At 32.4% G+C, this 288,358-nt stretch overlaps 1 protein-coding gene and 5 long non-coding RNA genes across 7 annotated transcripts; 2 read left to right on the forward strand and 4 right to left on the reverse strand.

Annotated features, from left to right (window-relative positions):
• Positions 1-1,926: 1,926 nt before the first annotated feature.
• Positions 1,927-113,040, reverse strand: LOC143083981 (uncharacterized). The gene is made up of 4 exons (XR_012980963.1): positions 112,930-113,040; positions 4,237-4,385; positions 2,632-2,655; positions 1,927-2,021 (listed from the first exon to the last, which is right to left on the reverse strand). It is a non-coding gene; the product is annotated as an uncharacterized LOC143083981 (long non-coding RNA).
• Positions 113,041-130,131: 17,091 nt separating this feature from the next.
• LOC143082053 (uncharacterized) lies at positions 130,132-140,889 on the reverse strand. The gene is made up of 3 exons (XR_012980242.1): positions 140,802-140,889; positions 132,690-132,813; positions 130,132-131,050 (listed from the first exon to the last, which is right to left on the reverse strand). It is a non-coding gene; the product is annotated as an uncharacterized LOC143082053 (long non-coding RNA).
• A 46-nt stretch (positions 140,890-140,935) lies between these two features.
• Positions 140,936-156,930, forward strand: LOC143083982 (uncharacterized). Of its 2 annotated transcripts, XR_012980965.1 has the most exons (5): positions 140,936-140,987; positions 151,510-151,585; positions 152,522-152,584; positions 153,488-153,898; positions 155,150-156,930. It is a non-coding gene; the product is annotated as an uncharacterized LOC143083982 (long non-coding RNA). The 2 variants fall into 2 exon arrangements; XR_012980964.1 differs by lacking the exon at positions 140,936-140,987 and having other exon boundaries at positions 151,168-151,585.
• A 23,150-nt stretch (positions 156,931-180,080) lies between these two features.
• On the reverse strand, positions 180,081-239,730 carry LOC143084314 (uncharacterized). Its single transcript, XM_076260726.1, has 16 exons — positions 239,713-239,730; positions 237,416-237,508; positions 229,872-229,973; positions 219,573-219,662; positions 217,716-217,791; positions 213,288-213,530; positions 212,418-212,897; positions 201,279-201,385; positions 199,670-200,123; positions 197,009-197,781; positions 196,324-196,354; positions 195,075-195,346; positions 188,513-188,540; positions 187,059-187,385; positions 182,336-182,635; positions 180,081-181,226 (listed from the first exon to the last, which is right to left on the reverse strand). The coding sequence occupies exons 1-16, from the start codon at positions 239,728-239,730 to the stop codon at positions 180,892-180,894; spliced, it is 3,729 nt and encodes a 1,242-aa protein (XP_076116841.1). The 3' UTR covers positions 180,081-180,891.
• A 33,970-nt stretch (positions 239,731-273,700) lies between these two features.
• LOC143083983 (uncharacterized) lies at positions 273,701-277,106 on the reverse strand. Its single transcript, XR_012980966.1, has 3 exons — positions 276,969-277,106; positions 274,612-274,700; positions 273,701-274,169 (listed from the first exon to the last, which is right to left on the reverse strand). It is a non-coding gene; the product is annotated as an uncharacterized LOC143083983 (long non-coding RNA).
• A 4,726-nt stretch (positions 277,107-281,832) lies between these two features.
• On the forward strand, positions 281,833-285,651 carry LOC143082055 (uncharacterized). The gene is made up of 3 exons (XR_012980243.1): positions 281,833-281,989; positions 284,030-284,160; positions 284,999-285,651. It is a non-coding gene; the product is annotated as an uncharacterized LOC143082055 (long non-coding RNA).
• Positions 285,652-288,358: the final 2,707 nt, after the last annotated feature.

The raw sequence follows: 288,358 nt of genomic DNA on the forward strand, positions 1-288,358 counted from the left end.
TTTATTGATTTTGTTTGTGAATGTTTTGTATCTGTACTTGTGTGTTCAATTATCACGAAGGATAAAAAAAAGAAGATGGAGCTTCAACACATAATAACAAATTGTCATGTAAAAAAAAGGCACACTATTCAAAATATTTAGTTTGTTTACACAAATCTCATACTGTATTTCATGCATTCTAAATTGATGACGACACATTAGAATTTCAGATAAGTCAAATACTTTTGTCCAGTCCGTCCCTTCAACTTCAACTTAATCATGTTAATGAGATTTAAATGTATCTTATTTTAAAGCTTTGAGACAGTAACCCAATAACATAAAAGTGTAATGACATAGTTCATGTCTGTTCTTGGTGCCCTGTGAAGTGTTTTAGGAACTGTTGTTTTGTCTTTTTAATAAAATTTTTCTGCTATGCTATTTTACTTCTACTTATGTAATTTGATTGCCTCCCTGGTATTTTATCCAATATTTTCTCTGGTTGAGAGGTGTGGTATACATCCATGTTTTGTTAATAAATTTCTTATAGTTTGTGTAAAAAAAGGAGTTAAGTGTATTGTTGTTGTGTAACTATGTTTCTTACTTCTAATGTAAAATACAGAAATACATGTAATAACCAATATTCATTGTGTTTAACAACTAATCACTCAGAAAAAAAAGGGTGATTTATATATGTTTAACAACAAATCATTCAGAAAAAAACAAGGGTGATTTATATATGATTGACAACGAATCACTCACAACAAACAAGGGTGATTTATATATTATTGACAATAAATCACTCAGAACAAACAAGGGGGATTTATATATGATTGACAACAAATCACTCAGAACAAACAAGGGGGATTTATGTATGATTGACAACGAATCACTCAGAACAAACAAGGGTGATTTATATATGATTGACAACGAATCACTCAGAACAAACAAGGGTGATTTATATATGATTGACAAGGAATCACTCAGAACAAACAAGGGTGATTTATATATTATTGACAATGAATCACTCAGAACAAACAAGGGTGATTTATCTATGATTGACAACGAATCACTCAGAACAAACAAGGGTGATTTATATATTATTGACAACGAATCACTCAGAACAAACAAGGGTGATTTATATATGATTGACAATGAATCACTCAGAACAAACAAGGGTGATTTATATATGATTGACAACGAATCACTCAGAACAAACAAGGGTGATTTATATATGATTGACAACGAATCACTCAGAACAAACAAGGGGGATTTATATATTATTAAGAACAAATCACTCAGAACAAACAAGGGTGATTTATATATGATTGACAACAAATCACTCAGAACAAACAAGGGTGATTTATATGTGAATGACAATGAATAACTCAGAACAAACAAAGGTGATTTATATGATTGACATTGAATCACTCAGAACAAACAAGGGTGATTTATATATGATTGACAATGAATCACTCAGAACAAATCACTCAGAACAAACAAGGGTGATTTATATATGATTGACAACGAATCACTCAGAACAAACAAGGGTGATTTATATATGATTGACAATGAATCACTCAGAACAAATCACTCAGAACAAACAAGGGTGATTTATATATGATTGACAACGAATCACTCAGAACAACAAGGGGGATTTATATATGATTGACAACGAATCAATCAGAACAAACAAGGGTGATTTATATATGATTGACAATGAATCATTCAGAACAAACAAGGGTGATTGATATATGATTGACAACGAATCACTCAGAACAAACAAGGGTGATTTACATATGATCGACAATGAATCACTCAGAACAAACAAGGGTGATTTATATGATTGACAACGAATCACTCAGAACAAACAAGGGTGATTTATATATGATTGACCTTGTGTGTACTGTTATAAGTTAATACCTTTATGTTTCAAATATTTTAACTTCACTTACAAAAGGACTTGTATTTTCCAAATTAGCTCCATTCTGTAAAGATAATTCCACATCTTTAAGATTTCCCTTCTGAGCAGCTCCACAAAGTTTCTGTAAGTGAAACAAAGCTTAAGCATTTCTCTCCTGCACATAATAATGTATTACAAATGTAATAATTCAAATTAAGTAAGTAAGTATATTGGTAATTATAGTGACATGTGTTATACAATGAACATATTTTAATTAACAAATTAACAAACTACTTTTTATAGTTTGATTTATTCTACTTATGATGTCCACTTTTACAGTTTACTTCTCAAATGCAGTGACAACAACTGATCAAGACAGTGAAATTGCTGTTTGAAATTTCAGAGTTTTTGGAGAAAACACAAACACTTTTGACGCTGTATAATGTATCAGGTTTTTTATCCATTACAATTCTTATAACTCTTGTCATTTTGATTTTCTTTTATTTTCCCTCTATGAATCTCCCTGACCATCATCCCTTACGGCCTCTATTATGACAAGACCTACCTATTGTATTTATTGTGAACTTGTTCTCGTCCTGAATATGCATGAAATATTTGCCACTGGACGTTAAGCAACCAACAATCAAGCAATCCCTCTATGAATACAATGAACTACACACATGTAGCTTTCTGTACAGTTTAAAGACAAAAATAGGTCACATGACTATCGAAATTTAGGAAGAAAATCTTACCTTATCCCAATCTTCCATTATATCCTGCAAAAAAAGAAAAAAAACACATTTTTAAATATATATATTAGTTTATAATTCTAATATTTTAACCATTGATCATTTAGGTCATAATTTTTCTCCACTGTGTAAAGGTTAATGTATCCATCATCTGCAAAGAAGTAAAGGGTTAACAAGGCATACCAACAAAAGTTTACTAAAGACAGTTGATTTTATTATCTCCCCTTTAACATGTAAACTTTAGTTTACCATAAACAATATCTGTCCAGTTGTTACAACAACAAGGTACAATTACCGGACATATAGACAGTATATTGAAGTAAGTTGATTTGATTATCTCCCCTTTAACATGTTAGACTACCAGAAATAATATCTGTCCAGCTGTTTCACTGACAATGTCCTACATGGACATATAGACAGTATATTGAAGCAAGTTGATTTGATTATCTCCCGTTTAACATGTTAGACCACCAGATACAATATCTGTCCAGCTGTTTCACTGACAAAGTACATGGACATATAGACAGTATATTGAAGTAAGTTAATTTGATTATCTCCCCTTTAACATGTTTAGACCACCGGACACAATATCTGTCCAGCTGTTACACTGACAAGGTACATGGTCAAAAGGACAGAACCGGTATATAGAAGTAAATTGATTTGATTATCTCCCCTTTAACATGTTAGACCACCAGAAATAATATCTGTCCAGCTGTTACACTGACAAGGTACATAGTCAAACGGACAGTATATAGAAGTAAATTAATTTGATTATCTCCCCTTTAACATGTTAGACCATCACAAACATATCTGTCCAGCTGTTGCACTGACAAGGCACATGGACATACAGACAGTATATTGAAGTAAGTTGATTTGATTATCTCCCCTTGAACATGTTAGACCACCAGAAACAATATCTGTCCAACTGTTACACAGACAAGGCACATGGTCAAATGGACAGTATATAGAAATGATTTAATTTTGGATGTAACGCGTCTTCTGATTGGCTGTTGTTATTTTGTTATGAGCCCATATACATAATTTAGTCGTGTGACCGTGACGTCATCAACGTTTTTTCATGGTTTTCTACCGTTTAAAATGGAATTTAGAATTAAATTATAAGAAATGACTGTGATATTTTTTCTGTCTATTTGAAATAACATAAAAAAATGTGGTGTACACTGTTAAATAACCCGCTACGCACGTTAATATTCAGTGTGCACCAAATTTTTAATGTTATTTCTTCATGGACAGAAAAAATATTACAGTTTTTCCTTAATAAAATTAATTTGATTATCTCCCCTCTAACATGTTAGACCAGAAACAATATCTGTCTAGCTGTTAGTCACTGACAAGGCACACAGACAGTAAATGGACAGTATATTGATGAAAGTTAATTTGATTATCTCCCCTTTAGCAAGTTTGATCACCGGAAATAATGTCTGTTTAGCTGTTGCAATGACAATGTTTTTATTCTTTGGCTCATGCCATCAAAGCTAATAAGATTTTATATATTACTTATAAAAAGACTTGATGTAGTGAATGTTCAAAAAGAGACACTTACACCCATACATCAGAAATATATATATACCGAGTATGAATAAATACCCAAAGTCCCAAACAGAAGTCTGTTGGTTCTAGTCCTGAAACTGTTAACAACTACAAATTATCCTTCATAAAACTCCATTTCTAACTTCAGCTTATTTCAAAGGGTGTCATCATGGCGTTAATACCAGCTGCCACAGGTCAATAACAATCTGCAAATAAACGTTAACATCAAATTTAAATCATGTAAAAATAATAGATATCGTCATATGATGCTGGATAAGCCAATCAAATTAAATCAGTTTTTGTATTCTTACTCCTTGCAGTGTGATATGATATATCTCTTAAATAGATAACAGGTCACAACTATAAGAAAATCATTTTTATTTGATATTTCTTCCATTCCTATGTTGAGCGATTGGTTGAAAAAATGATAATGCTACGGATTGCACATATTATTCAGCAAATTAAATTCTTATAAATGATAATCAGCACTGTTGTTGTATGCCCTCATGAAAAAGAATGTCTGAATTTTTGCTGAGTTTTGCTGAATAGGTTCTGGACCCTAGCTGAATGCATGCTGAACCAAATTTTGGGATCTGAAAACGTGCTGAAGCACTTTTTCCAAATTCTGAACAAATACTGAAAACTTACTGGAATGTTCAGATTTGCTGAAAAAGTGATGTAACATTTTCTGAAAAGTTCAGACTGTGCTGAAAAATTCAGACATCGCTGAACTGAAGCTGAAAATAATCTGAACTGTTCAGTTATTGCTGAACTCCTCAGACAAACATCTGAAACTATGCTGAAATTTTTTTGATATCTTTGAACAGTGCTGAATTTTTCAGAACAGCCCTGAAAACTTTCTGAACAGATTTTCAAGATCCTGAAATGTTCAGAAACAATACTGAAATCATTCTGAACAGAATAAATACTTGCTTAATTTTTCAGAGAGACATCTGAAAATGTGTTGAACTATTCAGACAGTGTTGAATTGTTCAAAACAGCTAAAAAAAAACTTTCTGAAATGATAGAAAGCTGAACTGTTCAGAACAGCTCTAAGAGCTTATATGAACAGATTTGCCAGATGCTGAACTTTTCAGACAGAATACTGAAATCTTCTGAAAATAATACAAACAAGAATGTGTCCACAGTACACAGATGCCCCACTCACACTATCATATTCTATATTTAGTGGACCTTGAAATTGAGGTAAAACTCTAATTTGGCATTATAATTAGATAGATCAGATCATTAGAAACATGTATACAAAGTTTCAAGTTGCTTGGACTTCAAGTCTTCATAAAAAACTTCCTTGAACAAAAACTTTAACCTGAAGCGTGACAGACAGACAGACAGATGAATGGACGGACAAACAGACAGACGAACAGACCCACAGACCAGAAAACATAATGCCACCGGCCTCTACTATCGTACATGTAGGTGGGGCATAAAAAATATTTTTCAAACTTTTATATCAGACCAGAGCAGAATACATGTACACCAAAGACCACCAAACTAAAGTTGTTTTTTTATTTACATGAGTTGACCTGAAGTCAATTGGCATTAACAACGTAAACAATTAATTTTTAGAGCAGAGTAATTGATATAACATAAGCATTGTGACATATGATTTTTAAGGGAAAGTTTCAGAATTTGGGTCGTATCTTTTTGAGATATTAGCCAATCAGTAAAATCAAAATATATTCGAAGTGAAAATAGTTTATATAAACAAATTAAAAAATCTCAAAATCATTAACTACATGTACCAAAAAAAGGGGGGGTGGCATTTAAGATTCTCCCACTAAGGGGCACCCAAATGCAATCATGTCCACAGGTACCTTTGAAATCTACAATAAACAATAATAAGCTGGCTTTCTGTTTAAAGTCATGAGTACTCTATTAATAATGTTAAGATTCTCCCACTAAGGGGCACCCAAATGCAATCATGTCCACAGGTACCTGTGAAATCTACAATAAACAATAATAAGCTGGCTTTCTGTTTAAAGTCATGAGTACTCTATTAATAATGTTATGATTGGTAATAACATTAAAAACTGAAGATCTTATATCAATTACAATTTATAACAAGTTTGTTTTTTCTATAATAAATTTCCTTTCATTAAAAGTCATGATTCCCCAACTTGCAAAACATAATCTGTTAATTTTGGGGGCGAATTAACCAGGTCCGATTTGACTTTGTGCCGAACTGTCTATAACGGTGCCGATTTGACAAGGTGCCGGAATGTCTAGAATTCATTTATATGAAGACTTGAGAGGCATACTAAAATTATACCAGCAAGGACCTATGTTATATTAAAATATTGACACCGGAGGTCTTGCCAGGTGTCAATGTGTCTTGGTGTCGAAGTATTTATAAAAATTCTAAATTTGAAAAGGGAACTTGCGTTGAAATTATTTGCGATTTGTTCGATAGCCTATCCGTTTTTGCTGGTGCACTGCCAGTGTTAATTTTATCTGTAGAAGAAGTTTTCTGAATCTCTCTCCAAGTTCTTAAATATGCCTTACTTAATTATATTTCGGCATAAAAAAGAACTAAGAAAAATATCAGATTAGTCAATCGTTGTAATTGTAAACAAATATAGTGTTATTTACAAGCACTGATAGTACAGTCAGTTATATAGGGAGTTAAAACGTTTTCTTGATCTAAGCTGGTCCCCTGCTGGCTACTACACTATGTTCGTAGAAAGTAGATACCAGTTTAATAAGTGAAACCTTTCTGAACCGGAAATGCATAATAAATTACGTCAACAAAAAACTATTTAGGCGCCCTAAATACGATTTGTGAAATGATGGCTATATTTATCAGATAAGTATATTGCAGTTTGAACTGAAATGTTTATTGCTATTTTAAATCATATTTAAAGATAAAAGTTTATTGAGACAATCTATAAATACCATTTTTGAGAAAGTCAACACCAGAAAATAAATAACCAGATGCTCCGCAGGGCGTAGCTTTATACGACCGCAGAGGTTGAACCCTGAACGGTTGGGGCAAGTATGGTCACAACATTCAAGCTGGATTCAGCTCTAAATTTGGATTGTGATTAAATAGTTGACACAGCATAGGTTTCTGACACAGAATGAATGTGTTCTAATGAACTTAAAATTTTTGTTTTCTCTTAGAGCAATTCACTATGCTGTTGAATATTTATCCTCTCAAAAAAATGTTTGAAGAAATTTTCTTTTTTATTTATGAAATTTCAAATGAGAAAAATTGAACCCAATTTTTTTTATCACATCCCCCTTTCCCTTATTCCAAAACTAATCTCAATTAAAATTTCTAATGGAGTTTGCAACAATAACTACTCATTTAAATACATCATAAAATATTAAGATGTAAAAAAACTGCTTGTTATCACTGAATGGTAAAGATTATTTTAATTTATCAGTTGGTAGTAAAAAGTGAATATACATTGTATATTGTATATAACAAAGATTTAAGTTGATTCTGGACAAAGAAAGATAACTCCAATTAAAAAAAAAATCTTGCTATTGCACAATATTTTGCAATTAGATATTTCTTGCTTACTATTCTGGACAAAGAAAGATAACTCTAATTAAAAAAAAAATTGCTATTTCACAAAATTGTGCAATTAGATATTTCTTGCCATTGCGCAATACTGTGCAATTGAAAAGACTTGCTATTGCACAATACTTAATATAATAATTTTAGATCCTGATTTGGACCAACTTGAAAACTGGGCCCATAATAAAAAAATCTAAGTACATTTTTGGATTCAGCATATCAAAGAACCCCAAGATTTCAATTTTTGTTAAAATCAGACTAAGTTTAATTTTGGACCCTTTGGACCTTAATGTAGACCAATTTGAAAACGGGACCAAAAGTTAAGAATCTACATACACAGTCATGACAGTTAGATTCGGCATATCAAAGAACCCCAATTATTCAATTTTGATGAAATCAAACAAAGTTTAATTTTGGACCCTTTGGGCCCCTTATTCTGTTGGGACCAAAACTCCCAAAATCAATACCAACCTTCCTTTTATGGTCATAAACCTTGTGTTTAAATTTCATAGATTTCTATTTACTTATACTAACGTTATGGTGCGAAAACCAAGAAAAATGCTTATTTGGGTCCCTTTTTGGCCCCTAATTCCTAAACTGTTGGGACCTAAACTCCCAAAATCAATACCAACCTTCCTTTTGTAGTCATTAACATTGTATTTAAATTTCATTGATTTCTATTTACTTAAACTAAAGTTATTGTGCGAAAACCAAGAATAATGCTTATTTGGGCCCTTTTTTGGCCCCTAATTCCTAAACTGTTGAAACCAAAACTCCCAAAATCAATCCCAACTGTTCTTTTGTGGTTATAAACCTTGTGTCAAAATTTCATAGATTTCTATTAACTTAAACTAAAGTTATACTGCGAAAACCAAGAAAATGCTTATTTGGGCCCTTTTTGGCCCCTAATTCCTAAAATGTTGGGACCAAAACACCCAAAATCAATACCAACCTTCCTTTTATGGTCATAAACCTTGTGTTAAAATTTCATAGATTTCCATTCACTTTTACTAAAGTTAGAGTGCGAAAACTAAAAGTATTCGGACGACGACGACGACGACGACGACGCCAACGTGATAACAATATACGACGAAAAAATTTTCAAATTTTGCGGTCGTATAAAAATGAAGAAAATCCTTGAAATTTTGTATTGAACTTGTGCACATCATTATGCACTGACCATTCAACTTACATGTATTTAGAGAAAATCAGAGGAGGAAGGGGAATGTTCTTGGTTTTTTTTTAGGAACCAGCTGTTTTTTTACTTTAATGGGGAAAAAAGTAAAAGGGGGGACATGCTTTTGCAAGTTTTGGTATGTGAGATACATGGGTTGAATATGGAACAAAGGGAGGGGGAGAATGTGAGAGAATTCATGATTTTTTTTTTACAAAATAACCGGATTTGGTAAATGAACCATATTTTGGGAACCAGCAGTTTTTTTTAATTTCAGGGACAAAAAGGGGGCATGCTTTTGCAAATTTTGGGATGTGAATTATAGGTGATTGTGGGGATATGAAATTGAGTGAGGTGGAGGATGTCAGATGTGAGAGGAATAATGGGAAAAAAAATACAAAAAAGCAGGATTTCGGAAATGAACCATATTGTGCCCCTAACCTGAACTTAGATATGACACATTGCTTTTCTTTATGAAAGTATCATGGCAGATACAGGGTGCCAGGGTCCCACATATGGAGCTTCATATATATATGATAATTGCATAGACTTTTTACAAGTATTCACACCAACAGGAGCGGATACAGACATTTTAAAAAGTGGGGGTGCGGCAACTATATGTCCCAATTCAAATCGACAAATGCATTGATCATTAAAAAAAAGGGGCGCCCTTTCCTCTAACAAAATCATGGATCTGCACCTTTCAATACAGAAAACTCTAAGAAATGTTTATACTTTTTTTCGCTTCCCTTCTAAAATAAATTTTTTTCATGATATTAAATAAATCAATTAAAAAAATGGCATTATAAAAAAATCATAATTCATATTGAATTTAAAAATAAGTAAGACATTGGATTCTTTGTGGATTGTATTTTCTTGCAGGTGAAAGTCCTGCATCTTCCACAGAAACTTTTTGAAATTCAAGCAGAAATTGAACTGATCTAAGTTTGAAGCTCTGAAACTTCAATTTTAATTAATACAGAAAGAAAGAGAAGTTTACATATATTATAATCTGATTTTCATTTAATATACAAATGATTCTCAGTTTCTGAATTTATAGAATAAAAAGTTCATGAATAATTCATGATTCACATTATTTGAAATAATTATCAGGCCGTTGAAATTGGATTGATGATTTTCCCTATTAACACAAGAAAATTTCAAAGGGTTGAAGGACAGGAAAGAGTCCAAAAGACTTCTTTTTTTTTAGTTGGAAAAATAGAACAAGACGCATATTGTTAATGTTACTGTTATAGATACGAAATGTTTCAAGTGAAAGACGTGAGATTACATGTAGATTTACTGTAGTGCTCCTTTCGTGTGGTAACCTAACGGTGTACAATACTTGGCCCAAGTATCAACAGCAGCATGGAAGCTTTCACTTGGGACAATTATAAGTTTATTATACAAAATATAAAAATAATTAGATGTGGCATGATTGATGCTGAGCAAACAATTCATAGATAAAAAAAAAACAAATCAAAGTGATGGAATCACTCATGGAAAGATTAGAAGAGTAGTTTGAATTATTTCATATTAAGGTATTGTGGGGGAAAATGAACATGTATAAAGCACTATTGCTGAAAATTGCATTTACAGCAGGTCTTTAGAAGGAAACTTGCATTTCCAGTATGAGGATAAAATGAGCTCAAATTAAATAATATTGGTCTCTTAATTTGCACAATTTTATTTAAACTGCAGTTTATATCTTATCGAAATTATGTAGCCGGTTCTGAACATGTTTCAAAAACACAAAAAAATGCAAAAATTCTTCTAGTAAATGTTACCAACTATCCTTGTAAGACATAAATCTGGACCAACAGCTTAAAACTTTAAAGTGTCAACAAAAAAAATTGAAAAATGTTGTTATGGGGCATTTTGTAAGTTGAAACAGAAGTTATAGGGCATTGAAGATTAAAAGTTTTAGAGTGCCTTTTGATCAATTTTTAAAGTATTTTTTAACACAGGGCATTGAAAATGTACTTTTTCAACATAAACCAATTAAAAAACTTATCTTATTAAAATGTGGATTCTTTCTTGATCGCAAAAATATATATTTCTCTTCTAATAAAAATTCAAATGACAAAAATAGACATAATGATTGATGGGAAATAAACTAATAAACAATGGTTTGTTATAATTAAAAGTTTTAATTTTTTTAAACTGTTTCAAGCCAATTCCTAATAAAACAAAGTGTACTAATTTAATTGTTGATTAATTACAGATGATTATTGGAAATTTATCAAGTAAATTATAGGCCTTACTTGTATACCTTTTATTCATTCATATTTACATTCATATTTCATTTTTTTTAAGATCTTGTTAATCTATTAATCATTTATCTTTCAGATATAATTTACAGAATCACTTTATGTAATGTACATCAAAAGTAATTGGCAATAAAAAAATCTATCATCCTTGTAAATATCAAACATCTAATATACACATTTGTGTATTCAATTATGAGGTCAAATACTTGTGTATTAAGAATTATACTGAGTGGTCTGTATAATTATGTAAGACTGAGGTTGATAGGTAATGTGGTCAATTTGATTGGCAGTTTAGGAGGTGGGGCATTGTAATTAAAGGTTCACCTTGTCTCTGATTGTTTAGTGATAATGACAGTTGTCAATCATACTGGTTGAATCAATACCCAGTTACCTAATCAAAATGTTTTTAAAAGCCTGCACATCAACACACCTTAATGACATACATTCTTGAATGAACTGCTCCAATAATATACCCAGTTTTTTTCAGTTTATATGTGTATTATGTGCACATACATCAGAACCATAGGGAACTATATTTCAGTGTGAATACATTTAGTAACAGTAGCCAACCTGTCCTGTTGTTAGGGAGGCTGGTGCCTAAGTAAAGATTTAGAACAAGTTCTAATCTTTCCAAAAACCCAGATATAATAAACGGTCATTACTGGTCATGCAGTTAAAGATTAAAATGGGCAAAATCTATACTGTATTATGTATAACCGACTTCAAAATGTGTCCACCTTCTCATAAATTTCTTATGTCACAATGCTGGGTCATTGATGTCACAACATAACAAACTAATCATCAGTTGTAAAAGGCTTGACTGATCTGATTGCAACTATATCAGACACAAAATAAAAAGCAATAATAAAAAAGACAAAGACACAACTAATTATTCCACTTCACATATGACACCATTGTATTTCTTAAATAATGTTTATTTGTTTTGGATAAATAGTGTCTTTCAGACAGAATATTAAAAAGCTCATATTGTCTAAATACAAAAAATGTACCAATGGAAACTTTCCTGAATTATAACTGAAAATCATCTGAACCTTTCCTGAAAAATGTAAGCTAAAGCTGAAAATGGTCTGAACCCATCCTGAACAATAGCTGAAGACTGAATATTGGCTGAGTATAGATTAATTCAAATTTTTACTGAATATTTGCTTAAATATTGTTTTGTTTGTTGATAAAATGAAGATTTTAGAAAGAAATGCTAAAAAGTTTACCTTTAGAGTCTTAGATGAACTTTAACAGAAAATTTGCTGAAAACCCACTGGAACGGGTTAAATTATAGCTGGTTTTTTTTTTAGAAAATGGTGTTTAAGAGGTTCTGAATATTTCAGCAAGTTGTTCAGAAAGATTCAGAAGTAATACTAATTATTTCTGAATATTTACTGAAAATGTCTTGTTGAATTGTAACTGAAAGTTTGCTGAAAACTTGCTGGAATGTGCCAAATTCAGCCATCTTTAAGCAAAAGGTTTTTTATAGGTTCTGAATATTTCAGAAAGGTGTTCAGAAAAGTTCAGAATTAATGCTGAATTATTTCTGAATATTGAACAGATATATCATGTTAAGGAGGGGTATTTGCGAAAAATACCAGTCGAGAGAATGTTAAATTTCACGAGCCGTAAGGCGAGGGAAATTCATTCTCAAGACTGGTATTTTTCGCAAATACCCCTCAATAACATGATATATCTGTTTAATTACACCGAATGTTAATGTACTAAAACGCATTGATGATCGTGACGTTAGGCAGCAACCATTTGATTTTCTGGGGGGGGCTATGGTTTTTTTTGGAAAAAAAAGTTTGTTTCCAGTTTTTGGAGAAAAAAATAATTTGTTTTTGATTCTGAGAAAAAAAAATAGTTTGTTTCACCCTCAGCTGCCACTATATGTAATGCTAAAATTGAAAGAAAAAAATTGTTTTCGACTTGTCGCGAAAAAAATAGATTGTTTTTCACCGCTGGCGAAAAAAAAAATTTGTCCAGAAAAAAAAACCATAGCCCCCCCCAGAAAATCAAATGGTTGCTGCCTTACAAGCGTCCAGTCGGATAGAGTATTTTTTGGCAAATACCATGGCAGAGAGGGTAAAAAAGGCATATCCTTTTAGCAAATACCCCGGCGGCGTTAAAAATGAACGATATTCATTTGATAACAGTAAATTGGTGAAAAATACACTGGCTATTAACCAATCAAAACCCCGGATTCTTACATAAGGTGTAATTATGCTGAATATTTACTGAAAATGACTTGCTGAATTGTTACTGAAAATTTGCTGAAAATGTGCTGGAATGTGCCAAATTCAGACATTTTTAAGCAAAAGGTTTTTAATAGATTCTGTAAAATTCAGCAAGGTGTTCAGAAAAATTCAGAATTAATGCTGAATTATTTCTGAATATTGCTGAATATTTACTGAAAACGTACTGCTGAACTGTTACTGAAAATGTGCTGAAAACTTGCTGGAACGTGCCAAATTCAGGCATTTTTAAGAAAAGGATTTACTAAATGTGTTCAGTAAAATTTCAGCATCGAGTTCAGAAAAAATTCAGAAAAATATTTTCATGAGGGATGGGAATTGTAATCAGGTACTTAAGGAACAAATATTATTTCTAGTTAATCCTGCATAATGACGATTACAGATGCTTGATGAACTTTAATAGAACTAGAATACAGGCGATCCCCCTCTATCTGGTAAATGACATCACAAAGGCACAAAACGAACTTTAATAGAACTAGAATACAGGCGATCCCCTTTATCTGGTAAATGACATCACAAAGGCCGAAACGTTAATAGAACTAGAATATAGGTGATCCCCTTTAAATATCTGGTAAATGACATCACAAAAGCACAAAACGAACTTTAATAGAACTAGAAAATAGACGATCTCCTTTAAATATCTGGTAAATGACATCACAAAGGCACAAAACGAACTTTAATAGAACTAGAATACAGGCGATCCCCTTTAAATATCTGGTAAATGACTTCACAAAGGCACAAAACAAACTTTAATAGAACTAGAATACAGGCGATCCCCTTTAAATATCTGGTAAATGACATCACAAAGGCACAAAACGAACTTTAATAGAACAAGAATACAGGCGATCCCCCTCTAATTGGTAAATGACATCACAAAGGCACAAAACGAACTTTAATAGAACTAGAATACAGGCGATCCCCTTTATCTGGTAAATGACATCACAAAGGCACAAAACGGACTTTAATAGAACTAGAATACAGGCGATCCCCTTTATCTGGTAAATGACGTCACAAAGGCACAAAACGAACTTTATTAGAACTAGAATATAGGCGATCCCCTCGATCTGGTAAATAACATCACAAAGGCACAAAACGAACTTTAATAGAACTAGAATACAGGCGATCCCCCTCTATCTGGTAAATGACATCACAAAGGCACAAAACGAACTTTAATAGAACTAGAATACAGGCGATCCCCTTTATCTGGTAAATGACATCACAAAGGCACAAAACGGACTTTAATAGAACTAGAATACAGGCGATCCCCTTTATCTGGTAAATGACGTCACAAAGGCACAAAACGAACTTTAATAGAACTAGAATATAGGCGATCCCCTCTATCTGGTAAATGACATCACAAAGGCACAAAACGAACTTTAATAGAACTAGAATACAGGAGACCCCCCTCTATCTGGTAAATGACATCACAAAGGCACAAAACGGACTTTAATAGAACTAGAATACAGGCGATCCCCTTTATCTGGTAAATGACGTCACAAAGGCACAAAACGAACTTTAATAGAACTAGAATACAGGAGATCCCCTTTATCTGGTAAATGACATCACAAAGGCACAAAACAAACTTTAATAGAACTACAGTCCAACCTCGTTGTGTCGAAATCGAAGGGACCGGACCAAAGTATTCGACTCATCTGAGGTTCGACTCATCGAGGTTGAGTGTGTTGTCATAAATTTTGAATGCATGAAATACGGTATGAGATTTTAAACTAGATACAATGAACAGTGTGCCTTTTCCATTCAATCTCCGATTTTGATCCTTCGTAATAATTAAAAACACAAGTATAGATACAAATCATGCACAAATAAAATCAATAGTCTATACACAAATATTTCAAAGGTCAGTCAAAATGTTCTTGTCATTTTTTTTTCCAATTGAAATGTTTGATATTCAATAATTCTAAACATATTGTGTAGTCTTTGTCAATGACCAAAATATCTGAAACTGGTGACCACTAGTCTTAAAGGTAACCTTTAAAGACAAGAGTGCACACACTGAAATGTCTCGCCTTCTTTACTAATCATTGATATTATGTTGATACTCCTAAATATAAAGCTTTATTACGACTGTCACATAAACTTAACATGAACCATATGCCAGGCAGACATGTACAGCTAACAATGCTTCCATACAACAAATTTGGCTGACATATTGCTTATAGTTTATAGTTTAACACAAAAACTTAACACTGAGCAATGAACCGTGAAAACCAGGTCAAGGTCAAATAAAACCTGCACGACTGACATATAGATCATAAAATATTTCCATACACCAAATATAGTTGTCTTGACCTATGACATATAGTATCAGATAAAAAGACCAAAACTCAAAAACTTAACTTTGACCACTGAACCATAAAAATGAGGTCAAGGTCAGATGACATCTGCCCGCTAGACATGTACATCTTACAATCATTCCATACAACAAATATAGTAAACCTATTGCATAAAGTATGAGAAAAACAGACCAAAACACAAAAACTCAACTACATGTATAACCACCATGACCACTGAACCATGAAAATAACAAGAGTGCACACACTGAAATGTCTCGCCTTCTTTACTAATCATTGATATTATGTTGATACTCCTAAATATAAAGCTTTATTACGACTGTCACATAAACTTAACCTGAACCATGAAAATGAGGTCAAGGTCAGTTGAACCATATGCCAGGCAGACATGTACAGCTAACAATGCTTCCATTCAACAAATATAGTTGACCTATTGCTTATAGCATGTATAGTTTATATTAAGAAAAAAGACCAAAACACAAAAACTTAACACTGAGCATTGAACCGTGAAAACCAGGTCAAGGTCAAATAAAACCTGCACCACTGACATATAGATCATAAAATATTTCCATACACCAAATATAGTTGACCTATGACATATAGTATTAGATAAAAAGACCAAAACTCAAAAACTTAACTTTGACCACTGAACCATGAAAATGAGGTCAAGGTCAGATGACATCTATCCACTAGATATGTACACTTTACAGTCATTCCATACAACAACAATGAACAAAATATATAGTAAACCTATTGCATAAAGTATGAGAAAAACAGACCAAAACACAAAAACTTAACTATAACCACTGAACCATGAAAATGAGGTTAAGATCAGATGACATCTGCCCGCTAGACATGTACACCTTACAATCATTCCATACAACAAATATAGTAAACCTATTGCATTAAGTATGAGAAAAACAGACCAAAACACAAAAACTTAACTATAACCACTGAACCATGAAAATGAGGTCAAGGTCAGATGACACCTGCCAGTTGGACATGTACACTTTACAGTCCTTCCATACACCAAATATACTAGACCTATTGCTTATAGTATCTGAGATATGGACGACCACCAAAACTTAACCTTGTTCACTTATTCATGAAATGAGGTCGAGGTCAAGTGAAAACTGTCTGCCGGGCATGAGGACCTTGCAAGGTACGTACATACTACATTGTAAATATAGTTATCCTATTACTTACAGTAAGAGAGAATTTATCATTACAAAAAATCTGAACTTTTTTTTCAAGTAGTCACTGAACCATGAAAATGAGGTCAAGGACAATGGACATGTGACTGACGAAAACTTCGTAACATGAGGCATCTATATACAAAATATGAAGCATCCAGGTTTTCCACCTTCTAAAATATATAGCTTTTAAGAAGTGAGCTAACACCGCCGCCGCCGTAGCTACCACCGTCGCCGCCAGATCACTATCCCTATGTCGAGCTTAAATTAACTCTTTCTGCAACAAAAGTGAAATGAGGTCGAGATCAAGTGAAAACTGTCTGCGGGGCATGAGGACCTTGCAAGGTACGCACATACTAAATATAGTTATCCTATTACTTACAGTAAGAGAGAATTTAACATTACAAACCACATGCTCCGCAGGGCGCAGCTTTATACGACCGCAGAGGTTGAACCCTGTACGGTTGGGTCAAGTATGGACACAACATTCAAGCTGGATTCAGCTCTAAATTTGGATTGTGATTAAATAGTTGACACAGCATAGGTTTCTGACACAGAATGAATGTGGTCTAATGAACTTAAAATACTTTTTTTTCCTTTGAGCAATTCACTATGCTGTTGAATATTAATCCTCTCAAAAAAATATTTGAAGAAATTTTCTTTTTATTTATGAAATCTGAAATGAGAAAAATTTAACCCCCCCCCCCCAAATTTTTTTTCACATCCCCCTTTCCCTTTTTCCAAAACTGGTCTCAATTCAAATTTCTAATGGAGTTTGCAACAATAACTACTCATTTAAATACATCATAAAATATTAAAATGTAACAAAAGGTGCTTGTCATGCTTGTTATCACTGAATGGTAAAGATTAATTTATCAGTTGGTAGTAAAAGTGAATATACATTGTATATTGTATAAAACAATGATTTAAGTTGATTCAACTACTATTCTGGACAAAGAAAGATAACTCCAATCAATTGAAAATTTCTTGCTATTGCACAATATTGTGCAATTAGATATTTATTGCTATTGCGCAATACTGTGCAATTGAAAATATTTGCTATTGCACAATACTGTGCAATTGAAGATTTCTTGCTATTGCGCAATACTGTGCAATTGAAAATTTCTTACTATTGCACATGTTGCACAATACTGTGCAATTGAAGATTTCTTGCTATTGCTGAATACTGTGCAATTGAAAATTTCTTGCTATTGCACAATACTTAATATAATAATTTTGGATCCTGATTTGAACCAACTTGAAAACTGCGCCCATAATCAAAAATCTAAGTACATGTTTAGATTCAGCATATCAAAAAAGCTCAAGAATTCAATTTTTGTTAAAATCAAACTTAGTTTAATTTTGGACTCTTTGGACTTTAATGTAGACCAATTTGAAAACGGGACTAAAAATTAAGAATCTACATACACAGTAAGATTTGGCATATCAAAGAATCCCAATTATTCAATTTTTGATGAAATCAAACAAAGTTTAATTTGGACCCGATTTGGACCAACTTGAAAACTGGGCCAATAATCAAAAATCTAAGTACATTTTTAGATTCAGCATATCAAAAAAGCCCAAGGATTCAATTTTTGTCAAAATCAAACTAAGTTTAATTTTGGACCCTTTGGACCTTAATAGTAGACCAATTTGAAAACGGGACCAAAAATTAAGAATCTACATACACAGTTAGATTCGGCATATCAAAGAACCCCAATTATTCAGTTTTTGATGAAATCAAACTAAGTTCAATTTTGGACCCTTTGGGGCCCTTATTCCTAAATTAATGGGACCAAAACTCCCAAAATCAATCCCAACCTTCCTTTTGTGGTCATAAACCTTGTGTCAAAATTTCATAGATTTCTATCTACTTAAACTTAAGTTATTGTGCGAAAACCAAGAAAATGCTTATTTGGGCCCTTTTTGGCCCCTAATTCCTAAAATGTTGGGATCAAAACTCCCAAAATCAATCCCAACCTTTTGTGGTCATAAACCTAGTGTTAAAATTTCATAGATTTCTATTCACTTTTACTAAAGTTAGAGTGCGAAAACTAAAAGTATTCGGACGACGACGATGACGCAGACGACGACGCCAATGTGATAGCAATATAAGACGAAAAATTAAAATTTTTGTGGTCGTATAAAAATCTGAACTTTTTTTTCAAGTGGTAACTGAACCATGAAAATGAGGTCAAGGACAATGGACATGTGACTGACAGAAACTTCGTAACATGAGGCATCTACATGTATATACAAAATATGAAGCATCCAGGTCTTCCACCTTCTAATATCAGAGGACAACATCACAACAGGGGTCTTCTTGACATTAAAATAACTATAAAAAAGGTAAAAATAAATAAAAAAACTGAGTAAAATTTATTTTCTGAGCAAAAAATAGCATTAGCAGTAGTACATGAATTACATGTTTTTCATAAAGCAGAGGTTTCAAACCACCAAAACTTAAAATATAAAAAAACAATTATTGCTGAGTTTGGCGGTAATATAAGCATTGTCTATATGTTGATAACATTTGGTTGAGGCAAATTTAAGTCAGAGAACAGAAACCAATTTTTGGACGAACAGACAGCATGGACAAGGGTGAAATTTAATGGCCCTACACTACAAATGGGCATAAAAAGGAACAGTAAGAACAATAATTATTAATAAACTTCAAATGCTTTGACCAAAAACAAACACAAACATTTTAACATACATTTGTCATGTTTGTAGAAAACTAAAGACCTGAGCAGTGATAAATAAGATTTTGCAGGTCATAATTATAATTTCTAGTGAAGTAAATTTATCATATGGAATATAATCATTCATAGTATTTATCACTCTTATAAATGAAAATAAAACACTTCAAAGGGTGTCTTTCATCACATACATTTTGAAATAATGTATATCACTGGTACACATGATTTTAAATCGCAGCACAGAGTTTTTTCATTCAATTAGAACGTAAATCACTTGTGGAAATGATTTAAAATCACTTTTGCAAATGATTTAAAATCACTTGTGCAAATGATTTAAAATCACTTAAGCAAATGATTTAAAATCACTGCACAGAGTGAATTAAAATTGGTGTTCATTTCTGATACCAGCAGTATTTTCAATTACTTTCTAGATGGTGAAAAACAGATATAAATTTTTTTTAATTCAAATTTTAAAAAAATAACTTTAAATTTATCAATCATTTCAAATGTTTGTAAATCGTATAATTAAAGAGGGCTGAAACAAAATGTGTGGATTACAATAATTGAATCTTGGTAAAAAAGAGGTTCTTGACTGCTGAATCTTGCTATTTTTTGCTTAAATCTTTCTTCAATGATTATTTTTGCTTTTCTATATATATTTATAATGAGTGGCTTAAAAATACCATTTAAATGTTCTCTAATGAATTGGTAGCCATGTTTGTTGATGGATCAAAACTTCAGTCACCTAAAAAGGGGGGATGAATCGAGTGACTTTAATTTACTGTTCCTTCAGATTGATTTCAATAGAACACTGGTTAAGAAGTGATTTCTGATTGGAAACCCCTCCCTTGTTAGACATCCAATATCAGAATATTAATCTTTTTATTTAATGACCAGGACTAATCATTGATTCAACTCCATTGCAGGTTGTCAAATTTTGCAGATCTAGATCATTTCAATCTTTTTGTCAGAATATAACTATTTCAACAAATTCAAATTCAGATAACTTTTTTGTTGTAATCTGGTTCAGCAAGGGGTCCTGCTGTCCAGCACAAGATCATTTACGAAGGAACTCAGATCAAATCTATATTTTTTATGCCCCACTTACGATAGTAGAGGGCATTATGTTTTCTAGTCTGTGCATTAATCCGTCTGTCTGTACCATGAATAAATGCATTTTTGTCAGGAACTACTTGACAAGGATTTCAAAATTTGGTGTTAGGATTTATAGAAGTCAGCTACTTGTATACATTGTACCCAGTGATGTGTTTTCCAAATTCATCATTATGAATTCAGTGAAAGAAGAAGTCATTATCATCACTGTAAAAGTGTTTGGATTTGTTGGTATATATCACCATTATCACTGACAAGGTCAATTGGCTATAAATACCTTGTGTGCTATAAATGGTAAGGAACATGTGTACTAAGTTTTAAGTTGATTAGACTTCAGCTTCATCAAAAACTACCTTGACCAAAAACTTTAACCTGAAGTGGGATGAACGGATGCAAAGACGAATGGAGGAACAGACGGACTGACGGATGGACAGACAGAGGTAAAACAGTTTACCCCCCTCCAAGTTTTTAAAGCAAGATTCAACGCTATAGCTAGGGTTTAGAATAATAAAAATCACTTGTAATCATTGCACAGCATGAGACCTTCATTATGGTCAAATCCTATGTTTTTGTACTGCTATGCATGCTTTTTCAATTAAAGTTTGACATCACAATGCATTTTTTATAGTTAGGAAAACCCATGCATGAGACCAGTATAAATAATAATGAAAATCACTTGTATAAATTATTTCAAATCATTGCATAAAAAAAATATAAATCACTTGTACAAATGATTTTAAATCATTGCACTGAGTGATTTACATGAATTAATATAAATCACTTGTACAGCTGATTTCAAATCACTGCACAGTGATTTTCAGTAATAGTTATGGTCAGATCATTTATTAACAGTTTTCTTACTTATGAATTCGTACAATGCATGCTTTTGCTATGGAAATTGTGATGTCAAAATACATTCATTAAAAATAGTAAGAAAACCCATAAGACCAGGATAAATAATAGTGTTAATCACTTGTACAAATGATTTTAAATCACTGTACAGAGTGATTTCTGTGATGGTACAAATGATCTTGCTGCACAATGATTTTTAATAATTTGATATAACATGCATAAATCAGGATGTTAGATCAATTAAAACAAAAATGCAGACTCCCATTGATGTACAAGATCGTCAACAACAAAGAAGTGTACCTCCTATTAGACCAACTAGAGTATCTAGCAGGGGTGGATCTAGCCATTTTAAATTGGGGATCCAACTATGTCCCCATTCAAATGCATTGATTGGCCAAAAAGGGGGGGTCCCATCCCCAGAGGTTGCCACAGCACAGTCATCAGTGGAGGATCCAGAACTTTCATAAAGAGGGGGGGGGGGGGGCTCCAGTCATGCGTCAGTGATCCCCTATATAATCAACCAAATTTTTCCCACAAATCATTTGCAAATCAGGCCCTCCCCTGGATCCACCTATGGTCATTTGAGACATTCAAAACACAAATGACCAATCTCACAAAATATAAATGAACATTTGTTTTTATCCTGTATTAACCAAACAGAACCAAGTTGCCAGTATATATAGAAAGTTGAATGTGGACAGTATACACAGAAAAACATGTAAATTATTTGTTTACCATCTTTGATAAAAGAACATTATCTTGGCATGTAAGTTGTTATGGAGTTTGTTCATAAAGATCTGCTTTATTAAGTCTGAATTTATCAAATAAATATTTAATATTTTTGTTTACAGTGTGAAGAAATTATGAAATTATAATAAATCAAGAAGGCACACAATGATTTCATATTTTTATTATTGTGCCAAAAATTTCTGACATTCTGATTTACATGATTTTGTTTCAAACTTTTTAAGTCGTCCGGAGTTATTCCCCTTTAAGTTAATTTCATTCCCAAAAATCACTTGCTGAAATGATCTTTTGTATCTGAATAAAAATATCACTCATTGAACATGTTGAAGTGATTTAAAATCTTCAGAAGGTCCAATTTTCAAACCACGCAAGTACTTATATTTCTATCGAGAGTACATATTTTTTTCAACGTCAAAATGTAGTTTAAATGTTGAAGTTTATTGGAAAAATATTCACAGTACCAGCAAAAATCTTATAAACTCCCCAGACTATAAATATTTCAAGACTATTTTTAGTCATTTTCAAGTAATTTTTGCAAATTCCTTTATTTTGTCAATGTTTACAGTGTTTCCCACCATATCTTTGGAAAACCATGTAGTTTAGGAACAATCTCTCAAAATTACAACGAGCTACAAATTGGGGGAAGTTCAAATTTTCAAGTTTTTGTACCTATAGCTATGTTTCTAAGCAAAAATAAAAAATCACTCAAATAAGTGATTTTAAAAATCACTTGTACAAGTAACTCCCCTGACTGAATATATTTAGCTTTTAAGAAGTGAGCTAACACCGCCGCCTCCGCAGCCTCCGCCGCCTCCGGATCACTATCCCTATGTCGAGCTTTCTGCAACATGTGCAACAAAAGTTGCAGGCTCGAAAAAAAATAGACAGTTTTTAAACACAATTTATTTAACAAAAAATGTTTAAAAAAGATATTAAATATTTGTTCAAAAAGCTGCATGTACATTTGTAATTATATAAATGCTTCCAGTGTTAGTCTAATGATGGCTATTTTTCAAAATTTAAACCATTTTTGAACCAAAATATTAAAAGAGTTTTTTCCTGAGGTGTCCCGTGATACTCATGATACTCATTTTTGACTTCATGTGAAACACAAAATGCACATCTGATTATGGCTAGACCGTAAGGAACATTCAGTGAAAGTTAAGAAGTACGCCCAGTAGTTTCAGAGGAGAGGTTTTTTATTTGTTGGCAAACATTGGTGGCCTTTGGCTGTTATCTGCTCTTTGGTCCGGTTGTTGTCTCTTTGACATATTCCCCATTTCCATTCTCAATTTTCATGATTTTATGATGAACGAATAGTGTAAAATTGTCTATAAGAGGCATTAACTTCTTGAGGGGTCAATTGACAATTTTGGTCATATAACTTTTTTGTAGATCTTACATTGCTGAACATTTTTATATTTATCTTCAATAATATTCAAGATTAAAGATTATAGCCAAAAACTGCAAAATTTACTTAAAATTACAAATTTAGTGACAGCAACAGTGGCAGATGTGGGGGTGGGGGGATTGGATTTAATTTGAAAACGAGCGCATGGACTTCTATTTTTTAAAACGACATTTTGTTTCATTTTGCAGGGAGATTATAAGGACCAAATTTTATAAAACTGTAAATAGTGCAATTTTATTAATTTTGATAAATATACATTTGTACAGCAAAAATGACGTTTTTTTCTCAATTCATGACCATTTGATAAATATGAGTTATTTCTGAGAAAAAAAATCCATATATATTTTCTTAGGATGCTTATAAAATACAGAAATTACAAATTATTTAACAAAAAACAATTTGTGTTTATCTTTTAAAAAAAAAAAGTTATGACTTTATTTCGAAAGGAAAAATACCGCCACAAATCCGAATTTTAAGCAAATATACAAAATTTTTATCTCATTTTACTCAAAAAGTAGCACATGAAGGTATATTTTTTATTACATATTTGATTTAATCAGGCAGAAAATAGCCTATATGGAAATTTCATCGAACTGTAAATACGGGATCAAAACTATCGTATGCCCTTAATATGCATGATCGAACCCCTTGATGCAAAACTGTAATTGTACATACATGTACATTGTATATGAATATATGCAAACTTAAGCTTCATGTTTTTTGAACATATGAACTCAAAATAATATAAGAATACTACGTTTTTTTTAACCCCAATTCAATCATGTGATAACTTATAAGAATACTACTTTGCTTTATACTCCAATCATGTGATAAGAATACTACGTTGTTTTATACCCCAATCATGTGATAAGAATACTACGTTGTTTTATACCCCAATCATGTGATAAGAATACTACGTTGTTTTATACCCCAATCATGTGATAAGAATACTACGTTGTTTTATACCCCAATCATGTGATAAGAATACTACGTTGTTTTACACCTCAATCATGTGATAAGAATACTACGTTGTTTTATACCCCAATCATGTAATAAGAATACTACGTTGTTTTATACCCCAATCATGTGATAAGAATACTACGTTGTTTTATACCCCAATCATGTGATAAGAATACTAAGTTGTTTTATACCCCAATCATGTGATAAGAATACTACGTTGTTTTATACTCCAATCATGTGATAAGAATACTACGTTGTTTTATACCCAATCATGTGATAAGAATACTACGTTGTTTTATACCCCAATCATGTGATAAGAATACTACGTTGTTGTATACCCGAATCATGTGATATTGGTCAATGCGGACAAATAATTTTGTTGTACAAGTCAGCATGAGGTATCAAAACTACTGAAATCTTGTTATGTATCAATATTTTGAATAAACGGAGGGCATGATGGCACCTTAAATTTATGCGAACAAAAATTTGTTGTTATTGTATTGTACATTGAATCTAACACAAAAATATGGCTGATTTACTATGCATGTATACATGGTATATAGATTAACAAATTAAAGTGCACATATGGTCAGTTTTGGTCAATGCGGTCAAATCATTTTGTTGTTCAAGTCAACATGAGGTATCAAAACTACTGAAATTGGATAATGAAAAACATCCAGGGGATACACCAGAGAGTGAGGAGAACTTGCTTCTTGCAAGACACTTTCCGTGAAAACAATTAGATATATGAAAACAACATTTTGTTTCATTTTTTTTTTTTTTTTTTTTTTTTTTTTTACATGGGGCATTTGCCTCATTTGCCTCAATGTAGTACGGCCCTGCATACATTGATAGTGGTTCTTCCCATGGATAGAAACAAGTGTTCAGACAAGCTTTTTATAAAAAACCAGGTGCTCCGCAGGGCGCAGCTTTATACGACCGCAGAGGTCGAACCCTGAACAGTTGGGGCAAGTATGGACAAAACATTCAAGCATGATACAGCTCTGAATTTGGATTGTGATCAAATTTTTGACATTACATGGTTTTTTTTACACAAAACAAATGCCAAGATTTTACAAATCAATTAAAGATTTCTTCTTCAAACTTTTTAAATCTAAAATTAAATAGTTGACACAGCATAGGTTTCTGACACAGAATGAATGTGGTCTAATGAACTTAAAAGGGTTTTTTTGCCTTTGAGCAAATCACTATGCTGTTGAATATTAATCCTCTCAAAAAAATGTTTGAAGAAATTTTCTTTTTATTTATGAAATCTGAAATGAGAAAAATTTAACCCCCCCTTTTTTTTCACATCCCCGTTTCCCTTTTTCAAAACTGATATCAATTCAAATTTCTAATGGAGTTTGCAACAATAACTACTCATTTAAATACATCATAAAATATTAAGATGTAAAAAAACTGCTTGTTATCACTGAATGGTAAAGATTATTTAAATTTATCAGTTGGTAGTAAAAAGTGTATATACATTGTATATTGTATATAAGAAAGATTTAAGTTGATTCTGGACAAAGAAAGATAACTCCAATTAAAAAAAATTCTTGCTATTGCACAAATAGGATATTTCTTGCTTACTATTCTGGACAAAGAAAGATAACTCTAATTAAAAAAAAATTTGCTATTTCACAATATTGTGCAATTAGATATTTCTTGCCATTGCACAATACTGTGCAATTGAAAAGACTTGCTATTGCACAATACTTAATATAATAATTTTAGATCCTGATTTGGACCAACTTGAAAACTGGGCCCATAATCAAAAATCTAAGTACATGTTTAGATTCAGCATATCAAAGAGGCCCAAGAATTCAATTTTTGTTAAAATCAAACTTAGTTTAATTTTGGACCCTTTGGACTTTAATGTAGAATTTGAAATTTGAAAACAGGACCAAAAATGAAGAATCTACATACACAGTTAGATTTGGCATATCAAAGAACCCCAAGGATTCAATTTTTGATGAAATCAAACAAAGTTTAATTTTGGACCCTTTGGACCTTAATGTAGACCAATTTGAAAACTGGACCAAAAAAACTTCAATAATCAAGAATCTAAGTACATTTTTAGATTCAACATATCAAAGAACCCAACCGATTCATTTTTTGTCAAAATCAAACTAAGTTTAATTTTGGACCCTTTGGACCTTAATGTAGACCAATTTGAAAACGGGACCAAAAGTTGAGAATCTACATATACAGTTAGATTCGGCATATCAAAGAACCCCAATTATTCAATTTTGATGAAATCAAACAAAGTTTAATTTTGGACCCTTTGGGCCCCTTTTCCCTAAACTGTTGGGACCAAAACTCCCAAAATCAATACCAACCTTCCTTTTATGGTCATAAGCCTTGTGTTTAAATTTCATAGATTTGTATTTACTTATACTAACATTATAGTGCGAAAACCAAGAAAAATGCTTATTTGGGTCCCTTTTTGGCCCCTAATTCCTAATCTGTTGGGTCCTAAACTCCCAAAATAAATACCAACCTTCCTTTTGTGGTCATAAACATTGTGTTTAAATTTCATAGATTTCCATTTACTTAACCTAAGGTTATTGTGCAAAAACCAAGAAAAATGCTTATTTGGGCCCTTTATTGGCCCCTTATTCCTAAACTATTGAAACCAAAACTCCCAAAATCAATCCCAATCTTTCTTTTGTGGTCATAAACCTTGCGTCAAAATTTCATAGATTTCTATTAACTTAAACTAAAGTTATGGTGCGAAAACCAAGAAAATGCTTATTTGGGCCCTTTTTGGCCCCTTATTCCTAAAATGTTGGGACCAAAACTCCCAAAATCAATACCAACCTTCCTTTTATGGTCATAAACCTTCTGTTAAAATTTCATAGATTTCTATTCACTTTTACTAAAGTTAGAGTGCGAAAACTAAAAGTATTCGGACGCCGGACGACGACGACGACGCAGACGCCAACGTGATAGCAATATACGACGAAAATTTTTTCAAAATTTGCGGTCGTATAAAAATACTTGTTTACAAAAAAGTGGACAAACAGCAGCGCCGCCTAGTGTCTAAAAACTATTGAACAGTTCAATGTTTTACTGTCTTCTAACTTTCAAATTTGGTTTCACAAATATTTTTACCTTGAAGAAAATAAAATTACTCAGTTAAATGTTCAATTGAAAATATCTTCTCAGTCATTGTTCCGAACATTAATACAAAGAAGGAGAGATATGGAAACCCGGAAATATGTCAAACTGTAAAAAATATTTTTAAAATCACCTAAAATGAATGTGTCATTTCTTCACCCGAGTCAGATATAACAGAAATATTAAAAACTTACCCTTTACAGCCATTGAAATGACGTCTTCTTGGTGAAAAAAAATTGTTTGCAGTCTGTCGATAGCAGTTTAGATTCCGAGAAGAGCAGGAAGTTTTTGTCAAAACGAGACACTGAATAACGGTATAAGAACAAGTCGGACCAAGAAAACTCGGACCAGTTTTAAAGAAACTCGGATTCGGTTGACAGACAAATCGGACCCGTTTGAAACACTGATTTGACCGATTTAAAGGCAATTCTTTTCAAAAACAACTAGGAGCAATGGAAAACACTGATTGGGTCCATTTAAGAACGATTCTGAGTGGTTGATTCAGGCGGAGGGGGTACGCAGTGGCGTTCCAGCCATTTTAAAAAGGGGGAGGGTCCCAATCCAGAGTAAAGGGGGGTTCCAACTATATGCCCCCATTCAAATGCATTGATCGGCCAAAAAAAAGGGGACCCCCCTGGATCCGCCACTGGTACTTTACGGTAGTACGACCCGGTCCACCGTTTCATTGTTTCGATTCGTCTTTTAAACAAGTGTGGTTTGTCTTAAACCTAATCCGAGTTATTTTAAAATGATTTTGACAAACTGTCAATGCTTTATACATAAATGTCTATATATAAATTATTATTATTAATTATTATATTATTATGTATTAATCAGTATTATAAAAAGATAAGTCAAACGGAACCATTGATTCACATGCCAATGAATATTGACTGATTGCTGCAATTCATGAGGATCTTTTCCTTTGTCACCTCCGTGAGTGAGGGTCTGGAATGGGGGAGGGGTCATTCAGTAGAAACAGGCAAAGTACCATCTGACTGGAACCACGCAAACTGCGTCCCACCTGTATTAAAAAAAAGGGATAAGCTTAGCCCAGGTAACTACAGACCTATATCCTGAACATGCATAGCTTGTAAATTACTTGAACATATTCTTGCAAGCAGCATGATGCATCGTCTAGAAATCAATAACACACTTTATGAATTCAGTACAACATAGATTTAGGGCAAATCGATCATGTGAGTCCAAGTTATCTCTCTGATTCATGAACTATCACAAAACAATGACAAGAACATACAAACAAATCTCATAATCATGGATTTTACTAAAGCTTTTGACAACTGGGTACCACACAAAAGATTAATATACAAAATGAAATACTTTGGCATATCAGAACAAATGATAAACTGGATAGAATACTTTCTTTTAAACAGAGCTCGAACAGTACTTTTAGAAAACATGACTTTGTCATCTTCAAAAATACCAGTCATATCGGTTGTCCCACAGGGTACAGTGCTAGGACCTATACGTTTCCTTATTTACATAAATGACCTTCAAGAATACATCCAGCATAGCAACATCAGACTCTTCGCAGATGACAGCTATAATTTACAGACAAATTAAATCCCTAAACGACTGCCTCAAGCTTCAAACCATTAAAGACTGGAACATCCGACATAACTAAAACACCACTACAGAAACCTTCAAGGATTAACTCACTCACGATGTGCTCATTGATACCTATCTACACCTGAACATGCTGAAGTAAACAGGCAATCATGATTTAATCTTAAATTAAAAGTAAAATAAAAAAAATTATGTAACGTGTAACCAGGCGTTTATATCTTAAACGAACGTTCCAGTAAATACTTGGATCTAAGTTGTCCACAAACAATACGGCAATATTAAAAACTACAACCATCTACGTTATGCACAATGAACTAAAATATACACACCGACTCTTTGTCGATATAAAGTAACAACGGACAATTATATATATACAAATATAGAACAATAAAACAGCCTGTCCGGAAGATGGGACGGTATGTCACTATAAGACAATGTGGCTGGTACAGCTTGTCCTCCGAATGGGACAGTCTGTTACTACTAGAAAGTGCAGCCTGGTACAACTTGTCCTCCGAGTGGGACAGTCTGTCACTACCAGACAGTGCGGTCTGGTACAACTTGTCATCCGTCAATCCTGTAAACGTGTACGTCCACTTTGTACCCAGTACAAAGTGTCCTGTGAATATAAAGGCTCTTCTAGCACTTAATATATCCGACGTACGCTCGGTTGAAGGCTGACAGCTCATTGACAGCCAACCGACAGCCTCGAGTGCCGTTTCTCACTCTCTTATATACCCGTGGTCAATTTGATTATTTGCTGGATAGGGGTGTTCTCTATGTTACCCTAACGGAGCATAGAGAGTCCTTTACGATCACCCCATTAACTTTCGACCCGGCCACTTATTTTCCCGCCAAACGTCTAAATCTATGTAACTCTCTCTCTCAAGCGTAAACCATGTATTGCTACACTAAAATTCTAATTCTAATGCAACAACGTTTGTAACGTTCATTTTGATTGGATAACGTCACTTTCTTACATGGCATCAATTGACAATTGATGCTATGCGACGTAAGCGCAAGCGCAGACGGCATATGACAAATTTTAACGTTGTTTTCTGTCAGTTTCATTAGAATGGAGATAACAATATTGTATTTTAAGCTCCGACGGCATCAATTGGGGATTTGATGGTCGCAAATACCCGTTTACTGTCTCCGCTAACGCGTTGCCAGTAAACTTAATTTGCGACCATCAAATCCCCAATTGATGCCGTCGGAGCTTAAAATACAATACAGTTATCTCCTAACTGATTGTAACCTTAACTACCAATAAACATTACATAACCCACGCCTCAATCTACATGCGTCCCGCATGATACATTTAAAATTGCAAAATTTATTTCAACAACATTTATACACAATCTAAACTTTACTTATTTACATAATCAGCCAATCAGGCTGGTCTCTTACTCTCGTGAAGACCATTGCCCTTCTCCAATCTCGCTGAGGCACACTTCCTTTTCATTGGGCGTTTGTTCCGAGTGCACTTATTGCTACCAGCAACATATGTCCTAACCATGCTAACGTCGGATTCCAAACCAGACCAATAGAAAGACTGACGTATTTTCTCTATAGTTTTATGTATACCTAGGTGACCTGCACATTTTGTCTCATGACAGCATTGTAAAACTTGCTTACGCTCAGACATTGGAATTACCGCTTGTAATTTGACAACGTTCAGTTCACGGTCCATGTGGCGTCTAACTACTACATCACCATGAACTTCTAAACAACCAAACTGACTCCATAATGACCTTAGAGAATATCCTTTATTTGATACCTCATTGTAATGTGGCCTTTGACCCTCCGTCAGCCACCGCTCAACACGTTTAAGGTCCGAGTCATTCGATTGTAACTCATTTAAAGTCAAGTCTTTACCTATGTCTGACATCTTACTTGTAACTATATTCACCTGACTTTGTTCTCTCTTAGAACACTCACGGTCCGTCTTTGACCGTCTGTCTGATGTGAACCTACACAGTTTTCTGTTTCTAATTTGAATACCTTGAAAAAGTAAAGGGACCTTTAAGTTATCGATGTGTAATATGCTAGTTGACACGTCAATCAGGCACTTATTTTTCTTCAAAAAGTCTAAACCTAGAATACCATCGACTTGTAGGTCAGCTACAACGGCCTCTGAAGTAAGTTTCTTTTGACCAAAATCAAGTATAAAATTACCTTTCCCCCGAGGGTTTAAAGACTTGTCACTGACTGACTTAATCTCTGACCTAATTTCATTTAAATGGGGCCTACACAAGTGAGGAATTGAATCATACACTCTTGTAGAAACTAACGTTAGTGTAACTCCAGTATCCACCACAAACTTAGCTGGTACATCTTGAATGTTTAACTCGACAAACATTCCTGCGTCCGCTGATGCTGAAACAACAGCGCCTTTGTCATTATTTCAAGACTTAAGTTCAGACTTTAATGTTTTAACCGTACCGTCCGTATCAAAATCATTCTGATTTGTTTCCTCCGTACTTGGTATCTGAATATCATGGGACAATCTCTCGCAAAATGTCCTATTTCTCCACAATTAAAACAGGGACCACACCTTTTTACTTTACTTTGTGTGCTTTTTATCTTCCCCCGCGGTTGGAACTTTCTTTGGGACTTTAAATCTTTAATCTCTTTTGTTATGGCCAGTAAATCATTCTCAATCGTCTGCATCCATGTCGTCATTTGTCCCATAGAAACAGCCGTGTCAGGACCATCTGGTGTTTCTGTCCGTTCGTCACTAGAAGTCTGTCCTAAATGACCCATACTGTTCAGTGTTTTGCTCTCAGCCGTGTTATACGCTTCAAGCTCAACTGCCAACCGTATAGCATCGTGAAGACCTTTTGGACGAGACTGTTTAATTCTGAGTCTCATTTTGGAGTCTACTTACGCATCCATAAATTGTTCTTTGGCGAGCGTGTCCCTTAATTCTAACGGAGCAGTCGGGTAGGCCAGACTGTCACTACCAGACAGTGCGGTCTTGTACAACTTGTCCTCCGAGTGGGACAGTCTGCTATGTCAATCCTGTAAACGTGTACGTGTACTGGGTACAAAGTGTCCTGTGAATATAAAGGCTCTTCTAGCACTTAATATATCCGACGTACGCTCGGTTGAAGGCTGACAGCTCATCGACAGCCAACCGACAGCCTCGAGTGCCGTTTCTCACTTTCTTATATACCCGTGGTCGATTTGATTATTTGCTGGATAGGGGTGTTCTCTATATGTTACCCTTATGGAGCATAGAGAGTCCTTTACGATCACCCATTAACTTTCGACCCGGCCACTTATTTTCCCGCCAAACGTCTAAATCTATGTATCTCTTTCTCAAGCGTAAACCATGTATTGCTTCACTAAGATTCTAATTGATTGTAACTTTAACTACCAATAAACATTACAATTATATTAGGAAAATTAAATAAAAACGAAAAATCTGAAAACAAAGAAAAATTGTAAAAATTGATAATACATAATGTATATATAACAAAAAATATTTATTTAATATGGAAAAAAAATAAAAATTGTCAATCTACGTTTACTAATATACTTAATAAATTATAAATTTCTAAACATTTACCAGAAATGCGCCGGAAAGTACACATCAGTATTTTGAGGGTTTTCTGAAACTGAAGAAGAGAAAACTGAAGAAAAAGAAGAAGAAGAAGAAGAACAGGGGGTGTCGTGTAAAACAACTAATCACTCAGTGACATATGTAATTTCAGAAGACAATTGGCAATGTTTTTTTGTAGAATAGTATGTGCACTTTTCTTGTTGGCTTTATTTCAAGAAAAATATTATTGACCTGTTCCTTTGGTAAATACAGGATTTACACTTCCGAACACAAAAGTCTTAACACTTTCTGGTATGTCAAATCCTCTGTTTGCTAAGCAATTATCGCCTGGTAAAAGTTTCGTTAACAGTCGGTAATTTTCAGTGATTTTCTTGTTACTAGATCATCCACCCTCGTGTGCACCCAACCTTTAGACTGTATATAAGAGGGTGTATATGGGGTATACAGACAGAATAGAGAATAGTGGGGGAGGGGAGTAAAGAAAAGAGTAAAATGGGCAAAAAAGTAACAAAAAAATAGAGAATAATATATTAATGGGTGCTAAAATATAACGAATAACTGCAACATTTAAAGAATTGGGTAAAAATATACTGATTACAGAAAAGAAAAATGTCCAGAATCCAGAAGTAATTGCAGAATAGTCATTATTTTTAAAAGATAAAGAGTAACGAGCGAAAATATTAAAGAAAACAGAAATGAACCGGGATCCCAATCAACACCCTCATATATGTCATATAATGACACAGATAAACAAATCAAAAACTTCACAGCTACTTGACCAGGCTTCAGCACGGGTAAGTAAATTTTAAGGCGTCTAACACAGTTAAAAACAATGTTACAAAAAACTTACCCTGTCACAGAAATATATAACTTTACCCTGTCACAGAAATATGTAACTTTACGCTGTCACAGAAATATGTAACTTTACGCTGTCACAGAAATATGTAACTTTCCGCTATCACAGAAATATGTAACTTTAAGCTGTCACAGAACTCATCAACCCTATCACAGATCTACATATATAAATGCACCATGTCACAAACATATGTAACTACTCTGTAATAAAAATGTAAATTTACGCGGTCACAAAAATATGTAACTACATTTGTATACCATAACACAATGTTACAACAATAAGAAACTTGTTATGACTACCATGTAACAATAATATATAACTAACTTGATGACAACTGTCTGCACGTTAGCCACTAGTCCGATGCCCTAGACTAGTAAAATCTTATTCAGATAAGTAAGTATTTGCAAAAAAATTGTTTACACATAAGCAGAATGTCGGAATATTGGTCAGCGGACTAGTAGTTGGAAAATATTTAGTGGCAGATTGTGACCACATCTCAATTTCTTTCTCCTTTTTTTCTGGTAAAGACATTTGTCAGCCTCTAGATTCTAATGTCAAGCTATCCAGCAATTCTCATCCTGTAATTCTCTAAATATATAGACGTTACGCACGGTATTGGTGCCACTTAGTGTTACACGACGTTCCTAATAAAACGACGATTTTGACGTTGTTCCACGGAAAGTTTCAAACGTTGAACTTATATTCTACTCATGTGAAAAAGCCGCTTAAAGTAAAGAGATTTTCGAAGTTGCTTCTTTATATGGTTTTATTTTTTCAAGCCGGTGCAATTGCAAAATTCCATTGAATTAAAACAAAATTTTAAATAAATGCAACAATAACACAAAATAACAATTTGTTGTCTTGTAAAAAGGATTTAAATATATAAAAAGAAGATTGTGGTATGATTGCCAATGAGACAACTCTCCACAAGAGACCAAAATGACACAGAAATTAACAACTGTACGGCCTTCAACAATGAGCAAAGCCCATACCGCATAATCTGCTATAAAAGGCCCGAAATGACAACGTAAAAAAAAAATCAGCCGAAAAAACTAACTGCCTAATATATGTTAAAAGATGAACGTAAAAGTCTGTTTTGTATACTTTTTGGCTTTTTTTTTTTATCTTCAAAATGTTTTAAAACTTTAAAACTTAGTTTGATACTATGAGTGAAACAAATGCAGGACAAATCTGAGGCTAACCTCTTTACTCTTAGGACGAGCGTGCTTATATATATGTCTTATTTTCTTCTCTTCTTTTACTATTTGTGTATATTATCAGTTTCTTCTATTTCTTAAAATTAAGCAATGTTCTCTCTGCCAGAAGACGTCTCCTATCATTGCTAGTAAAATTGTAAATATTTCGTTTCTTGTTTCTGTCTCTTTTCCCCAAATACACGTTTATATATGTTTGTTGTAATTTGTAATTCGCTCCCTCAATTTACGTTAATGTTCAAATGCTTCTTGATTTGTCTTTGATTTTGTGAAAGATGTAGGTAGCATATCGCCAACTATTTTTCTTTTCATAATCTTATTTTATCAACACTTTATAAATCCTGTGACTATTCTACTAACGTTAATATAATAGTCCCAGAATTTGGTTTTATTTTTATTTTTCTTAAACAGTGACTTATACTTACATTATAATTTATATTATTTATTTTAATGTATAAGTAGGTCCACAATCTTAACATCAATCCCAATTTTATGGAAAATGTTATAAATAGCATATTTTCAAAAATCTCTCACAAAAAACTTTATAAAATGTGCATCAAGTTTGCAAAAGAAATACGTGCTCTTATGCTGCTGTTGCCAAATTTCAAGGCACAAAAAATAAGAAAATTCATGTTATTTAGGAATTTTCACATTTCGTTCATAAATCAGGCCGTTAGTTTTCTCGTTTGAATTGTTTTACATTTGTCATATCGGGGTCTTTTATAGCTGACTATAAGTTAATGGTTTTGCTCATTGTTGATTGCATATAGAAATTATTAATTGGTCTTATACGGCCGCATCTTCTACTTTATTATGAAAATGAGAACGGAGATTATGTATTATTGTTTTGTTTTTGCTTTCGGAAACATATTTTACGAGCTATTCTTTCATCTGATATTTTTTCACAAACTCAAGCAAAAAGGGTCGGTGATCAATACTTTTTAATAATCTTTGAAATTATAGAATTTTGCAAAGTATGGCAAACTCTTACACAGACCAATACCTACCTCACAGATTACCAGCAGGTCGAAATGCGATTTTGAATAATACAATTATTTTTATTTGACTAGATGTGATTTTTAAGTATCTGCTATCTGTGCATGTTCACATGGATCAGTGTTTTTTCATGCACTTCAACTTTACTATACATTATTTTTGGTTCAGCGCCTTCATTTTTAACATATAACTGAGTATCGGTTTACACTACATCTTCTTTGACAATTTTTTAAAAACCGTTTCCAAACTGATTATTTTTATGTTTTCGGTTTCAATCTTTTTGGTTTCGTTTTTAAAATTGTTTTAACAAGAATAATCAAAGTACTGAAGTTCTGAACATCGGATGACCGCAAGTTCTTGTGGATGGTCACAAGCACTTGTCTCAGAAAAAAAATCACATTTGTATACCTGAAACTGAGGTTTATGTACAGTGATATGTTTTTTTTCTGAGACAAGTGCGTGGATGATGAATAAATGACAGGGAATTCAACCTCACTGCTTTATTATCTATTATATTGATGTGATACAAATCAGTATACTCTGGTTTGTTGTTACATATTATATTAATATTTGTATTTAGCAGTTACATGTATGTATTATTTTCATCCATTGTATATCATTCTATTCTACGATTCTAATAAAAGTGTTGTACAAGTGCATGGTGGACACTCTTCTATAACAATTCGATTTTTCCAATAGATTGGATTTGAGTAGACATTCATATTTTCCCACAAAACTTTCTTGCGATATTCTTCCACATGCGTTAACACAATTTTTCTGTACGTGTGCATATATTCTAATGCATATAAATATTTCTAACGACAAAATATTTTCGTATTATTAATTTTTGTTCTTATGAGTATTCATTGAAGAAATGAATTTATAACAAGAAATATTTATTTTTATTTTGCACTCGATGATATCTGCGTATTTATGCGATCGGTTACCAGATAAAGACGAAAGTCAAATCTCTATGGCAACACTACATCGGAATGCCCTCACGGTCATCGCGATGTAAAAATCAATATTCAAGCTAGTAAGTTTTGTGGCGTTCTGCGAAGATAAAAAAGGTCTACTTTACACACACAAAAAAATAATCTGCACACAGCAGATTGATTGGTTGATTTTTTTTCCTCGAAAGAGTTGGGAGTGTCTGTAAATTAATACCTTAGATCTAGCTGCTACATGTTTGTGTGCCATCCATCATATATGTCGGACAACTACTCTCTCTCTCTCTCTCTCTCGTTCTTTGTAAAAGAAAAGTTTCAATTTCAAACTACTAGTTTCATCACATGCCTATGTACCAGGCAATTCTGTTGGAGATTCGAGAAAATAAACTTCATTCTGCCACACTACTTCTAAATGTAATAACCTTATTTTTCATACACATATTGCTAGGTAGATGACTAGGAATTGTTCTACTCACAGTAGATAAAAAAAAAATGATCGTTAACTATACTGAAATGTTTATGACATAAAAGTGTTTCTCTGATAAAACTTTTTGTTAGATGAGTTGATGCGACAAAAAAAAATTATTGCACGTTTTACTTAAATGTTCACGACTAAGGAGTACTTTTTCTCATAAGATTTTTGTGAGATTTTCATTCGTGTGTATAGCTTCGAATCTTTTAATAGCAACGCTAGGAATTACAGATACTATCTGTCTGGGGAGGATTATTAAATAGATCTCACTTTTGATCGTATTTTCTTTTTCAATGTATCTTGCTTTTATAAAGTGGGAGTGTGGTCATTTGTAAGTTTTCTCTTTGTTATAGCTCCGGGGCCTTGTCTTTATGAAGTTTCCGAGTTAAATATTTCGACATCTTATATCCTTGAAACAATGCAGATCTATATTTTAATGCATATAAACGGGAACTTTATTTTATATAGATCAGACCATTTCATGAAATTATGTTATGCCAAATATGCAAAAAAAGTCGTATACAGTTTAACGTTATTATAACGCGAACGTCAAATTACGGTTACGGGGACATGTCATTGCGTTTGGGATTTTCTACCAGCAACTCAAACAAATGTACATATATCATTTTAAAGTAAATTAAATGTATTTTCCATTCATATCAGTTAACAGATGTTAAAAATTTGAGATGTAGTAGAATTTCGTTTGATAAAAAGCCTCTCAATTATTCTTTGTGTTATTTTGTCCATCGGGACATTTTATTGGACACGGGAAAAATGACGATGTTTTTAAAATAAGACCGCAGTTACATAATGATGACTTCAGATAGCTTCTTCGGGACATGTATAATTTTTCTGATATTATTAAAAATCCATTTTCGTCCGTTATATCTTATGAAAGTGAAGACAGGAAGTTTTTTTACGGGTTGAGCAGCTAGTTGGGACATTTTTTTCTCTTTTTTATTTAAACTCTTCTGACGATCTTCCTTCTCTTACAGTTAAAAACGTCTATTACTTCATTTAACGTTAAATGTATACAAAACAGCTGTAAAACTTTAAACCATTCTACTTACTAATAAATCCGAACTGTGATTTCAAAGACGCACATACAACAAAATTGTAACAGCGGGACCAACTTGAAATGACGTTATAGGCATCGAAATGAGCAAAGTTTTTCATTGAAAAATAGACAAAGCATAAAATCATCTATGTTATTGTTTTCTATGGCTTATTTCCTTTCGAATGATATGCATAACATGGATATTTATTGTATAGGATAAGAGCTTGAATTTTAATAACCGCCATCTAACCCATATTTCCAAAGTGACACCAATATTGTCCTGCAATTCGTCATCCTGTAAATTGTATACAAATGAGTTATCGGTCGCTACCCCGTTATTTATAATGGTGGGTCGCAAGTCGAGAAGATAATATTGGTTATACATGTCTCCGAATTGACAAAGAACTACTTAGTCATGTTAGTACAATACATGCAGTGAGATAAGATTTAAATATTTGTGTGTATTAAACTATGCATGTGTAAGAAATCGCGAAAAACGTCCGTGGATTTACAAGAAGGAGTGAACATAGTGTGAAAATGAATCGTTAAATGATGCTTGATGAATGAATAAAATTGAGAATGGAAACGGGGAATGCGTCAAAGAGACAACAACCCAACCAAAGAGTAGAAAACACCGTTAGGCCACCAATGGGTCTTCAGGAGTATTAACGTTTAATATAATTGTTTTCCATTAGTTAATAATTCAATCTACAAGCTCTACCTTCAAGTTCTGTCGCTGATTTATTAAATTGTTGTAATAAGTTATAAGATCATTATGGAACGGGAAAACCACATTAGTAAACAATATCAGATTTACGAAGTCAACGATAGTATTTACGGAGTCAGGGGCGTAGCTATAGTATTTAGTCAACTGTAGGCACCAATCGGCAGGGGTTCTGGGGACCGGAAAACGGTTTTCAGCGTTTTAGCTGCAAATTTTTATGTACAAAAATATCAAATTTACTGGTTATTTAATCATGATAATTATAATATTCATTTTTATTACAACAATAAGGCCGTTAGTTTTCTCGTTTGAATTGTTTTACATTGTCTTATCGGGGCCTTTTATAACTGACTATGCGGTATGGGTTTTGCTCATTGTTGAAGGCCGTACGGTGAGCTATAATTGTTAATGTCTGTGTCATTTTAGTCTTTTGTGGATAGTTGTCTCATTGGCAATCATACCACATCTTCTTTTTTATATGATGAAAAGTTTGAAGAATTATGAATAATGTACCATAACATCTGACTAGTGAAAAATTTTAAATAACGCAGTACAATTCGTAATATATATAAAAAATTACAATATGCATTGCCCAGCGTAGATCAGCGTATCCCTTTAATTAAGCAGTACCCCTTCGGTATTATTATATATATCCCTAGCCACACAAACACATACAGACATAGTCGATGCCTAACAAAATTCAAGAAATTCGTATTTCTTTATATCCTCTACTGTTAAATCCATACCAGCTTAGGAATTTAATAGTTGTGGCCATTACACGCAGATTTGAGAGTTTTGAGATTGGTTGTATTTATTTACATCCAGTGTCAAATATTTATGCAAGTTAAAGACCGTTGAATTTTATTTTTTTTACAATAAATACAACTTGGAGCTAGGTCCTGTAATATTCACGGTGTCGTCAAGGACGAAGCCAGGTCTGGAAATTTAAAAATGCTATGCATTTGAAAATGAAGGATTATTTGATAGGAGCAGAAATTTTGCCTTTCAGTAGACCAACTACGAACTCCTCAAACAGTTGCATTCTCTCTACAACTAGGCATCAACTTTAATGTCCCCATTCTGACCAGACGTAACTGCATATTTATACGTCCTGCACAGCCAAACGGACGACCAAAATTGGCAAGTCGGATGAAGACAAAGTGGAAAGCTAGTTGAAAACTAACAACAACTAATTAAAAAACTCATGTAAAATTGAGAATGGAAATGGGGAATGTGTCAAAGAGACAACAACCCGACCAAAAAAAAAACAACAGCAGAGGGTCACCAACAGGTCTTCAATGTAACGAGAAACTCCCGCACCCGGAGGCGTCCTTCAGCTGGCCCCTAAACAAATATATACTAGTCCAGTGATAATGAACGCCATACTAATTTCCAAATTGTACACAAGAAACTAAAATTAAAATAATACAAGACTAACAAAGGCCAGAGGCTCCTGACTTGGGACAGGCGCAAAAATGCGGCGGGGTTAAACATGTTTGTGAGATCTCAACCCTCCCCCTATACCTCTAACCAATGTAGAAAAGTAAACGCATAACAATACGCACATTAAAATTCAGTTCAAGAGAAGTACGAGTCTGATGTCAGAAGATGTAACCAAAGAAAATAAACAAAATGACAATAATACATAAATAACAACAGACTACTAGCAGTTAACTGACATGCCAGCTCCAGACTTCAATTAAACTGACTGAAAGATTATGATTTCATCATATGAACATCAGGCACAATCCTTCCCGTTAGGGGTTTAGTATCATACCATCATAACATATATGAGAAGAACATAACCCGTGTCATGCCAACAACTGTTTTTAGAATAAATGTGTTTAGTTCCGATGCAAAGACCTTATCAGTGACTCAATATTAACGCCAAAATATGCAATCTTTAATGACTTGACAACAGTATCGTATCGTAATTATATCCCTTCTTAATAAGTCTATTCAAAGGTTTTGTAAGTTTCTGAGGTGAATACTGACACCTTTGTGCTTTATAAAGAATATTTCCATAAAAAATTGGATGTGAAATACCTGAACGTATTAGAAGTCTGCATGTTGAGCTATATGATGTCTTTATACCGATGATAAAATTTAGTAAATGTTTTGACTAGTTTGTGATATCGAAAACCCTGGTGTAATAATTTTTCAGTAATACATAAATTTCTCTCATTAAAATCTAAAACATTGTTACATACACGAGCGAATCGTACAAGTTGAGATATATAAACACCGTAAGATGGTGACAAGGGAACGTCACCATCTAAAAACGGATAATTAACGATAAGAAATGAAAAATCATCCCTTTTATCATAAATTTGAGTATTCAGCGTTCCATTAGTGATATAGATATCAAGATCGAGAAAAGGGCAGTGGTCATTGTTAGTATTAGCTTTATTTAAAGTAAGTTCAACAGGATAAATTTCATTAATATACATACTGAAGTCGTTATTATTGAGAGCCAAAATATCATCCAAATATCTAAAAGTATTATTAAATTTGTTTATCAGATGTTGTTTCGATGGGTCTTTGCTTATTTTTGTCATAAATTGTAACTCATAACAATACAAAAACAGGTCCGCAATAAGTGGTGCACAGTTAGTCCCCATTGGAATTCCGATAATCTGACGATATACGGAATCCCCAAAGCGAACAAAAATGTTATCTAGTAAAAATTCAAGGGCATATATAGTATCAAAGCATGTGCAATCAACATAGTTTTTTTGTTTATTGCTACTAAAAAATGACCTAAAAGAGTTTGAACATATATGTCTAAGTTGAGGTTCATTCAAGTATTTGTTGATAGAAGTGAAATGATCTGAACCAAAGTTCTAGTTTATAGTTTTCATATAAGGTAAAATCGTAAAAACATTCAATTCTATCCAATATTCCATTCACTGATGACGAGAGACTAGTGTACACATCACATTCGAAAATTAAAGAGTTTTGACAACTTCACCGGCTTTCATCTACAGATACACCCCATCCTATACCTTTTAGCTTATAACATAAGAAATATATTAGGTTTTTTAGCCTTCTTATATAACTAACAAATTAAGACCGTGGGACAATACGGTCTAACACATTTCTTATAGAAGCAATAATAAGTATCATAATCCGTACTTCCCCAGCATAACTGTAAGACGTTACCGCATCCGTTTTAACTTTTATATGGTTTTATATGAGCAAGCTGTCGCCATTATCACGCTTAAAATGTTGGCGGGAAAATATTCTCTCTTGACTTTTCAAAGCTCTATCATTGACAAGTTTAAGTTCTCAAAAACTATTGAAAAATAATTAAACTTTTATAAGATTTTTACAGATGGCTTTTAAAATCATGTTAAAGATTTATATAAAAAAGCTAAATGGGGGTCAATGGCAGTGGCGGATCCAGAAATTTTCAAAACTTGGGGGCCCACTGACTGACCTAAGAGGGGGCCCGCTCCAGTCACGCTTCAGTGATTCCCTATACAAGCAACCATTTTTTCCCAAAAAGGGGGGGCCCGGGTCCCCTGCCCCCCCCCTAAATCCGCCTCTGAATGGGCAATTTTTAAAAGGCATTTCAAATGGATAAGACCAGAGGATTCCGAAAATCTGACAAACATGACAAGCGAACTTCCACATGTATTCTTAATTCATCCCATCAGATAATGAAAACCATTAAACTCACGAAGTTATGACCAAATAAACAATAAAACTTCAGACATTTCTACTTCTTACGATACATATATCTATTTTTATAAAAATCGCTTATAAAGTTAGAAAATCAGGGGCGATAATCCGACTCTAGTGACGTAGTCGCCATGGTGATATCTAAATATTTCAAGATGGCAGCCAAGTGTAAATAAAGCCAAAACAATATCGTTTTATCTAGTTTTGTCCATCGAAGTGCGACGTATCTTTTAATTTAATTGTTGCATGGTACCATAAAATCTACAGTCCGAGTAAGTAAGATAAATGATCCAAAATTGAACAAGTTTACCGCTCTATAATTTTAAGCAGGTGCTCGTTCAGCTGATCAGCGCCATGTCGCGTTATACGAGGGGGGATAGGACCTTTATCGGGACTCCGGGATCGGGATTTCGGGATTTCGTTTTTTCAAGCCCGGGATTTCGGGATCAGGACCCCTCCTATCCCCCCTCTTATACTAATATTTCATAATCTTACAAGTTTATAGATACACTTTATTTAGACAATTGTTTGCTTAGATAGTTTTATTAAAAGCCAGGTTCACCCATTACAGGTTACTTTAATTGCACTTATATTATTGATGTAATTTTTGGTTCATCAAACATCACAACAAAAATGGACGTGTCTACAGCATGTCTTTTGATGAATTTCCTCTTCTGAGACAGAAAAACCTGTGCAGCTTTCTTCTCAATGTTTAGAAGTGATGACCATCTTATTGATTATTTTAGTTTGTTTTACGCAACATTCAGGCCATTTAAAAGATTATGTTTGTTTGCCCGAACACTACCAGTATCAGGACCGTTCGCGCCCAATACACTTTTGTACCCTACTCATTTCCACCTCACATGTTCGCTCCCAAAGATCGTTCTTGCCCAATTTTTATTCAAATTTCAGATGAATTAATAGATATTTGTATAGCAATACACCATTTTGTACACGCTAAATCCAAAACATGATAACGAATGTCGAATTATTCAACACAACAACAAAACATTGTCAGAATCCTTTTGAAACAATGAAAAAGGAATATTTATAGCAATACACTAACCAAAACATCATTAAGATTTTTCAACCCATTGAAAATCGTTGTCAGAATCTCACTATATTAAGAAACAATGAAAAAGAATAATTTACAGTATTATAAGTAATACACTTACCAAGCTGACCATTTTTTCGACACAAAACAAAAACATGGTAAAAATCTCATTTTATCTACTAAAAACAATGTAAACAAGAATGTGTCCAAAGTACACGGATGCCCCACTCGCATTATCATTTTCCATGTTTCATGGACTGTGAAATAGGGTAAAAATATAATTTGGCATTAAAATTAAAAAGATTATACTATAGGGAACATGTGAACTTAGTTGTAAATTGATTGGACTTCAATTTCTTGACCAAAAACTTTAACACGAAACTCCCACTTTCATTTTCTATGTTCAGTGGACCGTGAAATTGGGGTCAAAAGTCAAATTTGGTTTCAAAATTAAAAAAAGATCATATCATAAGTAACAAGTGAACTAAATTTCAAGTTGATTGGACTTCAGCTTCATTAAAAACTACCTTGACCAAAAACTTTAACCTGAAACTCCCACTTTCATTTTCTATGTTCAGTGGACCGTGAAATTGGGGTCAAAAGTCTAATTTGACTTTAAAATTAGAAAGATCATATCATAAGCAACAAGTGTACTAAGTTTCAAGTTGATTGGACTTCAGCTTCATCAAAAACTACCTTGACCAAAAACTTTAACCTGAAGTCGGAAGAACAAACGAACGAACGGACTGAGCCACAGACCAGAAAACATAATGCCCCTCTACTATCGTAGGTGGGGCATAAAAATATTTATAACAATACACTAACCAGCTCACCAAAAACATGATTAAGAATTATAAATACTGATTGTCAGAATCTCACTTTATTTAAAATCAATGACAAAAAAATGTGTATAGCAATACACTTACCATGAAAATTAAAAACTTGCCTGGATTTTGAAGCGTGTTTTTTTAAGTCTGCAGAAGATAACACAATAAAGAAAGACATGAGTTTCATTTGTTACAGTCAATTCAGTTACTCAGTACAAATATTACCTATTGGTTGTATATCCCAGTCTTAATTTATTGTCCGACTTTTGTCATTTTCAATCAATACTAAGTCAATTTACAACAATAATTTTATGAGCTTCTGAAACCTCTTTCCAAACTCTTTTTTGTTTCACCTTCTGCAGTGATGAAAGAAACAGAATAGCAAAATCCAGAAAAAAATTATAATTTTCTGAAACATAAAATTAAATGCCTTAAAACTGCTTCAGGTGCACAGAATGTAAATTTATACGACCATAATAGCCAAAAAGATTATGATGAACCATAACATCAGTATAAAATAAATACAAAATGTGCAAACTTGAACTGAATGGTAAATTGACAACAACTAATCAGTAAAAGTGAACTTCATGTAACAAAATGTCCCCTTTGCAATGATTTTTAAGGCTTTATCATGCTAAGAAATGAGTTAAATTTTTTTCTATAAGAATCTGTCCACTTCCCAACAGATTGTGTCCACTTTGAAACGAAATGTTGCATTAGTGGACATATGTACATGTTTGCAGTCATTGTTGATTTATGCCATTCAATGTTTTTGTGATTATTACTTTAGTCAGATAATACTTTTTATTTCATAAACCCAACTTTTTTATATAATTTCTCGGAGGTCAAAATTTCTTTTAAAAAAAGACGTTAGCATATATAAAGCCTATAGAAAATTTGTAATTTGTTGAACATTTGACTTTGTGGTTCATCTGTTCCTACGAAATCAATGAAAATAGGTTTCCAATAAATAATAATGTATTCAAAGTACAAATATATATATCCAGCAAATAAATTGACATTTTTAGCTCACCAGGCCTAAAAGGTCATGTGAGCTTTTCGCATCACTTGGCGTCCGTCGTCGTCGTCGACGTCGTCGTCGTCTGTCGTCGTTAACAATTTTTCAAACATCTTCTCCTCTGAAACTACTGAATGGATTTGAATGAAACTTAAAATGGTTGTTCCTTAGATTATCCTGCACAAAGTGTGTGCTTCGATTTTTGATCCGTCAAAAAACATGGCCGCCGTTACTTAAAATAGAACATAGGGGTCAAATGCAGTTTTTGGCTTATATCTCAAAAACGGAAAGATTTAGAGCAAATCTGACGTGGGGTAAAAATGTTCATTAGGTCAAGATATATCAGCCCAGAAATTTTCAGATGAATCAAACAAACCATTGTTGGGTTGCTGCCACTTTATTGGTAATTTTAAGGAAATTTTGCAGTTTTTGGTCATTATCTTGAATATTATTATAGATGAAGATAAACTGTAAACAGCAAAAATGATCAGCAAAGTAAGATCTACAAATAGGTTAATATGACCAAAATTGTCAATTGACCCCTTAAGGGGTGAATGTCCTTTAATGACAATTTTTTCACAATTTGTTCATCATATTTGCTAACTTTAAAAAATCGTCTCCTCTAAAACTACTCAACCAAATTCAACCAAACTTCAACTGAATGATCAGTAGGGTGTATAAAATAAAGTTTGTGTTTTATTTTCTATTTTGTCTAAAAACATGGCATTGTTTACCAGGTGAGCGATTCAGGCTCTTAAGAGCCTCTTGTTCTATTAAAAGGCCTGTTTTTTTCTGTAACAGAATGTCGAAGAAGAAAGACGACCCACCTAAGATCCAAAGGAACAATCAGTCCAGTTTAGTAGAACCAATACAGACATGGTCAGTTATGAAGATCTATTGATTGCTTAGTATCTTGAGGAACTGAGAAAAACGAAAGGAGAGATGAGGAAGAAGAAAGAGTAAGTCATGGGGGTTGTAAAAACAAAGAAAAATGAAAGGAGAAATGAGGAAGAAGAAAGAGTAATTCATTGGGGGGAGGGGTTGTAAACACAAAGAAAATCGAGAGGAGAATTGAGAAAGAAGAAAGAATAAGTCATGGGGGGTTGTAAAAACATAGAAAAAGAAATGAGAGATGAGAAAGAAGAAAGAGTAGTTATATTAAGTCATGGGGGTGTTAAAACAAAGAAAAACTAAAGGAGAAATGAGGAAGAAAAAGTAAGTCAAGGAGAGGGGGGTGTTAAAACAAAGAAAAACTAAAGAAAAAATGAGGAAGAAAAAGTAAGTCAAGGAAGCGGGGGGGGGGTTAAAACAAAGAAAAAGAAAGGAGAAATGAGGAAGAAGAAAGACAGTCATGGGGGGTTATTAAAACAAAGAAAACTAAAGGAGAAATGAGGAAGAAAAAGTAAGTCAAGGAGGGGGGATGTTAAAACAAAGAAAAACTGAAGGAGAAATGAGGAAGAAAAAGTAAGTCAAGGAGGGGGGATGTTAAAACAAAGAAAAACTAAAAGAGAAATGAGGAAGAAGAAAGAGTAAGTCATGGGGGGTTGTAAACACAAAGAAAAACTAAAGGAGAAATGAGGAAGAAAAAGTAAGTCAAGGATGGAGGGGTGTTATAACAAAGAAAAACTAAAGGAGACATGAGGAGGAAGAAAGAGTAAGTCAAGGAGGGGGGGTTGTAAAAACAAAGAAAAACTAAAGGAGAAATGAGGAAGAAAGAGTAAGTCAAGGAAGGGGGGGAGGGGGGGATTAAAACAAAGAAAGTGTTGTTAGCCTCTCAAGAAATGTATGCTCCACATTAGTAATATATAGTTATCTGCATTCCTACATCAAATTTTACTAACTTGATTAAAAATTTGGACCTTATAAGGATCTATGTTTTTTACAATCCAAGATGGCAAAAGACACCCATACCTTAAATTACAAAATACATCAAGTAATGAAATATAGTACAATGTATGATTGTTATGAGAAGACTTAAACCACAAAGGACAAAAGGACAGGTTAATAAAAGAGGGGCGAAAGAAAACTCATAGATAAAAAAATAAACTGACGTGTTAAAAAAGAAAGAGATAAACAGGCAAATAATAGTACACAAGACACAACATAGAAAATTAAAGACTAATAATCAACACGTACCCACCAAAAACTGGGAGTGATCTTATTTTATCAACAACTGACGATAGACTTCTGTCTTCTTTCAGTATACATGTAGATAAAAATAAGAAGATGTGGTATGAGTGCCAATGAGGCATTTTTCCGTCCAAGTCACCATTTATAAAAGTAAACCATTATAGGTCAAAGTATGACCTTCAATATGGATCCTTGGCTCACACCGATCAACAAGCTATAAAGGGCACCCAAAATGACTAGTTTTAAACCATTCAAACAGGAAAATCAAAGGTCTAATCTATTTAAAAAAGAGAAACACTTATATGTCAATGTTTGTCATGAATTTATTTAAAATTGATCTACATGTATTTAGGCTGCCGTATTTATAGAAATAAAAACACATGAAAGAATCGCGTGTATGTCTGGGAATAGAAAAACGTTATCAAGTACGTCAGAAAAATGGTGTTTTGACGCTTAAAATACAAATGAAGATGTTTGATGAGTAGTGAAGTAATCTAGCTGTCAAATAAGGCAGATTTTTTAATGGATGTGAAGTTAGCAGCCGAAGGGCACAGGGCACTGGTGAGAGCCCCTTGATCTCTCAATCTTTCTAATATTTTGCAGATATTTAGTTAATAAGTAGATATAAACGTGACTTAACGGAATGTTGGTACACTTCCTGTCTTCCAGGTTAACGGAGTGCCCAAAGTGTCAGTTGGATATTCAAATTATATAGTAAAATCCTACCCGAGACAGTTTAAATGAGGGTGAAACCCACCTGGTCTATAAAAGTCCCTAAAATTCAAGAAAATCATAAACTCTGTATATATAAAGGTTGTACCAAAAGGATTCCTAAAAAATAATGTCAACTTCGGTATCTACGGAGGGCTTTGATTGTGACTTTTCAGCTAAAAATTGTCAAAATATCAGGACAAAGGGCACAGGGCACTGGTGAGAGCCCCATGATTTTTCAATCTGTCTACTATTATGCGGACATTTAGATAATAGATAGATACAAACGTGAATGAAAGGAATTTGGGTACACTTCTTGTCTTCCATGTTAACGGAATGCCCAAAGTGCCAGTTGGATATTCAAATTATATAGTGAAAACCTACCCGAGACCGCTTAAACGAGGGTGAAACCCACCTTGAATTTCAAAGTCCATAGAATTCAAGTAAATCATAGACTGTGTTGTATCAAAAGGATTTCTGAAAATAATGTCAACTTTGACGCTACCCTATTTTGTATTTGATCTGTATGTTGTGGTAATAAGCATTGTGTATAAGTTTCGTAATATTTGGTTGAGGCTAACTTAAGTTAGAGAACGGAAACGAAAAATTCAGCAATTTCGCCATTTGTAAACTCTAGAACGGTTAAAGTGACACCAGCAAATTTCAAACTTGATCTGAATTTTGTGGAAATAAGCATTGTGTATAAGTTTCATAACATTTGGCGGAGGCAATTGCAAACTAAAGTTGGAGAACGGAAATTAAAAATTCAGCAATTCGTCCATTTGTAAAGGGACATAACTCTAGAACAGTTAAAGTGAAGCCACCAAAATTCAAACTTGATCTATGTTTTGTGGAAATAAGCATTGTGTAAAAGATTCATAGCATGTGTTTAAGGCAAATTAAAGTTAGAGAATGGACACCCACTTTGGGACGTATGGACGTATGGACGGACGGACGAACGCACACATGAACAAGGATAAAACTTAATGCCCTTCCACTACGGCAGGGGCATACATATAGTAGACCTATTGCTTACAGTATTTGAGATATGGACTTGACCACCAAAACTTAATCTTGTTCACTGATCACCGATGAAAAGAGGGGAGCTGAAGTGAAAAATGTCTGACGGGCACGAGGACCTTGCAAGGTACGCTCATGCAAAATATAGTTACCCAATTACTCATAATAAGAGAGAAATTAAACAAATTAAAAATCTTAACTTTTTATCAAGTAGTCCCTGAACCATAAAAATGAGGTAAAGAACAATGGACATTTGAAAGACAGAAACTTCATAATATAAGGCATCTATATACAAAGTATGAAGGATCCAGGTCTTCTACCTTCTGAAATATTAAGCTTTTAAGAAGTTTGTTTATGGGGCTGCCGCTGCCACCGCCGCCTAATTACTATCCCTATGTCGAGCTTTCAGCAACAAAAGTCGCAGGCTTGACAAAAACTGATTACATGCATGTATTTTTTTAAGTCCAAGGACCATAATTTAGCAAAAATATCATCTGAACGGAACAAAAATGATCTTGATCTATAACTTGTCACGGTTAAACAAGATGTCAAGGCAGGTAATTTGGCTTATATTTTTGTTAGTGTTACGAGTGAATTATGTAAAAAGTACATTTTATTTTAGAAAGTAAATTTTGTGTTTGTATTTTTTAAAATTTTTAATTAATTTTTGCTTATTTAATTTTACCTATGTTGTTTCAAGTACTCGACATGTCAAAGTTTGTTCAAAGTAATTAAGTATGTTACTAGGATATTTTAAGTTTTTATCAAAACATGAATGGATTATGCTTTGTTTATTTATATTCTATTTTGCTTCTGATAGTACTATTTACATATCTTGTCATGAAGATTAGTTTTTGGTTTTAGTATAAACATAAATAGCGTTGTAAAATTTAGTACATACGAGTTATAGCCCCTCCCCCCCTTTACCAAACAGTGCTCTGAAACTTGGTGACAGATACAACAAATATCAAATCAAAGGTATACAAAAAAAGTGTGAAAAACTGATTATTTGCATTAATTTTCAAAGTTCAAGGAACATAACTCTGCATAAAAAATCATCTGATTGGAACAAAATTCGTTCTTGATCTGTAACTTGATATGGTTAAACTATATATACCAAATAACAAATTAATATCTTATAGCATGACGAAAAAAAATGCGGAAAACTGATAACTTGCATGACTTTTTTAAAGTCTAAGGACCATTACTCTGCATACAATCATCAGATCGGAACAAAATTCAAAAACTGATCTGTAACTGGATATGACTTAAAACTTTAAACCACATATCAATTTCATGTTTTCAACCCCATGGAAAAAAAATGTGGATTATTTAAGCAATTCGTCTTTTCAATGATACAATACGATTTAATGGTTATTTATCCTTATATTAAATCAATTCCGCTAAAACTATTTTATTTATGATCACATAACCATAGAAATACAAAAAACAGGTTATCACTGTGCCCACATTGTTAAGGGGTTGTTTCGCCGAATATGGCGCGAATAATAACGTGAACATGTTGAAACCACCTGAGATCTTAACATGCTTACCAACAAAACAAACACATTCAAAAGTATCTATCTAACCCGATTTGCGCTTCACTCGACGAAAATGTCTGTGACTGTGATGACTGAAAGGCGTTATTACATACAGACATTGTTTCTTTGTAAAATAACAAGTTGTTTCAAAAACACAATTCATGACAGGAGGAGATAACTCTATAAGAATTCCCACAGTAACAGTATGCCTGTTATTTTCAGAAATAACTTCGTTTAGCAAGAACATTTATATTGACGGGACTTGACACTACCTAATTGTAGCTGATTTTATCGACGGGTCATAGGTAATAAGGATACGATACGGAAACAGACATGTGTTAAAAACGTACTCGCTATTATCCCAATAATTTCTGATAACATTAATAAAATGTCATTCAAACTAAATTTACAGTGATGTTAGTGTATCAAACTTCAAATTTGTTATAATCACATTAATTTTATCACAGAATGGTAGAAAATGCACACAGGGTAATACAAAGATGGCGGTGATTGCATTCCCAAATTCCAAAACATAATAAAACACTTCATATCAAATAAATCACACTTTTTTTGGTCATTTTGTATGGCAAAATATATCTTCTTTATGATAAAACGTGTATTTATTTACGATTAGAATTACGTAGTAAATTTATTGAGCAGTTCCGATAGTTTTTCAATCAGACGCCACCATAATAAATAAATTTGGGAAGTCTCGTGGAGTCAGAGATTTTATCAATGTTATACATAGACTGGCATCCCAAATCGATCTAGCTGCAGGTCGCAAGGGCCAGTTTACTCTGAATCTAAAGTTAGGCTGAATATATATATATATATATATATATACATGTATATGCATAAATTTTGATGTTTGATGTAAACCAGCGATGTCATACCAATGTTTAAGAATTATTGCTGCTGATTCAACAAATTTTGCTCTATGGTTGAATAGTCCCCATCGTCGGTAATTTAATAAATAAATATAAATTAAACAGTATAAATAACTATAAGTACGTGTAATCAAAAGCAAACTTTATATGCTTTAAAAAATGTTGTATATCATAAAATTGAGAAAGGAAATGGGTAATGTGTCAAAGCGACAACAACCCGACCATAGAGCAGTACATAGAGAAGTTCTCGTTCGGACATGTACATTTAATATATACTTTATCAGGAAGGATTATATGGGATAATAGTCAACGAAACAACTCTTTATAATTAAAAAAAAATCAAACTGAATAATTATTGTAATTGTCTAATGTAATAATAACATGTCTCTTTGCACCTACACACATTATTTAAAATGTTAAATGTATTAGCCCCCCTAAAAAAAAGATATATTAACTATTTTTTGTTCTCCTTTACTTTTTATAGTTTTTCTCATGTGTTACATCTTTTGCCCTTTTAGATACATGTGTACATGTAAATTAAGTCGTAAAATTGAATTATAATTTCCACCTTGGCCATATGAAATCTAGTAAAGTTTTAACCTTCTTACCGGGTGATTGCTGATAAGATTTAACCCTTTTCTGCTTATACTGATAATTAGTTATGGTACTGCTATACATCAATTTATAAACAAAAACAAGTACAGTCTAATTTTTACCTTTTGATGTTAAACAAAAATTTGATACAGATGTAAAACAAACTAAAAAGACTCATATTTTAAATAAAAATAATCATAATAACTTTAAAATTTATAACATATATGTTTGAAAAGTTTTGATGTACTGTTTCTCTTTGTATTTGAACATTGAATTGGGCCTGTATGGAAAATTGAGCCCTCTGTTTAAACACCACCTTATGTAATTTGAAAGCTTCTTTGGGCTGCCAATGTAACGGAGGAAATTGCACGAAATAGAAAGTCGTAAAAATCAGTGAAACTGATTTAATTAGGTAAACACGCTCACATACTCCTAGCAATTCATGGTCATAGTTCCATAACAATGGCTTCAAATCCCGAAAACCGGAAATATAAGATTCTTTAGTTAAAAAGTGTCAAATTTCTATGGTTATGATGATTGGGGTCAAAATACCGTGGTTCAGAAAAATGTTGAGATACACGCTTATTGGTGCATTTTAAAAAGGTCGAGTATTTAAATTACTATTTTAACCTGAAATTATGACATTAAGGGGCAAAGTTGGTTGGTTTAGTTTTCCATGAAAGGGGGTTCAATTTTCCATGGTACTTCCGTTGTAACTTTCTAGGATGTTCCATTATAGACTGTTCTAGAATCTTCCATGACAACTATATATATACAGACACTAAAGTTAAACTCTTACTCTTGAACTTGGACTTAGACATCGATAGACATTAATATTCATAGCATTTGGATTGACATTTTTATTCTACAAACAACATCATACTGGACTGTGACCGTAATATTCAGATTGGATTCCGAAAGATATCCGGATACAGATAAAGATGAAGATTGGACTCATATTTTAACAGTTAAGTTGACAGTAATATTTGTGTAATACTTCTTGTAAACATTTGTATAATAAATCTTGTTAAATTTTATTATTGATATGTGTCTTTTGTTGGCTACAATTTAAAGGCGATTTCTGGCCGTAACAATACAAAAATATTACCCAAATTAAAGCCACGAGTTTACGCTATTTACCGTTCTTAAAATCAACGATTCAAATCAAAATAACATTTTGGATATTGTGTCTAAAATTGTTCGAAAAAAACGTTCTCATGGTCGCAGAAAAAATCGCAATCAAAGAAAATTTCGGACCAATCATACCAATATTTCGAACCTAATTTCTATTTCAAAAAACATCGGCAGACATTATATGTTAACAAAGCTCTGTTCATTACCGATTAATAAGTTAAATAAAATTTTAGAGAATTGCAACACAATTTCATATAGCAGTCCTCAGTATGAAATCGTTCAAACTATAATGGCATATTGTTATTCTAAGTTGTTTCCTAAAATTGATTGTCCTGAAGATCATAACAAACATTTTATTAAAATAAAGTATGTTAATAAAGGTTTTGATTTTGTAAATATTGCTGGTATTTTTAACGAGCATTCTGTAAAAGAACAAATTCCTGGATATTTTGATAATACTGAGCTCCCTCTATTTGTTATATTTACAAGAAATCTAGCCGAAAATTTGTGTTTAATTATAGCCAATTGTGTTAAGATGTTAATATCAGTGAAAATACACCTACTTCGTGTAATTGCAGTTATTTCGAATACATTTATGGACCCATTTCCCATGTTATAACAGGAGATCTTAACATCGTTCAAGACCGAGAGTTAAAATCATTCCTCAGTAAAGGACCTAAATATCGTCCCCCGTCAATTATTAATTGGAATGAGTGTCGTAATATCATCCACGACTCACTCCATACCTACTGTTTGAAATGGGTAAAATGGGAAAAAGCTGACAAAAAAATCTTTTGACTCTTTTTAATTCAGTAATGAAGATAGTTGATATTCGAATACAACATTTTAAAAAACATTTTACTCTTAACAACAACCATAAAAACCCTATTTCGCGTATCAAACATAAACTAAATTTGTTTTTGTCCCGGCTGATAAAGCTGCTAATAATATCATTATTGTTTGACGTAAATTTTATATAGAGGTTCTGCAAAAGGAGATCACGAATTCACCAACATTCCAACTGACTTCATTTTCAGAATACGACATCTGTAACAAACACAAACTTTTAGCTACTTCTTTACAAGCAGAACCAAATACCCTGAAAGTCCCAACTATGTACTGGCTTCCGAAGCTACACAAAAAACCTTACAACTATAGATTTATTTCATCTTCAAGCCATTGTTCCACTACTAAATTGTTTGTTTTACTTACTAGTACACTTGGTACAATAAAAAAACCTGATAATAAATTGTTCAAATAAGGCCTTTGAAAATAGTGGAATTAATTACTTTCGGAGTGTCAAAAACTCGTTAGAAGTACTTGATAAACTGTATGCATATATTGTTGATTTTGAAAGTTTTGATTTTTCTACCCTTTATACCACTTTGCCTCATATTCTTATTAAGAATAAAATCACATCCCTTATTAACTGGGCATTTTAAAAATTCAGAATGCGAGTACATATGTTCAAACACCTTTAGGTCATTTTTTTAGTAGCAATAAACAAAAGAACCATGTAAATTGGACATGCTTTGATACTATATATGCGCTTGAATTTTTACTTGATGACATTTTTGTTCGCTTTGGAGATTCCGTATATCGTCAAGTTATTGGAATTCCAATAAGAGACTAAATGTGCATCACTAATTGCGGACCTGTTTTTGTATGATTATGAGTTACAATTTATGACTAAATTAGCAAAGACCCATCGAAACAACATTTGATACAAAAATTTAACAATACTTTTAGATATTTGGATGATATATTGTCTCTCAATAATGACGACTTCAGTTTGTATACTAAGGAAATTTATCCTGTTAAACTTACTTTAAATAAAGCTAATACTAACAATGACCACTGCCCTTCCCTCGATCTTGATATCTATATCATTAACGGGAAGCCTAATACAAAAATGTATGGTAAAAGATATGATTTTTCATTTCCTATCGTTAATTATCAATTTTTAGATGGTGACGTTCCCTTGTCACCATCTTATGGTGTTTATATATCTCAACTTGTACGATTCGCTCGTGTATGTAACAACGTATTAGATTTTAGCGAGAGAAATTTGTGTATTACTGAAAAATTATTACACCAGGGTTTTCGATATCACAAACTGGTCAAAACATTTACTAAATTTTATCACCGGTATACATGGTATAAAGAAATAATTCGTAAATATGACTCAACATGCAGACGTATTATACGTTCAGGTATTTCACATCTAATCTTTTATGGTAATATTCTTTACAAAGCACAAAAATATCATTATTCACCTCAAAAGCGTACGAAACCTTTAAACAGACTTATTTAGAAGGGATATAGTTACGATACTGTTGTCAAGTCATTAAAGATTGCATATTTTGGCTTTAATATTGATTCACTTATACGGTCTTTGCATCGGAACTAAACATATTTTTTTTTTAAACAGTTATTGGCATGGCACGGGTTATGTTCTTCTCATATATTTTATGATAGTATGATACTAAACCCCTAACGGGAGGGATTGTGCCTGATATTCATATGTTGAAGATATAATCTTTCAATCACTTTAATTGAGGTCTGGAGCTAGCATGTCAGTTAACTGCTAGTAGTTATTTATGTAGTATTGTCATTTTATTTATTTTCTTTTGTTACATCTTTTGACATCGGACTCGGACTTCTCTTGAACTGAATTTTAATATGCGTGTTGTTATGCGTTTACTTTTCTACATTGGCTAGAGGTATAGGAGGAGGGTTGAGATCTCATAAACATGTTTAACCCCGCCGCAATTTTGCGCCTGTCCCAAGTCAGGAGCCTCTGGCCTTTGTAAGTCTTGTATGATTTTTAATTTTAGTTTCTTGTATATAAATCGGAGTTTAGTATGACGTCCATTATCACTGTACTAGTATACATATTTTTAGGGGCCAGCTGAAGGACACCTACGGGTGCGGGAATTCTCGCTACATTGAAGACCCATTGGTGGCAATCGTCTGTTGTCTGCTCTATGGTCGGGTTGTTGTCGCCTTGACACATTCCCCATTTCCTTTCTCAATTTTATTTAATATGTAGTCTGCATCGATTGTATAGAATATGAAAAAGCTAAAAAAATATATGGAAAATTCAGCTGGCTAGCATACACATGTACATATATTATGTACTAAACGACTGGTTAAACAAATTTCATCATGAACATGGTCTAGAAATTAAAAAAAATAAACTGCTTCGCTGAGCGCAGCTTGATATGCCCGCAGAGGTCCAACCCTGAACAGTCGGAGCAAAAAAGGACACAATATTCATTCTTGATATAGGTTTGAATTTGGATTGTAATTAAATATTTGACATGTTATAGGTTTCTGAATAAATGTAGTCAAAGAACTGAAAATTGGTTATATGAATTGAATTGATATTCAATTAAAGATTTCTTCCTGTTGTGAAATACACTGTGCTGCTGCGCAATACTTAGTAAATCTGTTGTCAGACTAAAAACAAATCAAAAAAGTTCAATTAATTCTCAATGTCATATTAGAAATTTATAAAAAATCAAATGGGAACTTACATCAAAAGATATAAACATTCCCCAAAGTTTCATGAGAATTGCTAACAGCATTTGTGAGTTATTGTCTGAAAACTGGAAAATCCCCCCTTTTTAATGAATGAAACCCCATAATTCAGACATGTAAAATGTTAAATTTATAAAATTATAAAGGTAGCTTACATCAATAGATATTAACAATTCACCAAAGTTTCATAAGAACTGCTGAGAGCATTTTGATTTTTTTTCTCGAAAAACTGGAAAATCCCCTTTTTTTATGAATAATACCGTGTAACTCGGAATCGTAAAATCTAAAATTTATGAAAAACGAAAGGGAACTCACGTCAATAGATATAATCAATTCACCGAAGTGTTATGCAAATTGGTTAAAGGATTTTGGAGTTTATGTCCGACATGTTGACGACGGACTGCACGACGGACGGACAGACAGACGGACAGACGGACAACGGTTTACAATTCTACGTCCCGTAAACGGGCGTATACAAATTGAATGCAATGTTTAAAATCACATACCACTTGATTAATACATGTGATATATGTTCTGTATGTTGAATTTAATTATTTTTTTGAAATGTTTGAAATTTGAAGAAAAACCTGAGTGTATTTCTGATAAATATAGTTAACAAGGCCTCAAAATCAATTAAAATGTAAGTACAAGAAATACATGTACAGGTAATTCGCAACAAAAGATTTATATACAACAACGACAATCGGAGACATGAATAAAAACTAACTAAATTAAAATGGTAGACTTTTTTACTTTCACAGAAGACTTAATTTCATAGACCTGTTATTATAATATAATTGAAATGTGTTTAAGTTTTTGTTTAAACAGCCATGCAGTTTACATTAATATAATTTTTTGATGTCATAATTGGATATACATGTATGGTCACAACTATTTTACAACATCACATTTAATACTATTTGTGTCATTTAAACTTTCAAACTTTTAACAGTCTATTGTAAACCTGTCAGAGGATTCATTGACAAGAACTTCATTTTATATTTACAATATAATCTGTTGAAAAGGGAAACTTTTGTTGTTGTCATATTTAGCTTTCCCAGTATGCATTTCGCGACAATCATTGACAGAAGTATATTGATACACGCCTGGTTGTACTGACAAGATTAGCCATGACCCCATGCTATTTTATACTGAAAAAGCCTATCGGATTCATTTCCCGTTAGATATACTGTTCCCAGGTTAATTATTAAAGTTACATGTATACCTTTGGTCAGGTTGGGAACAAACCCTCTATATGGTGTTTATACCTGTAGAGACGGTGATCCGTATATCCATGTCGGCAAGGAATTGTTATATAAACGATTGAATTTAAACAACCCCTATGCGAGAATGTGATTTGTCATGTCAGAATTTCCTAATATAGAAATCAGTAATTTAGGTATACAGCTTATTCATATAGTCTTTATCCATTCTAAAAGATAACATTTAAAAATATGCTATCTTCAAGGTTTTTTAAAAACTCATATCAAAAGAGGGGCGACAGATAGCAATGACTTTAACTTCACCACTTGAACTATTGGTCAATAGATTCTTGAAGGACATATGTTGCCATATTTGTCCCTTTATGCGCAAAATTCAATATAAGTAAGTTACCTAATTAATGATTTTAAAAGTATATATCTAGAATGACCCTTTGTGACAATTATTTGCATATTTCACTCAGAGATAACGTCTGTATCCCCTGACCTGTTCATTTGACATTAACCTCCTTCTAATGTCAACATTTCATCTAATGGTAAAATTTAAAAAAAAACTAACTTCCGGCATATCCATTCAAATCAATAACATGTTACCAAGTCTGCAATATGACAATTGCTTTTCATTCGTTTGATGTGTTTGAGCCTTTGATTTTTTTCCATTTGAAATGGCACTTCCGATCTGAATTTTCCGTTAAATTCGGTATTTTTTTTTATTATTCTACTATTTTTTTACAATTGTTCATTTGTATGTCTCAATTGGTTATTGTTTTTAAAAAATCATTAAAAGTAACATGAGTAAGTTATTGCGGTAATGAAAAATATTTAAATCATACTCATAGGAACATAATTTTGTAATTGAAACGCATGTTATAAATTTCTTAGTCCATAACACGTTATCAGATATAGCAACTTGTCCTATTTTAGTATCATAAGTTGTGTATATAATAAAACTTCCAAGAAAAACACTTAACCTTATTTTCATTGGGGATGGATATAACAATTTGTGAGAATTCATAAATGACGAAAAAAACATCCTGTTAAGAAGGAAATATTTATTATTTCGTTTAAATTTAGACACATAGATTACAATTTGCTAATAAAAGTTCATAACGCTTATGTCAATCAAATATAACATGACGAAATCCCTGAAAGTTACGTTTGAAGCTTACTGTCATTTCAACCTACTTCTAAAATATTGTAGAATCTACAAATATTTATTTTTAAATATCAAATTGTTTATTGTTTCAAAATTTATAATTAAAATAAGTTGTAATGAAAATCATTTGAATCGTACTAGATTAAAATTATGTCACGCATTTTCAATTTTTTTTCAAAACATGATATATACAAAATTATGAATGTCTAGAGGTCGGTGCCACTGTTGTCTTAATTAAAGTTTCGGAGATAGCAGAAAGATGTTTTCATAAATTTGTTTAATCAGTCAATTGTGATAATCTATGTATCTGTCCGTGTCATATTATAACGTTTAAGTTCAGAAAATGAGGACATCAACCCCTTTGTAGTTTAACTGTAAACGCTTTCCCATGAATAGTCCAGTTTAAAAAAAAAGATAAATATAATACTTTATGTATAGTGAATCGGCTATTATGTGTCCAGTTCATCTGTGTAAATAGCCTTCATTATGACCTTTCTAATAAAAATGTAGATACAATTTCAATAGTAAACTATATTCCAATTTTAATCTATAAATATAAGTCAAGTGGTTTTTTTTTCACACACATTATTTCAGTGTTCACTTTCAAACAACTTTGTTTAGACCAGCTTATGAAATGGACATCATGTTACCCCTTTATGCGTCAACATATTCTCTTGACGATTCACCTCATAAAAAAAGTACAAAACGATATAAAATGCGCATTATCTGTAATCAGAAAATCTTTATATTCTAATAATTATAATTACACGCACAACTTTCACTGTTGATTGGCTACGTTATACATATCCAACAACATCGAATACAAATTTGGGTGCAGCAGTATAAGGAATATTTATAAACTAGAGTGGTTTTATCTTAGAAACATGAGTTCCCCCTTATTTCATTAATAATCATACTTCACCAGGAGCTACACTGATTTGGTTTGTATATCAAGGCAATGACTGTTTGTTATCCTGTAGGCTTTCCGTTAAGTTAATGATTCTGATCTCACTTTATAAAAACATGATTGATATCAAAGTAAGTGATGTGGTATGATTGTCAATCTCAAAACTATCTTTCAAATGTCGAATGAAATGGATGTAAGTAATTTTATATAAACGCATGGCTTTAACAATGAGTAAACCCTTTACTTTATAAATGGCTATATACGGCATTCACATGAAACATAAACAAAATGTTTTAATCTATAACAAAACATTCAAGACAATTTGTAACAGACATCAGTTGGTTACACCTACTGACCTACAGCATTCTTACATAGGACGGACGCATCAACAACATAGTGTGTGCTTTGAATTTTCATGATTTTGTAATAATAGCGACTTATTTTTCTAACTGAATTGAATATTAAAACGTCAAACAGAAAACATCAGCCAACAGCAATTCAAAATATCTTATCAGGAAAAAAACACTTTGACTTTGCATTATAAACGAATACAAGAAATTATTTACGAAATAAAAATGACCAATCTCATAATAAAGAGACTACACTCGCGAAATGTTTGTGATAAATCAGACTGCAACATTTTTTGTTATTGTTGTACATTTTTTTTATACCTTGAAAAATATGTATATACAATATCAGTACTACGTGACAAAATCATACGATAGATGAAACATCATCACAGGAAGATGAAGGGTGTAAATATTTACAATTAAAACTTGACATCTTCAGTAGGTTACAAGTGGATACATTAATACTGTCTTCATTAGATTGGTTTGACCTTATTTGTTGTTTTATTCAATGCTATCAATTTATTATTTACTATACATCTATTATATAACGGGTGGGAGAGTCTAATGATTTTTACATGTTTTTTATTCAAATCTAAATTGATAACAGTAATCACTCAATGCAATAAACCCAACACATTTCGAAAACAAGGATTGCATATAGTGTTCATTAGTAAACCAAGTTTTGGGAACTGTTAATCATGGTAATTACTTTTAACTATAGGGACGAGTTGTCAGGGATTCATATGTCCTGCGTGTTTTTTTGTCTTTACATATTGGTATCTAACAGTTTATTAGGGACAAGTTGTCAGGGATTCATATGTCCTGCGTGTTTTATGTCTTTACATATAGGTATCTAACAGTTTATTAGGGACGAGTTGTCAGGGATTCATATGTCCTGCGTGTTTTATGTCTTTACATATAGGTATCTAACTGTTTAGTAGGAACGAGTTGTCAGGGATTCATATGTCCTGCGTGTTTTATGTCTTTACATATATGTATTAAACTTTATTAGGGACGAGTTGTTAGGGATTCATATGTCCTGCGTGTTTTTTGTCTTTACATATAGGTATCTAACTGTTTATTAGGGACGAGTTGTAGGGATTCATATGTCCTGGGTGTTTTTTATGTCTTTACATATAGGTATCTAACAGTTTATTAGGGACGAGTTGTCAGGGATTCATATGTCCTGCGTGTTTTATGTCTTTACATATAGGTATCTAACTGTTTATTAGGGACGAGTTGTCAGGGATTCATATGTCCTGCGTGTTTTATGTCTTTACATATATGTATTACACTGTTTATTAGGGACGAGTTGTCAGGGATTCATATGTCCTGCGTGTTTTATGTCTTTACATATATGTATTAGACTGTTTATTAGGGACGAGTTGTCAGGGATTCATATGTCCTGCGTGTTTTATGTCTTTACATATATGTATTAAATTGTTTATTAGGGACGAGTTGTCAGGGATTCATATATCCTGCGTGTTTTATGTCTTTATATTAAACTATTTATTCTTCATTAGTTTGATTAGTGGGTCTTTTTCTTAACTAGATTACTCTCCTATGCATTTGAGCGACGAGTTTACATATCTTTATTTATCAGCATATAAACTATTCTCCATCAGTTTGGCGATTGTGCAATGCAGCGAAATGTCTTTAATTCCAGTGTATCATACAGACGAGTAAATTTATATTGTATGTGATGCAATATGATGCAGTTAGTATATTTAATTTTATCAAGTCATATTTGGTATTGATCAGCTATTTTTGTGAACAGTTAGATTGACTCCACATTTGGCTAAATATATGGATCATGACGGATAAACACTTTAAATTTACTGCGAGCAGTTTTCTAATATAAATATATACATAGCGCATGTTAGAAGTTTTTTGTAAACATTTTAACAACATTTTACAATTGTATGTATGCATCTTGAAAACGTTACGTATTTAAAATTTAGAAAACATAGTTAAATTTTTGTTCACATAATATCATAATATGTGAAAATGGTTCCTTGAATATCGGTATTAAAACATTTAGCATAAAGCAAAAGCATTAGTAAGAAATGATGAAACAATATATTCTAATAACGTGTTGCTGATATCCAGATTTACTACTCTAGTTCCGACAGCGATCGATACACATTTAAAAGAAGGCTATTTTCGACACTTTATAAACGGGATGCTAACCGATTTTAGAACAAGTAAAAAGAAAATTTATTAACTGTTAAGATTTGAAAAAAAACCAACATTATTACAACATATACATGCGTATAAAGATAACTAACACACGATCATGAAATGTTGTTGGATTGCAAAGGTCAAGCTGATTTATTTTTGTGTCGGCAAACACAAACCAAAAGGAGAAGGCAAGTAATGATTTGTTGTGAAATGCTTGTCCAATGAGTATTATAAGTTATATAAGAGAAATAGCAGGTATATTTAATGTCATTTATCAGATTTTGACTGCATTTTGATGGTCAATAATATTAGGTCCTGTTTAATCTTTCGTTATTTAAACTAGGGATACTTTTAATTTAGAAACTGTTGCGCGTTAAAAGGTTTAACGTTAAGCCGGTTTAAAGTTTTGCAATTGAAATCGTGTTGCATTGATCGCAATAATAAATCATTGGCATATTATCTGAAGTGACAGTAACAAAGTGAAACTAAATGAGTAGGATTCCATATTTCCCTTCATTTTGTCAAGTGAGCACCATCCCCAAACAGTAACAAAGTGAAACTAAATGAGTAGGATTCCATATTTCCCTTCATTTTGTCAAGTGAGCACCATCCCCAAACAGTAACAAAGTGAAACTAAATGAGTAGGATTCCATATTTCCCTTCATTTTGTCAAGTGAGCACCATCCCCAAACAGTAACAAAGTGAAACTAAATGAGTAGGATTCCATATTTCCCTTCATTTTGTCCAGTGAGCACCATCCCCAAACAGTAACAAAGTGAAACTAAATGATTAGGATTCCATATTTCCCTTCATTTTGTCAAGTGAGCACCATCCCCAAACAGTAACAAAGTGAAACTAAATGAGTAGGATTCCATATTTCCCTTCATTTTGTCAAGTGAGCACCATCCCCAAACAGTAACAAAGTGAAACTAAATGAGTAGGATTCCATATTTCCCTTCATTTTGTCAAGTGAGCACCATCCCCAAACAGTAACAAAGTGAAACTAAATGAGTAGGATTCCATATTTCCCTTCATTTTGTCAAGTGAGCACCATCCCCAAACAGTAACAAAGTGAAACTAAATGAGTAGGATTCCATATTTCCCTTAATTTTGTCAAGTGAGCACCATCCCCAAACAGTAACAAAGTGAAACTAAATGAGTAGGATTCCATATTTCTCTTCATTTTGTCAAGTGAGCACCATCCCCAAACAGTAACAAAGTGAAACTAAATGAGTAGGATTCCATATTTCCCTTCATTTTGTCAAGTGAGCACCATCCCCAAACAGTAACAAAGTGAAACTAAATGAGTAGGATTCCATATTTCCCTTCATTTTGTCAGGTGAGCACCATCCCCAAACAGTAACAAAGTGAAACTAAATGAGTAGGATTCCATATTTCCCTTCATTTTGTCAAGTGAGCACCATCCCCAAATATATCATAATCAATAAATGTAAAATACATACTCGACTTGATCGGCATAAAATATGAGTCAACACTGAGGCGTGTAGTTCATTCCTGTATTTTATCTGTTCATCTTTTTTTTTCAAATGCTTTTGTTAATACGTCACGGTTATTGAAAACATAGACCAATACAGTGTATGAAACGTATGCTTGTGGATATAAAAAGGCTGCTTTCAAACTGTAGCGGTTTATTCTTAGAAGGGCAATAAGCCCTCAATAACACTAAACAATTTCACTTTACTGCCTTTACACTAGTTCAAAGAAAAACAAAAGAAAAAACTCTACTTATCAACCAAATAACACTCGGTAATATGTAAGGAAACACTCGACCAATCTACATCAATGCTAATCTTGTAACAAATTATATAACGCACAATCATTCAACCTAAATTTCCACTCGGTTAATAGGAGATTTCTTTTGACTAATCAACAAATTGAGCAACCATGCTGTTTATATGCTCACAAATGGCTAATCGACAAGAAGACCACTGAGGTTATATTCTAGATAACTATCAGCCAATTACTAAAATGACCGCTTAATAATATGTACGGTAACATGTTGTCATCTGTAAAGCGACTACGTACTAAATAATGTGAGGCAGGCATTACCTGTGAATGGGGACGAAGTCTGTATAAATAATTTTTTTTGTAACTAAAATATTTGTTTAACAAAAGAAACGGAAATACCGTAACGTTTCCGCTTTTGGTGTTGTTGTTAGATTTTACTTGTGACGTTATTTAAGTTATGACGTCATGTTTAATGTAAACAAAGAAACGCAATGCATCAGGTAACGTCAATTCATATCAAAGACAAAGAATTATTAGAAATGAAATATTGGTATTGTGTTCCATGAGTTCCTATATTTTACTAGATAACTCAAAGTCTCACGACAACGAGACCGGAAGAAGGAAGTAGATTTTTGTGTTCTTCGCAAATGCGGGGATTCAAAACTCGACAAAAAAAGTTTGGACCTGATCTTTTTTTATTGATTTTTTACTGTTATAGGGGACTTCGTCCCCAAATTTGACAACTGCCAAAATACAAAAAAAAAAAAACAGCCGTACAATATGTAAGATACCATTATGCCGATCTTCAAGAATACCACTCGGTAAAAATATTAATTCAAAGTCGGCAAATCTACAAAAAAATGACAATCGTCCAATCTACAAAATGTCCACTTAGGTAATAAATTAGATAAGCAGTGGTCAATATTACAAAACGACTCGAGCAATATACAAAATAACCACTCTAGAAATAAATCAGATAACACTCGGCAAATATACAAGGAATACTGCTCTAGTAATATGAGAAAAAATTGAGAATGGAAATGGGGAATGTGCCAAAGAGACAACAACCCGACCATAGAGCAGACAATAGCAGACGATCACCAACAGGTCTTCAAACTATTTGTAAATCTACGGAATGACCAATCGTGTTGTATATATCTTTTTAAAACTCTGACAATAAACAACACGACCACAACTATAGAAAACGTAGATGTGGTATAATTGCCAATGAGACGACTCTCCTTCCACAAGTGACCAACATGAGACAGTAGGTAACAGATATAGGTCATCGTACTGCCTTCAACAATAAGCAAAGCCCATACCGCATTGTCAGCTATAAAAGGCCCCGAAATGACAATTTAAAACAATTCAAACGAGAAAACAAACAAAAAAATATGTAACACATACACAAACGACAACCACTGTATTGAAGGCTCCTGACAGGGGACAGGCACATGCCCTTTAGTACTCTAAATGTTACCCCATGTATATTAAATATTTACCATAACACACTGCATATGTACTACACTCATAATAACATGTATTGAAAAGTACACTATATCAGCTTAGGTATAGAATACAACAAACTACAAATGACTATTTGGGTAATCTATAAGTTATTTCTGACCACTATATATTCTGTCATATTAAATTAAGTTCGACCTTGAAACAAGGTTTTGAATATAAACATCATAAATACTACGTGCTAACATAATAAGTTGAATGTTGACTCATCATAACAGGAAGATATAGGTTGTAAATATAGAAATGTACATTTGATATCATCCGTAGGTTTAAGTGGACATGTTATATTCTCAACATAAACATATTTTAACCTTATATATATTGTACTTTTACGAATGTAGTAAATATTTAGTGTGATATGAGGTTATATTTAATACACTAGGGGTTATAGTTAGTATAGTGAGGAGTAATAGCTTTATATTAAATATAGAATAATACATGGCATAATCCATATCGCATGCTGTATCATCACGAAAAACCAATATAAGTCCCGAGGGCCAAAGGTCATATTGTTTCTTTGGCGATGATATTATTCATGATGATTTTAATTTTCTAACAAGGTGAACAGCAAGAAAAATATGCCTTGAAAAGTTTGCTATCTATTCTAACCAAATTAAAATCGTAAAAATTTGCATTTGCATTTGTGTTTAATCCATTAGGCAATGTTAGGTAATGAAAAAAAACTTCACGAAAAGTATGACCAAAGAAACAATACTACTTCAGATATTTCTACATCTTATTGTGTCTTTCTTTATATATAGCCTATATATCTATATATAAAAATCGCTCGTAAAGTAACTAGGTAATAATGTTTTTGAAAAATATCGAATTTAGTTGAAATGATAGGATATTTTTATAGTGGGAACTCATTTTTTCTTTTGCTAGAAAATTCAGCAACTGGACGTCAAAGATCAAACGTTTACGTCATTCAAATTATGACGTCACGCCAGGCATGCGATACGGGTTTTGCTATGCGATACGGGGTATGCGATACGGGTTTAGCTATGCGATTCGGGGTATGCGATACAGGGTTGGTGATACCGACTGGAAAAAAGAACCTTTATTAGATATACAAAATTGCTGTATTTAGTACTAAACATTTGATAAAGGGTAATATTTAGAATATTAAGGGTTTATATGAAAATAAAAAAAGCTATTGCCAGATATAACATGTATACATTCAACTTGTTTTGAGAGCTTATCAAACAAGGGTATCGAATACAGTTATTTCATGTGTTCAATGAACTTTAACGCCACTTGTTTCGATAGCTTATCAAACAAGGGTATCGAATGCAGTTATTTCATGTGTTCAATGAATTTTAACGCTACTTGTTTCGATAGCTTATCAAACAGGGGTATCGAATGCAGTTATTTCATGTGTTCAATGAATTTTAACGCCACTTGTTTCGATAGCTTATCAAACAAGAGTATCGAATGTAGTTATTTCATGCGTTCAATAAATTTTAACGCCACTTGTTTCGAGATCTTATCAAACAAGGGTATCGAATCCAGTTATTTCATGTGTTCAATAAATTTTAACGCCACTTGTTTCGAGATCTTATCTAACAAGGGTATCGAATTCAGTTATTTCATGTGTTCAATAAATCTTAACGCCACTTAATTGCATGCATGTCAATTCTGTACTTTGAATAGCATTATTTCAGTTCTGTTTTATCTTGGTTATATAAATGAGTTTCATTCGAATGTACGGCAATAGTGGTGCAATCTCTGTTGTTTTCAAAACTCATTGTTCTATTATATGTTGTCTGACGTCATGAAGACATACATAATAATCAATCGATGAAATGTATTAGACATTGTCTGGTGTGATTGAGACAGACATGTTGATCAGTCGAAGGATTATATTGTATTTTGTCTGGTGGCTGGTGTCATTGAGACAGAGAGCATACTCAAATGGTGAAATAAGCTGAGTGTTGCCTTGTGTCATTGACACAGACATCATAATCAAACGGTGACATATATTGTTTGTTGCATGGTGTCATTGAGACAGACAGCATAATGAAACTGGGAAATATCTTGTCTGGTACCGGGTGTCATTGAGAGAGACATCATACTAAATCGGGGGAATATATTATTTGATATTTGGTTTCATTGGGACAATAATGTTAATCCATGGGTGGAATTTTTTACATATTGTCTGGTGATATATAGACAGACATGATAATTAATCGGGGGTTTATATGTTCTGGTTCTTGGGACACACATCATAATAAATCGACGGCTTATAGTATATGATGTCTGGTGTCATTGAGGCAGAAAATATAATCAATTGGTGGGTTTTATTACATATTGTATGGTGTCATTGAGACAGACATGTTAACCAATCGTTGGATTTTATTACAATATGTCTGGTGTCATTGTGAAAGTCAATCGAAGTAATATATAACATATTTGCTTTTAGCATTGATGCAGACAGCATAATCAATCAGAGGATTATAGCATATGTTGCCTCGTGTCAAAAAGACATACAGCATACTAAATCGGAAGACTAGTTTATATGTTGTCTGATGTCACTGATAGTTATCAAAGGTACCAGGATTATAATTTAGTACGCCAGACGCGCGTTTCACTGAGACAGACTACTTAATCGATCACAGGATTTTTCATAGGTGGATTGTATTGCATAGTGTATGGTGTCATTGCAACAGACATGGTAAACAATCTATCGGTTGTATTACATTTTGTCTGGTGTGTTGAGACAGTCTTGATAATCAATCAGGGGATTATATAACATATTGTCTGATGTCTTTGAGACAGACAGCAAAATACATCGGAGGATTATAAAACATATTGGCTTGTATCTTTAAGGCAGACAGCATACTCAATCAGAGGATAATAGTATATGATGCCTCGTGTCATTAAGACATACAGCATAATAAAGCGGATGCTTAAAAACATAGTGGCTTGTGTCCTCTAGGCAGACAGCATAATCAATCATAGGATTATAGTATATGATGCTTCGTGTCTTACAGCAAAATAAATCTCATTTCGCTAAGTTGATACACAACCATCATGTCTTAATTTAAACATGTTACTTAACGAGCAAATTATAAGCCTCCTTTTCATTGATGAGTTAGTTGATAACCCGTTTAAACAAATATACGTAACTAACAGGTCAATTGTCAAAAGGGAAAGTCTGTGAACACTAACAAAACCAATTAAATCGAGTCATTCTACATGTAACAAGCCATGTGTACTGTTTATCACATATAACATATTTAGCAAACTAGTATTTCGACCCTACCTGCCAAAAGCTCTTGCAACGAAAAAAAATGTACATGATAAATTTATTCTGTTTACTTCGTAGTAACGTTAAAAGAATGAAAGAGCAAAATTACAATCCTGCATATAGATGTTTTTTTCAAAGTTTCAGACTAGGACTGATATTAGTCTCCACTCTTTTTTTCAGCCTTTGTATTCTCCTTTCCTATTCTATTTCAATGCCTCTTAAAGATATCGTTAATTTTTTTTAAAAGATAAGCCGAAGTGACGAGATGAAATAAAGATGAAGTTCGTCTAACAATCATCTGTGTCGTGAAATGAATGAGCTAAACTAAAAAAAAATGTAAATATAGAACAAAACAAGCTTACTGACCTTCTATTGGTATAACTTTTACATCTTGCTGGTTAAAGATAATTTCGTCGCCTTTTTAATGTATTTCCTCATAATGAATAGAAGAGCAGGAAGCAAACATTTATTCAGAACGAGGCAGTGATGAACTGCTCTTCTATTAATTGTACACACAGTTCATTAAGGTGTAATACAAAACTATCACCGGACGTATCATAATAAATAATGATGGTCTGTTCTGAATTAAATTTTATCACGAACTTTAAAATCTAAATATCAGTGATGCACGTAAACACGTAGACACGTTAGGAACAAAACTAACAAAATACTGAAATTCCCTAAAAACAACTTTGGCTTATGGAGATAAAGGCGTCAGTATTCTTAATTATTTATAAGCTATACATCGATGTGAAATTTTTAAAACGTATGTTATAAAAGGAGAATAGAATTGGGAATGTATCTACGAGACAACAACCCGACCATAGAACAGACAACAGCAGAAGGTTACCGATAGGTCTTCAATGCAGCGAGAAATTCCCTCACTCGGAGGCGTTCTTCAGCTGGCCCCTACATTTTTTATATATATCAGTTTAGTGATAATGAACACCATACTAAGCTCCAAAGTATTCACAAGAAACTGAAATTAAAAATAATACAAGACTAACAAAGGCCAGAGGATCCTGACTTGGGACAGGCTAAAAAATGCGGCAGGGTCAAACATAACCTGTATCAGTACCAAATCACATAACGACCTTATGTACTGACTCGTGGAAATTAAAAGTTTGAAAAAAATCAAGAATAGAGAGGATAAATATAGCGGTCAACATTGATACGTTAAACATTCTGTTTAATAATGCGAACGTAATTACACCTAACACAAGGTGCCCTATAACGACTTGACAAGTTCCAGCTTTGACCTCAACAAAGTATTTGAACCCATTGCATTCCACATAGTTAAGGAAAATGACGTCAAAAATTGATCTCGACGCAATCATCGAAAAAAAGTGCTAAATCTGTTTACAGTGTATTAACCTGTTTGCGCAACGACGGTTCATGGTTGTCATCACCATAAAAAAAATAATTGCACTTGTCTAAAAAATGAAACAAAAATAGATATCGTATTCTTAGACTATTCACATTTTATAAAACTATCTAATTATTTACTAAGCATTTTTTACAAATAACGATTTTTTACCTTAAGGCAATAGAAATCCATGAATTTTGAACAAGCCAACAAAAATATACTATGTTTTTACTTATGGTGAGATGGCAAACTTTGATTTTTTGTTATCAAAACATTTAACAAATTGGATGAACATTGTTCTCGAATTCTATGAAACTTAAACATAAGGTCTTTAGATAATATAGATTTTTTTTTACTTTCCAATATTTTACATGTACATGTTATACTGGAAAATAGGCCTATTTTTTGTATATGAAGAAAGAGATCAAGCAGTATATGTTAATTGTCTTAAGTATTGAAAAAAATAAAATTTAAAAGTTTGAAACTGTCATTAAGTGTGGTAAATATAACACATCTGCTTAATTTGATATATTCTTAGTTGTGTTTTGGAATTCAACATTCTTCTTTTAAACTGACAGCACCAGTCTCAGGTAAGACAAATGGTTGTCCTTGAAACTTAACCATTATTTGCAAATTTTCTAAGAAATATAATATCTAAAAAAAGGGGATGGAGGTTTATACTATTGCCTGCACCCTTTGAAGAAATGGCATGCTTAAAAGCTCAAAATACTCACAGTTAAACTTGGAAGATATATTTAATGAAAAGAAAAGAGGATGCACCATACCCAGAAAGAACAGTTTTTATTCTGCATCCCCATATCTCTATAATCATATATTCTCATTGATATTTAACAATATTTTTTTTAATTTTCGAATTTCAACACATTTTTCAATGGTTGCTGTGAAAACAAACTATTTAGTTAATTCACGTTTTAACATTTTTGAATACTTTGGGGTTTTGTTTGTTCACAATGTAGTAAACAACCTTATTCTTTTTTTTCGGTTAACTTAATTTCCATCCGACTTTTAATTCCCTTTTTTCAATTTTCAAAAGCGTCTTTTTCACCTATATACAGGCAAAATGTTTTTTGACGGTCACTATGGCAACGAGCATTATATAGGGAAAATAAAGACATAATTGTACGTATCTACCAAAGTTCTTATGATATTAAGCAAAACAAATACTTCTATGACATGTCATGAATCACCCTCTGCATGATTTTTACAAAGACAGGTAACACAAAAATGAATGTCGCACAATTTAAAATAATTTTTGAAAACATGATTTATACCAAAATTATGAATGCGAAAAGTCACTTTTGTCCTTATTTAAGTTTCGGAGATAGCACAAATATGTTTTCATAAATTTGTTTAAACGTTCAACTAAGTTTCAAATATCATTAGGCAATTGTTATTATAACATGTATAAAGAATGTAATGATAAAACATGATAGTCGGTATCAGTCAATTATGATAGTCTATGTATCTGTCCGTGTCATATAAACACTTTCAAAATTAGAAATTGAGGACATTTGTGGTCAAACAGTTAACGCTTTCCATGAATATCCCAGTTAGAAAAATGAGAAACATAAGTTTTTGTTAATAATACATCGGTTATTCTATTTCCCGTTCATCTGTGTAGATATCCATCATTATGACCTTTCTAATAAAGATGCAGAAACAATTTCAATAATAAACTGTATCACACTTTTAACCTCTAAATATAAGTCTAGTGGATTTTTTTTTCACAATCATTTCAATGTTTCACATTTTCAAACAACTTTGTTTTAACCAGATTGTGTAATGGACATGCTATATATACCCCGTTCATGTTTGTACATACTAGTATACTCTTTACAATTCACATAAAAAGAAGTACAAAAAGATATATAAAATGCATGTTATCCGTAAATCTCTATATTCTAATAAATATATTTGCACGCACAACTCTCAGTGTTGGTTGGGTGGGTAACACGTATTCAACAACATGGTAATACAAATGAGGGTGCAACAGTAAAAGGAACATTTCCCAACTAGAGTGTTAAAAAACATGATTGCCCCGTAAATTAACTTAATAATCAATGACTGCCGGTTATACTGTAGTTTTAACTTAAAAATAATGATTCTGATTTCGCTTTAGAAAACATAATTGATATCAAAGTAGGAGATGTTGTCTGATTGCCAGAAGAAAACTTTCCTTCAAATGTCAAATGTAATGGGTGTCACGAATTGTAGACACAAGCATGGCCTTCAACAATGAGAAAAACCCATACTATATAAAGGGCTATAAAAGGGCTATAAAAGGCATCCACATGAAACATCAACAAACTGTCTTAATATATAACAAAACAAATCAAAAAATTGTAACATACATCAATTGGCTACACCCACTGACCTACAGTCTTCTTAAATAGGACGGGAAAAAATAATTAGCAATAAATCTGACTAGTGAAAAAAACATTCGAGAATTTCAGAAATTATGAATAAAAAACAATCGGCTTACTCGAGTAATTATATTTTTGACGACATGTTTTAAACATATTTTAAAAGAGAGTATAAGTACTACATGTACTCCGTAATAACACTATGATACGAATGTTGACTCATCATAACAAGAAGATGTAGATTGTAGATTGAACTTGGCATTGAACTTCCGTAAGAAGTAGAAACGTGATATTTTAAAAAAATGCTGGGTTTGTGCTTGTTTTGTTTTCCCATATTAGTCTATCATGAGTTATTATGATTTGAATTTTAATTCAAGACAAAATATTTACAATTTAGACGGCATTTTGAAAGTGCGTATATGAAGATTACATGTAAGAATGCATTTTCAAATAAATGTATATCAAACATATGTCGTTCTTATGTTGTACTGTTATACCACTGTCCCAAGTAAGGGGAGGGTTAAGATCCCGCTAACATGTTTAACCCCGCCACATTATGTATGTATGTACCTGTCCCAAATCAGGAGCCTGTATTTCAGTGATTGTCGTTTGTTTATGTGTAACATATTTGTTTTTCGTTCATTTTTTTATATATAAATAAGGCCGTTAGTCTTCTCGTTTGAACTGTTTTACATTGTCTTATCGGGGCCTTTTATAGCTGACTATGCGGTATGGGCTTTGCTCATTGTTGAAGGCCGTACGATGACCTATAGTTGTTAATGTCTGTGTCATTTTGGTCTTTTGTGGACAGTTGTCTCATTGGCAATCAACTTACAATGTATGTTATGAAAACGAACGCCCAACCTCAGATAAAGTATGATAGATTTTAAATGCATCATTTGACGTATAGAGATAGTTGTGATGTATTTTAGGCACCAACGCCATCAATTAGCGACTTGGTGGGTGCAAATACCAGTTTCTGTCATCTCCAAATTATCAACACACAACGGGTACCAATTGTTCGTGGTGATTCAAGTTTGAACCAAAAAGACCAACAAGTCAGTACGTAATTATGTTTGCAGATTGATTTTGTACCGCCTAGTACAAATATAAATTCTATATAAATACAAACTTTTTTCTATCTTCTGTGATAATACATTTTGATCATATCAAAAGCTTATTTTTAAATTATGATTTAATTAAGTATGTGTCCTCCAGATTTTACTACAAACATAATTACGATGGGAAGGGTAAGCGTTCTCTTTATGTGAAGTGTTTGCTTTTAGTTATCATGCTTTTTTTTATTGGATTCGGGCGTCACTGATGAGTCTTTTGAAGACGAAACGCGCGTCTAGCGTATCTACAAAATTTAGTCTTGGTATCTATGATGAGTTTATTTGTATTAATAGCGATTTTTTTTCTGACTGAATTGAATATCAAAACGTTCAAAAGAAAACATAAGCCACCAGCTATCTGAAATATCTCATCGGGAAAAAAGCACTATGCTTTAGCATTATAAACGAATACAGGTAATTGTTTACGACATATAAATGGTCAATCTCATAATAAAGAGACAACACTTGGAAAATAGTTGTGATAAATCAGACTGCAACATGTTTTGTTATTGTTGTACATTTTTTTCGACCATGAAAACAAGTATAGTATAATAATATAAGTTCTACGTGACAAAATCATAAGTTAAATGATGACGCATCATCACAGGAAGATGAAGGGTGTAAATATTAACAATTTAAACTTGACATCTTCCGTAGGTTACAAATGGATACATTATACTATCTCCATTAGATTGGTTTGACCTTATTTGATGATTTATTCAATGCTTTCAATTCATTATTTACTATACATATAACGGGTGGAGGAGGCTGATAATTTTTACACGTTTTTATTCAAATCTATATATTGCAGTATTCACTCAATGCGATAAACCTAACATGTTTCGAAATCATGAAAAAAGCAAGGATTGCATATAGTTTTCATTAGTAAATCAAGTTTTGGATCTTGTTAATTATGGTTAATTTCTTTTTTACTACATTCCACTCCTATGAAGTTTAGGGTTGAGTTGACATATCTTTATTAAGCAACAGATAAACTGTTTTCCATCAGTTGGGCGAGTTAACAACGCAGCGAGTTGTCTTCAGTTCAATTCCATCGTACAGACAAGTACGTTATTTAATATGACACAATTTGATGCAGTAAGTAGATTTCATTTTAGCATGACATATTTGGTATTGAACAGTAATTTTAGTGAACAGTTAGGTTGACACAGCGTTAAGCTTGACATTTGGCTAAATAGGTTGAGTTTGGCCGATAATCACTTAAAATGTACTGCAAGCATTTTTTTTAAATATAATTATTCATAGCGGTTTTTTGAAACTGGCATGCAACACGTGTATACTCATATAAACCTAGGAATAATATAAAATTGTCTACAAATTCCAATAAGGCTATTTAAATGTCTTATTAAATCGATGTTGAAAAAAAATCCTAATGTTTTGTAGAAAGTAGAATAACCTAAATACCGAACTCCAATGCAAATTCAAATAAAGTGATTTATCAAAAAACAAAATCAAAAGCTCAATAGATATAGGAAGATGTTGTATGAGTGCCAAGGATATACTTTATAAAAGTAAACAGTTATAGGTCTAAGTATAGTCTTCCATACGGAGCCTTGGCCCAAACCGAACAGCAAGCTATAAAGGCCCCCCAAAAAAACTAAGTGTAAAACCATTCAAACAGTCATAACGGGCACAGGTAGTTTTCTTAAAATAAATTATGTAGATATACTCATCAAACATTTTTTAGTTATATTGTTTTCTTTAAAAGTTTGAAAAAAGTCAAAGTAACAAAAAAATCGAACTCCAAAACAAATCAAAACGAAAAGTACTTTATAAGTTGGCAGATTCAAAATCTCAAGCGCAACATACGAATTAACAACAACTATCATAATCCAGACTTTTTTACAGTAAATATCTACTGTAGAAAACGGTGTATTTGTAGCGTAATTTGTAGGACAATCGGTTTCAACTGGTAACAAAAGGAACATTGGCAAATCATATGAGTAATCTGTCTAAGGCAATGTTGTTTCTTTGTGTTATCAACATAATCTAAAAAATGTTCAAAGAAATATGTGACGGACATGCTTTTTAACGTTTAAGCAACATATCACAATTGTGTGCATGCATCTTGAAAATGTTACGTATTTGAAATTGAGAAAACATAAAAGAATACCGGTTTTGAAACCATTAATAGCCATTATGAAACAATATACTCAAATAACGCATTGCTGTTATCTGTTCTAGTGCCGACAACGAACATTACAAATTAAAAAAAAGGCTGTTCTCGACAATTAATAGACATGATGCTAACCAATATTGAAAACAGTAATTACAGTTAGATTAACTATCATGACTATTGAGAATTAACAAAAGCTCATATTTCTAAAACATAAACATGCGTCTGAAGATAACCAGTACAAACTAAATAAGATGATATAGGATTGCAAATGAAACAACTATCCACTTACCGTCAATCTGATTTTTTTTAGTTTAAGGAAAAACAAGTAAAAAGGGGGAGGGAAATAATGATTTATTCGATGACAGTATAATAATATGCATGTCCAGTGAGTAGTATTATGTATATAAGAGGAGTAACAGGTAATGAAAATGACCTCTATATTATTTCAAACTTCAATTTGATGGTCAATATTTATCAAAGGTATTAGGATTATATATTAGTACGCGCATGTCGCGTTCAGTGACGCTCATACCAAAATAATCATAAAGCCAAAAAAGTACAAAGTCTAGCATTTAGAATTCAAAATTCTAAAATGTTGTGCCAAATACGGCTAAGGTAATCTATGCATAGGATATGAAAATCCTTCTTTTTTCGAAAATTCAAAGTTTTGTAAACAAACAATTTACAAAAAATTACCACATTATTAATATTCATGTCAACACCTAAGTGCCGACTACTGGGCGGGTGAAACCCCCGAGGACAAAACGTCCACCAGCAGTGGCATCGAACCAGTGGTGTAACTAGTTATCATAGGTTCAAGGATAATAATTTAGTACGCCAGACTCGCGTTTCGTCTACATACGACTCATCGTATAATGCCCTGTAAATCATTTCCTTATTCTAGCTTGGAAATACTGTTACAGCCCTTGGATGGTGTAAACTTCTCAAAAAAACGTGTATGGTGTAATGGTGTAAGGTGTATGGTGCAATGGTGTAAGGTGTATGGTGCTATGGTGTATAATGTGAGGGGAATGGTTTAATGGTGTATGAGGAATGGTGTGATTGTGTAACGTGTGATCGGGAATGGTGTGAATGATGGTGTACGACATTTTATTAGTTGAAAACGAAGTTCTTTTTATTTTGTTTTTTTCAAATTGTAAACATAAACAATAATAATAATCTTAACATTGGAAATTTAATTACATTATGGGTTATGTCGGATCGTGTAGGTAATGGTGTATGGTGTAATGTGTAAGGTGTATGGTGCAAAAGTGTAAGGTGTATGGTGTAATGGTACAAAGTGTATGGTGTAATGGTGTATGGTGTATGGTGTTATGGTGTATGGTGTTAGTGGGAAGTTTACACTATTCAAGGACTGAAATTCAGAAATTAGAGCGTGCCTGTATTCATGTTATTATTGCTATTTTGTTCTATTCAAATACAATATTTTCTAATGCGAGTTGTCAAGGGAACATAAAATATCATTATCAATCAATGTCAAATACACATTCGACTTCATCGGCATAACATTTGAATTAACACTAAAGCGTGTAGTTCATTCCGAAACGTTGAAAAGGTCTCAATGTTTAATCCATATATGTGTTCTTTTATGATTCGTATGCAGTACTTTTCTTTAGTTCTACTACAGCTGAGTAAGGTCGGACTAGCCGCATGTATGTTTATCTTAAGACTTGCTTTAACGCATTAAATGGAAAACAAGTGAACATGCATGTTTACATGGTATTCTGTATGTGTAATGTTTTTTCTTTATAACGGAATTTAATATTGACATTTATTACATTGGTTGCAATGAATTACATTGATTTCCCAGTTAGATAAAAACCGATAATTTCACATGTGAAATAAACGTGGTTATTTCACTCTCTGACGTCATACAACAATAGGCGTTGTCAAGACGTCGATAACGTCGGATCAAAACAAATTGTCAATGCGTAGGAAAAAGATATAGTTCCTTACATTTTCTACATTAATTTCATAAAAAAAAAGCCATTTGCCAATGTAATAAAAAGAATAACTAATCGCCGTATTTGAATATCAAAAATAAGACAACTTGTGACCGAACGCCGCTATGGATTAAACTCGTGCTGCGCACTCGTTTAATCCATGCGTCGTTCGGTCACGCGTTGTCTTATTTTTGATATTCAAATACGGCGATTAGTTATACTATAAATATCTTTGAGCTCATTTGATAAATTTTAATTCATATATTGTATCTTATCTAGTCATAATCGTAAACATTTATGAACGTTAGATATCTTGTTTTTTACATATATTTATTAGTGAAATGTAACGGGAGTGGAAGTTTCCACTGGCTTCGTTTTCCCGTTGTCTACCCAAGTTCTGGGATATTGGACAAAGTACGTAAAACTACGTAAATATAAACAAGATGTTTATTTTAAAGACATATAAATGGTTGAACATAAGTTTACATAAGTAAATATACTAAAATACGGTGGTGGCTAGTCTACTTGTCCTTATAACGTTCCATATTTGAAAGTCAAACGGTATGAGCGTCTGCTCATTTCAAATCCTTAGTGTAGACTGCCCAGAACCCGGTGAGTGACGTCATACTTATAGTTCCTATGGACAACGAGCCCGGCCGGGCACGTGCCAGAACAGGAAGTCCCGACAAGGATAATTTCATGGCCGGTCTCGGAAGAAAGAGTTACGGAACTATAAGTAATTCTAAAGTTAACCAATATCCCCAAATAAATAGAATATAGACAAGTAAACAAAGTGACCACCATTACACTCCCCCTCTCTTAAGACATAATGTGCCCACACATTAGTCAAAAGATCGGTGAGGTATACTTACCAAAATTTAGAATACAGACACATATAATTATCAACAACAATTAATTTACTGTTAATGTCAATAAATAATTTGAAAAATAGTTCAAGGTATTCAATTGTCATTCACTAAATGTTCAAAAGTCACAAATACATCACGAGACATCATCACGGAGTAAGGAATCCAATTATAAAGTTCGAGCGGAACATCCAGGCACACATCTTGTCCAAGGTTCCAGGTAGGTAAATAAGGTAAAATTCGTCTAGTAGAGTTTCCAAATCTGTAAAGTAGTCCAAGTAAGTGTTCCCCAACATTTATAATTCCATGTGGTTTAGTTACGTTAAACTTATCGGCAAAAAGGCCAATATAAAATCCAATATGTTCCCTCATTGTGGCCAGCTATCCACGCACTGAAACAGTTTCAGTTTTACCACCTATATTCTGTCAGACACTGGAATAAATTAAGAAGCACATTCTTCTTATAAAATCCTGACTCACCAAGAGTCTATAAAAGTCTATATACACGAGCACTGCACCACTTGATCAGGTGCCCCAATATGTAATTTTACGGGTCACCGAAAGCATATAGCCCATGGTTTTACTATAACCATATAAAAACACATTACTATACTGGAATCCATACAAACTGATTGTTTGTTTATTAAGTATATTCAAAAATTAGAAAGTCATATAAAACAATTGGACTGTAATAATAAATCATTCCTTGTATTCCAGTAATCCCCAAACAATATCCTTAGCCATGTGGACAACATACCCATGGTGAACCAATCAAGGTTTACAATAAAAATGTATACGCAAAATATATTCCTATTCTCGTGCCATTCTAGCACCTAAGGTATTTCCAAAATTGCCTCTGTATACACCACCGAAAGCAGCTTCCAACAACAGCTAAGATAATGAGTGTACGTTCTTCTATTATCTTTATTCTAGTCACAACTCGTACAAGACAACCCTATTCCAGCTGTATGACAAAAATGTCATTTTAATCCAAATCCTCGCTATATCCACAATTTCTACATTTACCTAAGCCACATTGCTTAGCAACTGAAAACATTCAGTATTATTTTCCTCAACTGACGTAACAATCCCACCAAACTGAAATAATTCAGTTTATTTCCAAAGATCAACGTTAAAATAAATATCAAGATGATATTATATATATTATAAATATAACCGAGTACAAAAACTGTACTTTTAGTCCTTTTTACAATATCAAAATAAACCGGACAAATTTCCAGTATAATATCCATGATGGCACAATATAGCCTATGACTTACGGTACCACTTTTAAGTTTGAGTATTGTTAATTCCCTCCTTTCCATGCAAGAAAGGTAAATAATTGTTATTACATCCACACTGACAAGACATAGATATGCAGACAATACTGCATGACAGAAATGCAAGTACAAAATGTACTTTTTAATCAAAAACAATTTGAAGTATAATCAAAACAAATTATTTGATTTTCCAAATCCATTTATGACAATAAATATGAATACGAACCAATAAACAAAACTAACAAATTGAACAACTTTTTCATGGTTAGAACGACAATGAGTATTCCCCATTGGTACCTCCATACAAACATTCCTTAGATGGCAGGTGCTTTGACGTCGAAAATATGACGTCATATTGTAAACATGGCGTAAACAATCGCCGACTTCCTGGAAATTGAAAAGCCATAATAAGCTTTCTACCACGATAAAATGCAGCTAAATATTTTATTTTGATGTTGTGTACACAAAAATGTTGTGTTTGTTTTCCTCTTATGCAAGACCAGCATATTTCCTCTGGAACGTGAACAAAATGTTCACCTTGTGCTCCAATTTGGAATTTAAAATCTGGATTTCTAATTTCATTTTCTGAAGGTAAGTCACCTTTAATTGTATTGTTGTAAAAAACGATATTACATGCAGTACTGGTCATTGTCGGACCGGCACAAACAGCGGAAATGACAAGCAGACGACTAATAAACTGTTCGATTTTGACTCCTAGGGATACAAAAATCCCTTTTATTCCGACCATATCGCCGAAATAATGTACAAACACAATGTTTGTTTAAGTTATTGTCCTCAAATATCCCTCGGACGAGCCCCCAATGTAACGGGAGTGGAAGTTTCCACTGGCTTCGTTTTCCCGTTGTCTACCCAAGTTCTGGGATATTGGACAAAGTACGTAAAACTACGTAAATATAAACAAGATGTTTATTTTAAAGACATATAAATGGTTGAACATAAGTTTACATAAGTAAATATACTAAAATACGGTGGTGGCTAGTCTACTTGTCCTTATAACGTTCCATATTTGAAAGTCAAACGGTATGAGCGTCTGCTCATTTCAAATCCTTAGTGTAGACTGCCCAGAACCCGGTGAGTGACGTCATACTTATAGTTCCTATGGACAACGAGCCCGGCCGGGCACGTGCCAGAACAGGAAGTCCCGACAAGGATAATTTCATGGCCGGTCTCGGAAGAAAGAGTTACGGAACTATAAGTAATTCTAAAGTTAACCAATATCCCCAAATAAATAGAATATAGACAAGTAAACAAAGTGACCACCATTACAGAAATATTATGACATTACAAAAAAAACTCATAACAAATGGTACATTATGTTAGATGAAGGATATTTTTAAGAAGTAAATTATGAAGAACTTCTACTTATTTACTCATCATATATACAAGTGCTAAAATTTGGTGAAGCTTATGAGCTATCCTTCTACATAAGTATCATTAAAACATTCTCTAGAAAAGGTAAATATTATTGTGAATATACGATAAATATATAAATAAGGACACGAAGCTTTGGGACAGGTTTAAGATTTTAAAAGAAAGGAGACAAAAAACAACTGAAGGTCACCTGACGGCCTTAAACAATAAGAAATACTTATCCCGTATTGTTGAAAGTGTGATACAAGTCAGTTCACTTCTTGTGTCAAAATGATTTTGTGTTATTAAATACGTTACGGTTATTGAAATACATAGACCAATACAGTGTGTGAAACGTATGCTTATGGATATACAAAATCAGTTTTCAAACTTGATCGGTTCATTCTGATACGGGCAACAAGCCCTCAATAACAGTAAACATTATAAATGACTACGTTTACACTAGTTAAAAAAAAATGGTTTGTAAATAGGAAGAAAACTCTGCCAATCAACCAAATAACACTCGGTTATATATCAGGTAGCACTCAGCCAATCTGCAGCAATGCTTATCGGGTTTGACATATTTTATTTAAGAGACAGTTTTATTTATTTTTTCTCTGTGTTTTACTGGTTAAATGTCTACCATATATTTTCTCTAAGCTAAGTGAATAAATCCTTTAATGCAAAATTTTATACATTTTTCGTGTGTATATACCGCAGGGAATGTAAATACTTAATAATTAAAATATGTAAACAACATTCGCATTGTTTGTCCCCGGATAGCAAATGTCTTTACTCGCTAGACTCTACTAGATATTAAACATATCAACAAAATTCTATTTTTTATTTGATATATTCTTATATAAATAAAACAATTGTATACATGGTATACAATCACATAGAGCTATCATAAAGGAAAATTTTTATTAGACGGTGGATAGAAAGATTATCCAACGCATCGGAACAATATTCTTATATCGAGGGCTATCAGCATCATTGTCAACGTTGCTTCTTTCCCCGTTTTTTACCTGTCTCTTCCTTAATTTTATTTTATGCATTTATACATGCATGGATATTTCATTGTTATTCAACTTGTTTTCATTGGATGTACTATTCTATTTTCCGCATAATATTCTTAAGAAAATTGTACAGTGTCCGGATCCGTACAGTGTGGTAAAACTATCAATAATCTCGTCAAAATTCGGTAGATTTGTCTAGAGATGTGTGCACTTGAATGAAATAGTTGCCAGTTGACGTTTAACTACAATCAAAATCATTCAACCGACATAATAGATTAACAGTATACTATTCCCAGAAGAGAACCCCATATACTTTTTAATTATAAAGTACAAATGAATTCAGACATGTTGGTACTTGGATGATGCAGCCTAATAGTTTTGTTTTAGTAATTACATGCTGTACTACTATCTCTAGTTACTGTTCAATATTATGAATACAGAGATGAAATGCTGACACTCTCAATTTATGCGGACACAATTTTGCATTAATTGTTTTCCAATATTATTGCTTACATTTAAGATTCTACTAAAATGTGCACAGGAGCGCGAGGCATAGACATAAAGGCGCCAGGTTAAATCCATCGCTAAAGTCGTCATATTTGTCCAGAGATTTGTCTTTGCCGATTAATTGATATATGCCATTATGGTACGTCCTAAAATTATACTTAATGTGCACTTGAATGAAATAGTTGCCAGTTGACGTTTAACTACAAACAAAATCATTCAACCGACATTATAGATTAACAGTATACTATTCCAAGAAGAGAACCTCATATACTCTTTTTTATTATAAAGTACAAAGGAATTTAGACATGTCAGTGTTGATACATGTACTTGGATGATGTGGCATAATAGTTTTGTATTACACACCATCCTGAACTATTATATCTAATGACTGTTCAATATTATGAATACAGAGATGAAATATTGACACTCTCAATTTATGCGGAAACAATTTTGCATTATTTGATTGTTTTCCAATATTATTGCTTACATTTGCGGTCCTACTAAAATGTGCACAGGTGCGCCAGGAAAAGACATAAAGGCGCCAGATAGAATCCAATGCAACATTAAAAACAACTTCTGATTTATAATGCAGCCATATAGATTTACAAATTAAAGTGCACATCTGGTCAGTTTTGGTTGAAGCGGTCAAATAGTTTGTTGTAAAGTCTGCATGAGGTATCAAAACTGCTTACATTTGGTTACGCATCTATATTTTGAATAAAAGGAGAAATGCGGGCACCCTAGATTTATGCGAAAAAAAATTGTTGTTTTTGTATTGCAATATTGCTGTCCATTGTATTATACATTGAATATTTGCATAAAAAAATATGGCTGATTTACTAAATTGTACTATGCGGGTATATAGATCTACAAATTAAAGTTCACATATGATCAGTTTTGTCGATGCAATCAAAAATGTTGTTGTACAAGTCAGCCCAAGGTATTAAAACTACTGAAATTTTGTTACGTATCAATCATGTCAATATTTTTAATAAAAGTAGGACATTCTGGCATCCTAAATGTATGCGAACAAAAAATTTGTTGTTATTGTATTGCATTATTCCTGTCCATTGTATTATACATTTAATCCTGAGATAAAATATATGGCTGATTTACTATGCGGGTATATAGCTTTACAAATTAAAGTGCACATATAGTCAGTTTTGGTCGATGCGGTCAAATTATTTTGTTGTACAAGTCATCAATGGTCGTGCAAGTCAGCATGAGGTATCAAAACTACTGAAATTTTGTTACGAGTCCATATTTTGAATAAAAGAAGGACATGCGGGCACCCAAAATTTATGCGAACAAACATTTGCTGTTATTGTATAGCAATATTGCTGTCTGTTGTATTATACATTGAATCCTACATAAAAAAAAATGGCTGATTTACTATGCGGGTATATAGATTTACAAATTGAAGTTCACATATGGTCAGTTTTGGTCGATGCGGTCAAATAATTTTGTTGTACAAATCATGCAAGTCAGCATGAGGTATCAAAACTACTGAAATTTTGTAACGTATCAATATTTTGAATATAAGGAGGACGTAATGGCAACCTAAATTAACGCGATAAAAAATGTACACATATGGTCAGTTTTGGTCGATGCTGTCAAATAATTTTGTCTGCGTAAAGAATCAGAACTACTGAAATTTTGTTGCATATCAATGTATTGAACAAAAGGAAGACATGCTCTGACTCCTAATTTGTGCAGACACAATTTTGTATTCATGTGTTTTATTAAATGATGCTTTCATTTTGTATAACAAATTATATCCTGAAATTAGAATATTGCTGATGCATAGATCAAGGAGTATAACTAACAAGGACGTAAAACTAACATCTTATATACGTCTTTGCATAAATATACATAATAAAGTGCAAATATGGTTGAATATGATAGATATTAGAATATATATTCAGTGGCCGTTATCATTGTAACCAAGACAATTTTTAATTTATAAATTAGCAGATCACAGATAAATTTGTGTAACAATCAACGTTTTATTCGTACTTTTTTTTAATATTTGTATTTAATCCTGTTTGTATAACGGAAGAATTAATTTTACTTTATTTTCGATGTTTATACTACGAAACAAAGATATTAAAAAAAAAAATTTTCTAAATTGATGTAAAGCGGTCCTGGTTACAAGTTAACTTAGTGTTGAGCTGACCAGTCAAAAGTTAACTTTGGAACAGGTCTGGTTTCGATCGGATTTGTCAAAGCAAAAGTTTCATTATGTTAACTTTGAGGCAGGACTAGTTTCGAAGTAAACAATTACGACAGGATTGGTTTCGAAGTTAACTTCTGTTAACTTATGACGGGACTGGTTCGAAGTTACCTTATATCAATAGCGGACCTGTTTCCAAATTAACTTTTTAGCAGACATAAAAACAGTCCTAAGACCAAGTCCGCTTTTCAAGTTAACCTAGGACTGGTCAGAGCAGTCATAAATCCGGTCACAGGTTAACTTTGACCAGTTCAAATGACTGGTTATCAAGTTAACTTGCTGTACAGGTTAGGACTGCACCCATCTGTAGGGAAATATGAAGAATGACATTCGGCCAAACTACAAATGACCACTTTTAATTTATAGGTTATTTCTGACCATTATATATTTTGTCACAATAAATTAAGTTCGACCTTCAAACAAGGTTTTAAATAATTATAAACATCATAAGTACTACGTGATAACATTATATGGTGAATGTTGATTCATCATAACAGGAAGATATAGGTTGTAAATATAAAGATTTACACTTGACATCATCCGTAGGTTTAAAGTAGGCATGCTATATTCTCTACTTGAGCTTATTTTAACCTTATATATCGTACCTTTTAATACATGTTTTGATGAGTGTAGTAAATATGTAGTGTATTATGGGTTGATTTTTAATATATTAAGGGGGTAATATTCAGCATATTGAGGGGTAGTAATGTGTATATTAAGGGGTAATATTTAGAATATTAAAAGTTTATATGAAAATTTAAAAAAAGTTATTATCAGATGTTATATGTATACATACAATTTATTTTTGGAGTTTATCAAACAAGGGAGTTGAATACAGTAATTTCATGTGTTCAATGAATTTTAACGCTATTCGTTTGCATGAATTGTAATTCTTTACTTCAAACAGCATTATTTCAGTAATGTTTTTGTTTTTTCTTGGTTCTGTATAACGAAGTTTCATTAGAATGTACAACAGTAGTGAAGCCCTCTCTTTGTTGTTTTGCAAACTCATTTTTCTATTATATGTTGTCTGACGTCATTAGGGCAAACATGATAGCCAATCGATGTATTATATTACAAATTGTCTGGTGTCATTGAGACAGACATGTTGATCAGTCGGAGGATTATATTGTATGTTCCCTAACGTTATTGTCCGATAATTTTGCTTTTTGTCCGACACTTTTGCTTTTTTTCCGTTGATTTTTGTCCGTTTTGCTTTTTTTCCGATAATGTTGCTTTTTGTCCAACACTTTTGCTTTTAGTCCGTTGCTTTTAGTCCGTTTCGTTTTTTGTCCGTTGTTTTTTGTCCGTTTTGCTTTTTGTCCGCTGATTTTGCTTTATGTCTGATATAAAAATGTGTACATTTTTTGCAAGTTTCATATTATTGAACATCAAAACACCATGCCTTTTTTATGATTACAAGACTAAACATACAAAAGTGATTGCGCATATTGTCAATATAGGCAGAAATGTTAAGTGTTATCGTGCATATTTATAAATTTTGCGTTTTGTGTTTAATAGTTTGTAAGAAATATTTCAAAGCTCAAATTTCAAATCATGCACATGTACATTATTTATAACATATACGGAGTGCTACAAAAATGCAATGCTATTATTTGGCAAAGTCTTAACAAATTCTATCATTTTTAATCTATACTCCCAGACCACCTTAAAGACGATTTTCACTACATATGTTTCGTTTCGTCATATATTATAGAAAATCATAATAGATTAAGATACACTTTAAATCACAAAAATGATCAGCAAGTCAAGATCTACTAACAAGAGAAATTTTGCCGACATAATTTTTAAGGTAAACTGGTCTCTTCTGAATTTAATTTCATCACGACCTCTCAAATCTAAACATAATGCATGAATAAGTAAACATGTTTGGAACTATATAACAAAACGGTGCCTACCAATTATTCAAGTTTGTTTAAAAGCAATTTTAACTTAGAGAGTGAGAGTCTTAATTATGTTAAATAATTCATTAACAAAATTATCGACTCCAAATTTGTAAAAAAAATATTATTGGCGCCTTGCACTTATCATAAGAAGCCTTCTCAAAAGTTAAACGTAGAGATAAATTTGTGAAAGATAACATAAAAATTAATGCTTTCCTTTCTATTGTCTATCGTATCATCATTCATATACACGTGTGTTGCAAAATGCACCAAATGCAGATGTCGACGCAAATTTTAACTTAAAAATGTGAATATCAAACGCAATAATTGTTTAATATTTGTCTTCTTTACACGGTTAGAATCAAAGCGTAATCGGACTCGTATTCAACAAATTAAAATAATAGTAAATACGAAGATGTGGTATTATTGCCAATGAGAAAATCTCCACAAGAGACCAACTGACACAGGAATTTACAACTATAGGTCACCATATGGCGTTCAACAATGAGCAAATCACATAGCGCGCAAACAGCTATAAAAAGCCCCGAAATGATTCATTTAGAACATTTCAAACGAGGAAACTAAAGGCCTAATTTATTTTCAAACAATGAACGAATAACGAATATGTAACACATCGATAAACGACAACCACTGAATCAGAGGCTCATGACATTGGAAAGGATCATACATCCATATTGTTGCGGGGTAAAACATGTTAGCGGGATGGAACCCTGACCCTAACCTGGGACAGTGGAGTAGCATTACAACATAAGAACGAACCATCAAAATCTTTTGAAATTGACTTAACTCATAAATGGATACACATAGAAGTACTACACAGAGTGGACGGGCCGGGTACTTGTATATACCCACAACAAAAAGACACAAAGTAAAGATCTGATAGTACTCGCATTATGTTGTTGGTCTCTTATAATTTTGAAAATACTTTGAACGACAAAATTATGTTATATCTCGTCCACTGTGACGTTAACAATCTAACGGCAACCAAGCAATTCTACATTAGAGTTAATGTTAACTTTGCCATTCAGGCACGAAACTTATATTTCAATCCTTTATGGGTTGATTACAAATGTATATATCAGTACACAAGTGGTTGAATTTAAAAGTTGATTGTTTGCGCTTCTTTGTAAAATATGTGTTTGTTGTTGTTCTTAATAAGATTGTGACACGGTGATGACTTTTGTACCCTTGCCATTCAAGTTAGAGGTCAAGCTCTATAAACCAGCTCCAATCAATCATTTTCTACATTAGAAAATGCCTGTATGAAGCAAACAAGACATGATCAACAAATTAGGAAATAAGAAAGAAAAAAAGAGTACCAATGGTTGATGGACTCCTTATAAGCGTTAAATGATTTATTTTACAAATTTTAGTGTGTTTTTACCTTAAATCTTAAACTATTCTTCTAGATAGAGGGAAACTTTGAACAACGCAAAATGTCGATCTATTTATTATAGTTTCAAGACTTTTACCTTAAATCTTGAAACTATTATAGATAGATAGAAACTTTGAAAAACAAAAACGATCAGCAACGCAATGTTTGAAATTGTTGCTTTTTATCATGAAAACACTAAACGATAGATATAAATTCAGTCTAGAAAAAAATGATCAGCAAGAGAGGTTTTGGCCCACAGATATTCTTTTTATCATGAATATGTTTATTGCAATGTATTTATTTTATGCAAAAATATTAAGTGAACAATACAAGAAACAGCTATAGTTTCAATATTGGCTGCTTTGGCTTGTTAACCTGAAAAAAAATCAAAAAAGAGCTATATAACAATATGGGTTTATTATGACCTTTTTTTAAAGTTAACAGCGAAGAGTTGTGATAAAGGGGACAAAGTAATGTGCTAGACCTACGTTTGTGTTGAACACACTTACTTTTTACATTAAATGTTTATAAGCGCTTTAATTTAAAAGTTTCTAAACAAGTATAATGACATCGCAATTATATTTGTTTTACAACTACCCCTGTACACTGTGTTTATTTATGTCAATTATAACGAGCACGATAACATGTAAACTAATTATGTCTGAAGATTTAACCACGTGATATTGTGTATTTTTATCATAGACTTAGGAGAGAACATTCTGGTTTTAATATTTATATTAGATCGGAAAACAGAAAGAGGATATTATTATCAAAAGTATTTAATTTAATCAATTTAATAGAAATCAATGACATATATACAAAATATATACCGTATTTATATTTCGGTAGAAACTAACAATAATTGAAAGTCAGAATATTTTCAGAGTTGCAATTAAAAAATAATTAGGTATTTTATATGACAAGATACTCTGATTGGGTATTTTTAAATATTCATTTGTAAATGAAACATAATAATTAAATCTGAACATATCCTTGCATCATAATTATTTCATACCGTTTTAGTTAAGTTTTTAAATAATTGTTAATTATTTTCTTTGTATTGTAATATATCCATAAAACGGAAAGTAAAATACATTAATTAAATATTTAAATTTTATACGGTCATGAATAGAATAATTGTGTGTTTTCAATTCACAAAGATTTTAGATCCTTGCAGCTCACAAAAAAACCGAAGTAATACTTTACAAAAAGCATAACAAAATGTAATGACTATCATAACCTTAATTCATGATTGTATACTGTTTTAGTATGGATTTATAAGTCTTTGCTTATATTTTGTATAGTAATATAGTCATATAGTGGAATGTTAAAATTTGGAAAAAGATTCATTTCATGAATAAAATGTCCATCCGTAAACACTTGACGTTTGTGTTTATTGATATTAATATATTCAAAATTTTCGGAAAAAATTACTAAAAGGAACGTATTTTTATTATAAAATTTCAATTCTATTTGTGTTTGGTTTTTTTCAATAGTTTTACCTAATAGCATCTACATATTTGTACTATGGTACGGTTTTGAAAATTGTATTCACTGTGTTGACCAACTATACTACACATCTTTATTTATTCACATTATAGATTACATTTCAAACGCACACTATCGGTTTGCGTTCTCAGAAATTCCGGATATAATGTCAATGAATCCAGAGTCAAAACACTTGAAGTAGGTAGAATGACATTCGAATTCAACTATTTGAATAATATATGTGATGACGCAAATGCGTATTCTTTTCTTACGTATCAGTGCGTATGCTTTTATTTACTATTTCGTGCGCTAAAATACCGCGTGTATGCAATAATATTAATTTTACTCGTGAAAGCGGATTTTCGTTTTTCTTTTCTAAATTCAGGACACGGCATGTTACTTTCAAGCACGGTCATCGTTACTAACAGTATTCTGACCTCTAGCTGTTTCTCTTTTTTCTTTTTTGAGTGCTTGTCTTATTATAAACTTTTACCTTTTTCGAAAAGTTAATGATTGTCTACCCAAGGAATAGATTCCTTAACTTTGTTATTTATTTGGGGTTTTAATTTTTTTAGCTCACCTGGCCGGAAGGCCAAGTGAGCTTTTCTCATCACTTGGCGTCCGGCGTTCGTCGTCGTCCGTCGTCGTCCTGCGTTAACTTTTACAAAAATCTTCTCCTCTGAAACTACTAGGCCAAATTTAACCAAACTTGGCCACAATCATCATTGGGGTATCTAGTTTAAAAAATGTGTCCGGTGATCCGGCCAACCAACCAAGATGGCCGCCATGGCTAAAAATAGAACATGGGGGTAAAATGCAGTTTTTGGCTTATAAATCAAAAACCAAAGCATTTAGAGCAAATCTGACATGGGGGTAATATTGTTCATCAGGTCAAGATCTATCTGCCCTGAAATTTTAAGATGAATCGGACATTCCGTTGTTGGGTTGCTGCCCCTGAAATGGTAATTTAAAGGAAATTTTGCTGTTTTTGGTTATTATCTTGAATATTATTATAGATAGAGATAAACTGTAAACAGCAATAATGTTAGCGAAGTAAGATCTACAAATAAGTTAACATGACCAAAATGGTCAGTTGACCACTTATGGAGTTATTGCCCTTTATAGTCAATTTTTAACCATTTTTCGTAAATCTAAGTAATCTTTTAGAAAAATCTTCTCCTCTGAAAATACTGGGCCAAATTTAACCAAACTTAGCCATAATCATCATTGGGGTATCTAGTTTAAAAAATGTGTCCAATGACCCGCCCAACCAACCAAGATGGCCGCCATGGCTAGAAATAGAACATAGGGGTAAAATGCAGTTTTTGGCTTATAACTCAAAAACCAAAGCATTTAGAGCAAATCTGACATGGGTAAAATTGTTCATCAGGTCAAGATCTATCTGCCCTGAAATTTTCAGATGAATCGGACATTCCGTTGTTGGGTTGCTGCCCCTGAAATGGTAATTTTAAAGAAATTTTGCTGTTTTTGGTTATTATCTTGAATATTATTATAGATAGATATAAACTGCAATAATGTTCAGCAAAGTAAGATCTACAAATAAGTCAACATGACCAAAATGGTCAGTTGACCACTTTAGGAGTTATTGCCCTTTATAGTCAGTTTTTAACCATTTTTCGTAAATCATAGTAATCTTTTAGAAAATTTCTTCTCCTCTGAAACTACTGGGCCAAATTTAACCAAACTTAGCCATAATCACCATTGGGGTATCTAGTTAAAAAACTGTGTCCAGTAACTCGGCCAACAAACCAAGATGGCCGCCATGGCTAAAAATAGAACATGGGGTAAAATGCAGTTTTTGGCTTATAACTCAAAAACCAAAGCATTTAGAGCAAATCTGACATGGGGGTAATATTGTTCATCAGGTCAAGATCTATCTGCCCTGAAATTTTAAGATGAATCGGACATTCCGTTGTTGGGTTGCTGCCCCTGAAATGGTAATTTAAAGGAAATTTTGCTGTTTTTGGTTATTATCTTGAATATTATTATAGATAGAGATAAACTGTAAACAGCAATAATGTTAGCGAAGTAAGATCTACAAAGAAGTTAACATGACCAAAATGGTCAGTTGACCACTTATGGAGTTATTGCCCTTTATAGTCAATTTTTAACCATTTTTCGTAAATCTAAGTAATCTTTTAGAAAAATCTTCTCCTCTGAAAATACTGGGCCAAATTTAACCAAACTTAGCCATAATCATCATTGGGGTATCTAGTTTAAAAAATGTGTCCAATGACCCGCCCAACCAACCAAGATGGCCGCCATGGCTAGAAATAGAACATAGGGGTAAAATGCAGTTTTTGGCTTATAACTCAAAAACCAAAGCATTTAGAGCAAATCTGACATGGGTAAAATTGTTCATCAGGTCAAGATCTATCTGCCCTGAAATTTTCAGATGAATCGGACATTCCGTTGTTGGGTTGCTGCCCCTGAAATGGTAATTTTAAAGAAATTTTGCTGTTTTTGGTTATTATCTTGAATATTATTATAGATAGATATAAACTGCAATAATGTTCAGCAAAGTAAGATCTACAAATAAGTCAACATGACCAAAATGGTCAGTTGACCACTTTAGGAGTTATTGCCCTTTATAGTCAGTTTTTAACCATTTTTCGTAAATCATAGTAATCTTTTAGAAAATTTCTTCTCCTCTGAAACTACTGGGCCAAATTTAACCAAACTTAGCCATAATCACCATTGGGGTATCTAGTTAAAAAACTGTGTCCAGTAACTCGGCCAACAAACCAAGATGGCCGCCATGGCTAAAAATAGAACATGGGGTAAAATGCAGTTTTTGGCTTATAACTCAAAAACCAAAGCATTAAGAGCAAATCTGACAGGAAGTACAATTGTTGATCAGGTCATTTTCTTAAAATTCTTAACATTTTCCACAGAAAGTACTGTTATAGATAGAGATAATTGTAAGCAGCAAGAACGTTTAGTAAAGTAAGATCTACAAACACATCACCATCACCAAAACACAATTTTGTCATGAATCCATCTGTGTCCATTGTTTAATATTCACATAGACCAAGGTGAGCGACACAGGCTCTTAAGAGCCTCTAGTTTCTTTCGAGCGTCACTGATGCTTTTTTGTCGACTTAACTCGCGTCTGACGTTTATAATTTTAATTCCGGTATCTTTTTATATCTACATACCTTTTGATATAAATTGGTTATTTTGAAAGTATGTACTGGTATTTATAAAACTTTTGAATTAAGTTATTCTTCGGCAAAACAAAGTTTCCTGTAGAATATTTAAATTGATTTAAGTAAAATCAGAAAATCCTTAAGGTTTTAGATGTTTTATGAGATCAAAATAAGAAGTCACAATCAATTGCATGCCACAGGTTTCACCGCACATGGAAATTGGACTTTTAAATGTATCTATTATAGTTGGAGAGATGTCTCATTGACACTCATACCATATTTTCTTATATCTTTTTACAGTATTGTAATCCTGATTACTTTTTTTATTATATTCTGATTAAAATAGAAAAGAATATCTAAAATTGTGTTTATGGTCAATTGCAATATATCATGTATTAAATGAACCTTGTTCTTAATCATATTTAATAAATATCTAACTTGTTAAAATAGTGTTGTTTACTTTAAGCATGTTAATTGAGTTATTTAATTCAGTAAAAAATAAACTGTTGGAGAGTTGTCATCACTGGCATTCATACCATATCTTTTTTATATCTTGTTGCAGTATTGAAAGACATCATTAGTTTGAGTAAAAGGTATTGTACATATATATTTACAATTTAAAGGTGTATATGTACTAGTCAACAAAAGAAACGATACAAGGCAATGTATTTTCCATATATATAGTCTGTGTTATTTTCTCATCAAAACTTTTGATTAAAGGCAAATACGTTATTGTTTTTTCTCCTCCAGATTGCACTCCAAACACAATGATGATAGGGGATTGTCTTTATGAAATGTTTGTGCTTGTAATTATCATTATAATGTAATGATAGCGAATTATTTCATTCACCTGAATTGCATATTAAAGAGTCCAACTGATTGCATCAGGCACTAGCAATCTGAAATCAAATATCTCATCAGGAAAAATAAAAAGATTTGAATCAATGACCAATACAAGAAATCCCCAATCTACAAAAGAAGACCACAATCAGGACATATAAATGATAAATCGGAACGCAAAATTGCTGTTATTGTTGTAAATTGAGTTCGACCTTGTAAACATGTTTTATATACAATATAAGTACTACGTGACTTTATAAGTTGAATGTTGACTCATCATAACAGGAAGATGGAGGGTGTAAATATTAACGATTTGAACTTGACATCTTCCGTAGGTTATAAGTGGAAACATTATAATATCTACATTAGCTTGGTGATTCCTTATATACATGATATACCTTATTCATTGTATCATCCAATGCTTTGTATCTTGAATGTAGTAATCGGGAACTATGTTACGGGTGGAGGAGGCTAAAATATGTACACGTTTTTATTTTATACATTAAAAATTAACTGTACAGCCCATTCAATGCGATATCAAACCATGTTTCGAAATCTTAAAAAAAACAAGGGTTGCATATCATTTTCATTACTAAGTCGAGTTTGGACGTTTTTATTTAGGGGTATTAAATTACTACCAACTTTATCATATAGTTGGCAGTTCTTTTTTCAAAGGGATTTAATGTCTTTCATTGTTCAGCGTGTTTATGTCCTTACATAGCGGTATTAATTTTTTTTAACGCAATATGATGCAGTTAGTATATAAGCATATTTGACTTTGAACATTTACATTGGTAAACTATTAGGTTGACAGTGCTCTTTTTTACTTAAAGAAATAAGCTCTTCTAGTCTTTTAGACAACATTTTTAGCTAAATAGACGTTTCCCAGCACCTTACGAACGGATAAAACTCTACGAACGTATCGTCAAGGAACAGTTATTTTGTTATAATAAAATCCACTAATAAATGTCTACCGACATTGCAGTGTGTTCAACGACAACAGTTAACACTTGATATTCTTTTTGCAACCTTGCATTTTATTAGTGTGGTTAAACATCAGGCTAAAGAATTTCTGTTGTTGAATGTTCCGTATTCTTACGTTGAGTTCCGTTTGTTTGCTTGTCGTATATGCCTTCGATTTATCTGCCTTATCTATTTGAAAATAAAATTGAGAATGGAAATTGGGAATATGTCAAATAAACAACAACCCATCCAAAGAGCAGACAACAGCCAAAGACCACCAATGGGCTTTCAACGTAGCCAGAAAAACCCAAAGGTGGTCCTCAACTGGCCCCTAAATTAAATTTGTTACCAGTTCAGTGAAAATGGACGTCAGACTAAACTCGAAAACATATAAATGAACTAAACTTAAAAAACACACAAGAATAACTAAGGCCAGAGGCTCTTGACTTGGTACAGCCGCAAAAATGTAACGGGTTTAAACATGTTTTGTAGATTATCAACGCTCCCCTATACTTCTAGCCAATGTAGAATAAAGAAACACATAGCAATACGCACAGTAAAACTCAGTTTAAATGAAGTCCGAGTCCAATGTCAGAAAAGGTAACAAAAGAAACTAAGCAAACTGACAATGATACATAGATTAACAAAGAACTATTAGCAGTTACTGCCATGCCAGCTCCAGACCCCATTTAAACTGATTGAAAGATTATGTCTTCATCATATATGAAAAAAAAAATTGTTTTCTGAATGTCGTTGTTAAAATAAAATGGCGCATATGGTTTGCATTTGATTGATTGATTGTTGGATGTTTAACGTTCAGTGGCAAGTATTCCGTGCATTTCAGGACGAAATTAGCGTTAGATAAAGGATTGAAAAGTGATTGAGGTGATATAACCTAAATATGCTTCATTTATTATATCCACATGTCATTTATAGTGAACGACTAAAGAAAATGTTTTGGTAAATACTGACTCCTAAAATACAACACCCAACAGGAAAGTCTAAAGATACGCAAGGTCCAATTGGTCCGAGTTACTGATACGCGTGAGCGTCATTTTCGTGTAAGAGAGTATCTTGGATAATATCTCGTGAACACCGCTAAAATGCGGCGGGGTTTAACATGTTTTGTCAGATCTCAACCCTCCCCCTATACCTCTTGCCAATGTTATATGACACGAAAATTGCTGAACTAATAGATTGATATGTTTTCCGTCCTTTGTTTTGAAAAAAAATTCGAAGGTTATGCATTTTCTTCATCCAACTTGAAAGATACCCATGTCGTCAACTTGATATCTAATTGTTCTGCCTAACTATGTACTACATAAATTGAAAACGTCTGCAAATGGTGTTTTTAAAATAAAACACTTCGTAATTGAGAAGAAAATTGTAAGTTTGTTTGTTTCTATTAACTTTTAAAAATTTTGTCACTGTAGTAAACATTACGGTAAGCATTTATCGCCTTCTCTAACAAAGAGCTTCGATTCTTTTGTTCTATTTCAACCGGGGAAGACTGCTTTTATAACGTTAATTCACGATTTTATACTGTTTTAGTATGGATTTCTAAGTCTTTGCTTATATTTTGTATAGTAATCATGGTAATATAGTCATATAGTGGAATGGTAGAATTTAAAAATAGATTCATTTGATGAATAAAATGTCCATCCGTAACTGATTGTATCAGGCACTAGCAATCTGAAATCAAATATCTCATCAGGAAAACAAAAAGATATGATTCAATGAGGAATACAAGAAATCCCCAATCTACAAAATAAGACCACAATCAGGAAATTTTAATGATAAATCGGACCCAAAAGTTCTGTTGTTGTTGTTCATTGAGTTTGACCTTGTAAACATGTTTTATATACAATATAAGTACTACGTGACTTTATAAGTTGAATGTTGACTCATCACAACAGGAAGATGAAGGGTGTAAATATTAACGATTTGAACTTGACATCTTCCGTAGGTTATAAGTGGAAACATTATAATATCTACATTAGCTTGGTCATTACTCATATACCTTATTTATTGTATCATCCAAAGCTTTTTATCTTGATTGTAGTAATCGGGAACTATGTTACGGGTGGAGGAGGCTAAAAAACATGTACACGTTTTTATTTTAATAATTATAAAGTAACTTTACAACTCACTCAATGCGATATCAAACCATGTTTCGAAATCTTAAAAAAACAAAGGTTGCATATCATTTTCATTAGTAAGTCGAGTTTGGACATTTCTTTTTAGGGGTATTAAATTACTTTTAACTTTATCATCTAGCTAGCAGTTCTTTCTTCAAAGGGATTACACGTCATTCATTGTTGAGCGTGTTTATGTTCTTACATAGCGGTATTAATCTATCTTTTAACGCAATATATGGCAGTTAATATATTTCATTTCCTCATGACATATTTGGTTTTGAACATTTACATTGGTAAACAATTAGGTTGACAGTGCTCTTTTTTTCTTAAAGAAATAAGCTTTCCTAGTCTTTAAGGTTGACATAACTTTTAGCTAAATAGACGTTTCTCAGAATCTTACGAACAGATTAAACTCTACGAACGTATCGTTAAGGAGCAGTATTTTTGTTATAATAATTTTCTACCGACATTGCAGTGTGTTCAACGACATCAGTTAACAATTTGATATTATTTAAAGAATAAAGAAACACATAATAATACGCACAGTAAAACTCAGTTTAAAAGAAGTCCGAGTCCGATGTCAGAATAGGTAACAAAATAAACTAAGCAAAATGACAATGATACATAAATTAAAAAAGGACTACTGCAGTTACTGACATGCCAGCTCCACATCTCAATTAAACTCATTGAATAATTATGTCTTCATCATATGAAAAAGAACATTGTTTTCTGAATGTCGTTATTGAAAAAAAACGGCGCATATGGTTTGTATTTGATTGATTGATTGTTGGATGTTTAATGTTCAGTGGCAAGTATTTCATGCATTTCACGACGAGATTAACGTTAAATAAAGGATTGACAAGTTATAAGGTGACACAACTTTAATATGGTTCATTTAGTATATCCACATGTCCTTTATAGTGAACGACTAAAGAAAATGTTTTGGTAAATACCGTCTCCTAAAATACAGCACCCAACAGCAAAGTCTTAAGATACGCAAGGTCTAATTGGTCCGAGTTGCTGATACGAATGAGCGGTATTTTCGTGTTCAAGAGTATCTTGGATAAATATGTCGTGAACACCGCTATTGATTCATGTTTTAAGAATATTTATTAGGAATCAATTACAGAAATATAAAGGTGCAGCCGATCTATCGTAAATTGATAAAGTTTTGTGTATCCTTGTTGAAAGTATGAGTCAGAACCAACAAAACTGCATAGTTATTTTTTTTGTTTTAAATTGCATTGCCAAAGTAAAAAGAAAGAGATGATAAATATAAATAAACAGAAGAAAATATAAACAGCATGCCATGAAAGCTCCTCAACGAAAACAATAAACAAGAAAACAAAATAAATTATATATGTACTATATGCAATGTAATGTAAAATGATATAATATTTGGACGATAATAAAAACATACACAAAAAAGAATAAGAAAGGCCATAATTTTTTTTTAAAAACAAAAAATAAAACACAATACATGACAGAACATCTTTTTAAAATTTTAACTGGTTTTTTTTTCAAATATTTATTTCAATATTTCCTTTTATTTATCTGCTTCAGTATACTAGTTTAAGCTCAAATATAAATCAATAATAAGTAAGAAAGGTTAAGATGTGATCATTTGGATTTAGGGGTTAGGGCAACGAAGTTATCCCGGATCCGAGTAAGTTTTTTGTTTTTCAAATTAAACTAGTGGTGTTCGCTCATAGATTTATTTTACCTCATGTTTGGGGACAACTTTTCCGTTGATCTGATAAGATTCAAAATGAGTCCTATCCCCCTTCCATTCAAAAGTCTACATTTATCCCTTTTCACATATATATGTACTAAAAAATTCGAACTAATGTTGTAATGTTTATCAAAATCTCTTGTATGATTACTGTACTTGTTCTAAATATTTTATATTCTTTGCCAAAAGAATTGATCAATTAGATGTTCAACTGTGTTGATTGAACAGTACATTGTATATATATAAAGTAGGTCAAAAACATTTCAAACGGAAGAAAAGCACTGCCGATAGCCAAATAGTAATAAATAAATTAATGCTACCTCTTTTCTTGTAACGCCAAGTTACGCCAATTTAGGGGTGTTTTCGTTCGTTCGTTAGATTTTGAGAAACCTCAAATTGGTGAATTCTGACTGTTACACACCCAGAATATGCTGAATTCATTTTTTCTATACATATATATATATATATTCTAAATATTTATAGCGGGTGTTAAAAGGGTTATTTTTTTACTACAGACTGTGAAAGTGTTTGAAATTTGCATTTGACGCGTGTATACCAATCTAAAGCTAGGAATCGCATATCATTTTAAAAAAAATCCATCAAGGTCGTATAAATGTCGTATCAAAACGTTCTTACAAAAAAAATGTGCTTTTATGTAGAAAGAAAAATAACGAAAATACCGATCTTCGAGGATGGTCCTTTATCAAATGGCAAAATCAAGAGCTCAAACAAATCAAACAAATGGAAAAACAACAGTCATATTTCTGACACGGTACATGCATACCAGGTACAGGTAGTGTTTTTAAAATAAGATATTTTCTGAAAATGTTTTCAAAATAATTTAGAATTATTCATGGATCAGTTTTAAAATATACTTTTTTTTATCAAAGTTTAGAAAAATTCATTTAACAAAAACTCAACGGGAAATTCAAAACGAAAAGTATTTATAAAATGGCAAAATCAAAAGCTCAAACGCATCATCAAAATTGAAAACAACTGACATGTTCCTGACTTGGTATAGACATTTCCTAATGTAGAGAATTGTGAATTTAACGTAAAAGTATGGTAAGCTAAATCTGTCACAATCATGACATTAATATAATACCTTTGAAAAACATTATTAAATCATATAAAGGCATTGTGTTATAAACATTATTAAATCCTAAAAAGGCATTGTGTTATAAACATTATTAAATCATATAAAGGCATTGTGTTATAAACATTATTAAATCATATAAAGGCATTGTGCTATAAACATTATTAAATCCTATAAAGGCATTGTGTTATAAACATTATTAAATCATATAAAGGCATTGTGTTATAAACATTATTAAATCATATAAAGGCATTGTGTTATAAACATTATTAAATCCTATAAAGGCATTGTGTTATAAACATTATACAGAAAACGTTCAATGAAATGTTTTAGTGACATGTCTTTTAAATGTTTTAACAACATTTTAGAATTTGGTGTTAACCATGTTAACATCATAAAAACGTTACGTAATTAACATTGATGAAATATATTTAAACATATATTTTTTTTGTTAATGTGTTAACAACATGAACAATAATCTTTAAATATTGATATCAAAAGATTTGCGCAAAAGCATTTAATAGAAATAATGAAACAATTTACTCAAAATATATACATATTGGTGTTATCCAGATTTGTTGTTTTAGTGCCAACTGCGAACGTTTCAAATTCAAAATAATATCGTTCTCAACACTTCTAAAACATAATCCTAACCTATTTTGGAACCAGAAACCAAAGGTATAACTAACTCTTTAGATGTGAAAATAGCTCAAATTTTTAAACTTATAAATGCGTCTGAAGATACCCAACAACAAAATAAATGAGATGTGGTAGGTTTGCCAATGAGACAACTATCCACCAGATTTCTTGAGTGTCAGCAAACACAATTTAAAAATGAGGTAATTATTTATTCGGTGCCATTATTATGATATTGATCACAAATGCAGGATTGAGATATGTGATATCATATATGATCCTTGTTTTCTATATTGTAATAGTTGTAGTATGTCGCATAAGCGGACAAATTTCTGGACCTATTAAAGTAGTTGGTATGCGGTACCTTAGGTATTGTTGCCTTTTTGATATTTTGTTTATTTACATGAATCAAGTGAAATATTAAGAAAATTTCTACAGTCCAGGCCAATAAAATGTATATTGTCAAAGCTTGATTATTCCATTCTTCGTTTTAAATCTATTAAAAAATGTGTATTTTTCTAAGAAACAGTATACATGTGAGATGAACGATTATTTGAATGTAAATACTGAATGAAATAGGAATGAATGATATCAGAATTTTACTCTCATTTTAAACTAACCAAACTGTGATGTATGAATAATTTGCAGAGATTGATAATGTTCTTTAGAAAGAGAAGATATGATAATGATTTAACGATAAGTAAATGAAGACAAATGCAATTATAGGTCTCCATTTTGCCTTTAACAATGAGAAATTTTCATACAGTATGGTCAGCTATAACAGACTACCTCACATGAAAAATGTGAAACAATTTAAACGAGACAATAAACGTCCTAATTTATCAAGTACAATTAATGAAAAACAAATATGACAGACATGATCTATGGACAATCAACAATGTGTTACTGCACAACATGAGAACAATCTATAAAAACTAGCTGCAAATGGCTTGACTAAACAAAGGACAAGGTATGATAAGAGGCGTTTTTGGCCCCCTTCCCAAATAAGTTAATATATATATCATTGATAGCCTCAGTATAGAAACTATTCAAAACTATGATTTTTTTATGTTCCGGTAAAAGTAAGGTTGCCTAACAACGGTTTAATTAAATAGCCAAATTATCACTTATGCATTGCTTTCTCATTACACATTTGCATAATTCAAAATAGTATTATTTGTTTAACAATGACTTGAGGTTGCAAATGAAATATCATTTCAATTTCAGTCTAAAAAATGCTAAGCAACAACCTAGCAACAAAAATATTGCCTAGCAACGGTTCAAAAATTTGTAATTTCTGCCATATGAGCTATAAAAATAGCAATAATTAAAGATTTAGCTACCCTAAATGATTTTTCTTTCATATATGATGTCTGAGTCACTGTCATTATTATTTTTTCAGGAAAATCAAAATGACCATAGCAACCCAAAAGTTGCTTAGCAACAGCCGAAAAAGATCAAAATTAAATTGAACTACAAAAATAACTTTTTGATTTTTAGTTGTACAAATTAGAGTAAATTCAGGTCAGATTGGTTAATACATGCAAACATAACTAGCAGTAAGAAATGAAAGTTAGCCAATTGTATACCATGCTGATAAAAAGATTAGCAACCAAAATAGTGCCTAGCAACAGTTAAATTATTGTTTTATTGTATACCAAAGTAGGAATTTGCCTTCATTATTATATTTGGATGAAGTATTGAAGACACATTGGTGGCCTTCGGTTGTTGTCTGCTCTATGGTCGGGTTGTTGTCTCTTTGACACAGTCTCCATTTCCATTCTCAATTTTAGTATTAAATAAACGATAGCTACCAAGGAATTGGTCGGTTTATTCGACAAAAATGCATAAATACAAATCAGATTGTCACATAACAATTAGTAAGTATAAACATCCACAAGTTTATAGGTAAAATAAACAAGAATGTTTCCCAAGTACACCGATGCCCCATCCGCACTATCATTTTTTTTTATGTTCACTGGACCGTGAAAATGGGGTAAATCTCTAATTTGGCCATACAATTAGAAAGATAATATCATAGGGAACATGTGTACTAAGTTTCAAGTTGATTGGACTTCGACTTCATCAAAAACTACCTCGACCAAAAACTTTAACCTGAAGAGGGACAGACGGACGAACGGACGGATGAACGCACAGAACAGAAAAAAATGTCCATAAATGGGGCATAAAAAAGCTTTTAATTATATAATAAGTGGCACACTTATAATTCATAAATAATAGTGGAAGTTAAAAATATAGCATTTCACATTTACATGATGATTACCGGTACATTAAAAAACTATTGAAGATTCAGTATGAGATTTTTACAGTATGTATAGCAAATATACATATATATAGCTGTGCAATGCTCTTGTTTGTCACTTTCAGAATCGTACACTGTGAACTTTTTAACACTTAACATAATATTCTAATGAAAGTAATACTGAAAACAAAGTTCAAAGTTTTCGATTAGGTCAGGGGTTAAGACGTTAAAACACTCATGAAGATGTGTAGACGAAAGAGGCTTGAACATCTTGAAGTTTCTCTAACAATTCATTGTTTCTACGATTTATATACTGAGTTAACATACTGATCGCCGGTGTATAGTATCATGTGCAATCATACCACATCTCCTAATCTTATCCCAAAATGTTATGCTTTTTTTAATGAAACAGTTATTGGTAAGTAGTATTTTATGAAACCCCGAAACATTTGAATTTGATTAGAAACGTAGACATACTTCATTAGAGGGTCTCAGTGGCCGATTGGTCTAAGTAGTTACTTCTGTAATCACTAGCCAGTCAACACTGAGGTTGTGAGTTCGATCCCTACTCGTGCGGGTGCACTCGTTTTCAACCTTTATTTCTCCTTTCAATGTTGATCTATTTATTATTTTAATTCTGAATGCCTTCACTTGCAGGACTGAATGTTCAGCCAAAAGGTTTCAACTTTCACGATTTAGAGCCGATTTCATTGAGTGTGAAGCCAAAGGTAAAATCGTTGGTAAGCTTGCTTGTTAGCTGAACCATGAAGTCATCATTATGTCAGGTTTACTACCCTCCTTTCGAAGTAGCCTAGTCCATTAGACAGATAGATTGGTAATCTGCTGGATTAGTCATTTCTTAAAGGAGGGTAGTTCACCTGACCTAACAATGACTTCACGGTTCAGCTAACAAGCAAGCTAACTAAAGATGTTACCTTTGGCTTCACACTCAATAAAAACGGCTGTAGTAGTCACTAAGTTCAACCTTTCCGGTATTGAATAAATATTTGAAACTACTAAAAAAATCTTATTTATTGAATTAGGGACTAGGAACATTAAACTGTAGTACTAGTAGTGCAATTTATGCCTTCAATATAGCCGACCGTGCAAGGGCTGTATAGCCAGTCAAGGAAGTTAAAAACTTCCATCTGTTTTTGCTTTCAATTATATATATAGCAAGTGAGAGGGAAAACAAGTTCAATTGCCGTTTTAGGTGAATATTCAACAACTACCCTGATTGTTTTTTAGTAGCAAGAAATATTGATTTAGTCCAAAGACCTGACATTTTTAGAGTATTTGAAGAATAATAAAAATCCTGTGACAATGCATGCTTTCATAACGTGTACAATAAACCTATTAGGTATTAAAGATGCAGCTCAAAAAATGTAGGAGGATAACCGACTCTTTATATATCTTGTACCAAAACGTTAATGTGTCAAAATACCGGACATTTAAAAAAAAATTGATAAAAAAATCAAAACCCTGTAGACAAACACACCTCTATTATAAATAAAAAAAAACTTTTTAACTGAAGGAGATAGCTAGACGTATATATCCGGACAGAAACAGACAAACGGACGGATGGATGGACGGACGGACAGATCTAAATTAATGAACGTGCTTGACATTTTGTTACGTGGGGAGGGGAACAAATGTGAAATAGAATTAAGAGGGCATAGTTTACCTGTAAATTGAACAGGTCAAAATTATCAGTCCATTCCCGGATTCGGTAAAGGTTTGGCGTGAAATTTGTCACCTTCATAGAACTCCAGAGAAAACAAAATACATATTTGAATACAGTCACGTTTTATTTGAAAATTAAATAGGAACTGAGTCAATTCAATGCTACATTTGTACTTTTATTTTATGATTATTGCTTGTCAAAAGAGTGCTCTGACACATATATAAGAAAAATCATTAGTGTACTGATATATGAATAGGCTGGTAATACATACTTTACAGTATAACTTAATTGACGTGAACTTCATTTCAGTATCAACTGCTCTTAATTTACATGGAATTATGTTTATAATTATATATCATACTAGGATTTAATAACTGCACATGTATAGGGCATTAGTTTAGTACGGTAAACATAATTTTTGTCTATCAACAACATTTGGTATTATTAACTCTCAGTTCAATTTTCATACACGTTTAATGTTTTCCCAATTTGAGGTGCACTAAATAAATATGATATATCAATCTATTTTTCTGTAGATGGTTAAATAGAAAAATTCAAAGTGCAATTATTTAAGTTTTGAGAAAATGATTTTCTTCAGAACTGCAAAAAGCGTTTGAATGTATTGAGAACTTATTATAAAATTCATTTGTAAGATTTCGTTGAATATTTGAAAATAATAATGAATAAAAATTAATTCACCATATTTCAAGGGACACAACTCCGTATTTGTCTGTACAGTAGTATACTATTTTGATCATTGTGGGTCTAATTTCACGTACAATATATTTTTTAAAGAGAGTGACATATCTTGATGACTGGATACGGCGTAATACTATCCGTACGTGATATTCTGATCGATTATGTATCCCGGAATAATTTCTTACCCGTGCCGTTCCCTATGACGTATTACAATGACTTGCCAAAATAATGTAAACAATCGGATTATTTTCAAATTTTTAGACATGAGCGCCAACGTAGACCACCATGATATTTTATTATGTGAAAGATACAGAAGAGTACAGTTGATGGTTAAAAATTTCAAGATGGTCTACGTTGGCGCTGATGTCAAATTTCGTTTCCGAACATGACGAAATTGTAGATTTCTTACACTTTTCGTCGTTTAACCTCCTGATTGCACTTGTGCTAGTTCCAAATTCACATATAATCCTGCTGGCCACGTTATTACCGGTGACCTTAACATTGTTAATAACACTTCTCTACGAAATGTGTTATCGAAAGGTCCCAAATATCGTGAGCCTAAATCCATCAATTGGAAATACAACTTTAAAATTTTGATGGATTCAGTCGAGGATTATGCCAGGCAATGGGCTAAGCGCGAGAAGGAAGACGTAGACACTCTTTCCGAATGGATTAAGGCAGTGAGGTCGTTGATACAAATCAGAATTAAGAAACTGAATGGGTCCATCAATAACCATGCTACGTCAATCTTTAAAGACCCAAATGTTGCAAAACACCTATCCGACCTCCATGACAAATATGTTGTTGTCCCTACAGATAAAGCCCCAAATAACATCGTTTTTGTGTGTAAAAGTCACTACATCAACTGCTTGATAAACGAATTAGGTATTGACAATTCACTTGGTAACTCAACATATACCCTCACGACACTTACCAAAGAGGAAATCCTGGATAATCATAGGTCTGTTCTATGTTCCTTTGGAATTTCAACCAAAGATGAAGAACCGGATCTTCCATCACTGTATTGGATACCTAAACTACATAAGTGTCCTTACAAACAACGGTATATTGCTGGGTCTTCCAAGTGCTCCACGAAACCTCTTTCTAAATTATTAACATCTATTTTATCAGCAATCAAAGACGGGCTTCAAAGTTATTGTGAAACTGCCTATTCTAGAGGTGGCGTGAGTCAGATGTGGATACTTAAAAATTCAAAAGATCTTTTAGAGTACATACAATCTAACTCTCTTTCATCTTGTAACAGTATTAAAACATTTGACTTTTCTACCCTGTACACAAGTATTCCACATTCCAAACTAAAAGACAAATTGAAAGAGTTGATATTACTTTGCTTCATAAAAAAGAATGGCCAACGTAGATACAAGTATCTTGTCTTAGGGAGGGATAAATCCTACTTTGTAAAGAATCACTCTGATTCAAACAAAAAATTCTCTGAAACTGATATTATCAAGATGCTTGATTTCTTGATTGACAACATATTTGTAACGTTCGGAGGACGTGTTTTTCAACAGACTGTCGGCATTCCAATGGGAACAAACTGTGCCCCTCTACTCGCCGACTTGTTTCTTTATTATTATGAGGCTGACTTCATGCAGGAACTTCTTAGGAAGAAAGATAAGAAGTTAGCAATATCCTTTAACTCTACTTTCCGCTATATAGATGATGTTCTTTCACTAAACAATTCAAAATTTGGTGACTATGTGGAACGCATCTATCCAATCGAACTAGAGATAAAGGATACTACAGATACAGTTAAGTCGGCTTCATATCTTGACTTACATCTAGAAATTGACAATGAGGGTCGGTTGAAAACAAAACTTTACGACAAAAGAGATGATTTCAGCTTTCCAATTGTGAACTTTCCATTTCTAAGTAGCAACATTCCAGCAGCACCTGCATACGGGGTATATATCTCCCAATTGATACGATATTCCCGTGCTTGCATTTCCTATCATGATTTTCTTGATAGAGGTTTGCTGCTCACAAGGAATCTATTAAACCAAGAGTTCCAAATGGTGAAGTTGAAATCATCCCTTCGTAAATTTTACGGACGCCATCACGAGTTGGTTGACCGTTATGGAATAACCGTTTCACAAATGATATCGGATATGTTCCTTACGTCGTAACTACAATCCCCTTCCCTTTCATGAATATGACCTATCGAATTAGACTATTTACCGGATTTGTAATCACTTAAGCAACACGACGGGTGCCACATGTGGAGCAGGATCTGCTTACCCTTCCGGAGCACCTGAGATCACCCCTAGTTTTTGGTGGGGTTCGTGTTGTTTATTCTTTAGTTTTCTATGTTGTGTCGTGTGTACTATTGTTTTTCTGTTTGTCTTTTTTATTTTTAGCCATGGCGTTGTCAGTTTGTTTTAGATTTATGAGTTTGACTGTCCCTTTGGTATCTTTCGTCCCTCTTTTAAGCCTTTTCAAGGTCTAAGTTTGAACATATTTGAGTACATAACACCTAAAAATAAGGTTCTACAGGGACGAGCAGATAATGAAGTTCATTACACAAGCGTGATGGGTTTCAACTTCAAAGTTTAAAATATTCTGGAAAAAGGGGGGGGGGGCAGAAACGGCCCTTATCATACCTTGTCCTTTGCACGAAGCACAAATAAACCACCTTACATGAACACATAACCTTAAAGCTATTAAAGTACATAGACAAAGACGACTTTTATATTCCAGCATTTTTTTCGATACACTTTTGATGTCAAAATGATGTTGCTAATACTTAACGGTAAGCGTCAGCTATTCAAAGGAGCCTTTTACACAAATAAATCTTGTGTCAATAGGCATAGCCTATCTTGATTGAACCGCACAAGTTCATAAAGAAGGAAATCGATATGGGTATTGTATTCACCGTGCATATTGTTAAAACAAATCACCAGGAGCCTATTTTTCATCGTAAAAGGTTCATTTTATTTTCCGTTGAATCTTGATGCGTGCACATATACCTATTAAGATTAACTTTAGAACAAAGTTTAAAAAAAAAGAAGTAAAAAACAATATCCAGATTTCATCGTAAAAACATAGACAACCACAATGTTATTTGAGCATCTGTTTGTAAATATATATACAGACTGCTTTCAAACAGGAGCCATTCATTCTGAAAAGGGCAATATGTCCTCAATATTACTAAAAGTTATAACTTGACCAGGAACTACGGGATATTCAATTGTTAATAAAATATATATGTTAAAACTCGGCAAATTTACAAGAACAACAATCGGCCAATATACACAATGACCACTCGGATAAAAAGTCAAATCACAAAAATAGCGAACTCCGAAGAAAATTCAAAACGGAAAGTCTCTTATCAAATGGCAAAATCAAAATCTAAAAAACATCAAACGAATGGATAACAACTGTCATATTCCTGACTTATTAAACAGTGGCAAATCAAATTAAACGACCCTAGGATGATATTCATGTAATATGACACTCGGTCGATCTATAACATTACCAGGAAATATATTAAATAACACTAGGCCAATTTAGAAAAAAAAATCTACTTGGTTATTATATTTGATAGTACTCCGCTAATCTACAAAATTACTATTTTATAAAAATCAGCCAAAAAAGAGCACGACCGCTCGTATAATATATACGAGAACTATCGACAAAAACAAGTACGGAAATAAAGAGGATAACACTCGCCAATCTTCAAATGACTACTAGATAATTTATAAGATAACTCTGACCATATATATCATATATTCTGTCATTGTTCATTTAGCTTGACCTTGAACAACATTTTTTAAATATAAACAGGATAAGTACAACGTGATAACATTAATTGATTGTTGACTCATCATAACAGGAAGATATAGGTTGTTAATATTAACGATTTAAACTTGATATCATCCGAAAATTACAAGTACACACGTTATATTATGGTAATAAACTTGTTTTGACTTTAATTATTATACTTTCCAATGCATTTAATTATCAGTCTAATAATATTTATTATATTAAAGGTAATATGATAAAAAAAAAACACATTTCAGTCAATGTTATACTCGGGAGGGCCACTTGCTATATAATTAGTGGTAGGGATGAGCCGCTGGAATAGGTCACTTTTTCATGCTCTATGATATATAAAAAGGGTGAGAAATTCAGATTAAATATATCAATAGGTTGATATTATCACTTGCTTGATTATATCATAAGTATCTGAAACTAATCAGATGTCCGTATTTATTCTTGATGCGGTTAAACCACAGTCGTAAATGCATCAGTTATTTGTCAAACCAATTAAACTCTATTTATTCTGAAGTTGTATTTCCACTGATGCCAGTGATAGATGCAATAAATCCAACTATTTTGACATTTGCACCTAATTAACATTCAAGGGTTTGTATACATAAAACATGATAACAACTATTTAAAGAAATTCCATTGTGACAGCGTCCTTTAAGAGGGAACGGCAATGAAACTTTTAATTAATATTTAAACATGTTAAAATCAGTGAAGGTTTTACACTCTTGGGTGATATTACATTTATCTGACCACAGATGTAATACCATCTATGATCTGACCAAACGTCTTAAAATATATGTGTTGTATTTTGGAATTGAAATATCTTCATAATAAAAAATGTAAAATGGGCAATAAGAAAAAAGTGTTTAAGATGTGAAGAATTTATTGGAAAAGAAGGTGATATTATTGCGACTATTTTGCTTCTTAACAAGCTGATGAGCGGGGAAAATATTGAAATATATCTATAGGTCTGTTTTTTGTTAATTAATATATGACAAGGTATATATTTTTTGATAAACAAAATAAAGGGTGGGGTACTTCAGCTGCTCACCCCTACCAAAAAAAGTTTGAAGTGCCCCCCCCCCTTCCATGCTATAAATACAACTTGTTTCGAGAACTTATCAAACAAGGGTGTCCATTTCATTTCTTCAGTCAAGTTAAAAGCTTAATCGTGTGCCAATATCTTAATTCTTTACCTTAAACATGTGTTAAACAGTATTATTTAAGTGAATGTTGTTTTCGGTTACGTTTTACGGAGGTTTATTAGAGCATACAATAGTAGATATCATGTGTGTCCCTCTGTCTGTAGTTTCAAATATCAGTGCTCTATTATATGTTGTCTGACATCATTGAGGCAGACATCATAATCAATCGCTGAATTTTATTATATATTGCCTGGTGTCTTTGGGAGGAACAACATAATCAATAGGCGAATTCTATTATGTGTTCAATGGTGTTGTCTAATGTCGTTGAGACAAACTATTTAATCAATCGGCGGATTTTATTACATGTTGTCTGGTGTCATTGAGACATACATCAAAGTCAATCGGCAGATTTTATTACATGTTGTCTGATGTCATTGAGACAGACATCAAAATCAAGCGGCGGATTTTATTGCATGTTGTCTGGTGTCTGTGAGACAGACATCAAAATCAATCGGCGGATTTTATTACATGTTGTCTGGTGTCATTGAGGCAGACATCAAAATCATTCGGCGGATTCTATAGGTTGTCAAGTGATTCTATAGGTTGTCACGTGATTCTATAGGTTGTCAAGTGTCATTGAGACAAACATAGAAAATAAATCGGTGGATTATATTGTCTGTTGTCTGGTGTCATTGAGACTTACAATATAATCAATCTGTGGATTCTATTACATGCTGTCTGACGTCATTGAGACAAACAACATAATTAATCGGTGGTTTCTATTATATCATGTATATGTTGTCTGTTGTTATTTAGGAGAGACAACATAATCAAATGGTGGATTTTATTATATGTTGTCTGACGTCATATAGACAGACAACATAATAAATTGATGAATTTTATTATATGTTTCCTGGTGTCATTGGGAAAGACAACATAATCAAAAGGTTGATTCTATTATATGTTGCCTGGTTTCATTGAGACAGACATGATAATAAATCGTTGGATTATATTGTTTGTTGTCTGGTGTCTTTGAGACAGATATAATAATCAATCGTGAGATTATATTGTATGTTATCTTGTGTCTTTGAGACAGACATGATAATCAATCTTAAGATTATATTGTGTGTTGTCTGGTGTCTTTGATACATCTGTAATAACAAACGGTTGTTTCTGTCATATGGTACATGACGTTGAATTTAAAAATATGGGTTTTTTTTAACTTTGAAACCTTTACATCAATGTACGTTACTGCATTACACTCAGAACAACAACATATTAAAGACGTGTTTCCTTCATCAAAGAGCAAATCATTCTGGCTCTAGGCTAGCAATTTCTATGATAGGGTTAATGTCCTGGGTTTATAATTTCTGATCCCATTTCACAAAGTTGATACACAACTATCTTGTCTTGTTTTATTATAAAATGTTACTGAACAGGCATATTATTAGTCAGATAGTTGATAAAGATGTTAACAAATATACGGCACTACAGGATCAATTTTAAAAGGGAATGTCATTTAAAACTGACAACATCAATTAAATGGACTCATCTAATTTAATAAAATATGTTCACTGTTTATCAAATAGAACATCATTAGCAAACTAGTATGTCGACACTGTCTGCCAAGTGCTATCACGAAGTTACGTGTACAAGATGAATTTATTCTGGTTACTAATTATTAAAGTTATAAGAATGCAAGACCAATATTACCTAATTTTTTTTTTATCATAGTTTTATTTTCTTCAAAGGTACAGAATAGGACAAATATCATTCTACACTTGTTTTTATCAGCCTTGTTTTTTTTTCACCTTTCTTATTATACTGTTAGTTTTACCTTTTAATTCCTCTAGACAATATCTTCAAATGTATAAAAGTAAATCAAAGTGCCCAGATGCAATTAATATGCAATAATTCAACGACCGTCTATGTCGTTGAATAAGTTAAAGTGGGCTAAAATAGAACAAAACAATATATAGAACAAAACAAGCTTACTTACCTACTATAGCTATTACATCTACATTTTGCTGCTTTAAAATAACATCGTCGCCTATTAGAGTATTACCTCATATTGAATAGAAGAGCAGGAAGCAAACATTTATTCAGAACGAGGCAGTGATTAACTGCTCTTCTTTTAATTGTACATCCAAGTAATGTAAGTGTAATACAAAATCGTTACTGTACTTATCGTCTTGACTTAACATGATAAAATAAAGACAGGATAACAAAAAGGTTTTGCAATACAATGCCAGTACAACATAGGAGAATAAAGACTCTTTAAATGTCGTGCGTCCGATTGGATGTTCTGAATTTTATTTCATCAGGACCTCTCAAATCTATATATCATTGATGTATAGATACGTCAATACGTGTTGGGACTAGATTACAAAACGGTACCTACCAAATAATCAAATTCATCTAACATAGGAACTATATAACAAAACAGTACCTACAAAATAATCTAATTCATCTAACATAAGAACTATATAACAAAACGGTACCTGCAAAATAATCAAAAACATCCAACATAGGGAGTTAGAGGCTTCGCTATTGTTAATAATCTATAAAATATTCACCAACGCTATTTTTTTTAAATATATGTTATAAATTGTTTCAATACCAAATTACTTAATGACTTTATACACTGACTGGTAGAATAAAAAAAGTCAGTCAAAAAGCTAAAAATCAATAAGTGCTTTATATGTCTCATTAAAAGCCTTCTAACACGCAAAACAAAGTAGAGATACAATTTTGGATAGAAGATAATTAATTGATACATTTCTATCTACTTCTATATTACATCATCTGAAAATTTTTGCTTTAAATACATGTAGAACAAATGCAGATACGGTCGCTTTTTAAGATTAAATAGGGTAAGAAAACATTTGTTTAATGATATACGGCATTGCCCTTTTTAGATGGTTTTTGGGGAGGGGATCGTTCTTGGATTTTTATTAAGCTAAGACTGAAAAAATATAACGGTCCATTCATTAGAAGTCAGACATTATCGTTTAATATTGCTTTACTTAATTACCACCTTACACAATATGTCCGATTACCAATTGACAAGCTAAAAGTCTGACGTAAAGGAAGTACACCACTAATTCATGGCCCCATTGCTTTCTATGTTAAATTCCTCAATTTCAACAGACACAGCTCTTTTGTTTGAAGTTCAAATAAAGTGACAATCGGTCCATGCCAAAACAACACTTTACGGTGTCTTGTACTGGAAAAATCAACATATCTTTAATGGCATATAAGAAAGAACTGGTTCCCGGAACTTTGGATGTACCAAAAACAGGTACATCAGATCTGACAAACAGGAAAAATGTACCCTCTTTATAAAATGTATTAATATTCAAAACTATAAGTCAAAAAGTGTTCTACAATGATCATCAGTCATTCAGCTTTCATTTGATACCAACAATACCTAAATATTCTACATATTTTGAAAGTAACACTCATGCGTAGGAACTATTTTGTGTTAAATATGTACTACTTTCTGGTATGTGCTTTCTGTCCGGGACGAAATAGTGGTGCTACACCTAAACCCTGTATTAGAACCCATTACATTCCACAGAGTTTAGGAAAATGATGTGATATATTGAACTCGACGCAATCATCTAAAGTCAGTGTTAATTCATTTGAAAGAGCACTAACCTGTGTGCGCAATGGCGGTTCATGGTTTTATTATCATAAGTAATAAGTGCACTCTTTTTTTACATAAACAAAAGTTTAAATATCATTATACTTAGACTATTCACATTTTATAAAACTATCTAATCCATCGGCATGACTTCTTGGAAAAAGCGTTGCATTTGCGTAGATACATGTACAAATCAGAAATTAAACACAAACAAGAAATTTGTGCATTTTAAACAATGCGAACAAATATATACTATCTTTTCACTTCTGGCCAGATGGCAATATAATCGCCCTTTGATTGTTGTTGTCTTCACATATTACCCCTAGTATGGACATTGTTTTTCTTGCAAATATTTCTCATTAACCTTCCGAATTTATGTTTTCATATTCATTCCTCCAGTAGCAAGTTGGGGGTATTACAATTACAGTGTAAACACATTGGGTCATGCATTTTAACGATAAAGTATTTATATGATCCGGTTGAAAAAGGTCAAAAGTTAGAATATCTGAAGATGTAAAACTGAATGCAAGTCCTCCTCAACATAAAAATATCCATAGTTGGAGTTAGAACTGATCAGTTTATCAATTTGTCCCAAAGGTAATACATCATACTGTAAGAATAGTATTGAAAAAGCGTATGTTTTGTTAAAAAGAAATGCACTACATATCATGGGTGTCACGAGCCATTATATATTTGTCCTATTTAAGGCAAAACAACAAATTTTGATGTACAAAGAGAACTAATACCAAATGAAGGCTCATGATTTTCATGAACAAAGAACTAATTGAATTCTTATTGAACACAAACAAAAGTTTAAATATCATTACTTTTATATTAATCATATCAAGATAGATCGAAATGAATGATGTTAAAAGAGAATGCATATATTTGATAAAAACGAAAGAAAAAATGTCATTAGATTATTTAAAAAACAACTTACCCTGATGCTCACAAAGTCCTACCATCAAATGACAGTTAATGATTTCTAAAAGTTTCTGATTCTGTGTGGCGTAAATCTTTATTATTTAATTACAAGCAGACTGTTTTAGAATCCGGAAATACATAAGTTCTTAGGCAGCTTGCACTCACAGAAATACATAAGTTCTTAGACAGCTTGCTCTCACAGAAATACATAAGTTCTTAGGCAGCTTGCACTCACAAAAATACATAAGTTCTTAGGCAGCTTGCACTCACAAAAATACATAAGTTCTTAGGCAGCTTGCACTCACAAAAATACATAAGTTCTTAGGCAGCTTGCACTCACAGAAATACATAAGTTCTTAGGCAGCTTGCACTCACAAATATACATAAGTTCTTAGGCAGCTTGCACTCACAAAAATACATAAGTTCTTGGGCAGCTTGCACTCACAGAAATACATAAGTTCTTAGGCAGCTTGCACTCACAAATATACATAAGTTCTTAGGCAGCTTGCACTCACAAAAATACATAAGTTCTTAGGCAGCTTGCACTCACAGAAATACATAAGTTCTTAGGCAGCTTGCACTCACAAAAATACATAAGTTCTTAGGCAGCTTGCACTAACAGAAATACATAAGTTCTAAGGCAGCTTGCACTCACAGAAATACATAAGTTCTTAGGCAGCTTGCTCTCACAAAATGGAAACTTATTGTCATCTGTTGAATCAATTTCAAAAGAAAGATCTCAACGTTGTGAACCCTATCAAAAGCTATACAAATGGTGTGAACAAATTGCCAGCAAAGTTATCTGTTCATTTATTTGATTATTTGAGTCGTCCTATTCGTACATAAAAATGTGAAATTTGGTATATGGATGTGTACAGATCATGTAATTGCTAGAGCCATGAAAAGATAACTCTCCTTTGGTTAAACTCAATTTTAAAGATAAGAGTCCCCCTGAAACTCTTCTGGAAATTTACACATGGAATAAAGAAATGTGCCGGTAACATTGCCTCTAGATCTGAATATATAAAGATTTCCCATTTATTTTTCCATTGCCTCGCAATCAATTGTGTATGAGAACGACTTTTTGAGTGATTTACTTAAAGGGTGTTAACTCTCTCGAAGTCACTTCATGATCAAGGCAAATATTCATGGTACTCACATGTAAATCATATGAGGTCCGTCAATATTATTAGCAAACCCAAAGATGAAACTAAAAACAAATACATAGTATGTAAAAATCTTAGTAAAACATACTATTTTAATTAATTTCAGCAATGATATAAACAAAATATTTTGCTATTGAATCTGGAAGAGATTAAGAAAGTGATACAGCATCTGGAAAATTTGAGATAATAACACTTTTCTTGCTTTATCAAAACCAATTGATCTTTTCATACAAATAATCAATGGGAACTAACTGTGCACCACTTATTGCGGATCTGTTTTTGTATTACTATGAGTTACAATTTATGACAAAAATCAGCAAAAGGCCATCGAAACAACATCTGATTAACAAATTGATTAATTTTGGTAACATCTTCTGACATCAGACTCGGACTTCTCTTGAACTGAATTTTAATGTGCATATTTTTATGCGTTTACTTTTCTACATTGGCTAGAGGTATAGGGGGAGGGTTGAGATCTCATAAACATGTTTAACCCCGCCGCATTTTTGCGCCTGTCCCACGTCAGGAGCTTCTGGCCTTTGTTAGTCTCGTATTATTTTAATTTTAGTTTCTTGTGTACAATTTGGAAATTAGTATGACATTCTTTATCCCTGAACTAGTATAAATTTGTCTAGGGGTCAACTGAAGGACGCATCCGGTGCAGGAATTCTCGCTACATTAAAGACCTGTTGGTGACCTTCTGCTGTTATTTTTTCTATGGTCGGGTTGTTGTATCTTATAAGAAAACAATAAGATGTCGATTTCACGTATCTCTTAAATACAGTTTTTGGGGAACGACAAGATGAACACAATATAAAAGAATCGTCTTACAATCAAATCCATTCTACAACAATTCACAATTATATATATATATTTATCATTAAGAGAAAAGTCTTTGTATTTCTCCAAAATATCAATATTCTGTCACGAACAAGTTTTTTTTTATTTCTTAATTAGGAAAATAAAACGGTCCGTATTTCTTTGTCTTCATAGCACGGATAATTACTTTGTAATTGAAACGCATGTTCCAAATATCTTAGTCCATAACAGGTCTTTAGATATTCGCAAGTTGTCCTTATACTATTAGTTCATGAGTTTTCATAAGTTGTGTCTATATATATATACTTCCAAGAAATACACTTAACCTATTTTTCATCGTGAATGGATTTAACAATCTTTCAAAATTCCAAATTGACGAGAAAAACATCCTGTTAAAAGGAAGTTGAAACTTATGTACAGATGAAATTTCTGTCATTGTGTTTAACTTTAAACCGAGTGATTAACATATACTGATAACAAGTTCATGACGCGTATTTAATTCACATTCGGAAGAAAATAACATCATAACTTCCATGAAGGTTAATTCCGAATCTTACTTTCAGTTCAGCATATTTCTAAGAGGCGACAGAAAGTCACAGACCACAAAACATTTCCCTATCATTTCTTTATAACGTTTTTTTTTTGCATTATAACAAAAGGCACTGCGAATTTGCTAAATATTTGGTGTGTGTAATGTACAGTAAAAGTCTCACATTATATCCAACTTTAAGGAAAATCCCTTCTGTGCATTTCATAAAATGAGCCAAAACAAATCCCTACTGCTATGGACACGTCAAGAGATGTTTCGAAAACTATAAATTGTACCTTTTGCAACTGACCTAATCACTCATTCCCAAAACTGAATAATTAAACTAACGCATCTAAAAATGTATTTTAACTTACTTCTTTCATTTCCACCCCATAAAAACTACGAAATGAATCAGGAAAGCAAAGAACAAAAATAAAGAAGAAAGACACTATAATAACAAGGGACTATATTCGTGGACAAAGATAAGCGGGGTCATTAATTGTGGTCTTGGGCCAGAATTTGTAATTCTTCATTTCTATTTATCAAATTGTGTTTTCTTTTAAGAATTTTAATAAAAATTAGTTATTGCTGTAATGTAATCATTCGAGTCATACTAAAAACAATGAAGGTCAAACAATTTGATAATTTTTGAAAATATGAATTATACAAATTTATGAAATCCTAGATGACGATGTCATATTTGTCTTAATTAAAGATTCGGAGATAGCAAATAGAGTTTTTATTGATTATTATATTTTAAATATTCAATACAAATATCATATAGCAATTAGTGTTATGAAGACTATAATGGAAATACATTATAGGTCTTTATCAATCAATTCTGAAAGTCTATGTGTCTGTAAGCGTTAAATAATAACGGTTAAATTAAGGAAATGAGGGACACAAGTTAAACCGTTTAAATCATTCCCCTGAACATTCAAGTTTTAATAAACTGAGAAACATTGTTTTCTATTACTGTTCACCTTCTATTTCCCGTTTATCTGCAAATATCCGTCTTTGCGACCTTTCTAATACAAATGTAAAAAAGATTTAAATGATACATTATGTCCAAGTTTAATCACCGATGAATCTGATGTAGACGAAACGCGCGTATCAAATTATAAGCCTGGTACCTTTGATAACTATTTACACCACTGAATCGATGCCACTGCTGGTGGACGTTTCTTCCCCAAAAGTATCACCAGCCCAGTAGTCAGCACTATTATATGGTCATTTTTTTTTAAATTTACTGTTAGCAAAATTATGAATTATTCGAAATACTAAGGATTTTCTTATCCCAGGCATAGATTACCTTAGCCGTATTTGGTACAATTTTTTGGAATTTTAGTTCCTCAATGCTCTTCAACTTTATACTTGTTTGGCTTTCTATTTTTTTTTTATCTGATCGTCACTGATGAGTCTTATGCAGACAATACGCTCGTCTGGCTTATCAAATTTTAAGCCTGGTACCTTTAATAACTATTAATCCTGAAAACATAAGGTCTTTTTCACGTACACCTACTCAATGTTTTACGTGCTTCATATTTCCCCACAACATTGTATAAACCAGATTGCAAATTGTATATGTTTCGTTCATGCGTGCACATATCCTCATAACAATCTTACTCATATAAAAATGCAAAAAAAAAATAATACCGTACTAATTAATTCATCAAAAAGTCTAGTAATTTAATATTCACGTGCAAGTACTGAACGTTGTTGGAAATTTTTTGTCCACTATGCTCTTCAACTTTGTTTGGCCTTCTCTACCGTTTTTTTTTTTAATTCGAGCGTCATTAATGAGTCTTTTTAAGACGAAACGCGTGTCTGGCGAATACACTTTTAATCCCTGTATATCTGATGAGTTTACTTTTGTTAAGTTGCGTCTCATTATCCTGCAATATTTTATGCAAAAAAGGGTTTAACAGTATAAGGACTATTTCCAAACTATAGTGGTTTCATCTTAAAAACACGATCGGCCCGCTATTTCACTTAATAATCATACTTCACCAGGAGCTACAATGATTGGGATTGTAAATCACGACAATGTTTTCTTGGTTATACGATTATTTAATCGTTCCATTATGATTGATTTCAAAGTAAGCGATGTGATATGATTGACAATGAGAAAAGTATCCTCCAAATGTCGACAGAAATAGATGTAAGCAATTGTAGACAAGCATATGGCTCTGATTCCTTGCCCGGCTTTTGCTATACTTTTTGGTCCTTTTTTCTTTATAGCTTTTCATATTTTAACAAGCTTTGGATTTTCAAATATTTTGGCCTCGAGCATCACTTAAGAGACATTGATTAATGGAAATACGCATCTGGTGCAGAACAATTGGTACCATTTATGTTATTACTTCAACAATGAGAAAACTCCATACCATATAAACGGCTATAAAAGGCATCGACATGAAACATTAAAAAATAATTTTTCATTTGAGAAAACTAACGCCTCAATCTATATCAAAACAATTTCAGAAAAGCGATTGTATCTTGAACTGGCTACAACCACTGAACTAAAGGCCACTGACTTAGGACGGGCTCATCAACAATGTGGTGGGTTGAAACGTGCTAAAAGGCGTCAACAATCTTTCTTACCTTGGATAATGTTCAAACAGTAAAACATAAGAATAAATTATAGAATGTCCACAACTTTTAAAAAATGTCTGACATGTAATAGTTATAATATTTTGGACAATAATATCGAATGTATTCCTTTGATCGAGTTGCATATTAAACAGCTTAACAGGGCGCTTCAACAAACAGTATTTTGTAGCAACATATCTGACCAGATAAAAATTCTGATTAAAAACAATCGGCCAACTCAGTTATTATAATTTGAAAACATATTTTAAAACACAGTATAAGTACTACATGCACTCCGTGATCACATTATGACTCAATGTAACAGGAAGATATGGAACGCCACAGCTGCCTTATGATAAAAATAACCATGTCATTAAGGTTAGAGATCATGAAGCAAATGTTCTATACTATAAGGACATTTGACTATAATACTCTGTCAATTCGCTATATCACTAAGATGCATTTATATACTATAAAGACATTTGACTATGATACTCTGTCAACTCGCTATATCATTGAGATACATTTATAAACTATAAAGACATTTGACTACAATACTATGTCAATTCGCTATCTTATAAAGACATATTTCAATATCAAGCTAACACTTCTTATATCACGGGGTGTTATCTATATACCAGTAGACTATTTGATTACACTATAAGATCATTTCATCATACCATAAGACCATTTCATCGTACCATAAGACAAAGCTATAAATAGCGGCAAAAATTTCTGACGAAATTCAACAGCAATATCGATTGTTATAAAAAAAAAAAGGCCGTGCAGGAAATCTGTTTGCGGACCTCAGGGAATAGCTTTCAAGATGAATGAATTTATCGACTTTTATGTTGCATTTGCCCTCAGCAATGCGGAGTTGAAAAGACTCAGTTTCGACTAGATAGGCGACACATACAGATTGGTACCCCCAAAAATAAACAAGCACAAACTAAAAAACATAAAAGACGAAAACAAAAAGATGGCTTATATTCTTTTCGCCAAATTTTGATTATCATTAAAACAACTTGTTTTTAGATAGTTTACTTAAACCACGTGTTTGCAAATCATTCTGACAGGTACCGGTAAGATGCAAAATGTGTTACCCGTATCCCGTACCAACTATCCCCGTACCCATTATAATTTAGCCGTAATCTTGAATAGTATCATTAACTTAAAGCTGAAAGACAGTCCAGATCGGCAGATGTTTGATCATAATGATCTGTAAAATGAAGTTAACAAATCTATACTGAAAGTCGATAAATCTTTATATTTTCTACCTTCATTTTACGAACTTATCTATCGGTTTACATATACACATCTTTGGGTCTTGTACGCTAATCTTTTCGTATAAGAATGAATAAATATGTTAAAATTTAAGTGCAACCTGAATTATAACAAACAATTACATTCATATATATAAGTAATTTTCAGCCAGCAAAATAGGATTACGATCTTGTCTTAGATGCATGATTTTTTTATATTAGTTTTTAGTGGCTTTGATAGCACTAGCTGTCAGATAACTTCGAGTACTCTCAGATCTATTCCTAGTGTCTTTTTGTTGTTTGGATGTACAAGTACCCGGCCACGTCCACTTGTATTTTTGTGCATCTAATGAGTTAAGCCTTTTTTAACTGATTTGTATAGTTCGTTCTTATGTTGTACTGTTATACCACTATCCCATGTCAGTTGGAGGGTTGGGATCCCGCTAACATGATTAACCCCGCCACATTATGTATGTATGTGCCTATCCCATGTCAGGAGCCTGTAATTCAGTGGTTGTCGTTTGTTTATGTATTACATATTTGTTTTTCGTTCATTTTTTTTTATATATAAATAAGGCCATTAGTTTTCTCGTTTGAATTGTTTTACATATTCAGTTCGGGGCCTGTTATAGCTGACTATGTGGTATGGGCTTTGCTCATTGTTCAAGGCCGTACGGTGACCTATAGTTGTTAAGTTCTGTGTCATTTTGGTGTCTTATGGACAGTTGTTTCATTGGCAATCATACCACATCTTCTGTTTTGTATTATGATGCACTGTAAATTAAGTATCATTATTTATTGAAAATAAAATATATAAATAAATATAGTTCGTATAATTAAGATTTTACAAATGAATAACATTTAAAAAAAATGTGTTTGTGAACGTGTAACTTTTTTCCATTATGGTTTGGATTCATCTGGTGTGTTACGAAATTGACTACCAAAGTGTTGATTAGAGGAAAATTGTAGATAGAAACACAGCCATGAACACCCAGACTTTCGGCTGTGAAAAAATACCGGGCTTTTTATTTAACAAATAATGGGAACATTGTTGTATCATGTCATACATATTCAGCATGCATTTCTTGTTTCAAATATGCCGATATTCAAACCACCATAACTTTCCCCTGTCCCGATATGAATGTAACATTTGTTACTGGACGATAAACACTTGTTCATCACTTTCATCCATTTTTCTCCATTTAACAATCCAGCGTAAGACTTGAAATTCAACGGGATATAGTATATAACAGACTCTATTTTAAAAGAGTAAAATCCATTGTATTCCTTTTTATAATCTTTTTCAATGTTAATATAAATGAATGCAGATTTCATAAAGAAACACACATTTTTTACAACATTCCATGTTTTTATTCTTATAATTGATAAAACTTACATTAAATGTTGGGAAATTTCCCAAAATATATGAAAGTTTTAAAATATTTGTGGTAAAAATGTATATATGACAACTATTTATTCGGGAAATGTCCCGAAATCATTTTCAACATTAAATTTTATGACATATATATTGGCAAAGTGTTTGAACAAACCATGCAGCCAAACAGATCTGAAACACATTTCGGGAAATATCCTGACAAAAATAAACTAATTACAAAATGTATAACACAGATGTCTTTAAACATTTTCGGGATTTATCCCGAAAAATAAAATGTATATGCTAGGTCTCATGACTAATAATTTCTTTCAACATTTCGGGAAAAATCCCGAAATCATTTTCAACATTAAATTTTATGACATATATGTTGGCAAATTAAGTACCGGTCTTTGTAAGAATCATGCAGGTTCCTGTTGATGGGCGATTCATGACCCCTCTTCAAATGTCTTTATATTTTGTTTATGATGAAGGTATGGTATGAAAATAAGTTTTCTGTATTAATTTTTTCTTTTCAACTTTGGTTGCTATGGAAACCATCCTTACAAAATTTTGCCTAAATACGTCCATAAGTAGCCTTTGGAAATTGAAATATAATGGATTTTAAAGAACCATAGAAATAAAGTTAATCAATACAAACAATATGTATATTTACAGTATTGACAAACACAACCCCAAACTATACAAAAACGTTAAAATTTTGAATTTACTAAATGGTTTGTTTCCATAGCAACCATTTAAAAATGTGTTAAAATTCGAAAATGAAAAATTTCAAAAACTTTAAAATTTTAAATCTGTTTATCTCCCAAGACCAACAATACCATGACATGTCATTGACAAATTTTGAAAGACCACATTCTATATATTCAGAAAATAAAAAGAAAGTCGTGTGTTTTTTTTTTCTTTAAAAAAATAATTTTAGTCAAAAATTGTCAATTTTCACCAAAATTCAGATTACCAAACAGATGAATATTGAAACATTTTGAACTTAAAAAGCTAAAACATTCCATTTATGCGTGCATTCCTGACACAAATTTGGTAATTATAAATGAGAAAATATGATTGATAGAGATATTTTTGTAGAGAAGGACATTTTTTCTTTCTGGGCATGGTGCCCCCCCTTTTTTTCAAAATTCAAAAAATCACTAATAAATTTAAAAGATGGAATTCAATTGTGAACATTTTGAGCATTAAAACATGAAATTTCTTCAAAGGGTGAGGGCAATAATAGAACCCCCTACACCATTTTTATATATTAGATTTTTTTTTAGAAATGGGGAATGTGTCAAAGAGAGAACAACCCAAACAGAAATTTAAATCTTTAGATTCTATTTCATGGTCTTTAAAATTGACTCTAAAGAACCTGAATCGATCACCTGTAATTTTTGGTTAAATCTTGCATCAATGATTATTTGTCCCTTCAATATATATCAATGGTTGGCTTAACAATTCCATTTAAATGTTCTTTGTATCTGTCGTTTTTTCTTCAAAAGCAAAAAATGAATTTTACCCCTATCATGCCTATGTTCCATTTTAGCCATAGTGGCTAAGTTTCTTGAAGTACAAGGAAATAAAAAACTAAATTTATACAAGATTATAACTCCCAAGTTGAGCTGAAATTGATTAAGCATATTCAATATCAAAAGAAGATTTTTTTTAAAGGAAGCAAACTAGATGAACAAATTGTGAAAAATGTCTTTAAAGGGCTATAACTCCATTACGGATTCAATTGACAATTCTGGTCATATAAACTTATTTGTAGATCCTACTTTGCTGAAAGTTGTGCTGTTTACAGTTTTTCTTTGTCATTAATAATATTCAAGATAATAACCAAAACTGCAAAATTTCCGTACAATTAACAATTAAGTGGCAGCAACCCAACAATGGGTTGTTAGATTCATCTGAAAATTTGCTCTTAAAAGGCTTTAGTGTTTGAGATATGAGCTACACACTGCATTTTACCCCTATGTTCTTATTTTACCCATGGCGGCCATGTTTTTTTACAAAATAGAAAATAGAACACAAACTTAATTCTAGATATCCTAAGGATCATTCAGTTTATAAGTTTTACTGGAATTGGTTAAGTAGTTTCAGTGGAAATGTTTCAAATATTTTACACCGGACAGACGACAACGGAAGCAAAGTGATGGCAAAATTCACAGTTCCTTTGAAACGGTGACCTAAAAAAACTACGTCCGTTCTATCAGAAATAAACTGAAAATTAAAAATAAAAAATTTGTACCATCGAGAGCGCTAACAAGGCAACTTTCCATAAATTTTAATATTTTTAAGGGTCATAACTCTTTTAAAAAAGTCAATTGTCCATGATTATAGAACTCATCCGAGATATTGTTGATATTAATCTAGTGTATAAGTTTTATTAAAAATCTGGCAAGAATTGTACCTGTGGGAGCGTTAAAGGGGCTATTTTCCATAAATTTATTATTTTCAAGGGTTATAAATGTTTTTATTAAAGTCGATTGACCACCAATATCTAACTTGTTCGAGATATTGCTTATAATAACCTAAAATATTAGTTTCTTAAAAATCTGACATAATTTGCACATGTGCGAGCGCTGCAAGGACAGCCAGATGGACACAAGGACGGATGGCAATCAAAATTTTAAGCAGACCATGTTTAAACGAAAAAAATTAAGTTCTAATTTCGATTTTTATTAATTGAAATTTTTTTGGTCGCATATTGGTATCACGTTGGCGTCGTCGTCGTCCGAAGACATTTGGTTTTCGCACTCTAACTTTAGTAAAAGTAAATTGAAATCTATGAAATTTAAACACATGGTTTATGACCATAAAAGAAAGGTTGACATTGATTCTTGGTGTTTTGGTCCCAACAGTTTAGGAATTAGGGGCAAAAAAGGGCCCAAATAAGCATTTTTCTTGGTTTCGCACAATAACTTTAGTATAAGTAAAAAGAAATCTATAAAATTTTAACATAAGGTCTCTATGACCACAACAGGAAGGTTGGGATTGATTTTGGGAGTTTTAGTCCCAACAGTTTAGGAATTAGGGGCAAAAAACAGGTCCCAAATAAGCATTTTTCTTGGTTTTTGCATAATAACTTAAGCATAAGTTATTAGAAATCTATGAAATTTTAACACAAGGTTTATAACCACAAAAGAAAGGTTTGGATTGATTTCGGGAGTTTTGGTCCCAACGAATTAGGGGCCAAAAGGGTCCAAAATTAAACTTTGTTTGATTTCATCAAAAAATTAATTATTGGGGTTCTTTGATATGCCAAATCTAACCGTGTATTCAGATTCTTAATTTTTGGTCCTGTTTTCAAATTGGTCTACATTAAGATCAAAAGGGTCCAAAATTAAACTTAGCTTGATTTTAACAAAAAAAGAATTCTTGGGGTTCTTTGATATGTTGAATCTAAACATGGTCATAGATTTTTGATTATGGGCCCAGTTTTCAAGTTGGTCCAAATCGGGGTCCAAAATTATTATGTTAAGTATTGTGCAATACCTCTGCGGCCGTATAAAGCTGCGCCCTGCAGAGCATCTGGTTTATTTATAAAAATACTATTTTTGATATAACAAAAATAAAAAAATAAAATATTTTTTTTGTCTTAAATCAGTGGTTTTGATAAGATAATAACACTCTGTAAGGGACGACATCAAAAGATCGATGTAGGATAAAAAACTTAAATCAAATAGTTTGGGGGTGGGGGGGTTAAAATTCTGCAAGTTTTGTATATCTAAAATCGATTTTTACATATATTCCTATTGGTAAATCAATTTTTCCCAAATTAAGTTAAGAGGGGGGTTGTGGGGGTCAGTGAAAAAACTATGTGAATTAAGTTTTTTATCCTACATTGAACTTTTGATGTCGTCCCTAAAGATTAGACAAATGGGACAGTTTTAATCTTGGTACAGTGTTTCCAATTTCATTATCTATGGAAAATACATTGCCTTGCATCGTTTCTTTTGTGGACTAGTATACTATTGCACAGAGTCAGATTATGTACACATAATGGCTGTTACTATTTACCTCCCATGTAAATCGACATATATCGAAACCTTTATGCAAACACTTATTTGTCACTATGTCGATTTAACTGTGCTAAAATTGAAATTGAAGAAGAACTACAGAACCTTTCTTTTTATTCTAATATATAATAATCTAACTTATCTAAAAGATTTGAAATAAATGCAGAATGTGTCCATTGGACACAGATGATGCTCCCGCTTCCATATCATAAAAGTCATAAACGGACATGACTGAAGACACTTACCAATTGTGTACTAACTTTTATGGTGATAAGAATTGTGTAAAAGTTTCGTAACATTTGGTTGAGGCAAACTAAAGAAAGAAATACAAAACAAAAAATTCAGCAACTTTTTCCCTCTATAAAGAGGCATTGCATAGAACAGTGAAAGTTACACCACCAAAATTCAAAGTTGATCTGCATTTGGTGGTTTTAAGCATTGTGTATAATTTTAATAACATCTGGTAAAGACAAACTAAAGTTAGAGAACAGAAACGGAAATTCAGCAATATTTCTATTTGTAAAGGGGCATAACTCTTGGACGGTTTAAGTGACACCACCAAACTTAGTCTTGTTTTATGGTAATAAGCAATGTGATTAGGTTTCATAACATTTGGTTGAGGCAAACTAAAGATAGAGAACAGAAACCAACGTTGGGACATACTGACGGACGGACAAGGGTTAACCTTAATGCCCCCTCCGCCACTGCGGGGGCATAAAAATATGTAAATATAACAATTGATTAAATTAGGCAAAATTCAAGAATGGCCATTGCACATGGTTGTCATAAAGGTTTGAGAATCAAAACAGTATACAATAGTTCGGACCAGCAAATTTTCCTCAGGGCCACAAGGATAATATTTTTGAGAACCATAAAAAAACGCGATTATTCTGCGGTATACAAATAATAATTCAGTTAGGTTTTAAAAAAAATAATAGACAAGCTGTCCTTTTCCACCATATACAATAGAAACATTGACAAATTCTTGCACAATTAATGTAGATCGTTGGTATATATTTCCTCAGATAGAACATGTAGAATTTGTATGCCCCCACTGTAGCAAAGGGGGCATTAAGTTGTACCCTTGTCTGTAAGTACGTCCGTTTCAGAGTTATACCCTTATACAAATGGAAAAAAAAATGCTGACTTTTTTGTTTCCGTTCTCTAACTTAAGTTTGCCACAACCAAATGTTTTGAAACTTATACACAATGCTTATTTCCATAAAATTCAGAACAGTTAGAATGTTATTGGTGTAACAGGTACTGTCAATAAGTTATGCCCCTTTAAAAATGGAAAAAATGCTGAATTTTCCGTTTCCGTTCTCTTTTTTTCGTCTGTCTGACATAGTTCATCTTACCCTGACCTCATTTTCTTAGGACATTGATAATGTTAAGTTAATATGATACTTGTATTAAAATCTTTACATAACACTTACAGAGTTTCAAAAGTAATTATAAATAAAACCAACCAGACATTTCAGGGTGAGTCTTCTTGTTTAGCAGATCTTAGTCTAGGGTTAAAGTTTTTAAAGCATCAATCTGTTTCAAAAAACAACAATGAGTTGCATTAAATTGTTACTGTAACTTCTTTATAGCCATTTTGAAAGAGAAAGTATCCTGAGCTATTTTTTTTTAAATGTTCATTAAGATTTGTTTTATAGATAATCATGTTATGCTCATGGTTGAAGGATATACGGTGATCTGTGGTTGTTTATTTCTATGTCTTTGCTCTCTCTGGTTGAGAGTTAATTGTCTCATTGACAATTACAACACATCCTCTTATCTTTATACATAGACTTACTAGTGATTAAGTTTTGGATTCAACTTTATTCTTTTTCACTGACAGCATCAGTCTTAGACACGACAACGGGTTATGCGTATTACCATTTTTTTTTAAACTTCTGAGAAATCTTACATATAAGATTGAAGGGAGGGGGTACATATGCTGCCCTCAACTTTAGAAGTTGTGTTATGCTTAAATTCTTAAAATACTTAGTTCACAAGTAAACACAATGAGATACCACATTTCTTTCAACAAATTTTATAATTTTGAAAAAAAAAAAAAAATCGAAAAAAAGGGGGGTGCACCATACCCAGAGTGATGATTTTTCATTTTGTACAAGTATATCTTCATTTATCATATATTCTCCTTTAAAATTAACAAATGTGTGTCAGAATTGCACATATAAATGGAATGTTTTAGCTTTTTAAGTTCAAAATTTTTGATTATTCATCTGATTGTTAATCTGAATTTTGGTGAAAATTGACAATTTTTGACTAAATTTTTTTTTTTAAAGAAAAAAAAACACACGACTTTCTTTTTATTTTCTGAATATATAGAATGTGGTCTTTCAAAATTTGTCAATGACATGTCATGGTATTGTTGGTCTTGGGAGATAAACAGATTTAAAATTTTAAAGTTTTTGAAATTTTTCATTTTCGAATTTTAACACATTTTTAAATGGTTGCTGTGGAAACAAACTATTTAGTAAATTCACAATTTTAACGTTTTTATATAGTTTGGGGTTTTGTTTGTCAATACTGTAAATATACATATCCTTTGTATTGATTAACTTTATTTCTATGGGACTTTAAATTCCCTTATTTTATATTTTCAAAAAGGGTCTTTTTTCACATATTCAGGCAAAATGTTGATTTGATGGTTACCATGGCAACGGGCATAATACAGGGAAAATAAAGACAGAATTTTGACCATCTACCAAAGTTCTTATGATATAGGGCAAAAAAAATTACTTCTGTGACATGCCATGAATCACCTTCTGCATGATTTTTACAAAGACCGGTACTTAAGCGTTTGAACAAATAGATCTAAAACACATTTCGGGAAATATCCTGACAAAAATAAACTAATTACAAAATGCATAACATAGATGTTTTCAAATATTTTCGGGATTTATTCCGAAAAATCAAATGTATATGCTAGGTCTCATGACTAATAATTTCTTTTCACATTTCGGGAAAAATCCCGAAATATAAATCTAATGTCAGGCACACACTTGGTGCATAGATTTTTTTTACCCATTTCGGGAAAAATCCCGAAATAAAATCTACAAGCAAAAATTACGCATTTTGATTTATTAAACATATTGAGAAAAATCCCGAAAAAAAAATCTTTGAGATTTTACAACACAGAATTTTGATACATAAGAAATTTTTTATGTAAACTTGTTTCTAACATTTATTGAAATATTCATAAAACATATGTCTCACTTAAAAAAAAAAATTGGATATTATGTATAACCATACTTTTCATTACAGTTCAGAAAAAGCATTTTCTAAGAAATATGAAGGTTGCTCTATATTGCATCACATTTGCAACATGCTAAATTTGACAAAGTGCATATAACAGGTTAAACATGCATACAAAATAAAATTCCACTAGTCTGATTAGAATAACTTGTTTTAAAAATTATTTCTGAATTAAAAAGACTAAGATTGCATATATATGCAATTACTATGCTCTAGTTAACTAATAAGCTCACATATAGAACAACAATCATGACAATGTTTACTAAATAGTGGTTGCATTTAAGGAGCTAAAAGGCACCAACAAGATTTACAGGATGTATACCTATACAAATAAAATGATATTGCAATATTACATTAATACCATGTATACCAAAAGAACAGTTTGAAAGATATCAGGAAGTCTGCAGTCCTTTAAACTATGTTTGTCATTCTTTTTCTTTCATTTATTTTCAAATCTGTGTCTTTTAAGACTCGCACCAATTTGTCCTCCAAGATTTCTTTGTATCCTACAAAGAAAAGTTAATTCAAGTTCAATATTCTAAAGTCCTTCAGGCATATTAATATTCATGATTTTTTTTCCCCGACATATTTTGTTCTGTCTTATAATCATGATAATTGATGAATTTGTTATCACAGGTCCTTTCATAGCTTACTGTATGTCATTTGTTTTCTTCAATATTTGAAGCCTTAATACTCTGATGAAATTTAAATTTTGTTCTTATAATTATTATGGCAGTTGTTTCCTCAGCAATCATACTGCATCTTTTTTTTCTAATCTGGTGTTTTCATTTTTTGATATATATATATGTGTGTGTGTGTTACTTTACCAATTCTTACCTACAAACAAATGGGGCATGAATCGGCTCTGACAACCAAAAAATAAAAAAATTGATGTTTAACAAAAAATTAAATGGGGAATGTATCAATATATGGATCACAGATGATGCCCACGCTTGCATATGCATATCATATAAAGTTATAAAAGGACATACCGGTAACTGTAAAAGTGACTCTACCGAAAACACTTGATCTGATTTAGTGGTAATAGGTATTGTGTATAAGTTTCATAAAATTTAGTTTATGCAAACTTAATTTAGAGAAAGGAAACACAAATCCAGCAATTTTTCCATTTTCAAAGGGACATAACTCTTAAAAATTTAATGACAACCTCAAAAGTCAAACTTGATCTGTATTTTGTGGTAATAAATATTGTGTACAATTATTCATACATGTCATAGCATTTGGTTGAGGCAAGCTAATTAAAGTAAGTGAATGGAAATGAAAATTTCAGCAATCATTCAATTTGTGAAGGGGCATAATTCTAGAACGGTTAAAGTGACCCCCTTAAAATTCAAACTTGATCTGTATTTTGTGGTAACAAGCATTGTGTATAAGTTTAATTGCATTTAGTTGAGGCAAATCAAAGTTAGAGAACGGAAACTATAAATATAAGCATATTTTTCATTTGTAAAGGGGCATAACTACAGAACAGTTAAGTGACACCACCCCCTTAATACATACTTGATCTGTATTTTGTGGTAATAAGCATATCAGTAATACTGATTTCATAGCATCTGGTTCAGAGGCCAACTTATAAAAGTTAGAACATGGAAACAAAATTCAGCACTTTTGTTTGTTTGTAAAGGGGCATTACTCTAGAACAGTTAAAGTACATGGTGCCACAAAATCATCCCATTATTGCACAAATGTAGTTATTTGTAAACATGGATGCTAATAAACAATTGGCCAGCTAATGAGTGATTGCAATATGTATATAATATATATATATAAATGCAACATTCAAATGTCATATAAAAAAGATGTGGTATAATTCATTATTGCCAATGAGACATTTACTCTCCACAAGAGCCCAAATGACACATAAATTAACAACTAAGCCTGCTTTACTTATGATTGAAAATTTGTCGCCTTTTTTTTTAATAATATCACATAAACTTGATCCATGAAAATGAAGGCATGGTCAGTTTAACCAGTCAAGCAAATACAGCTTACAATCATTTCATATACCAATACAGTGGTCTTATTGCTACATAAGTGTTTAAGAGACAGAGGATTTTATTTGTGAAACAGCACATTTTGTTAAAAATAACATATTTTTGCACAATTACAAACTTTCAAACTTACCGTTCACATCTTCCCATTATAATTTAGACTAAAAAAGACCTTGAACTTCACAGAGAACTCAGAATCAAAGACCTTTCTCTTCCTATTTGTCTAGGCTAACTGCATGTCCTACAGATATGTCAATCTGAAATAAGAACAGAATGGCATAAACCTTCATGCTGAAAATTTTCAATGTGGATTCATTATTATTCATGGGATACCAATTTTCGTGGTTTTCATTGAAACAGCTGAGTCACGAATTTAAATGTTAAACGAATTATAAATTTGCCATCGGGTTGTACATGTATACAGACTATGAAAAAACCAAACTAAACAAATACAAAATTTCTTTAATCCACAAACATTGATACATGTGACCACAAAATTTAAATGAATCCACAGCATTATCCTTAGCATTTTTTTTTTACACATGAACTACTTGAAGGCACATTTATTTAATTTAAAATTGTGATATGCACTAATGGATAGATAGATATTAGATTAATTTCTATGAAATTCTGTCTATGAAATCAGGACAGAGTTAGGATTTCACCTAAATAGGTGGATATTGGATCAATTTCTATGAATTTATGTCTAGAAAAAGGACAAAGTTGAAAGTAGATAAAATATATCATTCATTACGAATAATCAATCGAATTCTTAAGCAGAAAACTTCAAACAATATTCAGGAAATACTGGAATCTTATCAAAATAGATTCTACAATAGGTGACAAATTCAATAAAAACCTATCAATAGGATTCAAAAGAAATAGAAACATTGTGAATTAGTTAAACAGCTATAAAAGAATTTATGTGAACTAAAGCTGTATAATGTTGAAAGAACTCTTAATTAACTGTGCAGAACTAATTAATGACATTAATGTAAACAACACATGCATGACATGTAAACTGTAATTCTGATGAAGACACTTCTTTACTATGAAAAACTTAAATTAGCAGGGACCCAATTGCCAATGGCCCCTATAATTGGTGTGGGCTACTTAAATTTCTGCTTTTCTATATTCGACCATTGGAAGAAAAATGAAATATAATACTTCCATAAAAAAAAAATCAAAAATCAAAAAACCGAAGAAAAAAATATTTGGTAATATATTCTTTCAAGGGCAATAACAGCTTTGAAGGATCAATTGGCAATTTAAATAATACAAGTCCTATTCCCAGATCTTACTTTGCTGAACATATTTATCACTTAAAAAAAAATTAAAATTCCTTCTTTCTATTATTATCTGCAAAAAAACATAACTTTTGGTAAAATAATTTCTTAAGGACAAAAAATCCTATAAAGGATCAATTAACTATTTTGGTCATGATGTAAGCTTATTCGCATATCTTTAACTTAGCCATGTTAGCTGAACATAAATAAAGGTCTCTACATCTATCATACTTCCTGCATGAAACTTGAAATTCTGCTAAAATTTTGTCTTTCAAGGGCAATAACTCATATAAGGATCCACACTACTATTTTGCTGTTTTAAATTTATCTTTATGATATCTATAATTGTTTTCAATATGACAATCATTGTTAACAAGAACATATAATATATATAACATGTATAAATTGTGGGAACTTGCTATTGCAGGAGCAATAACTTCAAATAGCCAAGTGTTTTCAAGATTGGTCTTAATTTTAAAAGCAGATTAATCTTGAAATGCTACGTTAAATATTAAAGTTATTTTTTTTACCAAACTATGCAGTGTTTCTTAATTAAAGGATAAGATAACAAGAGACTCTCAAGAGCCTGAATCGCTCATCTGTATTTCAGAGAAGATTTTTAAATGTTATATACAATTAGCAAACTTGATCAACAAATTGTGTAAAATTGACTTTAAAGGGCAATAACTCCTTAAGGGGCCAATCAACAAAACTGTATTTGACCAGTATGTTCTATTTTTAGCCATGGCGTCCATGTTTGTAAATGGATCAAAACTTCGGATACAATTTATAAACTAGATACCCTTAGGAACATTTAGTTAAAGTTTGAAGGTACATGTATTTGGCCCAGTAGTTTCAGAGGAGAATATTTTTTAAATAGTTTACGACGACAGACGACATAGGACGCCAAGTGATGGTGTAAGCTCACATACGGCCCTTCGGGCCTCACTGAGCTAAAAATTACAAAATATATACTAGATACCCTAAGGATCATTTAGCCAAAGTTTGGTTAAAATTAATTAATTACAGTAGTTTCAGAAGAGAAGATCTATGAAAAAGTGTACACCAGACATTAATGGATGATTCAACAATTAATGCCAAGGGATGGCAAAAGCTCACATGGCCTCTTAGGTCAGGTGAGCTAAATAGAAAATAAAACTTTTGACAAACAAACAAAAAATCATAAGTCAGGGGCATTATTTAAACAAGTAACATTTAAAACTGCCTATATAAGTTATGCTGAAAACCAGGCTATTTTCAATACTTGACTTATATATTAGGTAACTTTTCTAAATATTATTTTTATAGGTGTCCAAAAATGCAGATTTTACTAGCTTTAACAAATTTTCACAGTCATCTGGTTATTTTCCCCATGAAATATAAATTTCTTCTGAAACACTAATTAACTTGCTGATGCACTTAATTATCACTTATCTTTCATATGGATACTTCTGGGTAAATTTAGATTGGTCTCTTCAGGGACTATTAAATTATCATTTTCCTCCAAAATCTTGAAGGTAGACTGGTATAAATAATAAGTTAACATACTTGTGAATTAATTAAGATTTCAAGTTATTTATAACTGCTAACCCAAATCAACTACATGTGTTTCTTAAATAAGTGTTATTACTAAAAAAAAATGAAAATGTATAAAATAACTTATTCAAGTAATGTTTTTGTCATTATAAACCTTTATCTCCATACTCCTCTCCAATCTAAAAAAATCTTTATTTTATCATATAAAATTATATAAAAACTCATTCAAACTACATTTAATCTATGCTTCTATTCAAATTTAAAATAACTCTATTAACATGATTAAGTAATCTTATTATTTTCAAAAACAAAAATTACTTATATATATATATATATAAGTAACGTGAAAAAACTATTTGTTTAAGTAACGCCCCTGACTGTTTATAATTTTTAAATTTCAGGTTCTAAGTTTTGTATTTTATGTATGATTCATAGATATATGTCTTTATCAGTTTTTCTCTTGATTATCAAAGTTTTTAATTTTGTAAATTATTTGGCCTTTCATTTTTTTTTAATTGGAGATCGAGTTACTGTGAGTCTTTTGCAGACAAACTCCTGTCTGACCTAATCACAATTATCAGAGTATTTGTCATTTATGTGTTTATATGGCTTGATTTATTAAGGTCTAGATAGGGGTTCTGTATACATGTATCTTTATTCTTTAAGACATGTATATTAAATTGTCTTTGTTTAATCTCTATTTTTATATTTCATTTCAGCACCCTGTTAAATTTTCTAATATTTATTTAGTTTTTGTTTTCTTTCTTTTCCCTATTTTTTTTTTACCTTTATTCTGTACATTTTACCTGTTATTCTCTAATTTGTAAACCCCATCTAAAATCTCATCCATGTCAAATATACTTTCAAGTGGTATATACTTGTACAAAATTCTTGAATTTTAAATTGTAGGGAATTATCAACTGGTGAAATTCAGAAATTATTCTTAAATCAATAACAAAAATGTATCCATAGTGAACAGATGACCCACTAGCACTATCATTTTTATATGTTTAGAGGACCATGAAATTGGGGGCAAAAGTCTAATTGGATAATAAAATAAGAAAGATCATATCATAGGGAACATGTACTAAGTTTCATGTTGATTGGACTTCAACTTCATCAAAAACTTGAAGCCAGACAGACAGATGGAGGAACAGACTCATACTCATGACTCATTAGAAAGCATAATGCCCAAAGGTGGGACAAAAAACATCTACAGGCAAATATCCTTAGGTGACACGATTTTTAAATTTATCACTAATGCATATATATTTTTTTTAATTGATATATATTAGAATTTCTTAAAATTATAAAACATCCTTAATTTCTGTATGCCTGTGGCAAATCCAGAATTTTTTTTAAAGGGACCCGTACAAATCATGCTTCAGTGATTTGATCCCTAAATAGATTAATCAAACAAAATTTTATCAAAAAGGGAATGCCCGGGCCCATTTGCCCCATCCCCCTTAATCCTCCTCAAAATAAAACTTTTAAGGAGACCATACACAAAACAAAAAAATATACAATTATCATAATTATAATTCGCATTAAGTATGAAATTATTACTTACAATAAAATTTTCAAAATTCTATTCCTGTATTTCATCATGGTCATTGTGAAATACAATACTAACATCCTTCTAATTATTTCACTTTTATTTACACTAATTATAAGACCTATTCCCATTATACTTAATTAAGTCCATTGAATCAATGACATTGAATGCGGTGAGAGTATATACATGATATATATATATATATATGTATAACATTTACTGGTGTTTTTATATTTAAGTACAATACACACAACATGTACAAGTAAATGTGGCCTGTTTTTATCCAAAGATCTAGGAAGACATAAAATGAATTTCTCTTTTATTTCATTGGTTACTATATGGATTCATATTGATGTCATGACCTCATTACTTGGACATCATAAAATGTGTAGAGCAAAATAAAATGTAGTTTGAAATTCATCAAGAATACACATCTTATAACTATCTTCAATTTATTACAATATTGTTTTTGTGGTGATTTTGTGAAGAACCATGCAGTGAAAGAAAACAGTTCAAAGAAGAAAATGGCAAGTTATTTTAAAAATTACACTTTGAAGTTTAGATACAGTAATATAATATAAAAAGATAATGTCAACAATTCTCTATCAAATATTTCTTTAAAAGTTCAACAACAGTGGGTTTGAAGTTTAACAGTAACACATCATTCCCTAATTAATGCATATTATGACTATATACAAATGTATTTAATTTGTCTTGAAATAACTGGCTCAGGATAGTTTGAAGTGAATATTTTGACATATATATATATATATATATATATGTCAAAATATATAATGAATACTAAAATTTATGATAAAAGGGATGATTTTTCATTTCCTATCGTTAATTATCCGTTTTTAGATGGTGACGTTCCCTTGTCACCATCTTACGGTGTTTATATATCTCAACTTGTACGATTCGCTCGTGTATGTAACAATGTTTTCGATTTTAACGAGAGAAATTTATGTATTACTGAAAAATTATTACACCAGGGTTTTCGATATCACAAACTAGTCAAAACATTTACTAAATTTTATCATCGGTATAAAGACATCATTCGTAAATATAGCTCAACATGCAGACTTCTAATATGTTCAGGTATTTCACATCCAATTTTTTATGGTAATATTCTTTATAAAGCACAAAGGTGTCAGTATTCACCTCAGAAACTTACAAAACCTTTGAATAGACTTATTAAGAAGGGATATAATTACGATACTGTTGTCAAGTCATTAAAGATTGCATATTTTGGCGTTAATATTGATTCACTGATAAGGTCTTTGCATCGGAACTAAACACATTTATTCTAAAAACAGTTGTTGGCATGACACGGGTTATGTTCTTCTCATATATGTTATGATGGTATGATACTAAACCCCTAACGGGAAGGATTGTGCCTGATGTTCATATGATGAAATCATAATCTTTCAGTCAGTTTAATTGAAGTCTGGAGCTGGCATGTCAGTTAACTGCTAGTAGTCTGTTGTTATTTATGTATTATTGTCATTTTGTTTATTTTCTTTGGTTACATCTTCTGACATCAGACTCGGATTTCTCTTGAACTGAATTTTAATGTGCGTATTGTTATGCGTTTACTTTACTTCATTGGTTAGAGGTATAGGGGGAGGGTTGAGATCTCACAAACATGTTTAACCCCGCCGCATTTTTGCGCCTGTCCCAAGTCAGGAGCCTCTGGCCTTTGTTAGTCTTGTATTATTTTAATTTTAGTTTCTTGTGTACAATTTGGAAATTAGTATGGCGTTCATTATCACTGGACTAGTATATATTTGTTTAGGGGCCAGCTGAAGGACGCCTCCGGGTGCGGGAATTTCTCGCTACATTGAAGACCTGTTGGTGACCCTCTGCTGTTGTTTTTTATTTGGTCGGGTTGTTGTCTCTTTGACACATTCCCCATTTCCATTCTCAATTTTATATGTACATGTACAAATCTAAATTAAAAACTACTTTCAAACCTATGATTGCGTTGGATTAAAACAGCAATTTATACGTGTGCATGTAAAACAAATTTCGTTGAAGAAGGGTCTAAATACAGCACAAACAACGTTTTCCAAAAGACCAAAAAAGTGAAAAAGTATATTTTAACAAAACGCATTTGACTAATAGGTCGTATATATATATACATTCCATGTTCATGCCTTATATATCATGTACTGTATTACAACGTTAAATAATAACTCAGGAGGAAAGGTAACAGGGAGACCCGGCCACCGAAAGCTTTATTTTTGTGAAGCCCAGGTGGTCAAGTGATGTAGCCCGTCCGATAAAGTAAAGGCGATTTGGTGTTACAATATCTCAGTAGCATGAGTTTGAATTTCTCTGAGAGCTAAAAAAAAAAAACAATTTGCGAAAGCAAATTAACAGATCTAACATTGTTGGGTTGATGTTTAGAAAAGTTTATATATATATACATGTGCTTGATTTATATATATATATATATATATATATACATGTGCATGATTTAAATTATATTGTGTATGTTTTTTTAATACATCGTGTTCTTTACTAAAAGAAAAATTGTATCGAACGTAACTATATTGCTGATCAATGAAGTCTGTTTAGTTTCTCTCTATCTTTATGATCTTATTTAGCTCTTGCTTCAAGTTCACACACAAAAGAGTATTTTTCTGATCATTTTTGCATTTCAAAGTTTCTCTCTCATCTATTATTATAGTTTTCAAGATAATAAGCAAAATTGGACGAAAAAATATGACCTTTATTGCCCCTACTCCTTTGAATCTCTTTCATATATATTCCATGTACATGTATTTGGACCAGTAGTTTCAGATTACAAAAATTTACGAAAAATTCTTTAAATAAAATATAACTCCTTCAGGGGTCAATTGACCATTTTGGTCATGTTGCCCTACTTGTAGATCTTACTTTGCTGAACCTTATTGCTGTTTATAATTTATCTCTATCCATAATAATATTCAAGGTAATCAATGTTATTTTAGTAAATCAGCTGATTATGTGCTTACCAGCTGCACATGGTCAATCAATTAAAAGCAATAAATTTCTTCAGATTAAGTGACCACAAATAATTGCTCCCAATCAAGCATTAAATTTCTCTGACCCTAAAATGTTGTGGAACAGTATCATTATATTAATCACAGCTTTATTCTGTTAAGCTCCTGTACATTTAGCATGTCAGTTAATACATCAGATTGAATTATGCTGGCTGAAATTGAAGTTATCAGAGTATAAACATAATGTTGGAAGAAAATATTTTAGAATATTTAGGAACTTTTCTACAAAATCTCCACAGATCGATACATGACAAAAACTATAAAAGCAATCCCTTGAAAACACATAGAGAAAATATAATAAAAATGTGTCAAAAACTAATGCAAAGAATAAATAAGGTAGCTTTGTTACTGTAATAATAGTTGTTTCCAGATTATTAGGGTTGGTGATATGATGATATATTTCTGACACTCCATTCATCTAATTTTCATAATATCAATTTTTATGTTTGTATATTCAATAACAGATTTTGATACATGTTTGTCAAAAATTAACCCCTAGGGTCGAAATACATATAGGGGCCAGTTAGTCCTAACTAGACTGTATTAGTATACTCATATATATTGGTCTGACCGTACACATATGGTCCCACCACACGAATATAGGTGTACGGTTCAAATACTCATAGTACTTACTAAGTAAGGCGTCAAAGAAAAAAATTATAATAACCTTTCAAGACGTCATAATTATTTGGACTATCCTTATCTTATCCCATCCCATCCCATCACATCCCCCCCCCAAAAAAAAGAAGGACAAAACGAAATACCCAGTCCTTCTTTAAACGTAAATAATGCTCTCGCACTTGTTTTAACTAAATGTTTACCATATAGGACCATATATATTGAAATCACTTCAACAACAGGCTACTGTCGTACCGACAAGCAAAGCTCTGAATCTTCAAGTTCAAGGTCTTACCTGAACTGGTTCCCAGATTGCATAGCTACCTTGGATAACAGACGTTCTTCTGTCTGGACTGTTGTAGAAGTTGAACTTTATTACCAGTTTGAAGGTGAGGATGTTTGATCTATCCACAGACCTGTTACCCGTCACCTATTCTGTAAATTCCACCTTTTTCAGACGAACCACTTCGGTTTTAGGAATCCTCAGGTTACCTGACAGTGACAGGTATTGGGAAAATCTGGATTCATCATTCAGAATATTTTTTTGTCATTTGTTTGACCACAATAATGTCAACTGGTCAATGCTTATTAGATAGAGCAATTATTTATCTTACACAGTTAAAAAAAAACAATTTAAAATTCAGAAATAAAGTTATTCATTTATAAATCAATCTACCAAATACATGAAATATATAGACCCATTCAAGTGCACCTTTGGCTTTGGGTCCAGGGTGTTCTTGACTTTTGATTGTATTCAAATTAAAGTTGCGTAGGACTCTTTGTAAACAACAAATTATTATGCTGGCATGAACATATCATACTTGTATTAGTGACTTAATCACAATGAAAATCTGGAATAGATCAAACCAAGGACGTGATCAAACTAAGTAAAAGTCTCTATTTTTTTTTACATAAATCTAAGCTTTACTTGCATACAATCCCTATTTTCTATTCGTCCAGATCAGGCCATGCAAAAATGATTGTTGGTTTCCCCTATCCCTGCCTGGAATGAAGATGTAAAAAAAGGAAGAATTGTTATAGGACTAAATTTAAAGAAGACATTATCTGATTATTGTTTAATAAACTGAATGTGACTTTTTTCCTTTGTAATACTGGTTATTTCAAGCATTTCTGTTAAGTTTTGTCATAACCAGAGTTCAATAGTTTGAGAAAAATCTAGCATAATGAAAGACGACATCTACAGCGATTCAAGCAAAATTTCTTTGACAAATCCAAACCAAGCCGCATAAAGATAAAATATAGTGTGGACCAATAAATGATCAAATATTTATCTTATCTGCCTACAAACAGTTGAATATGATACTTAAGATGATTTTAGGAAGATAAATACCACTTATGGACCTCATTGTCTCCTTTATAAGGTCTCTTTTGGTCAATTTATACCTCTAATTTCCTTAAAATTTTAACTTTTCAGGTCAATAAGTAAAAATAATGGGGTAACTTTCACTCATTTATCATTATGATAGAAATGTTATCAGAAATGAGTAACTGAAGTATTTAAGCAGAATGAACAATCCATATATAAGTTAACTGTCTCCAAGGAGGTTTCAATAAGTCCTTACGTCAAAATTAAATTTACGCAGCATTCCAGAGAGGGACATAAAAGGCTTTTCTTTTAAAGAATAATTGGTCGTTACAGCATTAAAAATAATTTCATTAACTTATAAACATATATTTATTTAAGTATTTCCTAGGAAAATGTTCTATTATAGCAGAATATAAGAAATAAGGAGAAAAAGCACCCCCTCTAGCCCCCCCCCCCCCCCAAAAAAAAAACAAACAAAAAACAAAATCAATTTCAAGTAAAATAATTCTCTTAAAATGTGTTTTGGAGACTCAATCCACTCAGATGTTTCATTTTTTATTATGCTGATATCTATAATACTAAAATAATGAGGTCCAATTTGTCAGCCGTCATGGGATAAAAACGACAAATCAAAGAATTCAACTTTATATATAGCTAATATAGGACAATGGTGTTGATTAAAAGTTACACCACTCCAGACCCTTTTGTTTTCTACACAGGGATGATTCCACTATATAGTTTTGGGCCCCTCAACGGCCCTTAAATCGGCCAGCGGCCCCAAAAAATGTTTGTCAATATAAATTCCCAATTCAGGAAAATAAAACAAAAATCGGTGTTTCCGGAAAAGTTTCCGTCACCGATTACGGCAACTATAATTTTTCATAGTTTGTCGTCAAAACATAGTAAAATTCGGATAAAAATGCTGACTATGATCGCATTTTATTAACAACGATTTATTTATGTCAACATGAGGTAAATGAGCGGCCGGATTCAATTGAAGTTAAAATGTTATAAGAGTATGTGGTCTCGTAAAAGTAGATCACTCAGTAGATTCATCAAAAATATGCTTTTTGTCAAAATGGGTGTCAAAACAGACCTCAGCAAAGAGCAAATTTTATATAACATTGATGAGTGAATTTGAATGGTAAAAGCAGATCGCCCAGTAGAGCCGGTTATGTTGATTAAAACTTGTTTTGTAAAAGAAATTATTTCATATTTAGCTCTTTTTTCCGTAAAAGACAAAAGTTTGAGAGTTTTTGAAAATAATGTTGATGATAGACCCCCTATATATATACTTTTGTAATTGCTTTACTTAATTCAACAATTGGCCAGTTTTATTTGAAATACATTTAAAATAGCTAAACGGCCTGCCATAGGTTTATGTTAGCTGGTACTTGTGGTATATATGTTTTTTGTAATAGGCCTCGTTTACCAAAGTTAAGATGATAGTGCATCATATGCAATAATATTCATGTAATACAACTTCCTTGGTCTGAATCCAATAATTTTTTCAATCAGTGTACAGAAGAAATTAACTTAATATTCATTTTCCGTTTTTACAGGTAAATGATGTATTATTTCGTCTTATATTGTATGTATAAAAAAATCCCAATTGGGATAAAAATTCCCAATTTGATATTCAAGGGACCCATTTGTAAACACCTGGAATCATCCCTGTCTACATAATTAATATTGTAAATAATTAACAAGTTCCAATACCAATACCAATAGTATATTCATCTTTTACCTATACCTTATCTGTACGTTCTGCATCTGACAGGCACACCACCAAACGGTGTATTTAGGATTTGCTATATATACAAGGGTCACAATCACAAGGTTGACAATACTAAATTCTATCACATTGTTTCCTATTGTAGTATTTTAATCAGTATGACTTTAAAAGATGATAATATGAATACTAAAAATCTAGACTTAAAATAAGGCGTATAGGTTCAGTTTACAATTTGTTAGCCGGCATGACGCAAAACAGCAAAACCAAGAATTCGACTTTATTTATAATTAATATTGGACAATGCTGTTGATAAAAAATGACTCCATTCCAGGCTCTTTTGTTTTTCAAATAGTTAATATTACCAATAAGTTCCAGGTCGACGGTTTCTAACAGAAAGATTTTGAAAGTAGAGAAAACTGTGCATCTTATAATCAGCATGACTTTATCAGATAACTAAATATCCAGGCTAAAATAAGGCTTACACATAGTTATATACTTTATTTTAGTCAGGGACCAGCAATTTCACGGGTGTGTTCTAGTCTTATGTAAAATTTAACACAAATGGACACAAAAGATACTACACTATATTTGACCTTCGTTCTAATAAAAATAATGAAATATAAATTTTGATCTCGACTTTCTGCATTTTCGTCGATCTGCATATCATTTTTTTTTTATTATTTCACTTGCGTATTTGTCTTGTATTTGTGTCAATCGGCATTTCTTTTTTTATCTTTCACTTGCATAGATTTTGTCTTTCATTTTCTCCAATTGTGTACATGTTAATTAGATAGGTGAAAGTTCTTTTTCAGCACCATTTATGAACATTATGTTTTCTGGTCTGTGCGTCCGTTCCTCCGTCTGTCCCGCTTTAGGTTGAAGTTTTTGGTCAAGGCAGTTTTTTTATGAAATTGAAGTCCTATCAACTTAAAACTTAATACACAATGTTCCTTATGATATGATCCTTCTAATTTAATGTCAGAATTTTCAAAAATTGAGTATTCAGATAAACAATTATTCCAAGATGTTTTGACATACTGGCAACGTATGCATGGAACTAATGTCTTGATGATTCTCGTAAAATAATGTCCGATCTTGCAATGAAGTTAAAATTTATTTATACTGCTATTTCACAAAATCTTATAGTAAAAATAAAATTATGACATAGTGTGACGTCATTGTAGTTTGTCATTTGTTTCATTTCAAATTGTCTAAAGGAGAAACGACAAACATTTCCCCTGATCTCACTGAAGATAATTACCTAATTTATGTATATCAACACTTTGGTTAGCTTGCTTTCTTTGTTTGTATATTTTGTTTAATTATTTTTTGATAATGTCCAATTGAATTTAAATATCATATATATACAGGTTTACATACCTATATATGAAGATGTCAATCTTAATTACAAAGCTTGAATAAACATTTAAACAAACAAAGCAAGGAGGCCAACCAAAGTTTTACCCTACATGCATTAGGAAATTAGCTGTACATGCTGTAAGGCAAAACATAATAATAAAATTAATACTCAGCGAATGTGAAATAAAATCAAAATTGTCGGTGGTAAAAACTAAATATAGTTATAAATTTAACTTAAGACAAAAAGAATTGCTCCAAGAATAATATCCAACATTAAATCTCTCCCTTTCATTTAGCTTCAACTATGACCGGAAAGATTGAAAACAAATTTTGATTTTTAATACGGGCAACAACCTTTGTTTAAATTTCCAAAATGAGCAATTTAGATTTATAATATTTTATCCTGTTGGAGAAATCTTACTTTGTAGTTTTCAACGGAAAATTATTTCTAAAATAATTTTTGAATTAAAAACTTTTTTGTATTTAAAATTTACTGTCTCGTTTATTCAAAACACTTGAGGTAGTAATAACAGGGATTGTATTTTATGATAGATTTATAACATTTTAGAATAAAAAACTTTAATTCATATATTATACTATAATTTTAATTTCCTTATATCTTAAACAGTCAGGGGACTAAATACTGAAATAAGTGATTTTTAAATCACTTATTTGAGTAGCAAATTTGAAGTTTTGTCACAAATTGTGATTTTGAAGTTTTACCAAAATTTTAAACTGACAATGACATAGGTTTAAATAATATCTTTTCATTAATAAACTTGGAAAAAATGAACTTTTTGCTTCTTTTATGTAGCAAGGTTTATGCCTTTGATGCTATCATTTATCTGCAAATTCTATTCTAGTTGAAAAAATGCTATAATAATGGCTTTACATAATGAACTGATACTTTCTTAACAGATTTTTCCCAGCAGTGGGAGTATTTTTCCTGTGAAGTTCAAGGTTTCAGATTATGTAATAAAATTCTACTGTTGGTGATAAAAATTTCACTGTTAGGGGACAGTTGAAATTAGTAGGGGTTATTAAAATAATGATACTTAAATAAGTGATTTTTGGGAAGGAAATTGAGGTATGATACTTAAACAAGTGGTCTTAATGTCATTATCCTAGATTCAGTACAAGGTCTGATCACCTGAAATGACCTGGTCATCCTAGACAATACAGATGTTGGTTCTGATAATTTTAGAAACATAATAAGTCCCTGGATCATTAGTATTCTATATTTAAAGTATAATAAAATTAAATCACTTCTTTTAGTGATTAATTTGTACTACTTAAATAGGAGATTATTAAAGAAAGACAACTCTTACTTCCAATCTTTATGGAAATAATGTTACTTTAATCAGTGATTTAGAAAATCACTCATTTAAGTAAGTCCCCTGACTGTTAAATATTCAGAAATAATGAATCACAAACTAGATGCAATAATTAAGTTTGTCTGAGTCAGGAAAAATAATGGTATAAAGACGTTTGTTCATGATTTTGTGTGTCCGTCTGTCAACAGTAGCGAATAAGTTCATTAAGGCAGACTTCTAAAACGAATAAAAAAAACACACTTCTAGTCTGATATAGTCAAATACTCTGTAAGTTAGCCAGTGCCATCTTTCATTTTTTGTATTTTCAATAATTATTCTAATGAGGGACAGAGGACAAAAACAGATTTTCATAACAAAAGCGGCGTGAAAGGTTATTTCAAACAATTTTTCATTCCAACGGATGGTGTTTCTGAAGGTAAATATTATGCGGCAACAGCATCATAAGATCTGATACTGATACATGCATTTAATCTCTTGTATTACCGGATGATAAAGTAGGTGAATATATTTGCTATTCCTGGAAATTTCAATGTGAGTTTCAAAAGTCCAATTTGCGATTTTTTTCAAATAGTGGGCCGGCAAGAAAAGTTTGTACTATGACGTCAGATGCAATGTTCTAAAGAAAGACAACTCTCTTCTTCAAAACAAACGAGAGAAAAAAAAATGAAAATTACTCATAACTTTTTTGAAAGGTCGGTGACACACACTTTTTTTTGCTTTATTTTGAAGATTACATACACATGGCACTTTCCTTCTTGAAATTTTGTATGGATAAATCACTGGCAGAAATTTTTTAATTCTGGAAAGGTTTTTCATTTTTCATTTTTATTTTTGGCGGGGATGAAATAAATCATATTTTTAAAGATCAAAACAATACGAGTTTTAAATTTTTGAACCTGTTTTGATAGATACAAATCTACTGTTTAACGTGAAACAAGAACTATGCTTGTAGGTTTGATATAAAGGATTTTTTTGAGAGTTTAGATAACAAGCAATTATTATGTTAATATTCAGGAAACGCGAAACTGAGGTTGCTATATACCGGTAGTGACAAAAATAAGTCGGTGACCCCCAATTTGTTTCATCACATTTTGTTCCTCAAATCATGAAATTCCTTCACACAAAATTTTAAGGAAAAATCGCTGGTAGAAATGAATAGGTTGTTTGGTCTTTAAGTAACAATACCTAATTTGTTTACTATCGACCACCTTGACACTTTTTTTACAGAAAATGTTAATATTTTAATTTGTCAGATGCTGTGAAAAAGTGTCCTTCAATTGGACATTCTTTTATGATAAAGTACTATTAAATTCTGTCCTACAAGGTTGACATTCAATAAGAGGACTTTTTCACAGCGAAAGCTAAGTGTCCTTTAAAGGGAGATAATAAAAAAGTCACTGATCTTTAATTAAGTTTTTTTTTTACCTATTCTGCATCAAGCAAATGAAAGATCTAGTCGATGAATCATGACTTATTGGGAGCTGTCAACAAGCACCAAATCTAAAGAAACTTCTGACACGAGCAAAATTCAGTACACAGAACGAAGGTGGCAGAAATACAAAAATGGGGGGGGGGGGGTCCCAGATGTAGAACATGCTAAATGCTAGAAGTAAAACTCTGAAATCAGGCACAGCAATTACACCTGAAAAATATTATTTATTGTGCAACCTGTCCCACTTGTAATCAAAACTACATACAGGTCAAACCATTTGATAGAGGAAGAGTTCACAAACAGCTGTCTGGACAAAGGTCCCTTCAATTAGAAACTCTCCATGTTCTGAACACTTTGACCAATGTGGAAAGGGAAAATTTAAACTATATTCCTTTCAGGTCAGGTGAGCTTTTCTTATCATTTGGCGTCCGTCGTCCATTGTCGTGCTGCCCCTGAATTGGAAATTTTAGCGAAATTTTGTCGTTTTTGGTTATTATCTTCAATATTATTATGGAAATAGATAAACTGTAAACAGCAATAATGTTCAGCAAAGTAGGATCTACAAAAAAGTCAACATGACCAAAATGGTCAGTTGACCCCTTAATGAGTTATTGCCCTTTATAGTCAATTTTTGTCAATTTTTTTTTCTTGTTTTCAAAATTCCAATAGGGAACATACCTTTTATAATTGTATAAATAAACCAATTTTTTACAAAAATCTTCTCTGAAACTACTAAGACAAATTTAACCAAACTTGTCCTCAATTATCATTAGGGTATCTAGTTTAAAAAATGTGTTAAATGATGCCATCCGGCGAACCAAGATGGCCAAAATGGCAAAAAATTGTAACTAGGGTAAAATGCAGTTTTTTGCTAAAATCTCAGAAACCAAAGCATTTTAAGCAAATCTGACACAGTTTAATTTGTTTCATTAGGTCTAGGTCTATCTGCCCTGAAATTTCCGTAACAAACATGCAAAATGTTGTTGGGTTGCTGCCCCTGAATTGGTAATTTTAAAGAAATGTTGCAGCTTTTGGTTATTATCTTGAATATTATTATAAATAGAGATAAACTGTAAACAGCAATAATGTAGAGCTAAGTTTATAGACCTACAAATAAGTCGACATGATGAAAATGGTCAATCGACCCCCTTAAGGAGTTATTGCCTTTTATAGTCATGCAATTTTTAACAATTTTCATAAATTTTACAAAATAGTTTAACTACTGGGATAGATTCATAGGTTCATTAGATAGAGATAATTGTAAGCACTAAGAATGTTCAGTAAAGTAAGATCTACAAACACATCACCAGCATCAAAACACAATTTTGTCATGAATCCATCACTCTGCTGTGTCCTTCGTTTATGATATGCACATAGACCAAGGTGAGCAACACAGGCTCTTTAGAGCCTCTAGTTTCAGATGTGGACCTAAGATAAAATTCCACTTGAAGCCAAGGAACGATATTTTATTTAACTGTATAAGCCGACTTTTAATAGGAAGTGAAATTCAGTATGTGAATAAGATTCCGTAATATATACAAACTACCACATGACGTTACTATTATGTATTCTAATATGACGTGCTTCTTTCGCTTTGTAAACAACACCGTGATAAAATTCTCGATATATCTATACTTAGCGCAGACTCCAAGATGTACACAAATGGCTGTTTAAATATGCCTCCCACGTAAATCCACATGTATCGTAACCTATGTGTAAACGGTTGTGGATTTCGCTGTGTTAACAATTACAATTGAATAAAACCCTACAGAGCATTTATTCTAATCCTGACGCATAACAAAAAGAATCTACACATTAGACAACGGAAAAATGGACAAAAACAAAATCAATTAAAATTCTGCGAAATTCCAGTAATGATTTTGGCGCATTAACGTCATTTCAAAACATGACGTCATACGAAAGAAAACGTCAAAGCTGAAGGTTTTTCTATTGCGTTTACCTTCTAAACTCGGATACAATTGCATTAAAATAAAGTATTGAGGTAGGTGTTGCTTGTTTTCCGTTCTATCGCATTATTCGCACATTTACTGATTTCAGCAAGTCAACATGGCGGCTCCTTGGTTACAACATGTCAACAGTGAATTTGACGGTAGCTTACGATAAAAAATGTAAATTTAAAATTGCAAATGTTGGGTTTACTGAGAAGTAAAAAAGTAATCACATTTTTTTTCTAGCGGTAAGTTAAGAAATCATTCATGCAGGCTTATTAGATTTGTTTTACATTTATCGAACAGTGGGTAAAATAGAACAGCCACACACACGGTATACCCATCATCGCTTCAGTTTTTTAATGATCGTATTTGTCCTATTAGAATTGAAATAATTCGTGGAAGCCATAGATTTGTTGTAAATGTACACATGGCCTGGGCCGTGATATTCATTAATTTTGTCCCTCGCTAACGCTCAGGATAAAATTCAAATATCACGGCCCAGGCCATGTGTAAATTTCCAACAAATCTATGGCTTCCATGAATTATTTCTTAAACATCACAAGTTGTTACTAGTAACGATAACAATTCTGTCTGATGAACTGTAAGGGATGCAGTGAAAGCGCTAACAGAAACAGTGTTCGATTTATAATGTGATTTTTTTTGTGTTTTTTATTTTTATGTTCTTTGAAAATTTCTTCATACATTGTTGGTCATCAAAAATGTGTGTCATTAATATTTACATGTACTTGGGACCTTTTGAATGTTCAAAACTGTTCTATTTGCTTAAAAGTAATCTGAAGCAATTTCTAGACAAGCTTCGATCATCAGGGTAAAAAGCCTTGTGACCTAAATATTGATTAATCAGTTAAGCTAATTCTTTTCTTTTTCATTAATAAAAAAATTCTACAGATGATTAAGTATATATAAATTATATTTATTTCAAGCAAACTATAAGAATGTTGATAAAATTTTAAAAAATCACAATGTTAAACATGTTAAAGGGACAGTATGGACTCAGTTCATCATTATGATTGGAGCACATGTCATGTGCATGCTGTGTATATTGTATAATAGATTTATTATGTCTTGTCTATCTTAAGTTTGGTTAAACTGCCTACTGGGAAAATATTATTACATGTTCCTTCCCAATTACTACTATAAGTCAATTATGTGTGAAAAATTGCAATTTCATGGGTTTTAATCTGGGTTTTAATCCCCCAGGATGTGAAACATTAGAATTTGTGTATATAAATGAAGAGATATGAAAATTTTATCCTCAGTACTGTACGTCCCAGTTACTTAATTAAAGACAATAGAAATATTAAATTAGGGTAATAAATATCCCCCCCCCCCCCTAAAAAAAAATTGAACATTGAGAAGTTCTCACTCTGATACATATTTCAATGATCAATGTAATCATCTTTTATAAATTAGATGTGAGGACATGCATGGATAGTTTTAAAACTCTTTCTTAACTTGGAAAAAGCACCTGGTTTCCTTAAGAACACAACATTTCAGGGGGAGGATGCAGAGCCTCTATATATTTACTCTTCTTCTGGATACTGATTTGTGAACATGTAAAAATAAGGCAGCTAATGCACATATGTAACCTCAACAGCGAAAATGACAAATGTATAATTTTATTTACTTTTTTCAATTTCTCATTGATGTGTTGTAAATTTTCTGTTAGAAACTCACACGACTCTCTATCTAAACTAGTGTGACAGTAACACAAGACTGTTTTATCTTAATTTTGCATATTTTTTTTCTAGGTGTACAACTGTGCAAGTATTGAACATCAGCTTGAAATGCCATGTGACCTAAAAGACAGTATAATAATGGACAGATGTAAGTAATGATAAAATAGTCAATGATATGGGAAATGTATGAAATTGTAAGAAAAAGTTGACAGGCATATTGTTTTACACCTGTCCCTCCGTCGGTCAGTTAACTATATATATAGGTCAAAGTACAGCCTTCAGCAATGATCATACTGCATAGTCATATATAAAAAAGGCCCTGAAATTACAATTGTAAAATAATTCCAAACTAATGACCTTAATATTAATATACAAATAAAATAACTAAAAACAAATATGCAACACAGCAACAAACAACAACCACTGATTGTCCAGGTTCCTGACTTGGGACAGGCACAGGAGATAGCAGGATTAAACATGTTAGTGGGATCCAAGCCCTAATAAAATCATATTTTAGTTATTCTCCTCAAGAAAATCTAATACAATGTATAATGTAATTAACATCAACCATTGTCAACACTTTTAAATGTTGTACTTAACTTTATATATAAGGAAGATGTGGTATGATTGTCAATGAGACAACTTTCCACAAGAGACCAACTGACACAGAAATTAAAAACTAAAGGTCACTGTACCCTCTTCAACAATGAGCAAAGCCCATACTGCATAGTCAGCTATAAAAGGCCCCAAAATGACAAATGTAAAACAAGAAAATTAACGGCCTAATTTATGTACAAAAAAATGAAAGAAAAAAAAAATATGTAACACTTCAACAATTGACAACCACTGCATTACAGGCTCCTGACTTGGAACAGGCACATACATTACATTGTACCTTAATATTTTAATTCGCATATTAGTATACAATCTATTGTATGTTTTTTTCTTTTTTTCTTTAAAAAGTTATATGCAAGTGGGGGCATAATCTGTGTCCCATGGAACCAATCATGACATTTATTTGTTCAGAGAATTTTGAAAGGAATAAATAATGAATAATTTTTCATAATTTTTTTTCATCTTTTAGAAAAGTCGTCTCCTGAAACAACTGAGACAAATCTACCTAAATTTGGCCACACTCATCATTAGGGTATGTATATATAGTTTTAAATGTGTTTGATGACCCTGCCAACCTACATGGCAGACATGGCTAAAAATAGAAAATAGGAGGAAAATGCAGTGTTGACTTATATCTCTGAAACTAAAGATAAGTATAACAGTTGCATTATTTCATGCATCTATTGTAAATGAAAATATCAGGTGAGCGATAAAGGACCATTGGAGCCTCAACTTTCTATAGCCATTATTGTTATAGCTGGTCAGTGGTCATAAACCTATGAAAATAAGTCAATTATTTAACCTCAGAGCACTACCAACAGATTCTTATCCAGTGTATTTGATCATGTTGATGAATAAATTTTATTACAACTCGTTAACAGGGCTAGATATGGAAATTTATTTTTCTTCTGGTTTTATAATATTAAGAAAAAACAAAGGAAAATGATATTTTGATAAACATTAAACATGTTGTTGTGGTTTTGTGCTCTCTTGAACCATCAGATTATTACTGTACTGCAATAAAAAAAAACATTAAAGAATATCAGGGATTTACGGGAACTTGAAGTAATTGAAAACTTGTTCAAATCCCAAACTGCACTTTAACTTTACTTTGTATCAACCATTAAGTGTTGTGAAATGTTTACACAACGCTTGTTAACACCAAACACTGATCAAGTCACTTTGAAATTCGTCATTCTCATATTATCATGAATATGTTACTTTTTTAATAGGAAAAAGGATATATATTAGAGATATATTTACAAGCAGGGACATCTGTGTCCCATGGACAGATTCTTGTTTTATTTATTACATATTTTAGTGTATTAAACTAATTATACTGCTTCCACCTTTCAATATTCTAACAAAGCTCTATCTCATTAATGGATAAATAAATGATACTAGTCATGACCTCAACAGATAATTTTTTTTTCAGGTTCTCTGGTCGTAAGAACCTGTTGGCCACACACATGAAGATTTTCATTGATCCTGCTTTCAGCTGAATATCAGAAAAATTAAGAACAAAGGAAAATATGCTGAAACTGTACAGTCACCGGTCAGGATTATTTCAGAAGTGAAATTATAATACAATTTATTTTACTGGTTAATTCCTTTGATTTGATTTTGATTTTAAACAACACACAGAGGCTTTGCATTATTGTTTTTCAAGAGAGACACCAAAAGACGGTCAACATTTATCATTTTTATCAAAATACGCCCAGGACAAACCATGGATACACTTAACTTGAAATATGGTGCTTTCATACCAAAATTGCCTGGAACTAAAAGAAATAAAGAACCATTCATGTCAGCAATCAGGGGATAAGATGAAAGAATGCAGAATAAGGTACTGTAATATTCAGTCCTAATAAAAGTCCTGCTTCTCTATATATACATATGCTTTTTGTTATGCCCCGTCGTAGCGGAGGGGGCATTAAGTTTTATCCTTGTATGTTTGTACATAATATTAGATATAAGAAGATGTGGTATGACTTCCAATGAGACAACTCTCCATCCAAGTCACAATTTGTAAAAGAAAAACAATTATAGGTCAAAGTACAGTCTTCAACACAGAGCCTTGGATCACACCAAACAGTAAGCTATTATTAATTTAAGGACTCAAAGCATTACTATTGTGAAACCAGCTGTCAAACATGAAAACCAACCATCTAATCTATATAAAAAAAAAAGAGAAAAGACAAACACTTATAGTGCATGATTTTCTCACTGTGTTGAAGACCCATTGGTGGACTTCGGTTGTTGTCTGCACTTTGGTCAGGTTGTTGACATATTTCCCCCAATTCCATTCTCAATTTTATGAAGAAGTTATTAACCTTTATTCTTGAAAAAGAGACGGAGGTATCATGTTCACATGGCACATCTGTTTATTTGTTTTAGTTCACTATAAACTTAAGTTTGCTTAACCAAATGTACTGAAACTTAAACACAATACTTATTACCACAAAAATCAGATCAAGTACTCATTTGGGTACTGTGTGTCACTTTTACCATTCTTGATTTATGACCCTTTAAAATGTTATATGCAAGCAGGGGCATAATCTGTGTCCCATGGACCCATTCATCATTTATTTATTCAGAAAACTCTAAAAGGAATAAATAATCCATAATGTTCATACAGATAAAACATATTGTTTTAAGGATTTTAATCTGTTTATTAAGTCACATGCAAACTCAATATTGCTCCCCTTTTAAATCTCGATCAGTGTTTGTAAAAAGAAAAAAGTAACATAAAAGAATGCAGGTTGCCAGGAACATTCAAATTGGAGAAAGGGAAAAGAACACAACTCTACGCTAAATAATTTTGAAAACTTATTGGCTATACTATCTTTATTTATAAAAATGTCAAAAACATTATGTACATTATGATCATGTTGATTGTGTGAAATGTCACACAAGGCAATCAAAATGGTCAGGGGGGAAAAGAAGTTTTATTATAAATGTCAAATGGTTATAGTCTCAACCTATCAACATAATCAAAATTGTTGATTTCACAGTTAATACTTACTTTTAGCATGTTCAGCAGAATAGAATGTTTTTGTTATATTTTATTAAATGTTAATTTACTTTGCTCTTATAGGCAGGAGTGAAAGGAAGAGAAAACTAGGCATCAGTAAAGAAACAGATCAATTTATGTAATAATTCCATCTGAATATATCAAACATTGCACATGCTATAAAGATTTATTCACATGTATACTATGATTTGTAGTTATATTTTATTGTATGTATTTGTAATATTAAAAGTACATGTATTTTACTTTAGAACAGTATTTTAATTTTTATATTTTGCTGTGGAGAATATCAAAGAAATTTAGAAAAACATAATTAAAGATAGTTTCTTCCGTGTTTTCTGTGACAAAAAAAATTTGCAAATTAGGAAAATTAAATGAGGCTACATTATTGAATATTTTTGAGTTTGAGTTTTTTTTTTCATTCCTATTTTAAAATTTCATTGGCATTTGAAATAATGAGTTGAAAAGAATTTTTATCAATTATTTTGTTTTCAAGATGTACAACAGTAGAGAAGGTTAAGGTTTTGTGTACAATAGTTTACTATGATGTAATGGTCAAATAAACTTGAAACTTTGTACTTTCAAGTGTTCATTTAAGTCAGTGTTTTTTAAACAATTACAAATAAGTTACTGAACATGGAAATCTGATTGTGAAAGCAGAGTATAATGTGTTATGGACACATATATATATATCTCAATCCCATAGAGCATCGCCCTCCTCACTAGCCTCTCAGTAATGGCGTATTGACTTTGAAAATTTCCTTTGTTTACACTGAAATATTTGTTGTAAGTTCAGTTTAAGGAGAACCACTAAAAGTAGGTCAGGGATAATTTATACGCAGTTGAATAAGCTTTTGGACAATGCATGTGCTTAGGGATTTTAATAATCCTGAACCCTAAATCATGCTTTTATAACTTACAATCTTTTGCAGTTTTCTGTTTATATGTTAAAGTTTATGCTTAGGCCAGTTTAATATCGACCACTTATAAATAGGATTTAGAGGATGCATAGGCCCCCCCTTTTTGTGGGACAAATTTGGTTGATATTATATTCAGGGAATTACTGAAGCATGACAAAAGGAATGCAGTATAGAGTAACCTTATTTCTAAGAAATTACTTTTTTTTTTAAAGAAATGAAAAGTATGGTTATAATAAACATTTTTTATGAATTAAAATTTTAACAAATGTTGGAAACAAATTTATGTAAAAACTTTTTTTAATGTATCAAAATTATGTGTTGTAAAATCTGAATGATTTTTTTTTTCTGGATTTTCCCCAATATGTTTAAAAAACCAAAATGCATAATTTTTTCTTGTAGATTTTATTTCGGGATTTTTCCCGAAATGGGTAAAAAAAATCTATGTAACAAGTGTGTGTCTGATATTAGATTTATATTTTCGTGATTTTTCCCGAAATGTGAAAAGAAATTATTAGTCATGAGGTCTAGCATATACATTTGAATTTTCGGGATAAATCCCGAAATATTTGAAGACATCTGTGTTATACATGTTGTACTTAGTTTATTTTTGTCGGGATGTTTCCCGAAATGTGTTTCAGATCTGTTTGTTAAAATGCTCTGCCAACATATATGTAATAAATGATAATGTTGAGAATGATTTCGGGACATTTTCCGAATAATTTGTTGTCACATACATCTTTACTACAAATATTTTGAAACTTTCATATATTTTGGGAAATTTCCCAAACAATAAATGTAAATTTTATCAATTATAAGAATAAAAACATGGAATATTGTAAAAATGTGTGTTTCTTTATGAAATCTTCATTCAAGTTATGGTAAACATTGAAAAAGATTATAAAAAGGAATAAAATGGATTTTACTCTTTTAAAATAGAGTCTGTTATATATATTTTGCATCGATGTTATTGTAATATATTTGATTAGTGTTCATTTTGAATCCTTTATTTTGGTTCATTCATTCGTTTCTATTTTGTTTCTAAATTCAATAGACATGTTATGAAAAGGTATATTCTCGCCGCTGAGGTTGACTAATACACTTTAAATTTGGGGACGGTGTCAAAACATTCATCATGTTCATAAATACAATTTAAATCATGTGCGTCTTGGTTAATTCAAATCATATGTATGTAGAACATCATTAAGTAAGCGTGATTCTTATATTATGACAATTGCTTTTGTGATATCATTGCTGTCTATCATAAGGCATGAAAGTTGTACGCGTGCAGGAGTGGGTGTGCTAGAAAAAGGGGCTGAGAGTTATACAAGTTTATTCGATTCTAGATTTATAATATATACATAGTTAGCCAGTTAGACATTATTTTTTATTGTTGTATTACAGTTCCTGAAAAAGTTCAATCTGTCGGACACTCCACTGTCTCTCGGTGTCTCCATAAGCTTCCAATGACTCTGAAAGTTTTTAAGCGCCTTATAGCGTCTTCGACATATACTCGACACTCTGATATACGCATTTATTTTCTTTTTAAATTTTCTTCTATCTGCTCGTGTTTTAGCTCTTAGTTGATGCCTTCTTCAAATTTATTCTTAACCCCCTCCCTCTCCCTGAAAAAAACCCTGGTACCTGTGAATACCTCCGTAGAGTAGCAATATGTACAAATCTATAAAAACGCCATAATCATGTTGTTAGGAAAACCCTAGCATTGTTATCTTAGATAGAGGAAAGACCCATCGGTCATCGGTGTTAATTTTCCTATTGTCATTTTCTAATGAAACGATTGGCGAATTTCCACAAGACGTGTTAAGGTGTAAATGCAAAGTCATTATGTGATGCTTTTGAAACTCTGCGGCAGGGATGAGTGAGTCATATTTTACACAAACCTTTAATCGTTCTGAACATACATTACATATTTGCCACTGGACGTTAAGCAACCAACAATCAATCAATCACAAATCCCTTATAAAGAAAAGAAAAATTGAGATGAAACTTTTTAAATTAAGACAAAGTTGGAAGGAAATAAAGGAAAATATAAATGCCCTCGAAGCTATGCGACCGGGAGTAATTTTTTTAAACTAGAATGCAACATGTTTCAAGTTTAAAATGTATAACAATCGTGTTTAGGTGTTTTAAAACAGACCCCTTTAGATATTGATCAAAATACATACATTTCTTTGTTTGTTTTTCTTAACTACACATGTATATATATTCACGAGCAGGTATAAAGCAGATTATAATACTTAAGATTATTTGCATGGTCTATCAAAGGCTCGCCAAAAAATTTACACAAGTACTTACCCCGTGTCTCCGTTGCATTTTTATGACCACTCCCCCCATTTCTGTGCATTAGAGTTTCTTAAAAAATATAATGGAATTTATTAATATCAATTTCTTATATTTCTTAAGGTACAAATGTTATTGAATATGCGTTCCATACGAAATTGCCTCCAAAAAAATCAATGCAGTTTTCAAATAACATTCAATGTATACACAGGTATACACAGATAATCTCTTATATGTTTTGACACAGTCCTCACATTTAAAGTGTAATTTGTCAACCTCAGCGTGGTGAATATACCTTTTCGTAACATGTCTATTGTCACCCAATAGTATCGTACCTGCCTGATGTTGGTAGGTTATACATTTTAAAAATCTTAATTATACGAACTATATTTATTTATCTGCCGATCTGGACTGTCTTTCAGTTGTAAGTTAATAATAATATTCAAGATTACGGCTAAATTATAATGGGTACGGGGAAAGTTGGTACGGAATACGGGTTACACATTTTGCATCTTACCGGTACCTGTCAGAATGATTTGCAAACACGTGGTTTACGTAAACTATCTAAAAAACAAGTTGTTTTAATGATAATCAAAATTTGGCGAAAACAATATAGGCTATCTTTTTGTTTTCGGCTTTTATGTTATTTAGTTTGTGCTTGTTTATTTTTTGGGGGTACCAATCTGTATGTGTCGCCTATCTAGTCGAAACTGTGTCTTTTCAACTCCGCATTGCTGCATTTGCCCTATAAAAGTCGATAAATTCATTCATCTTGAAAGCTATTCCCTGAGGTCCACAAAAAGATTTCCTTCACGGCCTTTTGTTTTATTACAATCGATGTTGCTGATGAATTTTGCGGGGAATTTTCGCCGCTATTTATAGCTTTGTCTTATGGTACGATGAAATGGTCTTATGGTATGATGAAATGATCTTATAGTGTAATCAAATAGTCTACTGGTATATAGATAACACCCCGTGATATAGGAATTGTTAGCTTGATATTGAAATATGTCTTTATAAGATAGTTATATGACATAATAGTATGACAACATTGTTTCATGTTATATCGAGATGATTGTATAGTATAGAAATGTATCGTTATAATATACTGAGCCTACAACTAGGTATGAGAAAGTTCCTTAATGTTATTTTAAGATGTCTGTATAGTATGAAATGTATCTGTATGCCATTGCAATATCACATAATAGTTTAGCAAATTGACAAATCAGTATGAAAATGTAGCTCCGTGCTATATCCAGATGTCTTCATAGTATGAAATATCATCATCATAACAAAGTGAAATGACAGAATAGTATTATAGTCAAATGTCTACATAGTATATAAATGTATCTTAGTGAGATAGCGAATTGACAGAGTATTATAGTCAAATGTCTTTACAGTATAGAACATTTGCTTCATGATATATCTCTTACCTTAATGACATGGTTATTCTTATCATAAGACAGCTGTGGCGTTCCATAGTATGATATAGATTGTAAATATAAATGATTTGAACTTGAAATCTTCCGTAACAATTAGAAACGTGATATTTTTAACATTCGCTTGGTTTGTCCCTGATTTTTTTTCCAATGCAGTCTATCATGAGCTATATATTATAATCTGAATTTTAATTCAAGACAAAATATTTACAGTATAAACGGCAATTTATGCAGGTAAGTATATAGGGATAAAAGTTAGGAAGACATGAAAATAAATGTATATCAAACATGCATATGCAACATCGTATGTAACGTTCATTCTGACTGGATAACGTAACGAATTTGTATGGCATCAATTCCCAATTGAAACTAAGAATAAGTACGTCCAAGCTCAGACGACGTACGTTTTGACGTGGTTTACTGTCATTTTCATTTGAATGGAGAAAACAATATTGTATTTCAAGCGCCGATGGCATCAATTGGTGATTTTATGGTCGGAAATACTAGTTTATTGGCTCCGCTAATGAGTCACCAATTAGAAAATTTGGTCTCAAGACTAGTATATTTCGCAAATACTCCTCCACAATATGATATATCTGTTCAATTACACTGAATAGATGTTGATTGAAACTCTGTACAGGTGAAGGGAATTTTTCTTTTAACTAGTAATCTGTAATCCATAAACATGTTTATGCATATTGTTGAAGGATAAGTAGAGACTATCAAAGTTCCGCGGGAATTATACATGTACTAACATGCGTTTGCACTGTCTTTATTTAACGTCATATCCGAATAATGTTGGCGGGAAGAGGCTCGCGAGGGTAAAAAAAGAATATTCATAATAACAAATTCACGGCATAGAGGGGAAGTTAGGGCATATGCACTGGCAGTGATAAAACACAGACACATTCGTTTGCAATGAGGGAAAAAGGTTTGAATATGCGAAAAATGCACTCGCTGACAGCCAATCAGAAACCATAATTCTTACATAAGGTGTAATCATATTCAGTTCAAACTTACAGCTATCATATAGGAATCTACTTTTTTTCATACTATAAATTCCTTTAAAATAATGTAATTTTTGGAAAGTGTGTGTCCTCCAGATTTCACTGCAAACACAATTATGATGATGGATTGTCTTTATGAATAATTATCTCATCATGAAATGTATGTGCTTGTATTATCATAATTATGTAATTATATCGAATTTTTTTATTCAACTGCATTGCATTGCATTTGCAACGGAATGCACCAGTCACAAGCAATCTGAAAAATCTCACTAGAAATGTCAAACGAACCCTGTATTGAACGTCTTGTCCTGCTGCTTGCAATTCAAAAAGATCTCTAAACAAAAGTCGAGAAAAAAAAACAACATCTGTGATCCGCATTGACAGTATACACTAGCCATGATCACATGACTGTAGTTTGGAATGTTTCCGATTGTCGTAGTCGTTATGACCTACAGTCTGGTCTGTATAAGTGATTTGATATCTGAACTAGAGATAGCATTTATATCACACTGCTGATGGTAAAATAACTTTCTTCTGTGAATGTTCTTGTAATTCAGAATACAGTTCGACTCCCAGTAAAGGTTTAAAGTGGCTGTATGACAAATAAGCATGAAACAACCTTGGCTTAAATGTTCTGTTTTAGAGAATGAAATTCCTCGTCTTGGTTGTAATTTTTTTTACAATAGATGCAAGCATATGAAAGAGAGACAAAAGATACCAGAGGGACATAAAAAAAGTTACAAGTCGAAAATAAACTGACAACGCCATGGCCAAAAAAAGGAAAACACCCACAGACAATAGTACACATAGCACAACCTTTGATAGACGTGACTTCGATTTTCTTAACTTGAGCCGGCTGCTATTTTGTCTGTATGTATCAAACAGTAGAGGCAACAGTACGTAAGTTACCGATGGTTATATTTTAAACAAAGCTAGGGGAATTCCCCCCAAACAATAAAAAAAAATAAAAAAATAGTTCAGTTCGGTTGTGTCAACAACATGTAACCCGTGTCATGCGAATCAAAAGTATCAATATGTTACACACAGGAATGGAACACAAATTAATTGAACATTTTCCGATCTGATCTGTTACTTAGTATCAAAAATTGTATACTGCAAAAAGATGTTGCTAGTGAGCTGGGCCACGACAGGTCTTAAAGGTAATATTATTCTTGATACGGTGATATAAACACTTGTTTTGTGTCTATTTCAGTCGCCAGCTCTTCATAAAAGTACATGTCACAAAAATTAAATTTCCACGTTCGACACTCAGGTGTCATAATTGAAACAGAATCTTCTAAACCTTCCGGGAGCATACGAGATAACCCCTGGTTTTCAGTATATTTCGTCTTTATCTTTGGTGGCCTTTGTAGAGTTTTGCAAAATTTTATTTGTCATTTACGTCGTTCCTGAATTTTACTATGCCGTTTTGATATTATCGTCGACTTTAAATGTTTGAATATATCCCTTTAAATTCTGCGGCCTGTTAATTTGTCAGGGATGCACTGCTGTTCGTGAAGTCTGTATTTACTCAACATGCACCAGCGTAAGGTATCATTTGAGATATATGCACATTATACGATGGCGAAGAAGAGTGTACTACATTGAGACACGGGAAATTGACAATTAGAAAGTTAAAATCGCCCTCCCATGTTTGTCATAGATTTTTGTTTGTAGTCGTCAATCCGTCTCAATATCAAAGAAAAGGTCAAGATATGAAGCGAACATTCTTGTTTCTGTATTATCTTTTATCACAAAATAACTGGGAAATGTAAGTTCTGACTGACTGACGTGTAGGTAAAAGAGAGACAGGAAATCTTCAATATATCTGATTTTGAAATCAAAGAACTAAGCAAAATGGTTTTACTTTAGGTCTGTAAAAGGTTCTTCATTTCAAATTGCAGTGCGAACTGTAGATATCACTTTGTCATGTAGACTTATGCATCATTCGAATCCATTTTTATTATAAACAATTTTCAAGCGAATAGAATGAACCCAATGATAGATGTACATATATGAATTAAAGTCACTGAAGATCATTCGCGCAATTTCTGGTATATTTCATCATTACATCAATCAAGTCTGTCAAAATACCTCAATTTACTGTATGTTGTAAAAATAAATCAATCATTCCACTTCCGCAATAAGAAAATTACACTATTTAAGGGACTAAAATGAATGCTTGCTTCTTTGAAATGTTAAAGCCAAGTTTCACTGGACTTTCAGGTTTTGTTATCTTTTTGAGATTTTGTCAGATCTCTATTTCCTAAATAATCAACTGAAAAACTTATTTTTTCTCGTATAAAAATATAATAAAATTAACACAACCTTAAAAAAGAATAACGGGCACCAAAAAAATTCAACGAAACAATAAAACATCAACAAAACCAAGTAATATCATTTCCAAAATATTACAGGAAAACTAAGTATTCAGCCTAATCATGGACAGGACACAACTATCCGGATTTTTTTAAAGTTAACGATTGAATAGCAGAGATTTTTGAAATATAAAAAAAATCGTTTTAAACAATCTTACCTCATAAAAACATGTGTACATGAAAAGAAAAATGTAGATACGATATAATCCATTTACCAGCGCTTTATTGTATAATGTTGGAATCAGGTAAAACACAAAATGTCCCCGTTAACAGTAGTTTTTACCTTCGTAATTTGTCATCAAAAAGCTTTGAGGATTACCCTTTTCGTCTAATGCATACAACATTATGTCTGATGTTTGAATAAAACAAATAGGACAGATATTCGATGGCAGCTTTTGAATTAAAGCCAAATTGCATGTCATTGATTATCTGCATTTAATGTCAAATTTGCTGACTAGAAGCTTAAATAAAAAAAATGCACCATACGACTTTTTGACACCAATCTTAAATTCAAGCAAAATCATTTTTCCAGGACTGTGCCAATTTTTAGCCGTGTAACATGCAGTGAAATTAAACTCTTTTGATAATGGTATTTTTCCTATTCTTTCACCGCACTAATACCACTACGCGTGTAAACAGTTTCAAAGTATTTCTGAAGAGCCTCTTTAACTGCGGACAGAATTTTAGTCAATCTAATGGACAATTCTTTAGTGGAACATGAAGATGAGTCAGCAATATACCGTTGTTTGCACGGAACTTAATGAAGCTTTGATATCTAATACAAACAAGGTTAGTCTTCTGATTTGGTGTTCAATGTAATGTTTATTGAAGCCATGGAGGACTTATGATTTGCTTAAATCTCATCCTTGTCAAATGATATGTCTTTGTTGGTGGGAGTAGCTGAGTGCTCATTTATACCTAATTCTTTTACAAGACGTTCGTAGTAATACGATTTACATGCAAAGGCTATATTATTTAAAGCTTTGTCTGCAGGAACAACAACATACTTATCATGAAGAGATGATAGACATTTCATGGCCTCTTTGTCTCTGAAAACGGACTTTGGTCGATCGCTCTCACAGTTTTTTAACTTGTGAATGCGACGTTTTACCAGATAAATGATAGTTTTAATTCATTCTGACAAAGTGTCCAGTTCAACATCTTCTCGCTTAGCCCATGCTCTGGCGTAGTCTACAATGGAATCCATAATTATTTTGAAGTTATGGTTCCAATTGATGTGTTGGGGTTTTCTAAACTTAGGACCATTATAAATCACCTTTCGGAGATTTTCATGTTGAATTATGTTAAGATCCCCAGCAATAACATGACCAGAGAGGCTGTAATTATAAGGCGTGTGGGAACAGTCACATATCGGAGGGTTATTTATGTATTGTTTTTAGTCAAGGTACTGCAATGCTTGTTTATAGTTACATATTTTAGGTGCAATGGTTTTGGTGTAACTGTAGGATACAATTCCTCTATTGGCAAAGTCAAAAGAAAGGAATTTCCTCTTTTCATCATGTAAAGGTTCCGATCTTACTGGTTTTAAAAGACGGGAAAAGCTACATCACAAATAATACTGACTAGTCTGCATATTGAAGAACATGTATTGGTGCCACTTTTGTCAAATGCATAATCTCTCAAACCTTTTAGAAAATTAACTGGCAGTGAAAAGAAAATAGTTCTTATGTACTGTAATCCTACTGGATGATGGATATGTGAAAGAAGGTAATCAAAGCTCCCAGAGGGTGATCTAGATTTGGAAGACTTTTTTACATTAGGCCAATGATAATGTTTTGCCCATGACTTCGTTGTTGTCGTATAGTAGTATTAAATAAACTCATTACATTAACATCACTGCAGGCAGGACTTGACAAATTTCCTACTCCTTTAATATTATCATTGCAACCATATGACATTGCAGTTCCTAATTCCCTCATCCAGATATTTTCTCTATCTTTGCAGAAAGGAGTACTTAGTACAGGCCTATTTGTTTGGTGATAAATTTTCTCGATGATGCGTACTTTCATAGATAAAGAAGGATCACGGTCCGGTTGATTAGAATGGTTATTAAGAACCCTAAATTGAGAATCTTTATTATCAGACCGGTGTTGATTCATTCTTTTACGGAAAGCTTGACGAGTTTCACCAACATAAATAAAGGCAACAGTAGTATACCACTGTTCAAAACTCATAAATCCAGGGACAAAAAACAAAATCGGGGTAACAAACTAAAACTGAGGGAAACGCATGAATATAAGAGCAAAACAACGACACAACATTAAAAACACACGAAGTACATTCGATTCCGTACACAACATTGTCCGTGGAACAGTCCAGAGGCTCGAAAAATTTAGTATATGTTTAAGATGTTAAATAACTAGTACAATCTTCATATTACATGTCGTACACGTGCTCATTTTTCCTTTTTTAAGGAACATAAACATAACAGGCATCGAAATTAAACATTAACACACTGTCTTAATCTATAACAAAACAATTCAAGAAAAAACACCTGTAACCAACAGGAATCGTCTACACCACATAAAATACAGCCTACTGACTTAGGACGGGATAATTTACAACACAGTTGGATGAAACGGTATAAAAGGAGTGTTTCTAACATGTGATAGAGTTGAAAAGGTAGAACATAAAAATTAATTATAGAATGTACACAACTTCTAAAAAAATGTTAATGCATGTAAAAATTATGAAAATGTGGACCATAATATCGAATTTATTTATTTGGTGCAGTTGCTTATTAAACAGATCAACAGGGCGCATCAACACGCAGTTATATATATATATAGCAACCTATCTGACCAGAAACAAAAAACATTGAAGAAGATTATAAATTTATATTAAAAACAAGTTATTACAATTTTGAAAACATATTTTAAATAAATACTACATGTTATATGTTATAACATTATAACTTGCAGGTTGACTCATCATATCAGGAAGATATAATTGTAAATATAAACGATTTGAACTTGACATCTTCCGTTACAAGTAGAAACGTGATATTTTGAACATTCGCTGGGTTTGTCCTTGATTTTTTTCCCAATGCAGTCTATCAATGAGGTATCATGATCTGAATTGTTATTCGAGACAAAATATTTACTGTTTAGATTGCAATATTTACAGGTAAGTATATAGAGATTAAATGTAGGAATAAATAACAAATAAACGTATATCAAATACTAGTATGTTAATGCAACATAATGTGTAACGTTCAGTTTGATTGGATAATGTCACCAATGTTCATGACATCAACTCACAATGTATGCTATGAAAACGTACGCCCAAGCGAAGACAACGTATGATAGATTTAAAATGTATGGTTTGACGTTGTTCTCTGTCCTTTTCGTTAGAATGGAGATAGCTGTATTGTATTTTAAGCGCCAATACCCACAATTAGTGATTTGGTTGTCGTAAATACCAGTTACAGTTATTCTCCTAGTTAGCAACCTGCTTCTGACACCAATTATTATTAGTGATTCCAGTCAGAACATGCAATCCGTTATCATATACGAGTTAACATCATCATCACACTTACAACATGTACAATACATTAATACATTCTTATTTAATAAAACCTTGCCGTAAACGAAAAAGATCAACAAGTGACTACATAATTACTTTTTAAACTAGTTTGGTACATAATATAAACTTACAGCTATCTTCTAAGATTATTTAGCATATTTAAGCATGTTTAAAATTATGATTTTTGTAAAGTATGTGTCCTCCATATTTTACTACACACATACTTATGTTGGGGGGAGGGGAGTTGGAAGGGGATCTCTTTATGTCAAGTGTGTGCTTGTAATTATCATGATTATGTAAAAATAGCGATTTATTTCATTTAACTGAATTGCATTTCAAAGTCTTCAACAGGAAGCATCAGCCACTAGCAATCTGAAATGTCTTATTAGGGAAAACACACTTTGATTTCGAATCACACAAATACAAGAAATGTTTAAACATATAAAGACGTCCAGTCGCCCAATAAAGAGACCACACTCGGATAATATTTGTGATAAATCAGACTGCAACATTGTTGTTAATGTTATTCATTTTTGTCGACCTTGAAAACATGTATAAACAAGATAAGTACTACGTGACAAAATTGTAAGTTAAATGATGACTCGTCATAACAGGAAGATGAAGGGTGTAAATATTAGATGATTATATTCCCTACAGTATCCATTGTTTCAATTTTGTGCGTAATATATATTTACTATATTATACTTGTGATAGGCTGTTAATCTGTACACGTTTTTATTTTAATCTAAAGTAATAACAGTAATCACTCAATGCATAAACACCACATGTTTCGAAATATTGAAAAAAGCAAGGGTTGCACATGCGTTTCATAACTTAATCAAGTTCTGGATCTTATTAATTATGGTTAATTTCTTCTAACTATAGATGCAATCTTTAGTCATATTTCATTTGACCAGCGTGTTTTTATGTCTTTACATATATAGATTAAACTGTTTTGTTTGTCGAAGGGGTCTTTCTCAGAACCAGATTACACTCCTATGAATGTTATGGGTGAGCTGACACATCTTTATTCAGCAGCAGATAAACTATTTCCCTCAGTTGGACGAATTGAAAATGTAGCCAGTTGCTTTCAATTCAATCGCATCGTACATACAGGAAAGTAATTAAATGTGACACAATACGATGCAGTTAGTACATTTTATTTTATCATGAAATATTTTGTATTGAACAGTTATGTTGGTGGGTAAGTTTAGGTTCAACATTATTATTAATAGTGGATTGGAAAACAAGTTATTGCAACTTATTGCAACTTACATGTATATTAATCCCTTTTCACTTGGCGGGTTCAAGGGCTGCCCTGTAGTGACATAAACTGGCTGGTTTTGTTTCGAAATATACAAGGGTGACTTTTACGTACAAGATATATGGCTCTCTCTTATCACGGGTCAGCCATTTATCGTCCCCTTCCGACGGATAATCATGGTTTCTCAAGACCATACTCGCAAATGGTGTCAACGATGAGCTGAAAATTCTGTCCCTGAAATATTTTCCCCGGAAGATTGACATTGCTTTAAGCTTGATGTTTTGCTAAATAGGTGGATTATAACCGATAACCACTTAAAACGTACTGCATGCAGTGTTGTTTTTTAATATTATTATTCCTAGCGGTTGTTAGAAGGGTTTTATTTTACTTGGTATTATTGCAGTCATCGCGTGTATACGCATATTAACCTATAAATTATATAACACTGTCCAAGAATACCACTAAAGCTTTTTAGATGTCTTATTAAATCGTTGTTGAAAAACATTCCAATGTTATGTAGAAAGTAGAATAACAAAAATAACGAACTAAAACGCAAATTCAAATCGAAAAGTGATTTATTAAAAAGCAAAATCAAAAGTTCAATAGGTATAGAAGCATGTGGTATGAGTGCCAATGAAACAACTCTCCATCCAAGTCACAATTTATAAAAGTAACCATTGTAGGTCCCTGTACGGTCTTCAACACGAAGCCTTGGCTCGTACCAAACAGCAAGCTATTAAGGAACCCACACAAAAACTAGTATTAGACCCTTCACAGGAGTGTAAAACACTGTCATTCTCGTTTCTCTTTACAGTCATATCAGGTACAGGTAGTTCTCTTAAAATAAATTATTTAGAAATACTCAGAAAACATTGATTGACAGGAGTTTGCCTTGGTATGGGTACATACAGTATATGAAGGGGAAAACATGACTTTATCGATTCACCATTCATTTACATGAAAAAAAGAAGGAGCAACACAACATAATAATACACTGTTGCTAATAGGTTAACTTGATCAATTGGTTTGAAGCACTAATAAACTAACTAATGCAAAACAATAGTTACAACCCATCTTTAGTTGTAAATAAGAGTACCCGAAAATACTGATAGTAAGTTTAAAGCACAACAATCATTATATTACATAATTAAGTTAAAGTTGTATGGTTATTTTCATTACAAATCATCCTGTATTTTTTTTGTTCATTTCTCGAAAGTGTTTTGATGATGTTTTATAGATATAGGAAGATGTGGTATGAGTGTCATTGAGACAACTCACCATCCAAGTAACAATTTATGAAAGTAAACCATTAAACGTCAAGGTACGGCCTTCAACACGGAGCTTTGGCTTACACCGAACCGCAATATAAAGGGCCCAACACTTGCTAGTATAACACAATGTAAAATGGAAAACCAAAGGTCTAATCTTTTTATACCTATTCAAATATTGAACTTTTTGTATTTCGATATTATTTCACGTTAGTCTTTTCATTTTTCATTTCTGTTGATTTGGGAATGGTTGAAATTTAAAGACGACTTTCATATTTCTGCCTTTTATCTGTTCACTTCTGGTGTCTAATTGCTTTTGTTAAAGCGTCACGGCTATTGAAAAACATAGACCAACACAGTTTTAGGACCATATGCTTGCCGGTATAAAGTAACTGCTTTCAAACTGGAGCAGTTCATTCTAGAACGGGCCAATAAGCCTTAATATCAATAAAACTGCTAACTTGTCTCGGAACTACGATAATAAGAAATTGTTGCTCAGGGTATACGGTTTCCAGATATGACTTATCTTTTCGAGTAAATATGCATGAGTAAAACAAACACACGTTTTAAAAACCGAATTTGGTTCATTGGTGAAAAATTAATAACGACGCCATTTACAACGATTCTCAATATTTAAATTAATTTATTCATTGAACCCCTCAAATGCAGATTCGCTTCATTTGAAGCAAATATGTCATAGACATTTTCAAGATCATGATGCAACACATTTCTGTTAACTAATTCACAGAAAGAAAGTCGAGATGAAAACTGTATTAGAAGATTTTACCGCCAGTTTTGATTTTAATGTCATAATTATGGTCAGTAAGATGTCTGTAATTTCAAACAAATGTGTACAGTCATGTAATAACTTTTAACCATGTGTGTACATTTCATAACTTAAATACATGTGCTTACATCGATAACTTTTTATAAAACATGTGTACATGTAATAATAGCGAACATGTAGAGAATGATTGCGAGTTAATTATTTAACTGAACTGAATAGATATCAACGCAACATTACGCATCAAATTACAGACGAATATACGACATTTAACAGTTAAAATGTGAAAAAAAGAATAAACTCGGTTTATACATTTTATAGCATTCGACTAGAATACAAAACATACAGCTAGGTTACTTTGGTTAATTATATTAAACTTAACTACCAAATGACTACTGGGGGATATCTAATTTTACACTAGATCAAACTACAAAATTATGCAAGGTAACACTCGGTTAGTCTGCATCGATGCCAATCGGGTAATAAATTAGAGAAAGTCGATCATTTAAACTAAATTTCCATTTGATTAATAGGTGATTACATTTGACTTATCAACAAAATGAACAATCATGCAATACACATTTTAGAGTGGTGTATATGGTCACAAACGTTCAATCTACAAGACGACCAATGCGGTTATATTTTATATAACTATCGGCCAATTTTCCAAAATGACCGCTTGGTATACGGTAACATGTTGTCATCTGCAACACGACTACGTACTAGGTAATATATAAGACAACTGCCAAAATACAAAAAAAAAAACACAGTCGTACAATATTTAAGATAACATTATGCCCATCTTCAAAAATGTAAATATGTTAGTTCAAACTCGGCAAATCTACAAAAATGACAATCGGCCAATCTACACAATGTCCACTTAGGTAATTCGTTAGATAAGGAGTAGTCAATCTAACAAAACGACCAGTTCGGTAATATAATAAATGACACTAGATCAATATACAAAATAACCACTCGGAAAATAAATCAGATAACACTCGGCAAATATACAAACAATACTACTCGAGTAATATGAGATAACTATTTGTAAATCAACGGAATGACCACTCGTGTTGTATAGTTTTTAAAACTCTTCCAATAAAAAACACGAACACTCGTACAAAATACATGTTATCAACGATAACTTTAGGTTAATCTACAAATAACAACAAGGGAAATATAGAGAATGACACTCGGCTGAAGTACAAATGACCACTTGGGAAATGTATAAGTTATTTCTGGCCATTGTATATTCTGTCATATTACATTAAGTTTGACCTTGAAAACAGGGTTTCAGATATAAACAGGATAGGTACTACGTGATATCATTATAAGTTGAATGTTGACTCAACATAACAGGAAGATATTTATATATATAGATACAGATACAATTACGTCGGCCTCATATCTTGACTTACATCTAGAAATTGACAATGAGGGTCGGTTTAAAACAAAACTTTACGACAAAAGATATGATTTCAGCTTTCCAATTGTGATGTTTCCATTTCTAAGTAGCAACATTCCAGTAGCACATCATACGGGGTATATATCTTCCAATTGATATGATATTTCCATGCTTGCATTTACTATCATGATTTTCTGGATAGAGGGTTGCTGCTCACAAGGAAGCTATTAAACCAAGATTTCCAATTTGTGAAGTTGAAATCATCCCTTCGTAAATTTTACGGACGCCATTACGAGTTGGTTGACCTTATGGAATAACCGTTTCACAAATGATATCGGATATGTTCCTTACGTCGTAACTACAATCCCCTTCCCTTTCATGGATGTGACCTAACGAATTAGACTATTTACCAGATTTGTTATTACATAAGCAACACGACGGGTGCCACATGTGGAGCAGGATCTGCTTACCCTTCCGGAGCACTTGAGATCACCCCTAGTTTTTGGTGGGGTTAGTGTTGCTTATTCGTTAGTTTTCTATGTTGTGTCATGTGTACTATTGTTTGTCTGTTTGACTTTTTTCAATTTTAGCCATGGCGTTGTCAGTTTATTTTCGATTTATGAGTTTGACTGTCCCTCTTGTATCTTTCGTTCCTCTTTTGTAAATATAATGATTTACAATTGACATCATCCGTAGGTTTTAAGTAGACACGTTATATTCTCTACATAAGCTGATTTTAGCCTTATATATTTTACTTTTCAATACATTTTATTATGAGTGTAGTAAATATTCAGTGTACATGGGGTAACATTTACTATAGTAAGGGGTCACTTTAAGTATATTAAAAGAGGGACGAAAGATACCAAAGGGACAGTCAAACTCATAAATCTAAAACAAACTGACAACGCCATGGCTAAAAATAAAAAAAGACAAACAGAAAAACAATAGTACACACGACACAACATAGAAAACTAAAGAATAAACAACACGAACCCCACCAAAAACTAGGGGTGATCTCAGGTGCTCCGGAAGGGTAAGCAGATCCTGCTCCACATGTGGCATCCGTCGTGTTGCTTAAGTGATTACAAATCCGGTAAATAGTCTAATTCGGTAGGTCATATTCATGAAAGGGAAGGGGATTGTAGTTACGACGTAAGGAACATATCCGATATCATTTGTGAAGGGGTAATAATTTGTATATTAAGGGGAATATTTAGAATGTTCAGAGTTAATATGAAAATAAAAAAAGCTATTAACAGATGTTATATGCTAATAAAATAAGAGTGTTGAGTCGAGTAATTGCATGTGTTCAATGAATTGTATCGCCGTTGGTTTGCATGTATTTTAATTATTTACTTTAAACATTTAAGCATTATTTCTGTATTTTTTTTTTTGTTTTTTTCTTGGTTCTGTATAACATTTTGTCATTAGAATGTACAACAGTAGTGGTGCCCTCTATCAGTTGTTTTCAAAACTCATTGTTCTATTATAGGTTGTCTGACGTCATTAAAACATACATGATCATCAATTGATGTATGTTATAAGCTTACACATCATTTATTGTTGAAAAATGACAAGCGTATTAGACCTAGTAACGTCTTCCCCACAATGTGTATTTAATTACACATTGTCTGGTGTCATTGAGACATATATGTTAATCAGTCCGAGGAATGTATTGCATGTTGCCTGACGTCATTGAGACATCCGTGCTAATCAATCGGTAAAATATAGTGTATGTTTTCTGGTGTCATTGAGACAGACAGCAAAACAAATTTGGGGGATTATATTATATGTTGTCTGGTGTCATTGGGACAAACATGTTTATTCATAGTTGGTTTTTATTACATATTGTCTGGTGTCATTGAGACGGACATTTTAGTTGATCCAGGGATTATATGACATATTTTCGTGTTATTGAGACAGAGAGCATAATCAAACGGTGGATTATATTGTATGTTGCCTGGTGTCAGTGGGACAGACATCATAATAAATCGGACGATTATATTATTTGACGTCTGGTGTCATTGAAACAGACAGCATAATCAATTGGTGGATTTTATTGCATGTTGTATGGTGTCATTGAGACACACATGTCCACCAATCGATGGATTGTATTACATTTTGTTTGGTGTCATTGAGACAGTCTTGGTAATCAATGGGGGGATTATATAAAAGATATTGTCTGGTGTCTTTGAGACAAACAGCATAATCAATCAGAGGATTATAGTATGTGTTACCTCGTGTCATTAAGACAGATATCATAATAAATCGGAGAACTATATTATATGTTGTCTGGCGTTATTGAAACAGACAGCATAATCAATCACAGGATTTTTTATAGGATATGTTGTGTCAGTAGGAGACGTCATTGAGACAGACATCAAGATCAATCGGTTTATTTTATTACATGTTGGTTGGTGCAATGTATCAAATGATGTAATATGGTTATAGTTATCAAAGGTACCAGGACTATAATGTAATGGTAAACTCTGAAACCTTGTAAACAATTTATATTTTATAATGTACATGTCAGTCTGGTATGCTTTTTTTTTTACCTTAACCTCATTTTTACGATTCATTGCTCAACGTTAATTGTTTGTTTTTTCTTATACTATTTGCAATAGGTCAACTTTATTTGGTATATAGAATGGTTGTAATGTGTATATGTCTGTCTTGAAATTATCATCTGACTATGACCTTATGTTCAGGATTCATTGGTCAATCTTATGTTTTCATGGTTGAGTGTGTCTCTTAGATACTATATGCAAAAGGTCAACAATATATTAAATATGTAATGATTTTAAGATGTAAATGTCTGTCTAGCAGCGTTTATTTGACCTTGGCCTTCAATTTGCAATATGTCAACTATATTTAGAGTAAAGTTGGTGTATGGAATGATTGGAAATTTCCAGTTGGGTTATCTGATCTTGTCCTTATTTTCATAGATCATGTTAAATTGATGTGATAGTTGAAGTAAGGCTATGTATTCAGGACTATCAACAAAATGTCAATGGTTACTAAAGAAGTCGAGACATTTCAACATTTTTCATGCATTTATGTATCTTAAATATATATCAAATCAAAACATATCGAATATTTCCGTCAACAAATGTTTTAAACAACAAGGTAATTTTATATTTTTGTGAAATTCCTATTGAAATTAGCAAGAAGGGTTATTGTTATTTCTTTGTTCATGTTGTACAACAGTTCCTCATAAAATATCATTTTCGGGATTAAATGAAATTGAAAGATATGATTTAAGTATCGCAGTTGCTGTAAGTATATTTGCAGATGTGACTGACTAAAATTAAATATATTCTTTATATCTGTACTACCACTACACAAGTGTGGTTTGGTAGTTATATTATACATGTATGTCAAAATAATGCATCCGTATTGTATTGGTGGTTCCGTTATAAAAAAAACACGTTTAATAATTTCTTTGGTCCGAAAGCGCTTTTCTGGATTAACCTTCATCAGGAACGCTCAAAGCCAAGCATTATGTGTTCTGGTCTGTGAGTCCATTCGTCCGTCTGTCCCGCTTCAGTTTAAAGTTTAAGTTAAAAAACTGGATGGAGTTGAAGTCCTATCAACTTAAAAATAAGTACACATAGTCCTTATGTGATCTTTCTAATTTTAATGTCAATTTATTGAAAAGTTTCTAAAATTCAGTATTCAGAATGTTAGGCCTATAAACAATTATTCCTAGAAGTTTTGACATACTGACAACGTATGCATGTAACTGATGATTTGATGATTCTCGCAGAGTATGTCCGATCTTGCAATGATTTATTGATTGTTGGTTGCTTTGCGCCGCATTAGCACAAAAAGTCTATATCGCGGCGATGATCTTGCAATGAAGTTAAAATATATCTATACTGCTTATTTGACAAAATCTAATAGTAAAAATAAAATTATGACAAAGGGTCGTTGTCGTTTGTCATGTGTTTCATTTCAAATTATCTTCAGGAGAAATGATAAACATTTCGCCTGATCTCACTGAAGCTTACAGCTAATTTACTACTGTATGTAGATCAACACTTTGGTTAGCTTGCTTGCTTTTTAGTATATTTTGTATTATTTTATTTTGATAACGTCCAATTGAATTTAAATATCATATAAACAGGTTTACATACCTATATATGAAGATGTCAATCTTAATTACAAAGGTTAAATAAACATTTATTGAATAAACAAAACAAGAACGCCAACCAAAGTTTTACCCTACATGCATTAGGAAATAGGCTGTAAGGCAAAACATATTAAAAAAAATAATACTCAGCGAATGTGAATTAAAATCAAAATTTACGATGTTTAAAACAATTTTTTTGTAAATTTAACTTTTGACAAAAACAATTGGCAATGATATCAAACATCAAAATCTCTCCCTTTCGTTTAGCTACAACTATGACCGGAAAGATTGAAAACAAATTGCGATTTTCAATGCCGGCAACAACCTTTTCTCTGTTTAAATTTCCAAAATTAGCAATTCCGATTTATAATATTCTATCCTGTTGGAGAAACCTTACTTTGTACTTTTCAACCGACAATTATTTCTAAATTAATTTTGGAATTAAAAACATTTTTGTATTTTATATTTACTGTCTCGTTTATTCAAAACACGTGAGGTAATAATAACAGGGATTGTATTTTATGATAGATGCGCAACGTTTTGGAACAAACAACTTTAATTCATATATTATACTTATAATATTAATTTCCTTCCATCTTAAATACTCAGAAATAATGAATTCACAAACTGAATGCAATAATTTCTATACGTTCGTCTTAATCGGGATAAATAAAAGTACCAAGAAATCCGCCCATGCTTTTGTGTATCCGTCTGTCAACAGTAGCAAATGAGTTCGTTACAGTAAACTTTTGAAATTGACGCGAAAAAAAAACCCACACATGCATCTAGTCTGATATAGTCAAATTCTCTGTTATCCAGTGCCGTCTTTTTTTTTGGCTAATGAGGAACAGAGGACAAAATCAGATTTTCATAACAAAAGCGGACTGGAAGATTGTTTTAATGCATTTAATCTCTTGTTTTACTGGATTATAAAGTAGGTGAATATAGTTGTCATTCTTGGAAATTTAAATGTGGGTTTCAAACGTCCAATTTGTGATTATTTTTCAAATACGGCGCCAGCAAGAAAAGTTGGTGCTATGACGTCAGATGCAATATTTTGAAGAGTACACATAACACCTTCCTTCTTGACATTTAAATGAAGAAATCACTGGTAGATATTTTTTTTTAATTCTGGAAACGTTTTTCATTTTTGGCTGGAATGAAATAAATCATATTTTTAAAGATCAAAGCAATATGAGTCTTAAACCCTTGGATGGATACAAATCTACTGTTTAACGTGAAAGAATTATGCTTGTAAGTTTGATATAATGATTTTTTTTTTTGAGAGTTTAGATAACAAGCAAATATTATGTTAATATTCGGGAAAACACGAAACTGAGGTTGCTATAGTGACAAAACTAATTCGGTGACCCCCAATTTTGTTCATCATCTTTTGTTCCTCAGATCATGGAATAACTTTACTCAAAATTTTAAGGAAAAATCACTGGTAGAAATGAATAGGCTTTTTGGTCTTTAAGATATGTTAACATTTATATAGATATTAATTGGAAATCATCTGTATAAGCCTGTGAATAGAACACAGAAAATCAAGACATTTTCGATACACTTTGCTTCAATTTGAATTCCTAGATATACATGATATGAAAGCAAGCAAGGCGATGAGGTGTGGAACTGTGATTTTTAATAATGAAGGTAGGCCATAGAAAGCCAATCTTTGGAGAAATACTTGTAAAATGTCTATGCATGTGTCATGTTTGTAACTCCAACAGGGGAGACCTGTTATTTCTTGAAGCCAGAATACATAGTTACGTTGTCTTGTATGATCATTATTAAAAGTGAATTCATTAGAACCCCAGATCAATTCGATGATTAAAATCATACTGAAAAAACATGATATATGTGAGTTACACACTTGCTAATGTTATTCCATGTGGGACATGTTTGTCATTTTTGTAATAGCTAAAGTAACATTTTTCAACCACCTTTGAAAAAAACCTTTCTAAAATTGCAATTTAACCTTACATATAAAAGAGAGGTATTAAACCAAAGTAATCGATTTGAAGAAAAACAGAGGTAAAAGATACAAAGGGCATATTCACATTCATAAACTCGGAGCCAGGGCAAAAAAAAGACGACAAAAAATTAAACAATAATCTGCACAGACTGGGTACAATGTAGCACAAAATAAAGCCTACCAAATGCAGAAAGGTCGAAGTGTTGTTTCGAACAGTGATATGAAATAAACTTTGGTTTAATACCTCTCTTTTATATGTAAGGTTAAATTGCAATTTTAGAAAGGTTTTATTCAAAGGTACTTTAGCTATTACAAAAATGACATATTGTTTGACTGTTGTTCCCCTATTTTTGCCATTTTGTTTGTTTGTTTGTTTTGTTCACACATTTTTATCAATATAATGGAATATTATACTACTGTCATACACATGATAGGTTTAGCTGGCTATAAATACAGGCTTAATACTTAATTCTACATAAGGCAATTCCTGTACCAAGTAAGTACATGAATATATGACAATTAATGACAAGTAACAATATATGACAATTGTTTTTATTCAACATAAGGCCATTCCTGTACAATGTAAGTACATGAATATATGACAATTGTTGTTTATTCTACATAAGGCCATTCCTATACAATGTATGTACATGAATATATGACAATTGTTTCTTATTCAACATAAGGCCATTCCTGTACAATGTAAGTACATGAATATATGACAATTGTTGTTTATTCAACATAAGGCCATTCCTGTACAATGTAAGTACATGAATATATGACAATTGTTTTTATTCAACATAAGGCCATTCCTGTACAATGTAAGTACATGAATATATGACAATTGTTTTTATTCTACATAAGGCCATTCCTGTACAATGTAAGTACATGAATATATGACAATTGTTGTTTATTCTACATAAGGCCATTCCTGTACAATGTAAGTACATGAATATATGACAATTGTTGTTTATTCTACATCAGGCCATTCCTGTACAATGTAAGTACATGAATATATGACAATTGTTGTTTATTCTACATAAGGCCATTCCTGTACAATGTAAGTACATGAATATATGACAATTGTTTTTATTCTACATAAGGCCATTCCTGTACAATGTAAGTACATGAATATATGACAATTGTTGTTTACTCTACATAAGGCCATTCCTGTACAATGTAAGTACATGAATATATGACAATTGTTTTTATTCTACATAAGGCCATTCCTGTACAATGTAAGTACATGAATATATGACAATTGTTGTTTATTCTACATAAGGCCATTCCTGTACAATGTAAGTACATGAATATATGACAATTGTTGTTTATTCTACATAAGGCCATTCCTGTACAATGTAAGTACATGAATATATGACAATTGTTGTTTATTCTACGTAAGGCCATTCCTGTACAATGTAAGTACATGAATATATGACAATTGTTTTTTTATTCTACATAAGGCCATTCCTGTACAATGTAAGTACATGAATATATGACAATTGTTTTTTTATTCTACATAAGGCCATTCCTGTACAATGTAAGTACATGAATATATGACAATTGTTTTTTATTCTACATAAGGCCATTCATGTACCAAGTAAGTACATGAATATATGACAATTGTTGTTTATTCTACATAAGGCCATTCCTGTACAATGTAAGTACATGAATATATGACAATTGTTGTTTATTCTACATAAGGCCATTCCTGTACAATGTAAGTACATGAATATATGACAATTGTTTCTTATTCTACATAAGGCCATTCCTGTACAATGTAAGTACATGAATATATGACAATTGTTTTTTATTCTACATAAGGCCATTCATGTACCAAGTAAGTACATGAATATATGACAATTGTTGTTTATTCTACATAAGGCCATTCCTGTACAATGTAAGTACATGAATATATGACAATTGTTGTTTATTCTACATAAGGCCATTCCTGTACAATGTAAGTACATGACTATATGACAATTGTTTCTTATTCTACATAAGGCCATTCCTGTACAATGTAAGTACATGAATATATGACAATTGTTTTTTATTCTACATAAGGCCATTCATGTACCAAGTAAGTACATGAATATATGACAATTGTTGTTTATTCTACATAAGGCCATTCCTGTACAATGTAAGTACATGAATATATGACAATTGTTGTTTATTCTACATAAGGCCATTCCTGTACAATGTAAGTACATGAATATATGACAATTGTTTCTTATTCTACATAAGGCCATTCCTGTACAATGTAAGTACATGAATATATGACAATTGTTTTGATTCGGTTGATGTGTTTGACCTTTGAGTTCTGCCATTTGTTAAGAAAATCTCCGAATAAACTTTTTCTTTGAGTTTGGTGTTTTTGTTATTTTACATTTTCTTCTTTACTTTAGATGTACGAATACGATGCTTTTAGATAGGTTGGCCTGTTAGGTTCAAACTGTCGATGTTTTGTTTTTTGTTTGTTCTGTTTGGGGGGGGTCAATCGATCAAAACAAGCACATTTCTTAATTTATTTTTGTTCCATAAGAACTCATCAAAAGTTTATACATATATAAACAAGAAAAAGACACTACTTAAACACACAAACAGTGATAAAATAACAACATCAAAAACACAATGTCAATCTTAATTTTATAAGAGATGAATAAACATGATCAAGTCACAAAATATGCTAAGGACTTTTATATACACATCTAAGATGATTGAATACAAGGAGAAATATATTATATGTGAAACTGATATTATGGGATTCTTATGATTGTCGCAAAACCTTTTCGGACAAGATTATACAATATATAGACATTAACATGTATATATTGTACCAATAGAAATATCTTATAAATGAACGAACGAATGAGTTCAGAAAAAATACAAACTATACCAATTTTGATATTGGTGATGAAATGAACAGTTTTTTTTTTTACATAATTCAATTTCAATTTACAAACTCGACTTCTCTTTAATAAAACAAGATGTTCAAAACAGAAAAAAACAACTCATAAAACATTCCATTTGGCTAGAGATCAATAAATGTTTTATGACGTTTAATTTCTTCTGTAACACTTTTAAATATTTGTGAACATAATATAATAAAACATTTACCACTGATCTGTTAGGATTAAAAATCCTGTTTCTGATGAATGAAAGATAAGAACATTACACAGATCAGATGCATTATGTCAGAAACACTAGTTGTGGAAAACCATGTTATATAGCAACAACTACATTTACATAATTAGAGCATATTGTTGCATTTTTGTTAAAAACATTTATGAAGAGATATTTGTATTTACAAATGTACATTTAAAAGAAGTTGTTTGATAAACACCATGTACAACAAAAAAATCAAAAACAGTATGTATTCTTAAATTATTTTATTTATAGCATGTATGAAGAGTTGACATATCTCTACTTGTAACTGCTGTGTTTTCTATTTCATCTGCAAGATCTGCATACACGGAGTCTTTTCGTAAAGCTGTGAGAAATTCAATATATCCCTGTTCATGTTTACGAAACAATAATGTCATTAACATTCTGTTCTTTTCCTGTGTGGTTTTACCAGTTTCAATCTTTTCCCCTTCATCAATTGACACCACCTCTCTTGATATTAGATGATCTACTATGTTCTTATGATATATACTAGTGATAATCTTGAGGTAATTCTTCTGTAGACGAACTTTATACAACGGAATATTCCAGTCTGATAAACCTACAAAATATAAAAAGCTTTGTTTCTCAAAAGTGACTTAAAAGATAAACAATAATCAGGCTTGGTGAATACTAGGACTATTTTACTACGGGGACTGGAAACTGATCGGTCTGTTGAGATTTTATTGTCCCAATAGCGGATTAGTGATTTTTTGTTTTGATTATGAGATTATCGTGTCACGTGGTTGATTAGATTCGTACATGTAAACAATTGATTTCAGCACATGAACATGTTAGCATGTGTATACCGTTACAATATTATATCAGCTGAAGCTGTTCGTGTGGATTTACGTTAAAAAAAATATATAATTATAGGAACAAACAATTTAAACCATATGAATTATTTAATTATTTTAATATATTTACTAGAAAGAAATGATTTTATATGGGGATGAACTAATAGTAGTAATGCAGATTTAAAAGTAGGAATTTCAAGTTAAGATCTTCAATATTTTAACATAATCATCAAAGTTCTTTTGAAAGTTAACTACTTTCTATCTTATTAAAAAAATATATAGAATTAGTCAATTAGTGTAGTTGAAAACAAATATGGTCAAAATGGCGGCGCTTTACTTGATCGCTAAGGAAACAAAGTATGGAAGGTTGATATATCTTAAGTAATCTTAATAAAAACAAATACAATGTAGTGAGCAATTGAAATCTATCTCGACAATTTCAGTTCAAAATTAAACCCTATAATTACAGTAACCCGGGTCTCTTAAAATTTTCCAATAGCCTCATTGTTTTCTTATTTTCGTGTTTACACATACATGTCTTAAAAATACATCTAGCTTGACTTCTCTTTGATAAGAAATACTAAAAAACATGTTCATGTGTTTTTTCTGTTCATTATTTTTTTCAAAATGTGTAGTACATGGGGATATCGGTCTCGATTATTTATTTTATGGGGATTACACTGATGTTGATACTGGCGATTGTTCTGACCACGATGTTCCATTGACCTTATCAAAGATAGCTAACACAGTATCCTGTCCCGTTAATTCTCAAGTGACTTAAAATACCTCAAAGTAAGTTATAAAGTATGAACATTTATTGTTTTACCAATGAAGTAACCCTACCCTAAGCATGCAGAAATTATCAAGATTATACCTTCATTCTCAACGGGAACTAATGCTGCATTTTGGCTAATTTCTTGTGAATCACATTTCAAATCATTTGCAAGCTCTTCATATCCATAGGTATTTAATCCATCAACAAGTACACCATACGCAGGTTCTCTCCTTTTAATCACAATATCAAGCAACGCTTTGTTCTGATCATCTTGTCCAGCATGTTGTTCAATACGGTGTCTGTCATCTATTGATAACACCAAATTAGTCATCATATGGTCTAAAATCTGGGTTATTTGTATGTCATGTATGATTCTGTTCTTGTTTTCTCTGATTCTATCTGTAAATGAATATATCGGTTTATTAAAGGGAAATTCCGCGATTTTTTACTTATCATCTAATTATGTTCATCTTAACATAAAAAACACATTTGCAAAGTTTTAAATTTATATTCCTTCTAATAACGGAGAAAATCAAGTATTTGTAACTTTTTTGGTTGAATTCTCGAGTGGGTCGTGACGTATTAGCCGATTTATTGAATTCTGGGAAAAAATAAAATCTGTTTAACTCTTATAGCTTATCGACAATATACGTAATTAAAAGCGCACAGCTGACGAATGGTCGTAGTTATTAACCACAATATAAGAATGAACGAAAATGAATATGCATATACCGTTTTGTATTGATTGAATTAAACTCCTATAAAATTATCTCTAGTAAATGTTTTTGAATAAATTTAATTAATTATTGTTGAGATTTTTTTCATAAAATATTTATTGAACATTTTTACTGATATTGAACTGAAAATATTTTAGTTTTATTTACCGTTATTGTTTTGATAATCATTTCAATGCAACTAATGTGTGAGCAGAGTGTGTATATTATTTTGTAAAGGTCACTGTATATTTCTCGGCTTGAGGTCAATTCGTTTACCTTGTAGCTATTTAGCCGCAGGTGTGAGTTCAAGCGTACACAGGTATAAATGTTGTTATTTGGGAAGGATAAACAGAAAGGATTAGAAAGAGTATGCTGTCACGATGTTAATACACTAAGATTTAATACACGATGAGAATAAAGATACAATAATTAAATTGTGTAAATTAATTGAAAATAAAATTCAGATTCGTAATTCCGAAAGTGTATAAAAATAAAAGGAAACAATTTTTGATTACTTTCTTAGCGGCAATTGGCGTAAAGATTCAAATATGAAGCAAAAAATAGTAGTTTTAATCTTCAATAAAACCTAAATGCAATATTACCCAATTTGATATACCATTGTACATCTGTTTGATATCATTGACTTTACCGGAATTTCTTAACTTGTATTCAAATCTGGCTGTGTTTAAATGCTAATAAAACTATTGCAATTTTAAAGTTTTTAATTGACAAAAAAATACAACATACAACATGCATGATTTTTTTTAGTTTCTTTTTAACATTTTATTCTTACATAATTAAATTCATTTGACAATCATTTACACTAACTTTTTGTGAAAAGAATACCAATTATCTAAGCTAAGGCATTATTTCTTTTGAGGATTTTTGAGGATTTTTTTTAAAATTCTATGATAATACTTGTGCAATGTTGAACATGATAGCCGTCATTAATCCAAATAAGTAATACAGTAGTTGTAATAAAAGTTATATTTTAGTCATGCATAACTGATATTACGAATTAAGAATAGTTCGTCCATACATCGTTGTTCTTGAAACAATCATTATTAGTATACATGTAAGTTTCCTGACGTATAAGAGCCATTGAGGATGAGCTCCAGAGAAAGCAGACTAGTAGCGTTTCGTTCGTTTGTTTGTTGGGAAAGGAGAGGAAATGCAACCGCTTGTACAGATAAACGACAGAATTACCATACAAGCATTTATAGTCAACACAACCATCGTTAGACGGGGAATATGAAGGCTTCCAAGAATGAACAAGTGACATGTCTAACTCTGACAGTTAGAATACGGACTATCGACATCGACCGCTTGTTCTTGATATTTGAAACTGTATGCATATATATATACGTATACGTTTATGATATAGTGATGAGTTCTTGCGTCTGACAAAAAACTAAATTCCTTCATAGTTATATCTTGCCATACGTTTATATTGGTTTGTAAGGTGATTACTCAAAATCGTTATTTGAAAATCCTGTTTGTGAGATGTAGATTCATTTCAATACAGAAATTTCGTCTCAGATATATTTCACAAGTGTATAACACGGAGAAGCTCTGAAGGTCCATTACTCCCATTTTGTTTGGGTGTGAACCATCGATGTTTACAGCAATATCAAAGAATAAGATGATGATGGTAGAAAGAACTATGGGCGTCATGTGGCAAATATTACATGCATATCGGACAATGAGTTGGCAATCTGTATGAAAAGATTTCCAATACAACCATATTATTGAGAAGGAATGTTTACATGCTATACTCTCGTACTAGTATTACAGGATTCTTGTGGCGTTCACCTTAGACACACATCTTTTTAACGATGTTTAAAAAAAAAAGACAGAACCAATTTAATGTCATATTTCCCTATTTTTTTTAAATATAACTAAAAGTCTTTTATCTGACAAGAATACCCCTATTTAGCGGACAAGTAATTTATTCTTTTTTCTGTTATTGAATACCAAGAAAGAAAATAAATCCCGAAATTAATTTGAAACTTTGATACTCAAAAGTTTCCCAGTAAAATATTCACATCCTCTGGGGATAATTAGTGTTCGTCCAGTGGCATATATAACAATTTTGATGACGAATTCCTTCCTTTGTTCGAGAACAATCTTATTGAAATATAAATCTGTGATTTTACTAGGTCCACAGCTTCAATGAACCAAAGCAAAAGTTATACATCGACCTGTATTTAAATCAAATTGGTTCTCTTCTTCTTCTGGTATACAATAGTCTATCGACATTCGATGATTACATACTGTTGGCATACGTGGACTAGTCTATTTACAACACTTTTACCCCTATTTATTCAAAATATATGTTTTTTTCTTATGTTCAATGTATACATGTATATATTTTAAATTGCGCTATAGTTCCGTAACTTTCTATCTAGTCGTATAAACGAATCGTCGGCAAGTGCGTACATTTTTTTAAATCAATATTTCTGGTCTGTTCCAATCTGTCCTTCACTATTGACAATGAGTATATATTACATTTTCCCAAATTCACCCTTGGAAAAAATATTTAAATAGATTTTAATTTCATCAAATCTTATTTTTTGGGTATTATTTATATTTTTATGAATAATATTCTTTACACCAGAAATGTTATTTATAAACAAGCGTATGAGTTTAGTAATGACAAGTAAGACAGAGTTGTATATTATACATCTGATAGTTCAAAATGGAAAGTTATAAGTTATAAGTTATCAGCCGTGTACACTGATCAATACCTGCAGAAGTGAAACGATGCATGAACTTGCAAGCCCGACAGGAAATCGCTTGAATACCTGGACGTGTCACCTCACACCCCTCACAATACCTTTGGAAGTAATACCTTTAGCCATGCTGGTGATCAGATGAGGGAAGATCAAAATATATTTGAAAAAAGTTTATTACTTTAAAGAATTATGAACAAATTAGATTTTCGAAAACAATTTTCACAGAACACTTATTTATGATTTCAACTTTGACTTTTCACCTAATTCCAATATCAACAGTTTAAAAACAACAGACCATGGTAATTTAAAAAAATAAGAATATTTTCCGTATCAAGTTAGTTAGTGGGATAAAACAACCGTACGATTGACAAGATATCGACACGCAATTACGACTACATCGGTTACTGTAGTTTTGTTTCTTTGTGGTTTATAGACATATCGGTTTTATTAATCGGGAAAGAAGACAAAATGGCTGATCGCTGAGAATTGATACTCTAAATTTAAAATCGATGGTGATCGCTTATCTAGCGGAATAAAACTTTAATACATGTATCTATGAATTTGAGCATTTTTATACAGAATGAACATAATATCAATTTTTGATTTTTTTGCGAAGTTTCCCTTTAACAAAAAAAAATAGTGAATCATCAAGTAAAGCAATGCTTACAATTATCCTACATTATTTTAATGCATCAACTGTTGTAAAAAACAGGATTATTTATAAGAAAAAACGTCATTAAATGTATACAAATTTTAAATTCATTTCAGTGTCTTTCGAAATTTAAAGTAAGGTGTCTGCTCTGTGGTTGGTTTGTTGTCTTTTTGGCACATTCCTTATTTCCATTCTCATTAGTATTGCATGAGAGGAAAAACAAAACAAATGTCAGTATATTATATTGATGTCAAGCAGTTCAGAAAGAATCATCATGCAAAATATTCAGTATGGAATGGACGGATGACAAAAAACACCCCTTCCAGTTTGTGTATCTTTCTGTTTTTTTCTGCAGCAAGTGTTTTCCGAGCTGTCATCACTTGGCGTTTTTTAGCAAGTATTAGTTAAATAGTGAACAAGGTCTGGTTAAGCGTTTAAATAATATGTCAGACAAAAGGGGTAGAGGAGAGATGTGTGCTTAACCATATGGTGAAGTACAATAGACACACTTTGTTTTATATATTTCCCTGATTGTATGTAATTTCATTCAACAAACATAACGTCAGTGGCATTGTATAATAAAACTATGTTAGCACTGATTATATATATTTCTGTTATGAATCTATGATATACATATTTCCTGTACTGAATACCTGATTTAAATAATACCGCATGTAGTGGTTTTTTTTTATTAACTCAGACCGTTCATAAAGTATTACCTGTAACAATTTCTACTGCTTTAAGTGTATTGGGATCAACATCCTTTACAACCTCCTTTAAACACCTTACTCCTTTACCAATATTTACAAAAGCTTGCTCAAGTACCCGTATTGTAGGCTTCACTGTTCTGTCTTTCCTCCATGTAAACAACACTTCCTTATTCTGTGCTGTCAAATCACAATCATATTTCTCTTTGAAACTCTCTATCTCTTCTACAGACAGTCCAAGTTCTATTCCTAGTTGAAATACTATCTTGCCAATCAGTGGTGTTAATCTATCTAAAATCTCATCTGATGGAATACAATCTAAAATATCGTCAGGAATACCTATGTAAAATAAAAAAAAATAAGATAATCTACAGTGAATTTTCCAAAACTTAATCAAAGACTTGATAGTTAGTGCTACGTTACCCTGATTGTTTTTTGTACAGCAATGCAATATCAATATTAAAGTTAAATGTGTGTTATGTTGTGAGAACTTGATATAGTCATGATAGTGTTTTGGTCTTGCAGTCATGTTTGATGGTGGAGTAATTATGCTGCAAACATCAAGGAATACTCACTAGAAGTTTTGTTGAAATTGGTTCAATAGTTTGTCTTGTAGAAGTTTGTTTTAAAAATCGACGAAAATAGGATAGTGTATCAATAAACTGTTGACAGAGATAATCTTTCGCATAGTTTACGTCGTTTAATATTGCAATTATCAACATTTCCACTGAACTATCAAATTACAAAAAAATGCGATAAATACATTGTTTCTCAGTCAATGTCAACCGGTTTTTGATGATGAGAATTCAACAATTTTTAAACACGGATCCATGAACTGCACACCCTAGTCTCATATCTTAGATGATTTGTCAGTTTGAACATACTTTTGACCCTTATATCATAGACTAGATATGGAAGTCATTTCAGATCAACTTAGGGAACTTCCACATGTCTGATACATCTGAACCTTAACATTTTAAAAACAAAAATGTCTGTGTTCCCATTGTTTGGTGTCGACTAGATGCAGCTGATGTTTGAAAAGAAGAAGAAAATATATATTGCTGATTTCAGATGACAGACGTGAAAATGACACAAACTGGTAACAATTGCTCTCATCGGTTATAGGAAGGTATAAGAATATGAGAGGAGGAGGACTACAAAATATGAGCATTCAATTATTGCACTTATTACCTCTCTGATATGACTAAAACACAATAACAAAACAGTTGACCAATGAACCACTAAAATGAGGTCAAGGTCAAGGTCAACTCAAACCAACCAGACTGGCATCAATTTATTACAGATATTCCATACACAACTGCTTAAAGTATTTAAGAAACGGACCTTATCGTGTTAACCTTAATCACTGATCCATGAAATGCAGTCGAAGGCAACATATAGGTAGGCGAAACAGAAAGTCTTTATTATAATGTCATATACAGACCTTAATATATTACAGTACTTACTAGATTTAACTTGCTTTATCCGTCTTACCTGCAAATATAATAATATCAAACTATAGGTTCTCAAGAGCCTGTGTATCTTACCTGTATCTACTTTTTTTAAATAAAGTAAAATAAGGTTATAATTTATAGTATTACATATTATAGATTATTAGATGTTATATATTATCAGAACCTATTAAAATGGTTAAAATAATAACAATAAAACTTAAAATTTCCTTAAAATTACTAATCGACGGACAGCAAATCAACAATGGATTGTCTGAACATTTCAGGGTAAACAAATCTAATCCTGATGAACATGTCCACCTGATGTTAGATGTACTGCAAATCTGAATACACGGTTAGATTTGGCATATCAAAGAACCCCAATAGTTCATGTTTTGATGAAATCAAACAACGTTTAATTTTGGACCCTTTTGGCCCCTAATTCCTAAACTGTTTGGACTTAAACTCCCAAAATCAATCCAAACTTTCCTTTTGTGGTCATAAACCTTATTTTTAAATTTCATAGATTTCTGTTTACTTATACTAAAATTATTGTGCAAAAACCAAGAAAAATGCTTATTCGTGCCCTTTTTGGCCCTAATTCCTAAACTGTTGGGACCAAAACTCCCAAAATCAATCCCAAACTTCCTTTTATTGTCATAAACCTTCTGTTTAGATTTCATAGATTTCTATTTTCTTTACTAAAGTTAAAGTGCGAAAACCAAATGTCTTCGGACGACGACGACGACGCCAACGTCATACCAATATACAACCAAAAAATTTCAATTTTTGCGGTCGTATAAAATCTACTATAACTTCTCCAGGTTTTTTTTGACAAATTTAGTCATATTGACTTATTTTAGAATGATATTTTGGTAAACATTGCTATTTACAGCTTTGATAATATATTTAATAATATTCTGGGACAACAATTTTAGAACAGATAACTCTAAACCTAATGAACATGTTAGCCCTCTGACAGATGTGTTCTAAATGCTTTTGTTTCATAGACATAATCCAAAAACTGCATTTCCGCCCTATGTTCTATGTTTACCTATGTCGGCTATGTTGGTTGGCAGGCAGGGACATCAAACATATGCATTTTTCTTTCTTTTAAATACTACAATTATGACTGTGGCCAAGTTTTTCTTATATTTATTCCATGTGTATCAGAGAAGAAAATTTAGGTAAAAGATAACGACGGACGGCGACGGACGCCAAGTATTGAGAAAAGCTCACTTAACTCACAGACTTGGCTCTGTGGACCAAGTGAGCGAAATATATGTCTAGGTAGGTTAACACGTGGTCAAGTATGTTCAAACAAGGTCGAATACGGTTCAGACTAGTACGAGTATGGTTCCGACTAGGTGGAGCGCTCAGACGCATACAAAATGTTGATTTCTGGTCGGGTAAAGGTTGAGTACAAGTTCTGCCTGTTAAATATTATGCAGGCTACAGTCGAATATTATTCAGTAAATATCAGACCAATTCGGACTGGTCAATAAAAATCAGTACAGTTGAGTTGATATACGCCATTTTAAACTTTCACTAGTTTGTACATGTAGTGTCAAGTCTGCATTGTTAATTCTTTTTACAAAACTGTTTGTAATTTCTATATACATTTTATAATGTAGTACGATGTAAATCAAATGCACGGCTTGGGTCAAGTCAGATTTGACAACTTTCCAACATTGTAGACGAGAATAAAATTCATTACAAAAAGCTGTTTTGTTGATCTTATATTGCTGATCATTTAGTCTGTTAAGTTTCTCTATATTTTTTAGTTTTTGCTCAAACTCAACACAAGATCAACAAAATCCTAATTTAAAGGCAAATGTTCTTGCTAAGGTTGGTAGTCTATTTTCAGTGTAAGACTCATATAAACGTCCGGTCTCTAATCGACGTCCCTTTTTAAAATGGACGTTTCAAAAGAATAACATTCTAAATTTATGGTCAATATTACAACCCTCTATTTGCATGATTGTTTTGTTATAAAATGTACGTCAAATATTTTGCTTCTCTATTCAACATCCGTTCTATAGACTTGTCGTATTGAAATCACACCTTCCTTAATAGATTGGCTAAACCTAAAACTCAAGAAGTTGTTGAAACATATTAAGTACTACATGTACTAAATCATAATATTTTCTATTATGACAAAGAAAAGCTATAAATTATTAAGGACAATAGCTTAATCAAGTAGTCATCAGGCAATATCATCCAAATGTTCTTCATTGCAGATCTTGGCTGTATATAATTTTCCTTTCTTTTCTATCTACTTATTTTAGTGTTTAGATATCAAGCAAAAACGCATAACTGGTAAACATTTTCATCAAAGGACAATCACCCTATAAGGAATTAACTGACGATTTCGACCGTTGAACTTATCTGTATAGCTTAATTGTCTTGCTGATCATTTCGGCAAATCAAAGATGTTCTCTATATATCTTAGTCTTAAAATAAAAGGCAAACATGGAAAAGATGATAAAATTTGTCATGTAAGGGCAATTACTCCTATAAAAAGTTGTCTGACAATGATGAATAATATGAGTTTTGTGGTAATAAGTATTATTGTAAGTTTCATAAAAATTGGTTGGGGCAAATTTAAGTAAGAGGACTTAAACAAACAAAATCAGCAATTTCAATTTGTAAAGGAGTATTACTCTACATGATCAGTTAAAGTGACACTCCAAAATTTATAAGTTGACCTGTGTTTTAAAGTATTTAGAATTGTGTATAAGTCTCATAACAATTGGTTGAAGCTAACTTAAATAAGGGAATGTAAATCACAAATTCTGTAATTTTCCATTTGTAAATGAGCATAACTTCAAACAGAACTAGCTAGAGGCTCTAAAGAGCTTGTGTCCCTCACCTTGGTCTATGTGAATATTAAACAAAGGAAGCAGATGAATTCATGACAAAATTGTATTTACAATGATGATTGTGGCCAAGTTTGGAATAATTTGGCCAAGTAGTTTCAGAGGAGAAGATTTTTGTAAAAGATAACTAAGATTTACGAAAAATGGTTAAAAATTGACTATAAAGGGTAATAACTCCTAAAGGGGTCAACTGACCATTTCGGTCATGTTGACTTATTTGTAAATCTTACTTTGCTGAACATTATTGCTGTTAATACTTTATCTCTATCTATCATGTCTATAATAATATTCAAGATAATAACCAAAAACAGTAAAATTTCCTTAAAATTACCAATTTAGGGGCAGCAACCCAACAACGGGTTGTCCGATTCATCTGAAAATTTCAGGGCAGATATATCTTGACCTGATAAACATTTTTACCCCATGTAAGATTTGCTCTAAATGCTTTGATTTTTGAGTTATAAGCCAAAAACTGCATTTTACCCCTATGTTCTATTTTTAGCTGTGGCTGCCATCTTGGTTCGATGGCCGGGTCACCAGACACATTTTTTAAACTAGATACCCCAAAGATGATTGTGGCCAAGTTTGGATTATTTTGGCCCAGTAGTTTCAGAGAAGAAGATTTGTGTAAAAGATTACTAAGATTTGCGAAAAATGGTTAAAAATTGACTATAAAGGGCAATAACTCCTAAAGGGGTCAACTGACCATTTCGGTCAAGTTGACTTATTTGTAAATCTTAATTTGCTGAACATTATTGCTGTTAACACTTTATCTCTATCTATAATAATATTCAAGATAATAACCAAAAACAGTAAAATTTCGTTAAAATTACCAATTTAGGGGCAGCAACCCAACAATGTGTTGTCCAATTCATCTGAATATTTCAGGGCAGATATATCTTGACTTGATAAACATTTTTACCCCAAGTCAGATTTGCTCTAAATGCTTGGTTATTGATTTATAAGCCAAAAACCGCATTTTACCCCTATGTTCTATTTTTAGCCATGGCGGCCATCTTGGTTGGTCACCGGAAACATTTTGTAAACTAGATACCCCAAGGATGATTGTGGCCGAGTTTGGATTAATTTGGCCCAGTAGTTTCAGAGGAGAAGATTTTTGTACAAGTTAACGACGATAGACGACGGAGTACGAGGACAGACGCCGACAGACGACGGAAGCAAAGTGATGGGAAAAGCTCACTTGGCCCTGTGGGCCAGGTGAGCTAAAAATTCAATGGTTGAGGAAAACTAAATTTAGAATCTGGAAATCAATTTTGGGACGTACGGACAAACGAACGGGAGTAAAACTTCATGCAACCTCCGCTACGGCGGGGGCGTAGAGGCAGCATAAAAAACTGATGGCAGAATTTATTGATACAGTCATCCCTTCGTAAATTTTACGGACGCCATCACAAGTTGGTTGACCGTTATGGAATAACCGTTTCAAAAATGATATCAGATATGTTCCTTATGTCATAACTACAATCCCCTTCCCTTTCGTGAATATGACTATTTACTGGATTTGTTAAAGCATAAGCAACCTGGCGGTTGCCACATGTGGAGCAGGATCAGCTTACCATTATGGAGCCTCCGAGATTACCCCCAGTTTTTGGTGGTGTTCGTGTTGCTTATTCTATCGTTTTATATTTTGTGTCATGTGTACTATTGTTTGTCCGTTTGTCTTTTTTTTTCATTTTTAGCCATGGCATTGTCAGTTTATTTTTGATTTATGAGATTGATCGTCCCTCTGGTATCTTTCATCCCTCTTTTGAGACCATCCATTATTATTTGTGAAGTAGACACTTAATATGTATCTATAAGCAGTGCTCTAGCTAGAAATCAAAAGGGGCAGGGTGCCAGTGGAGGGCAGGGCACTTTTTATGATAAGAAAAGGCACTGCTCATTTTTTTGTCTACGTTTCTGTGTGTATCACGAGTTAACGAATCTCTTTTTTTTTACTGTATATGTTTGTTTTTTTTTAGATAAAGATGCTTTTCAACTATAGTCTTTATTTCATTGTTTGTGTAGTTATGAATGATATAGTACATCTTCATCAACATATTATGTTTCTTTTTTTTTTTTTAAAACTTCACTCTACCCATTATCAAAAAAGAATATGTGTTTTTTTTTTTTTATCTATATATGATCTGTATATATGGAAGTGTTTAACGACCTTGACTGGCTATACAGCCCTCGCACGGTCGGTATGATCTGTAATGGAGAGCATTACTTATTTAACAATGTTTAGAACATGGATTGCTAAAAGTATAATTATCAAGTAAAAATTGCAATATATATTTTTTAATATGTTCAAAGACAGTTAATATCTTTAAGGTAACATTATTATGTTATTATATATTCAATTGGTAATTTATTCCTTTTTTTGATACTAGATAATATTTTTAGAGCACAAATTTGTAATAAGCTAAAACAGGGGAAGTAACTCCAAAATCAATTTCCACCACGTTTGGGTTAATTAAAAACTGTGCTTGTCGCTAACAAGTTGAGATGGAAGGCATTTCTGTAAAGGCATAGCTTTATTTTGATGACTTAAATTCAATTCTAAAGTCATGAAAGTCTTCATTTATATACGCTCTTCCATTGTGACTTGGAGATCGAAAATGCCAACCCAAGCACACTCGCTGACATATTCATCAAAAGTATGACAAAAAGATACATTGTCCTAATTAAATTACCTAGTTATTAACACCTTTGAAGTCTTTATCATTGTAATTGATTGTAATGACATGATTAACCTGGGGGCAATCACACAGGTGTCATATATGTAATTAACTTGGAGATCAGAAATCGATGAAACAAAATTTTACCAAAACGGCACAAGATAATTTTGGGAAAAGACGTCAGGGCAGAAGGGCGCGGATAAAGGCACCCAGGGCGCGGCTGAGGGCACACAGGGCGCGGCTGAGGGCACCCAGGGCGCGGCGCCCTTCTATTTTGGGCTAGCGAGACCACTGATAAGGTTATGGTATTTTCAAATGAACTTTTTGATGTCAAGGTCAAACGAATACTGCAGGACAGAAATGTACACCTTAAAACCAGTTATATGGATAAATCTGTTGTAGAGTTGTCACTGACTCAGAGGTACTTATAAATATAATTATTTCTGTGACTGTATCTTGCATTAATTTGTAAGATCCTTTAATATAGATAATTGAGCTGATCTGTAACAATAACATCTCCATGCCTTATATATCATGTACTGTATTACGACGCTAGATTAAAACTGACGAGGAAAGGTAACACCTGGCCACCAAAGTTTCATTTACGTGAAGCCAAGGTGGTCGTGTGGGCTAGCGCACCGGATACAGTGCAGGCGATTTGGTGTAACGATATCTCAGTAGCATGGGTTAAAATCCCAGCAAAGGGAAGAACAAAACAATTGCGAAAGCAAATTAACAGATCTAACATTGTTGGGTTGATGTTTAGAAGAGTTGTAGATACATAATGTACACAGCCATGTATCACAATCAATGCTGGTGATGCGATGGATAAATCTGTATATATACAGTAAGAAAGCAAATTTACAGATCTAACATTGTTAGGTTGATGTTTAGACGAGTTGTATATATAAAGTACGATACATACAACTGACCACACCATATATCAAATATAGTTATATACACAATATATAAAAAAGATAAATACAACTGCACCAGTCCACTGCAGTAATAACTTACCACACATAATTTATGTTGTGTTATTTCCATTTCTCTCAATCCGTTGTCCACTTCTGTGAATCGTATTTCATCATTCTCTTTCAAATGCATCAGTGTGAAAAACTTAACAAGCTGTGCATTTCCTGGGTAATTGTATTCCATATCATTCCATACCATCTCTTCCATTCCAAGATGGAGAGCCAAATCGTGAAGCATGCGTGTCTCACAATTAACAGACAGCCGGAACAATTCTTTGTCACTTGGAATCTGAGATAATGCATCTTCACTCAAACCTAATATTAAATCAAGAACACATAAGCTTTGTCAATAAAGTACGTTAATATATACACTGAGATAAGTTATAACTATTCAACATTGGAAGTTATTCAGTACGCAATATTAGCAACATATGTAGTAATCTTATCATAATTACTTTGAACTTATGTTCACAAAATACACAACAAGTGTTATCTGATATATAGCATATACTTTAATCTATTGATATCTATCATACAAATTTACTATTAAGATATATAGGATATATAAAAGTAGTTTACAGCAATTAATCTAAACTAAACTTGCAAAACAGAAGAATGTAAGATACTAGAGGAACAGTCAAACTCATAGATTGAAAATAAAGTGACCAACTCCATCGCTAAAATAAAAAAGACCAACAGACAAATATTAGTACAGAAGACACAACTTCAATTACTAAAGACTAAGCAACATGAACTTCACCAAATCATATACTTTAAATGTAAGGTTCCAGTACATGTATTTTATGTAGTTGTTAATTCAAAAGGTAAACATGTATTGCTTTTCTACTTATGTTCAAATATTATTTAATCGTTATCAGCACGAAAGCACACCATTAGCAAGTTTATGAAATGAAATATGAAGTACATGTATTTTATGTAGTTGTTAACTTAAAGGGTACAAATGTATTGCTTTTCCACAGATGTTCAAATATTGTGTAATCGTTATCAGCACGAAAGCACACAATTAGCAAGGTTTATGACATGAAATATGAAGTACATGTATTTTATGTAGTTGTTATCTCAAAAGGTAAAAATGTATTGCTTTTCCATGGATGTTCAAATATTGTGTAATCGTTATCAGCACGAAAGCACACCATTAGCAACTTAATAGCAAGGTTTATGACATGAAATATGAAATTGGATATTTTCATACCAGTAAGTTAAATGCTAAATGTTAAATGTTAAACCTTGTCAATAATCTGCTATTGCAGAGAGATAAATGATACATTTACCTGGACAATTAGCATCACACTGCTTTTGTTCCTGCAAAATAGAAAATAACTTTACAAGTATTCGTATAACTCCTGTAAGCAACCTACTTGCTCATCGGTCCACAAAAATACATTTCACTTTGTAAAATGTGTGAAACTAATGACACAAACACATATAATAAAAAATATACAATATTGGCAAATGCTAATAGTTACTACAAGCAAAGTCAAGTAAATATTATCAATATCAATCTGCTCATCTACCTTACAAAAAAAAGGTTAAACAAAAAGATGTCATATCAACAATATCATCCTTTGTCCCTCTGTCTGATACATTTTATGTATAGTTACTATCATACCAACATCAGCAAGTTGGTACAGATATAAATTTGTCTCTGAATGTATGAACATGTTTACATAACAACTTAAAAGAGCTTGGTATATGGCATATAGTTTGCTACTTGTTGAAGGCCTGAGGTGCTGAATTTTACGTCATTTGGTTTATGATGAAGAATTGTCATGTTGAAAATCATATACGATATCTTATTTCTTATATAGAGCTGAAAAATTGAATGTCTAACATACATGTATAATGCAAATATAATACCAATGTTCTGCAATAAGAGAACTTGGCGACATATACGGAGGCTTAGACATACAATTCTAAATATCTCTCATGTATGTACCAATAAAAGTATATAAATACCCTTTTCTTGTTCCAAATACTCCAGTTAGTTTTAATGTTTTCACCGTGTTCACAAAAACATTCCTCAGCTTCTGAAACCATCTTGTGTTCTGATGTGAAACAGTTTAGTTTCGAGCAGGAATACTCGGTGTGGAAAGGTAACTTGCTGCTGGCTTTACAATGGATGGAAGACTGATAAAATTCGGAAATTCTCTCTAAAGTAACAAACAAACAATCCCGGACACTGGTGGCTATATCAGGTATTATCAAACCCTTGGAGCGCTTGTGGACTAGGTGCAATAAGATCTTATTTCCTTCTACGCAGACAACAATATCATGCTCTTTATCAACTGATAACCCAACAAACCCTGAAAACATAAGTTTCCTTCCTCTGTATTGTTTTAATGTCCACATACTGAGACATGCGCATATTAGACGGTTTGGTAAGGCTGGAGGTATGATGGTTCCTTTAAAAACGAAGGCCAAACTAACAGTCCTCTCTGGTGTACATTCTTGTAACAAGAAATCTGTATCATTTCTTTGGGTAAGCATACAGGGTACAAAGAAGTGTTCTACTGGTAGCCGGTTTCCTGTTTTTGTATCATATCTACGCTGTTCAGATACGATATCAAGGTGTATCAGCATATCGAATATGTACTCTTTAAATGGTAAAATCTGACAAAATTCTTTTTGTTCCCAAATCTGGTAGAGGTCTACTTTTTGTATCATTCCATTTTTTGACATCTTCTTGAAGGTTTTTCTTGTTTTATCTTCTTTTGGCCAGAATTCAACATCTATGAAAATGAAGAAAAAAAATCAATCTTATGACTTCAAATCAAAACTAGAGGCTCTGAAGAGCCTCTGTCACTCACCTTGGTCAACACAGGACACAGATGGATTCATGACAAAATTGTGTTTTAGAGATGGAGTTGTGTTTTTAGATCTTACTTTACTTAACATTCTTGCTGCTTACAATTATATCTATTTTAATGAACTTGGGCCAGTAGTTTCAGTGGAAAATATGAGTGAAAATTTACAAATTTTATGAAAATTGTTAGAAATTGACTATGAAGGGCAATAACTCCTTAGGGGTCAATTGACCATTTTGGTCGTGTTGACTTTTTTTAGGTATGACTTTGCTGTACATTATTGCTGTTTACAGTTTATCTCTATCTATTATAGTATTCAAGGTAATAACCAAAAACAGCAAAATTCCTTAAAATTACCAATTCAGGGACAGCAACCTAACAATTGGTTAGTCGATTCATCTATTAATACAGATACATCTTTACCTGATAAACAGTTTCACTTCCTGTCAGATTTGCTCTAAATTATGCTTTGGTTTTTGAGTTATAAGCCAAAAACTGCATTTTACCCATATGTTCTATTTTTAGCCATGGTGGCCATCTTGGTTAATTGGCCGAGTTACTGGACACATTTTTTGAACTATATACCCCAATGCTGATTATGGCCAAGTTTGGTTTAATTCAGCCCAGTAGTTTCAGAGGAGAAGGTTTTTCTAAAAGATTACTAATTAGATTTACGAAAAATGGTTAAAAATTGACTATAAAGGGCAATAACTCCTAAAAGGGGTCAAATGACTATTTTGGTCATGTTGACGTATTTGTGAATCTTACTTTGCTGAACATTATTGCTGTTTACAGTTTATCTCTATCTACAATAATACTCAAGATAATAACCAAAAACAGCAAAAATTCCCTAAAATTACCAATTCAGGGGCAGCAACCTAACAAGGGGTTGTCCGATTCATCTGAAATTTTCACGGCAGATAGATCTTGACCTGATAAACAATTTTATATATGTCAGATTTGCTCTCAGTGCTCTTGTTTTTGAGTTATAAGCCAAAAACTGCATTTTACCCCTATGTTCTATTTTTAGCCATGTCGGCCATCTTGGTTGGTTCGCCCGGTCACCGGACACATTTTTTAAACTAGATACCCCAATGATGATTGTGGCTAAGTTTGGGTAAATATGGCTGAGTAGTTATAGAAGAGAAGATTTTTGTAAAAGTTAACGACGACGGACGACGGATGAGGGACGCCAAGTGATGAGAAAAGCTCACTTGGCCCTTCGGGCCAGGTGAGCTAATACAAAATTTACTTATATTAAAAGGTACTACGAAAGTTATACTGCTCACCTAGGTCAGGACATGAAAACAACACTATTTTGATACTTCAAAATAATGTCCTATTTTAGGAGTAATTAAACTTTCTTTATAAAAGGTATTCCATGATCAAAATAGAATCCTTTCTCATTTTGAAGAACATAATTACCCCATTACAAATATTTTATTTAGAAACCATGTAGTTCTCTAGTTATACCTACACGTTAATAACTATGAAATATCAGTTTCAGTTTTGACTTTAAAATTTGCAATCATGTTTTACAAAACGTAAGTTAAAACCTCCATCCTATCCAGAGGATATAAACATAATAAAATAGTTAGCTATAATCTAACAAGAATTAGTGACGCTATGAATACCTAAAGAAAAGATTAATTTTGACTAATTGTATAATAAAAAGTTCTTACAAAGTTTAAAAGATAAGTGAAAGTCACCAGTTAACAATACCCAATGCTCTAAATGTCTGGTAAACAATATTTGAGTATGTTGTTGTTTTACTACTAATTTTTATTATATCTCATTGAAAGTATTTACACACCAGTAATAAAAGATCTCATAACTTCCACCATAAGAAGGGGACTGATGATAACATTATCTCTCAGTTGTGGGGTGTCAAAATACACAATTTTCCCCAGAGAATGTTGATAATGTAGAAAATCGGTCAGCTGCTCAGGAGACAGAACAGACACCTCACTGATGGCATTTAATTCTTTAACTTCAACCAAAGACAGAATTTGTTTCCCTTCTGCCACCAATTCAGCGATCTCGAGCTCCAGTGGAACACATGCATTCGGCATCCTTTCACCCCAACAAGGGTGGTCGAATGTAAGTTCTGTTATTGTTTTCTTCAGAACCTCTATTTCTGGGTCAGCTTGATCTTTGGCATTGACAAATATTAGAGGTCTAAGGACCAGATGATGTTTTCCCTCATGGTCTTTAAACAACTCTTCAATTCCACTGTAAAGCTCTTCCCGTCGTGTCTCAACATTCTCCTATTAAAACATAAAAATGTTCCGGATAAATAAACTTGAGGCTGTAAAGAGCATATGTCGGGAACATAATGTTTGTGTATCTTCAATGATGGAACATTCCAACAAGAAAATAGCTAGATTTATCTTAAATCTGCAAAGTAGATATATCTACTCTTACAGGTAAATTATTACACTTTTAACCTTGCTTCTATAATTTAAAAGATACCACTTGTAAAAAAAAATAAGTAACATTTAATAGATTGACAATACACTTCAAACAAGCCAAGAAGGTATTAATAGTTTAGTATAGAGTACTTCAGGATTTGCGTGAAAATACGGAAAATGTTTTATTTGAATTTGAAGTTAAACAAAAATGAACTTCTTTTAAAATAAAGTATGTATCGTAATCATGCATTTCTTCTCCAGATGTGTTATATATCATGTTTTATTTCATCATCTGTTTAACAATGGTATTATGGTTTGGCCTGACACATGACAGAGAAAATATTAATTGTTGAGAAGTGCATCTGGTGCAGTACTACTATTCTTAATAATAAAGCTTCATATTGACAACATGATTGTTGAAATAAAAATAAGTTTAGTTAAACTTTAGCATGTAAGCTTTAGCATGTAAACTGATAAATTGTATTTTACGTAAAAAAAAAAACATGACTAAGAGTGGCAGAGCCAACTTATCTCCATGGAAATGAGATGACTATCCAATGGAATATTGATACAATATCAAACCAAATAATGTTTCCTTATCTATAAGTGGTACTTCATATCTTCTACTTTATTTATAGACCCCGTAATCTGATTTTAAGTGAATTACCCACAATTCAAAAAGGATCTTGTTTTTTTAAAAGTGTAGTTTAACAAAATTTTTGGTCAAGTTAAGATTTATAGACAAAACATCATTATAAGAATACAAGCTCTTATTTAAATATTGAACTCCTTGGAAAATTAAAAAAAAAATCAAAATAATCAAATGGCAAAATCAAACGCTCACACAATCAACTGTAATATTATTCCTGACTTTGTACAGGCCTTTTCTTATGTCGAAAATGGAGGATTAAACCTGGTTTTTATGCTAGCAATTGGGGCAATTTGTACACATTTCTAAGTTTTCAAAATGACAATAACTTACTACCATATAGCTTACACTAGATCACTCACCAATGGTACTTTGTCCTTGTGAGTGGCAACAAACAAGATCTTTGGGATGCCTGCATATACAAGCTTACAATAGGTCAGGATGGAATTGACCCAATATTGCAAAAATACTACAAAATAAAATCAAAATCTGTCATAAAAGAAGTATAAAAAAGTATATATATTCTGCATTTTTCATAGTTGTGATACTACACTTTTAAAAGTTTTTCATTGTCTTTTGTCTTGTTAACCCATTATTTAAAAAAAAACAAAAACGACTGAATACTTAGTCAACCTCATTTATTTAAACAGCTGATAATATATAGTCTTCCTTTAAATTGGATTCTCTGTCAAAAGGTGACAACTATTTCAGTGTATATGTATATTCTATATTGTTGTATTTGTTCTTCAGACTGTTTTATTAACACATAGTTTAAGGAAGGCATATTAAAAAAAAAGAGGTAACAATGCTTAAAAACGTATACAAACTAATATTTCACACCACCAAAATAATGGCCAGTTCAAGTTGCGGTCCTGTTTAGGATTTTATGGAACAGCCCTTGGATTTTGTGTTTGTTCTAATCGCTATATTGCTTTTTTGATTATTATTTATGGCCGAAAACAGTTATTCCGTAGTGTATTTCTTTTAATAAAAAAATAATTAAAATTAAAAAACCTGCTCTATCCAAAAAGATTTGTATAGTATATATAGTGTACCACTTTTGGGACGAATTATGTCAAAATTATGGAAATATCCATCAGCTCTAACTCAAACTGTGGACAATTAAAGGTTAAGAGGGTCTATAATTCAGTGTGACAGCTTTATATATACTAATTATTGACTTTTTTTCAAATGGACCAATTCCCTACTTTACCAAATTAAATGTTTGCTGGGCACAGTCTGATACGACCGCAGAGGTGGAACCGTGAACAGTTGGGGCAAATTTGGACACAATATTCAAGCTCAATGCTGTCAAAATTTGGATTGTGATCAATTTTTTGAAATAATATAGGTTTCTGACAAAAAATCAATGTAAAAGATCTTAAAAATCTATTCTCAAAACTTTTCAAAAATTGGAATTTGAAAATTAAAAAAAAAAAAAAAAATATGAACCATTACAAGAATGCACACGCTGAAATGTCTTAAATATATAAGATTTCATATTATGTTGATAGTCCTAAATATAAAGCTTTATTACAACTGTCACACAAACTTAACATTAACCAAGAAAACTAAACATTGACCAATGAACCATGAAAATGAGTTCAAGGTCAGACGAACAATGCCAGGCAGGCATGTACAGCTAACAATTCTTCCATACAACAAATATAGTCGACCTATTGCTTATACATTGTTATAGATTAAGAAAAACAGACCAAAACACATAAAACTAAACACTGAGCAATGAACTGTGAAAATGAGGTCAAGGTTAAATAAAACCTGCGCGACTGACATATAGATCATAAACTATTTCCATACACCAAATATAGTTGACCTATTGCATATAGTATTAGAAAAAAACAAATCAAAACTTAACTTCGACCACTAAACTATGAACATGAGGTCAAGGTCAGATGACACCTGCCAGCTAGACATGTACACCTTACAATCATTTCATACACCAAATATAGTAAACCTATTGCATATAGTATAAGAAAAACAGACCAAAACACAAAAACTTAACTATAACCACTGAACCATGAAAATGAGGTCAAGGTCAGATGACACCTGACAGTTGGACATGTACACCTTACAGACCTTCCATACACCGAATATACAAGACCTATTGCTTATAGTATCTGAGATATGGACTTGACCACCAAAACTTAACCTTGTTCACTGATCCATGAAATGAGGTCGAGGTCAAGTGAAAACTGTCTGACAGGAATGAGGTGCTTGCAAGGTATGCACATACCAAATATAGTTATTCTATTACAATGTATTACTTATAATAAGAGAGAATTTAATATTACAAAAAATGGTCAAGGACATTGGACATGTAACTGACGGAAACTTCGTAAAATGAAGCATCCATATACAAAGTAAGAAGCATCCAGGTCTTCCACCTTCTAAAATATAAAGCTTTTAAGAAGTTAATTAACACCACCGCCGCCGGATCACTATCCATATGTCAAACTTTCTGCGACAAAAGTCGCAGACTCGACAATAAAAATTTGGGAAAAAAATCCCCCTTCCAAATGTTGCCCCCCCCACACACACTTTGGAACAATATCCCCAAGCTCAATCCCAGCCTTCCCTTTGAAGTATGGAACCTCTTAGTACAATTTTAGAGAGATCCATACACTTAACACAAGTTATTGTATAGACACTACAAAAATTGCTTGTTTTTTGCTCCTTTTTTGCCCCCGATTCCAGCATGTTGGGGCAATTATACCTAAACTCAATCCCAACCTTCCTTTTGTGATATGGAACCTTGTGGTACAATGCCAGAGAGATCCGTACACTTACACACAAGTTATTTTCCTGAAACTACAAACATGCTTGTTTTGACCCCTTTTTGGCCTCTATTTCCTAAACTGTTGGTACCACAAACCCTAAAATCATCCTTCCTTTTGTGGTATTGAATCTTCTTGTAAAATCCATAGAGATCCATTCATTTAAACTACAGTTATTGTCCGAAAACCAAATGTTTTGTCGGACGACGACATAATAGCATTATACGAACCCCAAAAAATGTGTGTGGTCGTATACAAATTCATGTCCCAATTTGACAAGTAATTCCATCCCCCTACTTACTATTTTAGGCATAAATTAGAAAAAAATAAATCTGGATAGTGTATGAAAAAGAAATTGCAAGTTATACACTGTCACATGAGGGACTCTATTTGTAGACAAGGAAAATCAAAGGACGATAACTGTGTCCCGGAACCTTACAACAAACATTTAAAGCCAGGGAATATTGTTGAAAAGAAGTCCACATTTCCTAAGATTTATTTTCAAAATTAGTTTTATTAAGATGTCAAAACTGAAAACTAAAAAATCCTCATTTTTCCAGAATTCATATTAATGAAATATTCAATATAAACTAGGACTAATTTCAATCAGTTCTACGAAGGTTACATTATATAGAAATGTTTAACTCAATGCAATAAATGGGGATGTGGATAAGTGGGTTTCTAACGATGTATGTCATTCAATACAGATTCAATCATACAGAAATTATGTAGTGAAAAAAGTTCTGTAACTCTGAAATTACATCATTTGAAAATCATATAAAGGTAAAAGAAGCTTTATTCCTTCAATTAAAACGTGCGTTAAAGTAAGAACTGATAAAAAGAAAATTTTACTTTTTGTATCAAATGTCGATGGATCAAACTACAATATATCATATGCTTTATTTTGTCTTTAATATGGTTCAAACAAAACAACACCTTCAAAATACCAACGTTATAAATCCTTCTCATCAAAGAGCTATTATGTTTAGTCTTTGAATAGATATTTTGAGAAATCAGTATGTAAACATTCTACCATTAAATATGTTTTCTGGTTTACTCATTTAAAACAATCTGAATTTCTATAGGAAAACATTTGTTTTAACTATAATAATAATCTTTATTTGTCATATAAGTAACATTATACTTGTGACATAAACAAAAGTAATAACAACAATAAAATAACTGAGTTAAACACACACATATCTATATATATATAAGTAAAACTAACTAAGAGTCCCCTGTCCTCAGCTCTAAAGACTGTTTTATAAAGGAACCTGTTTTTTTCACTTGGTTTATATTAGAAGGATTTAGTAGGACTACTAGTTTTTCAGTATCAGATAGATTTGGAAACATAGGATTATCTATTGCCATGTCATTAAAAAGTTTTATACGTAAAACATTATTAATTTGACAGTGGAGGAGAAAGTGATTTTCATCTTCTAAGGTTTTACAAATTGGACATGTTCTATTGTCTCGAGGTATTTTTAGATATCTGCCCTTCTCAATGAGTAAATTATGGTCACTAATTCTAATTTTTGTAAATAAACGTCTAGTTTCAAAATTGTGATATTTTAGATAAAATTCTTGGTCTTGTTTGACTTTAATATTTTTGTAAAGAAAAAGTTTGTTATTTTCGTTCAAACTATTAATTTTATTTTCCAGTAGTTCTGAATAAAATTTACTTGTAATATTCTTAATCCAAGTCTTTAGTTTGTTAACTTGTTCCATATTTTGACAGGACATTATTTTTTGTATATCAATATTCATTTCTTGTGTTGAATCTTTTATAAAAGTGGACCAAGTATAAACTCCTTGTGAATCAAGGTGTTTACTTAATGTATAACTTTCTTTTAGCAATGGGTTTATGTTTTCAGTATTTAATCTAGCCCAATAAAGAATTGCTTGTGTTTTTATATATTTTTCTATTGGTTGTCTACCAAGTTCAGCTTTAACACCTAAGTTAGCAGATGTTTTTTTAGTACCTAAAATATATTTACAGAAATTAACATGAACCTTTTCGAAGGGAGTCTTATCCAAATATTGGAAATTATCTATATCTTTGTTTTGGGATTTTAATCTGCCTTTTGCTCTATAATAAGATTGATATGTATCCATGTATGATATTTCAGCATTATATGTTAAAATTGGTTTTATAAGAGAATCAAAAAGATTACAGGATACATTAACAGGAAAATTTCCCAAAAAGGCTGCATGTGTTTTTAATGAAAACAGAGCTTTCCTAGCTTTTTTGGCTAAATCTGTTAAACTTGCATTTAGATTTCCATTATTTTTTATCAGAGTGCCTAGAAATTTATACTCTGTAACGTTATCATTTTTTTCATTATTGAACCTTACAATGTATGGTTCCAGTTTTGTAGTTCTTTGTTCAATGATCATTGTTTTTGTTTTTTTGGTATTTAGACATAACTGCCATTTTTCACAGTAATTTGATAAGTTATTTAAGCTATTTTGAAGACCTTCTCTACTTTCGGATAAAATTATAAGGTCATCGGCAAACAAAAGACTTCCTATATCAGAATTTAATATTCTCAAGGGTTTTGAACCTTTATGGTCAAAATTTTCAACTATATCATTAATAAATAAATTGAAGAGTGTGGGACTAATACTGTCCCCTTGTTTTACTCCTCGGTCAATGGGAAAGAATCTAGAATGTTTATCATTATATTTTATAGATGCTTCAGTATGAATAAACTGTTGTTTTATTATTTCAAACATATGTTTCCCTACACCCATTTTAGCTAATTTATAAAGCATTCCAATTCTCCAAAGGGAATCAAAAGCCTTTTTAAGATCTACAAAACAGACATAAAGTTTTCTTTTATTTTTATGAATATATTTATTAATCAAAGTTTTAAGGATAAATACACTGTCTGCAGTTCTATGATTAACTCTAAATCCAAACTGGGCATTAGTTAATTTTTTTTCCATAGTTTTAATCATTCTTTGATTTAAGATACTACTAAATAATTTGGATATACAGTTGATTAAAGAAATTCCTCTGTAATTGCTTGGATTACATTTGTCACCAGATTTATGTACTAAAGTTATGTATGCAGAATTCCATGAAGTTGGATAGTGTCCTGTTTTTAACATAACATTAAATAGTTTAGCATATGCTTTGGTAACATTGCTTGATGACTAAGCCATTAATTGTGAATTTTATCATACATTAGTTTACTTACTTTTACAACCAAAAAAAAAAACATATTTTGACACAATTAAGGATAACATTTGTTTAACAGCTATTAAATACAACGTGTTAACAAAATTAGATTTAAGGAATAACAAGTGAAACTGCGAGCTACTGCTCACTGATGATACCCCCGTCGCAAGTAGATAATATTAATAGTGTAAAAATATGCAAGTGTTCGGTTAACAGGAAGTTGTCGAGTGATGAATCTGAAAACGCATCAGACGGTATAGCTGACTTATATAAATCCTGAAACCAAATTTCAGAAATCCTTGTATTGTAGTTCCTGAGAAAAATGTGACGACATTTTTCAACTTGGCTATCATGTGTAAAATCATACAAGTGTTTGGTAAACAGGAAGTTGTCAAGTGATCAATCTGAAAACCCATCACACGGTATAGCTGACTTAGATAAACCCTGAAACCAAATTTCAGAAATCCTTGTATTGTAGTTCCTGAGAAAAATGCGACGAAAAATATTCATGGGACGGACGGACTGACGGAAGGACAGACAGAGGTAAAACAGTATACCCCCCGCCCCTTTTTTTAAAGCGGGGGTATAACAACAAGAGTGCACACACTGAAATGTCTCGCCTTCTTTACAAACCATTTATATTATGTTGATAGTCCTAAATATAAAGTTTTGCTACAACTATCAAATAACCTTAACATGATCCCAGAAAATGAGGTCAAGGTCATATAAACTAAACAGAAATACATGTACAGCTTTCAATCATTCAATACACTAAATATAGTTGACCTATTGCTAATAGTTTCTAAGAAACAGACTTAACCAAAAAAAATAAACATTGACAAATGAACCATGAAACAAGGTCAAGGTCAAATGAACCATGCCAGGCAGACATGTATACCTTACAATCAATCTATGCATTAAATATAATTGACCTATTGATTATAGTATCTAAGAAACAAACTTAACCATGAAAACTTAACATTGACCAATGAACTATGAAAATGAGGTCAAGGTCAGATGACACCTGCCAGACAGACATATACACACTATAATCCTTCCATACAACAAATATAGTTGACCTATTGATTATTGACTGACATGTACATCATAAAATATTTCTATACACCAAATATAGTTGACCTATTAGAAAAAAAAAACCAAAACTAAAAAAATTAACTTTGACCACTGAACCATAAAAATGAGGTAAAGATCAGATTACACCTGCCAGTTGGACATGTACACCTTACAATCATTCCATACAGCAAATATAGTAGACCTATGGAATACTTATACAGTATAAGAAAATTAGACCAAAACACAAAAACTTAACTATAACAACTGAACCATGAAAATGAGGTCAAGGTCAGATGACACCTGCCAGTTGGAGATCCTTCAGATTGAAATAAACAATTATTTCCCCAAAGGCAACAATGGTAGCCTTTTTCGAGATACAGACTTTAGAAAGTTGATTCTTTGAACGAAACCTTGCTAGAATCAATAAAAAGTTATTAGGACAGTATTTTTTGGTCCCAAAATTATAGGTTCACGTTGCTTTTCTTAGCGTGTGTTGTATTTATCTCCCCTGCCTATTAATTTTGCCCTTAAAAATATGTGTCTTGCCCTAGCGTTTAAAAGTCATCTCAGTGCCTTTAGGGCTACGGAATAACTTTTATTTTGCCTTTTGTATAACGCAGAGTGCACGAAGTCTCTAAAAATAAAAAACAACGGGCGCACATATCGACCAATCAGGATTAGCCATACTGTTAATTCTGAATACCATGTTATGTTCATAAAATGGCTGCGCCAATAAAATCTAATGGTGTATTGTAACCTTCAATACACCAAATATACTAGACCTATTGCTTACAGTATCTGAGATATGGACTTTGACCACCAAAACTTGACCTTGTTCATTGATCCATGAAATGAGGTCGAGATCAAGTGAAAACTGTCTGACGGGCATGAGGAGCTTGCAAGGTACGCACATACTAAATATAGTTATCCTATTACTCTTAATAAGAGAGAAATTAACATTACAAAAAAATCTCCACTCTTTTGTAAGTTGTCACTGAACCATGAAAATGAGGTCAAGGACAATAGATGTGTGACAGACGAAACTTTGTAATGTAAGGCATCTATATAAAAAGTATGACGCATCCAGGGCTACCACCTTCTAAAACATAAAGCTTTTAAGAAGTAAGTTAACGCCCCTGCCACCGGATCACTATCCCTATGTTGAACTTTCATCGACACACATTGCAGGCTGAACAAAATCGTTTAATATAATTTCTCCCAGAACAAATTCAAGATTAAATTTAAAAAATTTGATGTTGTCTGACAATAAGTGCAGCACTCCGTTCATGCTTATAATAAAATCATCAGCTCCTTTTTTGTGAGAATTCACTTATTTTTTTTGTCTATGCTTTAATTTCCGAAAAGAATTTAAACTTGGTATATTTAATAAATATTATTGTCTTTCTGGGGATTCATTTATTTTCATGGGTATCAATTTTCGTGGATTGAGAAGAAAAAAAGACAATTCGTGGTATACGTAAATTCGCAGATCACTGATTAAAATAAAAACAGAGACTTCATTTGTGATATCCCTTTTGATTTAGGAGATCATATAATCTCCTTTGTTTGATCAATGATTAAAACCAGATGCTCCGCAGGGCGTAGCTTTATACGACCGCAAAGGTTGAACCCTAAACGGTTGGGGCAAGTATGGACACAACATTCAAGCTGGATTCAGCTCTAAATTTGGATTGTGATTAAATAGTTGACACAGCATAGGTTTCTGACACAGAATGAATGTGTTCTAATGAACTTAAAATTTTTGTTTTCTCTTAGAGCAATTCACTATGCTGTTGAATATTAATCCTCTCAAAAAAATGTTTGAAGAAATTTTCTTTTTATTTATGAAATTTCAAATGAGAAAAATTGAACCCAATTTTTTAATCACATCCCCCTTTCCCTTATTCCAAAACTAAACTCAATTAAAATATTCTAATGGAGTTTGCAACAATAACTACTCATTTAAATACATCATAAAATATTAAGATGTAAAAAAACTGCTTGTTATCACTGAATGGTAAAGATCATTTAAATTTATCAGTTGGTAGTAAAAAGTGAATATACATTGTATATTGTATATAACAAAGATTTAAGTTGATTCTGGACAAAGAAAGATAACTCCAATTAAAAAAAATTCTTGCAATAAGATATTTCTTGCTTACTATTCTGGACAAAGAAAGATAACTCTAATTAAAAAAAAAATTTGCTATTTCACAATATTGTGAAATTAGATATTTCTTGCCATTGCACAATACTGTGCAATTGAAAAGACTTGCTATTGCACAATACTTAATATAATAATTTTAGATCCTGATTTGGACCAACTTGAAAACTGGGCCCATAATCAAAAATCTAAGTACATGTTTAGATTCAGCATATCAAAGAGGCCCAAGAATTTAATTTTTGTAAAAATCAAACTTAGTTTAATTATGGACCCTTTGGACCTTAATGTAGGCCAATTTGAAAACGGGACCAAAAATGAAGAATCTACATACACAGTTAGATTTGGCATATCAACGAACCCCATTTATTCAATTTTTGATGAAATCAAATAAAGTTTAATTTTGGACCCAGATTTGGACCAAGTTTAATTATGGACCCTTTGGACCTTAATGTAGGCCAATTTGAAAACGGGACCAAAAATGAAGAATCTACATACACAGTTAGATTTGGCATATCAACGAACCCCATTTATTCAATTTTTGATGAAATCAAATAAAGTTTAATTTTGGACCCAGATTTGGACCAACAATCAAGAATCTAAGTACATTTTTAGATTCAACATATCAAAGAACCCAACCGATTCATTTTTTGTCAAAATCAAACTAAGTTTAATTTTGGACCCTTTGGACCTTAATGTAGACCAATTTGAAAACATGACTAAAAGTTAAGAATCAACATACACAGTTAGATTCGGCATATCAAAGAACCCCAATTATTCAATTTTGATGAAATCAAACAAAGTTTAATTTTGGACCCTTTGGGCCCTTTTTTCCTAAACTGTTGGGACCAAAACTCCCAAAATCAATACCAACCTTCCTTTTATGGTCATAAACCTTGTGTTTAAATTTCATAGATTTCTATTTACTTATACTAACGTTATGGTGCGAAAACCAAGAAAAATGCTTATTTGGGTCCCTTTTTGGCCCCTAATTCATAAACTGTTGGGACCTAAACTCCCAAAATCAATACCAACCTTCCTTTTGTGGTCATAAACATTGTGTTTAAATTTCATTGATTTCTATTTACTTAAACCAAAGTTATTGTGCGAAAACCAAGAATAATGCTTATTTGGGCCCTTTTTTGGCCCCTAATTCCTAAACTGTTGAAACCAAAACTCCCAAAATCAATCCCAACTTTTCTTTTGTGGTCATGAACCTTATGTCAAAATTTCATAGATTTCTATTAACTTAAACTAAAGTTATAGTGCGAAAACCAAGAAAATGCTTATTTGGGCCCTTTTTGGCCCCTAATTCCTAAAATGTTGGGACCAAAACTCCTAAAATCAATACCAACCTTCCTTTTATGGTCATATACCTTGTGTTAAAATTTCATAGATTTCTATTCACTATTACTTAAGTTAGAGTGCGAAAACTAAAAGTATTCTGACGCCGACGACGACGCAGACGACGACGCCAACGTGATAGCAATATACGACGAAATTTTTTTCAAAATTTGCGGTCGTATAAAAAATCATTGAAAAGGTTTTGAATTGTCAAAATCCTCACTTGGCCATTCTAAGTGATAGTGTTCCTTGAAAACTTCAATTACAATCGTGGACAGAGACAACTAATAGTTTGTTTGTCTTACAATTTATAAATTTTTGTCAGAATTTTATGAGGCATTCAATTGTATGATTGATATATGATTGAACGCTTATTTCCCCTCATCACGGTATAATGAACAATCATATAAGTAAAAGGTGTGAAAATAAACAATTTTATCGTAATTAATCCTGTAAACTTTTAATCAAAGTAAACCAATCTATGACACGGTAATTAACAACTTGCATTTATTTTCATAATATATAATTGAACAAAATACCTTTATCTTCTTTCAATAAAACACGTGTTAATTTGAAATGTTTATCGCTAGTCAACACTATAAGAGAACTGCACAATATAACCGGAAATAGACATCCGACTCCAAACACATTTCAATTGATAATTTTTTGTTGAATTCTTAAATTCAAGGTTCGCTGTGACCCCACAAAAGCCACGAAAATTGGTAAATCACGAATAAGAATGAATCCACAGTACTTCATATCAATGCTGCAAAATGCGAAACATACTGAGGTTAATATTGTAGTTTGTGACAAGCTAAAAGTGACAATGTAAATAAATTATGTAAACATTGAGGTTTGCTTAAATATTTAGAAAAGATATCACCTTGCTGTTATAAAATGTATCCTGTTTGCATTATCTGTGTGTAATTAATATGCATATTACCTGCTGGCGTTGGTGTCATGTGCTGCCCTGGAAAACACATCACATCAGGGACCTGTTCATGCAAATCTTTGCTTCCATCAAATACTACAAGAAACAACGCTCGGAACGTCATGAAGGTCTGATGTGTTGTTAGATAAACATATTGTCCACCAAAGTCCCAGAAGATAAGACGCCCAACTTTCATCTTATACTTCCCACTTTTGAGGACTTTTTCCATTTTCCTTCTTATTTCCTCCTTAGTCATTCTTGTTCTCATTTTCTTTCCCATCTGTTTTATCGTGAGAGGCACATTGGAGGATTTCTTAGGTGGTAGAGATTGTAATGCTGCCGACTTTTCTGAGGGCAAAGAGGACAGTGTGGCATTACCAGTTGGACTTGTATCTGAAGCCTGGATGAACTTTTCAGTGAGTTCACTCTCCTCTTCTTTGAGAGAGGTCATTAACACTTTGTTGTACACAACATCCAGGGCGTTATAAGAGTCTGAAATTAAATTTAATACATCAGGCAAATCAAATCCAAAACAGCTACAGGCTGTCAAAACCAAGTGAAGAATATAAGAAAAATCATAATTAAGATCAAAATTCAATCTTATCAAGTGTACCATTCACATAATGCTATTAATGTATTCTAAAGAGAGTCATGTTTTAACTGATGGATTGATGACATTATGGATTATCGAAAATAAATGTCAAATTATTCCATAATTTTAACATTAAAATTCAATTTGAATTAACTTGGTGCCTGAATAGAACTCACAAAACATATGGCTACAATGTAATGTGATTAAAATCAGTGCTATAGCATGTCTGCTGATAGGGAGGTCCACACAACAGCATGTGGTAAGATATTTCTACTTGTGTGTTTTCTCACCTGGATCAATTAGAATCCATTCTTTCGTCTCAATGTCGAGGCCACAGCGACCTTCTACGAGAGAAATGCCGTCAGTCGGCTGTCGACCATCTAGTACAATATCACCAGCTAACAGCTTCACAAGAGTAGACTTCCCAACGGAAAACTGGCCGGTTACCATGCATCTCATATCAAATGATTCATAGCTGCCCTTGCCTAATAAACGATTTAACATGGCAGACTGTTGCCCTTTTCCGATGGGATCTGAAAAAAAAAAAAAGTTTGAAAGTTTAAATTTCATCATGTTTGTGAAAAAAATGTATGCATACACACACTCAAAGATACTTTCTCCACTTTTTGTGTCTGACACTGGACAATGTTTCAATAAATTTATCTTAAATAATACTATTAGACAAGGATATATGTTTCTTATGATGCTGGAGATGTGTTATTTACAGCAATGACTTCTGACATATTTCCTATAAAGTCACAGTGGTCTTTAAATATCCTTAATTAGAAGTTTGCTGCCAACGCTCTCTCTGTCATTAAAATAATAAATGAGTATGTTAATGTTTTGATCCGTCAAAGTGTCGATATGTCAATGTGTTGATTTATCAGTCTATAAATGTTTTGATATGTCCATGTGTTAATGTATACGTTTGTTAATGTGTTGATATGTCAGTGTGTTAATGCCTTGGTGTTTGAATCTGTGAATGTGTTGATGTCAGTTAACTGCTAGTAGTCTGTTGTTATTTATGTATTATTGTAATTTTGTTTATTTTCTTTGGTTACATCTTTTGACATCAGACTCGGACTTCTCTTGAACTGAATTTTAATGTGCGTTCTTTTCTACATTGGTTAGAGGTATATGGGAGGGTTGAGATCTCACAAACATGTTTAACCCCGCCGCATTTTTGCGCCTGTCCCAAGTCAGCAGCCTCTGGCCTTTGTTAGTCTTGTATTATTTAAATTTTAGTTTCTTGTGTTCAATTTGGAAAAAAGTATGGCGTTCATTATCACTGAACTAGTATATATTTGTTTAGGGGCCAGCTGAAGGACGCCTCCGGGTGAGGGAATATCTCGCTACATTGAAACCTGTTGGTGACCTTCTGCTGTTGTTTTTTTATTGTTCGGGTTGTTGTCTCTTTGACACATTCCCCATTTCCATTCTCAATTTTATTTTTATGATATGTCAGTGTGTTAATGCCTTGATGTTTGAATCTGTTTATGTGTTGATCTGTCAGTGTGTTGATATGTCATTGTGTTAATGTTAAAGTCTTGTAATATGTCGATCTTAGTGTGCCAATGTACTATTGTGTAGATCTGTCATAGTGTCGATATTTCAATGCATTGAGTTTTGAGTCTGTTAATGTATAGAACTGTAATTTATAGATCGGTTAATGTATAGATCTGTTAATGTATAGAGCTGTTAATGTATAGATCTGTTAATGTATAGATCTGTTAATGTGTCAATATTTCAATGCATTGAGTTTTGAGTCTGTTAATGTATAGAACTGTTAATGTATAGATCTGTTAATGTATAGATCTGTTAATGTGTAATTATTTCAATGTGTTTATGTATGAGTCTGGTAATATGTGGATCTTTCAGTGTGTCGATGTATGACTGAAAATGTTGACTTGTCAGTGTGTCGATGTGTCAATGTGTTGATGTTTGAGTCTGTAAATGTGTTGATGTGTCAATGTGTTGATATGTCAACTTGTTGATGTTTGAGTCTGTTAATGTGTTGATCTGTTGGTGTGTTGATACGTCATGTGTTGATGTATGAATCTGTTATTGTGTTGATGTGTCAATGTGTTGATATGTCAACTTGTTGATGTTTGAGTCTGTTAATGTGTTGATTTGTCAGTGTGTCAATATGTTATTCTAATGCAATTTGTATGTAACAATTTTTTTCATTGGCTAAAAGTTGCCGTCAAATCTACAGTTGACCATGCGTAACTAAGGAGGGACAACCATTTTGAAATGATTGAATCAACAAATGTTCGATTACTACTATATAATCCAAATTAAAACAACATCTACCTCGAATTCGTCATTATAAACTTTTTTTATCCGATTTTGAAACGTACAGGTAACGTAATAACCTTCAGTTTGTAATTTTTCATTTGTATGACGTCACGTTTACCCATGACGTCTTTGCGCCAAAATCATTCATGAAGTTTTGCGTTTTTTTTTTTATTTGTCAATTTTAGACATTTTTCAAAGTTTTATCGTATTATTTCTTTTTGAAATGCATTAGAATCTGAAAAACAGTACTGTAGTTGAAGAGTTGCCACCGTCAATTTTGATTTGACGGTCGCAAATCTCTGTTTTACTGTCTCTGCTACGCGTCGCCAGTAAAACTGCATTTGCGACCGTCAAATCTACAATTGACGGTGGCAACTCTTCAACTACAGTACTGTTATTCCTAAACATGTGTTGATGTTTATCTGTCAGTGTTTCAATATGTCAATAAGTTAAATCTATATGTCTATGTGTTGCTGTATAAGACTGTTAATGTGTTAATCTGGCAGTGTTATGCTGTAGAAGTCTGTTAATGTGTTGATCTGTCAGTGTGATGATGTATAAGTCTGTTAATGTGTTGATATGTCAGTGTTATGATGTACAAGTCTGTTAATGTGTTGATCTGTCAGTGTAATGATGTATACATCTGTTAATGTGTTGATCTGTCAGTGTGATGATGTAGAAGTATGTTAATGTGTTGATCTGTCAGTGTTATGATGGAGAAGTCTGTTAATGGGTTGATCTGTCAGTGTGATGATGAAGAAATCTGTTAATATGTTGATCTGTCAGTGTTATGATGTATAAGTCTGTTAATATGTTGATCTGTCAGTATTATGATGTAGAAGTCTGTTAATGTGTTGTTCTGTTAGTGTGATGATGTAGAAGTCTGTTAATGTGTTGTTCTGTTAGTGTGATGATGTGTAAGTCTGTTGATGTGTTGATCTGTCAGTGTTATGATGTAGAAGTCTGTAAATGTGTTGATCTGTCAGAATTATGATGTTTCGGTCTATTAATGTGTTAATCTGTCAGTGTTTAAATATGTCAATGTGTTGATATATGAATCTGTTAATGTGTTGACATGTCAATTTGACGATATGTTTATGTGTTGATGAATCCATCTGTTAATGTGTTGATGTATGAGCCTGTTTATGTGTCGATCTGTCAGTGTGTCGATATGTCAATGTGTTGATGTATAAATCTGGTAATGTGTTGCCTTTTTCAACTGATTTTTATAGTTCGTTCTTATGTTGTACCGTTACACAACTTTCCAAGGTTAGGGGAGGTTTGGGACCCCGCTTACATGTTTAACCCCACCATATGCTGTATGTATATGCCTGTCCAAAGTCAGGATCCTGTAATTCAGTGGTTGTCGTTTGTTGACGTGTTACATATTTGTTTTTCGTTCATTTTTTTGTAAATAATTTAGGCTGTTAGTTTTCTCGTTTGAATTGAATTACATTTGTCACTTCAGGGCCTTTTATAGCTGACTATACGGTATGGGCTTTGCTTATTGTTGAAGGTTGTACAGTGATCTATAGTTGTTAATTTCTGTGTCATTTGGTCTCTTATGAAGAGTTGTTTTATTGGCAATCATACCACATCTTGTTTTTTATATGATCTGTCAGTGTGTCAACATGGCAATGTATCAATGTATGAGTATGCTTTTGTGTAGATCTCTCAATGTGTCAATGTGTAAAAAGCTTTAGAATTGTCAATGTCTCAATATGTCAGTTTGTTAATGTGTCAACTAGTCATTGCGTCGATATGTTTATGTGTCAATGTTTGGATTTGATACCTCAATTTTGATATGCGGATCTGCCAATGTGTCAATTGATTAATATGTCCATTTGTCAACTGGTCAATGTGTTTATCCGTCTATGTGTCAATGTCTTTATATGTCAAAAACTACTTATTCTGTAAAATCCAGTTGAGCCGATGGCTGGATTTGGTTGTCAACTGAACAGGTTGAGAATGTTATATAAAACGGGTCAGAATTAATTTAAGGTTATTGTGATCTGTAATCAACAGGTTGAGGAAAGAACCGGCCCCACCCTCAGATAAATATTCCACAGTCCCTAAATCGGATGAGAATGAGAGAAGTTTATGTTAAGGTTAATATGATCTGTAATCAATCAATCTTCATCAATAGCCTACTTTACTTTTCCTATTAATGTTTTTTTTTTTTAACATTATACAGGTTATATGCAGATATCAAGGTTTCCATATATTAGAAATAAGTAACAATACATCATTCATGTCATTCTAGCCAGTATATATTATAATTAACATAGACAATTGCCTTGTGTGATGAACCAGTAGGAATGATAGTACCGCCATTGTTAGCAGACATCAAGGTCTCCGTAATTAAAAACAAGTAATTATTATTTTAGCCAGTATCTGAATAAATAATATTAGATGATTACCTCCAACTACTGGTGCTGCAGCTTCCTGTGATTGGTTGTCATGAGTCAATTCTGGGGATGTCTTTGACATGGCAGTCTAAAAAAGAAAAACATGTAATAAACTATTAGAGTGACCTTTCATTGTTAATTTCTGGGAATTTGGTCTCTTGTGAAGAGTTGTCTCATTGCCAATCGATACCACATCTTATATCTATCCTAAAGACCTATTTTTGCCACTGACAATAAAGATTGTAAGAACAATTTCAAACTTGCCCATAATTTGCACATAATGTTTGGAAATGCACAAGATCAAGAAATACACACGTCAGACAAATTATTCTGACAACCAGTCTTTATGGAGAAAGAGGGAATAAAAGACCACAGACATGGTTGTGTTACGGCGATTGGGATCATCAATCTGAATAACTAAAATAAGGGACAACAAATAAAATTTTACTAAAATTTTGTAATATTCTTTCTTTTTCAAATAATTTAGGTTTATGTTTATTTATTTATTTTGATTTCTTTCAGAAGCAGCTATTGTCAAGCTAAAAACAGTAGTTTTATCAACCATAATCATAATGGAGAAAATACATAATTTCTTAAAGTATGTGTTACTATATTTGTTTTTATTTCTCCCATTGTTTAATTGCAAAAGAAAGGACAAATTCTGGTGTTAGGCTGTTTTCTGATTTTTGTGATACCATGTTTATTTCTTTAAAGGTGTCAGATCACTAATTCGAAATCCCTGTCAGAGCCTGTCTATTCCAACAATTTTTTCAACATTTACAGCTTTATAATATTTTTAACTTCATAGAAAGCAGGTGTTACTCTTAGTATACTGAATCGTACATGTATAATCTTTCTATCTGCCAATTATAATTCATGTTTAATGTCTTGTAGTAAAATACCAATAACAGAAGGTAACTACTAAACATAGCCCCTGGTTTTTCTGGAAATCTTAAATAAATATAGTATGGAGTGCATTAATCCTCAATTTTTAATGCAAACTCATTGGCAAGTAAATTATGTCTAAAAATGGTTTAAATATATTTCTCTTTCACAAAAAAATTTCATTTCTGCAAATTTGTTGGTTTAGTTTAAGTAAACAATGACATCAAAAGCACTATGTTTTTTTAGGGAAGGACTACTTTAGTATATAACTTTACATTCTAAATTGGAGTGAATGAATTGGTGGTCTAACATCTTTACCACATGTGTAATCGCCACAGTAATTGTTTTTCCTTCTAAGCCATATCACACGTGAGTAAAATTTACTGCACACTGCCTTTTTAATGATGACGTGATTTATTTGTTTTTGTATGTAATTTAAAAAATATGTGCAGGAGAGTTAACGTTACTGAGTTTACTCATTTCATAGAGGTTTTATCTATGTAGGTGGCTTTGTCTACCCGCTACATACTGAACGCTTTAAAATCTATACACAGGTTGACAGCATACTAAACATTTTGTTAAGATGTGCTTTTTGTTTTAGTATATGATTATTACATATTTGCATAAACATGTAAATCAACTTTTCCGCACAGAGATACACATTATGTATACATAAAAGGAGATGATGTGATGTATATACCTAGGAGATAGCCAGCTGATGACACAAAAAATAAGAGACATCCAACAGATGAGACACTGATTTCAAACATTTGTCTTTCGCATATGCCAACATCTATATTAGGCAACAAGCTTGGAATTGTCAACTTACCGGGTACATTGTTAACTGACAACAAATACTACAATGACATTGAAAACAACAGGCAACCGTTTTATTGTAACTTCAATGTACCAAGTCTGTTGTGTCTCTAACAATCTGTCAACATATTTGTAAATATCTCTTATTAATTAAGACATAATATTTACCTTTAGGAAGTCCATCACTTCTTTCTTCTTCCTTTTTATCTCTTCAGAATCATAGCTTTCCATTGTTACCATATCATAAGGAGTCTCACCCTGAAATACAATCAAAAACTCTTTTATCAATCATACAAATATACATCTTCTTTAAATAATAGGCAATTGTTGTACTAATTTTACCTATACAATACTTGACATAAATCCAGTCAACCTAAACCAACAACAAATATGAAGTGACATAATAAAGAGATACATGAACAATATTTGAGATTTTACTGTTTAAGAGCATGAATAATCTAGACATCATTGAGATGGGAGCCATCTCTGTGGGCCCCGCTGAAATAATGTATGGTAAAAAAATTGTATCTTTACCATAGGACATGGAGTTGTCAACTGAAACCAAAGTTTTTAATTTTGACTTTTGACACACCCTCTGGTGTTGGTTAATATACATGTCAAGTATAAACTTTGAAATCATAACGGTTCTCAAGATATAGAGTGGACACGATCTTTACCATAGGACATGGGGTTGTCAACTGAAACTAAAGTTTTTGACCTTGAACTTTGACCTAGGAATTTGTACATACATTATGACACACCCTCTGGTGTTGGTTAATATACATGTCAAGTATAAACTTTAAAAAGATAACGGTTCATAGATATAGAGTAGACACAATTTGTTACGGACGGACGAACGGAAAGACAGACGGACAGACGAACGGACAGACTGATCACTATAGGGCGTCCACCAATTCTTATTATATGTGTAGAATTAATGTATTCCTGTATATTTACATTTTCTTTTTCTGTTTTCCTATATTGTACTCGTTATTTAGATTTTGAAAATATCGTAAACGGAACAGAAATTATTCATTGTTATTATATAATTTAAATCGATGCATCTTATATTTTCGGTAAAAAAAAACATTTACAATTATACCGACATTTAAAAGAGTCTGTAATTAAAAAGATTTTTTTGTTAAATAATATAAAATGCTCCGCTGGGCGCAGCTTTATACGACCGCAGAGGTCCGACCCTGAACAGTTGGGGCAAGTATGGACACAAAATTCAAGCTTGATACAGCACTGAATTTGGATTGTGATTAAATATTTGACACAGCATAGGTTTCTGACACAGAATGAATGTGGTCTAAGAACTTAAAAAAAATTAATTTACCTATTCAAACCATATCATTATTATTTGCTTTTAATATATAAATCAGAAATGACCAATTAAAAATGGAAAATTTTAAAGAAAAAAATTGAAAAAAAAATCCCCCCTCAAATTCTTTTAACCCCCTTATGATTCATCACCCCCAAACTCAATCCCAACCTTCCCTTTGAGGTATGGTACCTTGCAGTACAATTTCAGAGCGATCCGTACACTTGAACACAAGTTATTTTCTGGATACTAGAAAAATGCTTGTTTTTTGGCCCCTTTTTGGCCCCAAATTCCTTAACCTTTAGAGCAATTACCTCCAAACTCAAACCCAGCTTTCCCTTTGTGATATGGAACCTTGCAGTACAATTTCATAAAGATCCATGCACTTACACACAAGTTATTGTCGTGAAACAAGAACTAGAGGCTCTCAGGAGCCTGTGTCAATCACCTGTTACTGTATTTACTGATGTCGGCCATCTTGGGTGGTAGGCGGGGTCATTAGACACTTTTTTTTTGATACCCTAGTTATGATTGTGGCCAAGTTTGATTAAATTTGGCCCATAGTTTTAGAAAAGAAGATTTTTGTACAAGTTACAAACATGACGAAAAGTTGTTCAATATTGACTATAAAGGGCAATAACTCCTTATGGGGTCCTCTAACAATTTTGATAATGTTAACTTATTTGTAGATCTTACTTTGGTGAACATTATTTCTGTTTACAGTTTATCTCTATCTATAATAGTATTCAAGATAATTACCAAAAACTGCATAATTTCCTTAAAATTACCAATTTTAGGGCAGCAACCCAACAACAGGTTGTCAGATTCATCTGAAAATTTGTGAGGGGATAGATCTTATTCTGATGGACATTTAACATGTTTAAATCTTGAAAGATCTGCCCTAAATGTCTTAGTTTCAAAGATATAAAGCAAAAACTGCATTTCACCACTATGTTCTAATTTCAGCCATGTCGGCCATTTTGTTTGGTAAGCAGGGTCATCGGACAGATTGTTTAAACTATATACCACAATGATAATTGTGGCCAAGTTTGGTTAAATTTGGCCAAGTAGTTTCAGAGAAGAAGATTTTTGTACAAGTTACAAAAAATTACGAAAAGTTGTTAAAAATTGACTATAAAGGGCAATAACTCCTTAAGGGGTTGACTGACAATTTTGGTCATTTGACTTATTTGTAGGTCTTACTTTCCTGAATATTATTGCTTTTTACAGTTTATCTCTATTTATAACAGTATTCAAGATAATAACCAAAAACCTACAAAATTTCCTTAAAATAACCAATTCAGGGGCAGCAACCCAACAACAGGTTGTCCGATTCGTCTAAAAATTTCAGGGCAGATAGATCTTGACCTGATCAACAATTTTACCCCCATGTCAGATTTGCTCTGAATGCTTTTGTTTCAAAGATATAAGCCAAAATATACATTTTACCCCTGTGTTCTATTTTTAGCCATGGCGGCCATCTTGGTTGGATGGCCAGGTCATCGGACACATTTTTTAAACTAGATACCCCAAGGATGATTGTGGCCAAGTTTAGTTAAATTTGGCCCAGTAGTTTCAGAGGAGAAGATTATTGTAAAAGTTTACGGACGCCGGACGACGGACGCCGGACGACGGATGACGGACGACGGACGACGGACGCCAAGTGATGAGAAAACCTCACTCGACTTATTGTTGGTTGCTTCACGTCAAGTGGCAAATATGTCATGCATGTTAAGGACGAATATAATAGAGACCAATTGGCAGAAGAATAAAGAATAGAGTGAAATGGCAAAAAATTCAAAGATACTATAGAAACTGACACCCCTTCCCCCACCACCATTACACTCGCATACATACATCTCTAAATATATATTTAATTTTGGTTTCATGGTTAACTTAGCAAAATTTGCAAAGTCTATAGACCATGACTAAGGGGGCGGAGACAGATAATCTCCATGGAAATGAGATATGCCAATGCTTACACAACTGCATACCAAATATCATTCACCTACCACTAGTGGTTCCCCATATATTGACTTAATCAAAAACTAATACATGTAAACTATGAAAAGTTTCAAAGTCAATAGACCTTGACTGAGGGGGCGGGGCCAAATAATCTATATGGTAATGAGATGTGCCAATGCTAATACAACTGTATACCAAATATCATAGACCTACCACTAGTGGTTCACCATGAACTAGACCTAATCACAAACTAATACATTGTTGACGCCGCCGTCGCAACGCCGCCGCCGCAAGAAACAGCATACCTATGTCTCGCTTTTTGCTTCCATCAAGGCGAGATAAAAAGCCTGTTGTATTTGTCACAAATATATGGTTGATTTTTAATGTATACTTACATGTATATGACAATAAAGACTTATTCCATCCCCCCATTCCCCCTTAGAAAAAATTAAAATCGTACGTTAACTACATGTTTTAGACTGAAAAAGCTAGAAAGGGGATGAAATTACTTTGTAAATATATTGGGGTAAATTTTAAAGTAAAGAAGTGATTTGGTCCAGAAGAAAAGGTAAACAATTAGTATTTCTGAATTCGACGATATCAAACAAAATCCAAAGTTGCCACGGTCCATGTCCTGAGTTAAGGTTAATACAATATTCTATAATTTTGATAATATGCCCCAAAAGCAGAACAACACAGGGATGATCCAGGATTTTTGAAGGGGACGTAATTCCCTAAAAGTGAAAATATACAGTCGAGCGATACGAATTAAAATTTTTAAAATAATTTCATGCAAAAAAAGAGACATATATATATGAGCCAGTCCATGCAAAAAGGTACAAAAACGAAATTCTAAAACGTGTGCATAACTATTGGTAGCAGACTTCCCGTATGAGAAAATTAGGAGGATTCCGCTTAAAAATAGCAGGAACCCAGGCGGAATCCAAACCTAAAATTCAAACTAAATTAGTATTATCCCAACTCAAATCGGTCCATTTTATTCATTAGGAATGTATTTCTACTTGAAATACCAAGTACTTGTTGTTAGCCTGTTTACCTGGACACATGTCTTATTACACAATAAGTACGGATATGGTAAATTCTGTATAATGTATCTCTGGACTTGGGTGTTAAAGATATTTTAATCTGACAACACGAATGCTTAGTTGTTAATTTCTGTGTCATTTGGTCTCTTGACAAGAGATCATACCACATCTCCTTATTTTTATATGTGTTTTTAGATTTACTTGTGTTTTATGCCCAAACAATGCAAAAGCAGAATGCAGAATCTTTAAAATGTGCTGCCTTAGATCGAGTCTATATCTGGAGACTGATTTTACCTACTATTTGGGTGTTTGACTAAGAAGCATTTTAATAAACAAATTGTGGCTTATTTCATATTTATAATACAGTTAAGATTCAAGGCCATATTTTGCTAAATATGAAGATTAATTACTCTTAGTAAAAATTGCGAGAAGATGTTTCATAATTTGTATACAAAAAAAGTTAAGTAAAGACTCTCTTTAAGTTATGTCGGGTAAATATCTTTTTGATAAAATGATGCAACTGGATGCACCCCTAAATACAAAATAATAACCATAAATAGCAGGTATGCGTGAATCAGATAGTAGCATAAAAACAAGAGTGCACATGCTGAAATGTCTCGCCTTCTTTACTGACCATTGATATTATGTTGATAGTCCTAAATCATTAAAATGAAAGCTTTACTACAACTATTACATAAACCTAACATGATCCAAGAAAATGAAGTCAAGGTCATATAAACCAAACAAGAAATACATGAACACCTTACAATCATTCAATACACTAAATATAGTTGACCTATTGCTTATAGTTACTAAGAAACAGACTTAACCACGAAAACTAAACATTGACCAATGAATCGTGAAAATGAGGTCAAGGTCAGATGAACCATGCCAGGCAGACATGAACAGCTTACAATCCTTCCATACAACAAATAAAGTTGACCTATTGCTTATAATTTTAGAAAAACAGACCGAAAAACATAAACTTAACACTGAGCAATGAACCGTGAAAATGAGGTCAAGGTCAAATAAAACCTGTGAGACTGACATGTACATCATAAAATATGTCCATACACCAAATATAGTTGACTTACTGCATATAGTATTAGAAAAAAGACCAAAACTCAAAAACTTAACTTAGACCACTGAACCATGAAAATGAGGTCAAAGTTAGATGACACCTGGCAGTTGGACATGTACACCTTACAATCATTCCATACACCAAATATAGTAGACATATTGCATAAAGTATAAGAAAAACGGACCAAAACACAAAAACTTAACTATAACCACTGAACTATGAAAATGAGGCCAAGGTCAGAAGACAAAAGAGGGACAAAAGATACCAAAGGGACAGTCAAACTTGTAAATCTAAAACAAACTGACAACGCCATGGCTAAAAACGAAAAAGACAAACAGAAAACAATAGTACACATGACACAACATAGAAAACTAAAGAATAAACAACACGAACCCCACCAAAAACTAGGGGTGATCTCAGGTGCTCCAGAAGGGTAAGCAGATCCTGCTCCACATGCGGCACCCGTCGTGTTGCTTATGTGATTACAAATCCGGTAAATAGTCTAATTCGGTAGGTCAAATTCATGAAAGGGAAGGGGATTGTAGTTAAAACGTAAGGAACATATCTGATATCATTTGTGAAACGGTTATTCCATAACGGTCAACCAACTCGTGATGGCGTCCGTAAAATTTACCAAGGGAACTCTTGGTTTAATAGCTTCCTTGTGAGCAGTAACCCTTTATCAAGAAAATCATTATATGAAATGCAAGCACGGGAATATCGTTGGACATGATACAATCCTTCTATACACCAAATATACTAGACCTATTGCTTATAGTATCTGAGATATGATCTTGACCACTAAAACTTAACCTTGTTTACTGATCCCTGAAATGAGGTCGAGGTCAAAGGAAAACTGTTTGACGGGCATGAGGACCTTGCAAGGTACGCACATATGAAATATAGTTATCGTATTACTCATAATAAGAGAGAAACTAACATTACAAAAAATTTCTATTTTTTTTTTCAAGTAGTCACTGAACCATGAAAATGAGGTCGAGGACAATGGACATGTCACAGACGGAAACTTCGTAACATAAGGCATCTATATACAAAGTATGAAGCATCAAGGTCTTCCATCGTCTAAAATATAAAGCTTTTAAGAAGTTAGCTAAGACCGCCGCCGGATTACTATCCCTATATCGAGCTTTCTGCAACAAAAGTCGCAGGCTCAACAATTAGGAGATGTGGTATGATTGCCAATCAGACAACTATTCACCAAAGTTCATATGATTTAAATGTAATCAATTATAGGCAATCGTACGACCTTCAACAATGAGAATAAAATGCCTCGCTGAGCGCAGCCTTATACGACCACAGTGGTCGAACCCTCAACAGTTGGGGCAAATTTGGACACAATATTCAAGCTTGATACTATCTGAATTTGGATTGTGATCAAATTTTTGACATAATATAGGTTTCTGACACAAAATAAATGTGGTTAAAGATTTTACAAATCTAATGCACAATACTGTGCAATTGAAGATTTCTTCTTGAAACTTTTCAAAGATTTGAAATTTTGAAAATTTTGAAAAAAAATATGAACCCTTTTAAAAAAAAATTGGAAACCCCACTTCCCCCCAAACTTTTTGAATCCCCCTTTTAGCATTAACCATCAAACTTAATTGCAGCCTTTCCTTTGAAGTATGGAACGTTTTAGTACAATTTTAGAGAGATCCATACACTTAATCACAAGTTACTGTCTGGAAATTAGAAAAATGCTTTTTTTTTAACTATAAAAGCCCATTTAAATACATTTGTACATCATAAACATGATAAAAGTATTAAAATAGAAAATGACATCATAGTTATGGCTAAAATTAACAAGAGTGAATACACTGAAATGTCTCGCCTTCTTTACTAATCATTGATATTATGTTGATAGTCCTAAATGTAAAACTTTAATACAACTGTCACATAAACTTAACATTAACCAAGAAAACTAAACATTGACAGATGAACCATGCAAATGAGGTCAAGGTTTGAATAACCATGCCAGACAGACATGTACAGCCAACAATTCTTCTATACAACACATAAAGTTGACCTATTGCTTATAGTTGAAGATAAACAGACCAAAACACAAAAAAATAACACTGAGCAATGAACCGTGAAAATGAGGTCAAGGTCAAATAAAACCTGTACGACTGACATATAGATCATAAAATAATTCCATACACCTAATATAGTTGACCTATTGCATATAGTATTAGAAAAAAAAGTCCAAAATTCAAAAACTTAACTTTGACCACTGAACCATGAAAATGAAGTCAAGGTCAAATGACACCTGCCAGCTAGACATGTACACCTTACAATTATTCCATACACCAAATATAGTAGACCTATTGCATACAGTATAAGAAAAACAGTCCAAAACACAAAAACTTAACTATTACCACTGAACCATGAAACCATAAATACAGAGTATGAAGCATCCAGGTCTTCTACCTTCTAAAACATAAAGCTTTTTAAGAAGTTAGCTAAATCCGCCGTAGCCGCCGCCACATCACTATCCCTAAGTCAAACTTTCTGCAACAACAGTTGCAGGCTCGACAAAAAACTTCATCAGCAACAATTAATAGTTATATCAAAAAATTAATTTCTTTCATCAGCATTTAAAAGAAACTTCTAAAAATAAATTGACAGCTAGGACTTTGCAACCACAAAAACCCTTTTAAATACATCAGTATTAACAGTATTAAAATAGAAAATGACATCATGATCATGCCTAAAATTAAAAAGCCTCCTTGAGCAACATTAAATAGTAATATCTAAAAATAAATTTCCTTCACATACATAATCATGATAATCATGGCTAAAATAAATTATTTTTTTAAATAGAAAATGACATCATGATCATGCCTAAAATTAAAAAGCCTCCATCAGCAACATTAAATAGTAATATCTAAAAATAAAATTCCTTCACATACATAATCATGATAATCATGGCTAAAATAAATTATTTTTTAAAATAGAAAATGACATCATGATCATGCCTAAAATTAAAAAGCCTCCATCAGCAACATTAAATAGTAATATCTAAAAATAAAATTCCTTCACATCCAAAATCATGGCTATTATAAATTAAATAACCTTTATTAAACATTTTAAGAATAGTAACTTCTAACAGTGGCGGATTTACCGGGGGGGCACAGGGGGCACGTGCCCCCCCAGTTCAGGTCAACAATTTTTTTTTCTAACATAATTTTATTGTTACTGAAACTTCTTATCTAGTGCGGAAATTGTCACAGCTTGATTAGACTTCTTAAAGTGGCCTTTAATTAATATCAGCGTCCCCATGCGTGATTTATGACAACTTATCGGTGGGTGTGTAAATATTGACACCTGTGTGTAATGTCTTTATGAAAAAGCTTTTATGTAAAATACATTTACATGTTGATTGGAATAGTGCAAATTTGTATTGGTTTATAATACAATACCGATTAAGATCGATTACCAGGTGAAACTTCTGATCTGTGTATTTGAAGAATAGGTACAAACATTTCCTGTAAATGTACGTTTTTTTCCAAAACTTTGTTTTTGTGAATTTATTCAGCAACAAATTAAACTGTTTATTTTTTGATAACTTAGAAGATATGTTTTTTAAACGGAATGTCATATTTCATTCCCCTCTTATTTTCAAGGGAAATCAACAATTTGTTTTACTCCCCCTCCCCTTTCCCCTAATGCCTTCCCCCGTCCAGGAAAAATTAACTGACATTTAAATAATCATCAATAAAATGCTATTTGATTTTCGTTAAAATTAAGTTTGTAACAGAATCTAGGACTTACACATTTCTCTCAAAGCCGAAGCATGCAGTTATATTGTTTGTATTGTTCTTGTTTCAATTACCATGTACATGTATGAGGCTATGCAAAAGGTCACCATTTATGAAGATATGAAGGTGTTTTGCAGATATTAGAATAATGTGCAAAAAAGTAAGTCTGGAAGTGAGGCCAAAACATATAGATAAAAGAATATAGAGGTGATGAAATATAAAGAAAATAGTGTTTTATTGTTGCATGGTTGTTAAACGTCCAGTGGCAAATATTTGATGCATGTTTAGGTTGAATATAATAAAGATCAATTGGCAGTAAAGTTAAAAAGTAAAAAAAACTTAAAACATATCGAAATACAGAAACGATGATCTGACCCCCTCCCCCCCCCCCCAAAAAAAAGGAGGGTGGGATATGTTTTATTTTCTATTTGTTTTGTTATTTATATCGCGGAAAAGTGATTATTTTTTTTAACAACTTTACTTGAATCGAATGAAAAATGAAAAAAAGATTGTCTTTTGAATAGAAATACATTTTATTAAAAGATAATCAGGATATAATTATATACCCTCCGCAACCGACTCTCGCGTGAGTTACGTTAATTTTATTCAATAGAATGTAAGATTATCTTATTATTTGCTCATTTGATAGAGTAAAAGGTATACATAAATTTTAAAAAGTTAAGAACTGACACGAAGACGAATATAAATACATGTAGGTCACAGTATGATTTCCTATTCAGTGTGTATCGCTCTGAACATGCATGAAATATTTGCCACTGGACGTTAAGCAAGCAACCAAAAATCCATCAACCTATTCAATTTGACTCAATTAGATTTTCAAAATCTTACACACGAATATGTTAAATCTGGATTTATTTTATGAAAGTCTACATTAAAATTCATCACATGTATTTGAAAATGTTTCTTTATCATGTTTATTGTAGCGATAAATCCACAAAACTTCACGTTATTTGTTTCTATAATTAAACTGCAGGACTACAATGAAAGTTTCTTTTACACCTATTATCGATTGATCTTTAAAAAAACAAATTTCTAAATCGGCATCAAAAAACTATAAGACGAATAAAGTTGTGAAGTAAATCATAGACTGTATGTTTATCAAGGAAAATAATGACCTTACACAGGTAATTATTGTATGCCTTGGAACATATATCATTGAAACTTGATATCGTCCGGGTTGATTCTGAAAAAGAATGACCTGACGTTCTGAAAGAAAATAACTCCATATAGGTATATAAAACTGAATATTACCTTTTCTGTTTTCACCCAAGGACTGCATCCTTGATCTAATAACAATTTTGTAACATCAATATGTCCATTCCCAGCAGCATGATGTAAAGCTGTGTATCCAACCTATAACAATATAAAAATATAAACATGTTAACGGTGTGTGATAATAAATCAAGAGAGGTGTCAAAATGTAAGAAATATAACATCAGAGAAGAAAATATCCAATTATAATTGTGTATAAACTGATAAATGGTAGATTAAGATATATAAACTAAATATGTATTTTCTGATTCAGTTCTACAAAACAGGAAAGAATAATAGCAAACCCCATTTAATATAAGTCGAACAAGTATTTGTTGTCCATTTAACATGTCTGATTAACAACATGATTTTATGTTGATTCTGTCATGTCTGTAGAATAATCAAAGTTGAAAAAAAAAAAATATTTCAAGAAACATTGAAACAAGTTATATTTTCTGATTCAGTACGAAGAGACAAGAAAAATGAGACCCAACTATAAATAATTTTGTCAAATATTAGGACTCAATTAAACCCGTCTGATTAACAATGATTCAGTAGAATAATCGAAGTGAAAAAAAACACTTTTTTTCAAGAAACATAAAAACAAGTTATATTTTCTGATTCAGTACGAAGAGACAAAAAAAATAAGACCCCACTTTATATAATTCTGTCAAGTATTTGTTATTTTTAAAAGATGTTTTACATTAGATCTGTAGAATTAACATTATCTGACTAAAGATGTTTTCACAACTTGTTCTCATCAACTTCTCATTAAAATCAGATGTTTACAAAATAATTTTTTGTCAGGAAACAAAATAAAACCTTTACTATCCGATTCAGTTCTGTGTTACGAATAAAATGAGACCCCACTTTATATAATTCTAACAAATATTTGTTGTCCATTAAACCTGTCTGATTAACAACATGATTTTGTGTAGATTCTGTATAAAGTGGTGTTTTGTCAGAGTAAGGTCATTATATCTATCATTACCAAGGTGGATGTGGCCTCTAACTGACTGCCCTGACTGAAGAGGTACATCACTACCTCCAGGTGTCCTCTCTCAGCCGCCAACATTAATGGTGTCCTTCCATACTGTAATATCAACATATAACAGACATCAAAACTTGTGTCATAAACTGGACAATGTTGTGTAATAAATATAAACAAAATATATATCACATGAATCAGTGGTCAAAACTGAATAAAATGACCAGTCACACTTGTATTTATATTCTACATAAAAAACAAATAAACAACATGTTTTATTGTGAGATGTCAGAACTTCCATCAGAACTGTCAGGTTAAAAAAAAAAACTTTTTTCAAGAAACATAAAAACGAGTTATATTTTCTGATTCAGTACGAAAAGACAAGAAAAATAAGACCCCACTTTATATAATTCTGTCAAGTATTTGTTATTTTTAAAAGATGTTTTACATTAGATCTGTAGAATTAACATTATCTGACTAAAGATGTTAACACAACTTGTTCTCATCAACTTCTCATTAAAATCAGATGTTTACAAAATAATTTTTCGTCAAAAAACAAAATAAAACATTTACTATCTGATTCAGTTCTGTGTTACAAATAAAATGAGACCCCACTTTATATAATTCTGTCAAGTTTTTTTTTTATTATTCAATCTGTCTGATTAACAAAGTTAAAAAAAAATTATTTCAAGAAAAATAAAAACAAATCATATTTTCTGATTCAGATTAATGAAACAGGAAAAATGAGATCCTACTTTATATAATTCTAACAAATATTTGTTGTCCATTAAAACCTGTCTGATTAACAGTATTTTGTGTTGATTCAGAATAATGATCAAAGCTTAAAAAGAATTCTGTGGTATTTCCATGTAAAATGTTTGTGTGGTGTATAATAGTTGCTTCATATCATATGTGCTGTTGTATATAAGGGTAATATTGATGGTGTATTTGTTGTGTTGAGTATAAGTGAAGAACTTCAATAAGCCATGTTTTTACTTTTTGTTAGCGTTGCCTATCTATGTCACTAGTTGGAGTTGATTATAAGAGTGTCAGTGATATGTCACATATTGGGGTTGAGTACTATAAGTTTCATTGGTATGTCACATATTGGTGTTGAGTTTAAGAGTGTGATTGCTACAATTAATGTGCTGTGTCATATGTTTCTGTTATATATAAGGGTGGTATGGTTACATGTTTGTGAGCAGTATAAGAGTGTCATTGCTATGTCACATGTTAGTGTTGAGAATAAGAGTGTTATTGCTATGTCACATATTAGTGTTGAGTACAAGAGTGTCAGTGATATGTCACATGTTGATGCTGAGTAAAAGAGTGTCATTGCTATGTCACATATTAGTGTTGAGTATAAGAGTGTCAGTGATATGTCACATGTTGGTGCTGAGTAAAAGAGTGTCATTGCTAAGTCACATATTAGTGTTGAGTATAAGAGTGTCAGTGATATGTCACATGTTGGTGCTGAGTAAAAGAGTGTTATTGCTAAGTCACATATTAGTGTTGAGTATAAGAGTGTCATTGATATGTCACATGTTGGTGCTGAGTGAAAGAGTGTCATTGCTAAGTCACATATTAGTGTTGAGTATAAGAGTGTCAGTGATATGTCACATGTTGGTGCTGAGTAAAAGAGTGTCATTGCCAAGTCACATATTAGTGTTGAGTATAAGAGTGTCAGTGATATGTCACATGTTGGTGCTGAGTAAAAGAGTGTCATTGCTAAGTCACATATTAGTGTTGAGTATAAGAGTGTCAGTGATATGTCACATGTTGGTGCTGAGTAAAAGAGTGTCATTGCTAAGTCACATATTAGTGTTGAGTATAAGAGTGTCAGTGATATGTCACATGTTATTGTTGAGTATAAGAGTGTTATTGCTAAGTCACATATTAGTGTTGAGTATAAGAGTGTCAGTGATATGTCACATGTTGATGCTGAGTAAAAGAGTGTCATTGCTTAGTCACATATTAGTGTTGAGTATAAAAGTGTCAGTGATATGTCACATGTTAGTGTTGAGAATAAGAGTGTTATTGCTAAGTCACATATTAGTGTTGAGTATAAGAGTGTCAGTGATATGTCACATGTTGATGCTGAGTAAAAGAGTGTTATTGCTAAGTCACATATTAGTGTTGAGTATAAGAGTGTCAGTGATATGTCACATGTTGGTGCTGAGTAAAAGAGTGTCATTGCTAAGTCACATATTAGTGTTGAGTATAAGAGTGTCAGTGATATGTCACATGTTGGTGCTGAGTAAAAGAGTGTCATTGCTAAGTCACATATTAGTGTTGAGTATAAGAGTGTCAGTGATATGTCACATGTTGATGCTGAGTAAAAGAGTGTCATTGCTAAGTCACATATTAGTGTTGAGTATAAGAGTGTCAGTGATATGTCACATGTTGATGCTGAGTAAAAGAGTGTCATTGCTAAGTAACATATTAGTGTTGAGTATAAGAGTGTCATTGCCAAGTCACATATTAGTGTTGAGTATAAGAGTGTCAGTGATATGTCACATGTTGATGCTGAGTAAAAGAGTGTCATTGCTAAGTCACATATTAGTGTTGAGTATAAGAGTGTCAGTGATATGTCACATGTTGGTGCTGAGTAAGAGAGTGTCATTGCTAAGTCACATATTAGTGTTAAGTATAAGAGTGTCAGTGATATGTCACATGTTGGTGCTGAGTAAAATAGTGTCATTGCTAAGTCACATATTAGTGTTGAGTTTAAGAGTGTCAGTGATATCTCACATGTTGGTGCTGAGTAAAAGAGTGTCATTGCTAAGTCACATATTAGTGTTAAGTATAAGAGTGTCAGTGATATGTCACATGTTGGTGTTGAGTATAAGAGTGTTAGTGATATGTCACATGTTCGTGTTGAGTATAAGTGTTAGTGATATGTCAAATGTTGGTGTTAGGGAAAATAGTGTCATAGCTAGGTCAAATGATGATGTTTAGTAAAACAATGTCAATGCTATGCAGATGTTGGTGCTGAGGATAAGCATGTCATGGTTATGTCACATGTTGGTGTTGAGTATAAAATTGTCATGGATATGTCACATGTTGGAGTTTAGTATAAGAGTGTTATTGCTATGTCAGGTTGGTGTTGAGTATAAGAGTGATTTTGTAATTTCACATGTTGGTGTAAGTATGTGATTACTATGTCACATGTTACCAGGTTACCCATGTCATGTTTAGTATAGAAGTGGTAAATATATGTTGTATGCTCATGTCTCACATGTCATGTTCAGTACAGGAGTGGTGAATGAATGTTGTATGATAAGGTATCACATGTCATGTTCAGTACAAAAGTGGTAAATGAATGTTGTATCATCAGGTTTTACATGTCATGTTCAGTACAAGACTGGTGAATGAATGTTGTATGATCAGGTGTCACATGTCATGTTCAGTACAGGACTGGTAACTGAATGCTGTATGATCAGATGTCATAATTCATGTTCAGTACAGGAGTGGTGAATGAATGTTGTATGATCAGGTTACACATATGCATGTCATGTTCAGTACAGGAGTGGTAAATGAATGTTGTACATTGTTGTGTCACATGTCATGTTCAGTAGAGGAGTGGTGGATGAATGTCGTATGATCAGGTGTCACATGTCATGCTCAGTACAGAAATGGTAAATGAATGTTGTATGATAAGGTGTCACATATCATGTTCAGTATAGGAGTGGTGGATGAATGTTGTATGATCAGGTGTCATATGTCATGTTCAGTACAGGAGTGGTAAAAGAATGTTGTATGATCAGGTGTCGCATATCATGTTCAGAAGAGGAGTGGTGGATGAATGTTGCATGATCAGGTGTCACATGTCATGTTCAGTACAGTAGTGGTGGATGAATGTTGTATGATCAGGTGTCACATGTCATGTTCAGTACAGTAGTGGTGGATGAATGTTGTATGATCAGGTGTCTCATGTCATGTGTAGTACAGGAGTGGTGAATGAATGTTGTATGATCAGGTGTCGCATGTCGTGTTCAGTATAGGAGTGGTAAATGAATATTGTATGATCAGGTGTCACATGTCATGTTCAGTACAGGAGGGGTTAATGAATGTTTTGATCAGGTGTCACATGTCATGTTCAGTAGAGGAGTGGTAACAACTGTTGTATGATCAGGTGTCTCATGTCATGTTCAGTACAGGAGTGGTGAATGAATGTTGTTTGATCAGGTGTCACATGTCATGTTCAGTACAGGAGTGGTTAATGAATGTTGTATGATGTGGTGTCACATGTCATGTTCAGTACAGGAGTGGTAAATGAATATTGTATGATCAGGTGTCACATGTCATGTTCAGTACAGGAGTGGTTAATGAATGTTGTATGATGTGGTGTCACATGTCATGTTCAGTACAGGAGTGGTAAATGAATATTGTATGATCAGGTGTCACATGTCATGTTCAGTACAGGAGTGGTTAATGAATGTTGTATGATGTGGTGTCACATGTCATGTTCAGTGCAGGAGTGGTGGATGAATGTTGTATGATCAGGTGTCTCATGTCATATGTAGGACAGGAGTGGTGAATGAATGGTGTATGATCAGGTGTCACATGTCATGTTCAGTACAGGAGTGGTTAATGAATGTTGTATGGTGTGGTGTCACATGTCATGTTCAGTACAGGAGTGGTAACGAATGTTGTATGATCAGGTGTCGCATGTCATGTTTAGTACAGGAGTGGTCAATGAATGTTGTATGATCAGGTGTCACATGTCATGTTCAGTACAGAAGAAGTAAATGAATTTTGTACAATGTGGTTTCACATGTCATGTTCAGTAGAGGAGTGGTGGATGAATGTTGTATGATCAAGTGTCACATATCATGCTCTGTACAGGACTGGTAACGAATGTTGTATGATCAGGTGTTGCATGTCATGTTCAGTACAGGAGTGTTAATTGAATGTTGTATGATCAGGTGTCACATGTCATGTTCAGTAGAGGAGTGGTAACAAATATTGTATGATCAGGTGTCTCATGTCATGTTCAGTACAGGAGGGGTTAATGAATGTTTTGATCAGGTGTCACATGTCATGTTCAGTAGAGGAGTGGTAACAACTGTTGTATGATCAGGTGTCTCATGTCATGTTCAGTACAGGAGTGGTCAATGAATGTTGTATGATCAGGTGTCATGTTCAGTAGAGGAGTGGTGGATGAATGTTGTATGATCAAGTGTCACATATCATGCTCTGTACAGGACTGGTAATGAATGTTGTATGATCAGGTGTTGCATGTCATGTTCAGTACAGGAGTGTTAATTGAATGTTGTATGATCAGGTGTCACATGTCATGTTCAGTAGAGGAGTGGTAACAAATATTGTATGATCAGGTGTCTCATGTCATGTTCAGTACAGGAGTGGTTAATGAATGTTGTATGATGTGGTGTCACATGTCATGTTCAGTATAGGAGTGGTAACAAATGTTGTATGATCAGGTGTCACATGTCATGTTCAGTACAGGAGTGGTTAATGAATGTTGTATGATCAGGTGTCATGTGTCATGTTCAGTAGAGGAGTGGTAAATGAATGTTGTATGATCAGGTGTCACATGTCATGTTCAGTACAGGAGTGGTAGTGAATGTTGTATGATCAGGTGCCACATGTTATGTTTAATACAGAATTGGTAAATGATTGTTGTATGATCCTGTGTCATGTCTTGTGTCATGATGATGCAAGATGTATGTAAAACCAAAGGAATTTTTTAATAGAATACCATGAAAGTGTATGTTAAGTGTCTTAAAGTATAATAAAATAAATCACAATATTTCAGTTGTCTGCAGTTAAGAGGTTTTAGACAGCAACCCTTTGACATACAAACTAGAGTGGTATTCATCAGTGAAATGAATAAATCACAATGTTTCAGTTGTGTATGCTCAAAAATTATTAGACAGCAACCCTTTGACATACAAACTGGAGTGGTATTCGTCAGTGTAATGAAGTCAATCACAATATTTCAATTGTATACGCTTACAAATTATCAGACAGCAACCCTTTGACATACAAACTAGAGTGGTATTCATCAGTGTAATGAAGTAAATCACAATATGTCAGTTGTATACAGTTCATGCAGTTAGGAAGTATCAGACAGCAACCCTTTGACATACAAACTGGAGTGGTATTCATCAGTGTAATGAAGTATTTCAAGTTAGTTTGTTTGTAGCTGTTATTTGTCTTTTCGTCCGGCCATGGCATTCTCTTTCTACTTTGTGTACTTAATGTGTTTTTTCGCTGTTTTATATATATATTTGGGTATAGGTGTTGAATATAGGAGTTGTATACATTAATGTTGCGTACTGATGTTTCTCACTGTTTGTGTTGAATACTGGAGTTGACTATATTGGTGTTGTGAAATATTGTTTTGCACTGTTTTTGTGGAATACAAGAGTTCTATAAACATTTGGGATGTGTAATCATGTTTCTTAATATTTTGAAGACTATTTGCAATAATCAGAAATTAACATTGAATCACTGAACACTAACAAGAGCAATGTTTAACTGATTCATATTGTGTGTACTATATATAATAAATTCATTCTACTTCACTTACCATATCATCAGTTCTACATTCCAAACTAGCTCCATTCTTTACACATATTTCTACCTCTTTTATATTCCCCTTCCTTGCAGCTGTAAGAAGTTTCTGTAAGTAAAACAAAGTTTTAACATTTTCCTCTAGAACATACAAATGTATCATAAATATAATAATTGAATTTAATAGCTACATGTTTACAGTTTCCATAGCTTATATCAAATACAGTGATTACCAAACCGAAGTAAGATTGTTGTCTATAATTTTTTTTAGAAAAGACTTTATAGACAACTGTAGTATGCATCAGTTTTTGCTGGGGTTTGTATTGCTTGATCTTTAGTTTTTTATGTAATACTTTGAAGATTGTTGTTTGAATTGTTTTTGTTTCTCATTTTTTCCACATGGCGTTGTCAGTTTCTCTTCAACTTACATTGTAAAAGAGTTGTGAATGTCCTGTGATATCTTACATCTCTTTTTTTGTTCCCTGGAATTTTGTATATTGAAATTCTTCTCACTGTAATGATATTGATTTTTTCCTATTCTCCTTCTTACAAAACTACACACCTGTATCTTTCTGTACAGTTTATTGACAACATAGGTCACATGACACTGACTGACTATGAGAATACTACATGCCTGTATCTTTCTGTAGTTTATTGACAACATAGGTCACTTGACATAGGTAACATGACACTGACTGACTATGAGAATACTACACGCCTGTATCTTTCTGTACAGTTTTTAGACAACATAGGTCACATGACATAGGTAACATGACACTGACTGACTATGAGAATACTACACGCCTGTATCTTTCTGTACAGTTTTTAGACAACATAGGTCACATGACACATACTGACTATGAGAATACTACACAACTGTATCTTTCTGTACAGTTTATTGACAACATAGGTCACATGGCACTGACAGACTATGAGAATACTACACACCTATATCTTTCTGTACAGTTTATAGACAACATAGGTCACATGACACTGACAGACTATGAGAATACTTCACGCCTGTATCTTTCTGAACAGTTTATTGACAACATTGGTCACATGACACTGACTGACTATGAGAACACTACACACCTGTATCTTTCTGTAAAGTTTATAGACAACATAGGTCACATGACACTGACTGACTATGAGAATACTACACACCTGTATCTTTCTGTACAGTTTTTAGACAACATAGGTCACATGACACTGACATACTATGAGAATACTTCACACCTGTATCTTTCTGTACAGTTTATAGACAACATAGGTCATATGACACTGACTGACTATGAGAATACTACACACCTGTATCTTTCTGTACAGTTTATTGACAACATAGGTCACATGACACTGACAGACTATGAGAATATTACACACCTGTAAGTTTCTGTACAGTTTATAGACAACATAGGTCACATGACACTGACTGATTATGAGAATACTACACACCTGTATCTTTCTGTACAGTTTATTGACAACATAGGTCACATGACACTGACTGACTATGAGAATACTACATGCCTGTATCTTTCTGTACAATTTATAGATAACATAGGTCACATGACACTGACTGACTATGAGAATACTACACACCTGTATCTTTCTGTAGTTTATTGACAACATAGGTCACATGACACTGACTGACTATGAGAATACTACACACCTGTATCTTTCTGTACAGTTTTTAGACAACATAGGTCACATGACACATACTGACTATGAGAATACTACACAACTGTATCTTTCTGTACAGTTTATTGACAACATAGGTCACATGACACATACTGACTATGAGAATACTACACACCTATATCTTTCTGTACAGTTTATAGACAACATAGGTCACATGACACTGACTGACTATGAGAATACTACACACCTGTATCTTTCTGTTCAGTTTATAGACAACATAGGTCACATGACACTGACTGACTATGAGAATACTACACACCTGTATCTTTCTGTACAGTGTATTGACAACATAGGTCACATGACACTGACAGACTATGAGAATACTTCACACCTGTATCTTTCTGTTCAGTTTATAGACAACATAGGTCACATGACACTGACAGACTATGAGAATACTTCACACCTGTATCTTTCTGTACAGTTTATAGACAACATAGGTCACATGACACTGACAGACTATGAGAATATTACACACCTGTATCTTTCTGTACAGTTTTTAGACAACATAGGTCACATGACACATACTGACTATGAGAATACTACACAACTGTATCTTTCTGTACAGTTTATTGACAACATAGGTCACATGACCATTGACTTTTAAGAAGAAAATCTTACCCGATCCCATTTTGCCATTATATCCTACAAAAGAAAAAAGGAAACATTTTATCATGTTTGTACACAGGAGTTGTAATTTGACGAGGAATATTGTAATTGTAATCATGATGTGATATTTAGGTTTTTCTTCGAACTATGATAAGCATGATAAGCATCCAACCTTGTCTTATTACATACAATCATATAACATATATAAAGTTGTATTAGATAATTTTAGAACAAAATCACTTTTTTTTTAAATAGATGATATACTTTCAGATTTTGCATTTATTTTAGTGTCATTGTTAAAACGATCAAGGGCCATAACTCCTGCACAGTATAAGTGAAAATTGGCACTTTCATAATTGAATACAAGTTATTACACAGAAATGTCATCAACAGTTATTTTCAATCAATCAGGACAATAGCCAGTCAGGAATGTAACTCTATAGGGTTATTACAGAAAAATAACATACATTTGTTATTGTGGACTAAACAATCAAAGAACTGTGATAACATATGTATGTTACATGTTTCAAAGGCACAATACACATCATTAGTTTAGTTAAAATGTATACAAGTTCTATTGGTATTACTATTGTCCTTATGTATACTTAACTATAGAAAGATATAACAGTTCATAGTTTGCCAATTTTGCATAGTTCACCTATGTTATTACAGAAAAAATATGCCTGTAATAACTAAAGGTTGTTATCACAGTTTTTCCTATCACTTCAAAGCATTTGCTCAAATGCTCAAACATACATCATGCTTAATTACAATGTATTTTAATTTATTGTAAGAAATAATGACCAGAGCATGTAATGAGGTTCTGCACAAGCTTCCCAGTAATTCCCAAGTGTCTCATATAATAAGATGCATCCCTTTAATAACTGAGCCTTGTTATTACAGTTAAGTTTATCCCTGCAAAGCCTCGTCCCATTGATTTATCATGGTTAATCAAAAATGTATTAATTTAATTAACAAATTAGTTATCAAGGCTATGCATTTAGTTTCTGCGCAAAGTCTCAAGAGTTCCCTAGAACCCATTATAAATTAAAATATTTTACAAATAACAAACATATGTTATTACAGATTTAGAAAATTTAAGAAATAAAGAGTAGTCAACTCATGAAAGTATCTGTAATAACACACGCAAGTTATTTTCTGTAATAACCCTATAGAGTTATATCTCTGACTGATCATGCTGATAGTCCTTAATCAGAAAAATGAAAATGTAAAAGTCTTTGTAACAACCATTTGTCTAAATTTGTTCAGTCAATTTTAGTCTCTGGTGGAGAGTGGTCCCATTGGCAATCATACCACATCTCTTTATTTTTATATTGTTAAAATATCTTCAGTTTCAGCATGTGTTCAGCACAAATCATTAAAAAAAAACTTAAAGTAAAGTAAAGCCCCTGTCTTAACAATGCTAATTATCAATTTTATTAAATACCCAAAGTGAAATCTGTTGGTCCAAGTTCTGCAAATGTCAATAAAGGATTACACATGGGCCTTCGTCAAACTCCAATTTCAACTTCAGCATGCTATGTAAATTCTGTCTTCATGGCCTTAATGCCACTTTATATTGCATACCCCTTCTGCCAACAGTCAATTAGCATGATAAGAAACTGCAAATAAAGTTTTATAAAAAATGTTGAACAAATGCACATATGAAAACCTGTAAACAAAAGTGCACATTCTAATTTGTCTGCTTAACTGATTATCATTGAATTTTATTGTGTTGAAAGCGTAACGTGTAACCAGTAAGTATATCTTATGCAATTAGTTCCAGTCAAGCTATCCATAAACAATATGGCAACACCAAAAAACTATCTATTAATGCTATTTACAATATGAATAAACTAAAATATACACACTGACTCAATACAAAGTAAGAATGAACAATAATATATAAGTAATATACTATCTAACAGCCTGTCCTCCAGATGGGATAGTCTATCACTACAAGACATTGCAGGCTGGTACAGCTTGACCTCCCTGAGTGGGACAATCTGTCACTCAGTACAGACAGTGCCGGATTCTACAGCTTGTTCTCCCTGAGTGGGACAGTCTGTCACTAATAGACAGTGCAGGCTGGTACAGCTTTGGCCAAAAATAAAATATTGTTTGTTTTCCCTCACCCGACCGACCCGGTAAAGTCACTGCGACCCGAAAAATTTTATTGGCCATTATCTGGTCCAGTACTGATTTTGTCTACATTTCCGGTTTATAGCCGCCATTTGTCGAAGTTGTCATGGCTGTATTTAGTCAGTCGGATATGTTTTTCACTCGATTTTACACATTACTTGTTTGTGATTTTCAACATAAAGCTAGTGGTTGAACAATATAGATGAAAACGCAATTACAACAATTTTCAATCGGGTTGGCAGATGTCCCTAAAAAATTTTGTTTGGAAATTTTCCTCCTGAATTTGGGAAAAATGTAGGGATTTTGCCTTTGAAAATTGGTCCAAATACCTAACCCTGTGGAATGGTAGAAAAATCCATGTAAACTGATGTTAAATACTTGTCTCCAGTCTAAAGCCCTACAGGGAGTTCAAAAGCACACGTTAGCACATCCTTACTAAGGTACACATTGTCATGAAAGTTGACATACATATATACTATAGGTGTACAACTTGGATGTGAACACAATACCTGACAAGCATGCAAATTATACATTGACTTACATGCTTAATATGCATGATCGAACCCCTTGATTCAAAACTGTAATTTGCAATTGTACATGTACATACATGTATATTAATATATGCAAACTTCACGCTTCATGTTTTTGTACATATGGACTTAAAATAATATAAAAATACTACGTTGTTTTATACCCCAATCATGTGATAAGAATACTACTTGGTTTTTAACCCCAACCATGTGATAAGAATACTATGCTGTTTTAACCCCAATTCAATCATGTGATAAGAATACTACGTTGTTTTATACCCCAACCATGTGATAAGAATACTACATTGTTTTTAACCCCAATTCAATCATGTGATAAGAATACTGTTGTTTTTAACCCCAATTCAATCATGTGATAAGAATACTACGTTGTTTTTAACCCCAATCATGAGATAAGAATACTACGTTGTTTTATACCCCAATCATGTGATAAGAATACTACGTTGTTTTATACCCCAACCATGTGATAAGAATACTACGTTGTTTTACACCCCAATCATGTGATAAGAATACTACGTTGTTTTATACCCCAATCATGTGACAAGAATACTACGTTGTTTAATACCCCAACCATGTGATAAGAATACTATGTTGTTTTATATCCCAATCATGTGATAAGAATACTACGTTGTTTTATACCCCAATCATGTGATAAGAATACTACGTTGTTTTATACCCCAATCATGTGATAAGAATACTATGTTGTTTTATACCCCAATCATGTGATAAGAATACTACGTTGTTTTATACTCCAATCATGTGAGAAGAATACTACGTTGTTTTATACCCCAATCATGTGAGAAGAATACTACGTTGTTTTATACCCCAATCATGTGATAAGAATACTACGTTGTTGTATACCCCAATCATGTGATAAGAATACTACGTTGTTTTACACCCCAATCATGTGATAAGAATACTACGTTGTTTTATACTCCAATCATATGATAAGAATACTACGTTGTTTTATACTCCAATCATGTGATAAGAATACTACGTTGTTTTACACCCCAATCATGTGATAAGAATACTACGTTGTTTTATACTCCAATCATATGATAAGAATACTACGTTGTTGTATACCCCAATCATGTGATAAGAATACTACGTTGTTTTATACCCCAATCATGTGAGAAGAATACTACGTTGTTTTACACCCCAATCATGTGATAAGAATACTACGTTGTTTTATACTCCAATCATGTGATAAGAATACTACGTTGTTTTACACCCCAATCATGTGATAAGAATACTACGTTGTTTTATACCCCAATCATGTGAGAAGAATACTACGTTGTTTTATACTCCAATCATGTGATAAGAATACTACGTTGTTTTACACCCCAATCATGTGATAAGAATACTACGTTGTTTTACACCCCAATCATGTGATAAGAATACTACGTTGTTTTATACCCAAATCATGTGAGAAGAATACTACGTTGTTTTACACCCCAATCATGTGAGAAGAATACTACGTTGTTTTATACCCCAATCATGTGAGAAGAATACTACGTTGTTTTACACCCCAATCATGTGATAAGAATACTACGTTGTTTTATACTCCAATCATGTGATAAGAATACTACGTTGTTTTATACCCCAATCATGTGATAAGAATACTACGTTGTTTTATACTCCAATCATGTGATAAGAATACTAGGTTGTTTTACACCCCAATCATGTGATAAGAATACTACGTTGTTTTACACCTCAATCATGTGATAAGAATACTACGTTGTTTTATACCCAAATCATGTGTTAAGAATACTTCGTTGTTGTATACCCGAATCATGTGATATTGGTCAATGCAGTCAAATAATGTTGTTGTACAAGTCAGCATGAGGTATCAAAACTACTGAAATTTTATTATGTATCAATATTTTGAATAAAAGGAGGACATGCTGGCACCCTAAATTTATGCGAACAAAAATTTGTTGTTATTGTATTGCAATATTGCTGTCCATTGTATTGTACATTGAATCTAACACAAACATATGGCTGATTTACTATGCATGTATACATGGTATATAGATTAACAAATTAAAGTGCACATATGGTCAGTTTTGGTCAATGCGGTCAAATCATTTTGTTGTTCAAGTCAACATGAGGTATCAAAACTACTGAAATTGGATAATGAAAAACATCCAGGGGATACACCAGAGAGTGAGGAGAACTTGCTTCTTGCAAGACACTTTCCGGGAAAACAATTAGATATATGTCAATTTGGCATTAAAATTAGAAAGATCACAGAGAACATGTGTACTAAGTTAAAAGTTGATTGGACTTCAACTTCATCAAAAACTACCTTAACCAATAATTTAAACCTGAGATCACCCCTAGTTTTTGGTGGGGTTCGTGTTGTTTATAATTCTTTAGTTTTCTATGTTGTGTCATGTGTATTATTGTTTTTCTGTTTGTCTTTTTCATTTTTAGCCATGGCGTTGTCAGTTTGTTTTAGATTTATGAGTTTGACTGTCCCTTTGGTATCTTTCGTCCCTCTTTTAAACCTGAAGCGGGACAGACAGACGGACAAACGAACAGAAGGACAGATGAACGGACGCCCAGACCAGAAAACATAGTGCCCCTCTACTATCTTAGGTGGAATATAAAAAATTGAAACTCCCACAGCATGCAATTCTTTAAAACCTACTATTACTGTGTGTTTATTTATTCGTCATTGTCTAGAGAACACAGGGGAGGGTTGAGTTGTCACACAATATGTTTTACCCCAGCTTAGTTGACTAAGCTACTAGTCCGATGCCCCAGACTCTTATTCAGATTAGTAAGTATTTGCAAAATATTGTTTACACATAAGCACAATGCCGGAATATTGGTCTATGGACTAGTAGTTAGAAAGGATTTTGGGACAGACTATGACCACATCACATTTGGTTTTCTTTTTTCAGATGAAGACATTTGTCAGCCTCTCGATTCCAGTGTCAAGCTATCCAGCAATTCTCTTTATAAAAAGCTATCCAGCAATTCTCTTTATAAAAAGCTATCCTGCAATTCTCTTTATAAAAAGCTATCCAACAATTCTCTTTATAAAAAGCTATCCTGCAATTCTCTTTATAAAAAGCTATCCAACAATTCTCTTTATAAAAAGCTATCCAACAATTCGTCATTCTGCAATTTGGTTTGGAAAACTACTTGAGCGACAATTTTATCTTTTTCAAAATCTTGGTTTTTGCCTTTTTTTGTTAAAAAAAAGTGTTACATAAAAAATGAAAGATTTTTAAATCCCATTAAAAAAATTCTGACGTTGATTTATAGATTTCTAACTCACAATAACGGTTTTGAAACTAGCATTTATAATTTAGCCATTGTCTTGGCAGTTCTTTGTGGCTAGGTATTATAGACTCTGCTTAAATAAATAGCTTTTGAATAGTACTACAACGGGATAGTATCGAATTTCTGGGATGAACATTCTCCAAGGCCGAAATTGTTTGCCTGAAACCTCGAAAAAGGTCAAATTGTATAAAATGCGCATTTGGGATACCCACTTTCCAACCTATTGTCTCGGCCGTTCTTTGTGGCTAGGCATTAAAAACCCTGATTTGATAATATTAAGCTATTGAATAGTACTACAACGGAATAGTAATTAATAGAATTTCGTGGGTCAGCATTTTCAAAGGCCGAAAAATTTCGTCCGAAACATTCTATAAAATATGCATTGGGGTTACCCACTTTTCAACTCATTGTCTCGGCCGTTCTTTATGGCTAGGGATTATAGACTCTGCCTAACAAAATAACTATTTGATAGTACTACAACGCGATAGAAAACAAAATCTGGAGTAGGCATTCGTAAAGGCCAAAACATTTAGTCCGAAACAATGAAAAAAAAAACAAATTATATAAAATACGCATCCCCTAGTTTCTAAGATGTAAATAACTATTTTCCATAAATTGCTTCATAAGAAAAGGGGAGAAACTTAATTATGACCAATCGGTTACTTATTTAATAAAATGCAAACTTGCCGTTTGTAGTAAAACTTCAATGGTAAGTCAATATTGAGATTAAAGAAGTAATGTTCAGATTCCCGAACCCGGAAGGAGAGCCTATTTGAATAGTTTGGTTTTTTTTTTGTGAGGAGTACTTTTATTGTCAAAATTAACTTATTTATACTACTAATAACAATTCATTGAAATTTTGCATGTAGGCAGATCATACTTATTACGATATTTTAGGCGAAAAAAAAATTGGGGTCACCAATGATATGACGTCATCAAAACTTAAAGAATCGCGTTATACCGAAATATAGTAATAGCGCTCTCAATTGCTAAAAAAAGGTAAAATTATTGAAAAACGATGTTTAACTGGAATAACAAGTCAAATGTAACCTGAACCTTATAAACATTTATTTGTCTCTGTTTCCTTATTTTTGAAGGCCAATGAACATTTCCCGCCATTTTTTAATTGCTATTTATAATATAATAATTTGAAAATCTTGAAATAAAAAAAATCTACTAATGTTTTTCCCTGCAATCTTCTGTATTAATTGAAGCTTCAGGGAAGATTTTAAAAGCATAAATAAAAAAGGGGTCACCGATGTTTTAAATCCGCTAAAACGGAAATAATCTTAATATCGAATCTTGGCGAGAACTATAACCTTTACTGTTAACGTTATAGAACGACGTTGCTGGCATTGCAGCATTTCTTGCAACGCTTGGGTTGAATTAAATATTTTCACTTCAAAATATAATATCATGTTTGAACTATTTTTAAGGTATTTTGATTATTCATCGATATTTTTATCAATCTATAGAATCGTTAAACATAGATACAGTAACAGTGTATTATAAAGTATTTGTCAAAGCTGAAGTCATCTCATTTTTTTATTGCATTTGTTGTATGGGGAAAACGAATGTTTGCCTCATGACGTATTATAGAAATAGTTTTCGGCTTCCAGATAAAGAATCTTCTTTCTCGGAAGACCGAGGGTATCCGGGCTGAAAAGTAACACGTTCCTTTTAGACTGCTGGCAGAATAATTTCACTTGCTCGTCCATTCGCACTGGGAAGATAAATCATGAAACGACGTGTTAAAAAATGCCACAAACTCAGCACGTTAAAAAAAAACCACCTATTTTCGGAAGGAATTTAAAATCGGTTAACATTTCCGTAATTACACAACACTTCATAATTTATTCGAACTGTGGAAACCAAATTGTTTTCTGAGTTCTATCATCCGGCACCCATTTTTCATACATCGTTTCATGTTCTTTGTACATAATATGTTCAATGTTCATCGTCTGGGTATTAAAGCTTTGTGTATAACAATTTACGTTAACAACGTCATTACCTCCCATGTAACTGTAGCGTATGCACTTAAAGCTTTATGTACTTCTTATATGTTATTACCGTCCAATTAATCGCTCAACTTTTGTATGTTATGAGAAATACAATGCATCTGATAATTCAGTGTTAATACAGATTGACAATAACATACACATCGACATATTCATGATATTGATATCAGGAACATATAATGTTCCCAGTTGAATTGTGATGAAAAAATCTTTTAATTTGTAATAATCGAATCTAGTTTTTTTTCTTGTTCTGCTACATCTATCCGTGTTTCTGTGGACATGTTGATATATTTTATCTAACTCTAGTTTTTTTATCAGATGACAAATGAGAGTGTGGATAACTTTTGAGGTAGAATAAGAAATTTTAATAAGTTCGAGTTCCAGTTAAATTTTGAGTTAAAGTTTGAGTTTTATTTTGAGTTCGAATATTAATTCGAGTAAGAGTTCTAGTTAAGCTCGAGTTCCACTTAGAAACTTCCGAGTTATACTTGAGATAGAATAAAAATTATGGTAAGAGTTAAAATTTTAAATCCGACGAAATTAAGGGAAAGATTGCAGTTTCTGTTTTCTGTTGGTGCACCTCTTTTTCTTTGAATGTTTATTCTTTATCACATTTATGTTTCAGTATGGTATATATACTTTTTTTTGCCATTACTGATTAATGATAGGTAATTTGAAAATAACTGATTGATTGTGTGTGCCAATTGCAGCACTCTGCTATATCATGTTGGCCATATTTTTTTTAAAGATCCAAGGTATCAAGAGTAAATCAGCTACCTTTGTATTACAATGTAAAAAAATGGTTGTCCTTTTCAATCCGACAATCTTCCTATATCACTGTTTGTTGACAGGCAAGTGATCACATTTAGTGGTCTGAACACGAACCTACATCTGAACTACTAGTTTTTGTTTTGTTTGTTTTCCGTTTTTTTTTCTTTATTGTTGCAAAACGTTCAGTGGCAAATATTACATAAATAACAGCACAGATACATTTTTCTATATGAGTTGAATACTCTTTTACAAGACGGACCTTAATGTGATGGTTACAGTTTAGCACTCTGAAAGACATGTTACTCTACATATATACATGTGTGTGTGTGTGTTAAATATTTCTCTTGTTGGAGACTTGTAAAGCCAAATATACAGTGTGGAATTTTTGTTGTTGTTGTAGGCAGTACGGTCATCATTAGGACCAAAATAACTAGACTTAGTGTTTGATTTTGCCAGATTGCTCTGACGTCTAGCGGCCTTATTTTTTAACTTGCTGGTCGTACAGCCTGGTTCGCTATAATTGACAGTTTGACTGGAGAAATACTACAAAATATGTTTTTTTTTTTTTTTTTTGCCAAAATTATGTAAGCCTGTACATTGCATTAAAGAAAGATTGAGTATAATTTACTATATAATACGGTGCTAAATTTTCTTTGATTTCGATAGCCAGCAACCGATGAAAAATGTTGTATGCTTCTTTTACAGTGATTTTTAATTGGCGTTATTCTTAAATATAGTTTGATATTTCAACAAATATGATTACTCTACGAATCACTCGTGTTTATGTGTTTGTGCTCCACCCCTTCCCCCCCCCCCCCCCCCCCCCTCCAAAAAAAAAAAGAAAAGAGAGAGAGAGAGATGAGTTAGATACCAAAGGAACATTTGGGAAAGGTGGACGACACTTTGATCATTTCTGTCGTCACATGTGAAATACATAACATTTCAAATGGCACTACGCACATTAACGTCCAGTGGCAAGTTAAATGCATATTCAGAACTAGAACATTATGACGTATGAATTTTGACCCTGCTTTGTATAACCCGACAGTCTGAGCCAGACAAATACAAATCTGAAATTAATTTTTTGATGAATTGTTTATATATATGTACATGTCGTATAGAAGACTATAGTAATGACGTTTCGTGTGATATGAGAAAACTGACAGTCGAAACTCATTGTTCTTATTTACATCCCTCTGTTGGACAGAAAACTACGATTCCGGAAGCTGTAAATTTACATGCTGTTACTCTTGGTATATTGTTGGGGTTTTTTTTCGAGAAAATATACGCTGAATTCCACATACCGCATCGCGACGATACGCTGCCAACAGTTGGGTTACACTAATAACAAGACGATTGCCCGGATTGTGACAGGATATTGATCGATCGGATGAGATATAAATAGTCAGAACTTTTTTGTTATTTGATAGATTATTTTAATATTTGGAGACCTCAGAGATACTAGACTATATTTTATGAAAATCTATCAAAAAAAGTAAAAAAAATATTTTTGAGCAAAAAAGTTGACCGGACGGATTTCACACTCACTGATGTACGCTTTACATAATTATATTGAACTGATCGACAAAAAGTGTTAATATCTCTTTTGTTTTACAATATTTTTTCATACACCTAAGAAATATGTGAGAGTAATAGTTATCTTATATGAAAATTTAAACTTTATAGTAAAACAAAATGAGTCCTACAAAAAAAAAGGGTGACCGGACGGATTTCACATTCGCCGAAATACGCGTTGAATATTTAAATGATCGACAAAAAGTGTTAACATCTCTTTTGTTTTACAATATTTTTTCATGAAACCAAGAAATCTGTGAGATCAGTAAATACATAATATGAAAATATAAACTCTATAGTAAAAACAAAGTTTTTCTACAAATAAAGAAAATACTAACTCAATCGTAAGGTAATTCATATCAAGACCATATCAAGACAACTTTCGGCTTTTTTCCTTTTTTTTTTGCCATACATTTTTTCCGTTTCGAGTAGCATTTTCATGTTTGCACTTCAATCAAAACGTCGTTTGCTTTCTCCTGCTTTAGTGAAACGTCCCTTCAAGCGGGCCGCCATTTTAGAAATTAGCAACCTTTACGACAGACTCGAAAACGGCGGCGAGAGCGATGCGTATAAACAATAGTGTGATTTCCCTTTAACTTATCGATGAACTTTAATTGACTTACAATCCGTCTAAAATTCAAGAAAGGTACAGACACAACACTTGCACAAGGTGTATTCCCATAGAAACGAGGAGTCGAAATAGGATTTAATTCAAATGACAGATAAACATGCAGTTCTTCGTATAAAAATAAGGAGATGTGTGTGATTGTCAATGAGACAGATAAACAGTGCTTGGTATAAAAATGAGGATATGTGTATGATTGTCATAAGACAAATAAACAGTACTTGGTATAAAAAAAAAGGAGATGTGGTATTTTTGACAATGAGACAGATAAACAGTGCTTGGTATAAAAATGAGGAGATGTGGTATGTTTGCCAATGAGACAGATAAACAGTACTTGGTATACAAATAAGGAGATGTGGTATGATTGCCAATGAGACAGATAAACAGTACTTAGTATAAAAAGGAGATGTGGTATAATTGCCAATGAAACAACTATCCACCCAAGTTCAAATTTAGTGGATTTAAGCAATTATAGGCAACCGTACGGCCTCCAAAAATGAGAAAAACACATGCCGTATAGTCGGCTATAAAAGACCTAGACATAAAGAATGTGACTGAACAATTCAAACGAGCCTAATTTATAACAAAATCATTAAGAAAAACATGAACCAACGACAACCACCGAACTACAGGCTCTTGCCTTGGGATAGGCACACAATGAATGTGGCGGGGTTTAACATGTATGTGAGCGCTTAACCCGCCCCAACCTAAGTCTAAGATATACAAATAACAGCACAAATTGCATCGAAAACGGAACGATTACATGATTCAATCAGTCAAGTGTTTAAATTCAAATCAACACCGTGGGATGTTTTGTTTTTTTTTAAATCTGAGGGGTATATTTATATATTTGAACTAAAGCTTTCAAAATAAATTTTTTTTGTTTTATAAATCAGTTATCTAAAACCCTAAAGAGACCTAATGTACAACAGACCAATACGTACGGCATTCAAGAATTAGAAAAACTCATACCGTATATATGAGTATATATGAAAAAGAAGATGCGGTATGAGTGCCAATGAGACAACTCTTCACAAGAGACCAAAATGAGATAGACATTAATAACTATAGGTTACCGTACGACCTTCAATAATGAGCAAAGTCCATACCGTATAGTCGGTTATAAAGGCCCCGACATGAAAAATATGAAACAATGCAATATGTCAAATATATTTGACGTTTTTTATCTGTCATGTAATCCGGAAGTAGATTGTTGAAGGGCAGACTACTAGAATAAGTAAGTATTATACATATATTCAAACAATTAATTCTCAGACAGATGTTATACAAAATCCAATCAAACTGATGCATGTAGTACTTAAAAATATTCAGATAAATGTACAACTGGGCTTTAATCATGTACTTTGCTATATCACATTCAAATTCAAACTGAATATAATGTTCTCTTTCTAGCCCAATAAATGTATAAATCTTTTTTTATAATTAAAAACCACTCCCATGCATGTCTGGTAAACCATCAAATCTCTACCAGATGGTTAATTAGCGAAAACAAAGTTTACTGGCACATCCTGTTGAGCTTTTCTGGTACAAACTATCAAAAAATATAGATTAAATAGAGTAGATTGACTTTTCATCAATTTATTGTCAATCTGTAAATATTAAATAGGATAATGTCATGCCATAGATGAGGGGGCGGACAGGGTAAATGAAAATGGGAAGAGAGGGGGCGGGAGAAATGAGAGAGGGGCGGGAGAAAGGAGAAAGGTTCTATAATAACAGTTTTTTTTCTATTTCTTTACAAAAACATATAATTCTATTAAGCTGAATATGTTATAAAGTACGTCAGGTTGAGATCGTGTGGTATCGGTTGTGATATTCTGGAACAATGTTGATATTTTCTGTCAAATAAAACAATCAACTAGCTAATAGTCAATCGGATACGACCGTCAAAATCCGTGAACCCTCTGTATAGTGGTTGTAATTATAGCTTGTTTCTTGTTTTGACATTAGTTGTGTATGATAGGGTATTGTTGGTCTATTGAAACATATACTAAAGAGTAGTGGTCTTTAAAGCCTAAAAAAGAGAAGTAAAGTCGAGCACAGAACACAGAAGAGGTGAAGATGTTAGGTAAGCGGTGGAGAAAATATTGAAGCGTGGTTTTTAATATATTTTGTATCCGCTCAAACTTTTCAATTCAATTTTATCGAACAATTATGTTAAATGCATATGGTTTTTATTTGACAACTAGATAGATAAATGTCGATGGTTTCAGAAAAGATTTCACTCAAATGGATTGAATTTCTATTTTATATCATATTTTCGGGACATTTGTGACATTTTAATCCCACTTTTTGCAATATTTTAGTATCTGTATTAGTACAACAAGACTCCATATAAAACTAAAGTCAAAACCAGAATAACCGTTCACATAAGCTTTTATCCTCGTGCAAACCAGAAACAAGTTAAAATGACCACTATACAGAGCGTTTATGCATTTTGACAGTTGTATCCGATTGATACGTAGCTAGTTGACAATTTTATCTGACAGTAGATCTCAACATTGTTCCAGAATATCACAACCGATACCAGACAATCTCAACCTGACATACTTTATAACATATTCAGCTTAATAAAATTAAATTGGTAAGAAATAGAAAAAAAGAAATGTTATTATAAGTTTATATTAATTAAGAAGAACACTTATACCATTTGGTTGAGATTTGATGGTTTACCAAGCGTGACTCCTGTAAACTTCAATGACACATCGTATTCAACCTAAATGCAACATTTTATTCTTCAGGCTCAACTAATTTAGTTTTGAGAGGTGCACTCAAACCTGTATTGACGGAGATATTTTAAAAGTTACTATTATTCACCATTTGAAGTTCCACTGATCGAGATTAAAAATTGGAGGATGCAATTTTTCAACCACACAATATGACTTGTGCCTGGTGGTCTGGTTGACTCTAGATGTCTTGATTGCTCTGTGCCGTTGGTTTGCTGTCGTCTCATTTGGCATATGTCTGTATAAAAGACTGTATGTTGACTAGAGTGACGAGAGTGTCACGTTCTCTTCAAGTCAAACAATATTTGTACAACTCTTTGAGGGGGTCTGTATGTGGCCTTGTGCAAAGTAAAATATCGGTCCCTTTCAAACATATCATTGCTTTCCATTGACCGTCATTAGATATACGAAGATGTGGTATGAGTGCCAATGAGACAACTCTTCATCCATCAGATATAAGAAAATGTGGTATGAGTGCCAATGAGACAACTCTCCATCCATTAGATATAAGAAGATGTGGTATGAGTGCCACTGAGACAACTCTCCATCCATCAGATATAAGAAGATGTGGTATGAGTGCCACTGAGGCAACTCTCCATCCATTAGATATACGAAGATGTGGTAAGAGTGCCAATGAAACAACTCTCCATCCATTAGATATAAGAAGATGTGGTATGAGTGCCACTGAGACAACTCTCCATCCATTAGATATACGAAGATGTGGTAAGAGTGCCAATGAGACAACTCTCCATCCATTAGATATACGAAGATGTGGTAAGAGTGCCAATGAGACAACTCTCCATCCATTAGATATAAGAAGATGTGGTATGAGTGCCACTGAGACAACTCTCCATCCATTAGATATACGAAGATGTGGTAAGAGTGCCAATGAGACAACTCTCCATCCATTAGATATACGAAGCTGTGGTATGAGTCCCAATGAGACAACTCTCCATCCATTAGATATACGAAGATGTGGTAAGAGTGCCAATGAGACAACTCTCCATCCATTAGATATACGAAGCTGTGGTATGAGTCCCAATGAGACAACTCTCCATCCATTAGATATAAGAAGATGTGGTATGAGTGCCACTGAGACAACTCTCCATCCATCAGATATAAGAAGATGTGGTATGAGTCCCAATGAGACAACTCTCCATCCATTAGATATACGAAGATGTGGTAAGAGTGCCAATGAGACAACTCTCCATCCATTAGATATACGAAGATGTGGTAAGAGTGCCAATGAGACAACTCTCCATCCATTAGATATAAGAAGATGTGGTATGAGTGCCAATGAGACAACTCTCCATCCAAGTCACAAATTGTAAAAATAAACATTTATAGGTCAAAGTACGGCCTTCAACACGGAGCCTTGTCTCACACCGAACAGCAAGCTATAAAGGGCCCCAAACAATGACTAGTGAAAAAATAATCAAACAGGAAAACCAACGGTCGATTAAATCTATATAAAAAACGAGAAACGAGAAACACTTACTAACCACATCAACAAACGACAACCACTGAAAAACAGGTTTGCAACTGAATGCACATTTCCCGCCCTTTATTGCACATTTCCCATCCTTTATTGCACATTTCCCGTCCTTTATTCTGTCGTCCATTCTTGCAGAACCTAACTATTCAGTGGCGGATCCAGAAATCTTCATACATGTAACGGGGCCCACTGACTGGCTAAGAGGGGCACCCTGCCCCCCCTGAATTTACCTCTGCTATTATATTGATTGTTAAAAAACTTCTCGTCCTGAACATGCATGGAATAATTGCCATTTGACGTTTAGAAAGAAACAATCAAGCAATCCTCGTCGGCCTAGCAATTGGTATAATCGTTAATTTGTTTTGTAACAGTTGCCACTGGACGTTAATCAATTTATCAATAACACACCAAGTACTGCAACAAAGATGTTTAAGTGTGTAAAGTTTGAACGACGATGTTTTTCTTCAATTTGTCAGCAATCTCTTTTCGTTTCGAAAGCTGTTACCTGTTCCGTCTGTACACTTATTCGTCATGTTTTTCCACAAAACTTTGGTAACATCAATACTTTGGGATAAACTCGAAAATTGAAAAAGAAAGCAAAAGCGAGTCAAATTTTTGGAGTAAAACGATAGTAGATAGAGTAAAACTGTCAACAGCAAATTAAGCACACGAGATACATGTAATGATCGAAATAAGAAGATGGGTCCTGACAAGAGTTAATGTTTTTCAATGACGATTTAGTCATCGTAGTATCTGTGATTGTTGCAAAACCTATAGTAGACAGAGTCACAGAGAGGGTACTAATGGTAGAATTGTCTTTCAATAACATTTCACTCATTTTGCGTGTTTGGCTATTATTATAAAATCAGTAACTTTAAACAGCAAAATAGATCAACTAGATCTATAAATGAGTCATATGGTAGAAATTGTCAGTCGCCGTTATTGAAGAAATTACCATTTATTTGCGTGTTTGGCTAATATAAAAAAGAAGATGGGGTATGATTGCGAATGAGACCACTCTTCACAAGAGACCAAATGACACAGATATTAACAATTATAGGTCACCGTACGGCCTTCAACAATGAGCAAATCCCAAACCGCATTAACTATAAAAGGCCCCGAAATGACAAATATAAAACAATTGGCTAAGACTGTTAGTGCAGATAGAGAGAAACTTAAAACAGCCAAAATAGTCAGCAAGACAAGATCTACAAATAAGTAAAAAGGGCCCAAAACGTCAGTTAATGCCTTCAAAAAATGACCGCTCTTAAAGAAATTTTCTATCCCTTGTTATGCTTTTATGTATATGATAAATCAAAAGAAACTTCAAATAGCAAATATAATCACATATATATATACAACTCGTCTAAACATCAACCCAACAATGTTAGATCTGTAAATTTGCTTTCGCAAATTTTTGGTTCTTCCCTCGCCGGGATTCGAACCCATGCTACTGTGATATCGTGACACCAAATCGCCTGCACTGCAGCCGTCCCGCTAGATCACACGACATATATATAGACAAGATCTGCAAATAGGTCAACATGACTGCTTTTGTAATTCGCATCAATATAGAAGTTATTGTTCCTCAATGACGATCATGTTTTCGGTTCTACTTCCCTCCATCTATTTTGGCTGGATAGAATACATAAGTCAACCCCTGTTTAAATTACTTTTTTATATGGAGGCAAACGTAAATGTCAAACGTAGAACTACGACAATCTGACAACACTATGGACAAATATTGAGGTCAATAAACATAGTACTACGACAATCCGACAACACTATGTACAAATATTGAGGTCAATAAACATAGTACTACGACAATCCGACAACACTATGTACAAATATTGAGGTCAATAAACATAGTACTACGACAATCCGACAACACTATGTACAAATATTGAGGTCAATAAACATAGTACTACGACAATCCGACAACACTATGTACAAATATTGAGGTCAATAAACATAGTACTACGACAATCCGACAACACTATGTACAAATATTGAGGTCAATAAACATAGTACTACGACAATCTGACAACGCTATGGACAAATATTGAGGTCAATAAACATAGTACTACGACAATCCGACAACACTATAGACATATATTGAGGTCAATAAACATAGTACTACGACAATCCGACAACACTATGGACAAATATTGAGGTCAATAAACGGTTCCTCGATGATAGACAAGTGTCAAATATATATATTTCAAAAAAGGACACTACTTGTAAAAGAATTTAACGAGGACTGATGTATAAAAAACTTTCTAGAAAAATGAGTACGGAAAGGCTGAAATTTACGTTTAACTAGCAGAGTGAAATGCAAAATGGAACGTCGATGCAGTCTTATATTTATTATGGATCCCGCTACTGGGCTTCAATCACTTGTGATAAGTTTCACCAAAAAAATTTACGACTAAAGTGGATCATAAGTATACTGAATTATGAATTATGATCAATGTTAGTCGAAAAAAAAATTGTGAAACTGGTCACACATAATAAATCAGCCACTTTTCTGTCGTTATTCGCTCTTAAACCCTTTCATTTTATATTATAATTTGAACAATTGAAAATCCGAAACAAAGTCACCATTTTTATGAGTTGTATTAATTATTTTAATTTTGAGGTTGAAGTTTACGTTTGCAGTATAATTGGTATCGTTTATGTTATTATGTAAATATTTAAAACTTCAAAATTACAAAACCAAAATATGCAATATCAAAGCAATGTGAAGGAAGGAAAAGAAAGAAACAAAACTTCTAAAATTAAATTTAACCTTAATCTTTAGTTAATACGCTTACCAACATCAGATTACTTTAACGTGAGGGTATCCACCTATTTTAACAGTTTTTTCACCTAGGTTTATTTATGATTCAGACAAAAGTTTCCATTCTGTGTTCATTTGTGTAGATGTTTCCTTATTTACAATATACACAGCTACTTTTGCATAGGTACTATTTCTGAACCAAAAAACTGTAGTACTGGAAATCTACTTTTAATATTCAGTACTATTTTGCTACTTTAAAATTATTGTAATATTTAGGTACCTGTATTTTACAGTACTTGATTTGTACTCGAAATTTAAGTACTACATATTTTTGGTTACACTGTAACATTTTCAGCATTTTGCAAGTTTGTCTATTTGTAATGCAGGAAAAGGGGGGAGGAATCGCTGCACTGTCGGGTTGTCTCCCCTTTCCCTCCAAAACGTTAATAATAACGTTAATATCGGGGGACTGGCATCTTCCATTTGGGGACTTCTCTGACTCGCTAATACGTATTTGGATATTCTTCTATCTATCTAATGCATCTAAATGAGGCCTGGGACGTGATCTGGGGAATACTAGCTTACTCTCTGGTCTATGTTATGCCTTCTTCTTGCGTATCCCTCATCTCGGACACTTTTTCCTTTCGAGGCCCGGCGCTGGTGAATAAAATACAATGATGTTTCAATATTTTATTCCAAAACAGCTATCTATATTGAAGTGTGATATGTGATCTAATAGTTAACTTTGTTTTAACTTATTTCTGTTAATGAAAATCTTTTATAAATTTAAGTTAAGTTTTAAATACGAAACTAAGTTATTAAATCATAAACTAAATTCTTACTTTTAAAATACAATTTAAAATAGTTTACACTTAAACAATTTACATACCTGGTGAATAAAATACAATGATGTTTCAATTATTTATTCCAAAACAGCTATCTATATTGAAGTGTGATACATGTATGTGATGTTGGGAGTTTGCGGTCTCCCTAGCTTTTTAACCCCAACATCACGTGCTGATTGGAATTATTTTATTCACCTATGAAATTTAAGCGTCAATTTTAAATTTTCTAAAGTTACTTTTTATTGGTCAACTATTTTCTTTTTATGTTATAGATTTATATGATTGTCATATATTTTATTTAGTTACGTAAAAGCAATTAAAGGATTATCAAAATCTTTACTTACTTTACAAAATTATTAAATGGACAATAGAAACACTTTAAGGGTTATTTTCCTACGGCAAATTATAAACATGTTTATTCTTTTAAAAGATGACAGTTTATTTAATTTATTTCTCAACGTCAGATTAATAGCTATGATCAAAAGAACTCTAGAAATGAGATTAACTATATTCTTTACAAAAAGGCGAAATTATTTATAACTTAATCTTACGTCACCTACTTTGTCTTAGAGCTTAAGCAATGCAATATAATTCCATTTTATTTTATTTATTAGTTTATTTATGAAAGTTTACTTTATTTTATTTTCCTTTTCCAACATACAATTTTCCATCATTATATATCCCTGTTGTTCGAAAAAATTGCTCCCGCAATTTTATTTATCAGTTTATTTAGCATTATCAATTTTTCATACATTTTATTGTTTAAAGCTTTTAAGTAAATCACGATCTAACTAATTATATTTTAAAACATTGTTCAAAGGACAAGATTTTTCAAAGCTTTATATTTTGAAGATATATTCTATTTTTTCCTTTCTTTCAACGGTGTTGATTTATTTAACAGGCATAATGGTGTTCTATTTTTATTTATTTCTTCATCTTTAAGCAGTTTTTATCCTCTATGTATTTAATCAGATTACTAGGTGATAAGCCCACATTCCTGATAGTTTGCTCGAACTCCAAATCTACCTCGGTGTCATACCCATTTTTCGGCGTATGCCCGTTTTCTTTGGTAGTTTGCTCCGACTCCAAATTCTATCGTGAGTCATACCCTCAAAGTACATGACTTAAATACTTTTTCTCAACTACTACTATACTGCTTTAGTTTTTATTTTGGACAAGTTTTAACAAAGTGTATAATTACTCTTAAGCATTTTGATTATCTATCAAGTTTTTCAATTTATATCAAAATTAATCTTTAACTGACTATTTATGTTAGCTTAAGTCACGTTTTTATATGGATGGCGAATCCATACATAGCACTAATTTTAAGGGTGTCATGAATACCCAAAAATTCTTACGACTCAAACAACCTTTATTTCTCTTAAAGGGAAATTTACATATCAATTTTAACTCAACATTAAAATAATCGCTGCAGCACACAATGCCAAACTTTCACATTTATTCAACTTTTCTATACAGATGTTTTATTTATGTACTTTTATCTTTTGTAAGTTAAAATTTGAGGCATTATTTTATGGTTCTCATCTAAACAGAGGCATTTCTTTTAATCCTTCACAGTTTAATGAATCTTAACCGCCTGAACTTAAACTTCCAAATAATACTACATTTTAAATTCTTTAATGTTCTATTTCATATTTTCATGTACGAATCTTTGTACTTTCATTATTTATCAACGACCATTACTGTAACATTATTTGCCTTCCTTGTTTTTCTTTCTTCGCAACACATTTATTTATTTTATTTATTTTTATTTACTTTTACATTTTCATTCATTGCTTATTTTTTTTTAATAGCGTTTTTAAAACTGCTGCTCAGTCTTCACTTAAACAAAAGGATTTTGCAAATCAACGTTTGCCCATTAAGTAAAAGGAATTTGAACTTCACCTTATAATTTACTCATTTAATTTACTTTGTTGATTATTATTGCTCTAACTAATCTCAAAAGTTGTTTAAAAAGCATATATGTCCTTTCTTACAAACCTATTTATTATTTAAAACAAAATTTAAAACTTTTCTTTAAAACTCATATTCAGATTTTTTTTATGCATTTGTAAAGCCTATTTTTTTAAACTATTTTCGCTTAAATTACGTTAAATCATATTATTTATAATCATTTTCCATTAGTTTGACTTACTGAGTCTTCTTCAAGAATTTGAATTATTTTTAAATTTAGCAACTCTTTTTTTTAACAAATCACACATATCAATACTCACAAAATATTTACATATATATACAACATCATTTCATACAATATTTTGAAAACATAATCACAATGGTCCGATAATTTTGTTTTTAGTCTAGTTTCTGTATTGTTCCGATTTTTCTTCATGTCTTCTCCACAACTTTGAATAACGATAGGTTCCGAAAAGCTAATCACATACAACAGGTATAATGTTCAAGGTTCAAACTTTAGAAAATTTCTAATTTTTCGGTTTATAACACATTTTCAGGTCCGAAACTCCAAATAAACTTTGATTCTTTGTAAATTTTCGTTAAGACTGGTTCTTTGCAATTCTTATTTCACCATATGGCGGTTTTTGAGTTTTGAGGTACCAAGAATCTTTCCTCTTGCTCCACCATCTGTAATGCAGGAAAAGGGGGAAGTTCCTCACTAGTTCTCCGTTAAAGCGCCCAACATCAGAGTAAAAAATGATAAAATATAAATTGCAGCAAAACTTGTTTATAAAGAACATAGAACATCTTCATAGTGTATTCTATCCACCCTATAAATTTTAGCATGTAATGTGCTACCGTTAATTTGTAATGATCGAGTCAGTTTAGATGAAAAAACCACAAAAAAAAAAACCCATTTAACGTCATTTTATTTCCTTTGACGTCGTGATTTTCAATGCCAAAATGCTAAAAACTTTTTTTTATTGATTCACGGAAACTTTTATGTCTTTTTCTTGTTAGCTGAAATTTAAGTATGATATTCAGTCATGTCTGCATTATTATTATATATATATAAGGTTTTTTTTATCTCTTTAACACACATTTGACCTTTTCTGTGCGAACTAGTACGATAAACAATCGACTCAGCATTTCAGTCTTGTACACAGCAAGATAAATAATAAAATCGTATAAACATGCTTTCAACCCGAATACGCATATAATTTGGCACTGAATCCCCCTCCTTTTCATATCATCCTATTTACCATTCTGTGTTACTATACAATTATAGCCTTTGTATGAGGTCGATACGAGGTTATATCGACCTAAGAGAAGCATATTGACTGAGGACGAAGTCCGAGGTCGATATGCTTCTCTAGGTCGATATAACATCGTATTGACCTCTACCAAAGGCTACAATTGTTATATTATTAATCAACAACTATTGCATGAACAATGTAAAATTGGGGATTTCCAGAATGTATTTTTAGTAACATGCTGTATGCCCTGTGCAATATGCTGTTTTTGACCTACGAAAAGATTAACACAACAGTATTGGCGTGCAATCTGAGTAAATACAAATGTACATGTGATCAAGTTTTAACGAATCACAAATCCTTAAAAATATTCAATTGATAATATCATGAATTATCATTGATGTGGTCATATTGATATCGAAAACATATGCATAAATCAACTGTTTTAATTTCAAAATGCACAAGTATGGCGTATAAAGCATGAATTTCTTGCTTTGAACTGTTTTGAAAAATTCCTTCGAAGCCGAAGCACAACCCTTGTAAGATCTTGTATATTTGATGGGTTATTTCCTTTGATATTCCTTAATACCCTTTTGTTCATTGTATCGGAAATTTGAAGAAAAAAAAAATAGGAGAGACGAGAAGTGTCTATTAGTTTTTTAGCAGACCAATGGAAGTATGTTTCTTAAAATTGAACACTTGAACACTTTAATATAACAATAAGAAGATGTGGTATGATTGCAAATGAGACTCCAGTCTAAAATTCAACTAATAAAGATAGTCGGCAAGATAAATTCGTTACACAGTGTTTTAGTGACCTAATACGATATATACAGGGTCAGTAAATTTCATATGAGGTTCTATTTTCGCTCAAATCCCTTATGGAATTTACTGATCCCGTATTTATCGTATTAGGTCACTAACACACTGTGTAACTGATAATGTCTGACTAAAATTTAAACGAATCACTTATTTGATAATGTTTACAGTTAGTATATTACTACAACTTTAGAGGAGATATGATTTATTGATTGATGTTTTCTGAACGTACAGTGGCGAATAGTTTATGCAGATTTATGACCGGGAGAAGAATATTCAAAAAATATATAAGATGTTACATGCGCTGTGGTTGACAAAGAATTTAAAAAGGTTCAATAAAAATATATAAAAAAAAACAATGATGAGAGAGACACGACAAAAAAATGATCCAGCAAAATCTAAATTTTAAATCATTTTTCATAGATATTTAATTCATCCTCTTTGTTGGTTAGATGTAGCCTATTAATCTCGCAACTTTGATTTTTAGACAACCAATTGAAATATGTTTTGCATTCATTGTATTTGTACATATAGAGTCTCCTGTTACCCCGCTTCCATGTTGAGCAAGCGGTAATGTGGATATTTCGTTTTGCGTCACAGTTCATTTTGGGGTCCTCTTCGCGGTCTGCGTTTAAACTATGTCGATTTCTTTGAAAAATTAGAGACAATGATTTTAACAACTAAAGTTTAAAGTGTTGTGTGTAAATTTCAGGATAAAAACAATAACTGAGAGCAGAATAAAAAAGGAAAAAAACAATTTTCCTCTTTTTTCACTCTAATTTCTGACAAGTGCAATTAGAGGCTAAATTTGGACCAGAACGTAATAAATTTATTCTATAACCAATGTATTTGAGAAAAAATCATGAAAAACAAAGACAATTCTGTTATATTAGTATTTATTTGTTACTATACTATATATAAAAATATTAATTTTCGCGAACCATTTAGGTCACGGAAATTCCAAAATATGGCATCAGTAAGGAGAGTTGTACAAACAATGTAAATACACAGAACCCCATCTAAACTTGCTTTAGATAATAGTATTCATCCTTTTCTATTTTGTATGTACAAACAACATTCCATTTTTCTATAATTTCGATTAAAAAATTCCAAAATCTGAGTTCGAATAGGTCGAATGCCCCAAATAAACGATGTCTGATTGGTTGAAGTACTGTGGCGTCGACGATAAGCATAGAAAGCCTCGATGTAAAGTACACGCTTCACAGGAATAAGGAGAGTTTTACAAATAATGTGAATACACAGATCCTCCATCCTATTTACGTTTTGCTGAAAATGTTGCAGTGTTCATCATTTCTGTTTTGATTCTGCTAACAACATTCCATTTTTTCTATAATTCCGATTTAAAGATGTGGAAACCCGTAATAAAAATAGATGGCCTCAATGATTTAAAAGCAACGCAAAAAAATCCGTTAATACGACCAACAAATGGAAGTTTTTAACGACCTTGACTGGCTATACAGCCCTTGCACGGTCGGTTAATACGACCCTGAGTTCAACCGGGGTTATATAAACCGATTCACTCCTTGCGCTCAAATGTAATTCTTAGTGAAGTATACGGGTAAATTCGTTTACGGAAATTTATACACTCTTTATCATTAATATATTACCAGGCTTTTGCATATTCACGTTTTTTTTATGCTCAACTTTAGTCAAATTCAATTCTATACATTTTTTTTTACGTAAAGCAATAGGAGTAAGAATATTATTTCCCGCCAATTTAACCAGCATTACCACCACCATCAAAATGATTTACCGTTATCTTTGTGAAATTTCAGTTATATAGTTTATTAATTAGAGAAATTTTGGTAAGTATTACTTATTAATGTTATGGTTCTATACTGATGTGCTTCTCTAGACCTTTTTGACGGTCAGTTTTATCCCATTTATCTCAATATTATCCCCGATGACAAAAATGTCAACCCGACCTATTCGTGTCAAAAGTGAAAATCGATCTATTTGATGAACTAATTTCTTCTTAAACTGTACATGCATTATTTCTGTATTATTTGATAACCAATCACATTCACGTTGCATGTTTGCAAGATAATGGGTTATGTATTGGTGGATTGTAAGGGCAATGCAACATGTGAGGTCTGCGCGATCACGTGACATTATTATTTGTAAACAAACATGCTCCCCGTGTAACACGTGTCTGAATTATCCTTTCAAAGTGTTATGAATCTTTCAATCACTATTTTATGATATATTTTTCTGTTTTTAGGTTTGCATATCAGTAGTCAAAGTGAATTAGACATAGTTCTGAGTATTGTGGGTTGTTTTTTTTTAAATTAGAAGGTAAGTTTTAAATTAAAAGGTAAGTCTACATAACTCAGTGGCGGATCCAGAACTTTTCCTAAGGGGGGGAGGGGGGTGGGGGCGCTGACTGATCTAAGAGGGGGCCCGCTCCAGTCATGCTTCAATGATTCCCTATATAATCAACCAGATTTTTCCCACGAAAGGGGGGCCAGGGCCCCCCTGGATCCGCCTATGTAACTTCATAAGTCATTATTTAACTCTGAGACTACTATAACACATTAATAACACATTATAGTAGCTAGTCTCAGTTTAACTGAAGTATAAAAAGATGATTCAACTTTCCCTCTCATTCTCCCTCTATTTTTGAAACCTGCATACTAAATGAAAGGGCATTTGCTCCCCTTCCCTGTCATTTCCCTTTAAATTTGCTCAAAAGTCATAGTCCATTTACAGTAACGGCTGATTTGTGATTTTACCATCTTAACTGCAATTTTCATATTGAACACATTTGACCATTCAGTATGAGTTCCCATATGTATTTTTGTCTTATATGAAGGAGGTTTTAGGTCATGTTTTCCTAAACACCTTATTGCTATTTGTCTGTCTGGATTGTTAAAACCACAAATTCAAATATCGATGAATATGCAAGTTTTCAACAATCCAGGAGAATTGACATCCACGAAAAATATAGGAATCCACAGTAAGATTTAGGTTTTGATAAATTTTGGAAATGACATTAGGAAGTTATAAAACTTTATTCTTTGAATATGTTTCAAGCATATTACATGCATGCTCGGCACCGCTTTTTATCAGGAATTTTATAATTTATGTCTTAAAATTTGGGTTTTTTCCATTATAATAGGTAGATTTTCAAGTTAATGAGAAAAATGCTTTGTTCACTAATTCAGCAATGCTTTAACTGTTGTGAATGTGAGCTCCCTTCGGCTATTATTAGAATCTAGATTTACATCATTCATTTTCAATGTAAGAGTTCTCCTTTCATTTAAAAGGTAGATTTCCATGTTTGCTGGTCACTGGACTAGAAACTGCATTCAGTGATATTGTTTGTCTCAATTTACGCCTGAATTTCAGATTTTTCCTAATTACCAATCACTAAAATAAATGTCATTTAATACTACCAGTATTAAATACATGTAGCATTGTATGTAACTATCATATTCATGTTTTTATTTGACATTATGAAAGTATATTGAGATCCAGGATTCTGACTTGAATACACAGTGTTTGTAACACACATGGTTTTATCCGTTTCTTTCCCTTCCTTTAAAAGTATCTTTCAGTTTGAAACTACCTGACAATCATACTGAGTTCACATCTAATTTGAATTGGATTGCATTGACATTAACTAATTTGAATTAGTTTAATTCACATTTGAAACGGTTTACATTAACAAACACATAGTTCAAATGCGAATCAAATGCAAGTGAATTGTTTGTCTATCTAACATGTTGGGGTATGACTATACCACTTTTACCAATTTTAAGAAACATTGTTGAATTTTATTTATGGAAGCTTACTTTTCATTTATATAAATTTAAGATTAATATTTCTGAGGTTATGGATTGTCTCTACTTATAAAGGGGGAGGATTCCCAGTTATTTAATATATTCAATTAAATTGTATTCAGGCGCATAGCTCCCTATATGCCAACACCAGGGTTTCCCCTGGGTCAATTATTTTTTTCGCCACCTCTTTCGCCAAAACATATTTTTCGCCACTTTATTATTTTTTTCGCCAAGTCACATAAATATATATATTTTTCGTTTAAAATTTAGCTTTTTTTTCTACAACAAAACAAAAGCTTGATCCCTCATTTCATGTGTAGTCATTACATTGAAGGGTTACTCTCCTCCGAGGGGTTGTTCTTGACCTTTTGGATAGGTATCTTCATAACGACAGTTTTCTTTTCGTGACCATCGTAAATGAAAAAGTTGAGACGTAAAACTATGCTTGAAACACGTGTGTCACTAAAACGACTTTAAAGTAGTCTCCCTAATCAATAACCTATATTAAAGTCAAAGGATAATTTAAGTTTTAAATCAGAGATTTTTCTTGCTTTTGAAAATTTTTCGTAACAACAACAGCTTTCTTTTCTAAACTATCTTTAAAAGGAGAGGAAGGAGACGTCAAAAGTTTGCTTCAAACACATGCGTCGCAAAGTGGTAAATAAATTATGTATGTGACATTTAGCGGAAGCTATTTAACCATATCATTTTGTCAAACAATTCTATCAACACCTTTATTAATTAGTCCTTTGTTATCGATAGTTATAAAATGCAATCAGCTGATTATTGATTTTCTGTCCAAATCTTAATGAGGTCAAGGTGAATTCCGAGTATTGTCTGATCGGGTAAAGTCCGCGAAACTTGAAAAAAAGTAAATATACAAGATGGAGGAAAATAAATCGTTATATATATTTCTGTCGCCAAATTCTTTCGCCAATGACGAATTTTTATCGCCACAATTATTATTTTTTCGCAAATTGCGAAAATGGCGACCGCCAGCGGAAACCCTGCCCAACACGCAACTGCGTGCATATCAATTCAGCATGCAAAAAAAATATCAAAATAAAGATTTATAGCATTCGGCATGCAAAAAAAAATGTCAAAATAAAAATTTATAGCATTCGGTACGCAAAAAAAATAATGTCAAAATAAAAATTTAAAGAAAACACAAATATGTTGTTTATAATAAACAAATCATTTAAAAATTTTATGTTTTTCGAATATCATAAATACAGTTGTGAAAATGAATAATCAGTCCCTTGCTTTAATAAAAAATCTTGCTTCTCTAGTGCAGAAAATGAATAATTTTTCCTCTTAGATTACAAAAATAAATAACCGATCAAAAACAAATCCATCTGCCCCCTCCCCCAGAATATCAAATGGTCGACCCCTAAGTCTATATATAGGATTTTTTTCTGCGACAAGTGCCTTAAACCATGTATTAAGATTTTTGGATAAAGGACCACAATAGGTAAAAGTCCAATTTAATATTAAATGTTTTAAGTTCTTAGACTACATTCATTCTGTGTCAGAAACCTATTCTGTTTTGACTTTGATCACAATCCAAATTCAGAGCTGTATCAGGCTTTAATGTTGTGTCCATACTTGCCCCAACTGTTCAGGGTTGGGCCTCTGCTGTAGTATCAAGCTGCACCCTGTGGAGCATCTGGTTTATTTGAAGGGTAGATGTTCCCGACCTGTTTATTAGTGGAATTGTGAATCAGGCCATTACTCTTCTCAATTGTATTAATGCATACTTTTCATGTTGGGACAGTTTCCCTCATTTTTGAAGGCTGTATGGTTGCCTATAATTGCTTTGTCATTTGAACATTTGTGGGTAGTTGTCTTATTGGCAATCTTATTACATATTTTAATTTTTATAGTATCCATCCTTCAGAAAAGTTGTTCCAAATGTAATGAATCCCCTCCAGGCTTGCCTTAATCTTCATTGGAACAATTTTTGGGATACGATTGCTTTGGCTCAGAGCATTGCCCTCAAGTCAATCGTTTTATTTCTTAACATTAAGGAACATCTCAGATTCTTATGATTGTCTTGCTTTAAAAGGTAAAAACAAACAAAGGGATTGAACTTTAACAACTTTCCTATAATGTTCTTTTCATAATCTTCATGTTTGATAATTCCCTTGACTTATATGTGTGTTTTTAACAACACGGAAAATCAGAATTCAGCAGTATTTATATTTAGTGTTTTTATAAATTTAGAAACACGTTAGAGGGAATTCCCAGTTTTGATAAAATGCGAGAGTTCTCTTAATTCCGATAAATCTATTTCTGTCATATAAGAACTGAAGTGGAGTTTTTCTTATATTTTACCTTTATGAAGGTATCTTTTGAGATTGTACTTCCATAAAGAAATAGAGAACTATCTAGGTCGTTTAATAAACATTTAATATACTTTCTTGCTCCAGTTTTTTTTTTGGAAATTATGCGCATGGGTATAGTTTTCTTGACTTCGAGGGGTTTTCGATTGAATGGTTGCTCTGGATTCCCCACTCAATTAATAATTTTTTAACTCATGGGATCTTTTCTATGTATGTCTGCTATTGTAGGTTATTATTGTTGCATAATTTTAAATCATATGCATCATTTAAATTAAAATAAATATAGTCCACATCGTAGAACACCCCTTCAGGCGAAATGGAGTCTTCCATATTATTGTTTCGAGTTGTCTCCCTTCCTGAAGTAACTTCCGTGAATTCTGAATCAAAACAATACGTGGAGTATTAGCTCGTTCTGTCAATAAAGTGTATTATATTAAAAACGATCGCAATTTAAACCGATAAATGTGTACGGAAAGGAGTCATGATCACTGACAAAAAGGAAATTAAATATTTAAAGAGTTAGGAATTGGGTTCCTCCTAGAATTAACGTAGGAAAATAGGTGATAAGATACGAAGTGAAATACCTTCTCCCACTCTGAGTCTCAGTGACTGCTGTGGAAAGTAAACTTGGAATTGATAGTACAAAAATAAAACACAATAGGCCTAATTGCATTAATTGTTCATACACTTTTATCCGGGATTGGCTATAATATTTTGTAACTATTTTACATGTGCAGTTGAATTAGTTTTGAAAATAATATTATCCAGCTACATGTATACATGTACATGTGTCAACGAAACAACGACAATCGTATCCCTTAGAGCAATCTGCTCTTTGATTTGTTTGGGGTGAGGGTTCCAAACCAGTTGTTTATAAGTTGCAAATCAGGCCATTACTTTTCTTAATTTAATTGTTGCTTACTTAACATGTCTAGACTGTTTTTTTTCTCACTTTTTAAGGCTGTATGGTTGCCTATAATTACTTTGTTATTTTAACCTCTGGAAAGCTGTCTCATTGGAAATTATACCACATATATAAAGATTTTTATATGGATTGTAGACCTGAAAAAGATTTTTAAAGTTGAATATGCTGCAAACAACCTACTACTTATTTACCATGCATGTCTATCATGAAACTTTTGATCAGAACTATATATAAGTGATTTCACCATTTCTTCATATGTGTACCACTATCAATCAACAGAACAAATGCAAATTATTTTTTTAATATTTGCATATGGTTTCCTTTAATTTCTCACATCTATTTTATTTGAATTTAGGGAAATAAGTATTATGTATATAAACAAATCTCATGTCGATATATAACATGTACAACAATCAAACATCAACCCACATCAAACTGGCTGTAGTTGAAAAACATCAAAAGGGAAAATACAGTGAAATTTGGAGAATTTATATTATCACATGTACATGCATTTGAAATATATTTAAAATATTTTTTCAAATTTTTTAGTTTTAGGTTTCACCTAGCTACCATATTAGAAAACTTGGATTTAAACGCTAGTCTATTAGAGGGATATTTCCAGTGGTGAATCCAGAAATTTTCGTAAGTGGGGGCCCACTGACTGCCTAAGAGAGGGCCCACTCTGATCATGCTACAGTGGTTCTCTAAATAATCAACCATTTTTTTTTTCAGACAAGGGGGGGGGGACCTCTTAATTCGCCTTTGATTTCATTGGTTGTAATTTTTATTTTATCATGAATCAGATTTGAACACGACTTGGGGAATGAAGGTAAAGACCAAATGTCAGTTTTAGTCTTATATATGTACTTTAATTTTAGTCTTACATGTATTTATGTGTACATATATCACTGATTCAGTGGCGATGGTGAATAGCCATATATAGACACTGACAAGTCTTAGATATTATTTTATAGTTTTGAATGTTTCTTCATCAGTTGACTAAAATTAGGTGGACGTATGTTTTTATTTCCAACAGAGGGGCACTCATGCTCAACCTATATCAGTATGTGCATGAAGCAATTGATAGTTGCCAGACACTGAATGATTATACCACAAATTTGTGAAAGTTTTAACCTATGCATATATACTTTAAATTTAATACGATAAAAAAAAAATCATGTCTTTTTCAGGACTTCTAATCCAACCATGTAGAATGGCATGTTATTGAGATATGGTTCTGGTTGATAGATGTTCATGACAAAGTATATCACTGGATTGAGCTCTCTGTCAAAGTGTATTATTAAAGTGCTTTGCTTTGAGCTCGGTTCATTGTTATGCAATTCATTCTTTGTGAAATAAAGATTTTACAGACAACTCTCATGTACAAGGATGTCTCCAAGTATTATCATTTCTATGTACAATGTAAGTAACAGGGAGATAAAAGCATTTTTTTTTGTTTGAACCAAACATTATTTGTCCATTGACCAAATTTGTTTTGCTTTCACCAGCTTTGAAGGAGATATTATCAAAGAATTGATAGAAAAAAGCACAGAAGCTTACTTTCTAGCTCAGCAGGCCCAAGTATCATGTTAGGCACTGTCAATACTACAAACCAATAAATGTCTTCTAATCTGAGGATCAATTTAACATTTAAAAGTGTTTTACTAATGAAACTGACAAGCCACCACAAAGATATACTGAGTGCCAATGAAAACGCAACACTTTTGTTTTTCAAAAAAGTCTGATCATTTTTATCTATTTAATATTAGAACTTTGTAAAGTTGGTTGAAAATGACTTTAAAGACAATTGTCGACAACTTTACGGTTGGGTGATTTTTGGAACAAATGCGAAGTAAGGGTTATATTGAACGGACATAAACCGAGTTCACCGCTTTTCAACATATGCACCATTTTCACGATTTTGTCATTTAAAGCTTGGCTAATGTCATGAATTTTCCCGCCCTTATTGTAAGGAAACTGCAATAAACATCTGAGTAAATGCCAGGACTTTCTGACAACCAGCGACATGCAGTTTCGGGCATGATCCAATGAAGCCTTTCACAGCATACAATAACCCAAATCATCCACAAATTCAACAAAAATGGATCAGTTAATGATAAGCCACATCCCGGGGTTCAAAAAGCAAGAAACGCTCAGCACAACCGACACATTTGGTCTTTAACATATCCGATATCAACTCTGATGGATGTCCAAAGGTCACGTGAGTTCAATGGTAGTCACGGTAGATCCTATGGAGCAATTTCAGTAAAGCACCATTTGCGCAGAAATTCAACGGTTAAAGAGGACCACAGCTGACATCTAAACGGCCGTCTGGTGTAAACATCGAATTCAGTCATTATGTACCAAAAATCATTCATTATGTACCAAAAATCGTCAGTGGTAGTTACATAGACGTTTGGCACCCGCCTTGGCCAAAAGTCGTGCGTTTTGCCAGATTTAGGTCTAATAGAGCAAATTTTGCATCAGATTTGACATGGTTTAGATGATGAAAACCACCACCAATATCATAAAGTCAGCTTGAGTTTGCTTTACAGGACAAGTGGAATAACATTCCTCGAGATCACATTAAACGTCCTGGATGATCAATTCCACGGCGCTGTCGAGATTGCGCTGCACAACGGGGTTGTAACATTTTTTGTTAGGACTGTGATTTGATGATTCGACATTGGATGTTTCGTTTATCTATTGCGCCCGAAAGATGACAATGAAACATTTTTGTTTGATATCGATCTATTGTCAGAATTGTTAATTTTCAAAAACAATTCATTTTGAAAGATTATGATTTCTAACATAAATTTTATTTTTGAAAAACCAAGTGTTGCGTTTTCATTGGCACTCAGTATATTTAAATTAAAAAGAACCATACAAATAGTTAGCAAATACATATAAAAAAAGATGTGATATGATTGCCAATGAGACAATTCTCCACAACAGACCAAAATGACATTGAAATTAACAATTACAGGTCGCCGCACAACCTTCAACAATGAGCAAAGCTAATGCAGCATAGTCAGCTATAAAAGGTCTCGAAATGACAATGTGAAACAATTCAAAGGAGAAAAATAACAGGCTTATTTATGTAAAAAAAAATAAAGAAAAAACGAATATGTAACACATAAACAAACGACAACCACTGAATTACAGGCTCCTTATATCATGTTCTCAGATATCATCTCCCAATTAAAAAAAATCACGAAAAATTGAACCTATTATGTGTTGCTCTCCTAGCTATAAAATGTATCCAAAATCAAAGATGTGGAACATATTCTATCATAATCATTTGGTAACTCATGCAATTAGTGTCTCTTCCATGCCTGTCTTGAACATAAAAACTAAACTAAATATAAAATAAACAATACTCCTAATGCTCTGGTTGGTTGTCATCGTGCAACACAGTTAATAACACATATAGGAAAATCATAGAACTACATTTATCATAAAACACTGTCAAACATCCAAACATACTATCCACACTCATCTGTGTCCACACTTGTTACATTTCAAAATAAATTTATACTGAATTCTACACTTAGCTGTCCATTTTTAGTCAACTCTCTGTAAAGGATGCAACATAGAATAAATTTATTCTAAATGCATGGTGCTTTATGTATATGATCATTTATAAAATAAATTTATTATATAGAGCCTTAATATCTATTATTAGTTCGAGAAAATCATAGAATAAATTTATTCTACATTTAATGTGATTTATGATTAATATAATATAGAAAATAAATTTATTTTGAAAGTAAAGTAATCTGTATGGTAAGGTCGATACACAGAATAAAATTATTCTATGTTCAATGTGATTTTTGTCTTGCATAATAATATATAAAATAAATTTATTCTGAAAGTACAGTTATTATATTAAGGTGGAGACACAGAATAAACTTATTCTACATTCAATGTGGATTAAAAGTATTATGATATATAAAATAAAATCATTTTGATAGTACAGTAATTATGTTAAGGTTGAGACACAGAATAAATTTATTCTGGTTATAAAAATATATAAAATTTGTTTAGGAAAAAATACACTGATCTGTATGATTTGTTTAGGCTACATAAAATAAATTCATTTTAAACCAGCGGTGTTTTTGATAATATTTAATATGTTCACATAATTTTACCTTGAAAATACATTTAGGTCAGAAAAAAATGTGTTCCTATATAATTTTCTATCTTTCATGTCTATTTACATGTAAGATTCATAAAAATGTATTTTATTTGAAATTGCGATGTGACTGTTTATAAACCCAACTCAAGACAATGCATATATCTGCTATCAACAATGCAAAAGGACACTCCCTTGAAATATGAAAACATCAATTTCTTCAGCTGATTTTGTTATGTGGGACTGAATAGAAATACTGTGCAGCAATTTAAAAAAAAACAAAATATCAATATATAAATGTAAAATAAACAGATAAGAAATAGTAAAAGTTCAACAGGTTTTTCTTAAATTGAAAATATATCTGTTTTTAAAACATGTCTCTCTCTGTAGATGCACGTGCTAAAAATTGTCTTTTTTCTTGCTTCTGGATAGTCCTGATCTGAAAGAAATAACGACAAATTCAAAACAATTTCAAATATTTTTAGTAACCATACCAAAATTTATAATCTTTGATAAAGAAATTGTTTGTCTTTCTTTTAATCTTACTTATGATGTCCATTTTGCTTATATAATATTATTCACTCTCTTTATTGTAATTAATAATATTAGTCTTCCTCTGTGTTGAAGTCCGTACTTTGACCTATAATGATTTACTTTTTTAAATTGTGACTTGGATGGAGAGTTGTCTCATTGGCACCTATACCACATCTTATATCTATTGCCTCTGGATACAGCAAGATAAAGATGGCTATGCTATGCACTTGAACAGTAATTATTGAATTTTAATTTATACAATAAATGGATTAACTTACAGTAACTAATTAAACTTTTACAATTTAAAAGTCAACAATCTATCAAATTAAAACCTCATTATTAAATACCTAATCTGCATCTTCAGAGACACTGAATAAGTCAGGACTGAATAACAATCTAGTCTTTTTTGCTGGTGTTTCATAACAGTTTTCTCACTCTACAAGAAATATTTGAAGTTTAAAATGCAGGAACACTTACTCTGTTATTGTTTTTCTCAGGCATATTTCTTTATTTTTATCAGGATTGGCATGTATCATTCCCAACTTCCTGAATATGCATGTAATATTTGCCATTGGACATTCAGCCAGTCATGATCAATCAATCAATCAATCAATCAAAGAGTCTTAAAACAGATGAGTGGTTCATGCCTAGGAGATAGCGAACTGAATACACAAATAACAATTAAAATATGGTTTCATTAAGTCTTAAACAAAACATACCAGAAAACAAGTAAGACATGGGGTCCGAGACCACAATTATTTCGTAGTGCATTTCTTTTAGAACATAAATGAAAATAAAAAAAATCCAACCTGCGCTTTCTCAAAGAAATTTTTACAGTGTGTTGTACTACTTTTGGGACAAATTATATCAAAATTATAGAAAACGTCATCGGCTCTAACTCAAAATATGGACAATTTTATGTTTAGGGCGTCTTGAAATCTTTTGACAGCTTCCGAAGTGCTAATTTTTAACCTTTTTCAGCTGGACCTAATCACTACTTTCCTTTAAAATTCTGGACCCAATTTTTTTTACAGTGTAATTTCACCCCCTACTTGCAATTTCAGGCATTAAACATAAAGAAATCAATTTGGAAGGGGTATAAAAATTAATGGCAAGTAACCCACTGTCAACACTAGGGACTATATTCGTCAAGGGAGGACAATTGTAACGAAAATCAAGGGACGACAATTGTGGTCTCGGACCATGTTCCAAAAGGAACAGCAGCTTCCTCAGGTAAAAATGTGAGTAATGTTCCCAACACATTCTCCCTTCAACAAAATATTCATTTTCCTCTCAAAACGTTAAAGATGCGCGTTCAGCACTCTGATACAAAAATATATTGAAATTTAGGTACATGTACTTTAGTCAACACTTTACACATTTTATTACCAAAACATGAGTGCAAATGTCTCGCCTTTGTCTTACTTATCATTGAAATCATATTGAAAGTCTTTAGTACAATTATCAGGTATACTTAACTTTATCAATGCACAACTACAATGTATGACACAACTAAAAATTGTCCAATGAACCATAAAAATGAAGTCGAAGTCAATTGAGACCTGTCAGACGGACATTTCCAGCTGACAATGATTCCATACATGATACACCCTATATAGTGGTCCTACTGCTTTAAGTATCTGAGAAAGAGACCAAACCACTATACATTGGCCAATGAACCATGAAATTGAGGCCAAGGTCAGACGGAACCTGTCGGGTGGATATGTACACCTTACAATCATTTCAACAATCCATACACCAAATATAGATGACTTACTAGTTATAGTATCTAGATACGGTCTTGCTTAAGTTACTTTATTTTTGATAACTGATCCATGGAATAAGGTCGAGGTCAGGTTAACCCTACATGTACCTAGCTGACGAACATGTAAATGTTGCTAGGAACCCATATACCAAACAAAGTTATCATATTACTCATAATAAGTGAGTTTTTCATTTAACAAAACAACATGTATCAAGCAGTTACTGAACCATGAAAATGAGGTTGCCGGGACAATGACATATGACAGACGGAAATTTCGTAACATAAGGTATGAAGCATTTAGATTGTCTAACTTATAAAATATAATGCTTCAAACAAATAGTGTACACCATCGTCGCCGCCGTTGCTTGGTTGCAATACCTACCATGCCATGTCTCGCATACAGGCGAAAAAACCCAAATCACTGCACAACAGACATCAACGTTTCATATAAACCTCTGAAGAAAGAGATACCTTTCTGAGAAATGTTTTTTCCTGAAAGGACCCTTTAATTTGTATTCATGCTAGACTATATTTCTTCCAGAGTTTAATCGTTAATACACATGATATATATGCTACACTTTTACTATTTTATATAATATTTATGAAAAATTTACTGTTGTTAAAGTGTGTACATTTCCCTCGAGATACAATGTATATTATTTACCATTTAAAATTCCTTGCAGTCAGAATTAATACATTTTTTAAAAAAATATTCGAAAATGCCTGCCCATAACAAGTATTAATTTGATGACCATTCGGGCATTCACTTGAGAAGAAAGATTCGACTAAGGTGTGTTTTTTTCAGGGAGGTTCTTTTAGTTCGAAAAGGACATCTGTGGTCTACTAAAACAGTCCATAAATATGAAAATTTGTCAACAGAAGGCATGAAAGGCTTATTATATCTATGTTAATATACAAATACATAAAATAGATACTTACAGACTTCTGTTGTCTATCCTGATATGTTCCTGGTGCCGTTTCAACCACGACAAATACAATACACAAACGGACCTTGCATCGTCGCTCCTAATCTTTGAATAACATTTGAAACAGACCTTTCCTCCATGTACTAACTCGAATAATTCAGCGCCCCTATCCACTACTTTTCTCGAGGAAATGGTTCATGGAGTGATCGAAGTGATCGTATTAATATAAAGACTGGATTATTCGGGTTATCTATGTACTGACAAATATATTAAGATAGAGTCAAATGCACACGCTGTGAATTTATTATGTAATTTCCGTCGTAACTTTGTTTGTCATTATCTATCGTGCGAAATTTTACATTCGAATGTTTATAATTTATTAGGTTTATATTATCACGATGGCCACAGTATGTGGTCATTAAAATATGATATGGGTTATTAGCATATGCTAACAAATCGTGTTTGAAGAAAGAATCGTAAGATTTATATTACAATTATCTTTTTCGTTTAGTTCTTAAAATTAAAAATCATTTACGTTATTAAAAAAAATAGAAGTTTTGAATATACCAATATTTTTTTTTGTATAGGAACATTTATTCCATAGAAAAACAAAAGAATATTGGGTATCGATCCGTGACACAAAATGAATATAAGCACATTATAAAACACATACACAAAATAAGCAAAGGAACGCGCTTTAATTGCTCAAAGTCACATTAAACCTTCAACATGCAACAAAAAGGATCTCACCACACTGCAAATGTAAGACGACCACTAGCAACAGCCAGAGCGAAATAGTTTGCAAAAACAATTTGAATAGACTTCGTAAGATGTTACACCACCATTTTGGGCACGTTCAAAAAGGAAAGAAGTACGTATTTAAAACAAAGTAGTTCTTACGTATTTAAATCAAACTTTATTATATGCAGAATAATTTTTTGTAAGTTATATAGATATCAAATGAAAGGGTAAGGACTGCTGATCCTTGTAGAACACATACATTTGACAGATGAATACAAATGATACAAATAGTTAGGAATTAATTCTATAAAATTGAGGGCGTATATTATTGCCTGTTACTCAGATATGAAGTACCTAGTTTGGTGTATTCAAAGTTATAATATAATTAGTACAGTCTGATGTGTAAATAATGGTATACTTATCCCCCATATATATATATTTGCATGCTGTTTTTTTTTTTTTGTGTTGACGTCCGAAATACTGCACTGTAGACTTACAGTTAGGGTTTTTTTGCTTGTGAGAGAAACATGTTTAACCCCGCCACATTATTTATGTATGTGCCTGTCCCAAGTCAGGAGCCTGTAATTCAGTGGTTGTCGTTTGTTTATGTGTTACATATTTGTTTTTCGTTCATTTTTTTACATAAATAAGGCCGTTACTTTTCTCCGATTTGAATTGTTTTACATTGTCTTACCGGGGCCTATTATAGCTGACTGTGCGGTGTGGGCTTTGCTCATTGTTGAAGGCCGTACGGTGACCTATAGTTGTTGATGTCTGTGTCATTTTGGATAGTTGTCTCATTGGCAATCATACCATATCTTCTTTTTTATATTAGCTTATTGTTCCTGCTTTCCGTAAAAAAACAATGGCTTTTCCATGATATTATATGTTACATTGCTCCTAACAAACAAATAATGAAGGTTAAGAAAACATTCGTTTATATGTAGTGAAAGCATTTGAAGTCTGGTACGATTGAAGTTAGAATAATGTGTCTTGGCAGAGTGGCATGTCTTCTTACAAAGTTATTTGTATCTTCTGAAAAAACGAGTCAAAAAATCTGACGCAGTTTGTCTAGTACAAAACGTGTAAATAACATAAAGCCTGTTGTCATTCTGGGTGTATGTATGTAAAAGCTACCACTGGACATCAGACATCGTTATTATCGTCATCCTCATCATTCTTTATATAAATAATGACCGGAGTATCTTATGGTAAAAAGGGACATAAAAAAGTGGTTAAAACTTTGCTCCATCATGGTTATCAATCTAAATAAATATAGTTCTCTAATTTCGTTATCCTCTTATAAAATACAAGCACTATCATGGTTCTGGAATGATTTATCCGGGTTATTGTTTAATATGTAAATATAAAATAATAAATGGCGAATTAACTAAAAACAAATATAAACTATGAAAGAACGAAGCACTTACTTCAAAGTTGATTAAACCCGCGGGGATTTCAAGAAAGCTTTTTACACAAGACAAAGTCAATGAAGAGATTTCATTACGAACCTATCTACTGGATTTATTGTTATTTTGTTCAAGTCCTAAATATGCACGTAATTTTAGCCACACCACGTTCAGCAAACTTAAAAATCGTCTCCTTAATTTTTTTTTATCTGAAAACGATGAAAGCTCATCTAAAGTCGAGGGTTTCGTTGTATAATTAATCAAGTCCCCCCCCCCCCCCCGTAGTATCTTTGTCCGCACTGATGCCGTTTCCTCCTTCGACTCACTAAAAATCGAGGTATATTAGTCAAGTTACCGCCACTGGGTATGAAGCATGTACAATACATACAGATTTATCATTAGCTTTGAAGAGAATGGGATACCAAACAACATATCCATATTTTTGTTTCGCCTATATATTTTTTAGCCTTAAAGTTCTTTTACATATTTTTAAATTGTTGAAATTTCTATTACAATTAATGCACTTTTGATTATAAGTTGAAACAATATATATATACTTAATTATATATAATATTACCTTAAAAACACATGCATGCGATTTTTAGTTTCTTGATCTTTTCGTTTTTAGGGGCCTGATGTTGTGATGGTTCAAACCTCGCACATGGCAGTTGCGTTCAAAATGCAATCTTAAAAAATAAAGTTGAGAATGGAAATGGGGAATGTGTCAAAAAGACAACAACCCGACCATAGCACAAACAACAGCAGAAGGTCACCAACAGGTCTTCAATGCAACGAGAAATTCCCGCAACCGGGGGCGTCCTTCAGCTGGCCCCCAAACAAATATATATACTAGTTCAGTGATAATGAACGCCATACTAAACTCCAATTTGTACACAAGAAACTAGAATTAAAATTAATACAAGACTAGCAAAGGCCAGAGGCTCCTGACTTGGGACAGGCGCAAAAATGCGGCGGGGTTAAACATGTTTATGGGATCTCAAACCTCCCCCTATACCTCTAGCCAATATAGAAAAGTAAACGCATAACAACAGGCACATTAAAATTCAGTTCAACAGAAGTCCGAGTCTCATGTCAGTAGATGTAAACAAAGAAAATAAACAAAATGACAATAATATATAAATAACAACAGACTACTAGCAGTTAACTGACATGCAAGCTCAAGACTTCAATTAAACTGATTGAAAGATTATGTCTTCATCATATGAATATCAGGCACAATCCTTCCCGTTAGTGGTTTAGTATCATTTATTTAGTTATGATTCTTTATGTCGTAACTACAATTCCGTTCCCTTTTCAGGAATGTGACCCGCCGAATTATTACCGAGTTTGTAATAACATGACCAATACGACGGGTGCCTCACGTGAAATTCTTCCCGTTAGGGGTTTAGTATATTGATTGAATATAATTATCAGTTTTCACGACAAAAATCTTAGATTCTCTCTTGGCATTCCGGCTTTCTCCACCATTACAGTTTGATAACCACGAAATGAACAATATTGTGCTGAAAGTTACGTTGAACACTAATAAATCGATATTTCGGTTTTAGCACCCAGACTCAAGGCATAGGGTTGGAAGATCGATTGAAAAAAAGCAACCGTTTCTAATCACAATGTTTCATAATCAAAATAATGCTTTACTTTGAATACATGGAGGGCAAGGCCTCAACCTATATATACGTTCTCACAAGTACGAGAGTCAGGATGGGGTCAAATTTAAACCATTTTTCTCTTACTATTCTTTCTATTTTTTTGTTCATTATTCTCTATTCTGTAAACCCCCATCCACAGTATCAGGTATAGACGAAGTGTCATATACATGTATGTTGTCTAGTAATGTCAGCAGTGTGATCTGCACATTTATCATTTTGTAGAAAAAGATGAACGGGTGGTGTTTATACATTGTTTTGATGTAAGATATGATACATCTTTTTTATAAAATCGATTGATTGACAGATTGTTGGTTGGTTAACGTGCAGTGTCAAATAGTTCATGCATGCATGCACGGAACGAGAAGCTATTTTAAAACAATACATACCATGGGGAATACCTGTAATAAGGGTAGACCGGGATGAAGTGCGGTAAGCTTTAATTTTATAAATCTTTAAAAACAAATAAAAGAAAGGATAAGACAAAATGGTACACATTCTCAAACGCCTATTTATCGGTAATAATACTTGAGGGTCTTGTTGGAGTTGATAGAATATCGAATCACGAAACTGGAAAACGCAGAATAAAGGACAAAAAATATACCATATACAAAAAACATATAAAGAATAGAAAATAAAAGGATGATCAAATAGAGAATAATGAGCAAAATTATAAAGAATAGAAAACATGTTTTAAAAATTAAAAGAATACAAAATCGATGGACCATCCATCCAGACCATTATACTTTTGTAGTTGTACATTTTTGATTAACATATTATTTTATTAGAATGATACAAAATGACCACACATTAATAACCTCTATGAAATGACACAGATTCAAATAATTTACAATCTTCGATTTGTTTAATTCATGTTAGCAAACAAGTGCCGCATATCTATCTGAAGTTGTTAAAATAATTATTGCTAATTATAACAAACGCGGCTTTATGTAATGCACGCGTACGTTGATTGTAGGCCCCTAGTGTTACCACATGCCGAACAGACTTCAAATGGAAACACAAGATAATTAATGACAAGATGTAAGACATTGATCTGTAATTTTGTATGATATGATCACTTGGTATTTCTCTCTATGTACGTGCAATGAAGATGACAGACAAGTGGAAATTAAAAGGAGGGAAGACAAGTTGAATATAGACGGGATAGTTTTCCAGTTTCGTTTATGAAACATTCATCACAGTTCAAGAAATTGGAGGTTAGTTTTGCTCAGTATACTAGTGGTGGGATTAGGGGTGGGGTCAAGGATACTGGGATCCCCTCATAGATCCCCGACATATATGCTCAATGCATACTAGACGTTTTACAAGTCTCTGCGTATGCCCTTTTTCAAATCCTCGATCGATCTGCATCTGCGAATATCAATTTGCATATTTTTCTACGATATTACTATTACTAGATTTATTTCACTTGACTGGGCGGAGTTTAAGAAGTTTAAGACCAGTCCATCTATAGACAGGAGTTTTGGGATAAGATCATCAATGAAGTGTCCAGTTATTCGTCTCATATCATACATACACTCAGTTCTTTTGTATATGCGTTTGGTAACACTGATTAGTGATTAGAATTCAATAATAATTATAACGACAATCATCCTTATCACACACATCTTCAAATAGACTGTCCTTATGCGAATTAAAACATAAGCTCCGCCCGATCAGTTGAAAAAAACGTTGGTAAATATACATCAGAATATCGATCATTCCATAATAAACAAGAACAATTTGGAATATAGCATTTATGGAACGCCACAACTGCCTATGATAACGATAATCATATCATTAAGGAAAGAGGTATATCATGAAGAAAATTAAATTAAATCTTCGTTCTATAACTAAATTTGACTATACTACTCTGACATTTTTTTATATCACTAAAATAAATTTATATACTACAAGTGTGGACACAGATCAGTGTGGATAGTATGTTTGGATGTTTGACAGTGTTTTGTATGACAAAGAAGTTCAATGTTTTTTCCATATTATTAACTGTGTTGCATAATATGACAACCAACCTGAGCATTAGGAGAGTTGTTTATTTTATATTTAGTTTTTTTATATTTAAGACGGGCATGGAAGAGCTCGAGACACTAATTGCATCAATTACCAAATGATTATGTCAGATAGAGTATGTTCCACATTCATGATTTTGGATATATTTTGAAGCTAGTAGAAGAGGAAAACATAACAAGTTAATTTTTTCATGATGTGATTTTTTTTATATTGAAGATGGTATCTGAAAACATGTATTTGCCTACTATTTGTATGGTTCTATTTATATTACTTTGTGGAGAATCAACATTATCATAAGTAAAAGATTTCGTTTAAATGTCGAAATTGTTTCTCCGATAAGAAGACATTTAATAGTTTTTAGTAATTTATAATTTAATTTACTCAGATTAGAAGACATTAGTAATGACAATGCCTGATATGATGCTTGGGGCTAGATGAGACTCAGTTTTATTGTTACCCCCCCCCCCCTTTTTTTAAACATCCCTGGATCCGACTCTGAAGACTATGCCTTATAGCAAGGAATTGTATATTTTAATATAATGATTCCATGCTTAAAGTGAAGAATATATATAAAAGATTGGGTACATGTTTTCTTTTTTAATTCATAAGTTTGAACGTAAATTTGTTAGATAAATATTATTTATTATCTTTTAATTATTATGATAGTAATAATGTTTCTAATTGGTAATCTCATTATTATTTACTACGGGTGAAAGTTGAAGTAATCTTTAAACATTTAAAAAATCAAATGTTCACTTTCTTTACGCTTAGTCTTAGAACAGCTGTTAGGACACACTAGCTATAAAATTGTTGCATAGAAAGATGGAACATGTACCTATTATTGAGCAAAAAGTGAAAGATACCCAGGGGCGGGACCAGCCATTTTTAAAAGAGGGTTCTAAACATTTGTTCCAATTTAAAACCATTGATCGTCAAAAAAGGAGGCGTTCAAAGCACGGAACCCTAACTGGCTCCGCCACTGAATCCAAAGGATATTTATACTCATAAGTCTATGAAACAATAAAACACCATTGCGAAAAACAAATAAACGACCAATAGACTATTTTATGTAAAAAACTAGTTTTGAACATTTTCATAAGTACCTAAAGAACTGTACTCACACTCTTATGCAATCTGTTTGGCACACAGAATAATTGACAAAAAGTCTCCATCTTCATGGATAATATGACCATTTCAGTCAAAATATAATACGCTGTTCTTTATAGGCCACCAGACACTTCTATCAAAAAGAATTTATAAAGAAACACAAAAGTTTAGAAGGCAGACAAAATGACAGAAGTTACTACAACCACAGAGAACATTAGTGAAGGATACATTTTGAGAAAAATCTACAGAGGTAATTTAAAAGATTAAACTTTTAACTGGCTTGCAAGAAATTTCTTAGAATGCTGAAATTAAGAATCATAATTGTTGTTTTATAAAAAGTGTTCTACCTTATCTCATCGCAAAAGGTTTTGAAAGTGCTAATATAATTCATATTTTGACAATTGTAGTTCGGCCGGAATTGTTATTAGTGAATTAAAAGTCATTATTTTAAGAATGCGTGCAATGTATCGGTTACTCTATGAAAAGGAATATATTATGAATTTTAGAGCGAGGGCCTGATATGTGATGTGCAGTTGTACAATCATTTGCATATCTTATTTATACGGCGATCAGATCCGGCTGCTCCTTTAGTCCTTGTACATCTCTCTGAAACATTTGCTTACTTTACAAGTTACAGTTCGTTTTTGACAAGGTTAGTGTAAGATGTTGCATGGGTGGCACAACTTTTACCATCTTGAGTTATGCTCATTTATAAACATAAAAATTGCTGGATTTTTCTGTTCTCTAACTTTAGTTTGCCTCAAGTAAATGTAATTAATCGTATACACAATGCATATTACCATAAAACACAGATCAAATTTTTAACTGAGTGGTATCAATTCTACCGTTCTTGAGTTAAGGCCATTTATAAACATAAAAAATGCTGAATTTTTCGTTTCCGTTCACTAACTTTAGTTTGCCTCAACCGAATGTTAAAATCACAAATCAGTCTTAACTACTTTAATCCTGTACATGTATCTGAATGTGGAAGTTGACACGTGTATATTTACGAGCGGGGGCATTTGTAGCCCATAGACACATTTTCCAATTTTTTTTATATGCACTGTATTTTTTATTTGATCTTTCAGATAGTTTTGGTTGAACGGAATAATGGAAACATGTATTTGGGAATATTAGAAGATAAAATGTTGACATTTACAAAGATAATTGTTCGAAAAGTTAAGAAGAGTTTGAAGATGAATAATTCCAACTACAGATCTGTATGTCACTAAAAGATCAGATTACTTAACGATTATTACCAGTTGCAATATAACGAAGCTTGTCTCTTGTGTGAAAAAAACCCCAAAATTATTCTAACAGATGACCAGTGACAAAACATTGAACAAAATCTTCAGGATTATATAAGCAAACAAAAAAGACTTGGATGTATTTTTGAACTGTTTGTATGCCATCACATGATAAATCGAAACGATAAGGAAATTGATTTTTGACCATAAAGCAATTCTATTGTTTTACATGCATTCTGAACTGTTCCGCTAGAATATTTGTGATAAGATAAACTGGACCGAAATTGGGGGGGGGGGGGGGATAATTTTCACTCATTACAGATTTCAGAAATTGAAAAAGAAATTTCAAATATCATGTTGCCAAAAAAAAAAAGAGGGGCAAGGGTATATTTTTTGGGGGTGAGGGTTCAAATAGCAACAGCATAGTGTATTGCACAAAAGCATAAAAAAGAGGTAAATTTATATATTTATTTTTATTTCTTTTTTTTGGGGGGGGGGGGGGGGGCAATTCGCAACAGCATAGTGTATTGCACAAAAGCCAAAAATTAAATATAAATTCAAATGATATAACCAATTCTAAGTTTTTTGGCTACCATTAATCTGTGTCAGAAACCTATATTGCATCAAATTTTTAATTACAATCCAAATTCAAACCTGTATCATGCACGAACATTGTGTCCATTTTTGTCCCAAATGTTTAGGATTTGACCTCTGCGGTCGATTCCAGCGGTTCTTGGCGAAGCAATTTATTGTATCAGTTTGTCTGTAATAAATAAGACCGATGGAATTTTCTTTTAAATTATTTTAATTTTTTATCATGAGATATTTTTAAGATTATTTTTATATAGAACAAAATTCATATTGAATGTAGAATAAATTAATTCTGTGTCTCAGCCATAAAGATAACTTTACTTCAAAATAAATTCATTTTATATTTTATCATAATCCGAAATCGCATTGAAACTAGAATAAATTTATTCTGTGTCACAGCTTCACCATACAGATAACTTTACTTCAAAATAAATTTATTTTATATATTATTATAATCCGAAATCGTATTGAATGTAGAATAAATTTATTCTGTGTCTCAGCCTCACCATACAGATAACTTTACTTCAAAATAAATTTATTTTATATTTTATTATAATCCGAAATCGCATTGAATGTAGAATAAATTTATTCTTTGTCTCAGCCTCACCATACAGATAAATATAATCATAATCATAAATGACATTGAATGAAGAATAAATTTATTCTATGATTTTCTCGAACTAATAATAGATATTATGGCTCTATATAATAAATTTATTTTATACATGATCATATACAGTAAGCACCATGCATTTAGAATAAATTTATTCTATGTTGCAACCTTTACAGAGAGTTGACTAAACATGGACAGTTAAGTGTAGAATTCAGTATAAATTTATTTTGAAATGTAACAAATAAATACTAATATAACAGAATTGTCTTTGTTTTTCATGATTTTTTCTCAAATACATGGGTTATAGAATAAATTTATTACGTTCTGGTCTGAATTTGGCCTCTAATTGCACTTTTTCAGAATTAAGAGTGAAAAAAGAGGAAAATTGGTTTTTTCCTTTTTACATCAGAGGCCCCTGAGGGGCCTCGGGTGTATTGCCATCGCCTACTTTTCAAAGATCAAAGAGATGCATGTATAATTAGTTTTGGAATAATAACCGACATTATAGACCCGCGAACCTATATAGTGCAGAATAAAATTCCGTATCGCTTCTTTTAAATTCATGTTTTCAATGGATACTCAGTTTTTTTTTATTTTTCTTAATGCAAATTTATAATATGAAAATGTTTTGTCGTTAGAAATATTTGTATATTAATCAAACGATCTTCAATATCAATGACGAAAAATTGTTGTTGCGGATGAATACCACGAATGCATATTCATTAAGTGGGCAAGAGCGAGCTTGAAGAAAAACGAGAGAAAATAAATTCACGCAATTATACACAGAAAGGTAATTATATTTCAATTATTTCATTTGGAGTAACCTCTTTAAACCGTTTGAAGCATATTTGTCTATAATATTAACGTAGCAAAATCAGGAATATTTAATCTGACACAATATTAAAATAATTTATCAGGCCGCGTCCCCCGCAGCCATTTTTAAAATACCAGCAGATTGGGTAGGAGTAACAAGAACCTGCAAGGCCCTTAAAGATAAGGTTACTTTCTTTGTATTCTTTATTGCAACAATTTTTTTTATTTTTTTTTAAAGATCTCAACAATTTTTTAAGTTAAATTTCTTTTCTTCGTAAATAACAAGTAGATTGATCACTTGGACACACACGTGGAACCGGAACTATTTTCGGTACTGTTTCGGATTTTCGCTCCTTCTCCGACTTAGTTGCATTTAGTATATTTGAATAATTATGTCCCTTGACGACCTCCCTTGACTGGAAAAAACGCGGATTTTGTTAATGAATTTGTAAGTAATTATAATAATAATTATTGGTTGAAATTATTGTATTTTATGTAATATTCAGAGAATCTTCGACTTCTTATTCTTCCAATAGAGTTGGACTCTTTTTGTGTGTGTATTATAGGCGGATCCAGCCATTTTAAAAAGGGGGTTCCTAACCCAGGACAAGTGGGGTTCCAACTACATGTCCCCATTCAAATGCATTGATCGTCCCAAAAAAAGGGGGTTCCAACTACATGTTCCCATTCAAATGCATTGATCGTCCCAAAAAAAAGGGGGTTCCAACCCCCCGGAACCCGCCCTCTGGATCCGCGCCTGAATGACTTGCTCGTAAAAGCAAGAGTCTTATTTTACACTGAAATGTCAGAATTTAGGTAAATCACATTTACTGAATTACAATTAGTTGCGTTGTCTACCATTTACTAGCCTATAGATATATTTGGAGAATCCTTACAGTTTTGGAGATATTAATATATGATAATTTGATGACATGTGCTAATCATACTCTACAGCATTATTTAAATTGTGTAACCATATCCATGCAAAATTTTAGTAATTTGAATTAGACATTTGTTCACCCATACATGCAGTGTCGGATCCAGGGGGGGGGGGGGTTCCTTGGGTTGGAACCCCCCCTTTTTTTTGGTCGATCAATGCATTTGAATGGGAGCATATACATGATATAGTTGGAACCCCCCTTTACTCTTGGTTGGGAACCCCCCTTTTTAAAATGGCTGGATCC

Source organism: Mytilus galloprovincialis, chromosome 7, assembly GCF_965363235.1.
Source record: "Mytilus galloprovincialis chromosome 7, xbMytGall1.hap1.1, whole genome shotgun sequence".
NCBI classification, from domain to species: Eukaryota; Metazoa; Mollusca; class Bivalvia; order Mytilida; family Mytilidae; genus Mytilus; species Mytilus galloprovincialis.

Coding starts and splice junctions, on each gene's coding strand:
- LOC143084314 (XM_076260726.1), bottom strand. Junction 197,782..199,669: donor TATGAGATCTTTTATTACTG/GTGTGTAAATAC, acceptor TCATTTTCATAG/ATGTTGAATTCTGGCCAAAA. Junction 182,636..187,058: donor AGCAGTAGAAATTGTTACAG/GTAATACTTTAT, acceptor ATTCATTTACAG/ATAGAATCAGAGAAAACAAG.